We start from the raw sequence: 288,358 nt of genomic DNA, 5'->3' as shown, positions 1-288,358 counted from the left end.
AGTTACAAAAAAATTCACCCCCTCACAGTTGTCATGAAGGGCAAAATAAGCTATACAGACCAAAAACACTTTTTGTACCAGGCTGTAAACATATTATTTTTGTACTGTAAAGTTGGCGTTTTTAACATGAGGGTCTATGGGAATTGACTCCCTTTTAGAGCTAGCCTCTAGCGGCCAGTTAATGAATTGCCGTTTAAGTCACTTCTGTATTGGTTTCATCCGAGAAATCGGAAGGTTGCCCCTCGGACAGAACACATGTTGGGATATTAAATAAACCTATGCTGGGTTGTTTCAATGCAATGCTGAGTTATTTCAACAGAATTTATTGCGTAATTTCCACTGAAACAGGAAGTTAGTGTGGGACATATTGAGTAGCTCCTCCCCCTTTTAAAATAGCCAATAGCATTTAGTTTACCTCACAGTCTGGAATGATAAAAATCAAAAACCAAAAAACTTCAATTTCAATTTAATAGGGACTGTAAATGAAAACATTTACATTTAATGATCGCATGGGTCATTTCAAGGATGCATCACATTCAAGCAGGCAGACAGACAGATTATGCTGATTTAAGATGGCAGGGATGAACTGCACACACATGGATGCTCTCATTCTGACAACAGCTACACCCATCCACCCATTCAAACTGTAATCTTTCTCCATTTACCCTTCATGGGCTGCAGTACAGAGAGAGAGAGGGAGAGAGAGATGCAGCCTGGGAGGGGCCGGCTCATACAAAGAAGAGAGAGAGAGAGAGAGAGAGGGAGAGAGAGCACTGCACTAAAAGAGAGGGAGGGGTGCGTGGGGGACACACAGAACGTGAGGGAGCCAGGAAGAGAGGCTGTGATCAAGCGGATGAGGAGAAGGGGACTCCAGTTTGGATGGGCCCAGCAGTGCCTTAATGGAGCATGGGTCAGGTTATAGGGTTCTCCCACTGCAGTAAGTGCTTGCTTTATTTTCCTCCGCCTGGAAATCAATCTCACCATCATCGGCATTGTTCTTTGTCTCTGTTTCTCCCTCTCTATAGCTGACGTCTTCATATTTTGTTGCTTTCTTCCTAATGCACAGCATCCATCTGTTTTGCTGTATTCTGCTGATGTTGCAGTGTGTGGTTGTGTACCTGTGTATGCAGCAAAGTGATGTGTTTACAAACGTGTTTAAGGGGCAATCGCTGGACAATTGTTAGTTTTTGTGTTTGTTGTTAGAATATATAAGTACATTTAATACGTGCAATGTATGGTTAATAGACAATATCACATATAATATGGTAATTAGAGGGAAATTAATTGATATGTGCTTGTGAGTTTAATACTTTTTATAAAGGAAATCGGGGGTATTTAACAGTATACAGTATGCCCTGTTCCTAGACTTATTTTTTTGGGAAAATATAAACGTGTGTTAAACAAAAATACAATATAAAGTTACATTTACCTAAAGCTAATGTTAAGAAGCTATTCTTACCTACATGTGACATTAACATTTTAATGTATTAAGTGAAATAACGTAAGTTTATGACTCTTATATGATCCTTAAATGCAAAGCTATTCAATTATTCATGTACTGCACAATGTAAACATATTCATATTAGGGGTGTCAGGATTCTCCAAATCCTCAATTTGATTCATTTTCGATTCTAAGGTCACGATTCGATACTCGATTTTTACATTTTTTTTAAATCCCAAAAAAATGCTATGCCATTTTTAAACTACACTTTTATGAAATATATTATCTGACCTTGAACCCGGAAATTCCCTGCCATGTTAGTCGTGCTGCCAGTGGAAAAATATGGTACACGCACATACATGATAAAACAAAACTTTCTGATAGATGAACATCGCTGTCAGTACTTTGCACCTTAAAAACGCACTATTATTACTGTTGAGATTGTGAGACTTTACCCCAATAAGGGGCCAGTCACACCAAAAGCGTTTATGGCAGTTGCAGGCACCTTATTTGAATGAAATTTATGGGCAGGGAGCCAATTTTTTTAACAAAGGCAGTGCATCGCGCCTTGCGTTTCGAAGCGTTTAAAGCGCGGTTGGTGTGACTAGCCCCTAAGTCATGTTTAAATGCTGTTTTCATAACTCTTAAGCAACTGAAATAAGTTGTTGTGAAACTTAAACAGATCTCAGTTCAGAGAAACGACCGGTCCTGTCACAGACTGTGCTGTTTTTTGTTTCCCATGTAAAGAGCAGCTCGCGTGGTGTCTCCTGCATCTGCCATGCTATTTTTTGACTGGCTGTACCAAGCTAAGTTAGAGGAGGTTGACTCGCAGCACTCAACAAGTGTTTTTTTCCCGCTTGGCAATATTATACCATGTGTATTCATAGCTACAATCCATAATTTTCCATAAAAAACAGAAATCCTATAAAATCCAGTGTTCAAAACCTCTTATCTTACCTCTTATCTTACCATGATACGCAAAGGTAAACTTACAATAATGATTTGTAGGTTGAGTTGTAGGAAATGCCAGTTTGATGTTATTTGACCTTGGAACACATTGAAGGGATAGTTCAGCCAAAAATGAAAATTAGCCCATGATTTACTTACCCTCAAGCCATCTGAGAAATATATGACTATCGTCTTTCAGACAAACACAATTAAAGTTATATTAGAAAATGTCCTGGCTCTTCCAAGCTTTATACGCTTTATTCAGTCCGCTGCCATGTTGATTCCAAACAGAGGGTTCAAACCACTTTAAACTTATTGTTTTGTATCAGGATGCTGGTCAATCAGCCATCAAAACACAGAAAATATAATTTACAAATTACAAAGAAACCTCAGAAAACATGGATTGTTAAAATTAGAAGGGATGTATGACCTTCTTTGAGATGAAAGTATTGCATTGAGAATATTATATCCATTTTGGGTATATACCTGTTAGCTAAATGCTAATTTCTCATGTTGTAAGCATGTTTACTTTTCTTTAAAACACCAATATAGTGCAACAATGTATTTTCTCTGTTATGTTTTTTAAAGATATGAACATTGACTTGATAACGTGTGATTGACTGGATAACAAGCTATTTACTTGATTGTGCAAGTATTGTTAGAGGTAAAACCCCATATGAACCCTTAAAGTTGTGTCTAAATATTATTTAGTTAGTAATGAATTCTGTTTTCTGTTAATTAAATTTTCTGTTACACTTAGTTTATAATGTATTCACGCCTTGCATTTTTTGTATTCTGAACAAATTGGACTATATTAAAGTAAAGTAGTAAAGTATACATGCCAAAAATATTAGAAATTATTAGCCAACATATTTACCTATTGTGCTGCTCCTCAAAATTTGGTCATGTGTGCCTTTTAAAGGACAAGTTCGGTATTTTACACTTAAAGCCCTGTTTTTAGATTGTTTATGATGAAATAGAACGGTTTTGACTGAAATTTTGACATATGATGCTGTCCCGAGAATTTTCGGGTGTTTGTTGTTTCACCTCCCACCTCTAAAATGGGTGTATAGATGCACTGGAACAATCCTTCCTAAAATGCATTAATCTTTCGTTTATAAAGAGTGGTCAGGGGTGTTCACTGATATGCTCACACAAAAATCACTGCAAAAGATGCTTTCCAACCGGTGTTTTACCATTCGTTGTAAACTTGTGGACCTATTTTTTTAAACTAAAATTTATTTTTGCTTCATGTCCCCTTAGGGGCTCCGTACTTTTTCCTGAGAAAAGTTGAAGTTTTCTTGACTTCTGACCCCTTTAGACCAGATTTTTTAGGTGTTAAATCAGTGTGCCTTATTTTAAATGTTTGATCAGCATTTTAAAGGGACAGTTCACCCAAAAAAAAAAATTTCTGTCATCATTTACTCACTCTCATGTTGTTACAAACCTGAATAAATGTCTTTGTTCTGATGAACACAAAGCAAGATATTTTGAGAAATGTTTGTTCGTGGACCCCATTTACTCCATAGTTTCTATTATGGAAGCGAATGGAGTCCACTAACAGTTTGGTTACAAACATTTCTCAAAATATCTTCCTTCGTGTTTATCAGAACAAAGAAATGTATGCGGGTTCGTAACAACATGAGAGTGAGTAAATAATGACAGAATTTTCATTTTTGGGTGAACTATCTCTTTAATTGGTTTGAACCACAAAACATGTGATGTCCATTCAAGTGGGTCTGAAGGGGTTAAAGTAATAGACATAGTCAAATTTCTCCTGCTTGTTTTTTTCACTCAATTGAGCATTATACCTTAAGATGGTGGACGGCACTCACTCAAGCAAAGGCTTAGACCATAGCTCCCTTTTATGGATATCCATAATATTCAAATGGACATGAGCTGGCAAAGTCCACTTTACAGTTCTGGCCAACAACCGCTTACTTGGAAAATGTCTGTTTGACCTTCATAAAAAGTAACCAATCAATGTTTGTTCCTTTGTGTTCATCCCATACAGAGGGGAATCTGACATTAAACATTTTGGTCACATGTTCTTATGTTTCAGAGGAATTCGGAACAGTGAGCTCAACGCCTGACTCCACCCCTTCCTGCTCTGATGGTGACAGATTAAATTTTCATATTCATATACAGTATATAAATATTTACTGCTTTATTTGATACCGGAATTAGGGATGCATAACGATTAATTGCGATTAATCTATAGCAGAAACAAAGTTTTTGTTTACATCGTATATGTGTGAACTGTGTATAATAATTATGTATATATAAATATGCACACATGCATGTATAATTTTAAGAAAAAGATATAATTATATATTAAGTATTTATATTTATATATAATATAAATTATACATAAATATACAAATGTATATACACAAAATATACTTAAATATATACATGCATGTGTGTGCATTTATCTATACAAAGTTTTTATACACAATTCACACACATATATGATGTAAACAAAAACTTTTATTCTGCTATAGATTAATCGCAATTAATCGTTATGCATCCCTAACCTGAATGAAAATCCAATTCAAAATTTAAGTCAAAACTATAAGTAATGTTTGCCTTGAGAGTAAAGAACGTACATTTCTCCAAAAATCTTTTCCATCTTTGCTCAGGTGGAAATGAGGAGTCCGACTTTCCTGAACTGCAGACAGCCAGGGAGTGGTCTGAGGATGAGGAAGGTCCAGACATTGAAGATACGGATGAATGTCTCAGCAGCTCTTCCATATGGGGCACACCTCGCCAGAACTCGTTCGAGCTCACCTTCTCCTACTTTGCCCTTTCTGATAGCGACTGCTCACCACGGAGAGACTCAGGGCGGCGAAGGGCCGGAGGAAGAGGCAGCCGAGGTTCGATAAACCGCACGGATACCGCAGAAAGTCAGTTACCTCCGGATTCCCCCGCTGTGGACTGGGACCTCTCTGAGGAAGGGGAGGGAGATGCGGAGCAGGAGGATTTGTCTCAGACTTTAGAGCCCTCCGCACAGGACTGGATAGAGGAGTTTCAAGAGAAAGACTCAGCAACATGCAAACGATTGGAGGAGATCTCAGGCATCCAGACGCATAGTTTAAAGTACAGTCATCCAGATGAATCATCCACAGGTGCTTATGAAATTACAATCGTGTGCATACAAACAGCATTTTACACTTTCTGTGTGAGTGTTTGGGGTGAATGTGTGTTTGCATGGGTCTAACCAATGATTCAGTCTGCCAATATGTTACAGGTGTAGTGTTTAATTTTTGTGGCATAAGCGTCCCAAACTAGTGTTGGGTGATATGCCCCATTTTGAGATTGTCCTATGTTCAGCCTGTAATATCCCCGATATAGTATCAGGGTGCAGCCAATAGTTTACTTATTTGTTAATTTTTTACTCATTTATGACAAGTCACTTGATATTTGGACAAAAAGAAGCTGATTTACTCTAAGGGCAACACTGTCATGAGCAGTGATGGGAGTAACGCGTTATAAAGTCCATTCGTTTTAGCGGTAACGAGCATGTAACAAAATATTTTTTTAAATCAAGTACCGCAGTTACAATTACTGAAATTTAAATGAGTTGGTTACTCGCATTACTCTTTGTTGTGAAAATTAACACTTGCAGACAAGACATTTCTGATCTAATGTCGCAGGACCGTGGTGGGGGGAAAAATGAATCATTAAACTTCATCATGGCCCAGTTCGTATAGAATGAACATGAAAAATCAAAACGGGACAACGTACCTTTTGTGTAAAAATTGTCATAAGTTCATCCGGTCTCATGTTTGAAAATTATCTTTACAAAGCAATCCCAGTATGACAACAACTTGAATTTGTAGTCCACACAAGTAATCAATCGGAGAAATGTTGATATATGTTTACGTCGACTTTCATGGAAGAGAATGATCCACGATTGTTGCTTTCCAGTAAATTATGCACCCTGCGTTGTACAACCGTGTTAAAACTCCATAGTATGTGTTAGTGCAGTGCGCATTTTAGTTTCAGTTTTGGTTTCACTCGCTCCGTGTCCGACAAAACAATTCACTCGCTATGTGTCCGTCCGTAAAACAATCCACATACTCCGTTTTCTGATTAAATATCTTCCTTTAATCTGGTTTATCATTTAAACCAAACACAAAAAATATACAAATAATATATGATCTTAAATATCACGCATGCGGTAAAGAAAACAGTGCAACTCCACTTTATTCCAAAGAGCGCACTACCCGCAAGTTTCACAGTCTCCAAATTCTTAAAGAGACAGTACACAATTTTAACACATTATATATTTGCAATGTAAACATACAGAATATTTGTCTAAATGGTCTAAATGATATACATAAATAAACTAAGCTTACATATTAAGATAATTTCGAACAAAAATATTCAAAGGCTGAATCAAAAATAGGCTCCTACAGTATGTGATATATTAGAGTCTTACGTGTAAAATAACTCATCCATATAAGAAACTTCACTAAAATAATGGAGTACATAACCAATCTAACAAAAGAGTGACACCCACTGTGGCCCACAGCCTATCATTTTATCGTTTGACTGTTCAGTACTGTTCATATCGATATCATATTTACATTTAAAAAGCAGACATAAAAGTAACTTCAAAGTTCCTTTCCCTAGTAACTAATTACTTTTGATATACAGTAACTGGTAAAGTAATTCAATTACTTTTAAAAGAAGTAACTAGTAACTGTAACAAATTACTAATTTTCAGTAACTTGCCCAACACTGGTCATGACCGTAACCTTTTTAAAACGGATGCCATTAATCCAAGCAGGTCATTAAAGTCCAGGCGCTTGGAAATTTCCTGCGTGCCAGGGAGCGGGAACAACAAACTCGCGGGTTTTAAACACCTGCGCGCCTAACAACCTCTCTAGTGCAAGGAAATGTCATAGCCGCGCGTATTACAAGCTCATGTGGGTCATGCCATTACAAGTTCAGGGGCACAAATCCTTTTCCAAACACTACCACTGGTTACACTTACCAAAACAGTGATATGCTATAACAAAAATCTGTGGGGTATTTTGAGCTGAAATTTCACAGACACATTCTATGCACACCTTATTGTTATATTAAATTTGTAAAAATTGGCATGATATGTCTCCTTTAAAGTTTTTTGATGGCATGTTAAACATGTTAGGATAAGAGAGAAAATACTGTATCTTAAAGGCACAATATGTAAAATTTTTGCATTAAACAAATTCAGTTTTTAGAGAATTTACAGTTTTATCCAACTGGGGTCAGTTGTCAACGGCATCAAGTCCGGTTATCCTCAATTTTAGCTTTTGCTGCCATAGAAACCATACAGGTAGGTGTGTTCAACTTCATGTCGTCGTGCACAAACTGATCATCATGTGACATCAAAGGATCACAAGAGGAATTCAAAAGCAGTACTGTTTTGTTTCTCTCATGATACTTGGATGTCATACGCTAATAGATCTTCACGTCACTATTATTGCTTTTTATAACGATTATAACATTTTATTTTATTACATCATCTATGAACATGATTTGTGAGTCCTATCGAATCATTTCCTATCAACAGTAAAGGTAAAGACTCTTTCACAAGCTATGTGTCATCAAGCTATGCCTTGTTGTTGTTTATCACCTCTTGTGATAAAAATAATATAAAAATGACATACTTTCCCCACTAAAAATACAAAATGGCAAGCATCACTATAGGAAAGGCCAAGGTATAGTGATTAAAAAAGAGCCTACATTGAATTAGCACCACAAAGGTAAGTAAGTAAGTCACTTTGAATGAAAGCTTGTGCCAAATACTTAAATGTACAGTAACAATGTTTTGTCACTTATAAGATTTCATCACTAATCAGTCCAAAATACCCATAAACTTTAAATATCCTGTTGGCTGTTTGAACCAATTTATTTTTCTTTTCCTTTTCAGTTTATTACTGTTTTACTCTGCTCATTTTTATGACACAACAATTTTCTTACTTTAGATCTCATCTGTTGCGGTGACCACAGTTAATATTATGATGGTGATTAAATGTTAATTGTGTCAGCAGTACCACATCCTCATGGGTCAGATCCTTCTGTTTCCACGGAAACCACAACCAACCTGCAGACAGTGGACCCATCGTATACAACAGCTCCTGCCATTGGTCGAAATACTCAGGAAGAACAGATCTGTGACCTGTGGTACTCTACTCTCAACTTATCAGAGGGGACAACAGTTTGCTTGGAAATAGCAGGTTAGACATCTTATTGTTGATTTTTAGGCAGAGCACCACAAAGGGAGAAACCCAGGTGTGTTCAACTTCGTGGTGGGTTTGATCCCAGGGGAGCACATATACTGTATAGATTGAATGCACTGCAAATGGTGCATATCTGAAAGTGTGTAAATGTAAATGATTAACACCTCTTATGTTTGACAAAGCTTTTGAAGAACGCTTCATGAGTCAGTAAGTCAATATGTAAAGCAGAACCAGGGGATATGTTTTTTCTTGTTCACAAAAGCTTCCCACATGCTAACACCAATGCTCCATTGGAGAATACAGTGTCCGTCTCCATAGTAACACACTCCAGGGCCTGTTACCATAATGGGCCGATGCAACTGAGTGGATTTCTGGCCAGTCAATCTTCATTATTTCATTATTTCAACTAATGGTCTGTGCATGTGCTGCACACATCAGGTCCTTTATGGTTGGCATGTAAATCAAATATGTGACCCGTCGGCCTAAATGAGTTAAAATGTGCATGGTCTGATTTTAAGCTAGAGGCAAAAATTTTGATTAAATTTGAGGTTTTTATACAAATAAGTACAGTTACCTCATCTAGCGATCCCAATACTCCAAATAGTAATTAAACATTTAAAATGATATTTATTCATATGTTTGGTCATTATGACTCAATTTGCCAGGATGCGTCACATGGGGCCCTATCATACACCCAACGTCAGGCGCGATGCAAGTGTTTTTTGCTAGTTTCAGCCGGATGCAGTTATTATTTTCACATCTATGTTGTTTAAATTGCAGACTTTAAATAACAACCCTTTTGGACCACGCGCCTGGCACACCAACTGTTTTTTCCATTGTTAACTAGCAAAAGTGAATTCTGACACGTCCTTATGCAGGGTTCACACCAGATGCGGTAGAGGCGGCAAGCGCGAGTGATTTAAATGTTAAGTCAATGCAAAGACGCGATTAGGCATCCTGCAGCGTGGTATGCGCCATAGGCACGGCGTGAATGGTGTTTCTCGTGAATTGAGCGTTGCCACGGGAAACGTACGAGTTGAAAAATCTGAACTTTGGCGGATTTCCACGCCGCTTTAACCAATCAGGATCTTGCTGTAGTAGTGACGTGATTACAGGAAGCGAGCGGAGTCTCAGCAAAGTGGCAGAAGCCCCTCCCATGATGCGAATTTCCGCATGAATGTCTCGAATGACTAGATTTTCACGTGCGAATGAAGTGAGAAAACTTAAATGTTCAAGCGTCCAACTACGTTTTTGCCGCCTCTACCGTGGCTGGTGTGAAGGCACCATTAGTGTACCTGCGCAATGCGCTTCAAACCATGTGCTTAGTTCAGTAAAATAGGGAGTTTCAAAATGGAGGTTTTTATGTTGTGTTTTATACTGTAGGGTAGTTTACACAAAATCATTTTATATCGTAATTGTGAAAATTGTGACATTATTTGCATGGATAATACGTGTTAAGACATCTTGTGATATCGCCAACTAGTGGCCTTACATGCATAATGCATTTTTTTCCTGGATCCATCTAAATAGGATTCGTTTTGAGGAAAAACCTTTTCACTTTTATTATATCATTGTTGTGTAAACGTTTTCTTGTGAGGTTATGACCTCACAAAATAGCCGATTTCACAACAATATATACAAAAAAGTTGTCTAACACAAAGCACCACCACAGAGTTCATGGGACAAGATTATAAAGGTGTGTGTATCCATACACCCAGCAGTGTAAGGATGGGTTTGGTGGCCCCGCTTTGTCTCAGGGCCTGGGACAACATTTCTAATAAAATACATTTTAGAGCTGCACAAGTGATAGTGTAAATCAAAAGCTAAAATATTTAGAGTCATTTACTTAATATACAAATCCTTTTTACATTGTATGAGCTGATGACAGGTAGATAAAGATATTGAGATTATATTTGAGTATATTTATGTCCTAGCCATGTCAGTCTAACTCTGACTGCCTTCTTGAATGGGGCGGGCACAATTGTGCAGCTTTATTTTTGGGTTGTTGGTGCAGAGGGCTGCTGACAGAGCAAGACCAGCCAAAAACAGCGTGGGGGCTTTTAGAGAGGATCAGGGACATAGGCACAGGAAAGAGAGTGGTCGACCCATGAAGACTCCAACATGACCAGTAAAGGTGAGGGGAAGAAATAAATAATAAACTGAGGATTTTATTTTGGTAATGTTCTGGTAAAGAGAGAAATTGAGCAGGTTAGGATTTAGGTAGTTGAGTTTTTTTTGTGTGTCTGGAGGTGGGAGTTTATTCTTGTGAGTGTGAAAAACTGTTCAGTGGCTATAATTGTCTGATGATTGTAGATTGCGGTTGTGTGTTTATGTAGGAGATAATGAATGAAAACTTGGAATTTTGATAGTTATTTAACTCCATATTAAATACCCATGCATGGAGTTATGTGTGTTTTGATGTCCTTATGTTTATTACACGGATCTCTAGAATACTTGATTCTGATTGGTCCATCGTAGCATGATCATTGTAGTAAGATGATCACTTTTTACACTGATGACATGAATACAAAATGTACAGGTATACAAAAGATACCTTGTCACGTCTTGCATGCACAATTTCGAAACCAAACCAAATGTGAGTTGGGTTATTCGATTCATATTGATCTGTGGTTTATCGTTAAACTATGTTTTGAACAGGCTTGCATTAATGTTCATGTTGTCCCACGCTGGAATAAAATGTTTTTGTGGTTCGTAATCTTTCAGCATGTAATGGCATATCAATAATAAATACGGTTACTTTGTTTGTAAGTGATGTTGTCAATAGCTTAATATATCTAGCTTTTCCTCTACAACTTGCTCATAGAAAAAACAATACATAAAATTAAACAAATTGAAGCAATGAAAATTAATAATAATAAGAGATTTTTGGATTGAAAAAGCTTTCTAAAAAGCTTAATAACAATATTAAAGGTGCATTGTGTAACTTTGAGAAGGATATCTTGAGAGAAATGCAATATAATATACATAACTAAATTATCAGTGGTGTATATAAAGACCTTACATAATGATGTAAATAATTTTTTACATAAGAATGAGCCTTTTTTATCAACGTACACCACGGGGTCCCCTTACGTGGAAGTTGCCATCATGTTTCTACAGTAGCCCTACTGTTTTACAAAATGCTTTTTGTCCCTAAGTTGTCTCAGACGATGACATGTTTGTCCTATGGAGCTACCGTAGCTTCTCTTTGCGTTTCGAAATTAAAGTTGGTTGCCATTCACAATCTCAATGCTAGATGTCGCTAAAACCCATACTGTACCTTTAAGGAAATTTCTTACATAGATGATTGTTGCAATGTAGAAAATGACAATCAAACCAAGTTTATTTATTTATTTTTTATTTCAGAATACTTAAGATCCTACGATGAAAGTCAATATGGTTTATTTTCCTCAAAAATGGGTGAAATTTTCCTTTTATTGGATGACGTGAACTCAGAAAATCAATGCAAGTGTTAAATTCTTCATCTGTTTCTTTTTATTCTACGAACACTTCATTTTTACATTGTAACCTGAGTGAGTCTAACACATGCTTGCTAAAAATAACCATATGTAATAAGTCTGTTAGGCCACCTGCCATAACAATAGATACAGTAGGTGTGCTGGAAGCCAGGGTCTTCGTTCACATTACGTAGAGGTTATAAATAGTCCATCTACCAGCTGCTAGATCCAGCCGTTCAAATCCGAGCGGCAACCATGAATGACATTTATTGCTGAGGTAATTCTGAATGGATTAGCATTGAGTATTAGCCTGTACGCTATCTACTAAGCCTCTTTGGAGTTATGCCACTAATATAAACAAATGAAACCTATGAACTCTTATCAGATTTCTATAATATCATCAAATGGTTAGTTACAATGCTTGATTCTGATTGGTCAAAAGCTGTGATTTATTTTTGATAAAACACATTCATGACCGCTGCACACAATGATTCTGTGTATCATTCACTGCGCAACACATAAATATGAGAAAAAAACATTATGTCGGTCATGGACTATTTTTTCCAGTGGAAAGAATCATTTTGGTGATTTTACTTCATGAAAGGTGTGTTGTTACATATATTTTTGCTTTAATATTTGTGTGACAAGCAATAAGGTACTCAAGGCTAGTGCTGTATAAGTCTGAATAAGTCTCAGTTGAAGGGTTTACTACACTTTGCTTTATGAGTAACAACGCTGTGACTAATTCCTCGATACAGCACTGCCTCTTGTATCATATTGCTTACTTAATACAGATGGAGTAAAGCTTTACCCAATGTATTAAACTGACTTTAAAACTTTACTTAGACTAGAGAGGTTTGTAATTTAAGTCATTCTTAAGTCATTCTCGTAAGAGTAAGGCGCTCAAAGACAGTTTGAGTGCTATCAGCAGGTGGTTTAAGAGACCACTTTAAATTCTTCGTTTCTTTTCCTTCCTACGCTATCTAATAATAGCCCAGGTCAGACCAAAAGACTCCTTGCAGTTTTTCTTCTTGTCATCAGTAACATAAACTCACCCACCCACTTGTGTAGCAAGGGCCTTTTGTATTGTAACTAGAGTAATTCATGTTGATTCACTATTTTTGAATTTTTAAAGTGCAGCACTTTATTGTCGCCCCCTAAACCTCCAATACTTAGTTTTAATCTACCTGACCACCAACCCACAACCCAACCCAAAAAATTATTTCATACACTATAGCCATTCACAACCCCATTTTTTATCTTCTCTTTAGTAATGGACCTGATCTACTGGAAGGATATGGAGCGCACAGGCGTGGTGTTCACTGGCCTGGTGGTGGGGCTGCTGTCTCTGTTTCAGCTCAGCATCATCACTGTGGTGTCCACCCTCTCGCTGGCCATCATGTGCTTCACCATCTCAGTGAGAATCTACTACAAACTACTGCATGTGCTCCAGCTGGGAGACAGAGTAAACCCCTTTCAGTGAGTTTTGGTTATTGTTTTTCTTTAAATGTGCTGTGAGATATTATGATGAGCATTGATAGTGTTGGGGGTAATGCATTACAAATAACGCGCATTACGTAATAATATTACTTTTCTGAAGTAACGAGTAAAGTAACGCATGTAATGCGAGTTACTTTTCAGTTTAATTAATTTTATTAAAAATAAAATAATGTACTGAATAAAATTGAACATATTAACATAATTACGCACTCTGTGCGCCTGAGCGGGAACAGTTTGAGTCAGAAACAGAGATGGCAGGCCAGAGCTTGACATTTTTGCAATCATAAAAAACACCTGCAAGGCCTGAAAGAGATCAAGCCTCAGCCAAGTAAGAAAAAGTAACGCAAAAGTAACTTAAAAGTAACGTAAGCATTACTTTCCATGAAAAGTAGCTAAGTAACGCAACTAGTTACTTTTTTGGGGAGTAACTTAATATTGAAATGCATTACTTTTAAAAGTAACTTTCCCCAACACTGAGCATTGAGTGCTTTCAGTTGTATATTTGGGATTGTTCTTTGTGAGATCTGTAGGATGAGATTTTACGTTGAAATTTTTATTTAAATGTTTATTGCACTGTGCCATCTTAGGCTGAACTCTTTCACCGCCAGCGTTGCCAGCCAGCACCAGCGTTTTTCATGATTTTCACCAAAGTTTAATGCCTTCCAGAAAATGTTCTTCTTTAAATATATAAACATACAATATACCAAATGAAAGAACAGACCCTCTGCTTTCAAACAAAAAAAAAACGTTTCTTCCTACCTTCAGTGGTTCTTTTGTAATCAGCTTTTGAATATGGGTAGGTTTCTGCAAAAACACCACATTTTGAGCAAAAAGCAGAGATAATTCCATTTTTGTGACAGACTTTTCATAGAGATCCCATTCAGAGCGATCTTTAAAACAGACACGGACATGCAGCCGCTTGCCATAGGGCAATACTTCCGGTTTTAAAAAGTTGCGGAAGGGCGCTACCTGGTGGATAATAGCGGTATTGCGGAAAGACGGAAAATCTCGTCATTGGCGGGGAAGCGTTTTCTCTTAATTGACGAGATATCTCGTCAATGGCGGGGAAAGAGTTAAAGGTATAGCGGAAGATTTTCCAGAATTATTTAAAAGAACCGCCCCTCCCGAGAGGGAACACCTGTTAAACGCGTGCACGAGACAGAGAGAGAGAGAGCATGCAGGAGCCTAGTTCTTCTCTTCGCTCTGTTTACAAGTTTCTGTCGGCATGTTTACCGTGTCTGTGCGGTTCGTGACTCATGCCAGGGCTAGCATCGCTAATCATAGCTTACATCAACTTTTACTAGCAGTGATTTTAAATGGATTTCTCCAAATAGCATGACAAAATGTACCTTTCCAGTAGAAACTTCGCGTGGGAAGCCCAACCTGTCCTTTTAGCTCACGCCAGCGTGTGAAATAGTCTCCCATAAACACTCTGGTCTTGTTTATTTCTTTATAGTCCTTTCTCTTCTTGTCATACAATTCGTAGACACTTTTTCTCTTGCGACCCTCAGACATTTTGAAAAAAAAAACACAGCGAGAACGCGAGCTTCAATGAATGGTTGAAACCGTAGCACAACACACATACACGTGAAAGTGCGCATGTGCAGCAAGCGAACCTAGCGGACAGCATTTTAAAAATGTGTTGTATCATTTTTACGCTGAGGACATTCAGTTGTATTGCTCTTTTAATGAGTCAGAGTTTGGAAAGTTAACTGACCTACTGGAATGCTTGTCATCTATTAAGATCTGGTTAAACAAAAACTGTCTACAATTAAATACAAACAAGACTGAAACCATAATTATTGCCCCAGACCAAAAAATCCCTAAAATTAAACAACATCTCTGCTCTCTACAATCATCTGTCAAGCCTAGCCTAAGAAACCTTGGGGTATTGTTTGACCAATCAATGTCATTGGATGGTCACTCTAAATTGTTGGTCAGAAATTGTATTTATCATTTACGAAATATCTCCAAATTGAGATTATGGCTGCCTAAAGCTACAATGGAGTTGATTATTCATGCTTTTATTTCTTCTCGCCTTGATTATTGTAATTCAATTTTTATCTGTTTTAACAAATAAAGAAATAAAGAAAGAAGATGACATGAGGTCATTATGAGTCATTTCTAATTCTGGTTGTCCCAGTAGCAAGTACATACAAATGAGTAACTGTCCTCTCAGTAAATGACGAAAGACGGAAGACGTGAACTTCACTGCTTCACTCTCATTGGTAGTCGCTTATCATTTGCATAAAGTTGCCCTGTTCTCATCAAAGGTGCAACCATACGACAACACGGAAGTGACTTAAACTGCAATTCATTGACTGGCCGCTATAGACTGGCTCCAAATGGGGGTCAGTCCCATAGACCCCAACCCATGTTAAACTGCCAAACTTGAGCAGAAATTAATATGTTTACAGCCTGGTACAAAAAGTCATTTTGGTCTATTAAGCTAATTTTGCCCTTCATTACAACTGTAAGGAGGGTGATTTCAGCAACCAGGTACCTCAGCTCCACCCATGTGCCGCCTCCTTGGCCATTTTCCTTATCCGCAAATGATGCGTGGTGATGCGATTCCAATATGGCAAAAACCTAGGGGTGACATCACCTCCGTATTTTTTTACAGAATATGGGCTAGATTTACTAGCAGCTTGCGCTAGTGCAAACCATAATTTTGGCGTTAAATAACGATGTTGGGATTTACTAAAGATGCGCAGTGGATAATAAGCGCTGAAATGGTGTGGTTTACTTATTTTTGCGACTGACCTTATTGCATAGGCATTAGGGATGTGCATCGATGCATCGCGTTCCCATTGAAAAGACCTGTCTAAAAATCGATTCTGAATCGTAAGGCTCCGATTCAGTGTTTCATGCACAGCTTGTGTACTACGGCTCCGTGATCAGTAGGAAGTCCAATCTAAAATCACTATGAGTTTGACTAGTTTATAACGAGTATTTAAAAAAGCAACACTCGTCAAACACAATCATTTAAAATATTCTCTATTATCATGAAAATACCTGAAACAATCTGAAGAACAGCGTTATAAATATTCCTGTAGACATTTCCTGGAATAGTGTTTGTAATGATACTTCTTCTGTGGCACAAATGGAGTTTCTGCACGAAAGCGCCCCCTGGCTTTTGAATGTGGCTGCATTTCACCGTAATTCATTTAAATTCATTCATTGATAAAACGCGCATTTGCCCGATTAATTGTCACAACCCTAATAGGCATTTCTAGGAGTGTCCCTTACAGACGCAAACTTTTTGGGATGAAATTATTTAAATGATTCACGCAACACGCTTTACTAATGTTTGCGTGTGTGTTATGACTGGTATTTGAGCTGATATTTAATGACGAAGAAAGCATGTCTTAAATTACATTGTGCTTGAAATGGCTGCACTTATTGATAAAAAAGAGGGATCACAGAGAGTGCTTGATACAAGGCAGATTGTTTTAACATATAACAGTTTACACAGGAACATATTATTCAAAAATATTGTTTTCTAAGCCATGTTATTTATTTTATTTGCTGAAGTAAATAAAAGAGGAGTCACTAGGAGAAGTTACACAATACTAGATGTTTCAAAACTTCTTGTAAACCTTCATTTTTAGTCCTCCAGTTCTTTTCAGTGTCCTATGGCTTCGTTACCCAGAATTTTTCGTTGCGATGTCTGTGGTGCTGAACTCAAGAGCAGCTCTACTTAATCGCAATCCTGAACTAATTAGCGCTGCACTTAGTAGATTGCTTTAGCCAGTATGGAAATCAGCTGTTGCGGCTATGTTATTTAATTTGCCCTTTTTAAGGAAACAACCCCCAGATAGTTATTACCACTTCCTTCTGCACTTTTTTTAATTTGCGCTCATACACTCATTTCCCCCGTTTAGTAGATCTCAACTTTGTCGCTTAGGTGGACACGCCCACTTCCTGTCACCAATGGTCGCTCATGTTAGCAGAAGTCATCCATGAATCATTCTGCCGCATAACTGTGTCTTTAAAAAAGTAACAGGGTTCATGGGAACGTTGTCTCAGACGATGATGTGTTTGTCCTGTGGCGCCTACCGTAACTTCTCTATGCGTTTCGAAAAAGAGGGGTGAGCTGTGGACTGAGCCACTGCTTTCAATTCACAATCTCCCCGCAAGATGGCGCTAAAACTCTACACAGTGGACCTTTACAGTGATGCAAAAGGAAATATTGGTCTAGGGAGAAGCTAAAAGACAATACCATACTGTACCCTTGAAAAATAATAATAAATCCTTGAAAGTATTATATGAGCATACAGTGTGTAATAATTGGTTGTTTGTCTATGCATTAATGTGCTGCAGGTCATATCTAGATTTGGACATCAGTTTAAAAGAAGAGGCTCAGCACTACATGCAAAAGGCCATTGTGTTGGCCTGTCATGCTGTGGACACACTGAGGAACCTCATCTTTGTAAGCAACCTGTTCAACTCGCTCAAGGTGAGGATTCGTGAGGAGCTGGCTCTTAAGTATTCAACATTTAAGAAAATTTTCAGATTTTCAGATCGATGAGTTTTGTACAAAATCAATGCGTTTGAGAAAAGCAGTATATCTGGAGCTATAAAATGTACAGTATGTGGAAAATAATGTGTTTTTTAACCAAAAACCACACATTGTATCATACCAAATACACAAAATAACATTGTTTTCTAGCAATGAAATAGGTGCACTTTAATTTAGCTTACAGGCATGTACGAGTATAACCAAAACAACAATGGCGGCCTACAGGACTGTGTTTGTGCTTCTTAAGATATTGGGCCCTATTTTAACGATCTGAAAGGCAAGTGCGAAGCGCAAAGCGCAAGTGACTTTGTGGGCGGATCTTCGGTGCTGTTGCTATTTTCCCGGCGGGAGAAATAACTCTTGCGCCAGGCGCAAATCAATAAGGGGTTGGTCTGAAGTAGGTTCATTATTCATAGGTGTGGTTTGGGCATAACGTCAAATAAACCAATCAGAACACTATCCAACATTCCCTTTAAACGCAAGGGCGCAAGTTCCATGGCGGGTTGCTATTATTATGACGGATTTACCAGGCGCACGCCAGGAGCGGTTCACAGCCGAGGAGACTGACGTTCTTGCAAGAGCAGTCAAAGACAAGTTGTTTTGTATGGGGATGGGAGAAACCCGCCCAAATCAGCGTAGGTTAAACAGGCGTGAGAGGAAATAGCCACAATTGTCTCATCAGCTGGCATCCCCAGGACGTTGCGCCGCAAGCGCTACAATGATGTCAGGAGACGGGGGAATCCCAAGCTTGCCAGCATAAATCGGGCACGCCGTGTAACGGGAGGTGGATCTGCCTCAGGACCTGACGCCAGCAGAGGACATCGCTGCGTCCACCCTCACCGCTGAAAGCCAAGAAACGCAAGCAGTCCCACCCCAAAGTACACTTACAAATCAAGTTCACATACATTAAGGTTTATCATGAAAACATTTTAATTATTATTTACATAAAATAAACGTAATACAGCCACACAACAAACTTATGAAAATATTTTAATTGTTATTTGCATGATAATTTTTTAAACGCAGCCACACAAAATAAATAATACAATTTCCCTTATCTCATGTGTTAATATTTTTTATTGTAACAATTTATGATTTGCAAAAATAACTGTTGCATCTGTGTAGATTAGATAAGCAAATTGTGTGCGCGTTGTGCACGCTATACATTATGGTCAAGCATGCGCCCTTAAAATAGCATAATGAACAACGCGCAACGCACTGACTTTAGACTAGTTTTTTCTGGTCAGTGGCGCAATTGTTTTTTGAAACTGCAAAATAGCATCAGGGATGGTTTGCGCCGGAACACGCCTCCTTTTTTGCAAGTTCATTCCCTAGTTTGCCGACGTGCGTCAGTGGAGGGAAAAACCCGCTGTGCGCCGGTGCAAAATACGAATGATACATCCTTCACTGACAAAGTCAATTGCGCTGGGTGCTAGGTAGGGCCCATTGAGTTTATTATCACTGCTTTAACAAAGATTACAAAATGTTGGTGCTTTATAGTCCAGGGTCACTCATTGTCCATCTGAAAAAAACTGCTCAATGCTTTCGACGTCTTCATTGTTTATTTTTATTGCTCTGTTAAAGAATGCCTATGTGCTCTGGCATGTAGTGTTTCTTTATAAGGTAACATCGCCATCTACTGGCCTGGGACACATAATACAACAAATTTTGTCTCATTTAGTCGTCAGATTTAGCGTTGTTGTGTGTACGTGAAATGTTTCATAAACCCACACATTTTTTTACTACATTGTTGTTGTGTAAACACAGACTTATGATTAAATTATTACTTTTTTTAGCTATTGCTACAATTCATCTTCACACATTAATCTAGATTCTGCATGGTTATCACCTTTAGACATTCATGGTTTAATTTCATGGTTTCGCTCTTTCTCTGTGATAGAGCGTATCATTTCTCCTTCAGATCGTATTATCATAGAAACGCTTGTTTACCTGTCAATTTCATCCTCTGTATTGTATGTCTTGATAGATTATCTTCATTCCTTCACTATTTATTACATCTTCTTTTCATTCATTTTATTCAGTACTTCAGTGTTGCTTTTGTATTTAGTTTCTATTCTGCAGACCTGTTCTCAGTATTTAAAGCCTGCATCTCAGCTGTGCACTTAAAATAAAGCAGAGCATCAGCTGTCACACTAATTACAATGATAACTATCTACAAGAAAATGGTTTGTGGGATTTCTTTTTAAGGATTAATTGTAAGACTGAACACAAAGTGTCACCTAGACCACAAAAACAGTCCTAATGTTTTTTTTTTTTATAAATAAGCTTTCCATTTATGTATGGTTTGTTAGGATAGGACAATTTTGGCAACTATTTGAAGTTCTGGAATCTGAGGGTGCAAAAAATTGAAAATATTAAGAAAATTGCCTATGAAGGTGTCCAAATGAAGTCCTACGCAACACAAATTACTAATGATAAATACATTTTTAAATATTTATATATATATATATATATATATATATATATATATATATATATATATATATATATATATATATATATATATATATATATATATATATATATATATTTAAAGTTGGACATTTACAAAATATCTTCATGGAACATGATCTTTATTTATTATCATAATGATTTTTGGCATTCAAAATTTATAATTTTGACCCATACAATGTATTTCTGGCTATTATGACTGATTTTGTGGTCCAGTTATGTAACTTTTTTATACGCTTAAACTGTTTACTGCTCCGAGGTTTGTCTATCAAAGAGGTAAATTTTCATGTATTTATCAAATGTAGCATCAATACATCATAAATGTTCTTTCAAACACATTAAGTTGAAAAATTTGCACAACTTAGCACAGCAGAAGTGTCTCTTATTACTCCCTATGAGTGGGGGGGCCAAGTCTAACAGATTCACACTATGACCCGTGTGGTATGTGACATGGGACATATGTGCTCCTGTGAAGTACAAGACGGGGGATGAGGAGGGTCTTGTCCTGAGTGTGGGGTTTCCAGTTTCTCCACAACTCTACACCAAGAGATATAAGAGAAAACGTGTTTACTAAAGAATGACAGCTAGTGCAAGGCAAAGCCCCCACTAGAGGTCGCCAGAGCTCTCTTAATGTTTTATTTCACAGCATGCAATCTGTGCTATAAACATACAGTAACTGCCTTTCCTGCCAGAAAGGAAAAATCTGACACAATTTGGCTCAATTGATAAAGCATTATGTTAGCAGTTTAAAGGTCATGGGTCTGAACCCAGAGAACACACATCCTGATAAAATGCATACTTTGAATGAACGCATCTGCCAAATGCATAAATGTAACCGCACAACTCCTTTTTTTAAAATAAGATATGTATGACACATGCTGAAATATGTGTGTATGCATTTATGATGTGTGATTTGGTTTTATTTCTGTATACCCAAACATTTTGGGAAGTGTCTAATGAAATGTTCATTGTTGTTTTCAGTTCTTGTTGTTGATGTACCTGGTGACGTACCTGGGAAACCTCTGTAATGGCCTGACCCTGCTCATCATAAGTAAGATTACATTGCAAATGAATACAGTCAGGAAAAACAATAAAAAAAATGGTCCCTAGCTGTTACGGGGGCGGTACCCTTTCAAAAGGACAAATTTGCACCTAAAAGTTCATATTGATACATCAAAGATACATAGTGGTACCAAATGTATTAATATCAGTACCTAAACCTGGTATTAGGACATTTTAAAGGAACAGCTAGGGACCATTTTTTGACAGTGCCTACTGGACGAACAGTAGGGCTTTTATTGCATGATATGTTAGCAGCAGTTAATGTTAAATATCTTTCTAACTAGTTTACTTCATTTATTTTTATCATGTGATGTTTAGGTGTGATTGCGGTCTTCTCTGTTCCTCTGGTCTACAGTCGGCATCAGGTAATGCACTGTAAAGAAATGATTTGTTAGTTCAACTTAAAAAAGTAAGATGGTTGCCTTTAAATTTTGAGTTTATTCAACTTAAAAAAAATTCTCAAATATTTTTACGTTGAATTAACATTTTTACAGTGTGTGACACAATACTGTGTCTCCAACAATATTTTCTACATAGTTTCATGCAGTCTCTTTCTCTCTCTTGTCTTCACAGGATAAAGTAGACAGCTGCTTTGCAGTGGTACAAGCTCGTATTGACAACATGAAGGACTTGTGAGTATAGCGGCACCACACATGATGTAATGATAATCAGATTTTACTGTTGAGTTAGTGTCTTGCGAGTATTTTGTGAACTTGAGCATCTCTTTTATTATAAACCCTTTCAACTCGTGTGCAGAAGGCACGTATTTTGACATGACACATGATGCACATAGGTTTACATGACGCACCGGACACATATTTTGAATTTGCGCCCCTCATAAGAGTCACTGGCCTATATTATCCATAAAAAATTGTCCTGCTAATTTTATACAAGAACACAAATGATATTTATTTCGTTTATCTGTCACGCAGCTTTCGTCGGCTGGCTCAGGGTGGTGGGCCACCCCCCGACCCCACGCCCGGTGGAGCTAAACCCAAAGCCCATTGAGACGTCATAGAAAGAAGAGAGGAGCCACACGCTGTCAATCAAAAATGTCTTAATTAGCAGTTTAAGCTCAGAGTCCCGCCTCCACAGCAGTGAGGGCGGGTCTAATGAGACCCATCATGAAGGACCGTGCAAAGAACAATCTTGAAAGGTTTGGAAGTCTGAGAAGTTAAAGAGAAGCTGTTTTTAAAGTATATTGGCAGTATGATAGTCATTCGTTGGGCTGATGCTGACCTACAGACCTAAAGATCACTGAGAGATACCTGAAGACTTCAGTGAAGAAACGACAATGAAAATACTGAGCTTTTTCGATTCAGATCGACTTCAGTTTGCCTGCCAAAAACGTATTATCGCAGGACGGTTTTCAAATTTTCACATACTGACAGTCTCATAGATCTTGTGTTTGTGTGTATGTATGCGTGGGCAGCCCAAGCCTGTTACAGAACCTAAGAGCTATTAAAATGACAATGTTTCTTTTTCCTATGTTTCCTTGGTGTTGTTTGAGTCCAATTCGCAATCAAAACAAATCAGACTCTCTCAGACTCACCTTTAACAAACACTGGTGACTCAACAATAACCATTTCTGGCAACAAAATGTATACATGCATTGATGATGGCACTGAGTTTATAACACTTGATACAAGAAAAGGGAGCATTTTTGAACCAGTCATATGCTCTTGGATTCTTTTTAATGGTAATATCAAATACATTTAATGCTAATAAATCATCACTCTTATTGCAGATACTGTACCATGGGGTAGGGCTTGAACAAACACACAACCCTGATTAAACTTTAACATGTAACTCATATCACGCTGTTTTCTATGCCATTTATAATGTTTGCTTGGGGGACCATAAAACACAAAATAAAAAAATACTAGATACTTTTACAGACCACAATTTCTGAGAGACCTTGGGACTGTGCTGCTTTAAGTTGGGTCAGCCAACCTGGCAACCACCTTGCAATGCCTTACACTGTCAGAAAAAGGTACAGAACCTTTTCTTACCCCTTATGAGAATTAACCATGTTTTTTTTATGTGGTAAAGTGTTTTTTGTTTTAACTGTAGTACCCCTGACATTAAACTGGTACACAGTTGGTCCTTAAAGGTACACAATAGGTCCTACGGGTATAATATTACCTCAAATGGTACAACTTTTAAATGTCTTGTATACCCATAAAGGTACAAAAATCAACCTTTAAGGGTACCACCCCAGGTACAAGGTTTGAGGTAAAAACCCTCAAAACTAGCATGTCGTTTCAACTTTAACGGTTAACCTATAAAAATGTAAATGAGGCAGTCGGGGTTGCAATTCGGCCACTGGTTCGAATCTCATGGCCAACAGATTGTGAAGGCATCAGTTCCTCTCCGGGCGCTGCAGTGAAAGCTACCCACTGCTCCATGTTTTTTTAAAGGGCACATATTACCCAGATAGCAAAAATCATCTGGCCCAGATCTGGCCCGGACCATTCATAAGTTCTGTGCCAGATCCGTAAAACGGACCTGGGCCGGTGTCTTTTGGCACAACGGGCCAATACCGGCACGGATCCGTTTTTACACATCCGCACCAGCACTGGGCCACCTCCAGACCAGATGTGTATGCCTTTATGTTAATTTTGCCATGTGTGGGCCAGATCTGGTCCAGCTCTGTTCTGGATCTGGTCCAGCTCTGTTCCGGATCTGGTCCAGTATCACACCATATCTTACCAGCTCATCATTTAGAAACACACCGCACACTTTCTCTCTCTCCTTCAAGCTTCTTTAGCTCACATGCATGATTAAATATCTTGTTTTATGCTACTGATATTTTATTTCTAAAGTGTTTACATGAAAGTCTTAGACAGCAAAAGTTTAATTATTGATCTAGATGGACAGTTACTGTACTTAAAACTTTTACTGTAAAATGCCACCTGATAATCTAGTCAGCAACTACTTCCCTATAAACATACATTCAAAATAAAATTAGACAGAGTGAATGTGTTCAAGTCCTTAATACATTTCTATTTATTTATCATATTAAAACAAATACACATAACAATGCAAAAACAGTACCACTGTGCATCTTTTCTTTAATTTTCATCAGTTCTGAACACATATCAAAGTTCCTATAAACAACTCAAAGCAAAAATAAACCTTGTGAATTTATTTCACAAAATGTGATGTTTGGAACAGAAAAGAGGCCAAAGGAAAAGGAAAAAACAAACCCAAAAAAGTTCATATTATGAACGGGAAACACATTGTAATGGTAGCTAGAGGGTGAGGACGTGGAAGTAAAACCAACAGGGTTTATATTTACAACGCAAGTCCATATGATGAATGGTAACACTACTTGAGAGTAACAGATAAATGATGAACACTTTCATTAATGAAGACAACAGTAGATAGACCAGTGGTTCTTAACGTTATTCCTCGAGGCCCACTGCCCTGCACATTTTGTATGTCTCCCTTATTTAACACACCTGATTCAGATCATCAGCTCATTAGAAGAGATCTCAATGAACTGAACTGAGTCTGCCAGATAAAAGAGACTTACAAAACATGCAGGGCAGTGGGCCTCCAGGAATAACATTAAGAACCACTGAGATAGACGACGACAACGGCGATGATGATGATGAAGACAATGCAAAATGACAATGATAGTAATCCAAATAACAAGGAAGAGCGTTAAGGCAGTATAATAACTCAGAGAAGAGGTACGTTTAACAGGACTGGACGGGAAATGAATGAATGAATGAACGAATGAATAAGAAAGTCCTTATATAGCATGATCAGGTGACTAGGAACAGGTGACGGTGATTAAAAGTCATGTGGTGCAGATCTTTGAGGGAGAGTGAGTGAGGAGGCTGGTGAATCCATGGCCATTTCTCAAGGTCAAAAATACTTCCTTGGCAGGACTAGTCCTTACAAGTCACTTCCTTCAGAGGCTAGGCGAGGCTCCTCTTAAGCATTCAGAGAACACGTTAAATGGAACAGGCTAACAAGTGCACATCATTGCGTCAATGAAAGGTGTGCTTTCGGTGCTGTGCGCATAGGATTGTGGGTGATTTCAGCGCGCAAAGGATACACATATGCATCCTTTCCTGTATATGGGATATTTCTCGAATGAAGGACTCAGTCCTTGGCTGAAATTCCGAGGATCCTCGACATTGGAACAGTCTTTTGACGGACTTCGATGACGTAGCATCCTCGAAATTCTGGCTTCCGAGGATCCTTCCTTGACATTGAGAAACGGCCCATAACACACATGAAGAACCAAACAGGAAGGGTAGGAACTTCAAACCACTCTATACATGCCTTTTAACTTCCATGAGACATCTGCAAACAAAAGACCAAGAAAAAAAGCTGTTAGTTTTGAGTTCCATTGAAGCAGCGTTAAGAACCAGACTATTGATTCACTATTAATGGATCTACATAGAATAACAACTCCCAGACATCAACATAGTAGTCTTGTTCAAGATGCACCAGCGCTGCACAGACCAATCGGAATGTGACAAAGTTTTTATTATAGTTATATAGATGCTTAGAAAACATAGGTGAGGATAATAACATAACAGTGAATAATATAAAAGAACAGCAAGCCAGGAAGAAGAGGCATGTGACAAAGTACCCTGAGAGCATTTGGAGAGAATTTGACTCTCTTTTCAATTGCTCTTGCATTACTTAGATGTCATACGCAGATCGGTCTGTGCAACATTTATGCTAAGCAATTTCTTATGAACTACTGTTGATGAGTTATGGTAATATGTTTTAGACAGTTGTAAGAATGCATATTTTTTCTTACTTATCTAAACTAATGAGCAGCCAGCAACTGCGATTGACCATTTTGCAAGATGTAAACAACACTGGTCCAGAAACACTTCCTGTTTCAGTTTGTTTTTTATTTCACATATAAAGAAAATACCTTCAAGGTGTTTGTTTAACTTTTTGATTCAGTTCTATATGTTGTTTGTTCTATTTTATCCCAACATTTATGTAGTGTTAAAAAACTGAAACATGAAGTGCTTCTGGAAGTGTTTATATCTTGCAAAATGGTCTATAGTAGAGAGCAGACATTTCAAAATATAAGTCACTGTGTACTTTAGGCTTGTTTATAATTAAAAATGTAAACATTATGGGCCAGATTACCAAAATGTGGCAAATTGTCATGTGATTAACAAAAAAATCCTTTAGATTATGACCAACGCAATCTACCAAGAGCAGCGCAAATAAACATTGGGTTGCAAATAAGCAGAGCTGATGCTCATCAGGTGCATGGCGACACAGGCACAACTTCACATGTAACCAGAAAAAATGTTAGGGGAAAAAATCTGAAATAATGCTGTAAACTATACATTGGAGTCAGTTGGTACATACTAGGGATGGGAAGATTCCCAAAATTCGCTCAGTGCATTGGCATAAAAAGGTAACGATGCGACACATTAGTTTAAAAACTGTTAATTGGATAGAAATTAGCTTTTTTATTGCGTTGCATCGTTTCTAACATATTTTGCATGGGTAAAAAACAGATTTATGTATAATTATAAGTAGATGTGCTATACTTTTATTATTTAGAAAGTGACCAATATTTTGAGATTGCTTTCTGCTCTCTAAACTGTTGCTTTGTCCTGCTGACTTATCACCTGCTGATGTATCGCAACACTGCGGAAACCAAGGCATGTCATGAAAGTCACGTAGAAGTTGGTTTGCATGCAGCTATAAAACCCAAAGAAGTTGTCACATAGAGCATAACATTGTTAAAACAGCAACTGCTTTCTGCTCATTAAGTTCACAGCCTATCTGCTGAAAGCACCTTCCTTTGCCGGCAAGTTATTGTTTATCCCTAAGAATCATTAAATTGTTTCACTGTTAAATGTTTGAGTTGAGGTTTAAGAGGAAAACTTTTAATCTAGGCCTGTTTGTCAAATGTGTTAAAAGTCTGAAGGTACTCAAGTTAATTTATAATTTGCTGTCTGAAACACAAAAATAAATGTGTATCATATTAAAGGTGCAGTGTGTAATTTTTAGAAGGATCTCTTGACAGAAATGCAAAATAATATACAAAACTATATTATCAGGGGTGTATAAAGACCTTTTAAAATGAACAGTTATGTGTTTATTACCTTAGAACGAGACCTTTTTATCTACATACACCGAGGGTCCCCTTACATGGAAGTCGCCATTTTGTGCCACCATGTTTCTACAGAAATATTTTTACTAAGTTGTCACCGATGATTACATGTTTGTCCCGTGGCGGCTACCATAGCTTCTCTATATGTTTCAAAAGCGAGGGGTGAGCAGTGGACTAAGCCGTTGGTTGCAATTCACAACCTCACCATGAGATGCCGCTAAAATTTCCACACTGCACCTTTAAATTGCATAGCATAATATATTTTTTTCATTTCATCACACTGCATTGAATGGCATCGTGCTGAACCGAATCAAAAACGGACCTCACGGCATCATATCGCATCAGTATAGCTTCTTACAACGGTATAGCTGCTTCATATGCATCTTTAAAGGCAGGGTATCTGATTTGATCTAGAGACATTTTAGTTATGCTGGTGAAAAGTCTCCTCACATCCTGATAGCAATCACTGTGTTAAGTTGTTTAAATATATTTGTAGAAGTTTATGTCATCAGTGAAATGCGTAGGACCAAAAAAATTTCAACCAATCATAGATCTTGGTCCGAACGGATGTTTCCTTTTTTGTCCCTCATCCGTAAGCGTAATTTGAATGCCACCCCGCAGCCTGTTCACGCAGACACAATACGTCATCGGCGCGTTCACGTGCGCTCACCTCCTGGCTGTAAACAGAGGGGGAATGGCAAACTCTTCTGCTTCTGTGAAAGATATGTTTTATAACAACAACAGCAAAAACGGCCTGGATCAGCAAAGAGCAAAAACCCAAATTAACATCTGTAACTTTACTGCTTTACCACGAGATGCAAAATGCTGCAGGAGGCAAAGGGTCTGAAAGGGTCGTTGCACTGTTTATTTTGGTAAGGTAGGTACGCGATATGATTGAATTGAGATGGATTCAGATTTTCTACTTTGATGAAACATTGTGTTGCTTATGAAATTTGTGTGCGTTTATGGATTAGTGTAACAATATAGTTACTAGGTCTACAAAACCGGAAGTGTGCTTTAACAAACTACTAATTCTGATGTAAAGCAGTTGTTTATGTTGGTTATTTTGGTAAAACTACTGCAAAGTTTTCTCACTGGTGAATGAGACATGAGATGTGACCGTCTGATCTGTGCGTGTTCATGTGTTTTGAAAGAGGCGTGACTTTGGATGGCGATTTTGAATCGAGGGTGGGATCATGATTTCATTGCTAGTCGGCTACCGTTAGCATTTTTTAAAATTAGATACCCTGCCTTTAATGTATTGCATTATAGCCTATGCATCAAGATGAACATCGCATCTGCCTTAGTTTTGGATGGGATCTGATCCAATAATACTTCGGATCGGATATCGGGTTGATCCGGACCTTCTTGCCGAATTGGGTATTGAAATAACATGGCCCGTCCAAATCCGATACTGTGCGTTACTCGTGGTTGCAAAGCAAAATCCCCAATGTGAAATTAACAGTGTTTGGTGTGTATAAATAATCCACACCCAGACGGGTGTTAAAAAACACTGAATCAGTTTTAAAGTTAATGAGATAATGAAGTGAATTTTTCCTGTCTTTAACTTTTTATCTTATTGATTAAGTTCTGGAGAAAATCATACTAAAATAATGAAGAAAGCAAAAATATTAAATAAATGAAATCCCCAGAGTTAAATGAACACTTTCATCATCTCTGTGTGAAAACTAAAATTACAGCTTGCTTGCAGCGCTACATGAATGATAAGTTTAACTTCTAAAGAACTGCTGTTAATCTGGTTAATAAAGTAAGTCACTATTTTGCCGATTAGTGTTTCCTTTAGTTGGGCACTTGGGTCTTGAAGTGTAGTGTTAATCTTCTTCTGTTTATTGTGACAGTGTGTTTATATAGCACTGTTAGAGCAGAGGAAGATGAGATCAAAAGACTTAAACTGTTGATATACTAATTATTATGAAAGCATAAGTATTGTGATTTAATGATCTCACACAAAAATAATCGTTGAATATAAGCATATAATTTTATGATCTGTCAACCCTGTGAAGCTCCTGTGAAATCCAACAGTGTTGTAAAAATCCATATAACCTTAAAGGAAAATACCACAGTTTCTTAATATTTTACTATGCTCTTCTCTCAACTTAGATTAATTAATACATACCCATGCTTATTCAATGCGTGCACTTAATATTTGTACAGCGCGTCATGACTGTGTTAGCATTTAGCCTAGCCAAATTCATTCCTTAGGATCCAAACAGGGATGAATTTAGAAGCCACCAAACACTTCCATGTTTTCCCTATTTAAAGACTGTTTCATGAGTAGTAACACGAGTAAGTATGGTGGCACAAAATAAAACGTAGCGATAAAAAAATGAGAACTATATTGTATGGCGGAAGAGCACTTAGTTTGGAGCACTTCGACCATACTAACTCATGTAACTACTCATGTAACAGTCTTTAAATAGGGAAAACCTGGAAGTGTTTGTGTGGTTTCTAAATTCATCCCTGTTTGGATCCTAAGGAATGAATGGGGCTAGGCTAGTCTAAATGCTAACAGATTCACGACATGCTGTACAAACATCAAGTTCACGCATTGAAAAAAAGATGGGTATGTATTAATTCATGGGACTTGGAGATTTGTCAGGTTTCTCACAGGTATTGACGTCATCGCCTATAATACATAGTAGTCGATCAAAAAGCCAATGGCATATCTGTCTTAAGCTATATTGTTTTATCTCTTTTTGTGTCTACAGAACCTGTAAATATAACATCAGTTTTTATTTTCGCAGTTTCTCTGCCAACTGCTTTAGTAGAGCAGAGAATTTTATGCGTTACTTTGCCCAGTCATATGTTCACTCAAAAACTGACATTATTAATAAATATTTAAGAAAACTTACATTCGTTGAACTTGTATCTCATTCTAAATGAGTTTTTTACACTTGACATAATATCCTCCTGATTTGACCATATTAAATGCAGATAATCCATCCACACGATAATGCAAAAGCACGCTATCAAGCGCTGTCAAGTGCATGCCACACCAGCAGACGGGAATATAACCCAAATCGTGTTCAGCAATATAGTGAGATAACTGAGCATCTATCTTTATACATGTTAGAAGCCCTGTTAGCACAGTTATTATTAGCAAGATATGTCCGCCATTGCACAGAATCATCAACAAAGCAGTCAGCGGCGCACAATCTTGACGTCAAACACAGTGGATAACGGCGCACACTCTGACGTCGCAAGGCAAAACTCCCGGTTTTACTCTCTACACGACACCACTGTAACCGGGGTTTCTTAAAAAGCTCACCCTGGCCAGGGTTTTCAAATATGCTCGGTTTCAGTGCCCTGATACTGCGGTTTCGTGTGGACGAACGGCCGAACCGTGTGAAAAAACTCACGGTTATAAAAATACCCGTGTGGACTAGGCCTAATAGTTTAAAACACAAACTGCCAGTGTGCTACTTTTTTTATAAGTACCTTATTTAATGCCTCTTTGGTATCCACACGCTCTTTCCAGCCACTACCATGGTCAAAGGCAAGATGAAACCAACGGTTGGTGTAAGAATCCAAGAATTCGCTGCACCAGTAGCCCACAGGACTGTTTGCTCCTTACAGCTCCTGTTGAGAAAAAAAAGTGTAATAAACTTCTCCATTTTCTACAGACTTCTTCTGTAATGTAAATTAGTTTAGGAAAAAAACTGGAATATCAATGCTTTTAATATTAATTTAAAGGGAAAGTTCACCCAAATTTTAATATACTGTTGAAAAACTCTCATGCCATTCAAGATGTGAGTATTTTCGGTAGAACAGTAAAGATGTTTAGCTGAAACGGTGGTCCTCATCTAATACAAGTCAATGGCACGTCACCTTGGCCACGTTCACACAGCAGCAGAATACGGTTGTCAGTCCTGTATAAAAAAAAATCATTAATCCATGTAATGTACTACCACTTTTAAGTATGACCTCTAATATAATATTGAAGATCAAAAGACTGGAGGCTGAACTTATTATAATTTACAATCAAACAATATTTGATTTTATACTAATCATTTAATCCTAATTTGAAGGTATTTAAATACCGGTAAGAAGGAGTGATTAGCAGGAAATGACAGGGGTAATAGCTGAATTTTTAGCATTACTCTTCATTGTCAAATAATATTTCAGGAATCATTTTAATATGCTGATTTGCTGCTCAAGAAATATTTCTGATTAAATGACAGTATAACAGTGAATACATTTATCATGTTACATAAGATTTCTATTTAATAAATTTAATGAATGTTGTTCTTTAAACTTTTTATTCATCACAGAATTTTGAAAAAAGTATCACCATTTTCACACAAATATGAAGCAGCACATTTTAAACACTGATAAATGATTCCTGAGCAGCAAATCATATGATTTGAAGGATCATGTGACACTGAAGTTCAGTGGCCCGGATCAATAGGGTCTGTGAGGCCATAGCAAGCTTGGTTTAACATTAACGATAGCTTAATAACACGAGGCACATTTTAAAAGTAAAAAGTAAATAATACTGAATAATAAAAGTAGTGAAATTCGTCAATATACATGTAATTTTACAGCTTGTCTGGCCCTCCTAACGTAAAAGCTAATACTTTTCACAACCGATCTAAGCAATAAATCAAGTTAATGAGTAAGTTACACAACATAATAAAGAAATGAATTCATTAATAGCAGTTTGGACACAGTGTTTCTTAATCAACGTTACATAATTTTAAAATCTTCAACCGTCTTCACACCCTCTGATAACGTAAAAGTTCGCTAATACTTTTCAAAACCGATCTAAAGAGCACAAAACCATTTTAAGGCAAGGAGTACACAACATAATCAAAACATTAATACATTAATAGCAGTTTGAACACACTTTGTTGATTAATTACCTTGGAAAGTCGTGTGGGGATGTAAGAGAGATCAAACTGTGGCCACCTCGATCCTCTTCAAAAATCCAGACGCGCGCTCGTTTCCACGGATACGGCCCGAATCTGCTTTGCGATTGTTGTTCCCGCCCAATAATACCCAGCCCGGTCTGGATCTGTATTGGAGCAGTACAACGGAGGTGACAGTAACGCGGGTTTGCCGGTTTGTAGACGGAACTCGCAAAATGAAACCCAGCCCGGTCTGAATCCTTATTGGAGCAGTACAACGGAGGTGACAGTAACGCGGATTTGCCGGTTTGTAGACGGACCCGCAACGGAGTCACCTGCTGTCTGGGTATGCCCATTTTAACAAGATGTAATGTCTCAGGTGTTCGTAGAGTGTGTAGCCTATGTGATGTTTCAACTCCCTTACCAACAGACAGTGCTTTGGGTTAAAAATAGATCTGATTCCTGTGAATACAGTCGGAGACAAAAGTATCTTTATTTGCATTAGCGCTACAATGTGCTAAACACATTTAGAAAAGCTTTTGGGTAATATAAACCAGTCAGTCAGTGGCCATGGGTGGGGCTTTGTTTGTGAGACGTCACATTAAGAAGAAAATCAAAAGATCAATAAAGACATTTAGGTCCAAACCCTAGACTATTCACCTTATTCCGCCACGCCCCTTTTTAATTTTTCGCTCTTCCGCATTTTGTCAACCGACTTCCGCTGCTAATATGGCACAGTGCATTCGGTGGTTAGTTTGGTGGTTAGAAGATTGTTTGTAGTTCACTAGAACTTTAGTGAAATGACAAATATCGCTACTGCTATAAATGTTTTAAATTAAGAGCACGGTTAAAACTTCATACGACGATTGGATAGTCTTATATTGTCCCATCAATCGTCTCGTGTTTAGACGATATGAAGCAGCCGCGGCAAGTAACCTATTGGACATATTTAATTACCTCGTCCTGTCAGGAGTTGACGGAGCAGCATTGAAAATTATTAAAAGTATGTCTACCAATATTTACACAGTGATTTCGTCTTTTTTATAGCAAATGTGCACCTTAGCCAGTCCAATAACTATTTCGTTTTTATGTGGTACCATGATAGAATTCATTTGCAAACTTGCCAACACTTATTCCTTCAAATCATGAGACTTAAATCCTTTTAAGTGGAATCTACGAAGCTCACATATGGTTTAAGAAATTCCTTACAGATAATAACTGATCACACTGTAAAGGTTTATATAACTGCATGGCAGGTTACATCTGATCACAGTAAATGTTTAATATAACTGCATGACAGGTAACAGCTGATCACATTGTAAAGATTTAATATAAATGCACAACATCTGATCACATTGTAAAGGTTTAATATAAATGCACAACATCTGATCACATTGTAAAGGTTTAATATAAATGCACAACATCTGATCACATTGTAAAGGTTTAATATAAATGCACAACATCTGATCACAATGTAAAGGTTTAATATAAATGCACAACATCTGATCACATTGTAAAGGTTTAATATAAATGCACAACATCTGATCACACTGTAAATGTTTAATATCACTGCATGACATCTGATCACATATGAAGGTTTAATGTAACTTTACAACAGGTAAAGCAAGACCACCCTGCAATAAATTAAGACACAGCTTTATCGGATTCATCAGGAGCTGATCCCAAGCGTATATCTGGAAGCTGTTGGTGTATGTACTGGTAAAGTGCTTGGCGACTGTGTAATGGATGCAATATCAACCCTGTGTAAAGCTGAACCAAAGATGGTTGTTTCTCAGTAGAGTTATGTACATTTGTGCCAGCTCAACACATTGAAGCAGTTTCTCGGACAGGGTTTACAGGACTAGGCCTTAATTATATTAGGACATTTTAGTTTTTACAAACAAATCCTACAAAAAAACAAGACTGGTGCGCATCTTGTGACAAAACAATGACACTCATATATGTTGAGGTATGTCAGTACAAGGTGCATTTAAATTATCGTAGCTCAAATAAGCATTTTAGCCTGGGACTAGCATAAGCCCTGTCAGGGAAACTGCAAGGTTGTTTTCCCATATCAGATGTATGTTGCTTCAGGTTGAGTTGTGATTTTAAAGTCGCAATGAAATTGAAATGAAAAACTATATATGTATTTTTAATAGTGTGGTATTATTAACAAATGACTTATCTGTGAGCTTCATTATTTTTTAAAAATTCGTGTGTGCTCATAATCTTTAATCAAAAATGCAAATCTCCTCCCCTCCTCAAAACGATCTCTCTTCACTTCCGGTCAAAAGTATGGCAGGTGGGCGGGGTCCGGGAGAAGATCGCAGTGATTAGCAATTAGCAACACGACCCAACTTCAAACGATCCAATCAGATCTCGATGGACAAATTCAAATCCAGCCCTGCCTTATTTCATCTCAAAAGCCGTTTCATTCGGATATACGTCACCACGGGGAAAATAAGGCAATCGCTACTTCCGTTTCATGGCGACTTTAAAGTGTAGTTGTGTTCAGAGACGGATTGATCCTCCCATTGTGTTTCAGCATCACAGTTTAGGAACACGTTGATTGTATCATCCTCACAGTTGTCCACTGCATCACTAAACATCAATGCATCTGTGAAAATAATATAACCATAAACGTATTTATGTTAGTATTTAAAAGAAACTTGCATCATGAGAATTAATATATAAATGGCACCCATACTTAAACAGAACAGTGTGTAAGAGAGAGATGCATTAAAAAGAGACAGAAACATTATACACACAACCTTTAACTTCAGTGTTAAATAATAAGTTGTTTAATAGGTCATTATCAATATCTGAATGAGAAATGAACTGACATTCTAGCATCTGAAATCTCAGTAACTTGTAGGAATCACATGGGCTACTGTAAGAATGCAATGTAGCCTACTATAATATACTGTTGTACTATCGTAAATATAAAAATATAGGTGGACAATTAAAACCATTCAAAGAGTTGCATTTTATAAACTAACGTTACTGATCTTAAGTGTATTTGTAGAACGGACATCACAAATCTAACTTTAGGCGAACGAGCACAAAGTTAGCTAAGATAGCTTACCTGAAACTGGCCACCTTGGTCCGTGTACCTTTTGATAGTTTGTTTTTCAACTTCAAATGAAGTAAGCAGAAACGAGAAAACGGCCCCTTTGTTCGTTTTTTCGTTTTTTACCGAAAGACGAAAAACAAGATTTCGGGTTGATTTGTCGTTTTTTTGTTTTTTGGTAAAAAACGAATAAACCACTCTAAAATTCGTTGTGACGTGTGGGCGGTCGCTAGACGCACCTCTCCGCCAATTGGTCAACCAAAATGTGAATATGTGACATCATCCGTTGTTCCTCAAGTCTGTTCAACAAAATAAAAGTCCTCCGCTGCTGTAGCAATAGGCTAATCTTTAAACTTTACAGGTCAGGTCTTAAATTGTGCTTTCTTCTCTGTAACTTAACGGGTTTCGGACCATTTTTTTCCCCATAAATATTAATCTGCACCTGCATGGTTTTATTTTATTATTTTATTTTAGATATTTGGTGAAGCCGCGCTACCCTTTATAAACAGCGCAGATAGGATAGGGTTTCCCAAAAGCATTATAAGGCTAATTAGATCGTAAAAACACTTACGAAAATTAAGCATGGTTTTATTGTGGTAAAACTGTAGTAACCATGTTTTTGGTGAATGGATTACTATCAGCAAAACTATGGTTTTACTACACTAACCATGGTTTAACTATGGTTTTTAAAAACCATAGTTGTCAAAACCATGCTATTTTGTGGTTACCATGGTTTTACTACAGTAACCATGGTTTTTTAGTTTTAACTGTAGTAAAACCATGGAGTATTTTCGTAAGGGAACGATCGTACGAATCATCTTACAATTTCCCAAAAGCTTCGTAACAAGCACTTGAAAATCATCGAATATCTACGAGTGGTCTGGAGTAATCGTTAATTCTTAAGTGCATCGTAAGACAACAGAGTTACAAGGACACCTGCAGGACAACCAGCAAATTGCACTCCTGCAATGACGATAATGTAATGTTTTAAATGTAGGCTATATTTATTTATTGGGTTCTTATTTGTTTATTTTATATTAAATATATAATATATTTTATATTAAATATATAATATAATCTTATAAAAATTAAAAATTCAAATGAGAAATCAAATTTAAACGACAAAACATAAATTAATAAAGAAGTAAAACGTATTTGGTACAAGTTGGTAAAAGTTTTTTTTTTTTGTATTTTGGAAAAGTTGGTATTTTATATTAAATATTTATTATATTTAATATATTAAATAAAGATGCGAGCGATCGTTACGTGCATCTTTGGGAAACGCAAATGAACCACAAATGTTCGTTAAGTAGCTCGTAGAAAGCGCTCTTAAGTGCAATGTTCAACCAAGTGTAAATACGTACCTTTCTTCAGTTTTGGACAAGAGATAAAGTTTGATTTATATGACAGATATGAAAAGTTATTAAAAATACAATGTCATGTGGTAATTTTGTTGAAGTGATGATTTCGGTTTGTCTTCGGTTGATTTCTGTGTGCGCGCTTTTGTTTTTTAATAATGAACCACAAATCGCGTTCTTGTGAAGAGGAAATTATCTTATTTTTAATCTGTTTATTACAACTAAAATAATATTTTTTTGTTAAATTTTTACTTCATGAATGTAAAAGCAAGTAATTTGGTGGATGCTTCAACACAACAACAGAAAGCTTTGGCACATTTTTGCCGGATTTATTTGTTTTATGAAGAATTGATGTTGAATCAAATCAATATTGGATTGATTCAATCTCTTACAGTACACGTGATTTAATAAACACACGATGATATTTGCTGTGTGGTGAATAACAAGATCTAACAGTAAATAATAATCAATATCTAAAAAATAGAGAAACTCAAAATAAGAGGACAGAATACGACAAGCAAGTTCTGCATAATGCATAAATGCTGATTGAGCTTCATGTTTCTTTATTGAGATAACGCGCATTGGCTTGGCTTATAATGATCGAGCTAAGCTCATTGCTGGTAAGAATGATGATAATTATTAAGACATTATTAATTAAATAGATTTGTAATAATTGTTCATTTATATTTATATTAATATTGAATGTTAGACCTATTTATAAAAAATATATATAATAATAATTAATTAATAAATAAATATAATAATTTTAGATATATTTATTTTTATGTCTCTAATTTTAGTGTTAGCACCAACAAAAAAAAACATGAATGAAAGATACATTTGCAAATTACATGGTACATTAACAAGCGGAATTCACGCGGTACAATATTTGCCATGGCTATACTCATGAGTACTTTTTAAATGGCTTCTTTTTAGTCAAAGATTTGTATTTAGTACAGTCACACTGCATGTTTGGGAAGTTTGACAGTACTTTTCAGTCGTTAGATTTTTTTAGTATTCCCACTCATGCAAATATGACTATTGCACAAGTAGCCTATCTTTTTATATTTCTCCATAAACCTTCGAATACTAACAAAAAAATCTGCTATGATTTTCATAGTTTTGCAATACCAATACATAAAATTACATCCTAACCCAAACCCCAAATCTAACCCCAACACCAAGCAATAATTTAAAAATAAAATAAACAGGAAAAACAATACTTAAAATAACATTAAAAATAAAGTCGTGCGAGCCGGGCGGGACACGAAAAACTATTTATAGAAATAAATGTGGTCACACGAAAAAAGCAGAAAAGCGTGTCCATGAATACGAATAAATATAAAATATTTCGTAATTATACCACATAATGCCTTGAGGTAGGGTTGCAACACCAACTGATAAGGAATATAATGAATAGTTTGACATTACTTATAAAATAAATCTTTATAATCTTTTCTCGGGAAATTATGTTTTGAATGTTTTAGGTTTCCTAATTGGCTTCGTTTATTGACTATTTATTTATATATTTATTAAGGCATTCTAACATCTCTGAGTATATTCATGGCAAGAACCGGGTGATCTACACACAGTCGAGAACAATTTTGCAAAAATGTTTCTTATTTAGGCCTGTGTTTTATTGCTCTGAGTTTGGGAAATAGAATTTGTGGAATTATATGAAAAATATTAAAATATATTTCAATAATAAATATATAATATATACGTTTATTTAACATTTTTTGTTATTATTCGAAGGTTTATGGAGAAATATAAAAATGTTGGCCTACTCTCTATTATATCTGCAAGAGTCATGTTTGCAGGGGTGGAAATACTGAAAAATCTACTTACGTAAAAGCATTGTTACTTCCCAAACATGCGTGACTGGCCTCAATACAAACATGTGACTAAAAACAAGCCATTTTAGTCATGTACTCATACAGCCAGTAGCAAATATTGCACTGTGAATATTATTCTGCCTTGCTAAAAACTTGAGATCTGCCCGAAGCCGAATACGTTATATAGGCCTATATAATATAAAATAGATAAAGAGCTTAAATAGATTAAAAAATATTGAAATTTACAATTTTATGAGCAAAAATGTAAACTGTAGGCAGTTACTGTAGACCTATTTCGACGAAATTGTTTTCATGAGGATGTCTTTAGAAATATGTATGCCTCCTTCGTGATAAATTTTAGCCAAGCCAATGCGGGTGATCTCCGACAATAAAGAAACGTGAAGCTCAATCAGGAGAAGTTCCCCCGCAGAACTGTTTCTGTCTGGATATTTTGAGTTTCTCTGTTTTTAGAAATTGATTATTTACTATGAGGTCCTAATTATTTTCTTTGTGTGTTTATTAAATTTGTGTACTGTATAAGAGACGGTAAGATTCTGTACACATCAATTATTTATCTAATAAATAATTCCGGACAATCCTGTATTTTATGTGATATGTGGCAACGCTAGCTGTTGCTGCAGCATCCAAAAAACTTTTCACTTTTACCTCCATGATTTTAAGAAGTTTAAGAAAAGTTATGACTGTATTACACTTGGCTGAACATTTATCTACCTCCTCTAGTCGCCGCTGTATATGGGAAGCGCGCTTTACCAAACATCTAAAATAAAATAACATAATAACATTAAACAGTCCAGAAATAAATATTTATTCAAAACTTAGGTTACACAGAAGATAGCTCAATCTAGGACCTGTACATTTAACAGATCAGTAGGCTACAGCAGCGGAGGACTTTTATTTTGTTGAACAGACTTGAGGAACAACGGATGATGTCACATATTCACATTTTGGTTGACCAATTGGCGGAGAGGTGCGTCTAGCGACCGCCCACACGTCACAACGAATTTTAGAGTGGTTTATTCGTTTTTTACCAAAAAACAAAAAAACGAAAAATCAACCCGAAATCTCGTTTTTCGTCTTTCGGTAAAAAACGAAAAAACGAACAAAGGGGCCGTTTTCTCGTTTCTGCTTACTTCATTTGAAGTTGAAAAACAAACTATCAAAAGGTACACGGACCCACCTTTTCAACACCAGGCGTGGTTTAAAGTTACCGGAACATCGTAGTCGAACCATTACTTGGGATAAGGGTGTTCCTCAGTTGGCTTAAAATTGGTACGAAAGAAACATAAAGGCGCTCGAGTGAGCTTTTTAAGCTTAACACGTCGCCTTCAGTCACTGCCTCAGCTGCTCATCGTCTATGCGGCCGGAAGAACGCGTTGACAAAATGAGCGCAATGGCGCCGCCCTTGTTGTCGTGAAAAATAAGGTGAATAAAAAAGGATGGACGCTCAGGGGCCCAATTTAACCACGCCCCTTGAACGTGTCATTTGACTGGCTAGCTAAATAAAGGTAAGTTAAATCTCATTTTGTCAGGAAAAAAAACAAAAAAATTCTCTTTTTGTCAGTGTGAAATAACACATAAATCGAAAATAGTTAATTATATTTCAATCTTCTCTCGTAGCTGTCAATCAAAACTGGCTGCGTTTACATTTTGCATTAACATGCGATCTCGGTGATCCGTTCACGCAGATCCGATCATCCGTATATCAGGACACGGCGCGTTTACATTTGTCACATAAATGTGGCTTCTGTATCTGGATGTGTGATCGGATCCCGTTCAGCGAGACGCGCGCTGGGTGGATAGCTGTCAATCACAGATGGCTACAGCTGTCTTTCGCCACATGATTTAGGGTTGTCGCGGTAACCGCAATCCCGTATTGTACAGTGTTACTGATAAGCAAACAGCAGAGAATAACTAGCAAACCCCAAAACCGTGATGTTCACATTTTAAGCTTTATTTTTTTTAGCTTTAAAGGCTTTATCTTTGTTTATCTGCAACGTCCGCGCCAGGATGCACGTTTCAGTTACCTGAACTTGACTTTCACCCGCATGCTTTTCATCAACAAACAAAATCCGTGTGAAACATTAGGATGACCTTCCCGACTTTTTAGTCTGTCAGAATTCATACGTTTTTGATTTATGATTTACGAATATGATTGAACTAAAACAGCTAACAATTTCCTAAATTTCCTGTTCATGTCTCCCTCTATAGTGCGTAGTAATGTAATTTACAAACACATTTATAAGTAACTTACTTTGTATAAAACCAACATTGAATAAATGTATTTGGTTAATGTTATTATGGTTTGTAAGTGTTTTCAAGTAACTTAAAATGTGTTAAATGAGATAGAAACTGCTGACTGACCAGAAAGAAGCGCAACATTCACGTTAATATGTCGCCATGGAAACTCAAACATTATAACGATTTATTCAATTCTGCCATTAAATTTTAAATCCCTCCATAAACAGTGGAAACATGTTAAACATATGCCTGAATAAGTTAAATACAGTCAACAGTGTTAACATGCTTTTGTATTTCGATTTATTTCAAGATACGTTTAAGCTAGCTAGCATTTCTCCACAAATATAAATTTGTGCGTCTCTCACCTGCGCTCCTAACGTCCTTTATTTTTGACAGCTGTCAGTGAGATAAGATGATAGTGGGCGGGGTTTTGTGTGACGTTGGCCTGCAAATGCAGATACGATGGCTGGATTGCGTTTACATTACACTGAGATCCGATCACAAAGCGTCCTCGACTACCTCTGCATCAGGACACACAGATCGGATAACATTCCGATCACAGACGCGTTTACACTTGTCTTTTCAATGTGTATGTGGACAACATCCGGATACAGGTCGCATGTTAATGCCAAGTGTAAACGCAGCCAGTGTCAATCATAACGACATTCATTTCTAGAGCATCAAATTATTAGCTAGAATGAAACTTATCACAAAAATGAACAATTGAACATATATCAGCGTGATAACAAATACCATAAAGAACCAAAATCATCTCTTTGAAAATTTTATTGGAAGTGTATTTTTTTTATTTTGACTCGAGTCCCGTTCGTTTGCATTAAGAGGGCGGGGTTTATGACTTGTACTGCAGCCAGCCACCAGGGGGCGATCAAAGAGCCAACAGCTTCACTTTTCAAAATGTATGAGGCACACCCGGTCCAAACACCTTGTAAAAGTGAATTTTGCATAATATGTTTTATTTAATAGGTCCTAATAAGGTATTGGCAGTTGTAACACCAAGGACATGAGTTCAGATTTCCTGGGAAAAAAAGTTATACACTGAATAATACACTGAAAGTCGTTTGGCATAAAAGCTTATGCCAAGTTTAAATGTACATGTAATGGCTCACTTGGACGGCTCATTTGATTCGAGGTTGTGAGTGCTATAATACTGCATCGTTCCTATTGCAATCAAGCAATTGAGTATTTTACAGTGTCCTTCATTCAAAATATTATCAATGGTTTTGAGTCACAGATCTGAGTAGGTGTTTATTGTACTTCTGTTTATTTGCAGATCACCTGTTGTGGTTTTACTTTTAGGTTTATGGTGGTATAGTTTATATTTGGGCTTTTACTCAAAGCGACCAGTCATTATTTATCTGTCATTTCCATATGAATGAAATATCTATATACTGTATATTAATCTTACAACACAGGGATGAAATGGGAAACAATAGCACAAATGGAGACTTCCTGCTTCTCAAATTTTTATCCTCAGCTAGAGGATGCCAAGGGATAATGTCTCAAACTGACACAACAAATTATCTGACAGTTGATACTCAGATTGAATTTAATTATGAACTTCATGTCTCCTGAGCTATAAAAGATAAAGGTAAACTGAAAACACGTCAATTTATTTGCAAGGTAAATAAAAATATAATAACATTAATTCTTTTAAGACATCATAGCCATTGTGTCAATGCTGTCAAGTGCAATTTTCCTATAATTAATCATGACCATAAAACCCTTCAACGCTTATCACCTAAAGGAAATGAGACTTATGAAAGATATGAAGTCGTGGCAAAATAGGCTATAGTTTATTTTTTGGTATGTCACAATATGACTAATTGGCTTAGTAGCTAACTTAGCTGTTTTTTATATTCACTATGAAAAATAAAATCTGCAACCTTTTAATGAACTTATTTACGAAAATACTTAATTTAACTCTTTCCCCGCCACTGACAAATTATCTCTAAGAGAAAACATTTCCCTGCCGCTTTCCTGACGAGTTTTTATGATAATCTGTAATTCCGCTATGATCCACTAGATGGCAATTACCCACATTATAAAAAATTATGCATAAACGAATTTAATTAATTTTAAACTCTGTGTACATTTTGATCAGCATTCTGAATCTGATCTCTTACAAAATTCCTTACAAAAAATGCAATTATTTCAGCTTTTTGCTCAAAATTTGGTATTTTTGAAGAAACCTACCCATATTTAAGAGGTCATAAAAAGAGAACAAATGAAGATAGGATTAAACTTTTTCCTTTTTTTTTTTGAAAGCAGAGGGTGTGTATATTTTATATATTGTATGTTTATATATGTATAGAAGAAGGCATTTTGTGAAACTTTTGTGAAAATCACCAAAAAAAATGCTGGTTGGCTACTTTTTTAATAAAGGCTGGTGGGGAATAAATTAATCTGTTATCTAATTAGTATCACTTTTTATAACAATATAGCTTTAGGGAAATTTATTTTTAGAATTGCTATTTTCTAGTTATTGAATCTAATATCTACACATCCTGATCGTTTGTCAGGTTAATTCAGAAATTTACCACCAAGTGGCAGCAAAGTTCTGTTTAGCACTATTAGGGCCTACAAAAGTTTGCTAAAAATTCAAGCAAATATTGCTGTTCAATGGTAACAAACTATAACATTAACCGTAATTTCTTTAACGTTTTGTTTTGCCATTGATGAATTGTCATTTACTATAAACGTTAAACATTTTCTAAACAAGCAAACATTTTCATTTTGTTAGGCTTATTTCATTTTTAATAAACTTACAATTAATCTTTTCAAATGTATTATTTTAAAATAGTAATTATGCGTAAGGTAGCAAAACACTTCAGAGTAAAGTTTTTTTTCTTACCTTTACATTGTCTTTGAAAACAACAGAACGCAACATAAAGGGTTAAAACTTCCTTACAAATACATAATTATAAATATTTAACCTAATTATAAGACTATGATCCCTAATTAACAAACGTCACCAAAAGATATAACCTAGCATTACCACATTTATTATCATCATTAGACCCTTACCATTGTTTCCAGTGGCACAGGGTTGGAGAAGATGATTCGCGCGTGTTTTCAAAAGTCTTGAGAAGGGGAGGAGCTAGTCTAATGAGGGTTGACTATAAAAGCTGCATCTCCCTGCACTCTATTACGTGCTGATCGTGTGAGCAGAGTTGGCGTTTGTGGATACAGTGGTCATACAGGACCTTTACTACTGGACCAGGATCATTTACGCCAAGCTCGTAGACTATTCACAGGCGCATATACGTGCCCTCATTCTCATGTGTTTTTCTCGGGTCACTCCTTTAGGAGTGTGCCATCAACCTGCGGTTTCTTCAAGCTGCGCGCCTGAACGCAAATGGATTATAGTAACCTGATGGCGCCTCCGGTACCGCCGCACAAACCTAGAACTCCCAGCCTCGCGCACGGACAGGGCAGGCTGTTAAAGTGCGTGTTTCTCGGCGACGGAGCCGTGGGGAAAACCAGCCTGATCGTCAGCTATACGACGAACGGATATCCTACGAAATACGTGCCGACAGCCTTTGACGATTTCTCAGGTGAGTGCAGTTTACGAATGCGTGCGCCGCAAAATGTTGCGCATTGAACGCGTTCTTATGATCTATATAAAACATTGGAAGTAGCCTCGTCTCGATCAACTACGTGTATCGCAGGGTTGTTGGGAAGCATGACATTTAAAGTGCTTTGCATAGTTTTATGGGGCCATAAATGCTGTGCGTAAAGGATCAGAATAATAAAGTACAGTACAATGATAAGAATAATAAAACGCATGTTGTTTAAAATTGGTTAAAACCTTAACCTTGTTTGGCTTAAAGTCCATCCGTTGTCCAAAACAGCCTCCACTCTCATAATTTCTACCTTAACAATTTAGATGTTTGTTTTGAAATATCCAAACACTTATTTTAATGCTTGTTTTGTCTTGATTTAAATGATTAAGTCATCTTGAGCCCCCCTTGAAAGTTTGGTGAGACCCCTGTGGGCCACAGACCCATACATAGTTGTTGTGTGGTCAAATAATGTTTGGACAAGAAACAAACCCCTTTACATTACAACATGTAATATTATGTATTACTTTAATAATAATTGTAATAATACTATAAAAACCTAATAGTGCTTTTGTTCATTGAATGTTTAAACCTCAAAACAGATTTTTCTCGTTGATTATGAATGGCTTTTGTCTGGTGTCTAGTTGTCATTGTTCATATCTCCAGTAGTCCCCCACAAACATGTCTTTGTGTTATCGTAAAGCCCTTGCGCAACAACGCCTGACCTATAAATCCGGCCTATAAAATCCATTGGGTCCACTTGTTGCAAAATCTCTGAGCTGATATTGTATGCTGGTTCACCATGGTGATGTCATCCTCAACCCCTGGAACAAGATCTGGCATCTGCGGACTGATTTCAGAGCAGTTACGCAATTCAACAGGTGGCACTTTGGGGAGAAAGGGGCTGAATTAAGGATCATATGACGGGGATTTGGAGACAATTACACAATGGCTCCTTAAAGGCTAAAACGCTTTGAAGTGGGATATCACCAAGATCTCGGTTATTGTGTTTCATAAGTTCACTTTACAGAGGCATGTTGAAATTAACTTACTTTCCCATCGATTCTGTACAGTTCTTCAAACAATGAATGAAAGACTGAGATAATCGACACCCAGATTTATCAATATACCAGCAAACTGAAATTGAAGTCTTATTCACAAAAAATCTTGCCATTCACTCCGTGCTGCATGAAAAAAGCAGTGATTGTGGATTTCTAAACAAATCTTTTTAGTGACTTTCATTCGTGAATCAGATTTATTTGATTCAAGGACTCCATGATCAAGGTCAAAATTATGAATTACAATAAGAATTGCAGTCTTGCACTATTGCTTTTACAAGGCTTGAGCACTTTTATATGATATGTGAAGGCCTGTTTTTGTTCACAATGTCAGGTGACTCAATGGAAACAGGTGTGTGTTTGTCTTTCGAGTGAAGTGACTCATTACTTTTTCTCTCTTTCTGTAGCGGTTGTACAGGTGGATGGTCAGCCTGTCAGACTTCAGCTTTGTGACACCGCTGGACAGGTAAGAGTTTAAGTGCACCTTCATCCACCTTCACAATGCAGTCAGAATGGAAACTCGCCACTTACTATCTTAAAAATAGTGTTATTTGTCAGACTGTATGGTTTCATAAAGGACCTTTAACATCTGCATATGCATTCAAGGTACAAAGGGTCTTTGTAGTGCATGAAAGACTATTAAAAGCTAAAAAATTAAAATGGTTCACGTACACTCTCAAAAAAGGTACATGAAGGTATAAAAGTTGTCGCTGAGGCGGTACCTTTTTTGAAAAAGTACACTTTTGTACCTAAACGATGCATATTGGTACCTCTAATGTACATATCTGTACCTAAATGGTACATATAGGACCATTTTATACACTTTAAAAAACAAAGGGTTATTTTCAACCCAGTGTTGGGTCAAAAAGCGAGAAACCCAGCCTGTTGGGTTGTTTTAACCCATTGTTGGGTCAATTATAAATATTTTCTGCTGCACTGTCAGAAATAAAGGTACAGAACCTTTTCTGTACCCTAAGTTTCCTTTTGGTTCCTTTACAGGAATACAAAACAGAATACAATTTTGGGTAGATTACCATACCTTAAGGACCTACATTGTTAGAAAAAAGGCAAAATATGTACCCTTTAAAAAGGTAATTGTATGGACCATTTGGTACAGATATGTAAACATTTACTACCACCATTATGTACCTTTGAGATACTAATATGTATTTTTGATGTACTAATAAGCTCTATTTGGTCCCAGTATGTACCTCTGAGCTACTAAAATGAAATCCCTAGGTGCAAAGCTGTACTTTTCGAAAGGGTACAGCCCCAGTGACAGAAAAGGTACAGTTTTGTACCTTTATTTCTGACAGTGTGTGCTTGACCCTTTCTGACCCAACGTGGGGTTAAAAATAACCCAGCATTTTTTAAAGAGTGATAAGGTATAGTCCCAGTGACAACTTCTGTACCTTTTTCTGAGAATGTATGACATCACTGTGTATACGTTTTGCCTCCCGCATTAAAGAAAAGTGGGTCTTGCATTACCTCACATTTTCCAATCGTTTCTATTTTGTCACGTTCGTTTCCATTCAATTTGAATGTTCTGCATCAGAATCAAATTCCCTTTTATTGCTTGCTGAAAAGAGGATTTGGAAAGTGATTGAAAAGCCCAAACGCCTAGCAATCGGATAAGATCACATACTGTGAGGAAACCGTAAAGGTGAAGTCAACAATCCTCAAGCTATTGGCACCGTAGTTATTGGAGCTCACACAGGCTTCGACAAAGTACAGCGCAACCGCCGGTTGTACCTCCGAGCATCGCTTCTTACGTCAAACATTTTAATGCCACTTGTTAATAGCTGCAGTTGTGTAACTAGATTTCTAATAATTTCCATGTTTGCATGTCAAAAGATTTTATTCATTGCATTGATTCAGATTTCTACTGGATTGTTTGAATTCAATTTTTTAACAAATAAACACTCCTCCCATTTTGTACAATAAATCCTTTTATACAACAAATGCAGGCACATGCTGGGCGAACCAGTTAAAGTAGCTTATACCGCAGTCTTTCATATAAGGAACGAACATATGCCAAAAGCGGAAAAACAAAAGGATAGTTTTACAGGGAAACAAAAGTCTCTCGCTTGTGGGATCAAATGGGATTTAGTATATTTCAATTATGTTTTGCAGGTGTCGAGATTAAATTTTAAATCATACGATATCTCTTGTATAGCATTGCATTAAGGTCATGGGTTAAAACCCAGGGAACATGCATACTGTATAAATAAAAATGTATACCTTTGGATAAAAGCATATGTTGATTGCATGTTAAATGTCAATGAGTCAGCATGTAGACACACATTTGAGAAAGTAATTCATATTAGAGAAGTTCGTAAAACAAAAGATAGATAAAAAAAAGCATTGAAAAGGATCAGAACTGTTAACCATTAAGCGTACTAGTGTAATCCGAGATGCGAGAGGTGCTGTTCTCCAAAAGTTCCTCTGATTTATGTTTTCATGTACGGCGTAAACGGGACAGGGTGTGCCAGAGTTAAAAACCTTGGCCGAGTTTTAAAGATTAAAGCGCTCGCTGCACGTTCCACATGCAATGTTCTTTGCGAACGCCAGCCTGTAATTTCCTTTAATTGCTCGGGGGAATTATAAAACTCCCCAGAGTGGCTTAAGAGATTTTATTGTTTGGAATAACAATTTGGGATCCTGCAAATGATTTTTGAGAAGGCCTCACAAGGATTTTTCTTACGCAAGCATCTAAATAATGTCTGTGATGATATGGTTTGGTAATCACTACGAAATGAAAATATTATCATTCGCTTGCGACATGAGGGTTCAGTCTGAGACTTTTTATTTTTTTTATTGCTTTTCCTCACTAAATAAATGTATAATTTCATCATACAGGTTGGGTGAATAAATGATAGTATATTCATTATTTGGTGTATGATTAGGTGCATCTCAATTGAGGAGTCATCGAATTGTTTGTACATCACATTTACCCCCTCTCTTTTTTTTCTCGTCACAGGACGAATTCGATAAGTTGCGACATTTCTGCTACACGCGAACCGACGTCCTCCTGTTGTGCTTCAGTGTGGTTAGCCCCGCCTCCTTCCAGAACGTCAGCGAGAAATGGGTACCGGAGATTCGCCGCCGTTGTCCCCTCACACCCGTGTTGCTGGTGGGCACCCAGTGCGACCTGCGGCAGGACGTCAAGGTCCTCATCGAACTGGCACGCAGGCGCGAGCAACCCGTCCCGGAAGAGGACGCCTGCGTGCTCGCGGACAAAGTCGGAGCGGTAGCCTACGTGGAATGCTCCTCCCTCACACAGAAAAACTTGAAGGAGGTGTTCGACGCCGCCATCTCCGTAGGCCTCCGACATTCGGACCGGAGGGCAAGGAGAGAACGAAAGGTCAACAGTACTGCTGATAAAATCAAAATAATCTCAAAGTCATGGTGGAAAAAATACATCTGCATACAGTAGCAACAATGGAGGAATGAAGAATCTGATAGGCACTGGAAAACTTTATAGTACTCGTATGGATGATAAGACTCGGTACAGTGTCTAAGTGATACTGATACCATCTCAGTGATGGGTTCTCAGTTTGAACATTGAATCATTTCCTCAATCACTTTACTGGAATTCGAACACTGCTGGTTATTCCCAGTTCTTGATGGACTGAAAAAAGACATTTTATTATGGTTTTGAAAATCATCTACTGCTTTTGTTTTTATAACCAAATATAGTGCAACACTATATACTTTATATTTATTTACCCATGTCTCTTACCCTGAAAAATGCATGAATATCCAGGTCACGTGTTATTGATCCCAGCAAGCTAAGTCTGCTGATGGTTCTTCAAAAATGGGTGTACTTTTTAAAAGCATATTAAGAAGCAACTAAAGAGGCACCAAAATAATAGCATCGGTTGATAAAAGCTATTACTTTATAAACCACAGATGGTCATGGCCGATATATCCTGTCAATCAAAAGAGAACAAGAAAATGCAATGAATTTAATCTTTACTGTTCAATATTAATGAATAACATGAAAATGAATTTAATCTTCAGAATTTAGTTAATGCAATGTAAAACAACTGGTGTTTAATTTGGGCTTTGCATGAAATGAGTTACATAAAGGTGAAAGGTTATGAGCGACAGGTCCAACTTGCATTTGTTGATGCCAAATCTTTTGTTTAACTGATTTTTCTTGTCCTGTCTTTTTTTTATTTCTAATGTGCCATGTTTGATACAAAGTTATTTGGCCGCGCCCTCTTGTTTAACCAGCGGCCAATGAGATTTGTTGAATTTGCTTCTCATTATTCAGAAGCCCAGATTCAGTCAGTCAGACATCAACCAAAAACAACAGAGCGCAACAGGAGGGGAGGGTTCCAGAAGTAAAAATCCTGTCTGCTTGGTCTTCTGAAAAATGTTATTGAATATCTAGGTCTTTCAAGACATAATGACCATGTACTTCAAGGTTACTTAGAAATAAGAGTTACTTGGAACTTGTGGAAATCATAAACGTGTATGAAATTTCTATGATCTTTGAATATTTCAATGAATCATAAAAAATTAAGTCTTAGTCTACACACATTTGGATCTTTGTCTATTTTGTAATAAACGGCAAATGTGTGGTGTATTGGAGAGTCTTTATAGTTTTATATAACATAGATTCAGTTATGGATCATGGCTCAGAACTCAGTAAAAAATGTCTGAAATGTTAAAAATACTTCTGGAACCCAGATGGGAGTTAATTTCTGCGTCCCATACACCCACACGTGTTTTATTGTCACAGAGTAATCTATTGTACAATTATGATTGTATTTTAACGTTCTTTTACTCCTAAAACACTCCTGTTTATGGTACGGCGTGAGAGTGTTTGGGTTGCTGACTGCTATCCGTGATTTTCATGGAAAATAAATGTGATGTTTTAACTAAAACCTGAGCGTGTGGTTCATTGTGCTGTTTGTAATCATACACATTAAAAATAAGACGGTAAAAGTGCAGCAATGCCATAAAAGAACGATATTTCCCTATCGTGATGTATGTCCAAGCAAAACGCCTTTTGAAATTAGGAAAAAAATAGGGCGGGGCTTGATTTCATACATTGGGAACTGATTGGATTGTTGAAAATAAGGCATTGCAAACAAAAAAATATTAAGGATGTGGCTAGGTGTGATACAGCTATGGCCTTAATCTTGTGAGATGTTGGGTTTAAAGGACTATAAGTCACATCACTCAAAAATGTGTCATGAAGAGAAAAAAACATATTTAAGTCGTGCTGGACTATAGATGGATTTCAGTCATGTGACCTTTTACGTCATGCCGCCATCTTGAGGACCTACCGAGTACAAGTAGGCTATTGACAAGCATTGGCTAGCTTGCTACAATTTATGGATTTCTTATCTTTTACTGTCTATGATTCTTACGGATACAGTAAAGGGCTACGAAAGACAACATGTCGCATCTCGACTGTCATGAAAATCGACTTTAAAAATATATATCTTGGTTAGGGTGTGATGCATACTCGATCCCTGATGCGTTCTTCCAGCCGCTGTCCGCTGCTAGCGAACTACCACTATTTTACAACATAAGAAGGCACGACACAACATGAAACTTTGCTCAAAGTATCACCTGGATCTCTACACATGAACGCGAGCATTGAGAACATTGTTTGTGTACACAGAGTTTACTAAAAATAAAGGTTTTGTACAACTGACTTTGGCTGTTATGGTGTCCGCTTGTCTTCTCTGCCAGACGTAAATAATCGATTTCCGAATGCGAATGAATGAATCTCATATGAGGCTCCTTTTTCAACTAGAAGGTCAATATTGTTTTTCACTTGCGACAAAAAAACAAATTATCCGTGCATTTTTATGGAATTATGCTTTAGGAGATATCAATCTTTACTCTCCTCCCTCCTTACGTCGCATTCGGAGATTGATACATCTTGACTGGGAAGAAGGCGGCGAGCGGACGCCAAATCAACCAAAGTCAGTTGTTCAAAACCTTCTTTTTAGTTAACTCTCTGTTCACAAACAATGTTCTCAATGCTCGAGTTCACGTCTAGAGACACAGGCGATACTTCGAGCAAAATATCATGTTGTGTTGAGCCTTCTTAGTTTTGTTAAAATAGCGATTTTGATGCTCACAGCATATTGAAGGCATAGCTTCTAGTTCTTTTGCGACCACTTCAGGTACTCAAAATGGCGGAAGACAAGTGAGTGACGTCAGCTGATATTCATGTATAAGTTGCATTTATTTAGAAAATGATTTCACAAAATCCAAGCCCAAGAACAGACATTTAATCTGGAAAGGCAAGTTCCTAAACTAAACACTAGCACACAGAACAGCAGGTTGAATAGGTGTCTGTACATGTTAACGTAACATTATTCAGGCTACATTGACATACAAGCCAACGAGAATCAAGTTCACCAAGCTCCCGAAATCATTCCACAGCACTAAATCCATTGAATTACATAAATACAGGAGCAGTATAGCGGACTCTCGCAGCTGTAGATGTAATGTTGTCTCTTGGTTCATGTTAGTATGAATTAGTTTTGACATATATAAGTCGCACCTGACTAAAAGTAGCAGGACATCCAAACTTTGAAAAAAGTGAGACTTATAGTCCGGAAAATACGTAAGTTTGGGGGTATAATTGGATAAAAACAGCGCTCATCTGGTGAGATTTCATGAGATTTTGCTCGTTGCTGTATCCCTTCTAGCCACAACAGACGATCATGTTGATCAGCAGCAGGTAGTCCCAAATAGCCCTTCCCTCGCACCATAACTATTGACAGGAAGAGACGGGAAATTGTTTCGAGGGGATGTGGAGGTTAACATTTTTGGTTAAAGATGATAAGTCACATGAATTAAAAAAAAAAATGAAGTGCACATATTTATATTTTTTGAAAAACCAACGCAATCTCATGGCAATTTTGTTGGTTAATTCGTACGACCACTTTCGTATGCTTTGTACGATTGGTTTCCCCCCATGTGTTATTAGGATTAGGATTGTTTGTATGATAATCGTACGCTTTTGTATGATTCACATTGTACAATTCATACAAATTAACCAGCTCCTAAAATATGTAAACATTTTCCTGAAATCGAAACAACAGGATATTCCATTAAAATCAATTAATGCCGACATTATCCACCACAGATAGCCTTTCATGTAACGGAAAGCTTCTATGGATGTTAAATTTTTTTTTAACCATACAGCCTGACCAAAGGCCATTTTAGGAAGCTTTATTTTTAAGACTGTAGCTAGACACAATACTTATTATAACAGTCGACAAGCCACATATGCTTTACCCAGTAAGTGCACGTACTGTACATGACTGAATCATCTGTAAAAGAGGCTTCAGTCCTAAGAAGGGACTTTCTAAAGAGGGACATGAGACGATCAAATGGACAGTTTACTAAATATAATTACGTCTGCGACAGTCTCACTATAACCGGTCATTATGGACTTTGTTTTGTCTCACAGAAAAGCCAACTGCACACATGACAGTTTCAATGAATACAGTCCTGTGTCTTGCTGAGCATTCTCATCCAAGAGCAAACAACAGTTACCCTTAAACCATAATATGCATTCTTGAATACAAGATAGTTGGTTAGATACGGATGGTATTATAGTTTTAAGACATAGCGCACCCCATACAATCTAAAAATACAACAAACAAACGTTCAGAAACATATTTCATAATCAAAATTGAGTAATAAAAAGTCATGATGTGGATCAAATCTTTTAAAGATTACAATCAAAGACTTTTGTAAGCCAGTAGACACATCATGTGAATTATCCTCCATGTTCACTTTGTTGAACCCATATGAACTCCTCTTATGTAATTTCTGGGAATGTTTAAGTAACTGAATGTGTGAACCTTGACACAACATGAAATAAAGTTTGGTAATGAGTTATGACTTCACTGTGAAGTTGGATTTTGTCGCAGTTTTATGGATGCCATGAGAATCTCCTGATCTCAGAAATGGGTTTAAGTTTAACAATGTGTTGGCAAAAGTCCTTTCTGATTTGCACAGCCTTAAGTCTGTTGTTATGTGTGTGTGATGTAATGTGTCGGGTCCCTTTGAGAGGCGCTGATAGGGGCCCGCTGATAGGATTAAAACCAGCAGCGGTGTGGTCTCATTTTGAGCACAGTTCTGACGCAAATCTGCTTTTAATATATGTCTGCTGGCTTAATGGTGGTTCGCTTTGGATCAATTAAATCTTATTACACACATTTTAATAACCACAGCCTTGTTTTGCAAAGATCAAAGCATTTGCCTCTAACTATCACTATTATAATGGCTCAAACTTAGGGTTGTGAATCCTAATGTTGTTTACTAAACTTGACATTTTTAAAGCTCATTTATCGTGGAGACAAATAATCCAAATTATACATTTTGTTTGATTTGTACCGAGCCCCTAATTGGAGTAAAAAAAATCTATAGTTTAGTTTCATGTGCTCACGTGAAACTTTCATGTGCAGAATTTTTTTTAAAGTTTAGTTTCACATGCTCACGTGAAGCTATCGCGCGAGCACGTGAAACTACCGCGTGCTCACCTGAAACTATCGCGTGCTCACCTGAAACTATCGCGTGCTCACCTGAAACTATCGCGCTCGCATGTGAAAGCGAAAGTTTCACATGTGCGCGCGATAGTTTCACGCGAGCACGCGATAGTTTCACGCGAGCACGCGATAGTTTCACTCTATATATATATATATATATATAAGGGCGTGGCCACTTGAGTGATGGGAACTGCCAAGTATCACTAACGTCGAGCTAGGCAGGTGTAATTTCAGCAACCAGGCACCTCATCTCTACCCACGTCCCGCCTCTTTGCCCATTTTCGTTTTCCAGGAGTAATGCGCAGTGACACCACTGCCAAGATGGCGACGGCAGGCCCCGCTGGCTTCAAAAAAACTTTTCACAAACCTATGGGTGATGTCACGGACACCACATACATATTTTTTACAGACTATGATATACTTTCACAGGAATGATACACCAGAAGAGCGCTTTACCCTCCCACTCTATAGGTGGCACTGAGAGGCTGGTTTGCCTTTATTGTTCTACTGAAGAAAATCTCACCAACATATAGGATTTCCTGGGGGTGAGTAAATAAACAACTGTTTTTTGGATGAATTATTTCTTTAAGTTTTTTGATTAAAAATTATGAGAGCACATGAATTAAAAATAAAATATAGCGCACAGATAAGTCATTTATAAGAAACACAATGGTGTCTTTAAGCCAGTAGGCAACCGTGAAGCATGCATTTGGAAATTACCCAGAAAATCTAACCAATCAGACAACAAATTTTACACGGGTAGTGAGTTTTTCATGGGGTGAGTGCCAAATATGACCAGATTTTTAAGTTCAGAAACATATTTCATAATCAAAATTGAGTATAAAAGGTCATGATGTGAATGAAATACTTTACAGATTAACAAAGGCTTTTGTAAGCCAGTAGACCAGAACACACGTCATGTGACCTCAGTGTGACCAATACTTTCACGGAGTGAGTGCACATTACATTTTATAACGCAAATGTAAAATACGATACGATTCAAATCCGTCATCACTTTTGAGAAACTGCAAAACAAGTCTTGTTGTTGCTTAGATGACTTATTGTTTGATAACTGCTGATAAATGTAATAGTTTTAAGCATGGCAGAAGGTTTTGACTTCCTGCCATATGAGATGCCATAAAAACTTTCAGTCTCCAGCACACATGCAGTTGCAGTGTCATTGCGGCTGTGTGTTTTCAATGTGGCTGAAGGGAGTGCCATGCTTAACTTGCATATTCAAATCAACACAAAAATGTGGGAATAAATCCACAACACCTGCTGTATTATTGAGAAACACCGAAGCAAAGTTTGATGCAAAAAAAATGTTTACATGAATTATGTGATTTGCAAACGAATTATCTCCTTTTAATGAATCAATAAAAAAGACATATGAGTTATGGGTACTAAAAAGTGTGTATTTTTCTTCCCTGCTTACTATTCAGTGGCTGTTGTAACCTTCTGTAGATTGATTTCCCCCTCAAAATGTAAACAATGTGACATTGTTTTGTTTGTTTAAGTGTCATGGGGTCAACTACTGTAATGACGTAATGGAGTTTAAGGGCGGGACAAAATTCATATATGGTGCTGTAGAAATGACACACTTTTTGTTTTTGTTTTTTATTGAAGGACAGGATAAGAAATAGTGTGTTTTCATATTTTGTATATTTTTTTGTAAAAAATAAATGTAACCAGTTTTATTTGTAGGGGATGTTTCTTTAAAATGCTAAAATAATTGTTTACTGAATTGCTAAAGAAACAGGACTGTTGTATAATGGTCCTCAAACCAGAATATGTTAAATTCCCCATATATGATTATGAAAAAATACAAATCTGTGAAAATTGTAATGTTATGGGCAGGGCCGGTTCTAGATATTTGGAGGCCCTAGGCAAAATTTATGTTGGAGGCCCCTCACACCCCTCTTATTTTCAGAATAATCTGAGAAAGTGTTTTTCTACCCTGTAAGAAATCAAAGCAACTGTAAACCTCTGTCACCACAATGAAAGGCCCGCCTCTCCCATCATTCGATTGGACAATGGAAAGACGCGAATGACGTTGGGCGCTTTTCCACTCAGCGCTCCTTCAAAAGCGCGTTCTGCGGCCGGCAGCAAAAACCGCAAAGCATTCGGCGCGCATAAACAGCGCGCAAACGCTCCCTGCCCATAGAATATCATTCAAAAAAGGCGTCTACAACTGTCATAAACGCGTTTGGTGCGATCAGCCCCTTACTGAACCAATATACAGTATAAAGTTATCTATTAGACTATGGATATATTCATGTGTTTTCCATACCTTTTTATACCTTAAATATCCATAATAATGCCAGTTTTGTTTGCTGTTTGACTTTAAATATAAACTTTTTTAACTTGATAGTCAGCTCCCCACGCGATGCAAACACATTCAAAATGTCTAAACAGAGTCCACAGCGCGCAAGTTTGATCTGTCCTGAAATGACGTTGATAAACGGAACAAAGCTAAGATTATTTTTTAAATGCATTATTTTAAAATACCTGCATCATGCGCTGAACTGTCCTTGCATCCCGCTTTTGCTAAGCAGGAAAAGGACGTGATAGCCGCTTTCAGCGTCACTCAAGTCGGTCAGCTGCAGAGATTTGAATGCTGTTCATCTAGGCTTCTTTAACTTCATGAGGCGCTGCAAGAACCGACAGGTGGATGATATCAAAGCACCGCGAGAGCGAATGGAGAAATCATACAGAGGAGTTTGCTTATCAATCGTTCTCGCGTTACTTTGATGTCAAACGCCTGCGGTTCTTAAGGCGGCGGCGGCGCATAAAGTCGAACTCACCTTAAAACTGTATTTATTGCTGTCGGACTAGCGCACATGGATTTAGCAGTTATGAAGGCCCCCCCTCCAAGCTGGAGGCCCTAGGCATTTGTCTACTCTGCCTATAGCTAGCGCCGGCCCTGGTTATGGGCATGCACATTACGTGTTCAGCTACAGGCATGCACAACCAAATATTGTTTAAGCAAAGATGCATACCTGTAAACCAAAATCTTGGTCAACATATAGCATATATGCAGACATAAGCATTTCAATCATTTTTAAAACCAACTAAGGCCATTAATACAGCATTTTTTGTTGTTTTGCAGATCAGCATTGTTGTGTGTTTGAGAAACTTATCAAAAATGCAAAAAAAAAAAACTTTTTTCCTTTTTTACTACATCGTGGTTGTGTTAAAGTGGCTCGAGACACAGATTCGTAAATCTTAGCATTGAGTTTTGCCACTTTCAATCATTTATTTACTCTGGTTTTCAGTGTCTCAACCTTCCATCCGCTCTCTCTATCTTCAGTTGCTTTGATCTTCTTGTGATGAGTGACATCACCTCAGCCCCTCCAAAACTCCTGATGCCCTCCAGACGTTCTCTTGTTTGTTAATGAGATAGTCATGCAACAGCACAGCCTTTGTTGCACAACCAAAAGCATTGATCATGTGTTGGTCTATCGTAAACTTTGGCCAGCCGGTTGCCTATCATGGCCCTTTCACCTAAAGTGTGCGGTGAGGTCATGTGCTGGTTCATAAAAAAAATAAAGATATGAGCAAAGTAAACCTGCTGATGCAGTTTATTGAATCATTGTGATTATTGTGTGAATGCTCTATACCTACACTATTAAAATGCTGTTTTTTAAGTCAAATATGGACAAACTCAACTGGCATGAACCCTAAAAGTCAATTAGTGGTCATGTAAAACTACCATTATTTTTCCTGCCATCTACTAATAGTGCAAACATGATTTGTGCTCATGTGTGCTATGTGAAACAGGACTCACTTAATATTTCTCAATGGTGAACTTTATCGTGTATGCCACAGTCTGATCTCCTGATCTAATCTGTTCAAAGATGTGGGTACTACACTACGAGATGAAAAGCATCATTGTGAGAGTCTCAAACTTTGTGTCCTTGGCACAGAATAATCCAGATAAACCCAGAATTAGCTGTTCTGAATCAGGACCCAGCAGAGTGGTTTAAAACAAGTTCAGACTGGAGTAGTTCATTTGGATTTTTTATGTAATGGAGGATGTTTCCCTCTACGTGTGGTTTTTTGTAACCGGGTTTATCTGTGACTGAGATAAAAGCTGCAGAACTGCTTGACTTCACTCCTGACATCGATCGCAACGCGACTCAAAAACACAACATTTTGGTACAGACAGCGTGTACAGACTTGTAACCTTATGACATATAAGATCCATGCTGTTTAGGCTACATAAGAAGTTATGTATGTTATGAAGACTAGCACTTTGCATTATTTTGGTACAAATATGACCTTTGTTGAAAGGGTACTGCCCAAGTGACAAATGTAGTTTTTTTTCAAATAGTGTACTGTTTTAGCTAAAAAATGCTAACAAAGTAAAGGTAATGTCAATGTCACACATAGTATTGCCAACATGGCAATGAAGCACGATGTATTTTTACCATGGCAAAATAGTTAAACCTTTCAAAGCAACTGCAAACAAATAAATAAATGATTGTTTAATTACAGCTAAAGCCAAGTTTTAGAAGTATATATGGTGAAATAGCAAACAGAACACAACACAAAAGTGGTTTATTTTTATGTACACTGTAAAAAGTAAAAGTTGGATCAACTTAAAAATTACTTTCATTTGTAAGACCTAAATTTTTTTTCAACTTGTTTAAGTGAAAAACACTTTGAGTGACTTGAAAAGGTCTTTTTTAAGTTGATCCAACTTTTCACTTTTTACAGTTTATATGTATTTATTATGCTAATATTATAAACATGTTTTACAAAACAAATTACAGTTAAAAAAATAACTGGACTGTTTTGAATGAAAAAGCAATGAATTTCCCAAATTATCTGTTCAGCTCCCTTTTAAGCCCGATTTATAGTCGTGCGTATCCGTAGCCTGTGCGTAGCTTTGCGTAGCCTGAAGTGCACCTCGCAAAATTTTGAACAGGGCGTCAGTTCTACGCGGACCGTAAGCACTGTGATTGGTCCACCAGAACCCCTCCCGTCAGGTAAAAAAACTGCGTCAGAGGTATTTCCGTTTGGGACGGTGAAAACAAAGATGAGCCAAGTTGAGGAGTGATTTAACTCAAACTGCAACAAAAGTCACTGTTTATTTACTTCCATCATTGATGTCTTCTCAAATCATACACAACAAGTTACTGTTTCTTCTTCGTTTGTGAGTTAACTTGCCAAGCTTCTTCTTCTTTGACGGTCACGGTGCTACTGTGGTTATACGAGTGGATACTGCCTACCAGCAGTCTGCGCATGTATTTGCACGTCGATGTGGACGACGACGCAAAAGTATAAATGAAAACCGACGCGGACCCTACGCCGTCATGGCTACACCATCACGGCTACGCCGTAGGAACTACGCACAACTATAACGAGCCCTTTAGTGTGTAAGTGGCAATGTAAAGGCCCACTGTGTCGATTTTTAGCGGCATTTTGTGGTGAGATTGTGAATTGCAACCAACGGCTTAAGTCCAATTTATAGTCGTGCATAAGGTCTATGACGTAGCTAAGCCATAGGTTATCTGTAGCCTCTGCATAGCTCTGCATAGCCTGATGTGCACCTCGCCAAATTTTTAACAGCGCGTCTGTTCAACGCAGACAAGGTGCAAACACATGACGTATCCTACACTGTCGCGGCTACCCCGTAGGACGTACGCACAACTATGATGAGCCCTTCAGTCCACAGCTCACCCCTCCCTTTCGAAACGCATAGAGAAGCTACGGTAGCTGCCACATGACAAACATGTCATCGTCTGAGACAACGCAGTGACAAAATGTGCTCTGTAGAGCAGTTTTTCCATTTAGGGCTACTGTAGAAACATGGCGGCGAGAAATTGTGACTTCGATCTGAGGGTACCTGAGGTGTATGTAGATAAAAACATCTAATTTTAAGATAATAAAAACAATACAGTTCATTATATATGGTCTTTATACACCACTGATAATATATTTATGTATATTATATTGCATTTCTGTCAAGAGATCCTTCTAAAAGTTACACAATGCCCCTTTAACAATAATAACAAAATATACCAACATGTGATTTATGTCGCATTGTTGGTGACGTAGTGGATTCAGCTCACTTTGTTGGAAATGTGAGCCCCTTTTACTGGCCATAGCCTGAAGCTCAAGCATGTAGTGAACTCACAGAGGCCTTGTTTGCTCATACAGGTCAAACGGTAGATGAACTGTTGCCGTGATTGATGAGGTACTCGGCCAATGCCTGTTAAGTCAAATTGCGTTTCTAGCGTATGGGTGTATTTATAAAGCCTCAGATCTTCTCGATCGCCCTCCACTGCTTGCACACCACACGTTGCCCTCACAAATAAACAAGCTAATTATTTCCACTTCGGGCCGTTTATAACTGCGGAAGCCATTAGCCCTGTCTGCTTGAAGTTCAGCAGCCCTGACTGCAGTAAGTGACCCCGGCCCATAACTTGTGCCCTTCCTTTTTAGAACATAAGAGAGAGGGGTACTGACCTTTGACCTGCCTGCCTCACCTCCCACCACCAGAGCTCCCCCCATGCTCCCGGACAGGATGTGACCTCACCGGTAGAGACACTGTCCAGACTGCATGTCTGCTTTAGGCATAAAGACCACTGTTAGGGCACAGGGATGATCTGGAGGTGTTTAGAGATTTCTTCATGGTTAGTTATATGTGAAAACAAACTCATTTATCGCATGATTTGCTGTTTTCTGCATCCATAAAGAATATTCTGTGAAAATATTGATAATCCTTGATATCTTAGTAAGATCATGTCAAAGATTGAAATCAATCCATCCATCAATGACTCCATTGGTGTTAATATATCTGTTCTGAAACGAAACAATACATTTGTGAGAGAAAACTACTCATATTTTTAGCTTATTTTGTAATCAATGTGTTATTAAAAACAAATGTGGTAAGTTGAATGAACACATCTATGAAGTTTAATCTTGGTTCTTGCATGTCTTATGACTAGTTGTCATACACTGTCAGAAAAAAATGGTCCCAAGGTTTTTCTTGAACAGTACACTTTCAAAAAGTACACATTTGCACCTAAAGAGGTAGCCTAATATTAATACCTCAGTACATATTGGTAGCAAAAACCCTCTTCACACCACTTGGACCTTTTTTTAGTACACAAACTATTTAAGGGACTACCTTCTTTTTAGTGTTAGCACTACAGGAACTAGGAATGATTTTAGTACTGGGGCCGCCTTAAACTGCATATTATTACCTCAAAGGTACAGTAAAAGAGACGAACACAGCCGAGAAAATTTTTATACCCAACAATGCAACAACCCATCATATTTAGGAGTATAAATGTTAGTACAAAATGTATATATATAAATGTACTTAAATGGGACAATTTATGACTCTTTTAAAGGTAACAGTGACAGATTGGGACATTCTTTCAAATATCATCATAAAACACAAGAACCAATGAGACTTAACTGATCACTCTTGTCCATGTATTAAACGTGAATAAGAACTGATGCTGTCAAACTTTAGTATGACAGAAAGCACCATAAATGTATCATTAAAATGTCTGTAAAGCTTATATTCCAAGTCTTTTGAAGTCAAACAATAACATCGTGTGAAGAACAGACCATAATTTAAACCATGAGGTCAAAGCTGTAATCTAGACAATGTGGGTGGTTATTTTAAAGAATCTCCATTTTTAAAACGTAACTTAAATAATATAAAATATATTAAAACTAATTTAATTGAACTTTTTGGTAACTACAACATTTCATAAAATTTTTCTGACAAAATTGATAAAGAATAAACAGGTGTCAAAAACTTTTGACTGCTTATAGCATGAGGCGTTATGCTCATTGAAACTGAGATTTTTGAGCCGAGTGATTTTGCATACCTTAAAATCAATTAAAGGCCCTCTAAGCGAATCTGTGTGACGTCACGTCTTGTTGACGTTCGAAGTGTGTGTCAAACAAAAACAGAGCATAGCTAACTCCTCCCCTCCCTTTCCCTTCCGTGCTTTCTGAAAGAGTCATGAACGCACCCAACCCCCACTCCCAAATCCTTCTTGTCGTTTATTGGCTGGAACACTTATGTTTATGTTTCGTGGTGGTAGGTTTGACCACTTTGTTTTTGTTGCAGTTTGTGGAGCCTGGGCTGTCTACAGAGACCGCGTTTTTTTACAGGAGATGTTGTTTACTGTATGAAACAAAAAAATTTTTTATGGCCTTAAACGTGTAAATTAGCTTAAAGCACCTTTAAGCATCTTTTCATCTGTTACTTTGACAAGATATGACCAGTTATCCAATTAATTATTAAAGTGCACCTATTTCATTGCTAAAAAACAATGTTATTTTGTGTATTTGGTATAATACAATGTGTTTGCGTGGTTTATGGTAAAAAGCACATTATTTTCCACAAACCGTACATTTTTGTAGCTCCAGATTTCACTTTCTTCCTGAAACCCATGGATCTGAAAAGCTCTGTGTCCCTGATTGGCCAGCTAATCTGTACGGTGTGATCGGTCAGCCGGAAATGTGACGCTTCTTACCTTGTTTGAAAGATTCGCTCACAATGCAATGCTAACAGGAGTTAAGTCTGAAGCGGGAGGAATTATGATAGTGTCGGTCTTTACAACATCACCAATACCAGGAAGTAAACTTTTGCCTACAATCCGTGTGTTTGTTGTAGTCCAAGAAAAATAAATTTACCCTGGAAATGATAACTTGCGTCATGGTTTACTTTGGGGTTTGCACATTTTGCAAATCGTTAACATATCCAATCAGACCATAGGTGTTCTTTAATGAATTATACAAACCCAGACACAACAGTTCTGGGGCCATCATTAAAGGGATAGTTCGGCCAAAAATGATATTAAACCCATGATTTACTCACCCCCAAGCTGTCCGAGTTGCATATGTCCATCGTTTTTCAGACAAACACATTTTCGGATATTTTAGAAAATGTTGTAGATCTTTCAGTTGATTAAATGTAATGTTACTGGGTCCACCCATAGTCCACGACCTTCAAGTCCAAAAAAGTGCGTCCATCCTTCACAAATTAAATCCAAACGGCTCTAGAATGATAAACAAAGGTCTTTTGAGGGTAATCCGCGCGGTGTTGTTGTAGAAATATCCACATTTAAAACTTTATAAACTAAAATAAATACCTTCCGGTAGCGCCACCATCTTAGTCGCGTCCACATTAGTCGCGGCTACTCTGCTGCTTCTCTGTGCCCCCGCCCTCCGAATTTGTCATACGTCACTAAGAAAAGTGCGTACACTACACTTATACTCTCTCCTGAATACAGAGGAGTCTAAGATGGCGGCGCTACCGGAAGGTAGTTATTTACGTTAATAAAGTTTCAAATATGGATATTTCTACTACAACACCGCGCGGATTACCCTCTGAAGACCTTTGTTTATCATCCTGGAGCCGTTTGGATTTAATTTGTGAAGGATGGACGCATTATGGGTGGACCCCGTAACATTACATTTAATCAACTGAAAGATCTACACTGAAAAAAGTGCACAACGCATGTCATTACTCTAAAGAAGTTTTTATATTTGATCTAACTCAAAAAAATACATTTTCTGTCCAGCCATCAGTTTTATGTAAAAAATGTGTTTGATTTAAATTAAAAGTAAGTCCTGTTGGTGTAAAGTAAATAAATTTCTGTAAATTAAAGTAAAAATATTAGTTTCCATTGTCACGTGACTTACGTAACGTCATCCTGGTCGTGCGTGAGGACGTTCAGCTGAAGTTCAGCTTTCCGCCATCTTGTTATACACTGCACCGATGGATGAACTCCGCGTCGTACAATGGGATTCAAGAAAATTGGTAAGTAATTTTAAACATACGTTTTGGCGTATTATTAACATTATACATGTGTGATTGTACTGTTGTTTTACATACGGTTAGTATTACTTAGTGGTGTACCGGTCGGATCGCAGTTGATTGAGCATGACGGTTCGGCTCACATGCGATTCGCGGATTAATGCGCAAATTAAAATAGGAAACGTTTAATCATTTGCACGTGTTTTAAAGGCTTGCAGATGTTAATACCAAAGTGATTTTAAACAATTTCACAGCAAAAAGGCGCTAAAGTGGGCAGTTTATATACGCATGCGGAAGAAAGTGTCTATATGCCCTTCAAAGATCAGAACTCTTGATGTGTAAACTTTAGCGACAGTTTTTCTACTTTGCCTCATACTGTAGTCGATTAAAATGCATTTGGCCAATAGAGCAATGCGACTGTTTATGCTGCATCTCCTTCCGGAAGCGCTGTTTGAAATTCGCGCTCCGTTTCTGTGTAATATTATGCACTCAAAACTGCACACGTGGAGAGACGAGCAAACATAAAATCTTTCGGTTCTTGACAGGGTCCATACAAACAAAATGATCTCCAAAGTATTCTTTTTTTTAAATAAAAACTTTTGTTTATGTCACAAGATGTAGTGAACATGTGAATGTCTAGCAATTATCTATTATTTGTTCAGGCCAATCATATCCCATCCCTGGAGAGACATCAGCAAACATTATGACAAAGACGTTTGCCTTACGCAGACAAGAGATTGTGGAAAACCAACCTACTGTTCAAGAACTGCAAGAAAGATTGCCAGAGGAGGTAAAAGCATTTATTTTATTATAAAATGTTAAAATGTGACTTGTACTGAATTAACCATAGTTTTTACCATAGGATGTAGTGCTTTTGAAAATGTCTTAGATGCTCTAATTATATATTCATTCAATGTTTTGTGTGTATATCTATTTTACAACTAGTTCTAGAAATAATTTTTTCAGAAGTGTATTTTCTGTTTCTCTTACTTTCAGATTAATGCAGAATTGCGCATCACGATCTTACCTTGAAAATCAAGATTTATGGCCTCTTTAGACAGACAGAGCTCTCATGTTATTAGGAGCAACGGTGGAGTCCTCCATGAAAAACTAAGGACACTATTAAAGTTATGGATCAGGTATTGGTTGCATGCGAACAAAATTGCTTGTGGCAATTAATTTAGTAGTATTTTGGTCTAAAATAAACAATACATCTTGAACATTTTGTAGAGTCTGGACGTAGAAATCAGAAGAGAAAGCCTGCTGAAGTGCCTGATTCATGTACGATTCATGTGAAGATGCAAGCTGTCTGATCAAAGAATACCAGGTAATGTTGACAATGCAAACTACTGAAATTTTCTCCAACCATGTTTGCCTTAAAGGGATAGTTAACCTTAAGATAAAATCTGTCATCATTTACTCATCCTCATGTTGTTCTAAACCTGTATGAATGTCTTTTTTTTTGATGAACACAAAAAAAATATTTTGAGAAATGATGGTAAACACACAGCAGATAGTGACCATTAACTTCCATAGTAGGAATAAAAAAATATGATGGAATTTAATGGGTACCGTCAACTGTGTGCTTACAGTCATTTATCAAAATATTTTCTTCATTTATCACAATACTTCCAAAATATTTTTCCTACTATAGAAGTCAATGAACACTATGCTGTGTGTTTACCATCATTTCTCAAAATATCTTCTTTTGTGTTCTTCAGAAAAAATACATTTATACAGGTTCAGAACAACATGAGGATGAGTAAATGATGACAGAATTTTCATTTTAAGGTGAACTATCCCTTTAAAGGAAAACACCACAGTTTTCCAATATTTTATGTTCTTACCTCAACTTAGACAAATTAATCCATCCCTATCATTTTTCAATAAGTACACTTAATCTTTGTACAGTGTGTCGTAAATGTGTTAGCATTTAGCCAAGCCCTATTCATACCTTAGGTTCCAAACAGGGATACATTTTGAAGCCACCAAACACTTCCATGTTTTCCCTATTTAAAGACTGTTACATGAGTAGTAACATGAGTAAGTATGGTGGCACAAAATAAAACGTGATTTTCTAAGCGGATAAAAAGTGAGAACTATATTGTATGGCGGAAGAGCACTTAGTTTGCAGCACTCTGACCTCGGTCGCAGTAACATCATCAGAACTCTCCCTCAAATTCTAAAAAAAGGGGGACTAGTCAGGTATGATGGTGTAACTGCATGCTGTTTGGATCCTAAGGAATGAATGGTGCTAAGCTAAATGCTTAACATATGCACGCTACAGCAATTAAAGTATTAGCCCACTTCTGAATTAAACATTCCTCATAATTTACTCACGTCCATGTCATCTAAGATGTTCATGACTTTCTTTCTTAACTAAATAAAAGAAATTAAGGTTTTTGATGAAAACATTCCAGGATTATTCTCCATATGGTGGACTTCAATTACACACAAATGGCTGAAGTATTCTTCAGAGAATTTACGCTGTATGTCCTACGCCTTCCCTATTCTACTTACGGAACAAACGCTCGCAGCACCAGTTCTGTTTTTTCTGTAAGTAGAATAGGGAAGGCATAGGACAGGGCTATTCAAATCTTACCCTGGAGGGCCAGAGCACTGCAGAGTTTAGCTCCAACCCTGATCAAACACACCCGAGCAAGCTAATCAAGGTCCTCATGATCACTAGACAATCACAGGTGGGTAAGTTTGATTAGGGTTGGACCTAAACTCTGTAGTGCTCCGGCCCTCCAGGGTAAGATTTGAATAGCCCTGGCGTAGGACATACAGCGTAAGCTCTTTGAAGAATACAGAAAGCTGAAGCAAGGCGATCATTTGTGTCTATAAACCAAATACAGTTGTATTTTTTTTAAAGGGCCGATCATTTCTTTGATAAGACACTTATTCCTCGTCTGGTATAGTTTAAAGCCCTTTAAGCTGCACTGAAACTAATTTTTGTCGCCTTGGGGTTCTGAGCATGCGTCAAAACCGCCGCCATCTTATATCAGGGGCCTTGTCATAGGAAGTAGGTAAAGCAGCTATCTCCGCCTGTACTTCGAATTCATGAACGATGCCAGACTTTTGTGCTGCGCATGGATGAAAGGGCTACTAGCACTATGCATTACAGTTAGAAAAAGTACATTTTCATAAAATCAAAACTTATTTTTTCCTGTACTAAAAACATGTCTGACTGTTGAAACGAACCAAAAGAAAACCAAGAAAATCGCGTTCATGGCGATTTATGGTGATTTATGGTGATTTTATTTCTGTTACACCATTGCGTACAATGACGCCGATGCGGGATTCCCCTGTTTCAAGATGGCGGCTCTGTTTGACGCATTCGGTCCAATGAACTGCCGTAGCCAAGGCGACATCTAGTGTACATATATATGCACAGTCCCTAAATTGGTCTCTGTTCTTGTATGTTTTTAGGCTGACAAGAGGGAAGAAGCGGAGAGGGAATTCAAAAAGACCACCATGGAATTTTTTGTGATCCGTGAAAGTGATGCTCCTAATCCTGCACTGGACATTTTCATTGATGATGTGGAGTAATAAATGAGTTGCCCTCTGTTGCATGTGCATGTTTGGACTCATTTGAACTGAACTTAAAATATCCTAATGGACTCAAATATACCTTTAAAGCCTATCAAAAAAAATGTCATGGACGTAGACAGTAAGCAGATGAGCCGAAGGGTGCAGAACCCCTCTTCAAAACTGCAGGAGTAAATTTGTTTCCTTTGACCCAGCTACTGAAGGTACATTTTTGAGCCTTTTATACAACATTAACTGTAATACTGTTTACTAAACCTGATTTGTTTTATCTTGATTAAGTTTTATGGTTTATCTATCAACCATAACTGATTCTTATTTAGAATTTACATTTTATCCAGTGTGTCTACAAATACTAAAAACTGTTATACAGTATGTGTTTTTATAACAATACTATACATATTGTTGAAATGTTTTATGACAAATTGTCAAGATTATAATGTGTTGACACTGTTAGACAGTGTGTATTTGTACAAAAAATGTATATTATGACAAAATAAATTGTCAAAAGTTTGATGCTTGAAGTCATTCATCTTAGACAGATGGTAAAATTACACATTCTGAAAGTAAATAAATTTCTTTATATTAAATTAATATTTTAAATTGTATTTGGTTAGATGTAAAGTAAAAATTTTGCGTCAACTTGTTGAATCAAATACATTTTTTAAGTTTAATGAAATGTCAAATATACTTTGTCTTAATGCATTAACGTAATTATTTTACTTTGTATTTGGTTGGATATTTGGTTTGATGTAAAGTAAAATAATTAGGTTAATGCATTAAGACAAAGTATATTTGACATTTCATTAAACTTAAAAAATGTATTTGATTCAAAGATACTTTTTGCTTTGGCTAAGTAATGGATAGTTCATTTTGTTCAAAGTAAAAATTTTAGGTTGATAAAAAGTAAAGTAATTAGTTGTAACAAGTTGACGCAAAATTTTTACTTTGATCCAATGAAACACTTTTTTCAGTGTAAAATATTTTCTAAAATATCCGAAAATGTGTTTGTCTGAAAAACGATGGACATATGCAACTCGGACAGCTTGGGGGTGAGTAAATCATGGGTTTAATATCGTTTTTGGCCGAACTATCCCTTTAACTGTGTACAAAGATGATAGTTCAAAGTCCATTTCTTAATATTTATATCTAGATTCACCCTTAGTGGAATCATCATGTTCTCTGACTTTAAGGTCAAATATGATGCAAAATGCGTTCCTATAATAATTATATGAAGAGTTTCGTTGCAAAACGAGATTAAAACATGTTTATTATTATGTTATCATGTAATTATTTTGTTTTATGGTGCTACTTAGCTGTATTTTTTAAGTTATGAAGGTTTAAATCAAAACAAACCAACTGCAGTATGAATTGATATTAATTGGAATGCACAACCAAAAAACGAGATTTCTAAAAAGTTATCTTGTTTTGCAACGAAACTCTTCATATATAAATATGTTGGTAACACTTTACAAAAGGCCATATTTGTTAACAATTAGTTAATGCATAAACTAAAATGAAGAAACAATGATAAATACTTCTACAGCATTTATTAATCTTAGTTCATGTTAATTTCAACATTTACTAATACATTTATAAAATCAAGCGTTATAACATTTAAGATGAATTAATGCACCATGAACTAACATGAATAAATGTATTGACATTAACAAGAATCAGTTGATTCTTTACATTCACTGTTTTTGCAGTGTTGATCATTAGAGCCAATTACAGACGTGACTGTTACAATTTTTTATTAATGTGTAAAATAGCAATATAATAATTCATAAACGTTTCTCTTTTTGTCTGTGTAGTCTATAAGAAAAAGGCATATGGTTTTGCTGTTTAATTGATTTTAATAATTATGACTACAGAATGAAAGGGTGCTGTGCATGCTGTGCCCCCCTAAAAAAAAAAAATGGTGCATGACGTCCCTGTTTCTGGTAAAAGAGCAAAAAGCAGATGGACAATGTTTGTTTCTGTATCTAGTCTCAAACACACTCTCTCTCATTCCCCCCGCACTCCTCGACCCTCCCACGTTCAGTTTCGCTCTCTGAATGCTGCTAGTCATTGCCAGTACAGAACATATGAACACAATCCCTTGTTCGGCTTTGTTTGTCCATTATGCAACTGGTCGATGTGAATCCATATAATTCATTTGCTTTTAACTGCTCTCTTTTCTGTCTGTTGACAGAAGCATTAGCACAAAGAAAAAGCTTTTCCATGCCACAAGTGGGTGTGTGTTTTCACATCAAAGAGTTTTAAACTGCATTGTGCTCAATGTCATTGTTATATAGTGTGCTATGTTACACAAAAAAGCCCTTTTAAAGAAGCCATATCATAATTTAGTGTTTTATTAAAATTTCTCACTAACAGGCTATTTCTTACTGCCATGCATTTTTTAAAGCTTTATTTTAGGGGCTTTAATGATTTTATTTGGATAGTAAGCCCTTTTCACAAAGAGATTACGAAAAATGTGTTCGGTATTTGTCCCGGATTGTTTGATTTTTGGTTTATTCACTCTGCCAATGATTTCCCAGAATCTATACATGCATTCACACACAAACTACAAAGATGCCGTAAAGACACATATTTTTTCCACAGCGTCTGAAGTTTGCTAATTATTTAGGTTTTTTAAACTTTAAGTTAATGACAAGAACATAAGAAGCGCATGATGCACTGTTCTGTCTAAACACTAATTACGGGGACACTGCCATGCCTTTTAAAGGTGCAGTGTGTAATTTTTAGAAGGACCTCTTGACAGAAATGCAAAATAATATATAAAACTATATTATCAGGGGTGTATAAAGACCTTTCATAATGAACTGTTATGTGTTTATTACCTTAGAATGAGACGTTTTTATCTACATACACAGAGGGTCCCTTCACATGGAAGTCGCCATTTTGTGCTGCCATGTTTCTACTGAAGCCTTTAACGGACAAACTGTGGGACAAATTTGTCTCCAACAATGATGTGATTGTCCGGTGGCAGCTATCGTAGCTTCTCTATGTGTTTCAAAAGCGAGGGGTGAGCAGTGGACTGAGCCGTTGGTTGCAATTCGCAACCTTACCACTAGTGCCGCTAAAATTTACACACTGCACCTTTAAAGGATTTGTCCATTTTCTTCAAAGAAAACTCCAGATAATTTACTCACCACCATGTTATCCAAAATATTGATGTCTTTATTTGTTCAGTCGAGAAGAAATTATGTTTTTTGAGGAAAATATTGCAGGATTTTTCTCATTTTAATGGACACCAACACTTAACACTTCACTCAACACGTAACAGTTTTTATCAACGGAGTTTCAAAGGACTCTAAATGATCCCAAACGAGGCATAAGGGTCTTATCTAGCAAAACGATTGTCATTTTTGACAATAAAAATAACAAATATACACTTTTAAAGCACAATTTCTTGTCTAGATCCAGTCCTGAAAGCGTCAGCGTGACCCCACGCAATACGTCATGACGTCAAGAGTCACAGAGGACGAACGCGAAACTCCGCCCCAGTGTTTACAAGTGTTGAAAACGGGGACCGTTCCTACGTTGTTGTATGTCAACTGATACTAATTAATGTATTTTTGTCAGTTTATTGCTTACAATGGTCCGCAAATGTGCGTTTTATATATGTAACACGTGACCTCCCTACGTCATTACGCATTTACGTTAGGTCGCGCTGGACCGGATCTAGATGAGAAATTGTGATTTAAAAGTGTATATTTGTTATTTTTCTTGTCAAAAATGAAAATCATTTCGCTAGATAAGACCCTTATGCCTCGTTTGGGATCGTTTAGAGTCCTTTGAAACTCAGTTGAAAAAAAAAACTGTTACGTGTTGAGTTAAGTGTTAATTGTTGGGCTCTATTAAAGTCCATTAAAATGAGAAAAATCCTGCAATGTTTTCCTCAAAAAACATAATTTCTTCTCGACTGAACAAAGAAAGACATCAACATTTTGGATGACATGGTGGTGAGTAAATTATCTGGATTTTTCTTTTAAGAAAATTGAATATTCCTTTAAGACTGGAAATGGGAATTGCTCTCGGTAGTGATATACTTTGAACTGCCCCATCTTTTTATGTTGGTAATGCATCACATTATGACAGTACTTTAAACAGCCAACTTTAAAGTCACAATGAAACGGAAGTAGCGATTGTTTTATTTTCCCATCTATATCCGTGTGAAACGGCTTCTGAAATGAGAAAAAAGGTAGGGCGGGACTTGAATTCGTCCATCGAGAATAGATTGGATTAAAGTGGGGTCATTGCTATTTGCTAATCGCTGCAATCTTTTTCCAGGCTCGCCCTCCCGCCATTCCACGTGACCGGAAGTTACAAGAGATCATTTTGAGGAGGGGAAGAGATTTGCGTTTTTGATTAAAGATTAGGAGGGCATATTAATTTTTTTATATATAATAAAGCTCACAGATAAGTCATTTGTAAAATAATACCACAATATTCCAAAAAATTCCAGTTAATAATTTCAATTTCATTGAAATTGACTTTAAACAGCACAAGACAGACTTGTGACATGTTGATGTTTGTCAGTGAAATGATGCCATTAAACTCTTTTCTCTTTCGTCATTAGTCAACATAATTAAGTCAGGTTGTGGTCTCATTTGGAGTTTTTTTTCCTGTTTCTTTTCCTGAGTCTCACAGGTCATGTGTGGGGTCAGAGGAGGATAAGCACCAAAGAAAAGTAAAAAATTGGCCATTGAAGCAGAAAATGCCACAATATACAACAGTGCAATGTTTGACTTTAACTTTAATTTAAATGAATAATTTATTCACCCCAATGTCGTTCTAATCCATACCGTACTGTGACTTTTTCTGTATAACATATATATGGCCATCCAATAAGAAAGAAAAATTAGAGATCAAATCACAATTATTTCTCCTACACATCAAGTGAGATTAAATGGAGAGCAAATGGAAACTTTAGCTTAGGTCCTGTGTCTTAGATATTTCTCCTGAGAAAATTACCCAAAAATCTCACAAATGTCTCTATTTGCCTATTGGAAGAGATCTCAACAATGTCACAAACTGATTGTCAAGTCTGAAATCAAAAGTCAGTATTATTGAAGATTTTAAAATGAATTCAAATATTTATCATCAAGTTTACACAAATACAGATTATTTTACTTATAAAAGCTCAGAGTCCTCATTTATAAAGTGTGCATACGCATACAAAGTACGCAAAGTAGGCAAAAATCCACGGCAAACATCATATTTTTAAAAACTGTCTTTGATGTGGAAAAAGTGCTTGAGCCACGTCAGGGTCTGAGCAGACGTATGCACTTTGGCTTGTCCGATTGCTGCAGATTTTTGGAAATATAAGCCATTCTTGCTGCTCGAAAAGGATTTAAACGTTGACAAGTGCTCTTTTATATGTCTATGGAGTTAATTAGGCGTCGTTTAAAGGCGGAGATCTGAAACTGCTCAGCTGCGCACAAGTTCAAGATCATTTTGAGATTTATAGATTTCACATCTGAAAGAAAAGGGTATACATGTTTTCTGCGTATACCTTTGTTTTACCAATCACACGTACGCATTATTGATAAATGATGGTAAGATCAAATGTAGGATGGTTTCTATGCAGCATTTTATAAATGAGGCACCCATTCATTTGTCTGATTTGATACTATTTTTTTTCTCCTAAGCAATTTTTGGACTAAGACAATCACACTGCAGGGAAAAATGGCCCAAATCTGATTTGTTTGCCCAAATGTGACCCATATCTGATATTCTTATGACAGTCTGAACAGCACATTCCACTTTTTTTCCAAAATCAGACCCAGGCCCCTTTCATATGCGGTCCTAAATCAGATACATATCTGATTTATTGCAATGCGACTTCAGTCTGAACGGCCAGGGTTGCGTTTCCCAAAACCATAGTTTCTAATTTCACATTCCCAACCACCTAAGTTGCTAACAGGTTAGCAACAATGGTTTTGGGAAACGCACCCCAGGTCGCATTTCATCTGACTGTTACGAGCAGCATCCATGTTTATTTCACAACATGATCTGACGGAAAGTCACACAAAGGTTATAGTCACGCAAAATGTGATTCATTTATTCATCTCCATGGCACGAAATTTAGCTTTTTCTCGTGACACTCGCACAAATTTCTATAAATAGTTTTTCATGTCTATGGCACGACTTTCTTTTTCATGTCATTTTATGTATTGTCTTCTCTTTTTTTCTATTTTTAAATCATTGTCACTTGGGGTTTGGGTTAGGATCTACTTTTATGTATTGGTTTCTACATGTTTTTTTCTTCCACTTTTAAAACTATTCTCGCCTGGAGTTGGGGTTAGAATTGGGGTTTGGGTTTGGATGTCTAAAAATGTAACAGATTCTTACCCCAACCCCAAACGACAATGGTAAGAAAATAGGAAAAAACTATGAGAAAACAATACTTAAAATGACACGAAAAAGAAAATTGTGACACGGACATGAAAAATGATTTATAGAAATTTGTGTGTTTGTCACGAAAAAGACATTCGTGCTCAAGGAAAGAAAAAAAGCTGAATTTTTTGCCATGGACACGAATAAATGATCAGTCTGCTGCGTCTGATGTCACATGATCTTCTGAACATGCAGGTCACTTCAGATCCATATATGGTTCACATATGAGACTGATGTCGCATTTAAATGATAATGTGATAACTCCATCAAATCTTCTGAGCTGAAAAAGACCAAATGTCCTAATATGTTCTGAAATTTATTCTGAAAGTTAGCTGAACTAACCCTTTAAATTAAACATTTAGCAGTGTTACAATATGCATAAAAATAAATTTGTGTGAAATATAAAATTGTGCATCAAAGACACTTTAAACAATGATAAAACTACTTTTTATCTTTAATGTTTGTAATGAATTCCTGCAGGCGGTATCGAAAGTGTGTTTTGGAGTAGCAGAAGAGGACATGAACAGAAGTAGGAGATTTCTCCTCTCATTCAACATTGTAATTGCTCTCATTAGCGAGGAAATTCCTCTTACGACCACGTCTGGTGACCTTGGCCTCTGAAATGTAAAACAGAGCTCAACGATGAACAACTGGCCCCTCTGTCACCAACCGCGTGCGAGCGGGTTCACCGATACTCCATTTGATGTCAAACAAAACAATTACGAAGTGCCCATCTCATCACCCTCCCGAAAGTGTAAATGTCAGGTCAGGCTCGGGCGATTTGACACGCAGCCTGCTGCTTGAAGATGGGAACTTTTTGAAGTTCAAGTACACCAGGCATTAAAATGGCAGTGGTCTGACAGCAGCTGCTGTGAAAGAGATTTAGGGTGGCCTGTTTTTTTTTACTTTTACTTTTACCGGATCTGTTGAGATACCAGCTGTCTGTTTGTTTCTCTATGGGTTAACATGGTTAACTACTGTAATACTTCATTTTAACTCATCTCATAGTAAAGACTATACTTTTTCGTCCAGCATTGAAATCCAGGCTGGCACCTTTTACAGAGGAATGAGCTTTTGGAATTTAACAATATATTACATGTTTGAACCTGGAGCACCCCTTCATTTACAGCGTCTAATGACTTTATTTTCGACTTTATTAAATCGACATGTCAGTCAAAATATAGGTAACTGATGGATCAAATCTGTCTAGCAAATTATTTCATAACTCTATGCAGGTCGCAGCATGAGCAGCTGTCTTACCAAATCTTAACCTTGTGTGTTATCAAAATGAATGTTGCATAACTCATCATGAGCCCCTACCTGCAGATATTGGCATAATGATATTCAATACACTAAATATTACGTGCGTAAAACATTATGCAAATACCTAAACAGGACATTTCACACCTTATATCACCCTCGAGGCTTTATTGTTACGAAAGATACATGACGAAAGACAACAGATACAGTGTAGTCTCTGAGAAATTGCCCGGTAACTGTATACATACATAGGACAGCCTATATTTAAACCTCTTTTCTTGCATTTCACACTGTATCTATGGTCCTAAATAGATAACCTTACAATAGAAGCACTTGTGAGATTTCAGTGTAGATTTTATAATGTACATAATGGCAGCACTTGGGCACGTCCTCCAAGTGCACGAAAGATTAATTGGATGAACGTTGGCGTGCATAACGACTGTGTTTCACTTTCACATTCAAACTTGGGTCCCTTGTGAGTATTTAGACCTGAATTCTACCTGAATGTGGCAGTGACATGGATCACAGCGCCCCCTAATGTTTGGTTCAGTTCAATTTGTACATTCTGACTTTCACTATTTGCAATGATTCTAGTTGAATCTTTGGTGATTTTGCAACTGTGTCTGTCTTTAGGAAAGAAGTGGATTTGTTTAAGTGAATGTTTTTGCCAAAAAAGCTTGCATGCACTAAGGCCCTGTCCACACGGGTATTTTCAAAGCCGTAGCATTTTTATGTGGTTTGGCCATTGATCCACAAACAAACGCAGTATCAGGTGCTACAATGACTTCTAATTGGCCAACATGGCTTTATGGTTAGGAATATATTACCACCTGTGCATGCTCTTCACAGTGGTTTTTGCATGTTCGTGTGGATGCAAAAATACCCGTGTATGTATCGGACTACGCCTTATGGTGCATTCACACCAGCCGCGGTAAAGGCGGCAAAAAGGCACTATTTGCACTGAGTTGGACGCTTGAACATTTAGAATTTACTCGCTTCATTCGCGCATGAAAGCCGCGTGTGAAATTGTACTCACTGGAGACCTTCACACGGACATTTGCATCATGGGAGGGGCTTCTGCAACTCTGCTAAGACCCTGCTCACTTCCTGTATTCACGTCACTACTACAGCAAGGTCCTGACTGGTTAACACGGCATGAAATCCGCCAAAGTTCATATTTTTTAACTTGCACGTTTCCCGTGGCAACACTCAATTCGCAAGGAATTCACCATCCTGTGCCTCAGGATGTCTTTTCCCGTCTTTGCATTGACTTAACATAAAGTACTCGTGCTTGCCACCTCTACCGCGTCTGGTGTGAACCCTGCATTAGAGGGTTTTGCAGCGAAAGACAGTCAAATTTGTTAAATACCAATGAAATGAATAAAGTGACATTTTGTGAAAATAAGGTATTTCAATTACCAATAACCTTTTCATTGCTATTAAAGTAAAATTACTGAACCTAAGCATAAGAGGATAAAAAATATTTAGCATGCTTACTATGCACTGTAAAAAGATATTTGTTGGTACATCTTAAAAAAGTAAGTTACCAGGGTGCCTTAAAGGAGTGGGCCAGCTAGGGGCAAAGCAAACCAGGCAGTGTCTCAACAATCAGTAAACATGTCTTTAAAGATTGCCAAATGTAACCAAAATGACTTTTAAAGTCGGCCGCAGCATACACAGTAAGTAAAACATTTGACTTTATTTAAGTTACTGCATTTCAATATTGCTTTGTAAGAAGAGATCGCTTGATATGTCCTGTTGTAACATCAGTGTCTAAACACGTATGTTTGACTGTTTTAATTTACTAAAAACATTAAAAGATTAATAAAGGTACAACACTTAACAATACGACTGTAATTTAATGGTAGAAATATACAAAGTTAGTGATAAGGAAGGACTTATCAGCCGCAATTTAGATTCTGATACCCGCCTACTGTGTTTTATACCGTCATTTAGTCAAGTTGCGTTTGAAAGGTCCAACACTCAACAAAGCTTTTTTATCCTATAACTGTGGTATGTAACGTTACGTGTATCTAAGAGCAACCTCACAAGCACAATATAAATATACAAAGTTATTGATAAGGATTTATCAGCCGCAGTTTAGATTCTGATGCGCGCTTACTGTGTTGTATACGGTAATTTAGTCACGTCGAGTTTAAAGTTTTGTTTCTACTTTACTATACGTATTGTCATTTATGTGTATCATCTTTAGCAATAACAAAATAGCCTATTACTTATTGCTTTTGATGTTTTTGAATGTAAAAACCACGCGAACATCATAAGTAGACATCAGACAACAGTATATAACAATAAAATCGACAAATTCACTGCCCCTTTAAAATGTTTAGTTAATTCAACTTAAAAATATTAGTCAGATTAAAGAAGTGGTGAAAACAATTGTAGCGTCAACTTATATTTTTAGGTTTAATTAATTAAAATTTTTAAGGCAACCATGTAACTTATTGTTTAAATTGGACCAACTTTCTTTTCAGTATGCCTAAGAATCAACACGTAATACAGCTTCTGTAGCCTACAATAAACAAAACATCACTGTTTGTTACATTTAATGATATTTTAGTTTTATGTATGCAAGCGATCACGTAATGTTCGACCAGTAGCAGGTAGAAATAAAAGCACCTGCAGTTGACCCTAATAGGAACAAACCAGGCACAAACAGAAATTTAGTAGGCACATGCAAATATAGACACTTGGATAAACAAACAAGGCTCTAAAGATAGAATCTTGAAGCCTTGCCGGCCGTCACAAATATAACGAATCACGCTACACTCCAAACTTAGACTCACAGACATCCACACAAATAACCTTCTCCTTTAACCCACACTCCTTTTTCAGAGCGTCTTTAAATGTCTCTCAGTCATACAGACACATGTAACCTTACCTAAGTAACTAACCACTGTTGCCTTTTCTTATTCTAAACTTAATCTATAGCATACACACACAATAAAAACAGCAAATATTTATAATTAACTGGCAAAGTATACGATTACTCAGCTACGAAGACATTTAATAGAGCTGTGCTTGTAAAATTGGTGCCAACGTTGATACTAAACACATAAATCTGGCATTTGATGTAATAGTTTTGTCATCTTATCAGCACAATCTGATGTCAATGTGTTCCATTCATTCAATCCATATTCATTTGAACTTACAATCTCATTTAGGGTGGAGCTTCATGTTTGCTTTTTAAAATAATGATTAGTTTTTGTATTATTCACATAATACATGGTTATATAATCCATAGGTATGAGCAGGACTACATTTCAAAATCACACAAGAATGAACCAGGAAACATTACTCTTTAAAGCATAACACATTAACAGTAACCAACCCAGAACTGAACTAATCCATAGTTTTGTGTACACAAGGGTGAAAAAGGGAAACTACTGAAACAGGGAATCATAGTCAGAAACCAAGAATATTACGGAGGTCACAATCTGTAACTATATATGGTTAAAAACAAAGAGTGATGTACTTCCAGTGATGAGATCAGGTTGTTTTAATTCATGTCAGAATAGCTTAAGTCATTTTATTAAGATAAGTCATGTTTTTCTCACATCATTGACTTGATGTCTTACTCCTGCCTCAACTTTTCCGCTTCTAGCTGAGATGAGATTTCAGACAGGGCAGTGCAGTATACAGAAGAGAGCAGATGTTTCTTTATGAGTCAATGACTCAAGGGCCCCATCAGCTGCCGGCTGAAGACTGACATCATTCAGAGACCTCAGCACTGTTGATGGAAAAACCCCTTTAATCTGACACTGTGAAGTTTGAAATTTAGAGGAGGGACAACTTCATCATCTTGAGTCACTGTAACATATACTTTAAATGCAATCTGCCAGGTCCTGGGATAAACATCTTTGCTCTAAGAAATTATATACAATATATTCAGGGGAGAGTGGTGCACAAACGCTTTTTGGATTTGGCTCTATCATTCAATATCTATCATCTAAGTTAGATTAATATCTTTTTACACAATCATCACACACATCTCTACAACAAATGAACACATTGGGCCCTATTTTAACGATCTAAGCGCATTGTCTAAAGCGCAAAGCGCAACGTCTAAATAGGCATGTCCGAATCCACTTTTGCTAATTTAACGACGGGAAAAATGGTTTGTGCGCCGATCGCATGCTCGAAAAGGGTAGGTCCTTTTTTTATGAGTAATGGGTGTTTTTGGGCGTAACGTGCAATAAACCAATGAGAGTCTCAGCGCTCATCCCCTTTAAAAGCCAGTTGCGCTGGCGCTGTGTGTAATCCCTATTTAGATTACGGACTTTGTAAACTGAAAAACTAAGCAGAGGAAGAAGATCCCCAGTTTAAGATTAATGTTAAATAATTGTGTTGTTTTTCACTTGTATTGAAATTGTTATTTTTTTTATTAAAACCTTTTAAAACCCGTTTTCTTTTAGTCATGGAAGTTAAAAAGCAGGCTTTTAATTGCTTTAAATGTATGGCTAGCCAATATCATGAAAAATAATTTACAAGTATGTAAGAAAAGGTTTGTACTCTAAAAATACTGTATTTGTAACAAACAGAAGATAAAAAATTTACAAACGGCTCTCCGCACATTTCAGCACTTGGACAGCGTCATGAGTTTTTTTTAAGCATTACTTAAAAATGTTTCTCATCTCACCATATCCACAGGTACAGAGTCATCATAGACAATAAATCCGTGAGGTAGCATTAAAAAAAAAACATTTAAAAACAGATGCATTTGTTTAAAGCAAAGCATTTATTTACTTACCAGACTGCAGGTGAAGCAGCTCTTTGTGCCTTCTAACGTCTCATAATTAGTCCTCATTTATGTCCAAGAGACTCAATAATAATCTTTTACATTCAATCCTTTAATCTTTCATATTTAAAAGCGTTTTTGTGCTGCTGCGCATTCATGTATGTGTTAAGCAAACCCGCGTTTTCCTCCCGTGTATAGGCGCATTTTACTAATGCGCTCTTTAAATAACATAAAACACATTGCGCCATAACTTTAGACTTTAGAGCAGGTTTTTGTTGGTCAATGGCGTAGTCTATTTTAGTTGCCACAAAATAGTAACGCGCCAACAATGCACCTGAACACACCTCGTTTTCAGACCAGAACGCCGATGGGCGCAAAAGGGGAACGTGGCACTAAACGTGAAAATGATAATTTGCAAAGGGGGGAAACAAGCAATAGACACTTGCATCGCGCATTGCACTGCATAGCGCCGGGTGTAAGATAGAGCCCTTTAAGTTTGTTTGTGGGACACATTGTTATCGTATAATTATACCAAAAGTAACAGGAGTGCAAAGATTACAACTTACCCCATCGGTGGGGTTAATCGTAACAAACAGAGGGTTTGTTGTAACACCTGCTAGAAAATTTTGTGTAAACACAAATAATTCCTGACTTAGGGTTTAGGAATGCACAGTGTGAAACATCAGATTATGAATGCCCAGGGTTCTCTCTTAACCCCTGGTTAAGTATGAACATTGTGAAACGTTAAACAAATAACCCAGGATTGCGTTAACCTGGGGTTTTCAAAAATTTCCAGTGTGAAAAGAATGTGAAGTGTTGCCCCAAAGTCATTGAGACAACTTGCCCCAAACTGACATGTGTATGTTGGCTAAATCTCAGGGTTAGCTCAACAAAGCACGTCAGCTAAAGTACCAAAAGACACGTTTTTGTCTCCTTTATTTTGTGCAAAGTAATAATTTTTAACATTCATACTCAACAAATTTGTATTGCATAAAATTTAGAGACCACTGTTTTTACCTTTTAAGCCAAAAAATGTGTGCTAAATTGTGCTGACGTCAGATTAGAGCGATCTTGACCACAGGTGAACATGAAGTTGATTAATGTGACAACGAACCTAAGTGACAACTTACCCCGCTCTACCCTACGTCCATGCCTCCAAAAAACTCTTTGTTCAATATCTTAACCAAAACACATCAAAACTTTTTACAAATTCACAGGAGATCATCTTCTGACACTAAGAGGAAAAGACCAAAAGCATAAATACAGTAACCCCGCTTTAGTTTGTGCCCCTCTCATTCCTTCAGTATTTATTTGCACTTTTGATTATTTTGTTATTTTTTAATTTATTACTGACTGTTTTAACAACTTTTGAAACTTAATATGAGTTAGCTAAGCTAAGTAGTTTTTTGGTGCTATATGCTATTAATTAAGCTTACATTCATCAAAAACAATAAAAACGAAAACAAGCTTTTTTATTTTATTGTTTTTTATGGAGGGGCCAGTGAAAATTTGCAACCAATCCAGTAGAAAAAATCCTCAGTGTTGAGCCCTGCAAAAACCCAAAACAAAAGCAGTCAGCTTTAAAGAGCAACAGTGCTGATCTTTATGGCTGTTGTGGAAGTGAAGGCCTTGGACTTCATCACTGTAATTGCATGAGGTCCTCTGGAGTGCAAAGCAGTTTCGATTGTACTGTTTGGGTTTCAGCGATAAGAGGTTTGACGTAATGCCAAACAGCCACAGCGAGTTAAGTAACAAAGATACTTAAATGTCAGTCTCCATTTATTTTTACTGTGCAATATAAGTTTCTTTTATTACAACTGACTTATGGTTTGTGGAGATTACTCCAAGACAAATATATACACACTTGAGCTGGGATTTGACCTCTGACCACCACATGCAAACATCATAAGGAATAATGAGAGACTGACCTGTAGTGTGAAGGTTTGATGGTGACAGAGGAGGTGTAAGGTGCCACGAAGCTGGTGTAAATGTAAACATCACACTTCAACACTTGTTCTGTCTGTGGGAGGCAAACATCATTGCTTCCTTCACGCTAGACAGTTGTTACTATCATTAGTGATGTGTTGCTAAGGCATAGATCTCTGTTATTTTTGTTTGGAGTAAGAGATTTGAAGAAGCCCTTAAAGGAGTAGTTTATCCAAATATAAAAATTCTTTCATATTTTACTTACTTACCCTCATGCAATCCTAAATGTTTCCTCAGATGAACATTAAGTTTTTCATAAGAATATTCACCACTATAGTCCTGTAAAGCCAAACCAAAATGCGCAATGCCATTTGGTTTATACTATTTGCTTTCCATTTGTGGTTATGGATCAATTATTGTGTATAATAATAAATTAGATACCATATGAGGTTTTATATGCAGTAGGTCTTTCTCAGCTTATAGACGGTTTCATCGGACGCACGTGATACACGTCTGGATCCGAACCTTACTTCCGGTTTCGTTTTTTTTAATGGTCTGACTAGTTGCTAAACTCGTCAAAAATAACAAATGTTTTGGTTTCCTAGGTAATCTATGTGTTGTTTTGTTTGCTTGTTATATAAATAAACTATTTTTAAAGAACTTTGTTGTTATTTATTCTTAGCGGAGTTTACCGGAAGTTACGTGCGGACGGCGACAGCGGCTTGTTTATGTTGTTACTGCTGAAACGGTCTATACGCTTGTTAAGTCATGATTTAAGGAGTTCACTGGTTTCTGGGTCCAAGCCTCTGTTCATTTCAAGTGACACTACAATCTCCACAGTCATTTATGAGCACTGTTTACTTATTTCACGCATTTAACCTAAGCTTTTATAAACGTATGGAGTACAATCTCCAGGTAACTTCACTTAAGTCTCTCTCGCTCAAACCAAGCATGCCGCACAAGTCCTGAAAGGTGAAGCCAAAACGCTTGATCGCTTCCCAGTGACTGGTCCCAGTATAGGTCATAAACCCCGCCTTCCCATGTTATTCAATGGGACTTGAGACCAACTAAACGATTGAATTACACTTCTTTATCTTTTTTCCGCTGCTGGTTTCTGTCCTTTACTGTAGTTTTTATCTCGCTGATGTAAATTCAAGTGTTTGTTTTTAAAATAAGTTTGATTTTAGTTAGTTATTTAATGCTATAAAAATGGTAGTGTGATGTCATGATTGACAGCTGTGATATGCGCCTTCTGGAAGGGCGGGGCCTTGTTTTCCCGCCTTAATGTCCTGCTCACAACTGGGACACTGGCAGCTTCATTTTTCAACCAATGTAAGAGAGCGAACGGGCATCGTCCATCTTCTTTTACAGTCTATGGCTCAAACTTCCTTCAATATTACTGCGCCTGAGGTCGAAGTGCTGCAAACTAAGTGCTCTTCCACCATACAATATAGTTCTCATTTTTTATCCGCTTCAAAAATCGCCACGTTTTATTTTGTGCCACCATACTTACTCGTGTAACTATTCATGTAACAGTCTTTAAATAGGGAAAACATGGAAGTGTTTGGTGGCTTCTAAATTCATCCCTGTTTGGATCCTAAGGAATGAATGGGGCTAGGCTAAATGCTAACACATTCACAATGCACTGAAAAAGATTAGGTGCATGCATTGAAAAAAGATAGGTATGTGTTAATTCGTCTAAGTTGAGGTAGGAACATAGTAAAATATTGAAACACGGTGGTGTTTTCCTTTAAGCATCTGATAGAGCGCTTGGATCCATAATCGATTTCAACAATAGAAGCTCATGGGTTTAATTCAAAACACACACACACACACTGATTTGAAACTGGTTTTATATTTGTTGTTTGTACTTTTATTTGATTTGGATGTGCAACTGTAAACAATTTATACTGTATCACTGCATCCGAAATCGCCTTCTTCCATACTCAGTATTTCCGAATTCATAGTATTTGGAAAACAGTAGGTGGAAAGTACCCGGATGACCTGAAGTTAAAGATTTTGAAGTGTGCATTTGATGGACACATCCCGTGAGCCGCTGGAAAGGAGTCACCCAACAAAGAAGAAGAAGAGGCGTCTTCATATTCAAAATGGTCGGAAAGCATTAATGCGGCTTTAAAAAAAAAAAGTAAGGAAAACAGTTGTTCCTTCTAGTTAAATTTTGCTTGTTTAACATCATCCAAGTTAACGGCACACTTGTTGTTATAACGCTGTATGTCACGTATAGTATTAACATGCTGGATGAAGTATGAACAAATTTAATTTACACTGCATACTGTTTTAACGGTCAATGAGTAGATACTTCATCTAATTCAGTAAGTACGGTCACAGGCACAGCATCAGATTTCGGACACAAAGTATGTGTTCACCGTACAAAAAAGTACAAAGCTGATAAAACTGACTAGAACACACTTTATATTAGGTATCTTTAACTAATATGTACTGTACATACACAAGAAAAAATGTATACAATGTAATGGTTACACACATGCATGTTGTTACATTGTACTTTCATTTCAAGTATCTGAATGTAGTTACACTCTTGACCGTAAACCCACCCCTAATCTATAACCCACCCAATTCAAGAACACAACAGTTAAAGACTACTGATATAAAGTAATAAGACTCAATTTCCTAAACAACCAGAGAGGCAAAGCTGATCTGAGGTTGAGGTGTTGTTTTGGTTGATCACTGAGATTCTCCGATTTCAGCAGGACATCTGCTGCCACACACAAACACACACACACATACACACGCGCCGGCATGCACACACATTGTATAGCTCAGTGGTAGAGCATTGCATTTACAGTGCAAAAGTCGTGGGTTTGAACCCAGGGAGCACAAATACAAATAAAAATGTATACACTTTAATCTGCTTTGGATAAAAGCACCTGCCTGCCGAATAAATGTAATAGACCTGTTGACCTGATGTACAGTTAACCCTTAAACTCCAATCTTCTGTCATTCAACAAAACTTAACCTCTCAGGCTTTTTTGGGACACGTTTTATTTATATTTCGAATGGCCCTGGAGATAAATGTCATCCTGGATATAATCTTTGACTTCCACAGATAACATAAACGTGGAAACAAAGAAGTTGATGTAACAGCAGCGATTACGTCTGGAGGTTAAACTGACTGGAGCGGCCATACAGTGTTTGTGGATTCCTCTTCATTTTTCTCTCTATACCGTCACCACATAGTGGCACAGATGACGGCTTCTGACAAAACCCAGCAGATCTCACCACTGATACAATTTGGATGTATGAGACATAAAAGAGGTTTGTTTAGTAAGTTACCAGACTAAGGGTTTTCACCTAGTGGCAATAAACTATCATATTTTCACATGCAGACACTTCGGGATAGTATGTTTTGACACGGGCCAGTGAGCAAGCACGCAGCATACCCTAAAAACCACCTAGCAACAATCCAGAGCACCGTAGCAACAGCAATGCCATGGCAACTACCTACAACACCCTTGACACCACCCACATTCATGTTTCAGCATGCGATTGCAGAGAGGAAATCAAGTCTCTTTCAGCCTTGAGCTAGTAAATATTATCTCATAAGACTGACAACTCGGTCTGTCCCACACTAGATTTGTCTACAAACCCTCCACCTCTTCCTTTCACCATGTCAATTAATCAACAGCTTTCCGTTGAATGCGGACCCCCACACACATATAAACACAAAACATACACACACAGTCATTTCTGTGTTTCTGTGAATGGTTCATTGATCCTCAGTCTGTTTCTTTCGCTTTGAAGCGTGTGCAGGTAAGTGGGTCTGTGTAACCTGATCTCCCCTCCTCTCTCACAGGGGCTTTTCACCTCACCCACACACGGCTTTCATTGTTTCATCCCTGTGTTTCCTGGGCCCCTCCGTTACCTGCCGGCACATTCCTGCATCCTGCCGTCAACTTTCCCAAGCATCCCAACGTCTGGGATGACCTGTATTGTTCACATTCAAAACACACTTGGACATATACTATAGTAATAACATGGTACATTTTAAATGACTTAAGTAATTGAAAATACCACATAGATAGCATGGTGTATAAGTATGGTAATCAACTAGTGCCATTGTATGTTTTTTATTATTCTTTTTTAATAGAAGAGATCTCAACAGGACCTCATTGGTTAATTAATTAATTACATTATTTTCTATTACCTGACAATGGGATTAGACAAATTAAATTAAGTCGAAAGTAAAAAAAAGAGTTTGTGATATATATCACCAATACATTAAACAGACTTTGACTGTGAACATTGTGTCTAAACATACTGGTCCAGTTGTTTAGCATTAGTGAATGATCTTAACTGCTCTAGTAAATAACGTTTAATGTTCTTTTACGAACAGTAGACTCTACCATGGGAACCAATTTGTGCACCTGTAACTACATAGCCCCGAAAGTTATTACTCTCCGCTGAAGTGGAAGTCTCAGGTAATGAAGGTTAACCGGCTGACGGCACAGGGTGAAATCCGGCAGCTTTATTAGGGCACTTGTTGGACTGTGAGAAACCCCTGAGAGCATTATATTTGACAGGTGATAAAGATTAACAGGTAGACGGCTGAGATTTACATCTCAATCCATAACACTTCTCACATCATAACATGCAGTACCACAAACCACATGGCAAATATACACACATAAACATAAATCTTTGAGTTGATCGTTATTAGTAATTCCTCTTTTATTTTCAGCTGTTAACTTTTGGCAGTTACCCTTTAAACAAATAAAATAAAATACTACCTCTGTAAGATTTGTTTCTGGCAAAAAAATAGCTACTATTTGTACTGCAATAAAACTTTGGTAACTTGGTATGAGCCGTGCTCTCATTGTTAACAGATGTTAAACATAATTAATGCCTAAATGAGACCATAGAGTACCTGTAGTAGTATACTTAATTTTCGATCTATAAGTATGATGAAAAATTCACTTAAAGAGCCCCTATTTTCCAGTTATTTTCCACGAAAAAGACATTCGTGCTAAAGGCACAAAAAACGCTGAATTTCATGCTATGGACACCAATAAATTAATACAAATATTTGTCAGTAAATGATGATGCGAGTTATCATCTCCAACGTAAATCTCTTTTCTTGGACTACAACAAACACACGGATTGAAGGCAACAGTTTACTTCCTGGTATTGGTGATGTAGACAAGACCGACATTATCATAATTCCTCCAGTAGTCTATGTTTTCATATTTAAAGAATTTACTAGTGACTTAACCATGATTCAAACACAAGTTTTGAACAGTGCAGAGTAGCACTTGTTGTTTGTCGTTTCTACAATCAAAAATGCAGACATGATATTAATGTTTTTTTATAACCAAACTGATCTCACGGAAAGTCGTGTTATATGCACGAAAAATGTGATTAAATTATTCGTGTCCAGGGCACGAAATTCATGCCTTCAGTACGAATTAGGGCTGGGATAAACGATTATTTTTTAAACGATTAATCTAGCGATTCTTTTTTCGATGCATCGATTAATCTAACGATTCATTTTATCAGTCCGATTCGACTTCGATTCGATTCGATTCTCGATTATCTCCCCATTAATTAACTAATAGCAATTTATACATGTTGATTTACATATCTGAATGTAAACATTTCAATATATGTTGATTGCTCTTGAAATTTCAAAATAAAAAAAGATTATACAAGTGCAAAATAATACATTCTTAGTCAGAGGTAGCATTTAATAAAGCGTTTGCAGCTCATACTGTGCAGTTTAGTAACAGTATAAAAATCTCAAGTTCAAATTACTTTATTTTGCATGCATTTATGAGCAAAACCTCTTCAATGTGCCTTTTGATGGTCTGTGTAATTTTTATAACTTGATTTGTTTAATCCACATTGTTTTCGTGCTGTTCTATGTAATGACAGATATAAACACAATTAGACTTAAGAAGCACATACATTATTAAATGTCAGTAGTTGTAACGGGACACCATTCGTCAAACTTTTATGACCCCCTCCCCCACCCGGTGACAGTTGCTGTCTGACAGGTCGTTTTTATGACCCCTTGACAGATGGCGTTTTATGACCCCTTGACAGATGGTGTTTTATGACCCCATGACAGATGGTGTTTTGACAGGGTGTGTTTTATGACCCTTAACAGATGGTTTTATGACAGTTTGTGTTTTATGACTCCTTAACAGATGGTGTTTTGACAGTTTGTGTTTTTATGACTTGTTTGACAGGGGGCGGGACCATCAATCAAAATCTGTACAAGTTGTCAACTTTAGACAGAAAGTATTTAATGGTTTTATGGCCGGTCATTTAGAGTGATTGTTTTTCCTGAGTGTATTTTATGTCAAGCCTATGCTGATATGTTTAATGACGGCTCGTGAGTGACAGCTCGTGTTTCGACATTTGATGTCAGCTCGCACCCTTCCTCCCTCCTTTCTCACAAGACCTGCATTCTTTCACATGGGTGCGTGTTGTAAAGCGATTAAAGATTTCAAAAAACTCAATGTTGGTAAAACAATCCCCCATTACGGTGTCAAAAAGTAAATGTTTATTTTAGATTTAGACAAATCATGAACAATGCTACGATTAAAACTTTTGATTGTAACATCACAAGTTATTTAATTAAATATTCCGTATACGGGTATAGTTTAAGCAATGATCTGAGCCAATATTACAATCTTTAGACGATAGTCTAAACTAAATAAATTTTTAAACGGTTCAGGAATTCCGTGAATCTTTTCATAACCTGCACTATAGTTTCACGCGTATTAAAGATCCGGCGGTGCCTGACAAAGCGCCGGGTGAGCGTTCATATCTGCCATTTTAAAATAATGTTAATAAATGTAATTCTGTCCACTATGGCAAAATAGGATTTTATTTTAGATTTAGTGGAATCTTTAACCAAGTCTCTGATTAAGACATGTGTATACGTGCACAGATGGTGACAGAGAAACTTATATATGACGTTAGTAATCTTTTAAATGTTTTTAAGACGTATTCACCCCATTTTGGGGTTTTATTTTTAATTAAAGGCTTCTTAAAACATGTGTGAATGTGTATATTATACAAAGAGTCTTATATTGTCTGCTCTGACAAAAATAAAGTATTATTTTAGGTTTAGGGGAATTGACTGCGTGTGTCTTATAAATACAACTTGATAATACGTTTGTTTTGTAAAGAGACTTCTTTAAAGTCACGCAAAAATAAAATATTTTAGTTGTAACTGGTTAAACTTAAAGCCGATATTTTCTATCGAACTAGTCTATTTTCTGTTCAGACACAAAGTTTTCTGATGCTGATATTATGTCAGTGTGTGTTTGTGTGGGGGTCGTGTGCTGTAATCTTTGAAAGTTTATGACCGAACCTTTATTGGGGAGCGACAAGAGATCTCCGGCATCAGTTTGGATGGAGCAGAGCTGTTATACTCAAGGCTATTGGTATGTATGTGTTTCGCTGTGTTCGTTTCATTATTTTGTCTGATTATTTAAAAACTAAAAATTCGATCTCTGGTCTTGCAGCGAAATTGTCTAAGCTGGTATTAACTATTCCTGGTAAATCGCTGAGAAGAGTGGAATGAACAAAAAAGTCAGACCGTGACTAGAACCACCAGCAGCGTAACAAGGAAATCTTGGAGCAAAGAGACGCCGAGTGGCTCGTGTTGTCCGGTGTGTATTTATTTAATCCTGTTACAATAGATTTAAACAAACTGGTTTGTTTTAATATTTTCTAATAACATGTGTTATATGTTTTAAAGGTTTGGATATCAGCGGCAAAGCGAACGTTGCGTGTACTATTGCAAAATATATAGCGGATCTCCACGGTACGTTTATATTGCATAAGAAAAAAGTTGTTTTATTTAGATATTTGTCCTAATAACTTGTTTTTATCTGTTTACAGGTTAGGATACAGAACACAACGCTTTGGACGTATCTTTAAAAAAGAGAAAAATCAGAGACTTTTTGGATTTGTCTGGGACATTTTAAACATTTTGTGGCAAATTGGATTTAAAACGTTTCGGATACTGGATACATGTGTTTGATTTGTCCACAGAGCTTGTTTAAGACGTCTTCACCTCATTTTAGGGTTTATTTTTAATTAAAGGCTTCTTAAAACATGTGTGAAAATGTGTATATTATACAATGAGTATTATATTGACTGCTCTGACAAAAATAAATTATTATTTCAGATTTTAGGTCAATTGACTGCGTGTGTTTTATGTCAAGCGTATGCTGTTATGTTTAATGACGGTTCGTGTGTGACAGCTCGTGTTTTGGCATTCGATGTCAGCTCTCACCCTTCCTCCCTCCTTCTCACAAGCATGCATTCTTTCACAGGGGTGCGTGTTGTAAAGCGAGTAGAGATTTCTAAAACTCAAAGTGGAGTCAAATAATTCCCCATTACGGTATCAAAAAAGTAAATGTTTATTTTAGATTTAGACAGATCATGAACAATGCTATGATTAAAACTGTTTTTTGTAACATCACAAGTTATTTAATTAAATATTCCGTATACGTGTATAGTTTAAGCAATGACCTGAGCCATATCCTTCGGAGCCGTCAATACTACAATATTTAGACGATAGTCTAAACTAAATAAAATTTTAAACGGTTTCAGGAACTCCGTGAATCTTTTCATAACCTGCTCTATAGTTTCACGCGTATTAAAGATCCGGCGGTGCCTGACAAAGCGCCGGGTGTGTGTTCATATATGCCGTTTTAAATTAACCTTCATAAAATGTAATTCTGTCCACTATGGCAAAATAGGAGTTTTTTTTTAGATTTAGGGGAATCTTTAACCAAGGCTATGATTAAGACATATGTATACGTGCACCGATGGTGACAGAGAAACTTATAGCTGACGTTAATAAACTTTTTAAATGTTTTTAAGACGTCTACAACTCATTTTAGGGGTTTATTTTTAATTAAACGCTTCTTAAAACATGTGTGAATATGTGGATATTATACAAAGAGTATTATATTGTCTGCTCTGACAAAAATAAATTATTATTTTAGATTTTAGGAAAAATGATTGTGTCTATCTTATAAATACACTGTAAAAAATTGCTGTAAAAAAACGGGGAATTTTGGACAGTAATTTACCGTTTCTCATAAATACAGTTTAATACTGTAAATAAACATTAATTTGACAAACAAACTAATAACAGCAAGCTACTGTTCAGTCTTACGGGATAATACAGTATTTTTTGGTCTGGTCAGGCATGTCAGACATGTGACGAACTCATCTGCAACCATGAGTCAGACTGATCTAACTACACTGTTTTTCTGCATTTTATTATACGAGAAGGAAGCAGAATTAAAGACTATCTATCCATTTTCACTCCGACTGTGATCTTAGCAGCACTGAGACGGACAACGAATTCACATGTTTTTTACTCCTCGCCTGTATATCAAGGTAAGCACAAACAGAACAGAGTCTGTGTTTCTAAGTGAAATAATTGACAAAATGTTTTATATATTTGCTTATTTTTGAAATATTTCTAAAAACGATTTATTTGATTTTGACATATTTAGGGCTGATTGTTAAAGGTGCTCTAAGCGAATTGAAGCGTTTTAGACCATAAAACATTTTTTGTTACATACCGGAAACATCTCCTCACTATCTGCTTGCTGCCTGTCCGCTGATCAAACTGTAAAAAAACGCGATCTCTGTAGACAGCCCAGGCTTCACAAACGGCAATATCAACAAATGGCCAAACCTAGCCAGCACAAAACAAAACAAAGTATTCCAGCCAATAAACGACAAGAAGGATTTGGGGGTGGGGGTTGGGCGCGTTCATGAAAGCACGGAAGGGAGGGGGAGGGGGAGGAGTTAGCTACGCTCTGTCTGTTTGAAAACAGTTCAAACATCAACAGGAAGTGACGTCGCACATTATTCGCTTAGAGCGCCTTTAAACGAATTGGCAACTAGCTATTAGTTAAATACAAATAAAGATGCTAATGTTAATTTGCAATCTAATCAAATGTCTGACTGACATGTGATTATCTATTGATATTTTTTTAAATCTACATGAGGTATTGGGCTCTGTTTCACCATTTGTTTGTATCTTTTTTCAATGTGTGCACTTTTAATCTTTGTACAGCGCCTCGTTAATGTGTTAGCATTTAGCCTAGCCCCAATCATTCCAATGGCTCCAAACAAAAGTTTTATTTTGTGCCACCATACTTACTCGTGTAACTACTCATGTAACAGTCTTTAAATAGGGAAAACATTAAGTGTTTACAGTTTGGTGGCTTCTAAATTCATCCCGTTTTGGAGCCATAGGAATGAATGGGGCTAGGCTAAATGCTAACACATTAACGAGGCGCTGTACAAAGATTAAAAGTGCACACATTGAAAAAAGATACAAACAAATGGTGAAACAGAGCCCAATACCTCATGTAGATTTAAAAAAATATCAATAGATAATCACATGTCAGTCAGACATTTGATTAGATTGCAAATTAACATTAGCATCTTTATTTGTATTTAACTAATAGCTAGTTGCCAATTCGTTTAAAGGCGCTCTAAGCGAATAATGTGCGACGTCACTTCCTGTTGATGTTTGAACTGTTTTCAAACAGACAGAGCGTAGCTAACTCCTCCCCCTCCCCCTCCCTTCCGTGCTTTCATGAACGCGCCCAACCCCCACCCCCAAATCCTTCTTGTCGTTTATTGGCTGGAATACTTTGTTTTGTTTTGTGCTGGCTAGGTTTGGCCATTTGTTGATATTGCCGTTTGTGAAGCCTGGGCTGTCTACAGAGATCGCGTTTTTTTACAGTTTGATCAGCGGACAGGCAGCAAGCAGATAGTGAGGAGATGTTTCCGGTATGTAACAAAAAATGTTTTATGGTCTAAAACGCTTCAATTCGCTTAGAGCACCTTTAACAATCAGCCCTAAATATGTCAAAATCAAATAAATCGTTTTTAGAAATATTTCAAAAATAAGCAAATATATAAAACATTTTGTCAATTATTTCACTTAGAAACACAGACTCTGTTCTGTTTGTGCTTACCTTGATATACAGGCGAGGAGTAAAAAACATGTGAATTCGTTGTCCGTCTCAGTGCTGCTAAGATCACAGTCGGAGTGAAAATGGATAGATAGTCTTTAATTCTGCTTCCTTCTCGTATAATAAAATGCAGAAAAACAGTGTAGTTAGATCAGTCTGACTCATGGTTGCAGATGAGTTCGTCACATGTCTGACATGCCTGACCAGACCAAAAAATACTGTATTATCCCGTAAGACTGAACAGTAGCTTGCTGTTATTAGTTTGTTTGTCAAATTAATGTTTATTTACAGTATTAAACTGTATTTATGAGAAACGGTAAATTACTGTCCAAAATTCCCCGTTTTTTTACAGCAATTTTTTACAGTGTATTTATAAGATAGACACAATCATTTTTCCTAAAATCTAAAATAATAATTTATTTTTGTCAGAGCAGACAATATAATACTCTTTGTATAATATCCACATATTCACACATGTTTTAAGAAGCGTTTAATTAAAAATAAACCCCTAAAATGAGTTGTAGACGTCTTAAAAACATTTAAAAAGTTTATTAACGTCAGCTATAAGTTTCTCTGTCACCATCGGTGCACGTATACATATGTCTTAATCATAGCCTTGGTTAAAGATTCCCCTAAATCTAAAAAAAACTCCTATTTTGCCATAGTGGACAGAATTACATTTTATGAAGGTTAATTTAAAACGGCATATATGAACACACACCCGGCGCTTTGTCAGGCACCGCCGGATCTTTAATACGCGTGAAACTATAGAGCAGGTTATGAAAAGATTCACGGAGTTCCTGAAACCGTTTAAAATTTTATTTAGTTTAGACTATCGTCTAAATATTGTAGTATTGACGGCTCCGAAGGATATGGCTCAGGTCATTGCTTAAACTATACACGTATACGGAATATTTAATTAAATAACTTGTGATGTTACAAAAAACAGTTTTAATCATAGCATTGTTCATGATCTGTCTAAATCTAAAATAAACATTTACTTTTTTGATACCGTAATGGGGAATTATTTGACTCCACTTTGAGTTTTAGAAATCTCTACTCGCTTTACAACACGCACCCCTGTGAAAGAATGCATGCTTGTGAGAAGGAGGGAGGAAGGGTGAGAGCTGACATCGAATGCCAAAACACGAGCTGTCACACACGAACCGTCATTAAACATAACAGCATACGCTTGACATAAAACACACGCAGTCAATTGACCTAAAATCTGAAATAATAATTTATTTTTGTCAGAGCAGTCAATATAATACTCATTGTATAATATACACATTTTCACACATGTTTTAAGAAGCCTTTAATTAAAAATAAACCCTAAAATGAGGTGAAGACGTCTTAAACAAGCTCTGTGGACAAATCAAACACATGTATCCAGTATCCGAAACGTTTTAAATCCAATTTGCCACAAAATGTTTAAAATGTCCCAGACAAATCCAAAAAGTCTCTGATTTTTCTCTTTTTTAAAGATACGTCCAAAGCGTTGTGTTCTGTATCCTAACCTGTAAACAGATAAAAACAAGTTATTAGGACAAATATCTAAATAAAACAACTTTTTTCTTATGCAATATAAACGTACCGTGGAGATCCGCTATATATTTTGCAATAGTACACGCAACGTTCGCTTTGCCGCTGATATCCAAACCTTTAAAACATATAACACATGTTATTAGAAAATATTAAAACAAACCAGTTTGTTTAAATCTATTGTAACAGGATTAAATAAATACACACCGGACAACACGAGCCACTCGGCGTCTCTTTGCTCCAAGATTTCCTTGTTACGCTGCTGGTGGTTCTAGTCACGGTCTGACTTTTTTGTTCATTCCACTCTTCTCAGCGATTTACCAGGAATAGTTAATACCAGCTTAGACAATTTCGCTGCAAGACCAGAGATCGAATTTTTAGTTTTTAAATAATCAGACAAAATAATGAAACGAACACAGCGAAACACATACATACCAATAGCCTTGAGTATAACAGCTCTGCTCCATCCAAACTGATGCCGGAGATCTCTTGTCGCTCCCCAATAAAGGTTCGGTCATAAACTTTCAAAGATTACAGCACACGACCCCCACACAAACACACACTGACATAATATCAGCATCAGAAAACTTTGTGTCTGAACAGAAAATAGACTAGTTCGATAGAAAATATCGGCTTTAAGTTTAACCAGTTACAACTAAAATATTTTATTTTTGCGTGACTTTAAAGAAGTCTCTTTACAAAACAAACGTATTATCAAGTTGTATTTATAAGACACACGCAGTCAATTCCCCTAAACCTAAAATAATACTTTATTTTTGTCAGAGCAGACAATATAAGACTCTTTGTATAATATACACATTCACACATGTTTTAAGAAGCCTTTAATTAAAAATAAAACCCCAAAATGGGGTGAATACGTCTTAAAAACATTTAAAAGATTACTAACGTCATATATAAGTTTCTCTGTCACCATCTGTGCACGTATACACATGTCTTAATCAGAGACTTGGTTAAAGATTCCACTAAATCTAAAATAAAATCCTATTTTGCCATAGTGGACAGAATTACATTTATTAACATTATTTTAAAATGGCAGATATGAACGCTCACCCGGCGCTTTGTCAGGCACCGCCGGATCTTTAATACGCGTGAAACTATAGTGCAGGTTATGAAAAGATTCACGGAATTCCTGAACCGTTTAAAAATTTATTTAGTTTAGACTATCGTCTAAAGATTGTAATATTGGCTCAGATCATTGCTTAAACTATACCCGTATACGGAATATTTAATTAAATAACTTGTGATGTTACAATCAAAAGTTTTAATCGTAGCATTGTTCATGATTTGTCTAAATCTAAAATAAACATTTACTTTTTGACACCGTAATGGGGGATTGTTTTACCAACATTGAGTTTTTTGAAATCTTTAATCGCTTTACAACACGCACCCATGTGAAAGAATGCAGGTCTTGTGAGAAAGGAGGGAGGAAGGGTGCGAGCTGACATCAAATGTCGAAACACGAGCTGTCACTCACGAGCCGTCATTAAACATATCAGCATAGGCTTGACATAAAATACACTCAGGAAAAACAATCACTCTAAATGACCGGCCATAAAACCATTAAATACTTTCTGTCTAAAGTTGACAACTTGTACAGATTTTGATTGATGGTCCCGCCCCCTGTCAAACAAGTCATAAAAACACAAACTGTCAAAACACCATCTGTTAAGGAGTCATAAAACACAAACTGTCATAAAACCATCTGTTAAGGGTCATAAAACACACCCTGTCAAAACACCATCTGTCATGGGGTCATAAAACACCATCTGTCAAGGGGTCATAAAACGCCATCTGTCAAGGGGTCATAAAAACGACCTGTCAGACAGCAACTGTCACCGGGTGGGGGAGGGGGTCATAAAAGTTTGACGAATGGTGTCCCGTTACAACTACTAATGTCTTTCTCTTAAGTTTGTTAAGATAGATGAGGACTCATTTATTGCTGGACAGAGAGGGAATGAAAGCGCAGTCTTCTGGCAACAGTGTGTTTTTACATATTTCATTGCTTTCTGTTAAATTGCTCAGTCATGACTGTTTAAAACACACTTGGCATCACATTCATGATTTTATGGTAAAATGACCCTCTTTCGCGTCAATCCACGAGCATTTAACCCATAAACAAAGCACTTTCACTTTAATTGAGCTTGAGCAGCGGAGCAGAACCGACGCAGAAACGATTGCAGCACTGTTGCTACAGAGCCGCGAGCTTGCGCTGCTCATGCGGCGGGGTGCATGCTTGTTAACATGGGCGCTGAAAAAACATGCGCCGCTTACGCACTGCTCACACTTGCTGTGAAGCCGGTGTGGACTGGAGCCACTCGCGTTGCTACTACTCTACGGCGCCGCCTTTTTGGGTCTGACGAATCGACGCGCATATTTTGTGTCGACGTATTTTTTGCGTCAACGTCGTCGATTATGTCGACGCGTTGTCCCAGCCCTAGTACGAATGTTTTTTTCATGTCACTCAAATTTCTATAAATAGTTTTTCGTGTCTGTGGCATGACTTTCTTTTTCGTGTCATTTTATGTATTGTTTTCTCATAATTTTTTCCTATTTTCTTACCATTGTCACTTGGGGTTGGAATCATTTTCTGTTACATTTTTAGACATCCTAACCCAAATCCCAACTTTAACCCAAGCAAGAATAGTTTTACACGAAAGAAAACGTATAGAAACTAGGGATGTCCCGATCCAATCACGTGATCGGAAGTCGGCCCCGATCACGTGGTTTTAGACTCGATCGCAATCGCTCGTTACCTTCCGATCAGGACTCGGATACATATGCTGGGTTTAAATTGGGCCAGGACCATCCGGGGCCAAGCCCCGGCACACAGACTGAGGTCTCGCTCTGCTCCGAACCAGTGTACGCGCTGTGCGTGTGAACTGATGCGAATGATGATGTGTTTTCATTCATAGGCTTCACACACTTGTGCATGCGGTGCATCAACGACAAAACCGGGTTTTTACCGCTCATTTAAACGACGCGTCGATCGTTTTCGTGCTCAGTTAATCTACATCAGTACGCAGCTCCGTGTCTCTCTCAGAACCTCAAGAACAATGAGAGATAGAGAGAGAGGTAAAAATGGTGTGCACATCGAAAAAACTTAATAGAAGTCTAGAAACAAAGTATTAAAGTATGTATAACCATGTCAATCATCTTATTATTACAATATGTTTGTCAGGAACAGCAGAGAGAACCCAAGTGCAGAAGGATGTCGGGGTTTAACAGAAAACACTTTATTATGTGACACAAAAACAAAAGCCCACAAGGGGGCTAAACACATTAAACAAGAGGCTTGACAAAGACTAAACACTAAACTAGACCCACAACTAGACAGATAAACTAGACTAGATTTTTTGACTGGAATAGACACGACTGGATCACGCGGACAATACAAAATGAACCTGCACAGAACTAAGGACACAATGACATTATATAAAAAAAAACAAACAAGATACCCAGCAAGCAATTTGGGCTAAAACCAGGCTAAATTTGGGCTGTCAGTGAAAATCTAATAGACGTCTACCATAGCCCAAGAATAGACGATACGTATAAGTTTAAAACAAATGAAAGCAAACACCTTGAACACCTGTTGACTTTGCCTACATGTTGGAATATCATACAATCTTCTAGTTATTTTGGCAAAAATGGCATGTAACCAAATTTAAGGCTATTTAGGGTAGAAGTGGGTTACTCATAGCCGGTCTATATTGGGTCTATAGTTAGCCATTATTTCAACGTCTTGGTTTTTGCTTGCTGGGTAACGAGGGGGAACAGGTGATGGGAGAAAACCAATGATTACTAATAAGCAGAAGAACAAGGGGGCGGGGACAAGAGACAAGACTCCGGAGGCACATGACCCAATAAGCAAGGCCATGAGCCTCCACATAAAGTCTGGGACTGCCAGAACCCTGCCATCATGACTAGATACAAATACAAAACAAAACTTCTTGGCAGGATCCTGACAATGTTAACTAGATAACTGGATACAACTTACTGTATAATTTAATAAAATGATGTATTTTGATTATACAAATCAATTACGACCTAACTATATTGATTTGTTTAACTAACTGCTGACCAGCTTAGGGAATCTCTATGGCTAATTTATAAGACATAGCCTATTGCTCCATCAGTATGTTGTTTTTCTTGTTAAATGAGTCTTTTGGGGTATCTTATGCCTAGAATTAGTCAAGGAGGTTGAGTCTTATAACTTCCTTCAAAGTTTGATCAGTAGTGCATAATGACATGTTCAACAAATGCATATAGGGTGTCAGACTCATAGATTTGCATAATTTAAAGTTCAGGTTTTAAAGTTTGGGTCAACCTGTGGCACAGCTTTAAAGCTGAAAGTTATAAAATCTTATCAGAGGTCCAAAAAGTCATTGAAATAGACCAGTGGCTTTGCTGTCATCAGGATCAAACCTGTTACCCCTCGAACCCTCCCTCCTAACAGAGCATCCCCACAAAACAAATCCCAATTAAACCCCCTGTACATATATACTATATATTCTCATTATTTTTTAACACATCTATAGTTACTGTATGTGCTGGCACAGAGTTAGACCCTTTTGACTCCACACAGAAACAGCAATGCGTGCGGCATGACATAAGGAACATCCTGGATCTGTTTTTTGCTCTTCTTTATTTATGTATTATAGAAGTATCGGATCGGGACTCGGTATTGGCAGATACTCAAAATCAAATGACTCGGACTCGAGGGCAAACACATTGTATTATATGAAATACGAAATTATACAAAATGTTTTAGCAATGAAATAGGTGCTCTTTAAACTTAAAGTATATTGGTATACTTGCAGTATAAAATAATCAAAACATGAGCAAAGCCAGGTACAAACCAAGCCAAGGTGCAAGCCAAGAAGGAAGAATCCAAATATGAAAAACTGTGACAGCACACTCACTTGCAAAAAGTTTACTTTGGTAACAATAAACTTTTTCAAGTGAGTGTGCAGTCACATTTCATATACTTGCAGTATAAGAAATACTAAACTAGTAGTTTACTGAGAGTAAACTTCAAAGTGCACTTTCATAAACATACCTAAAGTATTGAACCAGTATCGGTATATCTATAAGTTCACTTGTAGTTTAGTTGCAATTCAGACAAAAAGTGGTTGTAAACTAGCTGTGTACTCAAAGTTATACTATTACACTTAAAGTATACTTTTATAAACTGGAGAGATGTATGAAGATGCATTGAATTTTTCTGCAGTGCACATGTATGAAACATCTGAGTACACGTATGAGTCAAGTAAATGATGATTTGCAAAGCTGTGCATTCAACTGTGCACATACGTTCCCATACTACTACATATTTCATTGATAATAGTGTACTTATTACTACAGTAAAGATACTTAAAATATACTTCAACTTTACTTGCTTATTCTTACACTGTAAAAACACTTTTGACAACAATTTTTGTCAAATCAACATATATATTAATTTTACTTTAACTTAAAAAAATAAGTTAAACAGTTTCATCTTGATTTTATAAGTTATGTCAACTTATCACAAGCCACAATTTTAAATAATAGGTTCAACTGACTTGCTTAACCAAGTTGTTTTAACTTCATGCTGCATTTATTTATAGTGTACTAATAATAAAATGAACTTTATGATAAAATCTTTGTTTTCTTTTGTTTTCCATGTTATCTTTAATATCTAGGTTAAAGCAAATTTGGTTCGGCTTTCCTTGTATTAGGCAATAGTTTCATATTCTTTCTTATATATTGCTGTGTGAATTTCAGTTGCTGAGGTTTGCTTACCCTGCTTTTGCACTCTAAACCTGATCTGTCCACGGTCATGTAAACGGGCCCCTATGTAAGGGAAGTAGGGACAGATGTCAGCATTTAGACTGCTCCTCTAACAGCACCCGATGAACCCAGTGAGATCAAGTACTCGGTGAAAGCGAGCAGACATCGTGTCAACCCAAACCCCTGTTCACATCCACCGCCCCCCAACCCCATCTACCTCCTGAAATAGGTCTATTCAGCCCTGAGCTTCAAACTGAACCGAGGACTCTCCCCGGGGCTGGAGGAGGGGTAAAGCCCCATAGGGGCGCCCCCTTAAGCCAGGCAGGGTGGTCTTGTTTAGCCTAACCTCTTTGGGGCTCAAAGGTCAGAGGTCACAGCAGCGCTGTGTGGGAAACGTGCAGTGACGGTGGTTGTGGGAGGGGTGATGTCCGCTTTGCTTCTCCACTCGCACTCCTGCTGTTTGTTTGATTGGATGATTGCTGGAGTTTCTTGCACAGACATATTAGGATGTCAATTTATTAGCCAGTATTTGTAAGTTCGCTTTTTGGGTTCCTCAGAAGGCACTGTCTACACTTATCTTGATATATTTGGTGTTTTCGATTTGAAAAGCTTGTCATCCAGATTAGGTTTTAAAGGATTTTCCAAACACACCATACATGCAAACTTTGATAAAACATTCAAATAAAGAGCAAATATGTCATTTTTTCAAAGTTGGACATCACTTGTGGCCACTTTTACGCAAATGATAATAAAAATGTGTCATTGTTTTGAAAGCCTTAAAGTCAATACAATAACTTTGGAGAGAGTTTTTAAAAAGCATTGTTTTCGTTGACTAAAAAACTCTGTCAATGTGTGCAGAATGCCAAAACTGAGATGTGCCTTCAAGTAAAAATGTATTAGGACCAGACCGTATAGACCATATAGCGAGTCCTCGCAATATTTTGGAGATACTATTTGCTGTTAGAGGTTTGGTTTGATCAATGGACAATTGGACCACATACTCTAGGTTTCCATATACAACAAAATATATATTTTTAAGCATTATTTTCAAAATATTTCAAAATGGCCAAAAAATATATGTATTGAAATATTTTTGGAAAAAAGTATATTTTATAAAATAAATATATTTTAAAGCATTTATATTCACTTTGCATTGTATGTTACAAACCTGTAAACATAACAGGTTTGAAAACATTAAAATTAAATATATTTTCAACTGCAAAATTAGACTTATATGTTTATATTTTACTTTACTATATTTTTTTTGTATTTTATTTTGAATGCAATTATACATTTTATACTTAAATTTTATAAAAACTTTTATATTTTGGCGAGGAAAAATATATTATTTGCCATATGGGTTGTAAAATATGAAATGTATTTGTTGCCCCTGAAATACATTTTGAAATATGTATGAATTAGGGCTGAAAAGATATGGAAAGATTAATCGCGATTAATCGCATACAAAATAAAAGTTTGCTTTATATTTGTGTGTGCACTGTGTGTATTTTGTATATATAAATACACGTGCATACGTATATTTGTTTAAGAAAAATGTATGTATATATATATATATATATATATATATATATATATATATATATATATATATATATATATTTATTTATTTATTTAGATTTAGATATTTATTTAGATATTTTAGATATTCACACAATACACACATAAATTTATTATGCAAATACAAGCTTTTATTTTGTATGCGATTAATCACAATTAATCTTTTTACAACTTTAATAAGAATATATAAAGGTTAAAACGATATATATTTCTAAATTCAAAAATATATTTAATCAATTTTTCACGTTCTACAAATGTATTTTGCATTTATTTAAAACATGTTTTTATTTATTTATATAAAACGGTGGCTGGTATTTTACCACTCTAATTTTACCAAAAATGCTATACTTACCTCTACCTACAGTATTATAAAATCCCAAGAAACAATCTGAGGGATGGTTTATTAAATATTAAATGACAGCCTCATTTCCCATTCACTTTCTTTGTATAAAAAATCTTGCAGTAAAAGAGAATGGTGCCTGAGGCTGTATGTCTCTGACCTAAGAACCTAAGGGTGCTTAAAGAAGAGAGTCATGGAGTGGATGGGCAGAATTTTGATCATTTATGCATTTGCACTGTTTGAACCTTGCCAGTCGAGATTTTAACCACTAGACACTTGCGGATATCAACAGCTCAAGGCAGCTCATTTGATGCTGGTATGGGGCAGCTGATTCCACATGCACTTCCATCTACCAACAGGATAAGACCCTGTTGGTAGATGGAAGTGCATGTGAAATCAGCTGAAAAGAGTTGAAAGAAATCCTTCAATATCAACCCGGTCATCTTCCTAAGAGGTGAAATCACACCGAGCAAAACATTTCCTATACAGTTTACAGTGTGAAAGAAGAACACAATGTATCTGTGTTTGGTGTGTTGGCACCCAGCCATGTTGTTTGTTTTGGAGTCAGAAGAACAGGTGAGTGAGCTCTTTGTTCTTGGGCTGTTAAAATTTTCAACACATGTTGTAGGTCTGCTCTTCTCCCTACGGCGAGAGGTTTATGAAGTTCAGATGAAGGCACAGCAGATGTTCCCACTCTCCATAGCTCGACTTTACTTATTCACATCAAAATACATTGAATCACTCTATTGCTAAAATCTAGTTTATGATTGTAGTTTTTGTCGTAAAGTAATATTTGCATGCAAGTTCAGATGCTTTGATATATCCCACTGAGATGAAACGGTTATATGGTCATACGCAATTTCCAAGCGATAACCAATAAAGCATTTTGTCACAAAAGTTATTGACCTCCATATGTACCAAATGCACCATTGTTGCATGGAAAAACAATTAAACTAAGCAAATAAAGTGTGGGTTTAGGTAAAGACCATCTGAACAAACTCACTTAAGACCTAAAACAAACAGATTACCACAAAAAACCACAGAGCAACAACAAACGTGTCGATCCGTGGCATGTGATGACAAGGAAAAACATGCTTTTATTGTGTTGTTTTCAAGGTAAATTTATTGCCCCCTGCGCAAACAATCTTATACTTCCACAACCTCCCACTTTGCTCTGAACAGTGGAAAGAAGTTTGGCATAAGAACGAGTTTTCCATTTCTGATACAGAGGTGAATTCAGGTACAACGTGGTACTATTTGACATTGGGTGATGGGTGTCAAATAAATCCCCCAATTGATCAGAATTCACCCTATGTTTAGTTGCCAAAGCAGGGTTGATTATCATTACAGGTTGGCGAGGAAGACAATTGACACCAATGAAAATTGAAGACTGTATATGTGTGTGCATGTGTGTGCGTGTGTGTGTGTGCGTGTGTGTGTGTGTGTGTGTGTGTGTGTGTGTGTGTGTGTGTGTGTGTGTGTGTGTGTGTGTGTGTGTGTGTGTGTGTGTGTGTGTGTAGTATAGATAGCCATTAATAAGAAGAATAGAAGAACTGTTATGAAATTATGGATGATTTTTAGGTTGGGTTTTCCTGTATGACTTTAAGGTGCGGTCTGTTTTCATGAATGGATGAGGCTTGAATCAGCAGAACTCAAGTAGAGGTCACTACAAACAGCCATTCCCATCCTATCTGTAACCAGAGCAGAGAAAAAAACACACCGATTTTAGCTGTGACAACTTGTCAGCTGACAGCTTGTTCAATTTTGTACCTGGATGGTAGCTTCCAGTGACAAAAACTACTAAACTTTAAACTAGTCTGAGCTGAGTCTTAGGTTTAGCATGGTCTGACCAGCTGACAAATATCCAAACATTTTCAAAACCAACAAATGAACTGAAACCAACAGAAACCAGCATAGGCTGGTTGAGCCATTTTTCAAATTACCTTGACTTTTGTATCTCTGGCATCTTTGGTGGTCCACCTTTGCCGTGTTCTCAACAAAAAGTAAATAAATAAAAAACCTGGATGCTGCACTTTCCAAGATCAAAGTTGGCAATCTGATTTATGGCCTTTTAAAGATCATTTATGCCCTGAAGGATGAGTACCATCTGAGATGTTTGGATTGAGAAATTCCACTAGTACCTCTCAAACTGCTGCGGTTGAGACATGCTGGAGAGGCAACATATATCACACAATGTCAAAGTGAATGGAAAACTTTATTAAGTGGGGAGGATACGCATGGTACACAACACAGAACGTGATGTCCTGAACACAGAACGTGCTGTTTAAGGAAATGAACAAGCTTTATAAAGTTAGTTTGACTTAGGAACTTTGCACCTTGAAGGAAAACCCAACGCAATCTCATCGCAAGTCGTAACTATTTTACGAGCTGATTCATTTGCATGAATTCCTATGATCTCATTCCAGCGTTTTTGTACGATCTGCATTTGTACCAGTGATGTTGGGTTAACGCAAGGGTTATTGCAAAATTATCTGAACTCAATGAACTAGACACACTTTAATTAAACCGTTACGAATTTCTGAGGAAAATTCAGGCTGGAAAAGCAATAAAGATCCCAATTATATTGCTTACAGACTGGAGTTTATTAATTAATTAATTAATTAATTTATAATTTATTTATTTATTAAAGATATTTAATGGATTGAATATTCTATTAATAGCATTCTATTAATAGGCACAATTTATATATATATAAGATTGTTTTATTCATTGTGGTAGCCCTTGCTCACAAAAAGGTTACAGAGCCCTCGTCTACACAATGGGCCTTTAGCAGGGGGTCTGGAGACCCTTTTGGGGTTCATGGTGGTGGGGGTCCTCCAAATATTGTTTGAGTACAAAATATAAAGAGTTTGGTTCCAAAATGAGATAACTTATTGTGCAAGCTGTATTTTCTCAGTTATGAAGGCCTAAATAAAAAACTGTAGTTTGATTGATATTTATTGGAACGAAAAATTATAAAACGAAATCAAACTCTTATTTTTTTGTGAAAAATTAGATTAGGCATGAATCAACTGCATTAGTACACCAACAATAATTATTTTTAAACATGAATAAAATGAGAAGCATAACATTTTAACAATAAAATCTATTAAGTTAAATTAGATTTATCAAAAAATATTTGAATATCTTTGTAATAAAAGTATGTAAATCCATGCTTAATTTGTTATATATACTGGGGGTCCCTGCTCCTCCTCCCGTAGATAACCTAAATGTATACATTTGGTATCAACATGTACTTCTGAGGTACTAATATGCACTCTTTAAAATGTAGTTTTTGATAGGGTACCACCTCAGGGACCATATTTTGACATTTTTTTGACAATGTAAACATTACTAATATTTTTTAAAGGGACACTCCACTTTAAAAAAAATATATACTCATTTTCCAGTTTTAAACATTTGATTTTTACCTCTTTGGAATCAATTCAGCTGATCTCCGTGTCTGAACTTACAGCATCTGTCAAAAAACTGTTTCCTTTTTGTGTTTTAGTAAAGATTCACCCCTGAATCTTCATTTAGAGCTCGATTTAGAGTATTTAAACTAGGGCACAGATCTACTTTTAAATATTTAATGTAATGGAGATGGCATCTGTTGGCACTCTGGATGGAGCACTTAATGTTATATAATGAGTAATTCATTACACATTTCCTAGCATCACACAGTGTGGATGTGCCTGTAGGGTCACCGTAGGATCCGTCATGCACAACATGGGCACATTTTGTCCAGCTATTGTGTCTGCTGGGAATGTGACGCAGACAATGGAAAATACTACAGCCAAGCCTTTGAACAACTGCAGATAGAAGTAAGAGGACATTGAGTTAGCATATGTGTTTGGGGGTGGAGCGGTTCGTAAAATGTTTCGCTGTCCTCATCCATTAGATTGTGCTGAGTACACTAAAGTTGGGTAATTACAGCACAGCTTAATTGGTGACTGATGCCGTTTCTTTCATGTGAATAGAGGCTAATGTTAATGTTGCAGTGGGTGGAGTTAAAAGTTTAGAGGGTGTGGTCAAACACACCTAGCTTTGTCGATAATGACCAAGTCAGTCCAGCTCGGGGTCTTGATTATAGGCCTGAGCTTTCCATTGTGTCTTCAAAGTAAGGCATCTAATCTAATGTAATCTCGGGTTTTCAAGACCTGTGTAGCATTTAGGCTTATTAAATAGAGGCTTTTATGCTAAATGTCAACAAAAGACCACACATTCAAAGCATCTCACAAAGGAGGGAAAAGAAAATGACTTTAGCTAAAAAAAATGTTGGAGAGTGTGGGTAAAGCATTAGCAGCGCAAAGGTCATCATGGGTTCAACCGCTAAGAACACACCTACTGTAAAAATAAAGGTTGCTTTGAATAAATGACATAAGTAGTCAGGTAGTTTTTATCACAAAAAGTTACATGTTGCATTGTCACGTATTTCCACCATTTTACGTTCCCATGCCACGCATTTCTTTTCCGTGTCAGTTTCACGTATTGGTTACACAACTGTTTTTCCTATTTTCTTACAATTGTTGCTTCGGTTTGAGGTTAGAAAAACTTTGTGTTACATTAAATGACATCCTTACCCAACGCAACTCTAACCCTAACGTCAGGCGACCATGGTTTATAAAGCATACGAAAAAATAGTGTAAATCAATACTTAAAGTGACATCCTAACGCAAACAGCAAATCTAACATCAAACCTAAGCGACAATTGTTAAAAAATAGAAAACTGTTGAGTAACCAATACATAAAATTGACATGGAAAATGCGTGGCATGGAGACGTAAAACAGTGGAAATACGTGACAATGCCACGAAAAACTGAGCAATATAATGCATGACTATTTCACGGAAATTTGTGAGATCAGGTTGGATTTTTCATTAAAGTCAAACTTTTAGAGATGATTGTCACAATGCATTGTAAGTTCGGAATTAAAGTTTCAAAGAAAATAAAGAGACCAACTGGTAACAATGTCATGCATGCTCATAAGGGAATCTATACTGTACTTGTATAAACACAATAGTACATAATGAAAACACACACACACAGAAAATCACTTTATACTGAAAATAATGGGGGACTGCTATGACACAGTTTCTGTTATGTCTAAAAAATCAACGCCCCTCAAACAAATAAACATTATAGTCATTCCCAAAGAATGAAACAAAGATGGGGAGTAGAGCAACCAAAAAGTAAACATTGTTCATGTGTCTTTGAAGGTATATGAGGGGATGAGAGAACAATTCAAATGGTTGGGAAACTGGGAACTATAACACAATAAAGCAACGTAAGTGCAGGTGTGCTGCACCTGGTATGATGTCATCATCAGTATTGTATACAGTTGGGCCTCAGGACCTGAGTGAGACACATGTGTGACACAAAACCTTATTTTATCAGACTGAAACTGAAGAAAGATTTTGAAAAAGGTCAAAGCTAGATTATTGCATAAGTGTATGAAGTATGATGCATCATATCTGATAATGATTTTTTATGATTCCTTTTTTAAATTTAGTAGATTAGATGTTTAATTTAAGTAGCGGCTTTGTCTAAGATGTTTCTACTAAATTTGTTTGGGCTTTTTTGTAGCAAAACCATGGTTCAGTATCTGCTTTGTAACATTGAATCAAAACGAAAAAAAAAAATGCCTCCAGTGCCTCTAGTGGACACTCCAACCAAAAGATATGCAGCGATATGTACAAAGGGAAATTTATTTTAGGTTATGCAGAAATGTAGGCAGACGTAATTTCAATAAGCATGCGTAGTGTAGAGTTGCGGCTCATGACTGCTCATCCAAGGGGCGCTAATTCAAAATAAGTGTACGGAGTGTCATGTGTGTTGCTTGCGTTTTCAAAATATGTGTTTGTTGCGTCATGTGAACCATGTGGGTTTTGTCAAAATAAGTGCCTGCTGCACACGCGTCAAAACCGTTTATGATTAAATAGACGCTCACGTTCACAAAATACACGCAAGACACTCACTTAATACTAAACTCTGACTACGCATAAGATTATGCGAGTATCTGGCAAACGCGAGCGTCTTTTTTATCATAAACCCTTTAGATGCGTCTGCAGCAGGCACTTATTTTGACAAGACATAGGATGCACATATGTTCATTCGACGCGCAGAACACATATTTTGAAATTACGAACCACACACATGAGCGCCCTCGAAAAAAGAAGTCACCGGCCGCCACTGGAAGCGTATGTGAATACATTTTAATGAAAGATGTTAGTTTAAATTGAATTTGCTGACGAGAGGACTTTTGGCAGATTTTGGCACACTTTGTGATCCTGTTTACACTTCATATTAACATCCCTTATGAGCAATCCACACAAATGGACAAGTTAATAAATACAGCTGTAAATGCCCCCAAAACTTGGATCACTCAAATCAGATTTAAAGTTGTTTAAAATGCACGCAAACACTCATTCTGATGCAATCCAGACAACAGTGAAGGACTGCCAACTTACCTGTCAATCAAGCATTCCTCTACAGCAAGGTTTGCCAGCTATGTACAGTACAGCTTAAAAAAATATAACTGTAGGATCTAAAAACTTGGAAAAGTGTCAATACACTATATGGATTTCATGTTTGCGAGTGTGCGTGTGTGTGTGTGTGTGTGTGTGTGTGTGGGGGGGGGGGGGGGGGGTGTTGGTCTATGTGGTTTACGGGGACACAGACAGTGTCCCCATAAACGGAAAAGCTAAAAAAACATACTAAATGGTAGTTTATCATGGATTAAAGACTGACAACAGGTTTTTGTGACATTGGGGTTAGGGACTGGGGTAGGTAAGGGGAATAGAATATAACAGTTTGGACAGTATAAAATGCATTGCGTCTATGGAAGTGTCCCCGTAAACCACATACACCAACATGTGTGTGTGTGCGTGTGTGTGTGTGTGTGTGTGTGTGTGTAGTGCAAGTACAGGTGTGTGATGTCTGTGCAGATTAATGGACGGCATCATTCTTCACAGTCAATGACATCATCCTGACATCACTGAAGGCTATACAGTTCTCATTTGTCCTGCTTCGTGCTGGGACAGGCTCCTCTGGTGAAGGTTGAATGGTTTAATGAGCCGCTAACACAAACGTTGTGAGTTTAAACCCAGGCAGGGGTGATCCAGGTGCATACCAATAAATATAAACTAAGTTACACAAATGAGGCTTGAGCGTCATTCCAGCACTCATCCGCATAAACAAACAACGGTGGTCCAGACAGCATTTTGAGTCGTCCTGTCTCTTCCATCAAAAACACACCTCCCCCTTGTCCTCTGTGATCTGTACGTGCAGCTAGCTGGGTTTCTGTACATCATGGTGTGCACGTAGCTGTCAGAGCTGTTGAGTGATGTGTTAAGAGATGTCTAACATTACATTGTATATTATTCTCTTTGTGGCATTTACTCATGTTTTAAAACGAGAGAAAGAAAGTGAAATGCACTTAGCACACACTCGGATTATGTGAATGGCGACACATATCCTTCATTGAAACGTTCCTTCACGTGTAAATTGCAATATGATCTTCTATACTGGTGCATGAATTCCAAACATTTCCAAATGACTTCATTCACAGATTCCTCAACATGTTGCTTCCAGTCAACTTTCACTGCCAAACTTTATGTTCCAGATTCACCTGACTGATGATCTTGAATGCAGGGATTGTACTGTTCAAACAATACTGATGTCAACCGTGTTGCTTTCTGTTGTAAAAGGGGTCATATCATGAAAATCTGACTTTTTCCACGTTAAAGTGCTATAATTGGGTCCCACTTAACCTAGAAAATGTGAAAAAGATCAACACAGTAACTTCTCTGCAAGCATGGGAAAATAAAAATAGGTCATTGAAATTTGGCTCCCACTGTGATGTCAGAAGAAGATAATACCTCCCCTTAATCTGCACTATCCAACCACGGCACTGCCATTTAGTGCAGAGATCAGCTCATTTGCATCATTTTTGCTCAACAAAGTGGCGATTTTAACATGCTATAAAAATTATCTATATGATATTTTAAACAAAACTTTACAGGGCGGTTTCCCTGACAGGGTGTAGGCTAATTCAGGACTAAAACACGTGATGCACATAGGTTCATTTTATCACGTTGGGGTCAGTGGTGGGGTTTCGTTGTTTATTTTTTATAATAATCGTACGTTAATACTGACCTTATACAATAATGGTTTTGGTGGTAACTCGTTTTTTTTTTTTTTTTTTTCGCGTTTATCGCATTTTGGAACTATACTCTTCATTTAGCTGGTATCCTTTGGATAAAACCATCTGCCATATGCATACATTCTCGCACAAACGAGTATTTCCAAATGATTCTTGTATTGGCCAATTTTTTGCACATACTGTATATCCTACCCTCTAAAAAATGCTGGGTTATTTTTAACACAGCGTTGGGTCGAACAGGGACGAACCCAACGTGTTTGGTTGAAATTTAAGCTGGGTTGTTTCAACACAAAATGCTGGGTTGTTTTAACCCATTGTTGGGTCAAATATAAAAATGTTAGGTCAATTTAACCCAACATCTGGGTTTGTCCCTTTTTGACTAAACACTGGGTTGAAAATAACAGCATTTGTTTTTTTAAGTTCAGTGATTTCTGTTTTCTTCTTTGTCTATGAATAAAGACTGAGGCAAAAATAACACATAAATATCATAAAAGTGGTCCATCTGTTATGTGACTTGTGCATTTTCTATATGCAATAGTTAAATATATAAAATATATATATATAAATGTTTATAAAAATAGCCTATTTCAAGATCTAATCCATATCATCCATGGCACTAGATCTCCATGGGAGTTCTTAAGAGAAGAAGCATGGTCAAACATCAACTTTTTGATGACTTAAACTTAACACCAGTTAGTATGACTGACCATTTCAGACTGAATTAGACCAAACTGTATGTTTTGAAGCTTGCGCTCCAGTCCTCATTCATTATAAATGCATTTCAAAGATCGACAGGTAGAGTCATTTAGGGGTGAGTACATGATGATGACAGAGCAATACCTTTACAAAAACCAGACAATTGACAACGGGTGGTTCTTTTTACTAAACCTTTCTTGTGTGTTTTGGAAAACGTGAACACTTGGAAATAAAAACAAGGCTTGGACATAAATCGCTCAGGTGCTTTATAATTTGCATTTGTTTTATGGTCTGCTCAGTATTGTTGGCATTTGGAGCTGTTGACAGTTCATGAGAGGATGAGGATGATAAGATAAATGCACTGTCATCAGTATTACAGCCCTTTCCTTTAGTCGCTTTCTTCCTCTCCTTTTGTGTTGGAGTTTGTTTTGAGAGCTTTTTTGGCACACATTGGAATGGAAGTAGAAGCATTTCTGTCATTTGCTTATCTTGGCACATGCAGCGTGTTTTTAAGAGAATAGTTCACATTAAAATGACTTTCATTCATTTCTTTTCATCATCTGCACACCACATACACTGTAAAAAGTAAAACATTGCTGTTTTTCATTTGATATAATTTTTTTCATTCTAATAGCCTAAAATTATTACATTGTTAAGTCAAATTACATTTTGTAATTTGTATGTGTCTTTCAAAAACTTGAAATATTGAAGGACCATATTTTTTGGTATTTTTGTGTTTTACAGATTGACAGTGAGAATTACAATATAAGGATTTGTATGTTGGTGTCAAACCTAATTCAAGTCTTTTTTATATAGTTTTTTTATTCTCTTTTTTAAACTAATTTTCCAATAACATTAATATTAATGTAGATTTTAAGTAAACAAGAGTGTGCTATAAATAAATAAATAAATGTATGTATGTATGTAAGTATGTATGTGTGTGTATGTATATATATATATATATATATATATATACTGTATATATTAAACCACACTAGCACCCAATGTGAGAGGTTAAGGTTGAATTGAAAAATTGTAAAAGTTTTCGCATATGAGAGAGACATTTTCAATGTAGTTTTTTATTTTTATTTTATATAATTAATTTTATATAAATAATTAATTAATTGTAGTTGTTTTTGTATATATTTTTTGTTTTTCTTAAGTTGATAAAAAAATAAAAGGCAGTTAATAGCAGGTTTTATTGTGATTTGTCCCACACTGTAATAATTATTTTCTGCCTTAAAATGTTTAGTTGAATCAACTCTTTCAACTATATTTTATAAGTTGTATCAACTCATTTTTAGTCAAGATAAATAATAGTATGTTAAATTAACTTTTAAGACAGCAAAGATTTTTTTACAGTGCATATATTGTAACAATGTGCTTTCTTATTGGGCAAGTAAAGTAATCAGTATTAGTTTATTATTTATAGTCAGGACAAGTATGTGCTTCATTTTGAACAATGGTAACTACAAAACTCAAAGAAGAAACAAAAACTGTTCTTAATCTCGGAGATAAATGAACATTAAACACTAACAAGTATGTATTTTAAGTTAAAAACACATTAAATAGTGTTTAAATTCAAATTTTACTCTCCAAATGCAGTCCCATGCAAAGCTGGGAGTCTACTTCCTACACTGTCAGAAACAAATTACAAAGTTGTTCCTTTTTCTGTGGCTGGGGTGGTACCCTAAAAGGCACCTTTTTGTACCTTTATGGGTATACAACACATTAAAATGTTGTACCTTATGGGGTACAATATTATACCCTAAGGACGAATTGTGTACCTTAAGGAACAATTTTGTACCAGTTCAATTTAAGGGGTACAAAACAGTTAACTGTACCTTTGAAGGTACACAATCGATCCTTAAGGAACAGTTATGTTCCCCCAAAGGTACAACATTGTATTATGTTTATATACCTGTAACGGTACAAAACGGTACCTTGGGGTACCACCCCAGCGACAAAAAATTTACAGTTTTGTACCTTTTTTTCTGACAGTGTATGTAGTTATGTTTACCAAAATCATTCATGTAGTTTCAACACAAAATTATTACGTTAACTTCCTTCTTAAGGGCGATTTATAGTCGTGCGTAGGTCCTACGGCGTAGCTACGGCGTAGGCTATCCGTAGCCTGTGCGTAGCTCTGCGTAGCCTGACGCGCACCTCACAAAATTTCTAACAGCGCGTCGGCTCTACGCGGACCGTAAGCGCTGTGATTGGTCCACCAGAACCCCTCCCATCAGGTAAAAAAACTGCGTCATATGTATTTCCGTTTGAGACGGTGAAAACAAAGATGAGCCAAGTTGAGGAGTGATTTAACTCAAACTGAAACATAAGTCGCTGTTTATTTACTACCATCATTGCTGGTCTTCTCAAATTATACACAACAAGTTGCTATTTTTTCTTCGTTTGTGGGTTAACTTGCTTAGCTTCTTCTTCTGTGACGACTTCTGCTGCTTCTGTGGTTACACGCGTGATTACTGCCAACCAGCGGTTTCGCGTGTGTTTGCACGTCGACGCGGACGGCGACGCACAAGTATAAATGAAAACCGACGCGGAACCTACGCCGTCGCTGCTACGCCGTAGGACCTACGCACGACTATAAATCGCCCTTTACAAATGTAAGTGTATTATGACAAAATTAAGTTGATTTTACTCAATAATGTGTTAATTTAGAATTACTCAAATTATTCAAATTTTTATGTTATTTTAACTCATATTTTATTTAAAAAAAAACAAGAAAAGAATGAAATTTTTTTTAATACAGTTTACTAATTTTATTTTTGTTAAATCTACTAAGGCACAGAAACACTTTTGCAGTGTACAGAAATTGACTTTTAAAACAAATCTGCCCTGAGAAATACTCTTTGGAGTAATGTGACAACTAGCCGCGGTCTCTCATATTTCAGTCTTATCACTTAATTACTGTGAAGTTTCTGCATATCTTCATCCTCAGCTGCTTTTTCCTTTGTTTACTAAATCAGGAAATCCGTGCACGCTAACTTAGTTTGACTTAGACGATGTGTTGTCAAAGCACTTGAGAAGCAGTAACATACAATAGTCAAAACATCTTCCAGGATGTATCATCTATGTCCGGACGCTCACTCTTGCCTCTCGAGGTAATGAAGCATGTCCCATTGAAGACAAATGCAGAGAGGAGCATGTGTGTGTGTGTGTGTTTGGGGGTTACACAGCTTCAAGGCATTAGCTCAATACTGGTCAGAAATACTCACAGAAGGTCAGATAAAGATCAGAAACTGGCAGGGGTTGAATTGCTTTTTCCAGTGGACATGACTTGGCTTGTTCCTCGATCAGCCCAGATCCTCCAGGGCTCAGTTCACCCTTGTTGGCTTTTCCACTTTAAACAGTACACACAACTGAATGTTTGATCAGCCTGTCTTTAGTTTGTTGAAGCTGGGACCCCTGAAGCTTGGCCATGGGCGTTTGGACATCTGCAGCTATGACATTTTGAATTTGAAGCAAATTGCTTTCTTGTTGCGGTAACAGATAACACTATATGACCGAGCTTAAGTAGGCACATGATTCAAAGATTTTTTAACCTACAGTAGTAGGATTCTGTCATAGAAGACAAGGGAAGCAGACCTTCCTGTGTTTAAATTGGGCTTTTCCTGTTAACATTGATTGACAGTTCTATGACTAAAGCAATAAAGTTAACTAGTATTTTAACCAATCTCTTCCTGAGGAACATAACTGGTCATATTTGAATAATTTATAGTTTTCTACATGAAATCATACAACATAATGTTAAGAACATTTATAACATCTTTAATATTCACTGAGAAAGGCCATGACAAAGATTGAAATTAGTGTGAAATCAAACTTTGTTGTTCCCTTTAACCTAGACAGGATCACACATTTTCCTGTTTTACTTAAAAATGTATTTCATACACCTTACAAAAACTGTGTTATTTCAATAGTTGGGAAAAATTATTGTCAAAGCCAACCACTGGGTTAAATTAACCTGAAAGAATGTCCATATCTTACCCAACCATGAGTCCCAACCCAACATTTAAGTCAAACAGCTGGGATTCTCATATTTTACCCAACCAACGATTTGTTTACAATGTGCATTTTTTTCTCATATTTCATTAGGATAAATGAATGAGGAGGCTGATGCCCAAAAGTCATCTCTTGTGTGGAAACTGTCCTTTTTAAATGCAAATGAGTTGATCTCTGCACTAAATGGCAGTGTCATGGTTGGATAGTGCAGATTAAGGTGCAGTTTTATCACCATCTGACATCACAAGCGGAGCCACATTTCAATGATCTATTTTTCACATGCTTGAAGAGAATGGTTTACCAAAACTAAGTTAGCACTGGGGACCAACATGGAAAAAGTCAGATTCTCATGATATGTCAAAATGCTAATTTACAAGAAATCATGCCAGACCAGACTGATCTCACGCGAAGTCGTGTTATAGTCACGAAATATTTTATTAATTTATTCATGTCCATGGCACGAAATTCAGCTTTTTATCGTGCCTTGAGCACAATTGTCTTTTTTGCGTATCACATGAATTTCTATAAATAGTTTTTATATTTATAAATAGTATTGTTTTCTAATTGGGTCTTATTCACTAAGCCTGCATACGCACAAATTTGTTCATGAAATATGTGTTTGGATGTTTTAACTGACAAATCATGAATCAACATAAACTTTTATACAAAAATTTCTTCTAAATGTAATAACTGTAATAAATGTAAAAATGTAAGAACAACTTATACCACATGTACGAAATAATCATGAACAAGGAAAAAGAACCCTTTAATATATATTTGTGTTATATATTTTATATATTTTTTCCTTGTTCATGATTATTGCAGATGTGTGGTCTAAGTTGTTTTTACGTTTTTTTATACATGTAAAATAAATTTTAGTGCGAAAGTTTTTGTTAAATCATAATTTTTTAGTTAAAACATCTGTATGCACATTTTACAAAGAAATTTGTGAGTATGCATGCTGACCCAATGAGACCCATTATTTCTTTCCTATTTTCTTACCATTGTCGCTCGGGATTGGGGTTAGAATTACATTTTTAGACATCCTAACCCAAACCCCAACTATAACTGCAACTCCAGGCGAGAATATTTTTAAAAGCAGAAGAAAAATATACAGAAAACAATACATAAAAGTACATCCTAACCCAAACCCCAAATCTAACCCAAATCCAACCCCAAGCGACAATCATTAAAAAATAGGAAAAAAAACAATGAGAAAACAATACATAAAATGACACGAAAAAATAAAGTCGTGCCACGGACACTAAAATATTCGTGAAAAAGACATTCCTGCTCAAGGCACGCAAAAAAAGCTGAATTTTGTGCCATGGACACGAATAAATGAATCACATTTTTAATGACATGACTTTCCGTCAAATCGTACTTAGCGGGTTTTGGATCTGAGCTCTTCCTTATAACCCAGCGGTGGTATCCGTCTAACCAGGTAAGCTCTATGAAACATTCTTTATTATTTAAGAGGTTAGGGTTAAAACTTAATGAGACTTTGTGACTTGGGTTTCTTGGAGCTGAAGCATGAATTTACAAAGGACCAGAACCCAAACTTGCCTCCACAAGTTCATGCACAGATAATGACCATGTGCAGCTGTGTCATTCAACTGATCTATTAAGAGAAACTAATACCATCGATACCGCCATATGTTCATCAAGCCTTCCTCTGTTCTGACTTCAGTCTTATCTACAAGTCACATCTTTCTTTAAAGAGTGGTGTTTTTTCCTCCCCTCTCTGGAGGGAGTCTGACCTCCTATTTATCTTCCTCAAACACAATTTTCCTAACTTTGGCTTTTCAATGCATAATAAAGCTTACTTATCATTTTTCTTTTCTTACCCCTGAGGCCGGAAAGGCCTTGAGAAGATAAATGCCTTAAATAGATTCCAAGTAAATGCGTTTTCTGCACCATTGTCTACGAAACACAATAGCTCTCAATGCATTTGAGCTATGTTTGGAACAATAAGCGATTGAATGAATAGCTCGTGTCACTTTTATTGGTATCGAAGGGTCACTTTCAAAAGCACTCTTGTCTCCAAGGATTCTCCTGCCTCGGATTAAAACCAACCACAACAGGGTTTTAAACTTTCAGAGGACCCTGAGGTGTGGACTTATTTATACGTTTGCATACCAGATCTATTTTAATGCTTTTCTTTTTGCTGTCCCAAGTGAATGTGGAAATTAAATAGTATATAAAAGGGAATGCCTCCCAGAATACCTCCTCCTAAACAAGGCCACAGCTTTTTGGGCTTTGTAAGTTGCCAGCCCGAAGGTGACAGTGCTGGTCTGGTCTGAAATGTCATTGTTGTGTGAGGATCCATATACATTTATTATATAGCAAAGCACTAGCACTAAAGATTTCATAACTAATTTCTCATTAGTTTTTTTATCAGTTTACTTAGATAACAAAGATCTAGAAGATCTGCAATCGATGTCAATGATCTCTTTTCTGGTTTTTGCATTTCATCTACACATTTTTAGGAGAAAATATGTTCAAAAAAAATGTGCCCAATTGCACAGCCTTAAGAGCGTGCATATCATGAATGCTGGGTCTCATTTGTTTTCTGAGAATCTACTGAACCTACTGGTAACTTGTTTGCCACGTAGCAATAAAAAATATACTAAAAACCTTGATTATTCTGGTTAGTCACATTGTACTGCTATTATTTTGAACAAGACTGTATGTTTAAAATCACATAAGGTAAATACATTTAACATTTAATTTTTTGAGGGACTTAAACTATCTCTTTAAGTCTCCTGTGCAGACCTAATACTGTGTTATGCATTTAAATGTCAACTTATTATTTTCGTAGGTCTTGCTTATTTGCTTAAATTATAGGCCTATTTAAAACCCTTAAATTTCACCCTCTTAATCTATAACCCTTTCTGTGCATGTCCTTACATGCCTCTTTATTAACTAACACACCCAAAAGTACAAACTGCCTTGACCAGGTCCTAATCTATGTTCTAACCAGTTTGTCCAAGGTCATAACCATGGCACAATTCACAGTCTAAACAATGAAAACCTGTACAATGAAAAGGTCTCACTGGCGGGACCTAGTCCGTGAAGCATATAACCTTTTTTATTTAAAGTTTAGACAACCTTAAGAAAACATCCGTCCTCTATAGGGCAAGCTCCCCCTCCTCCTTTTCAAAAAAAAAAAAAAGAAAACGTGCTGGAGAATCTGTCAAGGGAGAACAAAGGTAGGGAGGAAATCATGGAGATAGTGACAGAGGGCTCTGTAATTTATCACCTGTTGCCTCTGGGCGGTCCGGCTTGACACGGGCTTTGAAGATTTGTGCAGTGGGCCCCTTAATAGTGTGCTTGAAGAAGTGTGGATGGAGAAAATGGATTCAGAATAGAAGCAGACTACATTAAGTTTCCCAAAGATTATGACATGAGAACTTTCACTTCCTACACTGCAGTGATACAGACATATCTGTGTACATCATTAAAAACTAAATGATCATTAAAAAATATTTCAGGAGATTATTTTCAATCATCTTTTAAACCCTAAATAGTCATGCAGTGTGACCAAAGTATTGTAATGTAATTTTTGTATTTATATTGCATGCATATTAATTATACAATGATTAAAATGTTGTATAAAATAGTTTCATATGAAGCATGACTGTTTGAATTGTCATTTTAACTATTCAAATCATGCAGTTATACTTTTATCCAGAGCTGCCCTTTGAAAGATCACATTGACTGGTGTTGGACTGCCACCCTGTGGTCATGAGAATCTCTATCATATAAAGTTTTGCATAGTCTATGTACTATCCCAAATGAAAATACTGTAGTACGCTTTAATATTTATATGGTAAACTGTAGTAAAAATCCTAGAAACTATAGCGTTTTGAACTTTACCATAGTAAATACTACAATATATACTACTGTTTCGAACTTCACTATAGTTAACATTACAGAATACTATAATATGCATAACATAGTGTGGTCATTACTATATTACACTACAGTGTACTACAATTCCCTACAGTTGATTATAATAAAAACTTATACAGTATTTGTTTATGTGAGATCAAATAGTCTACTCTATTGTGATTAAGTTAAACAAGGGGTGGGGAGGGGGTCCCGGACAGGGATTAGACTAGTTCTAGACTAAAATAAATGTAAGATCTGTCCAGAATAAAAAAACATCTTGCACTGACTTCAAAATACAGTGCCCCTTTTTTTTGCCTCAATATGCACACATGTAATGTTTTTAGTAAGGCACATTTGTTAAAACTAGTTATATTTCTTAATAAAACTAAGGCCTAGTCATGTCTTAAGATAATCCATGTCTGGGAAACCGCCCCAAAAAACATTCTGTAATCCAATGCATTTTTTCCAATGTATCAAAACCGTCTGCCCATAATAAAATTTTCTGTAAACTATTTATATAATATTTTTTTAGTAATGTAGTAATGACAATGGCATCCGACATAAAAATACTGTAATGTACTTTAGTGGCCTATTTAATATAAACTGTAGTAAAATTTCTAGATCTTATAGAGGCAGTTTCCCGGACAGGGAAAATAAATGTAAGAGCTGTCCAAACTGAATGCAACCTGCACTGACATTTCTTAAAATACATCAGTGCCCTTTGTTTGCCTTAAAATGCACACGGGTAATGTTTTTAGTAAGGCATGTTTGTTAAAACTAGTTATATTTCCTAATTAAACTAAGGCCTAGTCCTGGCTTTAACTAATCCCTGTCTGGGAAACCACCCCATAGTGTTCTTAATCTATATTATATACCTACTATGCTGGTAGCTGGTTTTAGCTGGTTTAAGGTAGTCCACCCAGCCTGGCAAAGCTGGTCGGTCAGTTGATCTTCCAGCCTGACCAGCTAAGTCCAGCTAGTCCAGCTCAAAAAGTGAGCAAAACACAGCTAGACCAGCTTGCTAGCAAAACCAGCAAAAACCAAGCTGAGAGACCAGCTTATGCTGTAGCTGGATTTTTCAGGAGGGAAATATTAATAAATCTGAAAATATATTAGTTTTTAATATTAATATACTATATGTATTGCCCATGAATTACTATAATGTTCTACAATTTAATATAGTAGGCTAAGTTTACTTTTTGGGTGGGGGGTTGTTCCAATTTTAGTGAGAATGGCGGATTTACTATGCAAAACAATAAAATCAAAAAGTGTCGTTTTAATTTTGTAATCTGAACACGGACACTGAAACATTTTGAGGTTAGTACGATTTTTGACATTATCACCCACATGGTTTCATTTGCGTCATGACATCAACCTCAGTGACGCGCACGCCGTGCACGAGCAGGTCAGTGTTGTAAAAGCAGGAAATAGTGAGAGGCGTTAGCAGCTGCGGCTTTCAGCATTATTTACAAACAAAACCGCTGCAAACATTATAGTGTATCCGAGGGAGACAAAACAGCCACTTGAGTTTTATCATCGGCGGGAGCGACATGTCAGAGACATACGGTAATAAGCATTTCATTGGGTTGTTATTATTAGCGCTAATGCTAGCGAGTACAGGCGCGTTCGTGTGAGCGCGTGCTGCATCGCCTTCATCCTCAAGCAGACGGATAACAGCCAAACTTGTATTACATTTTTAAGAGATTTTATAATTATATCATCAGATACCTTTAAAACAACTTCCGTTACTGTAGTGTGTACAGGCTGTGTTTATTAATGGGCCTGTCAAGACATCTGCACATGTTTGAGCTTGTGTAACGTTACTGCTGCTGGTATCATAAAAAAGAATATTATGTCCCTATAAAATGTACACGTGTTAAGATAAATAATACCTTTTAGGATTTCCTCTTCTTCAGTAATTGCTGTCAGCACTCTTAATAATCTTTTAATGGAATATTTGCATCGTTTTGGTCTGAACTCATCTCCTGCCTTACTAAATATCAACTTTATAAACCATCAGTTTATCAGCGTAGTTTTTATATTTCATTTTTTTTGTTAAATGCTATTTTGGATGCCACTTCCGTTTACAGTGACGCAGAACCTGTATCAGCAAGCAGCATCGTACTTCAGCACGTGAACTGTGTCTGCGCTGTTTCACTTCGCTGTCTTCAACCCTGCAACACTTGTTGTGATTGACATTGATCAGACTGACAAGGGTATTTAGTTGAATGTGATTTTATTTAGTGATTTTTATTGTAGGCATGGGGCTGTATGAGATTTCGGCGGTATGATTGATAACCTTAAGCAAAAATACCACAATGTTGCGGTATTTCCATTGCAAGACTAAAAGGTGTTATACAACAACTTTTCAACCGGACACAATACTTTTAATTTTTAAGAAACATACAAAAGGTATATATATATATATATATATATATATATATATATATATATATATATATATATATATATATATATAACACAGCTCATACATTTGAAACAGCAGCACAGAACATTTTTTAAAACCATTGTGTTCCTTAAAGCAGTGGTTCTCAAACTTTTTTAGCGTGCGGCCCCCCCTTGTGTACGGCACATTCCTTCGCTCCCCCCCCCAAAGAAAATGTACGACAAAAAACTGTTCTAAAACTCAACTTTTAATTAAACAAAACATATGAAATGATAGAAAGTAGTGCTGTTGGTTAGAAGCCTTGTTTTTTTTAGGTTTAATTGCACAGAATTCATGATAAATTAATTTATTTTATAAAATGTCATAAAACTGGGGCCCCCCTGGGGTCCCCGGCCCCCAGTTTGAAAACCACTGCCTTAAAGGAGCATTTCACCCATAGAAACATTAATCTTTATTGAAAGTGTGTCATATTTGTAGTCGAAATGTAACATACATTTAGAATTTGGTGCCTATTTGACAGAGAAAAGGGGTGTTTGTAGTCTCACACCTCAACAAAGATATTGGACTTCCTTCTTTCAATGATGCAAAATGATGATTTTACATCATTGAAAGAAGGAAGTGCAGCACTAAAATCTGTATTTTTCCTGTCTCAGCGGCAACTGAGGAAATGATGCATGACCATTCAAAAACATGACTGGGGTTCTAACTATACAAAGCTTTATGCAAATGGGTAAAGTGTCCTTTTAAAACCGGTAACCGGCCATACCTACTAGAGTGTTAAGCTGCTGATAATTTTTTCTATTTGACCTTATACAGATTTTTTTGCAGTACAGTATCTGGAGCATTATGCAATATCCTGCATCTGTTTAAAAACAAATTGGCCATGTTAATCTCTTGAGTACACAATTCTGGTCTTATTGTGTATAATTCATTTGTCCATGCTACTTATTTCTGATAAGAAAATGCTATCCTTTCTTAATATATTAACGGTTGTATTGCCATAAGGCTACGTTTACATGACAGCGATGTAGTAAAAAACTTAAATGTTTTTCCTTTTGTGTTTTTGAAAAATTGTACATACACACAATACTCTCAAAAAGATCCTCGTTTAAGGCCTTGGATATTCCTCACTTTATACGTGCACATGAGGGTCAACGTACAGTGCTCGTGATGCAAATTTAGTAATCAGAATTAGGGCTGTGACGTGCAGATGCGCGTTTTCTCAATGAATGAATTGTAATGAATTACGGTGAATTGTCACCACATCCAAAAGCCAGAGGGCGCTATTGTGCCAAGTAGCATTACAAATGCTATTCCAGAAAATATATTCCAGAGGCATATTTATCGAATGCTGGTGTAGGCGTGTGTACGATTGTGTGGCTAGGCTAGTGTACGTTAACAAAAATCAGGTATACTTGGACCTTTACATGGATTGGCAAAAACTCAATAGTATTATGTGTGCCAGGCCAGTAGATGGCAATGCTACTTTGTAAAGAAACACACTGCACACATATGTATTCTTCTACGGAGCGATAAATACAAACAATCAAGAGAGCAAAAGCATCAAGCAGTTTTGTATGGATGAAATATGAGAAGCCTTTATAAACTCAGTACCTTGAGCAGCACATACACAATCCTGTAGGCTGCCATTGTTGTTTTGGTTATACTCATGTATGCCAATAGACTGCAAGATGACTCCATTATCACAGATTTACATTTAAGTAGTTCACCTGGAGACGAAAAGGCGACATTCTCATAAACTTGAAACGTTCTAACTTTCTACTTGAATCACCTGTTATTGAGTGTTGTTTTTGGCAGCCCGTTTAGTTTTAGTCTTAGTCTTAGTCTTTTGGACGAAAATGCTTTTAGTTTTAGTCACATTTTAGTCACTTATAAAATTGTTAGTTTTAGTCAAGTTTTAGTCGATTAAAACACAAAAAGGTTTTAGTCAAGTTTAAGTCAATTTTAGTAAATAAAGTATTTTTTGACAAATTAATTTAGGTTAAAAAGTGTGGTGTATTTAATACTATTAAAATGTGCATTAAGGTTGTCCCTGAGGTCTTGCCGTTGTTTTAGTTGGTGTGCCTTCTGCGCATGTCGTCATAAAAAAGTTGAACCTGATATACCCTCATGTTGAGTTTGTGTGTTACGCTGATACCTCACTTATAAAGTTGAGAAACGCGTGCCTTGCCTTATTTAAATACACCACAAAATGTATTGGAAATGGGCTTAGGTTTGACAAGTAGATACATGTAAAACCTTAAGCTTACCATGAAATGTGCAAAAAGCAGAATGTCGAGTAAAATTGAATGTATATGATATGTTAACAGCGTGACTTGTTACTTACCTTTAAAAAAATATTGCCGTGATGAGCCTTCAGGTGCCGCTTGAGGTTGGTGGTATTCTTCCCACCTAGTTTGTGGACACATTTACCGTCGTCTCCCAATATGCATTCCGTTTTTCTGTCTGATGGATTATACTGAAAGTATGTCCATAAATCATCTTGTCGTTTCCGTTTATTGGCGTCACTGCTACGGTCCTTCGAACTCGCCACAGCCGCAGGTGTGTTGTTGTTTGAGATCTGGTGCGCGTGCAAGCATGGCGGCAGCCGGGTGGTGGGTGTGAGTGAGACTGTGTTGACCCAAAACAAGGATAGAAAGCGGCAGCATTGCTGATACTTTTAAGCTAAAAACAGACAGATTTCACGCAAAATATGCAGAAATGACATGCATTGTGAACGTCAGACTTGTTATCATTTTAGTTCCGTCCTGAGCTGCGCATGCAAATCTTCCGAGAAAGACAGTAGACAGAAATGAAGCAATTGTGATCAGATGAAATGCTAATGACATTAATTTTTATGCAAAAAACACACACATGTAAACACTTTAGCAATATATCGCCTCTTTAAAACCCTTTTAAAAACACCCTACCGAGGTCATGTTCACTTATCATGCGATATCACACAAACATAGATTAAATATGCCTGTTACTTTTTTTTTTATTCTAACTTGTACGTAACTTTGTTCAACGTAATGAGGACATTGCAGCTTAATACTGTTTGAATCGTTTATTGCGCGCTGTTTCACACATGCTTTAAAAATATGTAGGCAGTGCACTACTATTTATTAATGATCTTATAGGGGCGGTTTCCCGGACCAGGATTAGCTTAATCCAGGACTAGGTCTTAGTTTAATTAGGAAATATAACTAGTTTTAACAAACATGCCTTACTAAAAACATTACCTGTGTTCATTTTGAGGTAAAACAGAGGGCACTGATGTATTTTAAGATATGTCAGTGCAAGTGTTTTTCAGTTTGGAGAGCTCTTAAAAGTGTTTAAGTCTAGGACTAGTCTAATCCCTGTCCAGGAAACCGCCCCATACAGTATGTTGTTGGGCACAGCATTGCCTCTTACGAATCACTGGCTGATGACTTCAGACTTCTTGTCTCTGTATTGTTGAACTCTGTGTCTTGGGTCTATATCATCGACTGATGTATTTGTTCTGTAGATGATAAAATATTAATGGACTTAATGTGAATACTAGTTTCATGTTGCAAATCCCCCACTCCCCTCCCATACTCTTATCCTCTTTCTCCTTCAACCCTCTGCTGTGACACAGTGTCCGTTTCATTGTTCTTGGCTGAAAATCACTATCCATGCCAATAGAAAATGAATGACCATCTTGCCCTACCACTGTAATGGCTCTTCAGTAGCGTATTGATATCTTTAGCCAATTTAATCTAATCTCCATGGGCAAAGTTAATAACAGACAGTCACTTGTATAGGACTCTGTATGCCAAGTGTTTTCTTGTCTTCATATGACTTCATTGTAGCATCTGTTATGTGTGACATCCAGATTTAGTATTATTAAGCTGTTCTACTATAACAGATCAAAGCTCATAGCCACTAAATAAAACATTTATATTCAATTTTATGCCACATCCTAGTATTTCAATTTCAAGTTTTATTACAAATTTTGGATTTTGCATGCTACAGATTTTTGTTGATTGCAGACATATTGCTGTATATTAGTTTTGTTTGGCCTTGCTTATCTTATTGTTCACTAGTCTAGTGCTAAACATTTAATAAAGCTTTACCCTAGTAAACCTGAATGAAACTACTGCATCTGCATTTTAATGTCCTTTCACTTCCTTTTGTTTGGAAATGGAAAGTGATATTACAGCATTAAAGGGATACTCCAGCCAATCATCAAAATTACCCCATGATTTACTTACCATCAAGTAGTCCAAGATACAATTGTCCATCATCTTTCAGACACTTGGAGTTATTTTTTGTAACCAATTAAAATAAAGATTTTTTTTTATAAAAAACCTAAAAAAGGTTGTAACAAAAGATAATAATATCAATATGAATCAATAAAAGTAAGTAGGGATGCACCGATACCGATAATGGTATCGGGTATCGGCCTCGATACCACATTTTCTAAAGTACTCATACTCATTAAAAGTCCCCCAATACCAGGGATCGATACCATGGTCTGAGAAATATCTATGTTTGAGCAGCGTGTAAGGGGTTAATGCCTCTTGTGTTGTCCAAAGAGGCAGAGTTTACAACAAACTGGAAAACTAGTCCCTTGTTTTTTTGTTAAATTATATGACTAAAGCTGTTACCTGTAAATTTAAATCATGTTTTTTATTAAGTACTCGGTATCGGCAAGTACTCGTACTCGTATTCCAAAAAAGTGGTATCGGTGCATCCCTAAAAGTAAGTTTTCAGGGCAGATTTGAAAATTGACAAAGTTTGTATGACCTTATGTAGGCTGGAAAGCTATTCCATAACTTGGGACCGATGACCGCAGTAGCCCGATAACCCTTGTTTTTAAGTCTGCTTCTAGGAACATATAATAAATCAGTCCCTAGATCCAAGTGATCTAGACTGAGAAGGATCCAATATTTAGATAGGTACTGTGGTTCCTGGTTCCGCAAAACCTTAAAAACCAAAAACCAATTTTTGAAATCAATTCTGTTTTTGACAGGTAACCAATGAAGCGAAATTAGAACCGGTGTAATGTGGTCACTTTTACGCGGCATCATTTTACCCTTTGAGGAGGCGGGCGGCAGCAATTTGACCTAACTGTAAGTGTGAGATGCAAGATTTTTACCGGACAAAAAGGGCTTAGTCTTTGCTATAAGACAAAGTTGATAGGTTCTGTTGTTAAGTCTTGTTTCTATGCTGTTGTCAAGCAAAACCCCCAGATTTCTAATGCAGCTGGCTTTATAAGTTAACAGAGTATCAAGACCAACATCAGGAGAGCTGTGATCATTTGAACCAAACAAAATAATTGCTTTCATTAAGGGTGTCACGAATCACGATTTCGATTTTAAATCGAAATTAAGTCACAACCTCGAACTTCGAATTAAAAAATTGGATCGTCTATGCTCCCACGCCCCCATGTCCGTCCGGTCAGCTTGCCAAGCGGGGGAAAAAAACTCGCAGAGATTTGTATTTTAAACACGAGGGATGTATAGCTGCAACTCCTTGAAATGCATATCATAAACAGGATTACTACCTAGTGTTCTGACTTCGGACAGAGCACAGCTCTCTGCAAGTGCGCGAGAGTGAGGCGCCAAGATGCAGCGGATTATATTTTAAACAAAAGGGATAGTTTGCCTCAGCTCACAGGAAACGCATAAAACTGAACAAATACGTAAGGATTACTATTTTAGTTTGTTTAGGGTTCAGACAGATTCGAGAGCGCGTGCACGTGAGACCGAGAGAAGCGCAGCTGCTTATGACACGCTGGATTTATTTTTAGATGCTAGGAGTCCAAGACGCGCTTTAAGTGCAGGTGCGTGCAAGAAGAAATCCTCTCTCTACATACAAGCTCTCTCGCGTAAAGTGAAGCCCACAACCCCCCATGCAAGGAAAAGCACGCAATGTGCATGTTAATGTGAAACTATAATAGTAATAAATAATAATGGCATAGCATTTTTGTCTTTCAAAAAAAAAAGTAAAAACCGAGAATTGAATCGAATCGTGACCTTAGAATCGAAAATGTAATCAAATCGAGGATTTGGAGAATCGTGACACCCCTAGCTTTCATTACGACTTAAGAAATTACTAGCAAGCCAGAGTTTCAGTTAATCTAAACAGTCTAATAAAGGCTTAAAGGCAAGTTTATTGTAATGATTTATAGGCAATTTGTTTGTGTGTCATCAGCGTATAGATGAAAACCCAGAGGTACCGTAGAAATTAAACGGTACCGGGCCGAGAATAGATCCCTAAGGGATACCAGAACTCAACTGTTTAACAAAGGAAGAACAGATGCTTCAAGACGTGATAATAGTATGTTGTGATCAAAACGGAGCTACTGTAAGGTCTAGCAAGACTAAAGCTGCAGACTGTCCGGTATCAGTGGTAAGCAATATATCAAAAGTTGGCTCAAGACCACTTTTTCTAAAATTTTTGATAGAAAAGGTAAATTAGACGAAAATTACTCAAAAGTGTAGGGTTCAAATGATTTTTTTTTTTTTAAGAAGAGGCAAAACAGAAGCATGTTTAAGGCAGTTTGGTACGGTCCCAGTAGAAAGACCTTTATTAATGACAGGCAACAAATTAGGTCCAAAAGCCTGAAAAACTTTGCTTAAGTAAGGGAGTAACATCCTGAGGGCAGCTAGTAGATTTTAAACCAGCAACAATCTCTTTAAGAGAATCCAAGGTAATAGACTCAAAGCCAGACCATTTAGAACAGCAGAGAGGAACATCAAGTGGTGTAAAGGCTTACAAGGGTAATAGAGATTTAATCTGAGTTACTGAATCTGAGTTAATTTGAGTTCATATTGTCTTCTGCAGGTAATCGATGTGATTTTGTAAGAAAAATATCCAGATTTCAAACTTTATCAATTGTAATACCTAGCTTCCACTAACGGCGCCATCTTGGAATCACACGACTCATGAGAGAGTTTAGCGTAGTGAGCATTTGTTGCCAGGGGTACGTTGCGCATTAGCTGTGTCCCATCGAAGGCTGGATCCTTTGAGGGACGCCCTTTGAAGGACATTTACTAAAATAACTCCAAATGTGTTTGAAAGATGATGGACATTTGTATCTCTGATTGCTTGAGGGTGAGTACAACATGGTGTAATTTTGATATTTGGCTGAAGTATCCCTTTAAGGTCCGGCATTTGTAAATTGTGAGAATTTACATTTACAAATATCTGCAAAAAGTACATGATTTATGTGAGCATGTACCTAGCTGACTTTCTAAGACTGGACCACTTCATTATTATGACTCAGTATAGACCTTTGTATGCACTAGAACTCAAAATAGACTACTTTATCTAATGAGACGCAATACAGACCACTTTATTTAATAGGGTACACTTTACCTAAACATTACCTTGAAGTGTTTATGCTTTCCATTTCTTCACTGGAAATTCATAGAAATTGCATTGTTCTAAAACATAGTGAGCTGCCTACCGAAGCACACTCCTTACTTGAAGGATATTACAAAAGGTAGGCAGGATCATCATTCTGTCTATTAAGATAACCTCGTTTTGGCAGCATTACATGTAGTCTTTATTGAGAAGGCAATCCCAGAATTCATTGAGTTTCTTAGTTTCTTTGTTTTTTAATACTGCAAGCTTACAATATTTTCTGGTTGTATTCTAATAAAGAGACTGAGAAATACATATATGGTCACTATACCATTGCAAAAACAACAAATCTAATGGTGCCCTAAGACTTTTGCACAGTACTTTACATATTGTTTTGTAATAATCCATTATTTGCCTTCTTGCAGTAAATGGTCCATGCGTATTCATCTTTTCCACCAATCCTCATGTAATGCTGAATCTTTCCTCTGTTTGAGTTATCTCATTCCCACACATGCAAATAGCTCTTTCTTTGCGGTCTCACAACACAAAGAGCTTTTGAGACGGCTTGCCAAACACAGGTCAGCAGCTGAACCCTGCGGTCTTTTGCGTAGGTCAGGTCAGGATCCGCCCCGCTTCCTCAGAACATAAGCACACCGCAAACGTTCACCGAGACACCCTCCTATTATGTCACCAACATTTATTTTATTGTGCTATGTCTATATAAATTTAAAAGCCACAAACTATTTATATATATAAATAGTTGGAATGGCAATACTGCAACACCGTGAAACCGTGATATTTTTGCTTAAGGTTATCATTCCGACAAAATCTCAGACCACCCCATACCTAGCAACAACTAATCAATAAAATCGATAAAAATTGATAATGAACTTCGGACACGCGGCTGCTTTATACAGCGCGAACTGTGCGCTTATAAGTACAGTAAAGTTAGGCACTGTTTCTTTATACAGGGTGAGTTGCACGTTTTTAGGCACATCTTTTTCTCACCACGCAACCAGCTTGTTTAAAAGCAAGGCAGCATTACCCGGACCACAGCGTTGCCAGGTCCTCTGCCTTTTTGCAGAGTTCTGAATTGGGCTTCTTTTAAACTTTTTGTGCAGGTTGATGTTTTTTGCGGGTTAGATATGGAAGGCTTTTGGACTAATTTAGAATTGTCATTGGGCTGGTTTTGTTACGTGGATCTGGCAACACTTACAGGACAATGACAGAGGCAAAACGCAAAAGAATGCTTGTTAATAAAGGTTTAATTTTATCCTTTAAATTAGTTTGTATTTGTTTAATTGTTGTAGGGTTTTATAAAAATAGTATTGAACCACAAACTAAGTATCTGTTTTAAAGTAAGGGGGGAAATCAAGGTTTTTATTCCTGTAATAACGCATGTATATCACTTTCATATCATAATGGCTGATTTATTTAGTTAATAACAAATAATGATAATTCCCATCAAGGTCTGAAGTTGAAGATTAAAGTGAGTTTAATAATCTGTTGCAAAATTTCCTTACCAGAACATCCCTAAAGACTCATTCTGTTTTGTTTGTTAAAATATCAAGGCTTAAAATATCAAAAAGAATATTAGTAAAAAAACGGTAGTATTTTCTTAAAAGTACACTTTTACACGTGAATACCCTAATTTAGTGTTTTATATAGCTATAATAAGTGAAAAATCTAATTGAGTAATACTTGTTTTTATCTGATTTGTCGATTAATCGAGAATATTTTTCCAGATTAATCGAGTATAAAAATAATTGTTAGTTCCAGCCCGATTGATATGCACCTACGGGTACCAATATGTACCTCCTGAAGTACTATAATCAACTCTTTAAGTACAAATGTGTATCTTTTTAAAGGATACTGCTCCAGTTACAGCTAGGTTACATATTTTGACAATTTTTTGTGGGATGGAATGAGTGTGAGTAGATTAAAGGGTGAGATAATTTTGGTGAACAATTAATTTAAATGCACCTGTTGTTTAGAATGAAGGGAAACTTCTTAGTTTTAGATGGATTTAAAGGAAATCAGTATGGTACAGAGGAGATCCACCTGCCTTTGATGTTCTCTGCAAAGCTCAACCGTGATATTGATTCTCTTTCTCTTGGTTTCAGATTTCCTGTTTAAGTTCCTGGTGATTGGCGGCGCTGGGACTGGGAAATCATGCCTCCTTCACCAGTTCATAGAGAACAAGTGTAAGAGCTTATTAATGTCTCTCTTTAACAATGACTTTAATTAAAAAATGACCTCTTGTTCTCGCAGCATTCACCAGAGACAGAGAGGAGGCCATTGAATGCTAAGATCGTTCGGATAATGAGAGTAGCTTTACATGCACTTGATATGTGAATAAGGGTGTTAAAGCATTTTATTCATGTCTCAAAATCTAATATCAATATCACAATTCCTAGTAAAGTCTCAATGCCTAAAACACTCAATTTTTACCATTATTTTACCCATTGATAGTAATGAGTGCTTATTCTTGTTTTATATGCAATATCTTTGGTGCAAATTACTAACCAATCAATATCTTTTACAGTCAAACAGGACTCCAACCACACCATTGGTGTCGAATTTGGCTCCAGAGTTGTCAACGTTGGCGGCAAAACAGTAAAACTGCAGATTTGGGACACGGCTGGACAGGAGCGTTTTAGGTACTTTTCCTGTGATTGGTCTATAAAAATGTTCATGGTCATGGCTGCATGATGAATATGATCGGTTAAGGTCGGTAACTGCTTGTGTCTTATAGGTCGGTTACCCGCAGTTACTATCGTGGAGCAGCAGGGGCTCTTCTAGTCTATGACATCACAAGGTAAGACCACATTCCTGTATCCACTCTTAAAATTATGCTTTAAAACAAATATTTGCTTGTAGCTCTGGGCTATGCTACTGTCATTGTAATAAAGAGAGAGACTGACAGCTCGGTAATAAAATATTATATTTTGACAAGCAGCAACCCAGTGAGATTCAGTCCATTAAACAAAGTGTCTGCTGTATATAGCACAGACACGGCAAAAGAAAAATGAACAGTGTGATGGATTGTGTGCGATTGCTTGACTGCGTGTGCGTTTGATGGATTGAATATAGGGTCATCTGTTAGCAACCGTCAGACCCACATTTATCACTTTACACTGAAACGTCATCCGTTCACCTGTTACTTTGATCACAGGCTAAGGGTTGCCATGGAGACCATAAGGCAAGTTTCCAGGAAGTTTGATGTGTGCACAGTAAGAAAATGTGAAGGACTGCATTATGACTCGTGTATTTCCTCACTCTGTCTCTCATAGGTTACAAACATGATTTTAAACATTGACATTTTAAATGCTCAATTGTAAAAGCATTGCATTGACTGCAGAAAAAGTCATGTCCCAACTTTGAGGACAGTATGATATGTATGGCTGATAACCACTGTTGTGCCTTCCTCTCTGTTTAGTCGGGAGACCTATAATGCTCTGACCAACTGGCTGACGGATGCACGGACGCTGGCCAGTCCCAACATCGTCATCATTCTGTGTGGAAATAAGAAGGATCTGGATGCAGATCGTGAGGTCACTTTCCTGGAGGCTTCTCGCTTCGCCCAGGAGAACGGTTAGAGTCGCTCCTCAGTATAGTTCTCTCTCGGTTTTAAACACTGATTCCTAGAATTCCAAGAAACTCGCACCTGGACTGTGTGGTGAAAGAGCAGGGGCGAATATCTGAAAGTCAAATATTGACTTGGAAAATCCCAGAGTTGTAGTATGATAAAGTTCAAGTGAGCATGAATTTCACAGATTGAAGTATTACAGATTCAAAGGTTCCAAAATGACTTTTTCCACAGTAAATTTTTTTTATTTGACAGCTCAGAAGATCAATTAATGAAAAGTTTAGATTTTGTTCATGATGCTTTCTTTTGCATTATTTTTGCTATAATTTTATTAATATTTTCATTTGTGCTGAGATGTATCACATCGTCACACAGCCCACAAGGTGGGTCGGTCTTGTCTTTATATACATGACAAATCTATTTTTACCTTATTACATTTAACTACATTTATATAATACATTTATATAATAGTTAGTTACCATCCTCTTATCTGAACACTAGGGGTGTAACGATATTACGAACCGAACCGAACGATCGCGATACACCACCCACGATACGAATCGCGAACCTCCCGTGTCGTGTCGCGGTACTCTCACGCCTCCTGCTGCCCATTGTTGAGGTTAATGTCACTTATCTCTGACTAACTAATCTATTTATTTAAAAAAATATTTGCATATATTTGATTAAATTGTATTAGTAATAAGAGCTAATAAGAGCTAGAACGACTAATAAGAGCTTTTTAAATGCTGTTCTAAATAGTATATTCCAAAGTTACTGTTTTCCAAGTGCATGTCATGTCATGTCACGTGACTTGGGAGTGAGCGCAGGTCACAGGATGGCTGCTCCGCCTGAGATTGCAGATCCCCCGGACACATTTAAGTCTCTTGTGTGGGAACATTTTGGGTTTCCAGTGGAGTACAGGAATGTAATTCGTGTCGTAGACAAATCACACACAATCTGCCGTAACTGTGTGCGTGTGCTTGCGTTCGCGTGTGCCAGATCGGGTTAACTGAAGTGAAATAGAAGAGCGCGAGATCATTCTCCAGAACAAGTAAACATGTAACAAGACGTCGTCTGTCTGAGGTAAAAACACGGGGTTTACACGTTTGTTGCTATTTTAATTGCAACAGAGATTTGATTTGTTTATTTTTGCCTGTTCAGCACAAGTTCGCGTGTTTAATCGCCTCCGCTGTCACTGTGAGGAAAAAAAAACATTCATTCATCTGTTTCAGGATGTTAAACATGTAAAGTGATGCATGGTGTCTGTTTATCTGTTCTCTTCTTCACAAATAATTAAACACATTTTAACTTGAATGCCTTTTTTGTAAGTCCATGATTAAAAATGAACATGTAAACAAAAACAATTTTTATAATTAAAGCATGAAATGACGAATAATAAGTGATGGCAGAATTTTTAAAAGTGAAAGTCTAACGCGACCTCTGGTGTGTGTGTGTGCGCCTGCGTGCGTGTGTGTGATGATTACCTTGATTAGTTCATTACTGATAATAAACCCACATTATACTCAGATTTACAGATTCATAGTACATTTATTTCATGCATTAGTTGACTTCAACAGTAAAATTTTCTGCATTTTAGCTAAGGAATGATATTCATCACCTGATAAACAGCTAATTACAGTCCTGCATTACTAAAGTTTAAGTTTAATTAATTTTAAGTTTGTTTGCCAAAGTTAATAAAGAAAACGTCAAGTTATTTTTGTAGTTGTTATTAAGTTAAGTTAATCTATTGTTCCTTAGCATTGCTGGTAAAATGACAGGAACCCTACATCCACAGCAAACCGAATCGGACCGAACCGTGGGTCCAAAACCGTAAACCGATCCGAACCGTGCAATTGATGTATCGTTACACCCCTACTGAACACGCAACATTGTATGTTTAGTATAACAGCACTCTGATGCTACACTGTTTGTATCATTCAGCAAAAGGCAAACGCGACGTGAGACCCGGCACCGCCAACATAAGACACCGCAAACGAACGACGCGACACCGCCAACGCATGACGCGACACCGTCAACGCAAGACGCGACACCGCCAACGTGAGACGCGACACCGCCAACGTGAGACGCGACACCGCAAACGTGAGACGCGGCACCGCCAACGTAAGACGCGACACCGCCAACGTAAGACGCGGCAGCGCCAACGTAAGACGCGGCATCGCCAACGTAAGACGCGGCATCGCCAACGTAAGACGCGGCACCGCCAACGTAAGACGCGGCACCGCCAACGTAAGACGCGGCACCGCCAACGTAAGACGCGGCACCGCCAACGTAAGACGCAAAATCCGCCACCATAAGACGCAAAATCCGCCACCATAAGACGCAAAATCCGCAAACGAATGACGTGACACCGCACCGCATACGTAACACGCGAAATACGCATACGTAACACACGAAATACGCATACGTAAGACGCCAAATCCGCAAACGTAAGACGCCAAATCCGCAAACGTAAGACGCCAAATCCGCAAACGTAAGACGTGACGTGACACCGCAAACGTAAGACGCGGCACCGCAAACGCAAAATCCGCAAACATAAGACACAAAATCTGCAAACGAATGACGTGACACCGCACCACATAGGTAAGGCGCGACACCGCAAACGGAAGACGCGACACCGCAAACGGAAGACGCGACACCGCAAACGGAAGACGCGACACCGCAAACGGAAGACGCGACACCGCAAACGGAAGACGCGACACCGCAAACGGAAGACGCGACACCGCAAACGGAAGACGCGACACCGCAAACGGAAGACGCGACACCGCAAACGGAAGACGCGACACCGCAAACGGAAGACGCGACACCGCAAACGGAAGACGCGACACCGCAAACGGAAGACGCGACAACGCAAACGGAAGATGTGGCTCCTTTGTATAATCATATATTAAACATATTTGCACCTTAGAGAGTTTGGATTTTCCATTGCTTCTGTTTGGTGTTCAGCGTGATAGAACAGGTTTTTTACGAGTAAGCTCATTTTTACAAGCTCTTCTACATTGAACACTAGAATCCTGTTGATGATGGTTTTAAAACCGCCTTATGAAACTGTTGAAGATAACTGGTATCCATATGGACGTTTATGAAACACAAGCTGTACCACTAAAATCTGATGATTTGGTCATTTGAATGTTTTCCTCATCCAGAGCTGATGTTTTTGGAGACGAGTGCTTTAACTGGAGAGAACGTAGAAGAAGGCTTTCTCAAATGTGCTCGCACCATTCTCAACAAGATCGAATCAGGTGAGGAAAAACTGTTTAATGCCCCATTTTAACCTGATATTAACATCCATCCCTATAGCTCAATACTGATCAGTTTGTCTCTAAATTTTATAATGTCAACTTTAGATGGCACGCCCACCATTGGTTAACTGATCTTTTGATGCGTTGTGGTGCACGATAATGTGTTCATTTAAAATATTTTAGTCAAGCAACTACTTTTATAGACTTTTAAAATGTAATGTGTTTCTGTCAAAATGCAATTTTAGTGATACAATTATGATGCAGTTCCAAAACATGTTTACACTTGAAAATATGTTGGACATTTATCATTTAGATTCCCAAATATCTTTTAAAGCTTTGATGAAGCTCAGCTATTATTAAGTTTAGGTAATCAAGTTTACCTAATTTACCTAGTAGCAAGTTTTAGGTCTCACTTGTAAAAGAGGTTACAACCTCAATGTGACTTTCCTAGTTAAATAAAGGTTATATAAGTTTAACGTAGTGGTTCTGTCTGTTGATGTAAAGGGGAGTTGGACCCGGAGCGGATGGGTTCTGGGATCCAGTACGGCGATGCATCCCTGAGGCAGCTCAGACAGCCCCGGGGCTCTGCTGCACAGACCAAACCACAGTGTAACTGTTAGGGGGTCAAGACACCCTGACCGGTTCTGACTCCATCCATACACAATCCCTCCCCTCAGGTGAGTTCATCCTCATATAATAAATTCAATAAATTCAGACTTTTTCATGTTTAAGTGCTATAATTGGGTCTCCAGTGCTTCTATCAACCTAGAAAATGTGAAAAAGATCAACCCAGTAACTTCGTTTTGGTAATCCATTCTCTGCAAGCATGTGAAAAAATAGGTCATTAAAATTTGGCTCCCATGTGATGTCAGAAGGGGATAATACCGCCCCTTAATCTGCACTATTCGACCACAGCACTGTAATTTAGTCATTTAGAGATCAACTCATTTGCATTTTAAAGGACGCACCCAAACACGGCACATTGCATGCACCTACAAAGTAGCAATTTTAACATGTTATAATAAATTATCTATATGATATTTTGAACCAGAATGTCACATATGTACTCTAAGGCGAGCAAATTTGACATCTTTAAAAAGTCTTGTGAAATGTCCTCTTTAATATGCAGAAATGATTTTATGCAAGTCATTTTTTTTTATAAAAATGTTGATCGCTTTTGTGGATTTTCATAAAAGTAATGTCAACTTTTTCTCAGCTCCAGGTGTCTCTGGGTATGCACGGATCCCATCACACCCAGACACATCTGGATCAAGTCCATCTGCAACCTTTGACCTCTTGAGCTCAGAGATAAAACTGCTGGCCTAGGACAGATCTCCCCGGCCCATATGAGCTGTGCTGGGATATGGGCAGTGGAGGTGACCTGACTGATAGACTTTTTTTTTACTTATTCTGAGATTTTCACCCTTCATTGAAAGGTTAACAGAATACACTGGACTGGCTTATTCAACAAACCATTCAACAAAAGTAGACATTTTTTTAAGTTTTACAAACAGCACATTTCATACATTGACACATTTGACTTTTATTGGTGTTCATTTGAATGTGTTCCCCCTACTGTTTTATTGTAATGTTGTAAAAACAGATTAGCATGTGAACAGTCACCCATGCTAGTTTTCCATTTACATGTTATTTATTTTAGCTCTAAGCATCTATGAATATTGAAATGTCCTGATGCAATAGCGGTGTATCTACATGTACATCTCTATGCTGCCAGGGCTGTTGAAAGCACAAGAGGTGAAGGCAACATGAAACATCTGTTTCAGAAACATATCAGATGTTTAGGGCTGCCCTGCTTTGGGTTGGGTTGAAGGTTATCATACAATTTACCCTCAGTCGTCCTTACCATAGACCTTCAACTTTCATGTTGGTTGAATAATTTATTGAAATTTAGTAATATTCAGATTTTAGATGTATTTTTAATTTTACAAAGAGATGCTTGGTTTATCATCATACATTTCAAGCATAATACATTTTGAACCACCGACATGATATTCCTGGGTCATTTTTTATCCCAAATCAAGAAAATAAAACCTTTTTTTTATATTCATTAAGATTTTGTTTCCCCATTCTTAGTAACTCCAAAATAATATTTATTTTGTAACTACACATCATGGTAATATTTACTATAATAATGTATACTGGCAATATTTTATTTTGCATTACATTAATAAGAATGCAAAGGGGAAATGCCATCATTTGTCACGAAAATGGCACAATGCAAAATAATAATGGTCATTTTTTTTCACTGATAGGTTTTATATTGATTTTGGGGTAAAAATTGGCCCATTTCTTCATAAGATCCACCCTCTTATTTTTAATGTCAGTAAAACGTCCACACCACCATGCACTTAGTAAGTATTTCGTTAAATTACCACTGGAGGGCAATTCAAACTGATCATTATTTTCCATTAAAATCACATTTTTAGTTTGTTTCTTTATCGGTTGTTACCCATGACGGAGAGATCTAGAGGTGATGGCCAGCACAGCCCTTCACTCGGTGACATCACAGACCGATGTGTTTTCATCTATACGAAACGTGATTTTAATTTCTCTTTATTTTTCTGCAAGTGCACTTTTTTGACTGTTTATATACTGTACCTATAGAATTGTAAAAATGATAGTAATTTAATTATATTAAATGAGAGAATATCGTTTGAGGAGTGATCATTCCTTGCTGAAGTGTAGTCCGACACCATTTCACTGGTAGGAAATGTCGCCATGATAGCTGTGGGCATTTTGTTAGTCATGAATGTGGAGAGGGTGAAGATATCCACATCTCCTCTAGCACAAAGCACAGCCTTAACTGACTAACCACACACATTCCGACATATGGGATCATGGCCGCATCATGCTTTTATTACTGCGTGAGCTCTTTTAAATGCACTGTTACCTTTTGTTACCTGTGCTTTTTTGTTTGGTCCATGCAACCACAATCACTTTTGTGTTTTAAGTGTTTGTTCAACAAATATGACTCCACAAAATGAATATTATGGGGTAGATATAAGGTAAGCCGTATTGACAAAATCTGCTAAGAAATGACCGAGATTACATTCTTGGTAGCAAAAATGCATTTGTTATTGAACTGAACTTGTATTGAACCTGGAACATTCCTTTAATGTTGCTGATATGTACTGTTCCCCTTACATTTGCATGGTGATGCTTTGTGTGTTCCCATAGACCTTGTATGTGGTGATGTTAGAAGAACTGCACTGCCCGAGTCATCTGAAATGTGTTGGCTTATGTAGTGGAATTTGGTAGCATTTCATAACCAAAAATTTATATCAGAAAGCTTCAGTGCATTTAATGAGTAGCTCAAAAATACAGCATAAAATCAGTTGTTGCTTGGTAACCAGTGTGATTTATTCATAATATCTGGATCATCTATGCTGTAAATAAGATTGACTTTGTCTATTGGAGTGTTTGGGAGGTGCTTGTTTATTTTAAAGATTACGGATTAAAGTTTGCTTGTTTTTTATGTTATGTGAACACGTTGTCTTTGTATTCTTTTTTGTGGGAGAACAGTGACTGGGTTTCCATCCAAAAGTTAAGCGAATCTTTTCAAAATTCGCAAAAAAGAAAAACAAAGAAACGCATTTGTTCGAGCGAGTGACGTGGTATTGGTAACCTAGTAACCAACAGTAAACAAAACAAGGCACGCTTAGAAAATGGGGCAAGTTATTAATGTATTAGCAGTGCAGCTTGGCTTAAACTAAACGATGTGCACAAAAGAAGAAATGAAATGCAGCATTTTTGAGTCGCAAGGACATTGCGACGACGTCGAGCCCCAAATATGGTATAGAAAGACAACGACAGCGTAAACAGCTAGACGGTCAGTCATATGGGTTTGTTTAATCATGTTCGCAACATCAGAATTAATTCGGCAAATGCGTTTCCATCTCCCACCTCAAACGAGCTTAAAAACTTTTTTGCGAATTATTTTTAATCGAAATTACTTGTTTTTGATGCTTCAAAATGCGCATAAAATTATGGAGATGGAAAATGGTTACTGTGGAGGGGTTTCCATCCAAACGTGAAGCGAATTTTTTTCAAGATTCCCAAAAAAAGACAAACAAATGCCAATTAGGTGCGTTTTTTTAAATTCAAATTAATTTATTGGAAATGTACAAATAACCAATCATAAAACAGATTTCACTGAGTGAATTAAATTTACTAATTTTGTACGAAAAAAAAAAATGCTGAAAAACCTACAACTTCAATACTTCAGCAGTGCCTTTCTTACATCCAGGCAGCTGGTGCGTTTACATCAAGTTGTTCGAGTGACGTATCGGTAACCTAGTAACCAACAGTAAACAAAACAAGGCACGCTTAGAAAATGGAGACCGGACTGCATGTAGTCACAATCGGGCAAGTTATTAATTTATTAGCAGTGCAGCTTGTAATTGCTGAATGCTGTGCACAGAAGAAGAAATGCAGCATTTTTGATGAAGGCACTAGCATCAAGGACATATGCACGGCAAAGACAACGACAGCGGAAACAGCTAGACGGTTAGTCCCGTGGGTTTAATGTTCGCTACGTCAGAATTATAATTCGGCAAATGCGTTTCCATCTCCAATTATTCGCATTTACTTTATTCGCAAAGATCAAAAACCACCTCATGCGAGCGTAAAACATTTTTTGCGAATTAAGGGATTTTTAATCGAAATTTGGCGTTTCCATCACTTTTGATGCTTCAAAATGCGCATAAAATCATGGTGATGGAAAAATTGCTACTGTGGCTGGGTTTCGATCCACGTGGAATCTTTTCAAGATTCGCAAAAAAATAATAAGCAAACATAATGCGAATTAGTTGCGCTTCTAAGTTGTTTGATTGAATGACGATGGTATTGGTAACCTAGTAACCAACAGTAAACAAAACAAGGCATGCTTAGAAAATGGAGACCGACTCAATGTAGTCACGATGGGGCAAGTTATTCATTTATTAGCAGTAATTGTAATTGCTGAACTAAATGCTGTGCACAGAAGAAGAAATTCAGCATTTTTGATGAAGGCACTAGCAGCAAAGAAGACGACGTCGAGCCCATATGGTATGGTAGAGACAACGACAGCGGTAACAGACGGTCAGTCCCGTGGTTTAATGTTCGCTACGTCAGAATTATTTCGGCAAATGCGTTTCGCAAAAAAAGCGAAATAGATGCGCTTCCATCAAGTTGTTTGACATGGTTTGACAATGATGTTGGTATTGGTAACCTAGTAACCAACAATAAACAAGGCAAGCTTAGCCATGTTTCTATCATCATTTTTTAAAGTGTAACTTATGGTGCGTTCCAGGCAGGTTTTTAAACCCGTGAGTTACGACTTCAAAACCACGACTCACGACCTTATGCGTTCCAGGCAGCCCGTAACTCGTGTTTTTACAACCTTCTACCGGTAAAAGTGCACTGGAACGGCAGTCAAACCCGTGACTTCCCACCCGTGAACTCGTACTAGATCGATGTACTCCCAGTTCAGAGTCGTGAGGCGTGGTTTTGAACTCGTGAGTTACGGGTTACGGGTTGCCTGGAACGCAGCATAAACCCCTGGTCAGAGCCTGACTCCACCCACTGGCAATATTTGAAAAATGCAAGAAAAGTGGGCAGATCCCAAGGAGATAGAGAGGACGAACTAATGCTGCGTTCCAGGCAGGTTTTTAAACCCGTGAGTTACGACTTCAAAAGCACGACTCACGGCCTTATGCGTTCCAGGCAGCCTGTAACTCGTGTTTTTGCATCCTTCTACCGGTGAAATTGCACTGGAACGGCAGTCAAACCCGTGACTTCCCACCCGTGAACTCGTACTAGATCGATGTTCTCCCAGTTCAGAGTCGTGAGTCGTGGTTTTGAAGTCGTGAGTTACGGTTAGGTTGCCTGGAACGCAGCGTAAGTGTGTGGTGAGATCGTAACAAGGGCGTGGTGATCTTGAACCTGCTTACGTCACGAGTCATTTTTTGGACCCACCATCCAATAGGAAAATTCAACTGTAGTAGCCACCGTTCAACCTGAAGAGTGCAGCACTCAGACGTTTTTACACCATATATTGTAGTATTGAAACACTTTACATCCAAATGTCAAAAAACTTACTAAAATCAATGAACAGCACTAATAAAGCCCCATTCTTACAGATCATTAACTAAAAAAGTTGGTTTAGTTACTCTTTAAGCGCATTTTGAAGTATCGCATCAGAAACGAGTGATGGAAACGCCAAATTTCGATTAAAAAGCCCTTAATTCGCAAAAAAATGTTTTACGCTCGCTTGAGGTGGTTTTTGATTCATGCGAAAAATGGGGGATAAACGCATTTGCCGAATTAATTCTGACATAACAAACATTAAAACCACGGTTCCAGGCAGGTTTTTAAACCCGTGAGTTACGACTTCAAAACCACGACTTACGACCCTGTGCGTTCCAGGCAGCCTGTAACTCGTGTTTTTACAACCTTCTACCGGGGAAAGTGCACTGGAACGGCAGTCAAACCCGTGACTTCCCACTCGTGAACTCGTACTAGATCGATGTACTCCCAGTTCAGAGTCGTGGTTTTGAAGTCGTGAGTTACGGGTTACGGGTTGCCTGGAACGCAGCATTACCTTCTAGCTGTAAAGTTGTCTTTACCATATATGGTGCTCGACGTCGTCGCAATGTCCTTGCTGCTGCCTTAATAAAAAGTCTGCATTCCTTCTTCTATGCACAGAATTCAGTTTGGCAATTACATGTACAAGCTGCACGGCAAATACATGAATAAATTGCACCATCGTGACAACATGCAGTCCAAAATGCGAAATAGATGCGGAAACCCATTTGCCAAATAAATTCTGACTTAGCGAACAATGAATCCAATGCATTAAACCTGCTGTCGTTGTCTTTACCATATAAGAGGCTCGACGTCATCTTTAATGTCCTTGCTGCTAGTGCCTTCAAAAATTATGCATTTCTTCTTCTGTGCACAACATTTAGTTTGGTAATTACAAGCTGCACTGCTAATAACTAAATTAAAATAAATTGATAACTTGCCCTATCGTGACTGCAGTCCTGTCTCCATTTTCCAAGCGTGCTTTGTTTTGTTTACTGTTGGTTACTTGGTTACCAATACCACGTCACTAGCTCCAACAATTCGATGGAAACGCACATAATTCGCATTTGTTTGTTTCTTTTTTGCGAATTTTGAAAAGATTCACTTGGAAACCCAGCTACTGTTCTTCATTCTGATTCCCATTTAGGGAAGCAAATGCAGGTTTGCGTAGATGTGACATTAACACATAACAAAATAATACAGCGACTTAACAGAATATTTTAGCAATTCAAAATTTATTTTTGGTGGTTTCAGAACCACTGTTTTATGTCATCGGAAAACACCTTAATTTTTAGGAGTGCTGTCAACTGAATCTAAATTATTAACCCAATAAATGTAATCACAATTTATTCTCTATTTTAACGTTGTTTTAGGTTCTTGGCATGAAATGTAACTTTTACATTTCCATAAACATCTAATTTTCCTTTCTAAATAAAAATTTCCTAACTAAAGACTATTACAAGTCCCATTTATAAACAAAATCGCCAATTAGAAGGCCTTTCTTCATAGAAACAAACACATAAAAGTATAGTTGTAGTGTGAACTACATAAAATAATAAAAAAAAGAAAATAATTATTTATTTGCCCATAACATTGCAATCTCACAAACTGTGAAAATCCTGTACCAGAGTATCAAGCAAAGTTTGTATGTCAGGTAAACTCAACTTTAACCTCTTCATGTTTGTGTAATTGTAGTATCATCCCTTCACAAGCAGATGGCAGTATAGTACAATCAAAATAACTCACTGATTCACAAATGACTCATATATTTTAACTTCATGTTTATTTTCTTGATTTCACCTTCATTAATATATATACACTTTAAGGAACACATACAAGAGTAACACCACTTATATCAATGTTTACTCTGCGATCTTACATGGATTAATCGGCAAATATGGAATATTTTTGATTAAATTTGGACAAAAAGACGACACAAACCATACAAATACAAAATAAAGTCTCATTGTAACTTTGAATCTAACTGTAATGGAAAGTTGTAAGGCCGAGCAGTTGCCATAGAGCTATTGGAGCAAATGGACAATTTCCACAAAAGGGGAAATTAAAAGTAGACCATCTTTGTCATTTCCCCAAGCTTCATTCTTCTACTGTAACCTTGTTCTGTAAACCGCTCCCTAATCACTGGCTCTAGTTCTCCACACAGCCAACAGATTTCAATGCACAACAAGTAGCAACAGAGACTTGTTTAGATGACTGGAATGACTGGTTAGTTACACTTAAAATATCTGCATATATCATGTGTATGTACACAATACAAAAACAAGATTCACAGTACTGCTTTACGCAAGTAGCACAATATATTTGAGACTAAATTGTGTGTTTCATCCATCACTAACATTTAATTTGAATTTGTAATGGATTTTATTAAATGGCCTGCCAGGCCACAGCAGATTATTGCCTTGACATGTTCAGGGAGGAATGATTCGGTATAATCAGGGTTTAACATTGCTGAGATTGCTGTTTTTGTTAGTAGTGTAGATGACGCTTCAATGCCACAGCAGTTATTGGGCAACACGATAGCCATTATCTAGGTTTAGTGTTAATGAATGTGCTTGGAGAGGTTGCCAGACTCTTTCAAATCTACTGTGCTATAAAATTGCTCAAGTATTCAATTCTGACATTGCCAAAGCATACTGGGAAGTATTTAGGTCAATACTAAATAACCAGGGAATCTTACAAGTGCTTCTTTCAAATTTAACTGCAGAGTCATTGAATCGCAATATACTTGGAAGTGATTTTAAAGAAAAGGTGAAATGTTTGTGGTTGGAGTTTAGCACGACTACACCCATACACACACACGCACACGCACACACGCACACATCATGGCTTGTTGCAAGCAGGGGTGGGAGGGGTCCTGCTGCAATAGTGGATAATTGATTGACAGGGGTAGACACCAATGAGCTCTCTACTCCAGAGACTGCAACATAAGGAGCTGTTTGAGGACCTTGGTCTGGCTAGTTTCTCTGATCTCTCCCGCAAGAAACATCTCATCCACCACCGTGTACACCTACAACACAATTAGACATTAAACATCAGTGACGGGAATTACTCTCCATCATTTACTCACATTGCTCCAGACCTGTATGACTTTGTCTTTCACTAGACATGATAAAGATACACCATATGGATTAAACCATATTAAACACTTTATACAATATAGCCTGCACGTGTTAAACATGAAAATATTTCCCCTGCCTACCAGCTTATGTGTAGGCAATACTTTGAACATCTAGTAGGTGGATTTAAAAATACATCAGGTAATTAATGCAGTAGTAATCAAATGCTGGAGCAACTTTTTCTATCATTTCCTTCTGGGTTTCTTTAATGGCAGCCTCCGTCTTGCACCAAATGCATCTTCATAATTGTATGATTGTGGCCATAATGCTGCATTACTAAAAAAAATCATTTTTGTTGGTTGGGCTGCCAAATGAATATTCTCTACATATTTCTTTCACATAAACACTTCATTTATAAAATGCACTGAATCATTTACCTCTTTCTAATCATTTTTTTTTTTTGATAATTGATGGTAACCACACAGTTGTTAGTAACCATTGAATTTCCATAGTGGAAAAAACAAATACTATGAAAGTCAATGGGTACTGGCAACTGTGTGCCTACTGTCTATGATCAAAATATCATCTTCTTTGTTCAATAAAACAAGGTTTAAAACAACATGACGGCAAGTGAATGATTTGACAAGGCAACAATAGTAGTTAAATATTAAATGGCACCAGTGGCCCTCAAACATTTGTTTTTGAGATGTGAAAAGACGTCATACGCTTACCTTGTAGAAATTGAAGACCAGATCTAATTCACACACATTGTGGAAATATTCATTCAAAACCTGTCGAGCAAAAGGGAAACACAATAACTGCAAATTGCTTCATTGTAACATAGCTAAAATGATATGAAGTCAAAATCGAAGGCAAATACAAATACATTTTAAGAATGTGAATTTATACACCAGTTTATTTCCTTCCTATGCAAGAGTTTACCAAACTTGACCTTTTGTACCCAACAAAACATAAAAAATCTTTGCATGCGTTTACGTACCCACTGTCCTGCATTTACATATACGGTAAACAGAACTTAAAAGGGACAGTTTACCCCAAAATAAAAAAATAACTCATTTACTCATCCTCGTGTTGTTCTAAACCTGTAATGAGTTTCTTTATTCTGATGAACACAAATGAAGATATTTTGATAAATGATAGTAACCACGCAGTTGACCCATGAACTTTCATAGTAGGAAAAACAAATACGATGGAAGTCACTTGTGTACTTTCCATCATTTATCAAAATATCTTCATTTGTATTTCACAGAATAAAGAAACAACAGGTTTAGAACAACATGAGGGTGAATAAATGAAGACAGAATTTTCAATTTTGGGTAAATTATCCCTTTAAAGGCACTTTTAGGACAGAGACGGGTGGCCGGGTGACCCAGCAGTGGTGTGACTTTTAATCCAGTGACATTTAGCGTATGGGACGGTTTGGCTGATGTGGGGATATGATGGGGGAGTTGTTTACAGTCAGGGTCAGAGAAAGTCCTAGCATTCCATGTCACAATGTTCTTGAACTCCTAGCCGATGGTTTCCCTCACGGCCACATTCCATCTGTCTCTAAGACACGGAAAATAACGCCGGCAAAAGAGCTCCCCGAAGGTCTGAAGTCCCCATTTACCTGTTTGTTTGCGTATAAACACTTTAGACGTGAAGTCAATGACTGCGGATGGACTAAAAGTGTGGACTTAAAGTGTTTCAACGATACTCAAAGAATATTTCGAGAATTTCTCATTCATATAGCACAGACAAGAAAAAAAGATTGAAAAAAGGGCTCTGGTACAGCGTTAAGATTAAATACAAAATCTATTAAGTATAAAAAATAAGGAATTTAACTTTTATCTCCGCCAATACCTAATATGAATAAAAGAGACAAATAGTACATTCATGAGATTAAAGTTGTATATACCCAAAACAAATGAAATCTCATTTTTTGAGTATCACACACAATTATAGGAGTGGCCGAGATGAGGCTGTGCTCGGCAGGACACACGTGCGCTCATGCCCGCTGTTCACGAATGTATCTCACATCTCCAAATATTTTTAAAAAGGGGCTATCTTTACTAATCTACTGCAGATTTGAAGATTATACAGGTTTATATCACAGGGCTGTTGAATGCTTTATTCTAATTGGCTTAAAAATAGGCACGAGAGCAATGTATGTGGTAACCATGGTATAGAAGGAATAATTAACTCTGGTCCTTTGAATTATTTAAAAATAATGCATTTTTTAATAATTCAACGGCCCGTTGTCAATTATTCCTTACGTGATCTCGTCTAAACTAATCTTAAAACTACATTTTTTGACCCAGAAACAGTAATATTAAAGATACAGTAAGCAGTATTTTCCCACATCTAGTTGTGACATTGTATTTTGCATTCAAATGAAAAGTGCTCTCTAGCGCCTCGCTTTTCCAAATGTGTGTTGCAACCACGGTAGCTGTTATGTACCGTTTTAGCTGGTTCACGTTTTCTGAATGAAAATGCATTGCGGTAGGCTAGTGCTTTTGTCCCTCTCTGCTATTATCAATTTTAAATATGGGGGAATGACATTGAAGCCTTCTAGGACGTTCAATGTAAATAAAGAGAAGAAATTAACAATTTTCTTACAAAGAAAATTCAGATCACTGGCAGAGGTCATTTGACACCAATGAGGACATATTTATGAATTTTGACTAATAAAATACTTTAAAAAAACTACACATTGTCCCTTTAAAGAAACTGCTATTATGTCTATTGAGTTCCCTCGCATCATTTTGGTTGGAGAGCTTTAGAAAAGGTCACATCATTGCCGGAAAGGGAACATAAAGGGTTTTTGCGATGCATTATGAGAGTTTTTAGGAAACGAACGTTCCAGTGCACTGGAAGGATTTGAGACCCTTGACTCTTACCCTCCAGCATCTAATGCAGAATTAATATCCAGTGATAAGCTATAATATGCAACTAACAATCGATCATTTCCCAAAGAAACGTTTATTGATCGAAGCAGGATTTATAGGCTAGCGTTGAATATAATTTACCTCAACAAAGTTGTGAATAGCCTCCAGGTAAGCCAGGTTATTGTCCGTAACATCTACACAGATACAGAAGTACAGGCCAGCGTACCGCCTGTAAATGATTTTGAAGTTTCTGAACTGCAGGGGAAAACAACAGTGCACATAAGAGATGAATTAGAAGTGGCAATTCAATATTATATTGATATATGGGTGTAGTGATGTGAAAATTATGAGATTCTGCAAGTATTGAACATAGTTAGTCAATACTTTGATATATTACTATCTTTAAAAGTTTCTAATTTTAATGCACTGGTCGCATTAGTTAAGGATTTTATGACCACACACTACAAAACCTCCCACAAGAATAAAGCTACATAAATGTTTAAAAGTGCTGTACCTCTACAAAGTTGGTGTGTTTGGCATCACGAACTGTCACAACAGCATGAACCTCTTCAATAAGCTTCTGTTTTTCATCATCGTCAAACTGCATGTACCACTTCGCCAGTCTGGTCTTCCCTGCCCGGTTTTGGATGAGGATAAATCGGATCTGCACAGGAATTAAAAAGGAAAAAAGTTCAGGCCTGGCTGTCAAAAAGCTTTAATTTCATCTAGTAAAGTCAATGGATGCAGAACCTGACAGTCACTGTAAAAATAGCACTGAATTAAAATACTCGTGCTACATGTAGATTTTATTTCCATAATAGATTTTTCCTTGTATAAATGATAACTTAACTAATTCACCGATTAAACGGTAACACCAAAAAAACAGGAAATAGTATGTAGCTTCTGACACATTCAGTTATTTCTATTGTTAAATTGTTATTGTTGTTCATTAAATAAATAAATGACTGCCCATTATTATCTACATTTCATGTCTATATAAAATTATTTCTGACCTCTGTTATCGACATATTCTTGGTTAGCCTGTTAGCTGAGGCGAACTGACATTTAAAATATTAAAACTAACAAATGAATCGTCTTGATTAAGTATTTGGACTTACCATTATGCTGTGTGTTTATAAATCCAAGGCGTCTGGTTTATTTTAATGGATGTTTATTTGTATATTTAAGGAAATATAAGCTTGAGCTAGGTTCCGTAGCCGTCCGCTATCTTTACCGGACAGGATGCGAACAGAAGGCCTTTGGCGCTTGGAACTATGGGTATTGTAGTTTCATATGGCAAACATTATCATACAACGATATCAAGAGAATGTGACTCCAAAACTACAAGTACCATGTTGATGCCGGAAAGCTATGACGACAATAGCACATGACTTGGGGAGTCTAATCAAATTATTAATAACGTTTGATATGACTTTTGCTTTGGGATTAGCCACTCAATAAACATAAATGTATGTTATATATATGTGTTAATAAATAAATTGAAATAGATCCTAAGGCGAATTTCCATAATATCATCATAAAACGAATTATACAGTACGCTGTGAAAAATCGTATTAAATAATATGCATTCACTAATGTCTTAGTTTAAGGAAATAATTTACATTGTTCAGTTATTTTGAGGAAGCAAAATAAAAGTCGTTCTGTTTTTGCCTCATTTAAATATATATTTTTCTTACTTTTATTGTAGTCGTGTTAACTGTCAAAAGTTAATTAATGTTGTTTTAATAACAGGAATACAGTGCACCAACCAGTGACAAAATACAAGTCTCATTCTAACAGTTTAACACATAACAAATTATAAGTCTGAAAGTGTCTGCTGTATATAGAACATGTCGATACATGTTGTTATTTAAAATGGAGGAGTAGATTTGTCATTTCTACACTTATTTTTAATATTTGTTTACCTTCTGCTTCAGAATCATATTTAAGGATGAATCTGTCTACTATAAAACATTGTCCAGAAAAGTTGTCCAGGGTCTCTGTATTGAGAAGGGGGTTGGTGCTCTGATTGCACAACTGTGAGAGAAAGAATGTGGTGGCCCTTGGGACAAAAAAAATTCAGCTGCAGGCCAGAGGTGGGAGTAGAGACCTCTCCAGCCCAGTTTCTTCACTTCACCAGGATGGTTTGTTGTGAAAGGCTGCTGTTTAGGAAATGTGGTGTTTTTAATAATTAACTGTGTGTCATAATAAACACTGTAATGATAAACTGCAAATAAATCGATGTTTGAATTTAGCTTCTGTTTCTGTATTATTTAGAACCATACAGGACTTGGGAAACCGTATCAGTTTTGTATGCTTTCAGTTATTCACTAATAAGTTAACAACTGAAAGCATGTTTAAGCTTAAAAAAAAAAACTTTAATGTCCCTCACAAAAATAACTAGTGATTAACCATGATAAAACTACAGTAACCAGTCTATCATGGTAATAAGTACAGAAACAAATAGCCTGTATTTTTTATAAAGTTAAACTATTACAAGTGACAAATATCAGCTAAAAAATAAAAATAAAACTTGATACAACAAAATTATCCTTTTTTTTTAAAAAAAAAAAAGGAATTTGTGATGATATTGGGTTTTTAAAGGACAAAATCCACATATTTTAACACAAATATTTATAAATACTTAGATACATTTTATTCCCTAACCCTAGACATGTATATAGGCTAAACGTCATCATGAGACATCACAGGAGCCAACTTTGTTTACTTATTTATGGGAAATGGTTATACATTTACCTATTTATATAGGAAAAGAACTATAAAATTGATAATATCTATGATCACCACAGGACAACCGCGCCTTTAGATAAGTGCATGCGTTATAATGATGAGTGTGTGCGCGCGCTAGTGTGCGTGTGCGGTAATTGTGTCCATGCGCGAGACTACAGCTTTCCCTATTCTCTCCGAGCACAGGGAGGGAGGAGAGACCGAGGACGGGAGAAGGGCCGCCATTATCGGGAAGCTGAAAAAACACATTAACGCACACATTCACCATCACTGTATTTGGCGTTTACAGTGGGAGAAGTGCTTTCTCCACTGAGGAAAATCGCTTCGTCAGACTGCGCGTTTACGACTGAAGCGCGCGATCAACACGAGCAACTCGAGATGTTTTGGACACAACAAAGGAAATTATAAGTGCTCAAAAACAACGTGGTGAACCCAAGGGAAGACACAACGATAGAAAGCTTTCCCCCCTCTTTTTTTTTAACGCCCCCTCTTATCCAACACCGCGATCGAGTATTACAGTCAGATTTTTGTCGATGTTTTTTTTTGGTGCCTTTTGTTCAGCATTTGGGAAGAGATACGCAGATTAGATTGTTGAAAACTTTGAGAATACGATCCGTCAGGAATTGGATTGGATCGGGATCGGACAGTTGCGGAAGAAAAACCTTGATGTTTACGGGACCACTGCTGGACTATTAATAATATCATTATTTTTTTTTTCATCTTGATTAATTTCCTGAGCCGGTTGCTACTGCTGATACAAGAGTGAACGAGAGAGAGGCATGCTGTGGTATGTCTTTCCTTTTTCTGTGTATTTCCTCTGGATCCCGTAAGCAAACTGCTTTGAGTTTTAATTTGCCTGTTGTTATAAAAATACTCTGAGCTATAAAAAATACTCTTTGTTTCACTTTGAACCGATAAAAGCTGTAGGTTGGTTTGTTATCCCATGCAGTTGCTCCCATAAGGTTGGGATCATTTGTAATTTACTGTTCCTTTACGCAAATCAATAATTGGTTACGTATTTGTATTTATATATCTTGCATTGGTGGTTTTCGCATTTAAACATCTCCCATAAGTGCTTTTATGATATTTGAATACATATCCTGACTTAGCTGTCATATGGCGAATGAAAGATCACAGGCCAGTCTTTATATCTTCTCAGTTAGTCTTACATCTTTTCTGTATATGTATGTTGCTTTATGATAATCATGACCAATAATGTCTGTATAGTTACTAGGTATAGTCAAAAATAATCCAAATAGAAATGGGTGAGGATTGTCTTTCAGCAGTGTTTGTTATAACATTGCATCACCCCAGTAAAGCACTGACGTACCTTCTTTAAATCTGATACATTGTTACTCCTGTGCTTGTTTGTAACATTGCTTCGCCCCCCCCCCAATAAAACACAAAAAAACAGTACAGTTCACATATTAAACCAACTATTAATGATAAGTTACTTTATTATTTTAGCGTTTTCTGCATGACCTCAAGTCCTGGTCCAAAGTCCGTTGGTTAGTTGACTTTGGTTGTGTAATGCAGTTAGTTGGTGATGATCCAGAAACAGCTGGTTGTAAGTTACTCCAGGCCCAGGAACCAGCACAGACACATGGTGTGTTTCTTTTAAGTCCGGACTTTTTCCTTTAAATTGTGTGACAGGTAAATCTGACTATAATATACCTAATCTATAGGAAATTTCTGCATTTATTCATCTTGGTTGCTAAAGTTGCAGTGATTTAACAACACACAACCCCCATATTTGGTTTGATGTTGTACCTGTAGTAATAGACGGATATATTTTGAAATTGTTGGCTCCTTGGACAGATAACTGACCAGAAGTTGTATTTCGAAGCTGAACTGGTAAAGCATTAGCAGCCCAAATATCATGGCTTCGAATGATGAAAATGTATTGACTGAATTTGAAATAAAAGTGCCTGCCTGGATGTAAATGCAAAATAAGAGTTCATGTAAACTATTTTCTATATGCAATATATCAGGCTATGCTAAAATCAGCCAAATATCAGTCTAAAACTTGACCTGAGCGATATACTTTCAAATCTCGTTTTTCAAGTGCTAACTAATAGATTCATTTTTACATTAGGCTGTTCTTTGTCATTCTAATGATAGCAAATTCCCTGTCTAAACTTGGCACGCTACGCATTATTTTATATATTCCAGGTGGCGGTTTGTGTGCTTGATCACTGGTGTATATTTGTTTTACTGTCTGGACTGTCAGGCTTGTAACAGATTAAACTGTGGCCCTTAGCTGATACGCTAAATGTTTAGTGCAGAAAATATTACGTTGCGGTGATATGTTGTCCTCTTGCATTCAGGAGTATCATTTATAAGCCCTGTTGACAATGTAATATCAATTGAATCCCACTGTTATTTCTTCAGGGAAGACATGACATGACTTTAAAGAAACACAGAAATATCAGCGAGGCAGACTCCGTGGAATTTTGTTGAAGATGGTTGATTGAGTAAACCGAGTAGGTGCTCATCATGCACATGAAAACGGGAATGAAGGATAAGGATTGGAATGTGACTTCAGACCCATATTTCACTGAATAGTAGCAAAATTGGGAATTCTTAATTTTAAGGGTAAACCATGTGCATGAAAATGCAATCTGGCTGATTTCCAGGGGGTTTGAGAATGTTATGACCGGATTAGTTGCACAAATAGTCAAGCAGTAAACCAAGACAGTAAATTACAGTAAACGCTTTCTGATCGCTCACCTGGTTGCTTGTAAGTAAATATCACCTCTGAGCGCCCTCCATCTAAACACTGTTCTCCTTTGAAGTGGTATTTAATCATTATGGCTGCCTTGGTTGGGTTGTTAAGAACATTCCTCTGGAACTTAGCAACAGTGCTTACGTACCTGAGCGGTGTAGTACACATTTAATAAAGCTCATAGTAGTGTAAACTTTCAAGACTCAATTGTTTAAGTGAAAGATCTGTACTTTTCTGTATGATCTTTAATTTCGGAACGCAAGACCCCGCGACCCCTCCGAGCCCCCAGCTGTTATGTGAAGAATGCAGCTGGGTTTCAATGTAATCAAACGCTTCAGGCCTTGAGCACAACTGACATGTTTCTTCTTATGTTGTATGGGCTCTAAGTGAGGGTTAACAGTTGAGGTTGCGGAGAGAGATTGTGAGCGTTTTCCTTGTGACCGCTTTGGAATTCAGAGCAGGAACCGATTGATCTGCTGTCATGTCTTTCTCAACTTTAAACAGGTAGACAGACCTCGCAGTGACGCCGCGATTGCAATCTGTGGCTTTGCTTTTCCAGAAATTCACAAACATTTTGAGCTGGCCGATGGAAATGGTAGATAAGAGTTGGAGGTTTATCCGAGTTATAATGTCTCATTCCTCAGACCTGTGTAAATGTATACATCCATCTAAAGATCTGAGACCAGTCTATGATAGACTAGACTGTATGTGATGAAACCGTAATGGCAGATCCGGCCGTAATAAGTTTGATATTTAGTTCTTTGTGGTTGACCTTAGCACTAATAGGAGCATTTGTTGAACGATCATGCCTCTAAATGCTTTTCACCTTTATTAATATCTTTGTGATTTGCATGAACAGAAGCTCATTTGAGCCGTTTAAGCCCTTCCCAGTGCTTCAAACTCCAGCCACTGATCATCTGTCACATGTCTGGCCAAACAAGACAAGTTGCCAAAAGTTTAGATTTGAGATATTTTAGGTGTCATTTTTTTCCAGTTTCATTTTTTCCATGAATTACGATTTTTGCACGGCTGATGATAAAAGACGAGCACATACTTAAGATTTATGTTAAAGCAGTAACCCAGGCCATATAGCAGTAACCCAGGCCATATCTAGCAACCAGAATACATAAGGATTGGGGTGCGCCTAGCAGTGCCTTTTAAAGCAGTATTTCATGAAAATATAGTTTTCGTTCAGAAGACATTTGAATTATTTTGATGATGGATTGATGTGCTTTTTGGAGCTTTGCCATGTTGGCTACTAAAAAATAAAATAAAATGACCAGCCAGATCTCGCAAGAATTCGTAAGCATTTTACAATTTGGCTAATTTGTATGAATTCAACGAGGCCAATTGTACGAAAACTTATGATTATCGTAAAAAAATATGCAAATGTGGTTACAAATTAGCCACCTCATAAAATATGTACGAATATCAGATTGCGTTGAAATGATGGCATTTTAAGATCAAATTATTTGTTTTATGTTCATCTGAAGAAAGTCTGTCATATACAAATAAGATGGTGTGATTGTAGGGCTGCGATGGTGGGTGGCAGTATTTTACCACCGCAATGGTGATGGACCAGTTGACCGTGGTGGTTATAGAATGTGTGTGTGTGTGTGTGTACATTGAGCACACATGGGATCGGCGACTATGTGCGTGTTTATTGTAGCACTTCCATAATCATGAAAAAACAAGTGGGGTTTTAATGTTTCCAGCTGCGCAGATTGCACAGATTGATATTTTTTCGCAACCTTGAGGGACCAAGAGAGAATATCTTGCCTCATTGTTCCGCCCCTAAGCAAGCAGGTCATCACTGATATCAGTTGCCTGCAAATAGCGCAAAATGGTGCATTCACACAGGACGTAAGCGTTGACGCTTCCCATTCACTTTTAATGGTTAACGTCATGCGTTGCCAAACTGAATTGTGGATCCGTCGGCGCCACGTCAGTGCCATTGCTCGCGGCAGAAGTTGAACATTTCAAGCGGCAAAGCGTGCGTCAGCCATTCAGATCTCCTTATGCAAACAACCTATGCAGAGCCAGCCAATTACGCTTATGGAAGACCGGAGCATGTGTAGCAACCACTGTGATTGGCTGTTGGCCACACTTCAGACAAGCCTTCCGTCAAGCGTTAACGCTTTCGCCCCGTGTGAATGTACTGTAAGTCTCCTGGGTGTTTGCGTTCACACAAACTTAAAGACATCTTGTTGGGGGAGATTGTTCTTTATATTATTCATAGTTTGTGACGTGCACACCACTCCAGGCCGCACTTCACCACAACGGGTTGCACTTCACCACGATGGTGCAGTGGTTATGACAACCGTCGTCACAGCATTAAGCATTTCCGTATTTGGATGAACTACTAATTTAACAACCAGCATTGTGCATGCACCACTCACATTTTCTTCACCTACGCTTGTCCTTATTATTGTTTGTTTATTGCAAGCAATATTTGTTTGAAACATCTGCTCCCTTACACGCTGTATGGAAAAACAAGCAGATGGCTCATAAATGTAGCTACTACAAGCTTTGACTATGGCATTCCTGAAATGTGACCTAGTCTTGGTCTCCTTAGGATTGTTATGTTTCTTGGAGTGACTTAAAAATCATATTAACTCTGGCGGTTATTGTTTTCAGGCAATTTGCAAAGCTGGCAAGAATGAAACAAAGTACGCTGTTTGAAAAGTGAGCATGAATTAAGCAGTGTTTGATAAACCAAGGAGCTAATTATAGCCGGTTTAGCATGCATTCTCTAGATTACAGAACCCCATCCTGAATGAATGCCTTGTTTGAGGCTGAATTACAAGAAAAGGAAACTGGCATTTTGTAATAAGTATCCAAATTTCCATAAGGAAATCTGCGCCTAGCCCTCCCTTCTAGTGTTTTTCATGACATAAGGCATTTGATAGTGAGCAACAACTAGGGAGTCTGTCTGACTTTATTGCAGTAGGTTCAGATTTTGTTACCCAGTAACCCCCAATATTGGAATTTATAAACTTGGAAACCCAACTGAAGTCATTTCTATAAAATCATCCTACATAATGTAAAGAACATTCTGTGAAAATATAACCTTGATATCTGAGTAGGATCATGTCAAAGAATTAAATCAATGATTGAAATCAAACTTTGATACTCTAATCTCATTATTAGATTACAAGAAATACCACATCTGTTGCAAACTTTGCAAGATGGCGAGGGGTGGTGACCCTCGCTTCTATAGCGGGGCACGATCCATTGTCAGAGAGTTTTGAATCACTCGCTATTGCCCTACGCAACAATGGCCGCTCGCATTGTTTTAAAGAATGGTGTCCATGGAGATGAAGTTTCAGGATGTTCCTTTTGTTGTGCTTTTGCTGTCTACCGTTCTGCTTTAGCTTCCTTTCGTAGACATCAAGAACTTGCTTGTAAATATACAGATGCTCTCACCAAATAGTTTAGTACCCTTTTAAATTCATAAAGCCTCCCAGCCATTTCCCCAGCGCACGTTCCCGGAAACTGCATTGGCTTTTTGGATCGGCAATGCACATTTTATCAATAATCAGTCTGTTTGCGGTCTCAAGCCACTCCTGTGGCCTTGAGTGTGGCTCTCAATGAGTCAGCGTTTTACCTACAGATGAGAGCATCTGGAATTCAGAGAGACCGTCAGACCGGGAGCAAAGATGGCCCACAGGAAGAACTCCCACATTTTAGCAGGTTCCCATGAAAACGAAACTTATATCTGTGTATTTTTTACTTATATCTGTGTTTTGGGCTTTGGGTTTGTTAGTGTGTAGTAGTTTTTCTTTTCACCAAAGACGAAAAACAAGAGATGGCCATTATGGCCTCCTCCACCAATCAAAGGTATTACTAGGACATGCATTAGTGTTTCTATGATTTTGATTGACATGCAATGCCCTGTAGGGAATTTGTAACAAATTTACAAGGTGGCTAATTCGTAAGAATTTGTTGAAAGTGAAACGTACAAATTGCACGATAAAAAAGCAATGATGTTTCTGGCTTAAAACCAGATCACACTGAGAAAAAAAAATCCCACAAGGTCCCACAAATTCATACAATTTAGCCACCTTGTAAAATAATTAAGCTTTGCCATGAGATTGTGTTGAATTTTCAAAAATCTCTCGCTTTATCGCTCTCCCACTCTTGGTCTTTTGTTTGATCAGCTCTCAGTCTCCGTTTCCTTTAGTTGCCTGACAATTTTGTCGCTATGTTGCAATTGTCGGGATTCCCCCCTTCCCTTCAGCGCCACTTAGTTTCCTGCAGGATGTCCACCAAAGATGCCCCCGGTCGGGTGTAAGTAAAAAAACAAAGAGTGGGAAGAGGTAATTGACTAGCGAATGAAAGGGCTTAGCTGGATGTTAGTTCTCCCTGTGGGAGATGAACATTATTGCATACCTCCATTCCTAAAGCCTGAATTTACTATCGGTCCATGGATCATCAAAATTAAAAATGCATGCTTCGCTTGGCATTAGTTTCACGAAAGTGCGCAAAGATTCTCTCCGAAGTGAAGTTCTGGGCGCTGGATATTAGTGGCATGACTACTGCCTCTGGTATTTGTAGAATTAGATCATGACTTCATCGTTTACCATTTAAAAACTCTCGGTGAATTTACAGCCTCATCGTGACTTAAGTTACCACCTGCCAGGCGAATCGAGAGAGCCGTTGCAGCGTAATGTATAATTAGATATGGCAGGTTTAATCACAAGAAAATGAGCAGTCATGAGAGAAAGGGGTTTCGAAACGCCCAAATGTGCAAATGAGTGAAGGCATCATGCTATCGTGAGCTTCTACACCGGTCACCTAATCTCTTTCCTCCTCCTGTCTCTTTACGTCTGTGTTTAAACTTTAGGAGGCGCTCGAGGCGTCGGGAGGCCAGCACCTTGTCAGAAGCCGTTAGACGAGACTGGCTGTTCACAGAAACTTCGTTACTAGTGTGGCGGCCTTTGACATTGGTCACTGCTTACTGAGTGAATTCGGTCACCGCAAGGGTGGAGTGATAGAATTGGCCGTCTTGAAATGACCTCGGAGGCAGACAGTGTTTGAATGAGACAAGGGTTGGAAAAAGCCAGAGGAGACTGAGAAATATGCACATCTTTCACACAGTTCTTTAAGATTTCTGACTTGGATGTGCAAAACTATAGCAAACCTGCACACTGTCTGAAAAAATGATCAAAATACGGTCCCAAGCTGTCATTGGGACAGTACCCTTTAAGAAGATCGTAATATGTCGGTACAGATATGTAGTTGGTACCAATAGAATTACCAATTGAGGTACAAAAATGTTCATTTGGGGTACTAATATACATTCTTTGGTACCAGTATGTACTTCTGGGTTACTAAATGACTAGTTTGTGTTTAGTTTGCACTAGACATCTATCATGTTAATTTCTACACTAAGCGCAGTTTCGCAATAGGGTAACTGATATTTACTGATGTTGCTTTCACGCATGTGGGAAAAGTTCTAGCGCAGACCTAGAAAACAATATGTGGAGAAAAGTTAGTTTAATAAAAAGGCAGTGTGAATAAGTTAGTTAATTTGTTTTTCAGTGCAGAAAACAAATTAAACAAATTTCAGTGTTTTTTCACTGAAGAAAAAGCTTGCGTAAATAAGTAGCGTATAATAATTTAAGCTGGGTTGATGTGTTTTTTCACTATCTAATTAGTTAGATAAGGAGTTCATCTTAGATCACTAAGGAAATTATTAAATAAGAAGTTCAAAGTGCACATGCGAAAGTCTTGGTTTTTTGAAGATCAGTATAACTATGTATAAAGCAAGTGTTAGGTTTTTTACTCGTGTACATAATCTTGACAACTTCTCATGTGAACAGAGAACTAATAGACTTAGGTTTTATTTAGCATGAACAAACATTAAAGGGAAATTGATCCTCCGATACAATAGGGCTGGGCTATTTTTCGATTAATCGTTTTGTAAAACATGGTAGATTAAAATTCGATTCTCAAAGGCCATGAATCGATTTTTTTTTTTTTTTTATGAAATAACCTGATCTTGTTTGATCAACTAATGCGACTGTTTTGACACTTTCAGCATACGTTTTTCATTTTGCACCAAAATTGTATTGTATTTAACATAACTGAATGCATTTGAAATTTAGAGATGGGTTCTCTTTTAATGTACCAAAGTGTACCTAAAATAAAAAAGTGTAATATAAAGGTTGGTGGCTTTTAATTTCTTTTTATTAATTGCCCACTTGTAAACTTATGATCACTTTTTTTATAAATAAAGTATTTGTATTAAATCTATTTTCATTGAGTTGAATCAAGAATCGAGTATAAAAATCGGTCCGAGAATCAGAATCGAACAGAGAATCGAAATCGAATCGACCCGATAGCTTACGAATCGAAATCAAATCGATCCAGAACATCTGAATCGATACCCAGCCCTACGATACAAACAGGACCGTGTATAATCCGTAGAATGAGAACGTTGTTCACAGTCTGTGTCCAGATTATATTTTTGCTTAAATATTTGCTGGTGAAATGGCTATGAAAGGGATGCTTTAGTGACCGACCCATTTTTAACAGGGAATGAATGTAAAAATGTGCAGAATATTTAGCATGCTTTTAGTGTGGAGACCCTTTAACAATAACTGTTAGCCTATTAGCATGCTAAAGCTAAACCCTCTTTGAAAACTTTTGGCTGTTAGAAATATTAAATCTTCATTGGCAAGGAAATGTTTTCTCTTAATGGACGAGATAACTCGTCAATGGCGGGGAAAGAGTTAAATGGTTTCAGATGATATGTTTTCACATGACCATTTGCTGATATGTCGTTCCCCAAGCACATTGGTCATTCCTAGATGAGGTGTGGCTTGCAGCAAATTTTCCTTACATCATATGATAAGAATATCAAGAACCATATTTTATCAGGCCGACACTTTACTTTATCTTTTGAATAGTGCCAGCCGTCTGTCGATGAATAAGTGCTGCGTTGCGTAAAGGTGCTGGTCCTGGTGTTATTGAGCGCCCCTCTGATGGCATGTCATCTCGGTCCCACTTAGCTAATGATGCCTGTGCTATCACCAGCAAGAGGGAAAGCAGCTATAAAACCAGCAGTGCCGTGACTGGAAAGATGGATGGCATTCATATGAGACAGAGTCAAGTGCTTCTCAGGCTGGCGGAAAAGCACCTTCACATTTTTCAACGTTTCCATATGTCTTCACGCGAGAGGAAATGGATTTGTGTTTATTTAGTTCCACTTCCAGTTGCTAAATGGTTATCTGCTCAATCTGCCTCGAAACTAAACCTTTAGAGCTGTCGTATTATCACACAAGCCTTGTGTCTAAAAATGTTGGCTACATTTTTGGGAATCAACCCCAAGTGTGGCATTTAAAGAAATCGGCGCATCAAGCATATTGTGTCAGGATCCAAGGCGACACACAGGAACGTCACAACCTTTGCTTCAGAAACTACCAGACCACGAAGAACAATTACTTCAAATGTCAGATGCTCTAAACCTCGCTCAAGCTTTAATAACAGTGGTTTAACTCTGAAACGTGTGGTGGGCATTTTTTTTTAGCTCTATTTATAAATTCAATTAATTTTGGAGTGAATCAGCCTTTACATTGACTTGAATAGATTTAGAATCAACTGTGAAGTACAAGATTAAAAACCCTATTAAGTAATAATGTTCTCAAAATAGGTGTTTACCAAAATCTAAAACAGGGTTAGGGTTTTATATGCGCCCCACTGTAAAGGTTAAACAGTTTGTGGTTTTAACAACTCACGGTACATTCCAGTTGAGTATGGGAAGCTTGTCAGGTAGATGTATATTAGCAGAGGAATGCTGTTAGTCCGGTACAGTCTTGTTGTTAGAGATTTCAGCTCTTGTTGTTTTCTGCGCTGCACGTTTGATACCGAAATATGAGGGACACGCGGAAAAGGGAGGGGTCTCTGTTATGCCGCTTTGTCTGTTGACATAACAGATCCAGATCGGGCGAGTCGCTATGCAAACGTTCGGAAACGTGTTGTCAACATGCATTTCTCCTCATTACATTGGTGACCAGGTTCCGTGTAAGCCAAATAAATGAGGCGGTTTGTGAGAATGTGTGTACACATGCACTGTAATCTTGCATTTCCTGCAGTGTCCCATGGAGCAGGCTTTGTGTAAATCTATCCAAGCAAATCCAGTCCTCTCTCAGGCTGTCTTGCTGGAGGGGTCAGGGGTGAGAGGAACACTGATCTGGCCCTCGGTGGGTTTGGGAGATCTTGGGAGGCGGTTTTTGGGTTAGTGCAGGCCAAGAGGAAACAGACTTTGGTATTCTTTGTTTGTTTATTTCGCACATCACCGCTGAAAGATAGATGCAGGATCTCTGTGGTTGGGATTTTGGATTCTGTCCGGGACAGCATGGGGCTTTTTCTTGTTTGTTAACCATTGCCTATGGTGTGGACAAAGCTTACAAAAATTTACCTTTGGCTTCCATGTGATGCCTTGACCTTTGTCCATCGCTGTCGTGCCAGCTCTCTCTCATGGTTATACCCTGCTTGGTAAATTGTTAGTCGTGTTTGTTACAGCAAACGTTGGTATTTAGGCTGTGAACTACAGTGTGTACGGCACCTTTGTACTACGGACATAAATTATGGCTCAAATTATGTGGCTTGTTGAGAAGAGGAAATGTTTTCAAGTGATCGGTAAATGATAAAATGTTCTCAGTGTACAACAATCTTGCTCGCATTGAAAGAGCGTGAGCTATAGCTATGTCCTAAAATACACCTCTTATGATTTGAGCCACCCAATGGAAATCAAACCTTACTAACGTATACCTTGAATACTCACTTAAAAGTCACTTACATGATAAAATCGTCTGCTATGTGCATATATATAAATGTAATAGCAATACGTTGACAACCAGTCATAAAACTAACGTGCATAACGGATTAGCGCTGCAAATTTTGCATGGGTGAAGCGTCAGGTTTTTCTTACTGGAGGGTATATCTAAAGGCCCGTTTTTAAGGCTTTTTCTTTTGAAAAACATGTCCAGATCTGTTTGTCAACGTGTGTCTCTTTGCCTCAGGAAGAATTTGACATTGACTGGAAAAAAGAGGGGTAAAGTCATGCCTGCACAGCAAGTCCCCAGAGCGTGGCGAGACGAAAAAAATCCTGCATGCAAACGGTAGCGCAGAGCAGTTATGGTGGAACGAGAAAGCTAAACAAACCGACAAACGTAACAAAAAAAAAAAAAGGTGTGAGTGAACAACGATTACACGCAGCAGATCTCAACAGATTGGCACTTCTCTGTAGGGAAACATGAGAATAATGGTGTTCAATCTTGTTTTTGTGGTTCTCCCTCTGGAGTTTGATTAGAAGACGTAGATTAGACTGCAGAGAGGCAGACTGTGATTGGCCGTGTTAAAGTCGGGCTCTGGATCACGCTTTTAATCTCATACAGATCTGGACTGATGGGGGATCAGTTTGGTAAATTACTGTTGCATGGTTTGGGCAAATCTCTCTTCTTTTTAACTCTCGTGTCGTCATCACCAGTGTTTTAGCGACAGCTATTCTTAAACTATAGCTTGTCAAGGTATAAAATATTTTTAGAGTAGATTAACTATAGAAAAAATTTGAAAATGTAGGAAGCTACACCACAGGATAATAACAAATATGCATACATACATTGATGCTTTATAAGGGGACATTGCTATAATTACTGGATTTGTTAAAGATGCAATTCGTAACATTTTTTTTTTTATAAACCAATCGGCTATTGACTAAAATGAAAATGTATTGTATACATTTCCCAAATTGCAATGGAAAACTTATGATGATGATGATTTGTAATTTAAGGTGTCGGGTACTAAAAAAACTAACGTTATATTTTTGTTGAATATAAACAATTTATCTGTGTTGATCATTAATATAATTTTTTATATAATAAAATTAAAGAGCCCTTATGGTAGTGATGGGTATGAGACCACCTATGCGGAGTCCGAGTCAAGACCGATTCTTTGAAGGGTCGAGGCCGAGTCTGTTGGTTTTTAAATACAGTCGAGTCCGAGTCAAGACCGAGTCTTTGAGGAAGCAAGTCCGAGTCGAGACCAAGACCATAAAAACATGTCAGTTTTCATATTTATAATTTTAATATCACCCCATTTAATAATCAACAGTTAGGCCTACAGACTACGGACTATGCTTTTACTATCATTAAAAAAATAAACTGCTCTTATGACAGTATCTTTGCATTGAACCATGGGATGTCATTTTCAAATAATGCCCGTCAACATTGCATTATATTATTGTTGTTAAAATGCGTTGGCACAGAATCGGTCTGAAATTGTGAGTCCTCCTACCATTTTGGTCTGAGACCAAGTCAAGACCGAGTCTTTGAAGGAACAAGTCCGAGAAGAGTCCGAGAAAGCAGAAATCGGTCTTGAGACCCGAGACCGGACTCGAGTACTACATCACTACCCTATGGTCTGATTCACGATTTTACATTTCCTTTGGTGTGTAAGTGTGTTTAAGTACATGTTAACGATGTGCAAAAGGTACAAAAAGTACCAAAGTAAACAATGATGGAGTTAACGTCTCCAACGTTACAACAAACACACGGATTGTAGGCAACAATTTACTTCCTGGTATTGGTGATGTATTAAAGACTAGGGATGCACCGAATCCAGGATTCGGATTCGGCCGAATACTGGGCTTTTTGACGGGGTTCGGGTTCGGCCGAATCGTAGATTTTTTTTCCACCGAACCCTAAGCTTGCGCTACGCTGGTCGACGTCACGCGGCCGTTGATTACACACATCAGGTGCTGACGTTTAGATAAGTGTTTTTTTTTCCCGGTGAGCCTTAGGGGCGTTTCACATTTCGTGGACCCACCTGGAAAAACTAACGCATCGCACCGCATTGCTTTCATTTTGCTTTGCAGTCGGGTTATCAAAATGCATCCCCGCCCTGCCCGTCGGGCTATCTTGACTTATAGGGAGGACAAAATATATTTAAATGCTTATGTATCCTCTCACAGATTTGGATGGGTAATTGTAATTACCGCAGTAATAAGCCGCAGTACAGGAAGCAATCCGTACTGATTTGTCATGGATTTTTGTGCAAATCCTCCAACTTCGTCCTGTCAGTCATTACTATCCTCACGTAAGAAAATTAAATCTCTCGCAGCAAGCTTTAAAGTGATATAGATTGTACGAGCAGTGAAGAGAGTGACTCTGTGCAGAATCGCTCTTAAAGCGACAGTAGCCCCTGTTTTTCTGATCGAAAAAATTATCCAATCTCTAACTGGATGATCCAAACTGTGAGTTTTGTGAACCACTAAACCACTTTTAAATGGTGGGTATATTTGGTGTGGGGATGAGCAGGAACATTTGGTTTACATGGGAATCCAGTTTTTTTGTTTGTTAAAAAACCAACAGCATCAAAACAACAACAAGAATAGCAGATTACACATTGTGGTTAGAGGACCTATTGGCTTTGTATTGGCAAAATTTCGGCTACCAAAAACTGAAGAGTGCCTGCCCGAAGGGCTACCAGGGATTTTGAAATTTGGCGAGCCCTGTAATGGAATAAGAATGCGAGTAGGATTCGGTATTCGGTTTCGGATTCGGCCGAATCTTAAACAGTGGATTCGGGATTCGGCCGAACCCAAAAAATCTGGATTCGGTGCATCCCTATTAAAGACCAACATTATCATAATTCCTCCCGCTTGGGAATCACAGCCTGTAAGTTAACTCCTGTTAGCATTGCATTGTGACCAATCTTTTAAACATGGTAAGGAGCAGCACATTTCCGGCTGACGTCAGAGGTATTCAGGCCAATCACAACGTACAGATTAAATGGCCAATCAGATACAGCGCTTATCAAATCAATGAGTTTTGTAAAAAATCAATGTGTTTCACGAAGAGAGGGAAATCTGGAGCTACAAAAATGTACGGCATGTGGAAAATAATGTGTTTTTTTTAACCGTAGACCACGTTGTATTATACCAAATACACACAATAAAGTTGTTTTTAGCAATGAAATAGGTGCACTTTAAAAAGAATCAGTTTGATGGCTTGGAAGTAGCATTTGTAAACCCCACCCAGCGAAAAAAAAAATTGTAAATCCCGCCCCCTCGTACTGTCAGTCTGCTGCGATTTCAATTTCTGGATGAAACGCCTAGTTTTCAATATCCAATCAATCCATAGTGAAAGAGACAAGCCACGCCCGCAATTGTCCTTGTGTGAAATTCCGAAATGCGTCACAATGCGGAAGTCGAGCTTGACTTCCTGTTCATGGGGACTTTAAAACAGTGTATTTATATCACACAAAAGCATGTTAATTTGGTTTACAACATTAAACTTAATAAGGCACATACACTTACACTTTACACACACTAAAGTAGTAAAAAGAATGGGCACCTTTCATAATCAAAAACATATTGACTAACAGCATTTTTATTTAAGATGAAAGAGACTTCGCAGTGCTCTTTGAGAGAAATATTGTAGCGTGTTTGTCTCGAGGCTGTATGCGTGATGAAATGTTTGACACACTAATGAAACATTTTGTCACGCTACCCCTCTATTTATTAAAAAAGTAACTTGTTACTGGAATAGCTCCATTATTATGGAAACAGCTACTGTAGCACTACAGTTGAGTAGCGCCCCTACTAAACTACATTTTTCAGTAGTTACTCACTGTCCGCGATCATTGTTTATGATCTCGATATGCTCTGCACGCATGCTATTTTGCAAACAGGTCGGCTGTAGATTGATTTGATTTAGCAGCCGTGTGTGCAAGCCTATGATGGACTGTCTCGCTCTTAGCTCTATTTTCATTGGCTGATGAACTTGTCCACTCATCCGACAGTTAGACGTAAGCCCTCATGCATGAATATGCAAATAATTAGATATCCTGTTTGCTTTCTCCTGCCCTCAATCTATTCCTACTCTTACTTCATCTTTCCTGGCTTCTTTCAGCATGTTTTGAAGTCTTGCAATGTCATAGCTTGACTGCATTTTTGGCGCATCTGACGGGGCGCAGCAATGTGAGTTTACAGCAGTTGGTACAACATGGTGTGTAGTGAATAAAAGTGTTTTTAGGGGTAAAACATGTATGCATATGGTTGTAGCAGCTGTGCTGGTACATTCGTGACTTCCACAAGTGTTAAAGTGGTAAAGCATTGCATTAGCTGTGGAAAGGTCATGGGTTCGATGTCTGTGGAACCCACATACTGATGAAAAAATGCATTGGATAAGCATCTGCCAAATGTATAAATGAAAACGGCTAACAGCATAGCATGCTAATTATAGCATTGTCATTAAAAACAACAAGATAAAAAAATAAACTATTCAACATTTACTAATTGTGAGTAGTCAGTTGGTTGGCTAGTCGATCCTCACGGCCCATCCCTTACTGTATAGGAAGAGATCCTTTTTCTTCTCCTTTTTTCTTTTTTTTTGTGGGTGAACCGGACGGACCGGTTCACAGGAAGCAGCTGCTCCTGGTTTCACTAGGCAGGGTGATGTCAACAGGTATCATCCTACTTAAAAGACGATAGTTTTTACGTTTAGGGGTGGGGCGATCTCTCTGCGTGCCTCGCCTTGACACTGTGGAATCTTGCTCAGTACTTCCAATAGACTTCAAAATGAAGAACCATTATTGTACATCTGCAGAGGCATTAAACAGCCACAATCGTGTGTCTGGTTTAAGCGGGTGACGCAATGCTCACCCGCCTCCGTTTTCGCAAGGTGCACCTTTTACTGCCTCCCATTTAATTGATTTAATTACAGACCTGTTCTGCCTTGGGGTCTTTTGATTTCACCTGTTCGTGTGTGTAAATACCGCTTGATCTAAAGTTACCATTAGCGCTAGGTGACGACATCTGTGGTATGTTAACATTGCACAAAGTGCACCCCCTAACCTTGGTAGAAAAAACACATTGATAATGTGTGAAAAAGAGTGGCAGCTAGTCTTTATCGGTGTAGACGCCTCATCTACCGGCATCACAGCAGGCAACCCAGGGTAACTTTTAGAGACCCTGGATTATTATTAAAGAGTGTAACTATTATATTTTGTTTTAAACAGTATAACCACCTAAAGTACTACTGTATGTGACTATGTATACTATGCAAAATTATTATTTGACTGGAGTGGGTATACTCCTAATTTATGCCCCTATTTTTTTTAAACGTCCCAACCTAGGTTGAAAGGCCTGTCGACATGTTAGACTAGTTTTGGATATTTTTGGCGCTTTTCCATTGCATAGTACCACACGGGACAGGTCATGTCAGCTCACCTTTCTTTGGCTTGGTTAGCTTGGTTAGGCATGTCGTTATATTTTCTGTGACATCATACAAGTGAGAGCGTCGTTGGCATGCTATTCATCCCCATACATTCATTTATTTCTCAGGCTGCCACAAAATAGAAATTGACCACCACAAATAGATGTTTGCACATCGCGTTTATCACTACCTCTGTATCACATGACAGTGTCTGTACAAACTCCCGTGGCATCAGTCGACGTCCTCCGCTGAGCCTCATTTAAGTTGCTATTAATATTTTGATATTTTGTTGTTGTTGTTGTATAGCCAGATAAGAATAATTCACCATAAGTTAACACCGCATTATTTTTAGTTGTAACAAGGGCGTGTACAACGAAAAGTGTGTACTTAACAGTGCAGGAACAATAAAAAAAAGGAAAATACAGAAAAAGTATATACACTGATATTTGCACTTGGGGACCACATAAATATTTCATTGAAATATGGGATAAAAAAGGAGAATATGGCACATATTGCACATTCAGTACGTTTTAACAGATTCTAGATATTATTTTACAAAATTTTTCACAGAGAAAAATATTGCGCAGTTGGTGTGAACATTCACAATTTAAAACCCTGTCATATTGCATTTAAAGATGTATGGCTATTTGGTAGATGCTGTTTCTATTGTGATATGTCCTTGTTTTAAGGGCTCTGTACAATCTGCCTAACGTAACAGATTGAACAAAGAGTAACCGGGGTGGGATGTATCTTTTATGATATTTTGCACTTTTTAGGGAGTAGGAACTTTGTAGGTCCTCTAGGGTGGGAAGAGGACACCCAATTTTAACTCGCTGTTTTATGTGCTGCCATGCAGCTGGAAAACCACACACAGAGCCCTATTTTATTTTTATAGCACTTTTAACAATTGTGCATTGTTGCAAAGCACTTTTACGGTAAATGCGTATTAGTAAACATAGTCATAAACGCTATTACTGGTCATTTATTTCATAAGATGTAAATGGAGACACTAACCATGAAAATACATATTTTATAAGTTTGTAATCTGAACGTTTTTCATACATAGTACTAATAAGCATGTGTAGCATGTTTAAGTTAAGATATGTGACACTATCTGTGAAATCCAGGCTTAAGTTTTGTAATCTTGTTATGTGATTACATTAACATTTAGAATTACATGTATGCATGTGGCAGATGCTTTTATCCAAAGTGACTACGAAGTTGAACCCATGACCTTTGTGATGTTAACACAATGGTCTTCCACTGAGTTATAGGAGCATATAAAGGAGATCAGGAGCATCAAAGTTTGATTTTACATAGATTTCAGTTTTTGTCATGACCTTACTTAGTCAATGTTAAAGACTTGTAAATCAAGGTTATATTTACAAAGAATGTTTTTAACATTATGTAAGATGATTAATGTATAAAGACGTATTTTACGATAAAAATGATTTTAGCTGTGTTTTCAAAATGTAAAATTTTAAATTTTTTGGGTTGTAATCGGACCCTTTTATTCATAGTGCTAAATGACATGACTCAAAAATGTCAACCTCCACGCTCCTGACACATACACCTATTCCTACTCTCTCAGCCAAGTGGATTTCATCTTTATTCTCATTTTTCCCTAACACACCATATCATGGCATATAAGAGAACCTCCCGCACACCATGCTGCCTTCCTCGCATGCACCTCCGAGGCACGAGCGTTCCAAGTTCCCCTGTCAGTTCCAGCTGGTCTTGTTGCATGGGCTTGCGTTCCCTAGGCTAATCTTCGGCAACAAAAGACGCGAGAGGAAGAATTGGTGTTGTACGTGTTCTGTAAAGACGACGGCAGGGAAATCTTTTTAAAGTGTTGACAGATAAGTCTCGTCCTTTTTGCACGGTGGTGTGTAAGCCAAGTTAAGCTGATTAATTAGTCATAATCTACGGTCTCCAGACTGAAGCGTAGCTAATGAAGTTAAACGCTGAAATCCCATCCAACTATTCAGCTGCGTGGAATTGGATGATGATTACGTGTGAGATGAGCGGTTTTGAGTCTTTGGGTGTGATGATGGATGGGTAGACTGTTCCGAATAAATCCGGGATGTAGGTGAAGAGCGAAAATTCTATGGATTAGTCGACTATTATGACCCATGCTTGTATTGCCAAGATTTTCACAGCACCTTTAGGTTTTAAAACACGCATTGAATAGATGTTTTCTTTTCACTTTTGTTTGAACTCTGAGCTGTATCTATTTCACCTTTCTTGGTTTTCTATTGTGCTTCTCATTCCTACTTTGCCTCTCTCTCTCCCCCCCCCACCCCCCCGTGCTGTTGTACTCTATTTTTCTCTTTTGCTGACACACTATTGCTCCAGTTTGTTGCAGTTCACCCATCCCCCTTGAATTTCACCCACATTCCTCAGTTCCTGCAGTCCGGAGCCATCCCACTGCCCTTGTATGTGCATAACCTGACTATGTGCTCGCTGACTTCACGTGGGGGAGTGTGTGTTTGTGTGTGTGTTTGTGGATGTGGGTGGTGATGTTTCACTTTGAGACCTTAAGATAATTTTTGTGCATGCTTGCATGGTAATGACTTTCACCGGGTCTATCAAATATTTTTCAGGCACATCATTTGTAAAATCATGCATGGAAACCATCCTAAATCTGATCATTTCTCAAAGAGCGTCTGCGTGTACGCCTCACTTTCAGATGTGAAATCTGTAAACCGCAAATAATCTTGAAATGTAACATTTTCAAATCTCCTTTAAACAATGCCTATTTAGTATCATTGATATCAATGGGCGCGTTTACATGCACCCTAATAATGCGATTATAATGGGATTTTGTCAATACTGCGATTATACTTTACCTCATGTAAACGCAATAATTCGATAAAAATAATGCGATTAAGCTCATAATCGCAATAAGTAAAGTCGCATTAAAAGAGGTGGCGTACGCCGTTTATAAACGCAGTATGCGTCCATGTAAACGCTTTAATCGCATTTATACCGCACTAATTAAGTGCACGTGTGTTTTAGTCACGCACCTTAAGCACAAATTCGTTTTAATCTTGACATTAGGAAGTTTTACATGAACTCTGCCAACACGACTCGCTGTCAGCAGTCTGCCTTCATTCAGAAACAGCTCAAATAACACGACAGCAGTGTATAAAACCTTTAAATGACATTATAACGATAATTATAACGATAAATATATTAGTGACCACATCATAATGATAACTTCATGCTAATTCGATAAAACGAGCGCGGCATTACCTAATATATTTCTTGTAATAAAAACTTTTTTTGCAATTGTTTACATGTCACTGAATATGTACATATGCTGTTCTTGTTGCATTTACACAGCGGGAAACCAGCAGATGTCCTCAACTGAATGAATGTAGTAGTTTGTGTAATAATATCATACCTTTTGGCGTAGTCAGTGTGGTAGAAAAATTTCACAGCATCAGCGCTGGATACCTGAGGTAATTTTATGTTATAAACCTCAGCAATGAATGAGCTTTCTGCTGCATTTTAAGTGCACGTGCACTTCAAGTTCAAATAGATTTTATTGGCGGTCAATGGTTTATCGTTCATCATGTGCCAAAATCGCTATCGTTATAGTTGTTGTGTGAGCTCTGCTATTATCTTTAATATAAAACGAATTTTAAAACTATATTTTTATATCATGTGAACGCCCTTTACAGGCACTGTCATATTTATATCTTCATCACGGCACCGGATAATGAAATACATCTATAACAACGTGTTTGTCATTTAACGTAAGTAAATTAAAACAGTGGACCATATATGTGAGTTCATCATTTGTGCTCTGCATTGAACTTTGTGTGAATAATCCGAAAATAAAAACTGCATGTAAACCGGAGTGAAGAGGTTAGCTCCAGTCATGTAAACATCTTACTGCGATTAAGACCTTACTCGCATTATTGGAAATAATCGCATTTTTGGTGTGCATGTAAACGTGGTCATTGTCAATGTTCACATATTTTTAGAGCAGCCAGAATAGCTTATATTTCCAAAAACCTGCAGTAATCAGACAAGCCAAAGTGCGTACGTCTGCGCAGACCATAGACCGTTAATAAAGATGGACGACGCAACGTCGCCTCCCTTCATTGTAATGAATTGAAGCCAAACATTTTCGACCATGGTTGCTGCCATGTTACGTAAAAACGTCAGTTTCGAGCCAAGGCATGCGCAGAAGGAATCGTCCGTGGAGCCAGAGCAGATCCGCTGTATCAAACTTCCGCCCAAACGCTCGCGCGCCCAATTCAACCACACCAATCATAACGACATGCCCCGTTTCTATAGCATCAAATTACTAGCTAAAATAAAACGTATCACAAAAAAGAACAATTTAACATATATCAGCGTGATATCAACTTCCAGAAAGGACCAAAACCATCTTTCGGAAATATTTATTGGAAGTGTAAATATTTTTTTTATTTAGAGCAGAGTCCCATTCGTTTGAATGGAGAGGGTGGGTTTATGGCTTGTACTGCAGCCAGCCACCAGGGGGCGATCAAAGAGCCCGCGGTTTCACTTTTCAAGACTTATGAGGCACACCCGGCGCAGAACCTAATGTGACGCTAAGCACCTTTCAACGTCAATGGCCACTTTTGTAAATATAACATTTTCTGTGGATTTTTGTGTACACGGACTGTATGATCAAATCTGTTCGTACGCACATTTTATAAATAAGTGTCAGGTTTTTTTTTTTTGGCTCATGCTATGTAGGAATGGGACGATATGAAAATTTCATATCATGATTATAGTGACCAAGTTATCACGGTTATCAATATTATCATGATTTTGTTAAAATGATATGGAAATGTTCAAAAAGAACTGATACACAAATTGAAAACATTTTAAACTAGTTTTATTTTTGAAAATCACAATTTAATATTTCATGTCCCTGAAATTATTTGTGTTTTCAAAAAAATAATAAAATCTGTCTAAAAAGTTTACCGTGAATGAATACAATACATTATTTCTTAAATGCCGCCTTGTGCAAAAAACTATGTCACATGTGCGCACCTGCGTCAAACTGATTCTGACTGGACAAGATTTACCGCGTGTTTTCAAAATCACGGTAATCAAACAAAGTTGTAATGATGATTAAATTTTAAACGATAATACTAACCGTCAGGACATTTTATCGTGTTTAATCGTGAAACCGGTTATCGTCCCATCCCTAATGCTATGTATACTATACTGCAAGCAGTACTACTCTTAAAGGAGCATTTCACCTGTGGAAACAACATTAATCTTTATTAAAAGTGGATCATATTTGTAGACAAAATATAACATAAATTTAGAATTTGGTGCCTATTTGACTGAGAAAAGGAGTGTTTGTAGTCTCAACCCCTCTACAAAGATATAGGACTTCCTTCTTTCAATGATGCAAAATTATGATTTTTACATCATTGAAAGAAGGAAGTTCAACACTGAAATCTGTATTTCTCCTGTCTCAGCGGCAACTAAGAAAATGATGCATGACCATTCAAAAACATGACTGGGGTTCTAACTATACAAAGATTAATGCAAATCGGTGAAGTGTCCCTTTAAGGGGGTCGCACACCAGATGAGAAGTGCCACATCGAGCCATGAATCTAAAACCGGAACACATTATTTTCTATAATGTACGCACGCCGGCGGCTCTAGATGCTGCTCAAATCCCTGTCACACCACAGAGTGCCACTCACGTAGTTTAACATTAAATAACATCATATTTGTCCCAAATCGTTAACGATTAACATTGGTTGCTAACGTATATTTAGCATTTTGAAGTAGACGCTATCTGACTAAGCTCGCGCTATTAAATGTGCACGTCGTGAGTACGATACCTCCAAGTGGTCCTACACACGACGCAGCGCTTTTTGTCCGGTGAGCAACCCCCCTTACTTGGAGTGTCTATGTGTCTGTCTGTCTGTCTCTTAGTGTGTCTGTCTTTCTGTCTGTCTGTATATCTATATGTCTGTCCATATATGTACATACATATAACTAAATCGTTATGTGATAATCACATGATGATGATCTGTTTTCCGTTAAATAGTGTAATGGGTTTGTGTGTCTATCTGCGCGTGCATGCATGCATACATAATAATTAAACCATTTTGTGATGCTCACATGATCTGTCTCCTATTTATTACAGTAGTATAGTTTTATTTGTTTCTGCTCGCATACAGATAAGGAATGAAAAGTAATACTTGGAAAACAGTGTCAGGATTTGTCACCGTTCCAAGCGAGCTTTATTTATTGACAATCAATCATGTAGTCTATGATAGTTTATTATACACCGCTTCAATTTAAAGGAAGTAGCTTTTGGTAAACTCTCCAATGTCATGAAAAATTATTTGATGCCAAAACATAATGACATCTTTCTTTTAATGCCATTACACACACCCCATATGTCAGAACCACCTTTAATGCCAAGTACCGCAGGTCCATTTTTACGCATTTGCGTGACACAATTATTGTCATCAGAAAAATTGTATGTGTACTGTACATGCACCACCAGAATTTTTAAACCCCTCTTACATTGTACACATAGGTAGAATGTAGTATGTAGCCCAGGGGATGGATTGCATTTTGTCACAATGCGCATGCATGAAACTGCACTGTACGCTCGACCGTGCACATACGTTTTCATACACATAAAAACCGACTATACTCTGGCTTAATGATGACAGTGTACAATACAGTAAATAAAGGAAATGTGAAACATTTTTATAGAAATGACCTTCATTGGACATTAGTTCAGGATGTATAAAGTGGGCCCACATATCTGAGGTAGTTGTAGGTGAAAGGGGCATACACATGTGATCAGATTTTAACAAGCCTATGGTCTGTTGCACAGCCTACCAATAACATTAGTGCAACCAGCTGTCTGAAATTGTATGCGTAAATGAAGCATCATGTTGACGATAATGCAGAAGTCTGGTACTGCTGATGTCCGGGGGTTGGTTGTTGTTTTACAGTTTGGATCTAAAACGCTTTCATTACAGTGTAAATGTAAACTAAAGAGCCCGGACACAATGAATGTTATGTCAGTTCATATACTGCCTCATTACACGCTGGTTCGTCTTGCTTCGCTTTTCTTGGTAAGAGATAATTACATGCGCCGCAATTTATGTTGTGCCACGGTAAACGCTGCATGCCATTGTTCAATTATCTCACAACTCCTCCATTATAGAGATCACTCAAGATTCACAAGCTATATTAGCAGAAGCTACAGACGTGGTAATCGACAACCTGCGATGCACAAAGTTCTTCTGTTATTGCAACCTTGGGTGGCTTAATGAGCAGGCATTATACTGTTCCTTAATCGATAATCTACTGTAGGTTAGACAACGTCTTAATTCGCAACATAAACATTGTTAATTGCAAATGTTTATTGTCCTACTGCATTGGATGAAATATTTGCCGAAAGTAAAATAAGGTTTTAATGTTAACAGCTTCTCTTTTTCTTGCTCTGCTTCTTTCCCGAAACCTCAAACCATTGTACTTCACTGTCTATAACCGTCTGTCGTCATCTTTTTGTGTCCCTCTCACCTGAAGCTGTTAATTGCCAGCCTGCTAGTTTTCTGTCCGCCCTACCCAAAATTTTTCTGTGTCCGTTCAACTGCAAGGAGTCTGAAAGTTTGATGCATGGCTGGAAGTTGTTGATTATGCTCCAGAGTGCTCAGGGCTGTTTTGTTTGGCCCTCAAATGGGCTGCGGTCTTGGGGACTCGCAGTTCAAAGAGAGAAAATGACCTCTCCCCTCGCAGAGCCCGAAGAAAAAACCCAATTTTTTTACACCGAATCCATATCTTCTAGAAACAGAACACCTGTAGTGTGGAGAAAAAAAAAAGGTGTGGATGTGTGTCAGTGTGACTGCCAACTGTAGCATAGCAAGTGCGTTTCTAGAAATTTTTGGTGTTTAATCCATATTTTAAACAAGTGCATGCATGAAGCTGTGGTTCAGATCTATTCGCATTGGTTTTTGCTCACGAGGAGGAGTGCAGTATGAAGCGTTGCAGTGTGCCATCATTGTGTTATTGGTATCGTGTACTTGCTATTGGGATCAAACAGGCTGATCATATTTGTGAGTTGTCCCGTCTGCTGTGACCCTGACCACCCTGTTTAAACAGGATTACAAAATAGTATGTTTACTTGCGGCCAACCTTTGGGTTAATATGTATTAGCTGGATTACCAAACATCTACCCACACATATGTCAGTGCAGCCTTGACCCGGGATGGTGTATGTTCATCGTAGTAGCACAGCTGGGCCCTGACCAGGCCCATGTAAACATGGTTAGCTTGATTGTGCTTTCCCATAAGAAAAGAAAAATCACAGATGAGATCTTTCAAATCTCATAGTTTCTGCTAGACAGCAATGCAATAAAATGAAGAGCAAATATAATGCTCTTTGGAAAGTCTGTTTCAAGTATGACCCAGAAATCTTGCAATGTCATTTAATACGCTTCAATTAGAGATCTCAACAATGTCACAAATAGGGCTGGACAAAAATTCGATTTTTCGATTAATCGATTTTAATTTTTACGTGGTCGATTCAAAATCGATTCTCAAAGAGCAGAATAAATTTTTTTCTTTCATATTTTTGCAAACACTGAACGTAAGATTAACATTAATCTAATTACTAGTCTTCTTCACTAGATGTCACCCTCTTTTTTGCCCTGCGCAATGTTACCAAGGAGCGAGAGGCAAGCCAGTCATTCATTCATTCAGTGCTTAAAATGGCGGTTTCAGGTGATTCATTGACGTTGATGCCACCTTCACATAAAAAGTAAGAGGTATGGAAGCATTTTAAATTTCGCAAGCAAGACGACGACGATAGTGTTGTGGCTTTTCATTTTTTTGATTAATTACCCACTTGTAAACTGTTGTTCGCCGTTCTTTTTTATTAATATAGTATTTGTATTAAATCTATATTTATTAAGTTGAATCGAGAATCGAGTATAAAAACCGACCCGAGAACCGGAATCAAAAACTGAATCGAAATTGATTTGATAGCTTGTGAATCGAAATTGAATCGATCTGGAACATCTGAATCGATACCCAGGCCTAGTCACAAACAAAGTTGGTATTTTTTGATGATTTCTAAAAACTTAAACCTTTCTCATTAAATTGACTTAAAGGGACACTCCAAATATGCTCATTTTCCAGCTCCCCTAGAGTTAAACATGTGATATTTACAGTTTTCGAATCCATTCAGCTGATCTCCGGGTCTGGCGGTACCACTTTTAGCATAGCTTACCATAATCCATTGAATCTGATTAGACCATTAGCATCGCCCTAAAAAGTAACCAAAGAGTTTTTATATTTTTCTTGTTTAAAACTTGACTCTTCTGTAGTTACGTCGTGTACTAAGACCTACAGAAAATTAAAAGTTGCATTTTTCTAGGCAGAAATGGCTGGGAACTATAATAATATTACGCAAAGCCTGAAAATAGTCCTCTTCTATGGAAAGTTAGTATTTTCGGGGGCTGCATAATGTGCCTTCTGCATCCATGTTATGCAGCAAAGTCCTTTATTAATACACCAGAATGAATATATTTCCTAACCATATCTGCCTAGAAAATCACAATTTTGAATTTTCCGTCTGCCTTAATACACAATGTAACTACAGAAGAGTCAAGTTTTAAAAAGGAAAAATATGGAAACTCTTTGGTCATTTTTGAGCCGATGCTCTTGGTCTAATCAGATTCAATGAATTATGCTAAGCTATGCTAAAAGTGGTACCGCCAGACCCTGAGATCGGCTGAATGGATTACAAAACGGTAAAAATCAAATGTTTAACTCTAAGGGAGCTGGAAAACTATCCTATTTTCAAAAAAGGTGGAGTGTCCCTTTAAGAGTTTTTTTTTACTGGGAACTCCACCAATCTCCTGAGCTGTAAAAGAGAAACACCTCAGCATTATCTGCTTAGGAGTGTTGTATTCTCAGGCTTCGGTAAAAATACTGTGCTGGCAAATTTTTTAAAAACCTGACCGATTTCATCTGGGAATGGACATGACAAAAAATCCGTTATGACCAAAATGTATTCACAGCATCATAATGGAACCGATCTTGAAAGGAGTTTTAGGCCTTATAGTCATATACGCACATAGACGCTAGAAAGACTTTCTAAGCTTCCCACCACTAACTCCTGCACTTCGCAATCCTCCCGTAACGTAACCCATCATCCCCTGGATTACTATCCTTCACTCAGACTCACTTAAAAGACCTCGACAAATCCTGCTAGCCCCGCTAAGCTGTATTTACGCTGTCTAGATTGTTTTTGCCCCACAGAACCTTTCCTGAACTGAGCCAAGATCAGCTTGGTCTCTCAATACTGGCCCTATCTCCACGACTTGTGCTCAAAATTGAACGGTGCAATAAAACGCTACTTTGTCCCTGCTGCAAGCAGTTCCCGATCGAAACCTATTTTCATCATAGACCATAAATGATTGATGAATAACTCGAAAACATTTATGTCCAATGGCTTCTCGAAAAAACATTTGGCATACATTAGCGGAGCGATTCGGATGTGATATTTGCAGTCAAAACGTATTTATTACTAATGTTTTGACCCGTTTGTTTATATTTTCCTAAACCCCTAATGATAGAGTCTAGACATCAGAAAAAAATCAGTCTATTTACAAGTTTTCTATTTTAGATGAGGGAAATATGTATGCACTATGGATGTGATAAAAAGCTATTTTGTTTGTAAGTTTTAAATATGGATATTTCTCTTACAAAATCGCAATGATTACCCCTCAGAAGGTCTTTATTTATCCCATTGGAGCTGTGTGTACTGATGTTTTTTAGTATAACGTTAGCTTTACGGTAAAGCACAGCTCTGATAATCGTAAGTCTAAGCTTTTGTCCGCATCAGTCTTGGTTGCTTTGTGCATCCTGATGCACGTACATGCCCATCCCTGGAATGCCTACGGCTGCCCGTCCTTTGCCTGGCCCTAAATGTGTCTCTTTTTTCATTTTGTCTCTCTCTCTCTTTCTGTCACTCACACAAGCATGGTTGAAAGAAAGAAGGCCTTATCTGCCTCACCAGAGACACTTGGTTCATGTGCTTGCATGCAAATGAATAAATATTCAGTGTCCGCTCATTTCCTCTAACATACACACACACACACCGACTCGCTGCCGGATAGAAACGGCATTAATGTGTGTGCAAGGAGGGAGGTGCTGTCAAGCAGACATGCCGAGGCTGATAAATGCCGGGGCTGTGTTGTCACCGCGTCAGGTTTGAGTTCTTTTGTGCCATCCGTGTAGCGCCCGCACCTCACACAATGCAGCCATCAGACGCCCAGAATTCCATGTGGGTGTGTGTTTGTGTTTTCCTGGGCTTGTCTTTGTTTGTTTGTGCCTGGGCAAGAGCGTTTAGATAGAGCAATCGTTCCCGCCTCTCGCGCCTCTAGCCACATCCACTCGATCAGATAAGACGTAATGTTCATTTGCCTGTGAAATTCTTTCCTTCCTTCGCGGCGCTCTCTTTTGGTACTTCACACCACATTGAGACGCATGAGTATGGGTGTTCATAAGGCGTGACCCATATATTGTTCGCCCTGCACTGGGCTGTGAGTCGGTAATTAGTCTGTGTCTGCTTTCATATGATGTATGTGCACCGCGTGAAAGTACTTGGGAATGCATGTTGAACGAGCAGGGTGTTTTATTAAACAAATTGTAAAAAAAATATGTTGTGCAATTTGTTAGCAATTGCCACTAATTTCAGGGCTCCAGACTGCCACCAAATGGGGGCATTTTGCCACCAAAATTTGAGAGTGTGCCACTGAATTTTACATCCAGTCGCACATGTGCGACCGGTAAATTTGACCTTTTTTTGTGAAAGCACATTGTACTTTCTGCATCTATCAAAGTATTTATTAGTAATACAGTGTAAATAAGTAGAAATGTGAATATTTGGTTAGCATGTTGATTCAGGGTGTGTGCCCCTAAATTTTCTGGTTGAGCCCCTCAAATTTTCAGTTGGGGGCCACTGTGCTTCTAGTGAAAAAAGTTAGTCTGGAGCCCTGAATTTTATTAGATATAAAGCTCCTGATCGAGATAAAGATTAGCATTTATTTTACCGTATGATATTTTTGTTATTAGTATAGTTTTAATTAAATTTATAGCACAAAAGTAATATGTTTTGAGAGTACAAAATAAGCAAGAAAAGTATCAAAACGTGGAAAATCCATTCCCTTTATTTATAAAAGATGAAATACCATTTTTTGCGTTGTAAAACTTTATTTAATTTATACACAAACCATGTGCTATTGAAATCGATTCATCATTAGATGTCTTAATTATGCTTTCTCTAAATTGATATTGTATCCAAAAATCCATATTAGTACTTGTTTGCATGTGTAGTTTAGCATTGATACATGCCAACGACAGCCATGATCATGAAATAAGAGCAGGTGTGTACATGCACGGTGAGTTTAAGCGGTGGAACTGGATCGGCTGTGTGAAATTGGAGAGTCCCTTGAGGTATTCTTTACATCTCTCAGGAACAGATTTACGCTTGTGTTTTATAGTTGTACATACAGAGAGACTGATTTAGCCCGAGAAACCTTTAGTTTAGCTTCACTAAACCCCAAACACTGCAGAAGATTGTAAATGATAAATGATTGGGAGATTTTAAGGAGAACTTATCTAAGATGCTGTTGTATGTCTCAGACAATTAGCTGAGTAATGGGGCGTGTTTTGCGGGCGAGAGACAGTTACCTGAGTCAGTGGAAAACATCCACAGCTAGCAAATATTTTTATGCAAACCCTACTTTTATACAACACTTTTGTTCTTAAATTTTCTGTAATGCAGCAGAATCTTGCAGCAGTTGCAATTGTAAGTGTGTAGGTTATACTTTGGATGGGAAACCCTGCTGTGAGACATTGGGGATTGGTTGTATAAAGGTAGATGTATAGTTCTGTTTTTCGTATTTACGTATATGTCAAATAAACTATGCTATGCAAGGCTGTACATTTAACCTTGTGTATATGTTCACGTACATGTAAAAAACAAACTATACTCCATGCTTTACTCACTAGGCATCTCTCAACTCAACATGGTTTTTGTAGTTTTGACTGTGATTTTAGGACTATAACTAAAAGCCCTTTGCAGATCAGCAATAAACATGGTTTGCATAAAATAATTAGCAGTTGCTTATAAAAATGTATGTTGTAATAATAATATAATTGACACAAAACTAATTTGTTTAATTTTCATTTGGCATTTCATTGGATAAATTGAAGAAGCTCTCATAAGGAGAATTAGCAGTTTACTCCAAGATATGCCGGTTTTCAGTAGGGGTGCACGATTCAGAAAATTTCACGATTTGATTCCAATTTTTAGGCTCAAGATTAGATTCAAAATCGATTTTCGATTAAAAAAAAAAAACCGATTCAAAGTATGTATATGTAGTTTATTATTAGTGACTTTTGTTGCAGTTTGAGTTAAATCAATCCTCAACTTGGCTCATCTTTGTTTTCACCAGAAATACCTATGACGCAGTTTTTTTAGCTGACGGTAGGGGTTCTGGTGGACCTATCACAGCGCTTGCAGTCCGTGTAGAACTGACGCGCTGTTAAAATTTTTGCGATGTGCAAGTCAGGCTACGCAGAGCTACGCACGGGCTACAGATAGAACTTGCGCACAACTACTTGCGCACGACTACAAATCAGGCTTTACTTGCTCTTGATTACTCACGGGATTTCACTCTGTGTTATGCAAATTTTTCGCTCGAGTTGAATACGCGAAGACGCGTTTGAGGCGAATAGCGCGTGTTATCGCGTCTTTGCATTGACTTTGCCCACTCGCGATGTGAAGCGCGTCCACGCTATTCTCCGAGATACACTTGATGGACTTTTGTGCAGCTAATTTTTATTTTTTTGGACGACCTAGTTAAGGCAATAGGGTTTCCCAGCTTAGGCGGGTCACCCGAACTGCAAAGTGCTGCGGGTAGCCCTGATTTAATCTACTCGTGCAAATCGTTGAACTCTGGTGTGAACCCACAGTTTCTAACAATGCATCATTTACAAGCAGCGATTCATTTACCTACATTAATTCAGCCCTTTTGATGTGACACTTTTAAAAAGACTTTAAACTTGAACTTTCAGCCTGAAAGCATTTGTTTTACTTTATATAAATCCAGTGAATTTCTGTGTTTGTGTCCATACAAGTACTTTAAAACTCAACAACAGAACTGCTGAAAACAGTGTCTGTCTCCAAATGTATGTTATTAAAGTTATTGTATGTCTAAAAGAGTTTGTTCTGAGGACTTCTGTGGACACATACATTTGGGTCAATTTTCTTCAGCCTTCACATTATTGTTGTTTGTGCCGTTTCTCTAAAGTTTCTCATTTGGACACCGTAATGGCTGAAAGTGCACTTTAGTGCACTTGAAAGTCTTCCGCCCCTTTGTGCCAGAGAGTTTGCTCATAAAGTGCTATCCGAGCAGTGGTTTGTTTGTCCTAATTCGTTTATTACTTTCTCCCCAGCCCTTATTCTTTGGTTTGTCTGAGAGTAGATTTTTATCACAGTCCACTCCACTCCTCCCTTGCGTCCTGGCCATGGTGAATTAACCCAGCTGAAGGTCACTTGGTCGGCCTGCCTGCCTGGGTTTTAAGAGAGCTTGCACGTCACTTCCATTATCTTTCAGGAAAATCTAGAATCCATCAAGTCGCCTGCAAACGCCCACCCCTCCTTGGATCACCTCTGTTGTCAAACATTGTGTTTAATGCTGAAATGGCACACAAATATATCTGGAGAATCGGGTAACAAATCAGTAGATGGCTGTATAATAGGAGTGCAGCTTCAGTAATCAAATGAAGAAGATTGATTGGAAAAAGCTTTGTTTTGTGTGCTGCCGGGCTATAGATGATGTAATTATTATAAGGCGATGTAATTTTCTCGTTATATTTTTTGTTCTCTTTCTTCTGTATCGACGTAATATAATTGTTGGGTGGTTTTCCTCAAACTTTCTGTGGTGCCTTCAAATCTGCTTTGTTTGTTTGAGCACTCGACCAGTCCTGTACATCAACTTTAGCCTGGTTTCCATTAAAGATTTGTGCAAAACTTTAGCGATATTTTATAAATGTTGATATAAAATATTGTGAAATGACAGCGTTTCCAGAAAACCAATGTTAGGGTGTTTTCACATCTGTGGATTTGGTTCATTTGGTTTGGACCAAAAGCAAAAAAATTATACATTGTTTCCAGAATGTTTTATAGGCAGGTGTGAAAGCACCCTTATACGACTAAACCGTTATTTTGTTGTCTTGCGATAAGTCATTCTATAAATGACGGCGACTTCATATGCCGTTGTCCGCAATTCGCTATTTCAGTTTGCGCAATTTCAAGGGTAATGGAAACGGGTCTATTGGTTTATCTTATGGAGTTTTGGTGGCGGGACTGTTTACCAACCACTGTTATGAGTATTTATTTATTTTTAGTAGTAAGTTATTTTTGCAATCTTGTTTAAATGACATGTGTATTTATTTTGTTTAACTAATTCGGCCAATGTCAATTAAAACGGACAGCTATGGCATTTGTAAGGGCCAACAAATGTTTTGTGTCCAAAACAGTCATTGCTCAAAGTCTAATGGTTTATTGCTACTTATAAAGATGACAAATAATTTGTTTTCAGCTTATAGAGTAGCCTTCGAGACTTTAGCCAACTCAATGAAAATTCTATCAGATCTTGATAATATTGACTGGGCACAAAATAATTTTACTTCCAGTAATTTGACATCCCTACCATAATACTTGCAGGATGCTTTGAAGATACTATTGCTAATGGCCGTCTCGACTGCACTGCAGCAAAGTACAGACCGCATTAAGTTCCTCACTGTTAAGTTACGATACAAAACACAATTGCACGTTGGATGGGGATTGATTGTAAAGTTTCTGGAAGTGTAGCCGACTGAGAGGGCCTGGGGAAAGTGACGGCTGTGCCAGTCATGAGGTTGTAAAAACGCACTGTAGGTGGGGGAGGAAAAGAAAGTAGAGAACCGGGTCATACAAAAGCCGAGCAAGGAAATTCGAGAAGGGGGGCTGTTAAATCCCTTCGGATTAACACTGGCTAAACGTTTTCATTCATTTATACAGATTAATACAGACACCATCCTTTTATAGCGTTATGAACCAATTTAATTTTGGATCAACGTTAATGATCTCATTGTGCTTTAAAAGCTGTACCAAATGGTAAATATATAGTGCGTTGACGCATCTTTTAAATGCAGCTTGTATTTGTGAAATCACAGTAGTGGGACGCTGCAAATTACACAGTTGAATGTTGATTATCAATTCTCTTGTGCGGTGGACCGAACAGACACAATGATTGACGTAATGGAGCGGCAATGCAAAGACGTGTGCAGCAGGAGCATTTGCCAATCAACTGGGTAGAAATATAAAAAAGAAAACAAATGTTAAACAGAAATGGTTTAAAATACCATCACTGTCTGTTTGCATCAATGATGCCCATGTATCACCTCTTGTGGGCCAAGCTGTGGCTCATGGTTTGTAAGGGGGGTATGCCAGGACTTGCGGTACGCCACTGCTCAGCCATTGGGGAAAAGTGCTGTGACTCTTCTCTCTGTGACATAAGTATCTTTTTTGTAGAATTACTACTCTGAGGTCACTTAACAATCTGGGCAGATGAGCCTATGCTAACGCCTGGGCCTTCAAACTGCTGCTTACTCTTCTGCTTGGCCGATCTGTTGGCACAAGATGCCGCCGTACCATGACTGTGTGGCAGGCTGCAGAGCTTGTTTTCTCCAGCTAATATCATGCTGTTTAAGATTGGAGCAGAACGTTGGAGACATGTGGCCCTGCCTTCGCCACCTGCAACAAATCTGATGATGATGGTTTGCAAAATATAAATTAAAGGGTACTTTAGTTTCTGTAAAGCGTCTCAATACAAAACAGCTGTTGACTGTGATTTTGTACTACCCTCACTAATATTTCTAATTTCTGCACCATTATGGTTTTAAAAGAATTGTAACTTTTTTAAATAAGCCTGAAACGTTCAACCTGTCCACCTTTGTTTGGACAAACGGGTAACCCTACCCCAAACTTTTTACAATTGGTCATCCATTACATGCATGCATCTTTACATGTGTTAATGTAATAGTATGTTAGTTCATCAGGTATAACTGAGTGTCATATATTAAAGGTGCAGTGTGTAGATTTTAGCGACATCTAGCTGTGAGATTGTGAATTACAACCAAAGGCTCAGCCCACCGTTCACCAAAGCGCATAGAGAAGCTATGGTAGCTGCCACAGGACAAACTTGTTGTCTTCTAAGACAAAATACAGTGACAAATGGCACACTCTAGAGCAGTTTGTCCATTTTGGGCTACTGTAGGAACATGATGGTGGGTTTCATGTAAGGGGACCCATGGTGTACCCATGTAAAAACTGCTCATTCTAAGGTGATAAAAACAATACAGTTCATTATGTGCATTTCTTTCATTAGATCCTTCTTAAAGTTACACAATGCACCTTTAAAACCAGGGGGTGAATGGCTTTGGGTCTGCTGTTAAAAGAGGCTGTGGTAGTTATTGGTGCTCATGGTTGAGTCAGTACAGGCAGGATGGGGCTAATGGCATTCCCTGTCTGACTGCCCATTTAAAATGGACGAGCAAGCACAAAACCCTCAACCTCTGGCAGCCTCAGGGATGTTTTCGCAACTGCCAATGCCAGAGGCGAATCTGACCGAGCAAGAAAAACACACATTCTCCCTCTTGTTTGTGCCTTCGATCTCCATTCAACTCTCTTAGTTTCCTTCGGTATCAGAAAAACACAAAGCGAGGAAAATGTTAGGCTTTTAATGTCAGAAATGTGCTTGAATTTTAATGTACCGATTAATAATTTGCCAAAATGTCTTTTGTTGGATATTAGAAACGATTCGATATAAAGTTAGTTGAGCATAGTTTGTACTTATTGTGTGCTGTAAACATAAAATGATTTGATTATGTTTTGAGATTTAGCTCATAGAAATAGTGTACACTGTAAAAAAAATAAATGCTTGCGCCAACCTTTGGCAGGTAAACTGAATTGCAACATAATGGTTAATGGTTTTAACTGCGTTGTAAAAACAATGCAGCATGAAGTTAAAACAACTTGGTTTTGCAAGTCAATTCAACGCACTTGACATAACTTACAAGACAATTTGAATTGTTTAACTTAATTTTTTAAGTAAAAGTGTCATATAAAATATATGTTGATTTGGCAAAAATTCAGCATTTTTTTACTGTGTGTAAAACTGAGAGTAGTCTGACCCTCATTTTGATGTGAAAATACATACAAGCCATCTACTTAAAATTATTTTATTATATCGTATGTTCGGAAAATATGCCGTCAAACATTTAGAATGGCACCAAAATAAAAATATAAGGAATAAACTAAATAGTTTTGATGTTTATGTGACAGTTTGACAGAGATTGAATCATCTCATGATGCTGTAATTGACACCACCTGCTCTGTTTGACAGAGACGGCTAAATAATTGTCATGAACAGAAATGTTCGTAGTAATAAAATAATGCAAAAAATAAATACAAAAATTAATAGCATAATACTTTGTATGCATACAAATGTTTATGATGCTTGGCCCTTACCAGTCATTATAAAGATAATCTGAGACAAAGATATGCATTGTTTTAATACATGCTCTGATTTAGACGAATTGAAAATGGTTGAGTTTCTTAAGCCCTGAGAGAGGATGGCATATTAAAAAGATAAAAAAGGGTTTGGTACTTCGCTTGCCCTCTCTGAAGAAAACAAGCAGATAAAACCGTCCACGGCCATCTGCCAGCACCTCAAGAGCGAGTTACTGTGGCAACAAGTAAAAAGTCATTATCTCTAATTGACACCATGGCAGGTTCAGGTGTTTTCATAGTTTGCTTTCGCTCTCCAGAGATTGAATCAGATGTCTTGGGTTGGCTTCGCCCGAGAGGTTTTGTTTCTGTCTATTTCCCTCCCACTTACATTTTTCATACCCTGTCTCAGGTTGTTAGTTTGATAAGTTTGAATGGTTTATCCTTTCCTCGTCTTTCTCATTGAGAACTTCCGCAACATGTTTTCCACAGTATGATTAACCAGAAAGTGCGCAGTCATCTCCTGCTTCGGGAGATAGCAGCATGTCTGGGCATATTAGAGAATTTTATGACACTCCTCGAGCGAACATGCCCCATTAGTGGACTGCAGCTGCTACCAAGCCCTGTTGATTTCCTGTCAAATCATGATATTATCTTTCTATCTAGCCTTGTTTCTGAATTTCCCTCATTTACATTTATGTATTTGGCAGACGCTTTAATCTGAAGTGACAGTGCATTCCAGATGCGCTTCTGTAGCTTAATTGATAAGGCATTGTGCTGGCAACACATGGTTGTGGGTTTGATTTCCAGAGAACACTCAAACTAGTAAAACATGCACTAAATGCACCGTAACTTTGGATAAAATATCTGACAAATGTGACCCAGTCTGTAAAATCCCAAGTCAACTCAATTTAAAGTCAATGAGTGAAACTTTAAAGGGCACCTACGGTCCCGATTTTACATTTCCTTTGGTGTGTAAATGTGTATTAGTACATGTTAACGATATGCAAAGGTACAAATCCCAAAGTAAAAGATGACGCGGGTTATCGTCTCCAACGTAAATCTCTTTTCTTGGACTACAACAAACACATGGATGGTGGGCAACAGTTTACTCCCTGAAATTGGTGATGCATTAAAGACCGACATTGAATGAATATAACTATTTTATGGTGTGGTTCAGACTTCTTCCTGTATAAAACATGAACAAATACATACAGTAAATACATATTTTTATTATCTTAAAGACATTTAACAGCAATATTATTTATTTTTCCTAAGTGAAAAAGAGCCACAAATCTAACACTGTAAACTGAAAGGGTATTTTAGTTTTAGAATATAACTGTATAAAACAGTACAACAAATAAGGAATATAAAAATTATATGAATAATATAACAAAATAATCTATTTAAAACTTAAAAGTCCAGAAACAATTTTGTTAAACAAAAGGTATTTTAGTTTTTAAATACAAAAGAAAAATAAAGCTTCTTTAAAAACACTAAGTGTAGTGAAATACGAGACTTGAGTGTAACCTTCGTGTTCTTCGGGGTGACGCGTCTTCAAATGCTCTATTAAGTTACTCGTTATAGTTATTAATACTTATTACACGGCTCAGTTGAGACATTTGCAGGTTCGTTCTTTTCAAATAATAACCGCTTCAAAGTAATAACGCATAGCCCGACTACTTGTACGAGTAAAATCGCTCCGCGCCAATAAAGATCAATAAAGATTACTGTTTGGCGCCATCTTGTGACAAACACTGGACAACCACGACAAGACACAGAGAGCTTACTGAGACTGAACTTGACAAAATAGAGCATGACAGCTACGAAGCCAACACACAAAAAAATACAGAATGGGCATTAAAACTTCTCAAAGACTGGCTAAAAGAGAAAAAATGGAGACAGACAAGTATGAAGCAGAGGATCTTAATAAGGTATTATGATCATTTTATGCATCTGTGCAAAGTTTCGCGGAAAGATAAAAATGTTAATTTAAAACAAATATGCCAATAAAATGTTTCAAATTCATATTCATGTCCGTTTTTTTTCTTATGTGACAAGTAGCGTGTAATAAGCGGGATAATGTAGAGGCAGCCGGTAGTTATCGGGAAATAAGCCCCTTCAGTGTGATACAAGACCCTCCGCTTCGCGTCGGGTCCTGATCACACTGTCGGGGCTTATTTCCCGATAACTACCGGCTGCCTCTACATTATCCCTTACTTGTGCAACCCATCGAAATTGAAGCACGGCATATGAGACATGCTGACGTTTTATTAGTCTGAAATACTAACAATCAGCGGACATACGGCTGCGCGCTTTCATTTCTTCACCGCTCTAAGTAAACAGTGGGTGCGTCACGCATGTGGTAACTTCCTGAGTTTTCGCTTTGCACCTTTAGCGTTAGCTTTACCTATAATGGCATAACTAGGTTGTTTAAGAAAATTGTATCCGATCGTTACATGGGTTCAAGTACTCGCCGATTCTGATGCCAGAATTTTTTGTGGTATCGGAGGCATTTCCGATACTGGTATTGGAATCAGAACAACTCTAGTCAGCATTGCATTGTAAGCGAATCTTTCAAACATGGTAAGGATTGTCACATTTCCGGCTAACGTCAGAGGTATTCAGACCAATCACAACGTACAGATTAAGCTTTGTTTATACTCGCGCTTTGGTCCGCAACACAAGACTCCGCGGATCGCGCGCGTCTCACCAAACGGACAAGGCATTTATAGTTGACGCGCTCACTGTTGCACAATTTTTTAAAACCACGAGGGGGCGACGCGAGCAATAAAGTCAAAAACAAACACAAAGAAGAGGATAGAAGTCGTCGTCCGCTGGAACAACCCTGGTACTTTTAACATCAGAGTTTGATATATAAATATGAGAACATGGATAAAACAACAATCTTTTAAATATGTCTTTATTAAACATTATCATTTCATTAACGTTTTTTACTAAACAAACAGTACAGATATCTTAAGGTTTGTATTTTATTCCTCGTCTAGTGGTTCATTCAATACAAATATAAGCCAAACATTCTGAATCATGTAAAAGAATTTGTGTTTTAAACTGCAAAGTTTCCATACTTTACTTACAGAGTGTCAGATAAATATATACATCGTTTTGCTTGGATTGATCAAAGAGATACGTCACAGGCTTGCCTGCTCGGACAGAATTGCCTCGAGTTCGGTCATTTTCGGATGCGGAGCCGCGCGGAACGTTACAAAAAATGCTGTGCACACCTCCACGCGAAATGGGGTCTCGGGCACCCAACGCGCACGATCGCCCACTCCGCTTTGACGTCATTTTTGCCGCACGCATCAACGCGCCCGTGCGGACGCTGCGAGGATAAACATAGCTTTAGACGGCCAATCAGGGACACAGCGCTTTTCAAATAGATGAGTTTCGTACAAAATCAGTGCGTTTCGGGAAGAGCGTGAAATCTGGTGCTACAAAAATGTAAGGTACGTGGAAAATAATGTATTTTTTTTAGCTATAAACCACGCAAACACATTGTATTTTACCAAATACACAAAATAACTTTGTTTTAGCAAAGAAATGGGTGCCCTTTAATGCACCTAATCTCATAAATACATTGAGACTTAAGGCTTAAAGTTCCACAAATGCATAAATGTATAAGATTTTATCAATATAGGATTTGAACCCTGGCTGTGGTATTGCTCGATCCATGCTCAACCACTTTAGCTAGGGAATGCGGTTTCACCTTTATTTTATGCTTGTTCATGGCAGTTCTTTCAGGACTTAAAATGTATAGGTTATATTACAGTTAGCAAAAATAAAATGATTTTTTTACTTAAAAATAAACACATTGTTTGGTTGCACAAACAACTAGTTGACCAATTGGCCTTTAAAGAAGAAATAATTGGGTTGATTTGGGAGTTTCTTTGATTCTGTTCACAAATGCTGTGCTCTTGTGTATAAAAACATCTGGATAGTGCTTGAGAAAATTGAGAAGAACTAAAAGGTTTTGAAACACATTTGGACTATTTTTAACTTGGAATGCAACGCAGAGCATTAAAATAAACAGCGCAAGTCACGACGCAACGGCCAAAGACATCCAAATGAATGTGTTTGGCAGTAGCCGTGATGCTTTTAAGAGGATGAACTTAAAAACCAACTTTTTTACCATGGAAACTGTCAGCATGTGCTTATTAAAGCCCAAAACTGAAATATCTAAACATTTCAAACCCTTTTGTTCTCCCATAGAATTGTCTTGGCTGCTTTCTTTATATGAAAATTAATTGGGGACACAGGGCATATAAAGTTTTAACAAAAGTATATAACAGAAATGATATTTTTGTGTGAACTTTAAAGTTCACTTTCAGATTGGAGATGCTAATTGATTTCGATGTTAATCGGACACGATACCCAGATGACCTCACGTCTTACTCTTTCTCCATTGGTGGATCTGCTGTATGTAAATTTCCCATTGCAGTGTGACAACACTGCATTACATCTGATTGAACGGGCTTAGAGCGCATAGTTAGTCATTTAACTCGCATCCCTGTGGAAATATACGATTTTACACTTTAAGTTCACTCACAGCGGCACAATCCATCATTTTTTAATTGGTGTCGGAATTCAGTGGTGCACAGACATGCTTTTTTCCTAGAGTAAAAGAATAAAAAAATCTTTTAATGTTATTACTTTCATTAGATCAGAAGAATAAACTGGTTAATGAGTGTAAGGGTATCTGTTTGTGTTAGAGAGTTTGCGCATACTGTTATCATTGCTGAAGCATATGGGACAGCTACTTATACATGGTATGTGTGTGTAAGAACCATCTGTTTAAAAAAGGGAAACCCTTCTGTGCTAATGTCCCATACTTTATAGTGCACAAATGACTAGGGGTGGGAATCATTTGGACCCTCATGATTTGATTCCGAATGGGTTCTCAAGGTACAAATTAGCATATTTGACTTTATTACGTCACGTTTGCGCTCAAAGTCACAGTAGTGTTGGCACTTTTGCTATCAGTCTCTCTACTAAGTGCTCAATAAAGCCATTCTCATTTTACATTTACAACTGTGTGCTCTCTAAACTGTCCGTGTGCTGCACCTGTCCCACAGTTGACTTTTGTCCGCCTTTTGGTTCCTCTAACGTCACGTTATTATTTTGTGAACTGACATTTTTACAATTTGTGAATTTGCGATGCATCTAAGAGTCAAACTCGAACAAATGAAATAGTTGCATAACAAGCCTTATGTATACCATTACCTTTAAATTAGTGTGTCAGTTAGGAAATTTTGTTGTGTATCATTTGGTCTTTAAATAAGAAATGTCTTTGATTCATGGTTTGAGTGTCACCTAATGAGTTTCAAGGCTTGGTGGGACCCTCTGTGTACCCCAAACACCCAACACCTGTGCCTCAGCACAATTTACCAACCAATTAACCTGTGAGTCTCTGCCGTTAGGTGGGATAGATTGTCAACTTGGGAGTGTTCGGCCCTAAAGGAAATCGGCTTTGTGTAATTATAATAGCGCCTTTGTGTGGTTGTCTCTTTGTTGCCTGTTTATGCGAGAAATGAGGGTGTGGCTGCCCACATTTTAGTGTTTGACTATATAAAGTTTGACTCTTGTGTGGTTTTAAAAATGAATTCCCTCTCTCTCCACTGTTTGATGACGGTATGGATAGTAATCCCAAAAATGAAGCTTCTTTTATTATTTACTCACCATCTTGCTGTCCTAAACCCGCATGATTATTTTCTTATCGGAAAGAGGAATTTAGAAGAATGTTGATCCTTGGTGAGCTCTTTATAGGCCACGTTCTTTCTTCCATTCAACACAAAAGATGATGCTTATAGGAGTGGAGAAGTGATGTCACATTTGGGTACAGTAGTTAAGTGGTAACTACTACCAGTCAAAAATACAGCAACTAAATTGTGATTGTGACTGCTTATACGATACAGGTTACACATTTGTTGCATCACCGGTACATGGGAATAGCATGATGTGAAAGAATTTCAGTCTTTGCTGCAACACCCTCTAGGTGTGTACATTTTTTTAAAATCTAAAACTCATGCTGTATCCGAACACATTTTCTCCTATATAGTGCACTAGATTGGTCGCCATTTTGTTGTGGTATCCGAATTCTGAGTTTACAACTTCCCATTCCATTCGTTCACTACTTTTTTACCTACAATTCACTCTTTTCGAGGATACATTAGATATACACTTGCTTACTGAATAATTCCCATGATATACAAGGTGAGATGAATGCGTAGCTAGAATCGACTAAAGTAGACGAACAAATGCGATGGGCAGTAACTTTAATTAAAAATATTTTGTATCGAATGTTATAAATAAACATAACAAGTAGTTGTTTTAGTTTTTTTATTATCAACTAATACAGTGAGCATGACCAATGTGAAAAATGGTAAGAAAATAAACATTTACCGTATGATCAATAAAGCCACACGGATGTAAAGCCAGTCCCTCCAGAAAAACGTAAATATGCGATTGCATGATTCAATGTACAATTAGCCAAAGCCACATATTTATGCGGGGGCAGCATTTTTAAAATACCCCATTTCGGCAAGTTCCCGCCATTTTGGCAAGTTCCCGCCATTTTGGCAAGTTCCCGCAATTTCATGGCATAAAATTGCATAAATATCCAGAATATTCCATCGCATTTTTTAAGAAAACGTGCCGCAAGATCAAGGCTTTTTGCCTGCAACAATCACAAAAACTCGCGTTTTTCTGGAAGAACTGTAAAGCGCTGTTCAGGCCACCAGCAATTAGCAGTGGCAGAGCAACATGAACTCATTCATTTCAATGGAAGCTTGGCGACTTCCAGCGACACAAGCAAAAGTGACCATTGGCAATGGGAAGTTGGCGAGTCCAGTGATGCAGAAAAGTTGAAAGGGGACAGAGAATGAAAAATCATTTTTACCTTGTCTTTGTTGAATAATGGTAGTCTACCTAGGGCTTGGACGATTAATCGTGCAAATGCGCGTTTTCTCAATGAATGAATTTGAATGAATTACGGTGAAATGACGCCACATCCAAAAGCCAGGGGGCGCTCTTGTGCAGAAACTCCAATTGTGCCACAGAAGAAGTAGCCACTAGAAATACTATTCCAGGAAATGTCTAAGGGATCTTTATATTGTTGTTCTTCAGATTGTTTCAGGTATTTTCATGATAATAAAGAATATTTGAATGATTTTGTTTAATGAGTGTTGCTTTTTTAAATGCACGTTATACACGACTCCGACTATAATGATTTTAGATTGATAAGTACTTCATACTGACCAAACACCGTAGTACACGCATGAACTGTGCATGAAACAAAGAATCGGAGCCTTGCGATTCAGAATCGATTTTAGACAGGTCTTTTTAATGGGACACGCGATTAATCGGCACAGCCCTAAGTCTACCCACATTCACAAACATACAAAAAGTACTAGACATGCTAAACATCTCAGTCTCATAGAAATTCCTCTTCTTCCTCATATAGTGAACTCAAATGTCAATTACGACATATGGAATAGTTAGGGAGTGATTAATAACTTGGAAATGTACAACAGAAGGGTTTGTCTCGCCATCGTAACTTAATGATCCACGATAGTTATATTGGTCCAAATACCAATTTAATCTTAAATCTATTGTGCACTTTTTGAACTCGCTATAATAAATGGTTAACTCACACTTTAGGCGCCTTAGAAAATTTACAACACGTATCTAAAGTTTCTAGGGTTCATTTTGCCATCTCCAATGTTGTCCTTAAGCTAGAGGTGAAAAACACTTCATTTAAAAACGATTTTGTTGTATTCCCGCTCGAATTCACAGGAGCCTGCTTCTTCCTTTACGATAAATAGCCTCAAAATGGATCTTACACATTGCTATCTGTTAAACGTTCCATCAGATTTTTCTTTAGCAAAAATGTGCACTTATTCGTAGGGGTGTCACGATTCTCCAAATCCTCGATTCGATTACATTTTCGATTCTAAGGTCACGATTCGATCCAATTCTCGATTTTTACATAATTTTTTGAAGACAAAAATGATATGCCATTATTTATTATTATTATTATAGTTTAACATTAACATGCACATTGCACAACTCGCATGGGGGTTTGTGGGCTTCACTGAACGCGAGAGCTTGTAGAGAGAGAATTCCTTCTTGCACGCACATGGACTTAATGCACATGGACTTAATGCGCGTGTCTTGGACATAGCATCTGAAATAAATCCAGCATCATAAGCAGCTGCGCTTCTCTCTGTCGCACGTGCACGTGCTTTCGCATCTGTCCGAAGTCTAAACATAAACTAAAGTAGTAATCCTTATGTATTTGTTCAGTTTTACGCAGTTCATGCGAGCTGAGGCAAAATATCCCTTGTTAAAATATAACCCGCTGCATCTTTGCGCCTCTCTCACTCTCGCGCACGTGCAGAGAGCTGCGCTCTGTCCAAAGTCAGATCACAGATATGCATTTCAAGGAGTTGTAGCATCCCTCGTGTTTAAAATATGATCGCGTTCCGCTGGACAGATGATTTTAAAGGCATCTCTGAGAGTTTTTTCCCTCGCTTTGCAAGCCGACCAGACGTGACATGGGGGCGTGGCAGCATCGACGATCCCATTTTTTAATTCGAAGTTCGAAGCTGTGACTTAATTTCGATCGATTTCGATTTAAAATCGAAATCGTGACACCCTTACTTATTCGGCAGTTTAAGGCTCCAGACTTGTGTACTCAGATTAGAGAATAACTATAGACACAGATCATTCCCCACAGATCTTAGTTTGGCCTAAACATCCGCCTTTAGTAAAGTCCAATTGCGGACCTGTTATTTGGGCTTTTGTCAGCGTGTCTCAAGAGGGAGGAATAGAAAAACTAGATAAAGCACATGTTGAGAGGTATGAATCCAAAAAGCTAAAGTCAAATGAAGGTCTGGCTTTTCAAAGACTCCACAGCAGGTTCTGCGGGCTGTGGAGTTTGGCGCGTACTGCCGTGCCGGTGTGTGGCTATAAGTGGGAGCCCCTATCGCTGTCAAATTCACCACCATACCTGGTGGTGTGAGGAATTAATAGCTGTCATCACGCACAGCCCCCCGATGACAAGCATTTAGTCCTTATCGTGAGAGAGTTGTGACATTGCAAAAGAGTAGGTAACCTTTAACTATTCTAACTTGATGTATGCATTTGGTGGACGCTTTTAGCTAAAGAGACTTGCGGTGCATTCAAGCTATACATACTTTATTGAGTTTTTGCATACACTGAGAATCAAACCTTGGCGTCGCTGGCGAGCAGTTGTCTTGAGTGACATTAATCACATATTTATTACGTAGGCCAATGTGATTGAAACATCTAGCATATGAAAAGCTGTCGTGGGTTTTGGAGGACTATAGCAGCCTTAATGCGGTTGTTGCAGGATAAACTGTTATTGCCGTTATCATCACAGTCATATATCTCTGGTGAGCTCTTAAAAATGGGTTTATCACAGACACGCGAGTATCTATTGCTACGTCGCACATGACTGACTGTCAGAGCTCTCAAAACCAGGCGTACTTGGCATTTATATTTGTATCTTTATGGTTTTATTCCTGTTTTACATCAGTACCACCTTGTACAGCAATTCAGCAGATGTTACAGTTAACGCAAGTGTAATATTTAAGCGTAAACATCTGGATTGCATCATGTCGTATTTGAATATCCAGTGCTCTACAGTTTCAATGGTAGCTGGATGGCATGATCGATTTCTTTGATAGTTTGTGTGTTCTCATGCACCACAGATATTTTTGTAAAATCTCTGCTTTGAATTTAAACTTGTATTAGATTAGATGTTTCAGATGAATAATGATCAGTGGCTGATCGATTGGTTAAAAGGTACAAAAGAGAATGTATCATATGTCTACTGAGATTTTTTGGCATCCTGGGCTGCAAGCATTATGCTTTATTGGATCAGTATTACTGAATAGACATTTATGTTTCAGTCTGTCTGTTCTGGATGTGGAGAACATGTTCTCTCCCCCTGCTTCATCTTTCTAGCTGAATTTTTTATATATTTTTATTCCCTTCAGTCCACCCGTCCATGCCTGTACGAGATTCGCTCTCTCCACTGCAGTGTTAGGCTCTCTCCCCAAGCAGGAAGTGTTGTCCGTGCTAAGGCCCTTTTCCTTAGTGCCCCAGGCAGGGCTCTAATGGAGTCCAGGTCTCAGGAGAGGGACAAGGGGTGGGGGAAATGGATGGGTAGACTATCTGCTCTTACAACCATATTAGTGCTGATTCGGTCGGAGAAATGGGTTTTCAAGGAGCGTCATTTTAACTAAACCATGTTTGCTCGTTCTCTTCCCTGCTTTGTCATCATGGCCAGTTCAGTGGGCTGTAATTCTTTTATAAAACGTGGCATTGATGAAGACAGGCCGGAAATGGAAAGGGCCCCGAAAGCCATCCCTGCGGGACACCATATGAATGGCCTCTCATTTTCAATGCCATGTTGATTTGGGCTCCAGTAGAGATAACGCACTACACCACATATACAATTTTAGCATAGCGGCACATCATTAGGAATAATACACACTCCGCATAATAAGAATTATTATTGCTGCACTGCAATGATTTCTCCCCAATAATGACATCTGCGTTACCCAAACAAAGCACATCACTTATTTAGTGATGTTCAACAATGTTTTCCATCTTTGCTTCTTTTATAGGGAACATAAAAGAGCCATTGATCTGTGTGTGAGAGTGTGTTTGCAGCTTGTCTGCATTATTATTGTGTGTGTGTGTGTCTATTTGGACAAGCGTCTTCACAGTAACTTGACAGGAAACAAATTGTAGTTTTCATTTCTGTTGATATTAATTATAGTCTTAGAAAATCGCTTTTGTCTGCAGCAATTTATTGTCCCAAAACCCATTCAGAGAGGCTGTTGTGCTGTTCTATAGTGTTATTGTGTTGGCTACCGAGTTGCCACTTAAACACTGAGCCAACAATAGGAATTTTACATATAATACAATGTTTAAACTCAGAGTACATTTGATTAGTAAAGCCACATGTGGTGAAATGACATTACTTCTAGTCTTCAAATGTGTGGGTTCTTTGCTATTTTCTTAACTAGGGTTGCATGGTCCACCAGCTAGCCTGAAATAACCCATGCTGGTTGATCACATACACCTGATTATTTTTACACCATAGCTAGCTACAGTATGAATGCTTCAGCTTTCTTTATCTATTATCTTTAAAGTAATTCAATATTTTGCCCATATGTTCCTCATCTGTATTCATTCCTTGTATCTCTTTCTCTGTCTAACTTGCACATCTAAGGATAGGTCAGGCAACTTCAAAAGCTAACGCTTTCACACTGCGAAATGACTCAGGTCATGTCTCTTAAAGCGCCGTGTCCTGTTCCACTACAGCCGTAACCTTCGCATTATGATCAGAAAGAAACTGTTTGTTCCTACATAGCTTAACCCAGCACCTCTATCACTCAGACATCAGTGCATGGTTTCCCTTTTCATTCATGCAAGCCGCCTCTGTGAACTTAACAGCACTCATAGCTTAGTGCATAGCTTTCCTGAGGACTGAGGTTAGTGTAACGTGACCTATTTTTAACAGTAGCCTGAAGCTCAGAAACTAGGAGTACAAACCCTGACAGCCTTGAAACTAAACTGCCCTTTAATGTAGCTGTGGAATGCTGATGCCTTCTGGTTGTCCCATCTCACTGAGTCGGCGGCACGTAGCTCCTGCTACCCACCTTAAACGGCGAGGGCGAATTTAACGCCCCGCCGGCTACCAGATGCTTTTAATGTGTTTACGGGTTACACACAGGTTCTTGTTTCTTTTACACCCCGTCCACTCTCTAACTAGTTATGCAGGCTGGAAAAGAGGACAAGTCCAGGCATATCCTCATTTATTAGGGAGCGTGAACCAGCACGAACAGTGGTAAAATGAAGCCTTAAATCCATTAAGCTTCATTCAAGCCAAGATTGAGTTTAATGCAACATCTGTTGTCTTGTCCAAACATGGTCATGAATTGGATTGTATCATAATGCCGATTGGTGGATGGTACTGAAGGGTAGATGCAACTTGCGAATGAACATATTACATTTTTGTATTGGAAAATAGGTTAATTTGTTTATAAACATTCATAATGGGATAAGACAAAAAAGTCTGACTTTTTTAGGCTTGACACCTATGCTAGCTAGGAGAACACACTTAATATAAATAATGACTTTGGTGAGATGGATGGGTCCTTGGATTAAGTTAAACAAAAAATTAATAGAGCGTAGTTTTAAATTGTCCATTTAATGAACATGACTAGATGGCTAGATATTAGACTAGCGATTGATTCTCTTGTACAAAAGTATGTGGATTATTCTGATCTGCAAGATGATTATAACGGTACATTCACACGGGGCGTCTGAAAGCTTGTCTGAAGTGCCCGCAACCCATGCTCCTCTGGTCTTGTATAAACGTAATTGGCTAGGTTATTTGCATAAGGCGTTCGGATTGACCGATATCTGCATTGGTGCTTAAAAAGTTGAGAAAATATGTAACTTTTGCTGCGAGTAATGCCAGTGACGTCGACGGATCCAAATTTAGTTTGCTAATTCATGACGTCCCCCATTCAAATTAAATTAGAAGCGTTAACGCTGACGGCCTGTATAAATGTACCGTAACAGTTGTTGGGGCTCGTATATGTTTTCAGAAGTTTCAATTCGAAGTTGATTTCTATACATTTTCACAATTTTGCATTATTGCAAAAGCACCATAGAAAACAAAGTTTGGCATAAACAGACAATATTTCTGTGCAGTTTTGTTATGGGGGCTTGAACTTGGAGCTCGAGCCCGGCCTTAGGTTCAAGCACCCTTGAGGACAGCAAGCCAAGTCCGTTTACTATTAATATTAAGACTGAATGGGCAGGCAATCTCGTGAATAGAATGTTAAAATATTTGTATAGTGACACGGGACAGATTTCTCATTGCAGGTCTACTTTTGCACACCTTGGGAGGCAACTGTTATTCCTTCTAAGCAGACTCTTCGGGTATAAAGCCACAAGAGGTGGAGGGTATTGACCTAAAGTTATATCTTGTCAATTTTTTTTTATAACTAGCAATATACGATAAATATATCTGTGTTTTCTACAAAGTGGAATAAATGTTTACATGCAAGTGTGAGATGTCCCCTTGGTAAAAAATGTATTTAAGGACAGGGTTTTTCTTACTGTTTGAACATGTCATGCAAGCTAGTTGGAAAGCTTACGTCTGACCTCAGTGTACAATTCTGGTAGAGGTTCTGTTGCAAAGAAGGGAGAGTCATTCAGACCGATAATACATATTGTCTCATCCCTTATCCCACTGGGAAATATCCCAAAATATTACTTAAAGGGACATTCCACTTTTTTCAATAATATGCTCATTTTCCAGCTCCCCTAGAGTTAAACATTTGATTTTTACCGTTTTGGAATCCATTTCGATTTACAAGCTATCAAAACGATTCGATTACGATTCTCAATTAAAATTTTGATTCCAGTTCTCTGGTAGGTTTTTATACTCGATTCTCGATTCAACTCCATATATATATATATTTAATACAAATACTATATTAATAAAAAAAAAGAACAGTGAACAGCAGTTTACAAGTGGGTAATTAATAAAAAGAAATTAAAAGCCACAACACGTCTTGCTTGCGAAATCTAAAATGCTTCCATACCTCCATTCAATGTTTGCGGAAATAAATATGGGGAAAAAAATCGATTCTGCTCTTTGAGAATCGATTTTTAATTGACCACTTTTAAAAAAACGATTAATCAAAAAATAATTGTTTTTGCCCAGCCCTATCTGGCGCTAGCACTTTTAGCATAGCTTAGCATTATCCGTTGGATCTGATTTGAAAGTCCTTGATTATTACGCCATACTAGCAATATCTGCCTAGAAAATTGCAACTTTAAATTTTCTGTTCGTCTTAGTACACAATGTAACTACAGAAGAGTCAAGTTTTAAATAGGAAAAATGTTAAAACTCTTTGGTTATTTTTTATCGTGATGCTAATGGTCTAATCAGATTCAATGGATTATGTTAAGCTATGCTAAAAGTGATACCACCAGACCTGGAGATCGGCTGAATGGATTCCAAAACGGTAAAAATCAAATGTTTAACTCTAGTGGAGCTGGAAAATGAGCCTATTTCAAAAAAAAGTGGAGTGTCCCTTTAAACGTGATATACTGCTCAGCCCTACTGCAATCTATTCACCATATTGCAGTTTAAAGCATTTTTATTTCATGTATAGTTAAGTAGACTTTTCCAAGTCAATTCACTAGACTCTTTCAATATTTCATGTGAAGTATTTTATTAGCTAACCTTGTATCAGCTGTACCAGCAGTATGTCTGTATGTTTTTGCGATGCTTATGATTTGTTGATTTGGGGCTGATTTGGCTCTCGTCTTTGGCGGTTGTAAATTCATATTTCATTCATGGCACTAATAGTTGAACATTGTTGAACATGAATATGTGAAAATACACAGCTGGATCAGATTAAACAGATGTTTTTCTTGTGCTGGCGTCCAAGAGAGCGTAATAAAGAGCCATGTACTCAAGAACTGGGCAATAATACTCATTTCTTAATTAGACTGATGACATTTTGGCCGTGAACCAGCAGACATGGCACGTGGTTACACTGATTTTTATTACCACCAGGATGTGCGTGTCTATCTGTGGTCAAGCATCTGTCGTGGTGGTATGTTAACGTTTTTTAAAGTGTTCCTAGCATGTGTATTCAAGGTGCAAAACCATGGTTACATCTTATCCTCTTGTTTGTTACATCTTAGATGTTTGTCATATGGAAGGCATTAGGTGGCACCTAAGGCCATCTGTTTTTAGCATAATTAAGCCTATACGTAATTTCCTGCCCTATGTCAGTGTGAATTATATAATCACTCCCTCATAGTTTAGCTTACTATCTAGTGTCTACATCTGATGGCCTTCATCATAATTATGGACCACAGTAGACTAACCATGTGGTCATTTTGATGTAGACAAATACTCAACAGACAAATCAGCTGTTTTCCTCTTTCAAGTCTTGCACCGCACGCATAAGACTGTGTTTCAAGTCAACATGGTCCATGACCAGTTTAAAGGTTAGGAAAAGAGTCTACAGTTTAAAAAACGGAAATGGAAACATCATCTTGTCTAAGAGTACATTGAGTTCAGTTCAAGTTTAATATTTAACACATGAGATGAAGTAGATTATTTTCCATGCCGTAATCTCTTAGATTATGTGGGCGAGATGATGTTAAATGAACACTAAGCCACCACACCCTAAGCACTGCATTGCTCAGCGGATCTCCACCTTGTTTTGACTGCTATATAATCGACTCTTCAGGCCTCTTTACTCTTCTCTGGGTAAGCCAATATAGCCAACTTCTTCTGTTTTCTTTAATGGCAAGTGCCTATTGATTTTTGGCTAATCACACTGCAGCAGAAGTGTACTAAAAAGGTTTTTGAGAGTGTGTTATGAATTAAGCATGACTCTTCTGGTCTTATCACCAAGCCGGCAATGACCTACTAGCCAGGGGCCAAATGTTCAAGATCTTTTTGCTTTGAAATGCATTGTTGAAACAGTAGTTTGTGATTTTGAGAACCTGGTCCTGTACACTAAAGCAATTCTGCCAGAGCGAATTCGCCTCAGTGGTGTCATTACATTTGGGCCAGACCATAACAGTGACATCTGCGACTGCAATCATGTGTCACTTGTGATTGCAAGATGTGTCGCTTTGAGAGTCGCTGTCAGCATATTACCTGGTCATACCTCACAGGTGCTGCTGTTGATTTGGGAGATGAAGATCTGTGACATTTCTTGTTCTGTGATGTCTTTTTGTTGGCACATACCCAAACCATTCTGTTCCTTGGATTATTCCCATTACGACTACCTGGATTCGGCCCAAATCATCTAAAAAGGCCTGTTTATCGTAATTTACGTTTATCTTCTTGGCAGACGTTTTTATCCAAAGCAACTTACGAGTTATACGTTTTCAGTTCATGCGTTCCCTAAGATTCAAAACCCATGACCTTGGTATTGCTTGTGCCATGCTGAATTAGTCGATCTACATGAACATTTTTAGTAGTAGGGATATGCAAAGCTAAAATTAACATTTTAAAAGCTGTGTATAAGTTGTTCTTCTCTATAGCTCAATGGTAGAGCATTGCGTTAGCAGCACAAGAGGTCATGGGATCGAACCCAAGTATCACACATAGGCTGCTGATAAAAAATGTCTAACTGGTAATGCACTGTAAGTCGTGAGACACTATCTATAAAATTAACTCCTTAATAAACAATTAGTGAATTATTAAATGATTAGTCTACCATCATGACCCATCATAAATAATTATTGCTTACAATGCATGTATCTTAATGTGGAAAACAAGGGGAGGATACTTGATACTTTCTCTCTGCATTCTGTAATTATAGCCACATCTGTTTAGGTTTGTCTTTGCTTATGGCAGACTGTTGGGGCTCAGGGTTTTAGGAACATTGTCTCCTGTGAGTTCTTGTCATCTGTTGCCTAGACAGGTTCTGTTCATTTTGTAGATAACCACAAGCTTCAAATGGAAGAATTGTCTCAAAATGACTTTTTTTTCTGCATCACTCTGTTTGAAATGTCCAAGGAGTTTTTGTTTTATTACCATATTCTTTTGAAAATTATTTCGAAGACTGTAAAAGCAATTGTGTAGTGCCCTGTATAAAGGGCCATTTCGGCTTCCCTGGTTGCTTAATTAACCACTGTAGTACTGAAGTGCTTATCACAGCTTTCATCTCTGTTGTGTGTTTTGAGATTTAAATGTGATCTTGTAGGAGTGGTTGTGGTGCACAATTATTTTTTTAACTTGCTGTAGTATCGTAAAAATAGTCTTCATTATGGTTTATGCATTTGAACAGAAATTTCAAGGGTCTTTGACATTAATAACTTGCATACATTATTCTTGATGCAGAAACATACAAATCTTTAGGCTTTGCCAACATTTGCCAAGGATGCACTGAATGTTTGGCAACCGAAACTATTCTGCTGAAAGTATCAAAAAACCATTGGATACTTTTTCCACACTGCCTACATGTTTGCTACATTTATAAAGCATGCATGCCTCTCACTCTAGGTGGTTGCTATTCAAAGATGTCATCAAAAACATTCTTCTGTATAAAGTATTCTGTCTTTTCACTTGTTCGACCAAAAACTGAAAAAACATTCGGTGCATCCCTAATTTCATTTGTTGAAAGTCTAAATGCCATTTGTTTTAATTTTTACAATTATTTTTCTTATAATAATGCATTGTTTTTCTTCTCTTTTTTTAGGGTCAGATCCAGGCTGGACAAACCTAAAATCTGCAGGATTACGGTTTTAAAGAGCCCTTGAAGAGAGGAGATGGGCTGGAATGTTACCACTTGCAGCACACCTGCCTAAATCCAGTGCCTGTTTTTCCCCACCCTCAAACCCCATTCCCTTATTCCACTTCTAAATCTCTGTCAAACTCATGGATGGACTTATGTTTTTGGATTTAACATTTCTTCACTGAGGACATATTGGGCCTGCATAAACAAAACCTAAAAGCAACTTTCTGGATCTTTAGAAATCACTTTATGTCTGGCCTGTAAGCACTTGGATGGAATATCAGCCCAGCAGCTTTCAGACTAGAGCTTCTGGGAATGGCAAGATGAGCGCTGTCATACGATGATGATGGCAAAAAAACAAGATGCCCGGGCACCAACCTACAACCTTGTTGTGGTAGGTTTGTCCGGGACTGAGAAGGAGAAGGGGCAATGCGGGGTGGGCAAGTCTTGCCTTTGTAATCGCTTTGTCCGCCCCAGTGCAGATGATTTTTATTTGGACCACACGTCTGTTTTAAGCACAAGTGACTTTGGAGGTAGAGTGGTAAACAATGACCACTTCCTTTTTTGGGGTGAGGCAGTACGAATGTTGGAGGAGGGGGCCGAGTCCCGAATGCATGTGGTGGAGCAAACAGAGTTTATTGATGACCAAACCTTCCAGCCACATCGAAGTACTGCTTTACAACCCTACATCAAGCGGGCAGCTTCTAACAAACTGGCCTCTGCTGAGAAGCTTATGTATTTCTGTACAGATCAGCTTGGGCTAGAACAAGACTTTGAGCAGAAGCAAATGCCAGAAGGCAAGCTTTTAGTAGATGGATTCTTACTATGTGTAGATGTGAGTAGGGGTATGAACCGTAACTTTGATGACCAGATGAAGTTTATCACCAATCTATATAATCAGCTAGCTAAGACCAAGAAGCCAGTTGTACTTGTGCTGACCAAGTGTGATGAAGGGGTTGAGCGGTACATCAAAGACTCTCACACCTTTGCCATGACAAAGAAAAACTTGCAGGTTGTTGAGACCTCAGCACGCTCTAATGTTAATGTTGACCTTGCCTTCCTCACTTTGGTGCAGTTGATCGATAAGAGTCGAGGGAAGCCCAAGATAATTCCGTACTTTGAAGCCCTCAAACAGCAGAGTCAGCAGATAGCATCCGCCAAGGACCGTTATGAATGGCTGGTCAGCCGCATTGTAAAGAACCATAATGAAACATGGCCGAACATCAACCGCAGAATGCAGACATCTCCTGAGTACAAAGATTATGTCTTCCTTGAGGGTACTACCAAAGCCAAGAAACTATTTCAGCAACATGTACACAGACTGAAGCAGGAACATATAGAAAGGCGGCGTAAAATCTATCTCAACACACTCCCACAGGCTCTTGACTCCTTGGTCCCAGAACTTGATGAGGTTGATCACCTGAGCTGGTCAGGAGTACAGAAAGTTCTAGAAACTAAGCGGGAGTTCTCCCATTGGTTTGTCGTGTTGGATGATACACCATGGGAAACTACACCACACATTGATAACATGGAGGATGAACGCATTCCCCAAGATCTTTTGGAAACCCCAGCAGCAGAAGTAATCTATGAGAGTCACTTAGAGCACCTGCGTAATGAGCGAAAGCGGGCAGAGATACGATGGGAATTCAAAGAGAAACTTACTTCCTCGCCATTTGTTACGCCAGGGAAACCCTGGGAGGAAGCCCGTAGCTTCATTATGAATGAAGAGTTCTATCAGTGGTTAGAGGAGTCAGAGTACCTTGATATCTATAACAAACACCAGAAGATAATTATTGACCAAGCCAAAGAGGACTTTCAAGAACTTTTGCTGGAATACTCTGAGCTGTTCTATGAGCTTGAAGTTGATGCTAAACCCAGTAAGGAAAAAATGGGTGCCATCCAAGAGGTACTAGGAGAGGAACAGAGGTTTAAAGCCCTCCAAAAGCTTCAGGCTGAGAGAGATGCATTGGTGCTAAAGCATATCCATTTTGTCTACCACCCAACTAAGGAAACCTGTCCATGCAGTCCCTATTGTGTGGATGGTAAAATTGAGCAACAATTAGCCCTTCGCTTTCCCACTCGATATTCATTTGATGGGAATCTAAAATCACAGTTTGGCGAAGGAAAAGTGGAAAGAATTAATCTTGTAATTCTTGGCAAAGATGGACTTGCAAGAGAACTAGCTAATGAAATCCGAGCACTGTGCACCAATGATGATCGGTATGTGCTAGATGGAAGGACTTATGAACTGGCTCTTCGACCAATAGAGGGCAATGTGCGCCTTCCAGTGAACTCTTTCCACACCCCTACTTTTTCTCCACATGGCTGCCTTTGCCTCTACAACTCCAAGGAATCTTTATCATATGTTGTTGACAGCATTGAAAAATTACGAGAATCAACCATAGGTCGAAGAGACAGTAGCCTACTACAGCTTCCGTTGTCTCTTCTGTTAGTCACAAAACGGGGTGTTGGTTCAATTGCTGATATTGGGGGTGAAACTGCCCAAAGCCTGATTCAACAAGGTCAGCAAGTGGCTGGCAAATTTCAGTGCAGTTATTTGGAACCTGCTTCCCCAGGTGTGGGTTATGGCCGTAATATAAATGAAAAGCATTTAAATCAGATTTTAAAAGGTCTCTTAGACACACGGAGACCCTCACTTGGTGTTGGCAGTAGCTCTCCACCCTTATTGCCTCCACTTGCAGGGTTCAGAGACTCTCAGCAGAACTTAGATGCTGACTTAAGAATTGTAATGTGTCTAATGTGTGGAGACACTTATGATGTAGACCAACTTCTTTCACCTTTTTTGCTCCCCCAGCACTGTAGACCCTCTTCCAGTCTGTCCAGTGGAACATCAGTACTGTTGGAGTTATCGGTTGGTGGGAAAATGCAAAGCATTGATCTTGCTATACTGTCTTATCATTCATCTTTCTCATTACGTAAAAGCAAATTAGTGCATGGTTACATAGCAGTATACTCGGCCAAACGAAAGGCTTCCATGGAAACACTTTGTGCCTTCCTTTGCGAGGTCCAGGATATTATTCCCGTGCAGCTGCTTGCTGTTGCAGAAACTCAGTCAGAACTTGCAGAATCTGAGGCAGTCCGGGAGCAGCTTGCCCAAGGGGAGGAATTGGCTCATGAAATTGATGCCCGCTTCAGTTCTGTGATCTGTGGACCTGGTGGGGTCGTTGGAGGCTTGCATCGGATAGACCACTTCCAGCCATTCCTCAAAGAGGTAGTGGAGAAAAGAACCATTGTAGAGGCAACACACATGTATGACAATGTCGCAGATAATGTCACCAATGAGAATTTTTCTTCACCTCGATGTGGCTCTCCAAGCACCACTTTGCTGGACTCAGAAGATGACATTGATCCCTCCCCACCTTGTCCTACTCTGAGGGATGATGGCACCTTCAAACTCCCTGATTTAGAGGGTGATAACTTTTCGCTTATCTCTGACATCACCACCTTTGAAAACAAGCTTAACAACAAATTCTCACCTCAGGTTCGCCCAAAACCCAATGTCACCTTTGACATCCCCAAAACCTCAAACTTCAGTTCATACATGGATCAGGTGGTCAACAGGCGCTCATTACCATCAGTCTCCTGGCCACCAAGCAGTGAAAGTGGTTATGATCCTTCTGATTATGCTGAGCCCATGGATGCAGTTGCAAAACCTCGTCCCACAGAGGAAGAAACTATATATGCTGTACCACATGATAGCACTCAAGGCAAGATCATTACTATTCGCAATGCAAACAAGGGTCATGCTAATGGTGCAGGCAATGGGTCAGACAGCGAAGCTGAAAGCAGTTCATTGGAGCGTCGACGAAAAATGTCTGCTCTAGGAGTTAAACCACGGCTTTATCGTGATCGCTCCAAACGCCTCGGAAAGTTTAGCAACTTTCGCACTAGCTTCATCGGCAGTGATGATGAAATTGGAGGCCTCCCCAAGACTAAAGAAGATGAGATTGGAGCACAGAAAGGGGACAGCTCTTTAAATGAGGAAGGGGAAGACCCAAAAAGGAGAAACCTCTTGAAAAGTCTGCGCAGAACTACCAAGGTAAAACTTTTATATACATTTTAAGTATCTACATTTTTATATACTTTAATAATCATCATTAAATATGTTTGCACATTTTTGCTATATACCGTTCTTATTTTAAGGATGACAATTGTTGATTTATTATGTTAAAGTTAAATGGACTAGGTTTTGATAAAAGGAACGAATCACATTTTTTTTGCCAAAATGCACATTTGCTGGTGAGCTGTGCTATTTTTCTTCTGGGATAGTTTTCTAATAACAATGAATGTTTGTAGAAATGTATTTGATGGTAAAGTAATAAGTTTGGAAATGATTTTAGAGCTTTTTTAGAATAATTTACATATGTAAACTACTGGCTTCAAGGGTGCTCTGTTGAGAAATCAATAGTACCTGTGTTTTTTGTAGGGTTTTGTGTAGGCATTGGGTATTTCTTAGAAAACTTTTTATTTGACAGTCCAAGTGTGCTCAGACTATTTGTGTCACTGCACTGCTTTTCAAAATCTACATAAGTCATTTCCATTTTCCACAAGACAAAGTACTAGAAATTCACACTGATCATTCGGCCTAAAGTTGACATTTTCCCTAAATAAAGTATATTGCTTTAAGAAAATGCCTGTCTTTTGTAAAAGTGCATCAAGTTGTGTATGAGCCCTTGCCCCTCTGTGAAAAGCTGGATGATATCATAATAAAGCCACTTTTCGAAAACAAAATAAAGGGACTGCTTACACCTGTTATTGAGATGTGTTTTTGTTGATCGGTGAAATTCGCTAAAGACAGGTGTAAACGACGTGTAAAAGTTTTGAACTTGTCCATTTTCGACCACATTCAGAGGTAGTCGAAAACACTTTCGATCGGATTGCTTTTGTGGTGTAAGATGTGCATGTGGTTAATAGGGGTGTAACGATTAACCGTGCAAATGCGCGTTTCTCAATGAATTAATTTTAATGAATTACCGTGAAATCCCGGCACATCCGAACGCCAGGGGGCGCTATCATGCAGAAACTTCTTTTGTGCCACAGACGAAGTAGCATTACAAAACGCTATTCCAGGAAATGTCTACATGGATAATTTATAAGCTGTTCTTCAAATTGTTTCAGGTATTTTCATGATAATAAAGAATATTTGGAATGATTTTTATTAAACTAGTGTTGCTTTTTTAAATGCACGTTATAAACGACTCCGACTCATAATGATTTTAGATTGATAAGGACTTCCTACTGACCAAATGCCGTAGTAAACGCACAAGCTGTGCATGAAACAAAGAATCGCAGCCTTGCGATTCAGAATCATTTTCATTTTTAATGGGACACACGATTAATCGTTACATCCCTAGTGGTTAAATGTGTTCGAAAAGCCACAAGAGACTGCCTACTCTCCACCCATTTATCTAATGTGATGTACCGAGTACAATGTTTTACATTGTTTCTGACTTCTAATGCGATCACACAGTGTACAGCCCTATCTTTATGCTTTCATACAAAACCAAAGCGGATGCTCCCCGCATCTTTCATTAGTTTCATTTTGCGAGCATGTGAAAGTTGTGCTAGCTTATTTCATCAATTGCACTGAAATATCAGAGAAAGCTCTTAAATATACATGTACAAAACACTGTTCAGCATATTTACTTGCAACACAGGCAGCAGACTCTAACATAATCAGTTCGCATCTTAATACTAGGTGTAAACAGCCTCAAAGATAACTTTTTTTATGAAATTCTGTTATTTTGTCTTGTGGAATATATGATGGCACTAGTTTATGTGAAACCGTAACTACTGAAAAGTAATAATCAAGGCAGTACTTTAAAAAAGTACCGATTCCAAAAGAGTTAACAGTGTCCATACTTAAGCATTGTGTATTATTGATGTTTTTAGAGTTTAGCAAGACAGGATAGATAGTTGTCATGAGTGATGCACAATGTACAGTATAATTACGGTTTTGGCAACTGGATGATATGGATGAATTTTTAATTGATGCCAATTTCTGCTTATTAAAGACAAGTGAAACCTGCTGTACTCCAGCAAAATGTTTGCCCATTAAAAGTATTTTCCATACAAATAAGATGTAGTGAAAAGTTATATCAACATTTTTAAGTATAACCGGGTGAAGTTTTTTCAACTTGAATTTTCCCACTTTAATAGAAATATTTAAGTTGAAAATTTTTAATTATTTTAGGGGTTACCAGTCTAAGTAATAAAAAAAACTTTCACCTTAAAGTTTTCACAAAGTAATTTTTAGGTGTTATCAATTAAAGTAAGTTTTTTTTTTTATAAGTAGAACAACTTTCACTTTTTATAGTGTATGCATTCTTGCATAAATATAATTTAAGTTTATATCTTTAACGGACACACATCTTTCATCTCTGAATTTTATTTGTTTATCTGTCTGACCTTAGCCAAAGGTCTTGAGTTTGATTCCTAGACAATTTACAAAGTTAAAAATAGCTTCAATGCACTGTAAGTCACTTTGAATAACTGCCACATGCGTCAATGTAAATCTTAGTATGGAAGTAGTGGAAATGGAAATCCTGCCCAACATCAAGATTAGAGATCAACTGATACTGATTTTTTTTAAACTGATACCTATACCAAATATGTGGATGCTTATGTGCCTGATAACCTGATAACTGTTTTTGACACAATTACTACAACACCACTAAACTAAACAAACCCTTATAATAATAATAATAATCATCACAATCACAAAATACAAAGTAATAAATAGAGGGGTCTGAAAGAGTGAAGAATAATATAAATTTAATGAATAATATCACTGGAATAATACATTGTCAGGAAAGTAACAAACAAAACAGCTTTTATGTCATTTGAATTTCTTAACAGTATTTTTATATCAAAATAATTAATATTTTGTTGTTGTATAGCTGTTGACAAAGCGCTGTTTATCTATGCTTTTACTCACGCATTAACTGTATCAAACTGCAATAGCTTGCGGAGGTAATAAATAATTAATTAATATCCACAGACATTTATTTAGATGTTTTAGCTAAATAATGTTTATCTTGTAAGTGTTAATATAACAGAGTAAATCTTTTTAAAAAAACTACATGTGGTGGCTGTGCTTCAGGCTTCAACTTGGTAAGTGAACAGCAATATGAACGTGATTTTACTGATAAGCAGAAATAACAGAAAAAGTCATTTAATTCAGCGTTTTAAATTCTACCAAGAATTCATTCGTGGCTGTTTTATTCATGCAAAGCTACAATGTTATTGGGAGAGGAATTGTTGAATCAATTTAACATACGTGACTCTGTGAGTTCATCTCACTTTTTTAGACAAGCGGCATACATTGCATATCAGGCATTTATAACACATCTTATCCGTGCATTTATGTTTGTTATGTTAAATAAGTTGATAAATTAAAGCAAAGTAAGTTTACTCAAAGTCCTTTTAATGAAGTCACGTCACTCCGCCGTCATATTTGCTGTGCACGCTGCTGCTGGTGGCGTTTATCGGTCAATCCCATATTACAAAAACAATATCCGATAATGGGAAAATGCTTAAATATTTGTGAAAATAGTGGGAAACAGATATATTGGTCGATCTCTAATCAAGATACCAGCTGCCTTTTTGCTTATTCTAGAACACACATTTCCATTAGTAGGATTTTTAGTTTTAACTTATGACGCTGATTGTTCTTCAAAATTCAAATTCATATGCATTATGTTTTAAAGTTTTGTTCACTTTAATAATGGGCTCCATTCACACGAGTAGCAATTCAAGTGACCACTGTTCTGATGTGACGGCATGTGACAGCTGAATGGTATATGAAAGGGTTAAAGCCACCAGTCCTGCTCATTGTACAACGGTGTCTTTATTACCTCAATGGGGTTAAAATGAGGCCATTGGGTTAAATCACCTTGCGTGTATCAATTGCCTAATGGGAAATATCCATGAAGGGACCCATCATTAAACACAGCAGCCCAGTAGCCCCAGGGGACTGTACTGGTTTAAGCTGTGCTCAACAAAGCCTCACCCTTTCTGAAGAGCTAGAACAAGCCCGTCCTGTTTCTGTACATCTCGTCCATACAGCTCTTTTTATGGTCCATAAATGAGGCAATAAATGTTTGTTTAGCCTATTAAAGGCTCATAATCCAACAAGTGGACTTCGTTTATCAGTTTGTGTGTCCACTGGGAATCGAACTCATAACCTTGCATTGCTGACATTATGCTTTAAGTGTTAAACTACAGGACTTCATGCCTGAATTTGAAGGCCGATGGAATAGAGGTGGATGATGTATAAAGTAGAGGTTTTCTTGGGTCCAAAGACCCGACTCGAAATGACCCGAATCACATTTTACCCGAACCTGACATGCATAAATCTTTTTTTAAAGAAAGACCCGACCTGAGACAAACCCAAGAAATTTAGACCCGAGTCTGACTCCACCAGTGGCCATTTTTTTTAACCCAACTGGGCCTGAATGTAAACGGCATTGACGTGTGTGCGGTCTGCAGCCCCACACGAATTTGCTTAGATATCGGGTCTGACTTCAGGTTTTCAGGTCTAAGTGGACCCGTGAAGACCTCTAGTATGAAGCTGATTTGCCAGGCTATTTACACAACAACGTTATCAGCCAAAAGCGGGAAACTTTTTATGAGTTTTGGTTTTTGGGGTTCAGTTTTGAATATGGCTTTTAAAGTGCAAGTTTTTAAAAACAACGACATTTATAGTTTCAGTGTAAACAACAAAAATGCAAATGATGACCGCATGCACATTACATGTTGAGTCTACAGCTGTGTCCCAATTTAAAGACTGTGACCTTCTAAGGATGTATTTTAAGTCAGATTGAATCACAGCAGTGCGACTTGAGGCTAGTAAGGCCATCCCAATTCAAAGGGTGCTAGAATGAAGCCTCAAAATGCATCCTTAATTCTCTGCTAGGATAGAACGAATGGATCCCAAGATTCATTGCGCACCTGCAACGGCTGCATATAACGGCTGGATATTCTAACATAAACAATTAAAACCTTTATTTAATAAAATAAAAGTGTGTATTTGGCAGAAAAAGTTTCTTGTCACTGTTTTAGTATTATAAGTAGTGCTGGGAAAAGATTAATCACGATTAATCGCATACAAAAAATAAAGTGCATTTTTGCCTAGTATATATGTGTCTGTACTGTGTGAAATTATTTAAACACACACACATACATATATACATTTCAGAACATTTTTATTTATATATCCATTTTTATTGTTAATATAGAATATATAAAAATATAAATAAATATATATATATACAAATGTAAATTTTTCTTAAAAACATACATGAATGTATGTGTAATTATATATACATAATGATTACACACAGCGCACACAAAAAAAAACACTTTTATTTTGTATGCGATTAATTGCGATTAATCTTTTCACAGCACTAATTATAAGTTATGTTTTTTGTTAATATTATTCTTTGATATCGATAGACTGTTGAATAGTTTAATCTACATCAACGTGTCATATTTTCTAAAATAAATTAATATTTTTCTGATTCCATATTTATATTAATAAGCAATGTGACGCAAATTATAAGCCCTAAATTATGGACCGAGTGCTCGCCTTTTAAGGTCGCATCCTTAGAAGGTCGCAGCCCTTGAATTGGGACACAGTTTACAAGTATTTTTGGGTACCTGGCAACCATAACAAAACAATGGCAGGACTGTGTTTGTGCTACTCAAGAAACTATTTACACTATAAAAAATCCTTGTTGCACTTACATTTTTAAATCAACTTGATTTTACAATTAATTTCAACTTTATTAACTAGTGTGGAGTTGCTATGAATTAAAAAAAATGTTGAAATAACTTGAGCTAATTCAACTTTATTTTTATAATTTATAGCAACTCCTAATAGTCTATTATTTTTGCATAACATTGTCAGGCTAGTTATGCTCCCTGTGAAGTGTAATTGGCGCACTGATTTTTTTTTGCGAGAGTGTGGATGGTGATTATGTAAACGTTTATTGGAAAGATTTAGATGAAACGGGGAGTTAAAGGAATATTCCATTTTCTTAAAAGAAAAATCCAGATAATTTACTCACCACCATGTCATCAAAAATGTTGATGTCTTTGTTCAGTCCAGAAGAAATTATGTTTTTTGAGGAAAACATTGCAATTGTAATTGCAATTGTAATTTTAATGGACTTTATTAGACACCAACAATTAACACTTAAATCAAGTTTCAAAGGACTCTAAACGATCCCAAACGAGGCATAAGGGTCTTATCTAGTGAAACGATTGTGATTTTTGACAATAAAATAACAAATATACACTTTTAAACCACAACTTCTCGTCTAGATCCGGTCGTGATACGTCAGCGTGACCCCACGCAATACGTCATCACGTCAAGAGGTCACAGAGGACGAACGCGAAACTCCGCCCCAGTGTTTACAAGTGTTGAGAACGAGGACCGTTCCTACGTTGTTGTATGTCAACTGATACTAATTAATGTCTTTGCGTCAGTTTATTGTTTACAATGGTACGCAAATGTGCGTTTTATATACGTAACACGTGACCTCCCTACGTCACTACGCATTTACGTTAGGTCGCGCTGGACCGGATCTTGACGAGAAGTTGTGCTTTTAAAGTGTATATTTGTTCTTTTTATTGTCAAAAATGACAATCATTTCACTAGATAAGACCCTTATGCCTCGTTTGGGATCGTTTAGAGTCCTTTGAAACTCCGTTGAAAAAAACTGTTAAGTGTTGAGTTAAGTGTTAATTGTTGGTGTCTATTAAAGTCCATTAAAATGAGAAAAATCCTGCAATGTTTTCCTCAAAAAACATAATTTCTTCTCGACTGAACAAAGAAAGACATCAACATTTTGGATGACATGGTGGTGAGTAAATTATCTGGATTTTTCTTTTAAGAAAATGGAATATTCTTTTAAGTGGATCTCAAACTTTTCAAGCGTGCAGCCCCCCCTTGTGTACAGTTGTTTAGGTTTAATTACACAGAATTCATGATAAATTAATGTATTTTATAAAATGTCATAAAATTAGGGCCCCCCTGGCACCATCTCATGGCGCCAGTTTGAGAACCGTTGAGTTAAAGAGAGAGAAATGTTGGTAAATGTGAGGAAAGAGACTGTGAAAGAAAGGCAAATATGGCAGGGTAGGTTTGACTTGTAAGTACAGCAGGAGGATGAGTTGCATGTTGGCTGTAGAGCAGACAGACCCTGGGCTAATAAGCATCACAGCCTTTTCTCTATCTGACAGTACTGTGCCAACACTGACCAACCAGCCGTGATGCTCTTGACTGCTGCAGAGCATTATGGGAAGAAAGGTTCTTAGCATTCCTGTTACAGATCTCCAAATGTAAAATATAGGCCATGTGTATATGATGGTTTGGTAATGTTACACTGTTGAGATGTTCTGAACTCTCTTAAATCATTCAGATCATAAAGATTTATGTGGTTGATGATCAGAAATGAAAGATAAAGAGCATAAAAGAGTTTGTGGGTTAAATCACAGAAAACATTTTTCTTTGATAATAAGATAGGAACTTCACTATTAAGCCAGCAAGTTTAAAAAAAAATATATAGAACAAAAATTAAAATGATCTTATAAATATGTTCTGTTTTGCTTTGCTATTTTGTTTTGTTATTAAAATTTTAATAAAATTAGCAAGTCTCTTAGTTTGCTTTTGCATAGCAAGTCTTAACACACATTAGATTTTTTTGACACATCAATTTTTGTTTCCCTGTATGACAACATGCTACCATAATACTGAGATCATCATATATTTAATCTCAGGCTAAACCTGTTTTTTGTGTATGTGTATTTGTGTCTTGTACCTAGCTTAACTGGAAATTTGACCAACCAATAACCAATTTCACCTCCATTTAGCAGAAAACAAGGCCAAAAGCTCGCCAATCTTCGCTCTCCAAACCTTATGAGAGCAACTACTTTGGAGTTCCCCTGGCCAGTGTGGTCACACCTGAGCGGCCCATTCCATTCTTCATTGAAAAGTGCATTCGTTACATTGAGGCTACAGGTAAGCCCAAATATGCTACAGACTGACCATGTATTGTTACTGTGGAGACGAACAGACTTACTTTTACTTTGTGTATCGTTTAACTTTGTTCTCAGATGTTGTGAGACTTGTGTATGTGTTATGCTGTGTCCATATTTTATCTCCATTAATAGTATAGAAGACAAAACAGGATGCTGTGGATCCGGGGCATAGTATTTTTGATGGATTGTTAAAATGTGCAAATATATTCATACCTCCAGCCATTATTTTCTTTATTGTTTGCAATAGAAAAAGAAAAATTTGTGGTGGTTGTTAAGCTTTCAAGTTGCAGAAAAGTTTTAGTGATATTGAATTACGCTGTACTAACTTTAAAGTATATACTTTGCCATTACAACAATACTTTGTGCTATACTATTTATAATTTAAGTGTGCAATTTGAGATTCCATTGGGCACAAGTACTTAATTCATTGCAATGACTGATCGTGTACTGTAAACAATAACTGTGTGACTTCTGCCGGCAACAGTTTTGTGTGGAGAGCATTAAGATCATATTTACATTCTTGCATGAAAATAAACCGTACGATTTTATGCAGCTAATAGAATAAAACAAAACAAAGGTCTTACAACTATTTTTAACTTTTTAGAGCAACAAAACAGCCATATTGTACATTTAATGGGGTGAAAAGAGGACAGAGCTTCAAAAGGAGAGAGTGCAAGTTTGCCGAACAATGAGCTCTTTTGTAAAAGCATTCACACATTATCATTCAATAAATGTAGATTTAATCATTTTGCATATACTTTTATTCAAAGCAACTTCCAAATAAGAAAAACGAATTTATCTCGAATAGGCTCAATGCAAGTTTCAAGGAAAAATTATGAAATACACAATCTATATGGCTTGATTGTAGGGATGCATAACGATTAATCTATATTAATCTATAGCAGAATAAAAGTGTGTGAACTGTGTATAATCATAATTATTTATCTATAAATATGCACACATGCATGTATAATTTTACGAAAAAATATATATTTATATATTGAGTATTTATATATTATTTAAATTATACATGCATATACAAATGTATATACACACGTAAACATTTCTTGAATATATACATGCATGCGTGTGCACATTTATATATATACATAATTATTTTAGTGCTGGGAAAGATTAATCGCATTCAAAATAAAAGTGATTTTTTTGCATAATATGTGTGTGTGTGTGTGTGTACTGAGTGTAATTATCATGTATATTTAACCACACACATACATAAAGTTATTTCAGGTTTTTAATTAAATGTATATATAATTTTTTACATTAATATATAATATATAAAAATATACATAAAAATATATACACAAGTAAATGTTTCTTAAATACATACATGAATGTGTGTGTATTTATATATACATAATAATTACACAGAGCACACACTCGTATATTATGCAAAAAATCACGTTTATTTTGAATGTGATTAATCGCGATTAATCTTTTCCCAGCACTTATTATTATACACAGTTCACAAACACATATATGATGTAAACAAAAACTTTTATTCTGCTATAGATTAATCACGATTAATTGTTATGCATGCCTACTTGATTGACCAATCTGAATCCAGGATTCTAGAGACCTGTGTAATAAGTTATTTTAAATGTTGACAGCCTATTTATATTTCAAGTCATTAAGTTATCATTTCTGTTTTATACGTAGGTTTTACAAAGTAAAAATTAAAATCTTTTCAAGTAAATACTTTTCAATTACTTTAGTACATGCTGTAGTACCCCGCTTTGTGAACTTCATGCATATGCACTGTAGGGCTGTGACGGTGGCAAATTTTTACCACCGCGGTGGAACCATCAACAACAACCGCCGGTGTTGCGGTGGTGGGGTCCATGGTGGGGTTAGGGTGGTTTAAATGGTGAAAGAAAATAAAGTTTCACTAAATGCGCTTCCTGATGCGCGCGACTTTAACCTGGTAAAATTTTTATTTCACAACAAAAGACAAACGTGATGTGTATGTATCACTGTCACTGGAGACCAAAAGAAACTAAAGCAGATGCACAACACAGTGACATGGCTAAACTCCAACGTGCTGAGTTATGCTAAAATCCACCAGTTTAGTGGAAACGCCATACATGGTAATGTAGCGGAGATTTGTGTATTAACATAAAACAAAAATTTGTATCTTAGGCTTTAAATTACTGTACAACTTTTGTTATTATTATTTCACGTGTAAAAAAAACTGCAATTTTTACTTATTATTTTGTTTAATCATTCACCTGATATGTGACGACACACAACCGCCGGTGGCACTTCACTACTGCGGTGGCATTGCACCACCGCGGTGGTGCGGTGGTCATGAAAACCGTCCCACCCCTAATGCACTGTATGTTTTTCTTAGTTTTTCATTAAATTTGCATTCATTTTTACACTTTTATTAGTATGTAAATAACAACACACCCTTTTATACTATATGTATACTGCAGTATGGTAAAGCCATCCATGTTTGCATTTATGCACAGATGTTTATCTCTCTCATTCAGCCATGATTTCGTTCAGATTTCTAGCATTAATGCTATTAGCTTCCATGGATTAAACTCATCTTCTGTTCACTGTAATGCTGGTTCTTGAAGATCGGTATTCCCTTTGGTATGCGTCTGTCCATGTGTAGCTTACTGCTGTGCAGCCTAGTGTATAATGAGCTCCTGTTTGCCAGAGTCGACATGTTCTTGCATGCATATCTGAGATTTTGACATCAAGATATATTTACATTTTGTTTGCGCATTCTTTGATTATCGCTCTAGCAAGTTTTCCTCTCTGTGTTGAGATTGTTTATAGAAAATCAGTCAACATGATGTCGAAATTGCCAGTGCAATACTTTGGACTTTCTTTTAGCCCTGACTTTCCAGGGGTTGCCAATTAAAGAAACGTTGCGAAAATGAATTAGCATTGGTTGTGAAAATGGCATTTTGGTTGTTAAATGTACCGTTTATCTTAGTTTGTATGCATTTTGCATACTGTTAATAACAAATAGTGCCAGAAGTTAAAAGCACAGCAAAAATTCCCATTATTCCGAATCGCTTAAATGCCCGTCGCATTATAATTATGATCTGCTAAGTAGCAAATATCACTCAATATCACATACATGTGAACCAATAGGGGGCAGATTACACTCAGCAGGTCCATCATTAATTATTTGTGACCCTGCCTGTGCAAACCTAGCTTTTCTACATAAAATCATCCTTTTTAATGTAAAGAACATTCAGTATATATAATATAATATATTAATAATATAAAAATATAACCTTGATATATTTAACACTAAGTAAGATCATATCAAAGATTGAAATCATAGTCAAAATTAATGGCTGAATTCAAACTTGATGTTCATTTATCACAGATTTTGATTTCTGTTCCTGATCCTTTTTGGAGTTTCCATTTTGTTTGCCTGTTTATTACTTTCCCCCACACCTCGTCCATCTTTTCTTATGTTCTTGTGTGGTTGTGTGTGTGATGCCAAGCCCCTTGCGGTGATTTTCTGCCTGATAAATACCTCATTGAGATCGATATCACAAAGCAAAAAATTGGCGAATCATCTCAGACGCTCTGCTCTTTTTTGTCTTCTCTGGGTTGAGCAGACCGCTACAACAGCCTGCAGCGTGATCCGCTGATAAAACTCCTGGCACAAACACAGGGGAATAAACACTTCATCAAAAACAATACAACCTTACAACCTTATCACGATTAAACAGAATTGCTTTTACAAAAGCTTTTGCTGAAAAATGTCAGTTTGACATGTTGAGCAAATCATGTGGTAGCGTTTAAAATGTGCTGAATATCTGAGCAGCTTCGCTGCTAGCTGTCTGAGGTTGAGATGGGTCAGGATGACCTCTAACTATTCCTGTAGCCAGATCCATAAATTTCCAAATTTACCAAATTACACATCTAAAAGTAAGTAACTTGTGGATCATTCCTGTCTCGAGATGCAAACTCCTTTAAACGATTCATTCCAATTCGGTGAACTGATTCAACTCGTCCGTTGAAAAGAACTGGTTTAAAAGAACGATTAATTCACGAAGCGAACGACACAAAAATTAAACTTCAGTATTAACCTCTGTAACCTTGCAGAAAGACTTTTTCCAAGTTTATATAGAGATCCGTATCCTTCCTTTATGCTCTCTGCGCCAAAAACTCTTATGTTCCCCTATTGTTCCTCATATTTCCTGTCAATTCTTCTCTATGAATCCACCTCTCATTTGTATTTCAACAATGAACTTCTTTTCTATCTTTCCTCACCGTTTTGTACTGTGTTTCTGGTTCTGCTGCAATGGGACATTATGATAAATGAGTTGTGGATGTTATAGGGCCGAGCCAGCTGCTGTCCTCACATGGCATCCTCTATTGCTCATCATGACACCCACCTGATTGGTGTCGGCCTGTTTTAAAATCAGTGCAGTGTTAAACCCTTTGCATGGGAAGAGGATTTATAATAGTAGGCTTGCCAAAGACTGAGTACAGATGTTAAGTTCTAGCTCAAAATATCATAATAGATCATTTATTATAGCATGTTGAAATTGCCACTTTGTAGGCATGAGCAAAAATGTGCCGTTTTTGTGTGTCCCTTTAAATGCAAATTAGTTGGTCCATGCACTAAATGGCAGTGCAGTGGTTGGATAGTGCAGATTAAAGCCACACGAAAGAGTTTTTTTATAGTTTCCAAAAAAGTTTCAGTCGTTCATCTACTCGAAACAGGGTGAACGGCACTTTCACATTCGCTTTGCAGCCCTCTATCGGCCAAAACCGCACTAAAGAAGTTTCTAACCGTCGGGTCGCGGTCTGTAGTTCGAGTGAAAACTACAAAAACTTGCTTTACGGCAGACCTACAATCCAATCAGAGCCAGCTATGCTGCAGTATTTACGACAGTGGTAATGAACAATTACGCTTCTAACCTGTAGGGGGAGCAAAAAGCAAAAACCCTTTAGTGTTGCTTTAAGGGGTGGTATTATCCCCTTCTGACATCACAAGGAGAGCCATATTTCAATGAGCTATTTTTTCACATGCTTGCAGAGAATGGTTACCAAAACGAAGTTACTGTGTTGATTTTTTTCACATTTTCTAGTTTGATACAAGCACTGGGTACGCAATTATAGCACTTAAACATGGAAAAAGTCTTTTTATTAAAAGTATTTTTATGATATGTCCCCTTTAAATTGCTTAATTTGTTACATGGCACACTACAATGCTTGATTCTGATTGGCCACTCGCAACATTCCAAGGTATGTTATTCCGGGATAACAACCACCTGAATCTAATAACACGCGTCTGCAAATCATTTGGACAGGTACAGTTTACTATTACATAAAAATGTAGGATAAATATCTCTTTTAAAAACATATATGCCATTATATTTACAAATTAATAAACCAAAAAGTCTTGTCTTATTTTAAAAAAAAGTACACAGGTTTTCATTGCAGAAGGTCTGCATTTGGAAAAAATAAGAAAATAATATATTCAATATTTAATGTTCCTTACCTTACTTAAGAAGTAAATAGCCTTTTAAAAAGTGCTTCACTTCGCGCCGGGAGCACTTTGCATCAGATCCTTATAAAAGACTTAACTAATTAAATAAAAAAACATTAATTTATTTGAACAGTGCAGAAATGTATTAAAAACTGACATTTGCTAGCTGGATAGTTAGCTATTTCAAATTAGCAAATGTTACTAGTTGATACTCATAGTAATAGTACAGTAGTCTGCTATGCAAATAGATAACCAACTGATTATTCTCTACATCACAGTACCTCTGCCTTATCCCAATTTTCCTTTTCTCTGTTTTCTTCCCTGGACACCAGAGGGCTTTATTCCTTTAGACACAATAATAATTTCATTGAATGTAGCCATCCATCACAATAAGTGATGGGTGTCAGTGCAAGTGCGCTTGGGCGGTGGAAGATTGATGCGTTGGGTCAGGTCAACGGGGTGAGTCGGGAAGCAATGTAGTTATGTTTTTGTGGGACATTCGCTTTTTGTAATACTTAAAATTTATATTGAAGTAGTATTAGTAAAAAACTAAACTGATTTGGGCGCCCCTTGGGATAGGCGGCGCCCCTTGTCTATTCCGCCTACGCCACGGGCCGGCCCTGCTTTTATACAGTTGCACATTGTAGGTGGACTAGACATGAGTTTACGGTTAAAAGTTACTGTTCAAGTAAGAAATTAATAGTCGATACAAGAGACAAAGAAGGAGGTGTGAGAAATTGGAAAAGGAAAAGTGCTGAATTGGCATTTTAACTGGCCCTGGAGGATACAAGCTGAAGATGAGCCCCGGAAATGACAGGGATTTGTTTGGACATGTTGCAGGGCTGGCTGTGCATTAGAAAAACTCATTAGATGGTCATGGTGAGTTTCAGTTAAAGATGCCCATGAGAAAAAAAACTGTTCTCTCTCTCTCTCTCTCTCTCTCTCTCTCTCTCTCTTTTGAAATGACATGACCGCAAATTGTCTTGACATCACTAATGGACTGGATGTTCAGTTTGTAGGCCAAACATTGACATTGATTAACACAGACAGAAATGATATCATAGACATTAAAGAAAAAGAAAGGAAGAACATTTTCCTTGACTGTCCCCTGACCGTATGTCTCAACCACTCCCTCACATATGCGTATGACTTCTGTTAGTCTTGAATTTAAATCTTCATACTGAGATGAGAATTGGTCTAAGCTGTTAGCCAAACTACAAACATTTTATCCAGTCATATCTGAGATAAAGTCCTTCTAAAGGCCGAAGTATAGTCAATTTTTAACGTGTACGCAAGGGTCCGTGTACAGTGCGTGTGACGCAAGTTTAGCCACTAGTTAAACCATTAAACAAACAGAGAACAAATGTTAAGTTCCGCCCAGGCGTGTAACCGCAACAAAGCACATGCGTCCGATGAAACAGTCTTTAGTCAAATTGTACTTTATATTTAGTGTACGTTTTACAGGCTAACTGTTCATCAATGATCCCTTAGACTGCTAGCATGGTACCATTTCAGGTCGCTACCAACATGAATTCACAGCATTCCTTAATGCTGGGGTCCTAAGGTGAACTCATTAATCCGGTCGGGAACAATTGTTCATGACACCGGATGTGTTTTTGTACAATCTTGCTGACATTCACTAACTTGCTTAGCAAGATTCTCTTTAAACTGTTGCTGTTTGTCTGAAATTGAAAACTTACCGTTGAATACAAAAGTTTACTTAACTCCTGCTTTAGTGCTCTTGCAAACAAGCGTTGCATTATGAATTTATGGTCTGCCACGTTTCCAAACGCAACAATGCATGAAATCAAGCTTGTTTCATGCACTTGTGTAGAGTACATTGGGCCTAATTTTGATTCAGACCTTTTGTCAAGGTTTTTATAACAAAAGAAAAAAATTTTCTGACCTTTTAATTGCCAATCAAATCACCTTGAATGGGCTATTCATTATTATTCTGTAATACGCATCTTATGCTAGATGTCTCGCCCGCGCTGCTGGCCAATGGAGGTCGACGTCTGCATCTGGTGGCCATCTTGTCTCAGTCAGCTCCCTCAGTTGTAGCATTGTGTTTAATGGTGCATGTACTTTTAAATGACCATAACTTGCTCAATTTTCTACCGATTTTCAAACGGTTTGGTTTCTTAGAAACGTCAGAGATGTACTTATGACACTGCATACTTATAAACAATTTTCATGAAACATGTTAAAGCAACCGAAATTATAGCCACGTTAATAACGTTTATAAGAAACCAAACCATTTGAAAATCTGTAGAAAATTGAGCAATTTATGGTGATTTAAAAGTACGTGCACCATTAAAAGAATGCTACGAGTGAGCGAGCTGACTGAGGTAAGATGGCCGCCAGTTGACGTTAGACATTAGAGACTGTAGTCAAACCATTAAACATACAGAGACCGAATGTTAAGTTCCGCCCAGGCGTATAACCACAACAACGCACATGTGTCCGATGAAATAGTCTATAGTCAAATTGTACTTTTTATTTAGTGTACGTTTTACAGGCTTACTGTTCACCAATGATCCATTAGACTGCTAGCATGGTACTCGGCTAATGCAGGTCGCTACCAACATGAATTCACAGCATTCCTTAATGCTGGGGTCCTAAAGCCGAAAGTATACCATGGTTGTCCCCGTATGCGCACCGTCCACGTATGCTCGCCGTCCGCATGACGTCATTTTCGTCATCAAGAGGATTCGCGTACAGTCCGCGTACAACAGCGCATGCGTGTGAAATATTTAGACAGGACACTCCACTATAAACAATTATACAAAGGATATAGACAGCATTTGCACACACACTATCGTTTTTCTTCTTTAACTTTTACTTCTTCCAAGAACAGAAAGCTGTGGAGCATGTTTGTTTGATTCCTGTTCTTTGTTGTCTTGTTGTTTGTTCTAAACTGTGTTTGCAATGGTGGATCAGTTACTTTTCTTCACCTATCCTAATGTTTTAAAGTACTGTAAATGTCGCCAAATCAGTGCTGCCCTGACGGCCTGTTAGACTAATAATTTGAATAAGAAATCATTTGTATTGCGTAAAGTGTCGAACGCGGCCATCCGCGTGTAGCCGCGGGGAGTATACTCGAAAAGCTGCGCGGACGTGTGCGCGCGCGAGCCGGATGCGGACGCGGAAAAAAGGTATACCCCGGCCTTAAGGCAAACTCATTAATCTGTTCGGGAACAATTGTTCATGACACCGGATGTGTCGTTAGACATTAGGGACTCCGTTAGAGACTCCGCCGTAAGACACCTAACCTTTATTATACATATCTAGGATTCTATGTACCAAACTGCAGTCCCAAACCATTCTCATTGTGTAACTGTCCCATACTGATCCGACCGTGCCGGTATGCATATGGTTTAATTTTCCCCTGTTGTGCTGATAATAATGTCATGTAAAATGTAATACACATGCAATGCCTTTGTAATGCAAAACTACACGTATGGTATTCAATGTAAATAGCAAAACTTTTACCCAATCTGTGTTTACTTTGCTTTACCAGCAACAGACCAATCCTGGACGGCGACGCAAGTACACAATTCAGCACGGTTAGACAATTCAGAGAAAACGGTTTGAAATCATGGAATCAAATGGAAACAGTTTGGCCCGACGGTGGAAAATCGCCAAATGATATACGTACAATAGAAACTGATCTTTCAAGCCAAGTGTCGTTGTCTCTTTTTTTACCCTTCATCTTAAGCCAAAAATCACCCCCATAAACACACCCTTCCTCCCCACATGCAATTTTCCCTTATTGCTGGCGTACAAAAAAGCTTTTATGGATAATTGATCAGGCGAGGTGAGGCAATCAATGCGGTCTGCCTCGGCAACGCGCCGACTCATTTCCGAGAGTGTCTCTATGCCTTTTTCGCTGTCTTTTTTCTTTATCGATGCACTTGTCTCTCCGCTTGGGCGAGATAGGCCGACCATTGTGTTGTTTTGCTGTGTGTACATTGGTAGGACACAAAGTGCCATCTGCCTGTAGCATTGTTTAACTGATGAGTCAATCAGTGCAGAGATTTGACAGGTTGAATGTGGTCGTACAATTAGCAAACCGTATAAATGAAATGTGTAATGTACAGAGCTGAAGATAACAGCATGGAGTTGCTCTTATCAAACTTTGAGGTCGTGCAAAATGAATTATTGTTCATTGATTTCATCTCCATCTCTCTCACTCACAGGGTTAAGCACAGAAGGAATCTACAGGGTGAGTGGAAATAAGGCAGAGATGGAGAGCATGCAGCGACAGTTTGACCAGGGTGAGTCACTTTTCTCTCTCACTTCAAATGTTTCGCCGTTTTATGGCCTGTTTAGGTACTTACCCTTCCACTGATAATGGTACACTTTGGTCCTTTGACTTTCTGACCTAATTTATCAAACATATAATTACAGATGTAAAACTTGGCTATATACCATATTCATGTGTCATGCATCTTACTCTTAAAGTTCTGAACTGGTTTTGCTGCAGAACGCAGATTTGTAAATTTTTACAGATTTTACGTGGCAGCCCAACACTGGGCCAGATCTTTAAACTGAAGTTACTGTAGTCTGGGTCATTTGTGGTTTACATTACCTTGCAATAGTAGTCATAGTTTTCAAGGATGAGAGCATGACTATTTTGTCTTTGTCCTGTCTATGACGCCATCAGTCCAATTCGGCTACGTTCTACCTTCATTTTTCACTCATTACTGTATATAGTACCTTTCTGTGTTTATCATTCAGGTTGTATTTATGTCTTTCACCTATTTACAATGTTAATCCTTTTGCGAGGTGGTATGAAAGAAATGGAAAATATTTGCTCCTTTTTTTTTGTATATAAGTGTATTCATTTTCTATCATTTTTTATGACCATTTTCATGCAAGACTAATTTAATTTGACGCCTGTTATTTTTCTTTTAAAATGACTACATGTTTGATAGTCGAAGAGAAATATATACATTTTCATTTGATTATAATCTTTTTATAAGTACAATAAAATGTGCAATTAATATTATATATACTAAATATGTAATAAATTCCCCACTATTTTTTTCCTTGTCTTTCTCGTAATGCTACTTTGAAGCAATGAAACATTGTAAAAAGACCCTATAGAAAGTAAATGTGACATGACTTGACTTATTTATTTACCTATATAATTATATTATAAGTAGGGCTGTCAAAAGATTAATCGCGATTAATCTCTTATAAAATAAATGTTTGTGTTTGCATGATATATATGTGTGTGTGTACTGTGTGTATATTATGTATAATATTATTTAGGTATATTTTTATTTATGTTTATAATATACAATACATCAAAATATAAAAAATATACATGTAAATCTGTCTTAAATACAAACATATAAATATATATATTATTAATAATAATATGTACACACAGTGTACACACATTAATTATTAAAAAAAAAACTTTTATTTTGTATGCTATTAATCACGATTAATCTTTTGACAGCCCTAATTATAAGCAATAAAATAATATATTATAAAGCTAATTTTTTCCTCCTGTCCGGCAGTTTCGGGGTCACGACTCACTAACCCTTATGCCACCTCAGATGTATGTGAATCTTTAACAGGAAAACATTATTTAATATTAAAATGTCATCATTTTATTTTCTTATATGGGAGCCAAAACTGTAAAGCTCCAGAAAACATCCATCATTAAAGTAACCCAAATGACTCCGGTGGGTAAAAAGATGGCTTCTGAAGCAAAAACGTATGTTTGTATGAGAAAACTATTTATATTTTGAGCTTATTTACTGAAATTGAAGTGTAAACAAGCAGATCGAGTGCTTAATTTAAATATGGTGGCACATCAGTAACTTCAAATCTCATTGCTTCTTGCATGTTTTTTCACGAGACGTGTGATGGCATGACATAAGTGAGCTAGTACTTTAACATTCCGTCTTTCTAGTGCATTACTAACCTGACAAAAGCAAGGAATATTAAAGGTGACATAGAATGATTGAACGGGGTATTTATCCTTGTTCTGTGATGTCACATGTAGACAAAACTGTTTTTGTTTTGGTCTGTAATGCCTTAGAAGCTTCCTAAAAACCTCTCTCAGATAGCTCTATTAGGGTGTGGGATTTTAAACAAGTGGTTTTGCACCTATTTGGCTCCCCCTACTGGCTTAACTTGCAATCTCATTACTGATTGGCTGACTTTGCTGCCACTCAAAAAATGTAGCCAATTATTTTAAAGTGGAGGTGCAGTGCGATGCCTGTGATGTCATAAGCATTAGTTTTTCAGATTGGGGCGTTTTCTGGCTGACATTTCTAAAAGAGGAATTTCTATGAGACTGAGATGTTTAGCATGTTTAGCACTTTTTGTATGTTCGTGAATGCGGGTAGACTACCAATATTCAACAAAGACAAGGTCAAAAAAAATGTTCTTCTCTGTCCCCTTTAAAGGGATAGTTCACAAAAAAATGAAAATTCTGTCGTTATTTACTTACTCTCATGTTGCTACAAACCTGTATACATTTCTTTGTTCTGATGAACACAAAGGAAGATATTAGACCAAAACTGATCAGAAGCCCCATTGACTTCCAAAGAATAGCCTACTATGGAAGTCAATGGGGCTTCTGATGGGTATGTTACAAACATTCCTCAAAATATCTTCCTTTGTTTTCATCAGAACAAAGAAATTAATACAGGTTTGTAAAAACACAAGATAATTTTCATATTTGTGCGAACTATCCCTTTAAAGACAATAACCAGATCATATACACCAGCCTGCTTTCCTTGGCATCCACCCTGTTCTTCGCTCGCCCGTACCCCGTGAACTTACACGCTCTCGTATTACACTGCTGTTGTTGTAGCACAATCTAAAGACAGCAGTACACGTATAACTCTGTTACTCATATTTGCCTTAGGGAAAAGTTTGAGTAAGGCAGGGCTGCAGTGAATCGAACCCGGCTGACCTCACTGTCTTCAAAGAAATGACTGCTGTTCTTCTTCGTATGGATCACGTTTCCATCAATGCGCAGACTGTAGAGCAGATAAGCTCAATTAGCCTGGCCTGATCTATAGATATTGATCCTGTCCGCAAAGGGCTGTTATGAAAGCGTAATATCAGACACTATACAGCAGTGACAGGTGGTGGACATCTGCAATAAGGAAATAATTATTTTTTGTTCAGTATGCAGTGTCCAGGATCTATGTATTGTTCACATAGTGTTTTTTTGTAGTAACCATTAGCAAAACCATATTTTTTCTATAGTAGCTTAGGTTAAAAAGGTTAAAACCAAGTCAATATGAGGTCTCGCCTAGTTATGGTTTTAAGCGAGCAGAATAATACACTCAGGCATTTTTATCTTTCTATATTTATTACTACTAACGGTTGTTCAGCTTTTTGTTATTATTAGTTGCTTTCATTTTGGAACATTGGCTAAATCAAATTAGTTTATCTGTTATGCAAATTTATAGACATGTTGTGAACGTGATGGGCTGGCACGACTAAATTGACAGGGTAATGGCCCAATCCCCGCAATGTAAGGCACCACCCCTGTTGTGACGTTTTGTCTGTATTTCACAATTGAAACATTGATGTTGGACATTAAACGGTGACCATTTTAAATCAGTCGTTGTTCGGCTTCAATATTGTTAATTATTGCCTCCATACTGAGGCAACAGAATGTGTTTTTGCTTGCTTATTTTGTGCTGAAATCTGTTTAAAGGAAGTATTGAGTGTTTGTGCAGGAAGAGAAGGTCAGTTAATTACCAGCAGATTGCTTTGGGTAATGAACCACGAGAGCACGCGCTCCATCAGGCCCAGGTTCGGATCGCCACGAGCTAATAGGAAGTGAAGGCCTGTGTCGGATCGATCAGAACCGCATGCGGGCAGGTGACGATACAATTACTGTGAAAATGACGGCGCTGGTATGTGCTCACCGGCACCCTGGGCCAAATGCAGTGCAAACTGATGCGGAAATTCAAAAGATGGGTGTTTTTCCACATAGGCAGTATCGATTGCTGATAAGGTGGAATTAGGCGAATATAGTAACTGATCTGAGGTCAGCAAAATAAAGTAGCAGTACACTCATGACTGTGGAATGCATGTCTGATATGGATAACCTTTAAAGGATAATAAAAGGAAATGTTTTATAGTTTTATCTCTCTCGCTGTCTCTTAATCAGATGGGCAAACCTGAGATTAAAATAGTTTAATGCTATTTATTAGCTCTTTAATTATTTATGTCTCGCAACCTTTTGCCGTCTCCCATGCACCAAGTTCATGTAGGGCACCGGTCGCACGCTAAGCATGCATTCTTCAATTAGATTCACATTTCACTAGATCAGCAGACAGATTAAAATGAAACAGTCACAAAGGGGTTAGTTAAATAAAACAAGGCTTGTGCTTTTAGTATCACTCCCTGTAGGGATAAGCTGACTGACTGTAATGATTTTGGGTCAGATACTTACTGTAGTGGTGCATTCTCGAATGTTTGAACAATGTAGTGCAAACAAGAAGTTCTGCTACATACATAAAGGAATGGTTGAAAATTTTCCAAACCTGTATACTCAAAAAAAGAAAAAAGCTGGGTTATTTTTAACTGAAATAGTAACAATACATCATGCGATTCTGCTTGCTATGCTTCTCAATTAATTACGTGAAATGCTGCTACATCCAAAAGCCAGAGGGCTCTCTCGTGCAGAATCTCAACATGGGCCGCAGAAGAAGAACCATACACGCAGCTCCAGGAAATGTATAAGCATATTAAAGCAACACTATGTAGTTTTCATGTAAAAATGACTTACAGCTCCCCCATGTGGTTGAAAAGTGCAACAGTGCCTGGTATCAGACACTCTTCTGCAGGCAGGGGGAGGGGCGGGGCTGTGTGCTCTACCCTCCACCGCCACTTTCAGAGTGTGCTTGTAGCAGCTAGGAGGCTGCTTAGGTTGCAGCAACATTACAATTTGTCCAGTTAAAAGTTGTTCTATCACTGAAATAATTTTAGAGACATTATTTAAAGGTAAAAAACGACATAGTGTTGCTTTAATATTGCTGTTCTTCAAACCTTTTCAGGTATTTTCATGATAATAAAGAATATTTATAATGATTATGTTTGATGAGTGTTGCCAAATGCATGTTTTCAACAACTCAAACTCAATGATTTTAGACTTTCTAATGATCAAACAGCCATAGTACTTGAAAGAGCTGTGCATAATATCACCTTTGCGACATGTATTAAAGTGTGTATGGCAAAATATTGTTACATCGCTTCACAAAAACCATTGCTCAGTTGTTTTTACCCATTGTTGTGTCAAAACTGAGAGGCAACCTTCCGGTCTCTCTGATGAAGCTAATACGGAAGTGACTTAAACTGCAATTCATCGACTGCCCACTAGAGGCTGACTCCAAAAAGGGAGTCAATTCCCATAGACCCCCATGTTAAAATGCCCAACTTTACAGCAGAAAATATGTTTACAGCTTGGTACAAAAAGTGTTTTTGGTCTATATAGCGAATTTTGCCCTTTATGACAAGTGTGAGGGGAGGGTAGCTTCAAAAAAGCTCTTCACAAACCTGTGTGACGTCACGGACCCTACTTCCATATTTTTCACAGTCTATGGTCTGTAAAAAATGGCTTAGTTTATCCCTGTTTGACCCAATGCTGGCTTGAAATAAACCCAGCGTTATTTTTAGTCATCGATATGAGTCATTTCATAAATGTGTCCCACAGAATTTTAAGAGACTGTGGCGCTGATGACGTTACATCCAAATTAGCATATTTGTGACGTCGTCATGTCGTTTTTCTACTCTCTGTCTGATCTGACTGTCATTGTTTGTTATATTGTATTTTAACACAACTGAATGCTATTTTCACATATTATCTGTTCTGTTGTCAGACATAAAGAATGTAAAATGGTGACTAAACACGACCCAATCACACCTTGTGTTTAATACAAACGGCTGTTACTTTGACTGCTGCTAAAATTCTGATTTATAAACGTGACGTCTGACAAAATCACCATACTGATATACGAAGAGCTGATATACGAGGTGATTTTGGCCTCATTTACTGTTTGTCTCATGCATTTAAGAGCTTTACTGTTGCTCTTCTCATCGTCTTGTGTTATGAATAATGAGCTCTTTTAATTATACATGCGAGTGATGGTATTATTGGAGATCGCGTAACATTATAGCGCAGACAGTCGGTGCAAATTAAAAATATATTAGAGAATACACTGTTGCCGTTACAACTACAGAACACGTGTGCATACCGCACCATATAAAGTAGGAGGGAGAGAGCTCGCACACAAAGAACCGGTGTGTGGGAAAACACTGCTAACCTTTCGATAAGTCATGATAAACTCGATCAGCTGTCTTCTCTGTCAGGAACATCTGTTGATGTTTACGTGAAAAGGCAAGTAAATGGAGAAACGCACATGGAAAACACCGCCATTTTTTCACTCGGTGTCATGTGAGAGAGGCACTGTCAAGGTGCCGCACGCAGCACACACGAGAGAGGTGCCGCTGAGTGTTCGCAACAATGAATGAAGCCGTTTTAAATATTAAAATATAAATGTAAATAGTAATCATAAAAATCTATTTGTGGTGGCCAGTGTTGATTCTGTGGCAGCGCGCCACAAATAAATAAATACATGGAAAACACTATTTAATAGCTGATACCAGTACCGATATAAAGAAAACTATGCCAGTTTGAGGCTAATATGACAACATTATTATTACAGTACCGTATTTTTTCTATAAGCCGCTTTTTTCATATCTTGGCTGGTGCTGCGTCTTACAGTCAGGTGCGCCTTGTAAGTCAGTATGAAATAGTTTTGACATTTATGAGGCAAGAGACAACATTACCGTCTACAGCTGCAAGAGTCCGCCATATGCTGCTTCTGTATTTATGTAATTCAATAGATTCTATAATGTAGAATGACGAGTATGCAAACTTCACGCTAGTTGGCTTGTTGGGTTAATTTAGCCAATTCAACCTTCCAGGTAAGTTCTGTATGCTATGGTTTATCGTTTAAATAACTGATAATATTACTTTACGTACAGACATCTATTCAGCCTGCTGTTCTGTCTGCTATTTTTATGTGAATAACTTGCCTTTGAGATTAAATGTCTGTTCTTCGGCTTGGATTTTGTGAAATAATTTTCTTAATAAATGCGACGTATAGTCCACTGTGACTTATATATGTTATTTTGTCTTAATGACGCATTTTTTGAATGATGCGGCTTATACTCCGGTGCGTCTAATAGTCCGGAAAGTACGGTAAATGAGAGAGAAACAGAAAATTGGTGAAACTAAATGAACATTTTTGGGTTCATAGAATGCTTAGTTAGCTGCATGTACAGTAAACTATAAAAAGTGCACATTTGGATCAATTAAATTTTTTACTTAAAAATGTTAGTTTTTGCAACTTAAAATTTTCACTTAAAGTGTTTTTCACTTAAACATATATAAGTTTTTTTTTTAGGTGTTACCAATTGAAGTAATTTTTTAATTTTTCACATTTTACAGTGTAGCTTAGCATCAAAACAGACTTAAAAGGTACAATCCATACAGTTAAATTTGGTGGATATTGAATAAAACAAATACTATATGTGACCCTGGGCCACAAAACCAGTTGCCTGGGTATATTTGTAGAAAAAGCCAAAAAGACATTGCATGAGTCAAAATTATTAACTTTTATGGCAACAATCAAAAGTATATTATATAAAGATCATGTTCCACAATGTTATTTTGTAAATTTCCTAATGAATATTTATTAAAAGTTCATTTTTGAGTTGGCGCAGCACAATTCTGATTAAAAATTAGCCAGAAACTGGTCTACAAACTTTTGCTTTGCTACATGTTCCTTGGGGATTTCTCATTTAAATTCCCCCACTCAGTAAACAAGGTCAGTACAACAGCAGAAAAACAGCACTAAAACAAACCGTTTCAATAATATGTGTTGCTGTATTAAGACTTCATTGTACCTTTAGATGCAATTTTCTCAATATTTCGATTTTTTTTTTTTCACTTTCAAGTTCCTTCTTTTCAAATTGTTGTATTCCAAATATAAGTCTTATCCTAACAAACAATATATCAATGGAAAGTGTATTTATTTAGCTTTCGGATGATGTATAAATCTCAATTTACAAAAATGTACCCTTACGACTGGTTTTGTGGTCCAGGGCCATATATAATAAACCATTCGTAAGGGTACATTTTTGTAAATGGAAAGGGTATTTATTTAGCGTTAAACAAAAATGTATGTATGTATGTATATATATATTTATTTATTTCAAACTTCTTGTTGCTATTCACCCAACTTTTAATTTGGGGCACCCATGCTTTTAAAAGGATTTTCTTCATGAACCCAAGTGATTTATTCATCCATGCCGATGATAAAAAAAATCAGTTTTCAGGCAATTCATCTGGCTACACAAATTATTTACAGAGATATTTCGAGTCCACAAAGTTTGGTTTCAAATACCTTGGTTGGTACACACACTGTGATCTTGATAGCTTATTTTTGCATGCTATTGTTTTACCTTGGGTTCAAATCTTGAACTGCTTTCCACTAGAAACTAACCCACGTGTCTCTTTTATTCTGTGATAGACCAAAACATTGACCTGATCGAGAAGGATTTGTCTGTGAACACAGTGGCTGGAGCCATGAAGAGTTTCTTCTCGGAGCTGCCTGATCCCCTGGTACCCTACAGCATGCAGGTGGAGATGGTCGAGGCCTTCAGTAAGTACCAGCCAGAAAGAGAAAGTAGATAAGGACCTGCACAATCAATAACACAGATACAAGAATACATGGCTGATGTTTACTGGCAGAAAAGCAATATGGTAGGTTGCGGGGATTGTGGAGAGATACTAATACAGAAAGCTGCAGTCCACAGAGGTTCACTCTGTGATCTGCTTCGGTGGACCTCCTGAGGTTTGACTTAGAAAGAAAGAAAGAAAAACAAGAGATAAACCACCAAGTTTAAAAATGATCTACCTTGGATTGGATTTCTGCAGTGTTTCTCTGTTGTGCAGACTCCATTCGTATACTTTAATACACACTCCCAGTGTCTCAGTGTGAAGTTCAGCATTGTCTGATCTGGGCATGGCTCCAAGCGAGCACTGCACAGTCGATGAGCCTTAAGCCTAAGATTGTTGTTAGTCCCACGCTCCAGACTGTCTTCTGATATACGCAACCTCTCTCGGGCACTATGATGCTGGAGTTTCACGAGCTGCAGGCCTGATTTAGCAGAAAAGCATGCGTGGTACAATTAAACCTGCAATCACGAAAGAGCGACTTTGATTGGTCAAATGATTCAAGATGATCCAGTCGATGTTTCATGTCATTTGAATTGAAATTTTATATAATCAATTAAATCCTTCTTTCTCATTGCTGTCCTGGTGGCCATAAAATGTATTAATAGGTAGCTGGTGTGAATTCAGTGAATAAATAGCGACATAATTGGAGACAATGGGCTGTGAAATTTCAGTCTTTGCTGTCTGTTCTTGTGTCTTTTTAAATGCAGGAACTTAAATGCAGCAAATTCAAGGGTTTTGAATGTGTTTTTAGCATGTTGTTATGCTGGTATGGGATTGCTTATCAATCCAGCATTTAGGACAAAGTTGCCTGGTCTCTAAATAATTCCTTTTTCCTTTCAACCCAATGATGTCGCATCCGAAGCAAAAACATTTCAAAAGCCCATCTGACAGTAAGAGATTACAGACGGGACAGACGGCAAGTCACCTGACTGCCGTGTCACTCACTGCAGGTGGTGGGCGGGGCTTTGCTCTGGTTGGCCCGTCTCCGGACACCATGGCAACAGCCCAGCAGGCTTGTTTTGTTTTAGTCCCTGCAAACGCAGAAAGCACCAGTTTAGCACCTTAATATTCTAGTGCTTTGTTTGTTGGTCTGCCGTCTATTAGACATCTCAATGGGATAGTTAGGCTAGTGCACTTTCTGACTGGTAAAGGCAGCTGTTGTTTATTTTGATTGAATAGATGTTTGCACATTCAGTCTCGAAATCAACAAAGTCTTGGTGGCTTTTAGGAACACCGTGGCTTCCTGGTGTTACGAGATGTTAATGTTGTTCACAAAGGCAAACATTAATGGTATGGTTACCCTTGTATTTGGTAACATTAATTAATGCATTAAATAATACCGATACAGCATTTATTATACGTTAGTTAGTTAATGTGTAAGGTACAATGAATTAGCACAAATAACTGTATTGGTATTAACTAACATTAACAAAGAGTAATAAATTATAAAAACTATATAGGTAGCACTTTACTTGAAGGGGTGTTCATAAGACTAACACAACATCTTTATAATCATGACACGACATGTGTCATGAACATGTAGGAGATTTTATGCACATTTATGACAAATGTCATTAAGTTTCATTTCTTCAGTTATTACATTTTTAATGCAAATATAACATTGTTTAAGATGTCTTTATGACAACTTGACATTAACCAATACATCATAACTGACCACTTTTTAACAGTGATACAAATTTAGTTTGTCATTTTAATGTCATTAAGTGTTAATACTCTGTCAAATAGTTTTATAACAGCGTCATGAATATTCTTCAGTTCATTAGTTTTTTTTTTTAAGTTTCCTCCATGTGTTTAACAAACAAAATCAATCATCCAATAATAATTAAAATTGATAACATTTTATTGTATTGCATTTGGAGACCGATTTACCTAAAATTAGATGAAAACAGTAATATAATGGGTTAAGCCATGCAGTGTTGGGTCCATAACACTGGAAAACAGTTATTTAAATTAATTAATTGTTTTTTCATTTTTTCTTTTATGTCAGAACTCTCTGTGTGAGGAAGAACAAATTCTGTTAGTTGTCAGGTTTTATGTATTGTGCACATATATAAAGTTAAGTATAATATTTAGATGTGTCTTTTGCATTTTGTTAAGGTATTTTAAATTATTTGACAGAGTATTAACACTTAATGACATTACACCCTTTAACTAGCACTGTCCTGTGAGTGGGACACCTAAGTTTACTTCAATATTTTATCATGTAAATGTTAATCTATCACGACAAACTAGGCTATATATTGTTGGGAATGTCTAAGAATGTAGTTTTCATATTTCAAAACCTTTTAGCAGTAATAATAATGCAGTACCTGTAATTTATTCATTTGTGACAAGAGTATGCAGCAAACCAAAACAAACCTCAGTTTTTTTATAATTTTATGTATTAACAATAATACTACATTGCATTTTTATTTATTACAAATAAATGTAAACTGCTATAAAAAATAATTTTCACCTCCAGACACTTCCGTAAAACAACGTTAAAGTGTCCTCTTTAAAACAAGACCAAAATTAAGCTTCTAGACCATAAAAATGCCACAGTTACTGTATATACATTTGAAGGTGTACATCACCTTTTCACCACCCCCCACTCAAGAAGAGTTGCACCAGTTAAAGGGTTAAAATACAGTTGTATTTTAACATGTAATTTTAATTTTATGTATTACATGTAACATTTAATTTTAACATTAGTAATGTAATGTTAACATATAAAGCTAGGTAGTTTCATAATTATTCTGCTGTCATGTTTATGGCAGATTTATGACAAGTTATGATGTATTGGTTTATATCAAGTTGTTATAACAAAGACATTTCTAACAATGTCATCTTTGCATTAAAAATGACATAATTGAGCACATGACAGTTTTTCATAAAAACACGTGTCATCTCATGATTATGAAGGTGTTATGTCAGTCTTATGAACACCCCGTCAAGTATTTACCAAACTATATTGCTTATTGTTAGTTCATTTTAGCTTACGCATTTATTAATAACAAATAATAGCTTATACTGAAGTGTTATTTAAGTATTAAATACTGCTAAGTATTTGACATGGATGATGCACAAAATACATGACTTGTTAAGAAAAGCTGTGCTTTTGTTCTTCTAGCCAGTCAGAGTTTTACAAACCACATAGACTTGCATTGAGAGAGAGAGGGAGAGAGCGATGTCCCCCCAGAAAACATTATTCAGATAGCAATGAGAACCACATCATCCTGTTTTGGGAAATCAATCTCTTTATGCAGTAAAAACAAATCTTTATTGTTCAAACAACAAGGCTGGGATGCCCCAAACCTCACCATATCTGACTCCCTACTTTATACACTTCAAACCATGATTTCATTCAAGTGACTTACACGCCCCCTGTTCCTTGGCAGGCTCCCATTGGGCCTGCAACCATTAATAATTAATGTCCCATTATAGTTCAAAAACAGCATACAGTATAATATAACATTATTAGATGTGCATATATTATAGTACATTATTATTAATCATTAAATGTTCAGTAAATACATCAAACAAATATGAAAATATTCCATAAACCTAGTTTTGCTATGGTAAACGTTACTCACAATGTCTTAAGAAAATGTAAAAATCTAGTTACTGCTGTTATTGTGCTGGCGAGCATCTGGGACCACAATGCATAACGCTGATGTCAGTGTGTATACCGCTGGGAGGAACACATCTGCTGTAGTGGTCACATGTTCATAGAGAGTTAGTGACTGATGTAAGCTATTCTGACTCAACACAAACATCACTGCACCCACACCATCAGTTAATACAGATGTATGAATCTGTTTGTGTTTGTGACTGCCATTGAACAATTCTTCTGTTATCGCTGATGAATCTGATGGGAAGTGTAGCACACACACACACACACACACTATTCACTGTTGCTCCTGTTGTTTATTGATTAAGGTGGAGTGTGCGGCTTCCTTTGTGCATTTCACAATGCAATATTTCTGAATTACTTCCTCAAGGCCCTCAGCCAGGTCCTTAAGCCAAATAATAGTGATTTTAAAAACAAAAGTGCTAGGAGATTTCATCTGGAGTGAATCATTTGTAACACACACACACACACACACACATCCCTTTACCCACACAGTCATAAAATAGTTAGTTTGGTACTTTCCATAGATTCGATGCAAAATAGGGCTCAGAACTGTTTAAATATATTCAACCTTATTTTTGAAGCAAATGGTCAGTAAAACTTTGCAGATGTCGCGCTTTAAAGGAATTGTTTACCGAAATACTGTATGAAAGTTCCCCCATATTGACTCAACTTATACCTTAGATCAGGGTTCTCCAACGTGGTGCCCACTGGCACCGGGTAGTCCGCACAGAGTCGGTTAGGTGCCTGCCAAAGCACATTCTATTAATAAATGTATTTATTACATATTTTTATATTAGCTTGGCTTGGTTTACACATGTTAACATTTTAAACAATACTAAAAATTTATCAAAAAGTAAAACAAAAAAAAAGTTTTGAGTAGATTGTTTTATTCATTGTTGTAGCCCTTGCTCACAAAAAGGTTGGAGACCCCTGATTTAGATGATGATGTATATGACACAAATAATTTTATATTAAAATGCTGTCATGTTATATTGTTATATGGGGTCAACCTGGCAAACCTCTAAGAAGTACAACCATCCACAATTTTAAAGTAATCCAAATGCTCACTCGTCATATGTACCTTTGGATACCTTGAATACGTTGCTGCAGGTACATATTGCTACATGTTACTATGAAATGTCCACTAGAGGCATTTGGATTTTCTCTGTTTTGATACAGGATTTTAAAGGGGACATTAAATCCGACTTTTTCCATCTTTAAGTGCTATAATTGGGCCCCCAGGGCTTCTATTAATTTAGAAAATGGGTAAAAGATCAACCCAGTAACTTAGTTGTGGTAAACCATTCCCTGCAAGCATGTGAAATAAAGCTCATTGAAATTGGTCTTCTCTTGTGATGTCAGAAGGGGATAATACCGCCCCTTAATCGGCACTATCCAACCACGGCACTGCCATTTAGTGCAGAGATCAGCTCATTTGCATTTTAAAGGACACCAAACAACGCCACATTTTTGCTCACACCTACAAAGTGGCAATTTTAACATGTTATAATAAATTATCTATATGGTATTTTTAGCTAAAACTTCACATATGCACTCTGAGGACACCAAAGATTTATTTCACATCTTAAAAAAAGTCTTGTGAAATGTAACAGTTACAAGGCAGAAGCATACACAAATTAAAAACTTAAAAACTGTGTCGTTTGGTATTTATTTATGGTCATGTTCATGCAAATGCGCGGCATGCTTAAGTGACTTACACTGTCCTTACGGTTTAATTTTAATAAAACACAGCCGACAAAAACACACGGATGTATTTTGATCATCTGTAACGGTCCCTTTTGTAAGTCACCGCTATGCTTTGTGTAAACAACAAGTTCTTGACACACTTCGATCAGTCGAATACGATCAATCCTGACAATAAAAACATCAGATTAAACATCTGCCAAAGTCACACAAGCACGAACAAGCATGAATAATATACACCAAAAATTTTCAGTATTGTCTGCTTTGTAACCTTGAATATACCCGCATCAGAACTTCCACTGCCTCTAGTGGACACTCCAACTAAAAGATGTATGACTCCGGTGGCTTTATATTTGTTTTCTGAAGTGAAACAATACATTTGTAATGGAAAACTATTAATATTTTGAGCTTATTTAGCGATCGATATGCCACATATCCATGGAAATAAACAGATCAGGGGTCTCATTTATTAAACTGTGCGTAGGATCCTTACTAAAAGTCTACGTACGCACAAAAGCCAAAAATGGCATACGCCAAAAAATATTAAGACTTATAAAACAAAGCAATGTTCCCTTTATAAATCAAAGATCATATGCAAGTGTACGTACATGAATCCTCCTTAGTTCCCACCCTGCAAGCCCATTCTCCCATCAAGTTTGTTTTTTATACATCACAACCTTTGCATGTGACCTGGCGTGCGCACGTTTCCAGACCCGTTTTGTGCGTATTCCAGCCCACGCTTTATAAATGAGACCCCAGATCAGTCATTTTAAATATGACGGGACATCGATAACATCAAATCTCATTGTTTTTGTGTGTCTCGTGACAACACAAACATAGATAACTAGATAAGGAAAAAGTTATGTTGGCTTGAGAAAGCCTAGTTTGTTCAAAGCATTTAAGATTTACTCCCATATGTGTGTTTGCCTCTAATGAGGTTAGTGTATTTGTGACACATGTAAATATCCACGAGGCTTGAAGTTTGTGTCCCAATCCGTCTTTCTGCAGAGATCAATGACCGTGAGCAGCGCTTCCACACCATGAAGGACGTGCTGCGCCGGTTCCCTCGAGAAAACTATGATGTCTTCAAATACGTCATCTCTCACCTGAACAGGTAAGCATCGGACCTGTCCTCAAACTCATTCGCACGAATGTTTATATCATGTCTCACTCGTTCCCTCTGTCTCTCAGGGTGAGTCAAAACAGCCGCTTGAACCTGATGACCAGCGAGAATTTGTCCATCTGTTTCTGGCCAACGCTGATGCGGCCCGATTTCACCACCATGGACGCTCTGACGGCCACCCGCACCTATCAGACAATCATCGAGACCTTCATACACCAGTGTGCTTTCTTCTTCTACAATCAACCTTTGGTCGACACCCCCAGCGGCCTTCACGGACAGCCGGCTTCCCCCACCTCCACCTTATCTTCTGCCACCTCTGTGCCAAGCTCTGCCTACTCCGCCTACTACGCCCCTCAGCAACCCATAATCCCACCTTTCAGTCCTATTCAACAGTCCCCGTCTCATTCTCCACCCCATACCCCGCAATCCCCCATCCAGAACCTGTTGCCTTCGCTGCACCCTCACCATGCCCCTACGGAACAACACATGCTGTGAACCTGATGGGAGAAATGCAATGGGAGCACTGAAAGAGATTAATTGAATGGACCAGATTTCAGGGATTTTAACTAGATGTGGAAGCTAAAGGGCATTGAGAAATGTGGGGTCAAAGCCACTTCTGCCACACTTCATCAACTCGAATTATTCTCCTACATGAATTGCAAAACCTCTAGGTTCTCTGCCCTTTATGCTCCTCGCACACGTGGACCCCAAACTCATCTTTGGCACGCCAGTTATGGGTCTACATGACATAGACAGTTTACGGGCCAAAGCTCTTTTCTTCGTTGATTGGCCAATGAGTTGATCGGTGGGGTGGGGTGTATGGACCAACAGGACGAGCTCTGAACTGAGCCCCACCCCACACTCCCAACTGGGTGACGGCCGTACACGGCCTCTTAGGAATAAAGTTAAGGGTGCCCTATATATTCAGCCCATTTTCGTTGTAGCTTTTGACCACTGTTATTATCGAAAACCGAAAAAATGTCGTCTGCTTATTTTCTGGTGCAGCCACACGACTACATTCCTCCCCCTTATTTATCCTGTTTCGCTCGTGACAACCGTTTAAAGACGCTAGAACTTGACAAACTGGATCTGGTTTTGCTGGGAGTATGTACGTGGTATGCTTTTGCACAGCATCCTGGGATTGGAAGTCTTTGCCGAATTGTCTGTCCTCGTAATGAGCCTCCAGAACATACTGGAAGACTACTCACAAAATGTCCTCACTTCCACACTTCACTTGATTTCCTGCTCAATCTTCGACTTCGGATACTCGTACCGTATCTATTCACTCGGTAGAGAGGTGTTATTACACGTTATGATAGGAAGCCCCTCCCCTTTTCTAAGTCATGTTGTGGATTAGTTTTTTGCGAATGAGTATAAACCAGTGAGTGATGATTGGGAATTGGTCAGGAATTGTGGTCCACGTGCTTTCAGATGAACATGAGGAGAGGTATGCACAAAATGTTTTTAAGCTAAAGTAGATGCTGTTTCAAACTACCTGTACCTGTTTAGATGGGATTGAAGCGTGTGTTTGTTTGCAAGTTAAGTGATGCAAGTTGATGGCAAGTAATGGCATTTGGGAAAGATCTTAATACGGAAGGATTCAAATGTTAACAGGATGTGTTGCTGATCCCATAGGATTTGAAATAAGTAGTGATTCATGCCATTGGCGAGGCTAAGTCAGCTACATTTCTGTACTTGGGAGACATCTGAAGAAAATATAAAGCATCTTGAAATGTTTGACAGTTGTGTGATGTGAGGGGGTTTAGAGGAAGGAAAACAAGAAAGCAAAGGCGGTAGCTCGTGTGCATGCTGTCGAGTTAGCCTAGCATGGGCTTTGCCCTTTTGTGAGTTGCAGGAGTACGACACTACCACCTGGTGGACAGTGAATGTATAGCACATCACAGTTAATCGTATTTGTTTTTTTTTTGTTTTTTTTTTGAGAAAATGCTGAATGCACTTACAATCATATCAAGTCACAGTTTAACAAAAGCAAGAAAATAAAATTAAGTTTGTGCCGATTTTCAACAACACTTAAACTTTATATAAATATAATTTTCTCTGAATTCAATACCGTTGTGTTTGACCTCAGATGAGTCGTTCAGGAGCCAGGATTTCTGAATAGAGGAAACTTTTCAGCTGTGAAACAATTGCAGTCATTTGTTTATGAAAATTATAGAAAGATGAATGTATTCAACTACAAGTTTACTTCATTTTTGTGCACATCTCTCCTAGTTAGTGTACCACAACTGTCCTGATCTCTTGTCCACAGAGATCAAGTCTGACTTCTGATTGGCTGCCTAATGAGCCACACCTTTATACCCATAATCTGAGATGATCATATCCTTGCTTATACATTATCTTTTGCTGTCGTTTCTTCAGAGAGCAGGTAAAATGGTATATTTTGGGAACTCGAAAGCCGTGCGGTCTTTAAGCCCCTGGTACTTGGTATGAATGCTGCATTTTCAAATGTATTGTTTCAGTGTCGTTCGCAGCCAAAGACTGTGCGAAATATAAATAACTAGGGCATGGGGAGAAACCGAATGGCAAAAACATTGCCAACATGTTTAAAAATAATGTGACATTGGTTCGGCAAATGCTCTTTGGCTGCATCACTTTATGTTTTGTTTCAATTGTGTTTTGCAACAATGGTGACAGACGGTTAAGTTAACGGAGAAATGAGCAAAACTATATTCCGAATGGTTGTTTATTTGTATGTTAGGGGGTCTAACACTTTGCCCTATAGTCAATGGTGATAGAAAAAAGTTTTTTCTTTTTATGTTTTATTTTATTAATAATAATAAAAAATGAGAGACAGCATTTTTTAACAGTTCTTTTGTCAATGGTGTAAAGGCCACAATGATGTAGTGCATGATTCAAGACCAGGTCCGGGAGAGCGGTCTACCACTCTCAGTATTAAAAAATGAACAAAGAATAAAAAACAGAATGAAAAATAATGAAATAAATGAAGTTACGTCAACAAATGAAATCATGTCATTGTTTGCCAAGACCTTGGTAGTTAGTCTCATTGGGAATGGTGTATAAACAGTTCAAGGCCTTCTGTGACCTGTATTATAGTTAATAAATCAATCTTGTAAGTTCTGTGTTTTTGTCCTTATTTTATTTCCTGCAAAATGTCTATAAACTCCATTACGACTGAAATGTGCTTTATCTTAAAAAAACTAAAGTATATTGATCTATATACTGAATAATATATGATGATGGTTAATACAATGATCTAAACCTGACATATTTCTCAAGAAGAGTTTGTGTTAGACAGTTTTATTATTATCCAACTGTGGTGAAAATTAAGTTTTTATTGTTGTTTATTTCTATGTGCTGTTTTTAATATGCTTTAAATGGGACATCTGACTTTTTTCATGTTTCAGTGCTATGATTTGTTCCCCAGTTAGAAAATGTAAAAACAAATCAACCCAGAAACTTTGTTTTGGTAAACCATTCTCTGCAAGAATGTGAAACAATAGGTCAAATGTGGCTCCCCCTGTGATGTCAGAAGGGGATAATACTGCCCCTTAATCTGCACTATCCAACCACAGCACTGCCATTTAGTGCAGAGATCAGCTCATTTGCATTTAAAAGGACACCCAAAAACAGCACATTTTTGCTCACACCTACAAAGTGTCAATTTTAACATGCTTATAAATTATATATGCTGTATTTTGAGCTAAAACTTTACATATGTACTCTGGAGACATCAAAGATTTATTTTACATCTTAAAGTCATGTGATATGTCCACTTAAGACAAACCACGTGCAAATTCGTCATTTTACACCATTGCGGAGTATTTTATTCATAGTATACAATTCTCTATATTTGGGCCTGCTGCTGAAAATGTCCCTGAAAACCTTGCACGTCAGTGAAAGACTACAGAAAGCAACAGCGCCGTCATCTATGACGACTCCCATCAGGATCCGCCAGAGGATGTCAGGTGGCATCTGTCTAAAGCAGCAAACAATCAGTCCAAAATGTATCTTTACATACGACTTATTAAACAGGGTAACTGATAGATTGACATGAGTTTATACTGTGCATACCTCGGTCAATTTATCCACATGCAGGAGGGTTTCCATCATCTCTGCATTGGAGAGTAAGAACAAGAATAGCAAATCCCTGTTGTTAAGGTTTAAAATGTGAAGTAATATCTGCTTTCTCTACTCTCCGCTTTTTCCAGAGTTGCTTTCTTTCAGCGTCTGACCTTCAAATGTTTGAAATATAAAGTCCCATGAAGACAGTTTGTTCTTAATGACATGCACTTGTTTAGATTAGATAAATTCATTACATGTATCACACTTAAAAACCATTTATTTTAAACCGCTAAATATAAGCATTTGGTAATTGAAGCTTCATGAACAGTGTAGTGTGACGGCACAGCAAAAATGTGAAATTGTGGATTAAAAAAAGGAAACAAACAAACCTCAAGGGGAAATTTTTCAAAAGCAGCAGACACCACCACCTTCTGATGCAAGGCATGTCAGGCCAAGTTAAAAATAAATACTCAGTTTACTTTTAGTAATATGGGGGGTTTCCATTGCTTATTTCACTTACCTCTGTAAAATCAAAGGTCCATGCTGTCAGAAAGCTCAGTGAATACTGAAATGGTAAACATTACAAATACATTTGCTCAGATACATATATTGGATAAACACCTAGTAAGCAACACACCAGCTTTATAAACTTATACCATCAGGACAAAGACAGCACAGCTGTTGCTTCGATGTTGTCGTGGAAGGCCCTGTTAATGTTGTCATGCAAGTCAATACACCTTAAAAAAAAAAAAAAAATTATTGTAAAAGCATTGGAAATTGTTTAAATTCATGCCAAGGCCCAGGAGACATGATTTGTGCAGTGTTTCTGTGATGACAAAGACAAAACAGGCACTGCATCAAACAAAACACAAGAGGACTGAAATGTGAGGCAGAACCAGAACGTGCCATGAGTATTATGTGATACATTTTCATTGACACTTTACAAAAAAAAATTATCTGTAAAAATAGTTAGATCCTAACACAGATGAACAAGTCACATTAAAAAAAAAAACACGTGCAATCTTATCAAAATATGGTTAAGAACTCTTGGACTCCTCAGACAGCGATCTTACGTGAAGCACCTGATCGTGGCAGATTTATTGTGAAGTGATGCTCTTTCCATTTCCGGATAATGGCCCCCACAGTGCTCACAGGAACATTCAGCATTATGGAAATGCACCTATAACCATTCCCATCAAAAGGCTTTTTAACAAGAAGATTCCGAAGAACTTGAGAGAGTTGCTTTTACCCATCATGAAGTCTTTCCTGTGTGCCTCCTGGGTAATGAGAAGCCTTTATAGGCCATCAATTAGGACTAAATCAGCTGATACCTATTAGTAATACTGATGGGAGCAGGGTTTCTCTCTCAATACTGACAGATTTCAGGTGATCTCCTGGCTTTTATGCCATTTTGCACCTTGTTCTCTTCATGTCTTTACTTATTCCCTGTGTCATTTCACTTTATTTATTATGACTCAACTTGTATACTTAAATGTTCTGATATCTTTGTATGAATTCAATATTTGGCTTGATGGCTACATCTGGTGGAAATTTTGTGTCAATAGCCCACTTAGAAATCCCCTTACTGATAAAAATGCTGATGTGTCTAATACTTATTTTCCCCAGTGTATATACGCCGAAAGACAATAGCAGTTTATATATCAAATAGTATCTAAAAGTTATGCAGACATAAGTTATCCCAAGTAAACACTATAGATTCAGAATGACTTACACAAACCATCCAATGTCCTGGTTTCCATGTTGAGAAGATAAACCAGTCAAAGTTTTCATCCAGCTTGAAATCAAACAATATCGGTCATCACTGAAATTTAGAAAATGTGACTGGGTTTCATATTAAACAAAACTGAGTATAATACATACAGGCCTGTTTGGCCATTTTTTAATTTGATGTGAACTGGCCGAAAAAACATTCACATTCTGTATGGAAAATTGAACATACTTTAAGTTAACCTAAGGCAAAATTGAGAATTTTAAATACAACATCTGGGGGTATTGCAAATTCTTGAATTTCTTGAATTGTTCCAACTTCTTTCTGTTCCGTGTGAGATTCCGGCGGTGAAGGATGTTTTGAGCAAGAAAAATGTGTGCAGAAGGTCTTAGCATATTCATGAAGTAATTGTTTCTCTTTACTTCAGAAAACAGCTGCTCTGCACACTGACTATCGATCTTTCCAGCCGGCTCTGGTACAAGACCAATGGTGCGCAGCACATCTCTCTTGTCTACTCTGAGGACCCTGTCACTGGGTGGCAGTCAGGATCCATAGGTTTTTTCTTGTGAGCCAAACCAGGGTAGATGAACCTTTAGCTTTCCTTCTTTTGCTTTTTCTATGTTTTCAGAAGAGGGGTCTTGTACTCTGTCCTGAAAAGGATGAAAGGTGGGAGAAGTGGTTTTCGATTATTTGTGTGTAAAAATTTGATTTGGAAAGTGTTTCCAAGACAAAAGAAGGTCTGCAAAGTCACGCGGACTCTCAAGTTAAATTTAATGGAGTACACAACACCAAAAGGACACATTATTACCCAGGCAACCTTAAAGCATGCAATACAATTGAACGAAAACTAAATTTTTTACAAGATCAGTCCAATCCAATAACACATTAACCAATTATATAGGTATGAGTAATTGCTGTTTTAGGCAGTTTGTCATACATTTCATTAATGTGTATTTTGTAGTACTGTATTGTTAACTTTATTGAGTAACAAAAAAACATCACTCACCAGAAGCAGCCCTGTTCAAACACCTTGTTGTGAGTCACTCTGTTTGAAATTTTATTACGAGATCCATTTTCGATCCAACATCACCGATCCCACACTGTCGACATAGCTTTTACAAATGGAAAACCTGATCAAATATGCAAATTTGTGAGTAGGTGTAGCAAAAATTAATTACTATAACATTATAATATTTATGAAGAGACTCAATAGACCCCTTAATCGCCCGCGTCTTTGTGACGTCACTGCTCTAACCGGAGGCAAAAAATAAGTAGGAAATCATAGCCGGCGCGCAAACAGTTTGAGGTTTTGACTTTAAAATGTTACCTTGTTGTGTTTTTGGCTGCCAGAATAGAAGAAACAGCACTTTTGTTTCAAAAACAAAGTTTTACCGGATCCCGGCAGACATTCCTTCACAGAAATCAAGAAGACGTGGTTGAATGCAAGGCGTACAGACTGGACGGAGACGTTCATAATAATTCTCGTGTTTGCAGTGCACACTTCATCAGGTAAAGTAATCTATGCATATGTACTGGTGTGTTGGTTTTATCTAGTACAAATCAGCAAGTTTCTGTTTTATAGGTGAAAAGACACCATTGTTTAGCTTAAATATTAAACAAACATAGACGTGTGTGCCATCCTTTGAATGGTCTCTTAAAATAGTCCACATTGCTAATCATAGCTAGCCCAGCGATAGGTTACATTAGACAATAAGCCTTAAACCTGGAAATATCCAAAACCTGGTTAAAATCGCGAGAGTTAATGTACAAAAATAGCTGTCACGGTAACGCAGAATCAGTGACTGAATTTATTCGGACAGTTCGGAACCGTTTTTTCATCCTTGTTTAATAAATCCATCCTAAAACGTGCTAACTTAAGCTTATCAACAATAGGCTTGTTCGACTTCATACGGCGCCGCAAGGACCGACAGCCTCATGACGTGCGGTACTCTGACGTCATCCGGCTGTCGATTCTTACGGCGCTGCATGAAGTCAACAAGCTTCTTGCCTCCTCCGCGGCTCTTTCTGCCTCCAGCTAAGCCCCGCCCACACAAATACGTCACCAACTGTTTTACATTTACTAACTGTAAAAGGGTCTATACATACCACAGTTATGCAGCCAACAGTGTAAAATAGCTTAAACCAAAACACTTCTGAACAATTTAAACAACTATATACCTTGAAGTGGAGCAGCTCATCACCAAGTCTTTCCTCAGTAAAAGGCACATCAATGTCACTCCCATCATTTGAGGATTTGCACTCTCTGTGTTTAAAACCATGGCCGATTGCCTTGTTTTTGGACCTATCCATTGGGACCAGGTGAAAATGTAAATGGATTTTCTTTGCCACATTGAGGATAAAAATACAGCTATTTATTGCAACACGGTAATCATACAAAATGAGACTACCAATGCATGATATTGGAAAAAATGAAATTGCAATATTTAGTTTTTCTCTTGTTTTCCAGTTTAAATATAAAAAAAATCTTACATTCAGACACTTTTGGTAGAAAAGTCAAACAGCAAATCTTGCAGTGGGCTAAGAAAAATTAAGTCATTTTGTTTCTCTAGTAAATTCAATTTTAAATGTGAGAAATTTTGTATATATGGGAGTTTTGGAAATGTATTGCAAATATTGCATTGTTAATATGAAAAAATATTATTTATTTATTTAATTAATCACACTAAGCCATATCACAATATCAGTCACAATAACATGCAGCCTTATGTGAGAGACAAATAAGAAACAAAACTTACTGGGGTAAAACCCTCTGCTTATCATGTCCATTGCCACTGCATCCCAAAATCCTTCTATGTCAACATGACCATCATACGTCGCAGGTGGACACTGAATTTTTATTCACTGTGATGTAAAGAAACTTAATTCAAAACTAATTATGGGAATTATTATTAATAACCGATACATAAAACTATAATAGGAACCAATGCAACTACAAAAACTTTACTTACCCTGGATGCTTAACACTCCTTTATGAAGGTCCATAATCACAGTCCATGGACTGTATCCACAGGAGTAAATGTTGTCTAAATCACATAAGGCTTCAAAGTGAAGATACACCTGCATGTTTAGGTCAGCTTTGGGCAAGGACTCTCCTCTGTGCCTTAAATTGTCTGCACAACCCTACTTACAGCTGTGTGATTCTGGAAGGACAACAGAAAGGAGGAGGGGAAATGGTTAAAATACATAAAAACTTATAGCCCTCAACTTATACTTTAAGTTCTAGTCATTTAAAGCCCAAGCGAGTATCAAATGTATGTCTTATCATTAGCAATAATAATAATACTACAAGTATTTAAAAAAAGTTAAAGTTAAAACCTGCTAGTGGCAAGTAAAATAGCATATATATTATTTTCTAATATTGTACCTGTAGAGAATTTCCACACACAAATGTAACGAAAGGATTACATTATCATTGAAGTTGTGCAAACCATCAAACCATTCTTGGTATCTGTATGTGAGGTTGCATTTATGTTTTGTAGTAAGTAGATACACCTGAGAAAAAAATAACAAATAAACTGACAAATAAATATCTATCAAAGCAACAACTATCAAAAAATATTTATCTAAGTAATATGAAACAAATGTCATACCCTGACTCACTCCCATTGAATGTAACAATCTTCGCTCAGCAAGTTATCATTATTGGGTCACTCAAAACTTCCTTGCATATTATGCATTAAACTTCCTCAGGCACAAGATGTTTTCGGAAATTTTTAAAAGCCTTTTCATGTTTTGACTTTTGCAATTCCTGTGGAATTTCCACTGGAATTTTCTTCTTTTCCAGTATATATTTTATCATCCTTTTAACAGTAGGAGAGTTGGAGGGATATGGAAGATCTTGACAGCTGGCATGTATGAGCAATGTCGAAAACCTCCTCTGAACTCTTTCAATTAATGAAAAAAAATTAAAATAGTAAAGATTAAAATATAAGGTTCAAAAACACGTAATATAAAACTTGCTTAGTAACAGAAAAGTGTAAACAACCCCTTATGTATACGCAATTAGTACACATCAAACTAAACTTAATTTAAATACATTTAATAAAGCGAAAATCGAATAAATATTTAAATCTATGATAAATCGGTGAAGCCAATGAAGATTTTTGGTAACACTCTACAATTAGGTTGTATTTGTTATCCATTAGTTAATACATTAGCTAACAAGAAATAACAATAAACACTACTTCTACAGCATTTATTAATATAAGTTCATGTTAATTTCATCATTTAACAATACATTAATAAAATCAAGTGTTGTAACTGTTAACATGTATAATTGTATTAAAATTAACTAACATTAACAAGAATTAATGAATGCTGAAAACTATATTGTGTGTTGGTCTAAGTGCCTTTACTAGTGTTTACTAATATAACCTTATTGTACATTTTTGTTTTTGTTATCTTACATCTGACCCAAAGAAATAAGGCTTATAACACAAGACTTTCATTGGGTTTTTCTATTAAATAAAAGTGATTATAATGCATTAATGAGAAAATCCAAAAAATATAATCAAGTCAAAGCCTAGTGTAAGAAATGTTTGAATTGAGATATGCATTTCCTTAACAAGAAACTGTAATTTTTAATGACGTTTAGACATGATTTAGGATGCACATTGATAATATATTGATTTCCTGCATCTTTTGAAGTGTATTTTCTGTTTTTTGCTGATTGCCGGAGTAGTAAATGTAATGACAAACACTGACCGCTAGGTGTCGCGCTTGCTAAACTTTCAGTACTAAATGTTGACGGTCTTACTTTATATGGATGAATCGTTTCGACTCACAGCCGTCAGCGTTGTTGAATTAGCCTACTATAATTACAAAAAATACATGATCATTATTCAGTGTTCCCATTTATTTTGCGGTTTATTAAACGCTATGAACAAACGCAGTGCTAAATTATGCAACGTAAAATACTAATTAAGTTCGTTTCAACGTCCTCGCGTGTTGCTCACTCGAGCTCATTTGTATGTGCGCGTTCATGAATCATTGGGCGCGATAACTCAGAAACGCCTGAAACTTTCTCAAAAGTTTGAAGGTAATTCTTGTCCGGTTCGTCTTATGATCAGTCGAGGCACGTAACGCTGCCCATCCGTGTCTTTCCGAGCTTTGAATTTAGATGCGTCAGACTCCAAACTATTCATACTGCTACAGGTGGAGCATCTCTTATCAATGCCAATACACCAGCAGTCCTGATACACCAGCATCTTAAACACACCGGCAGCCCAAACACACAGCAAATACAACAGCACTTCATTAGTAAAGCCAATACACAAGCAGCCTAATTCTAACACTATCATTAGGTTACTACACACATAGCCTATTGTGGGAAATACAGTGGGGGCTAGTTGTCACATGGATTGTATAATTTTTTTCTCACAAAAAAGTCACATTTAGCTATCTACTGTTTATTTTTTACATACAATTATTAATTATTAATTTTTACATACAATATTAAATTTAATCTTGATATCTTTAATATTGATTGAGTAAGGTCATGTCAAAGATTGAAATCAATAATTGAAATCAAACTTAATCCCAATAATCAGATAATGAGACTTTTAGTCTGCATTTCACAGACAGGGTCACATAAAAATCATTTTAAATTAATAAAAACATATTTATGTATTTAAGTTTTTAATTATATTCCATTTTTTATTGTAAATAATTGTGTAGACCTGTTAACATTTTAAACAGTAGCATCTTGTATAAAACAGCTCACTTATGATATATAGGCACATTTTAACCAAAGGTCCTGTTTTCAGGATAAGTTTTTTTCTTCTTCAAAAATGTTTATATAAGTTATCACATGTAGGCCTATATGTTTTATCTTTCAGGTTTATTAAAATAAATAATTACAGTTTTTTTAAATATAGGTTTGGTATTTATGTCTTTTTCCATTTTTGCTGTTGTATGAGATATCCTTTTTGCTAAAATGTCATAAAATACAGAAAAGTCATCATTTTAAATGCAGAATAGTTTTTTTCCACTATAGATAATATTTCATATTTATTAAACAAAAAAATATTCTTTACATTAATGTGAAAACTTACTGAAAATGGCCTTGTGATTTTTCTATACATTTTTATAGCTTTCTTCATAAAGGTCAAGACATTAATCTATGTGCATACAGAAATCGAAAACAGCCCGCCCTAAGAAGTGTGACAACTAGCCCCAGTCTTATGTGAGAAAGTCCTTAGACTGGACATTGATTGTCTGGGTCACTGTGGGTGTTTCGATTCTGATACCTCGATTGATGGCAGTGCCGGGAGTACGGATGCTGTTATTGATCATCTAATGGTCAAATTGATGAATGCTGCTGTAAATGGTGCAAGCACTCCTATCAGCCCAAAACAGTCAAATATAGCTGCCAACACCTAAGTCATTTCCTTCTTATTTTCTTCCCATTTCTTTATTTGGTTACTTAAGCTTCTCTGTCTTTCTCCATATTTTAAAAAAAACAAATTAAAGGGGAATTATCATGAAAATCTGACTTTTTCCATGTTTAAGTGCTATAATTGGGTTCCTAGTGCTTCTATCAACCTAGAAAATGTGAAAAAGATCAACCCAGTAACTTAGTTTTGGTAAACCATTCTCTGCAAGCATGTGAAAAAATAGGTCATTGAAATCTGGCTCCCCTTATGATGTCAGAAGGGGATAATTCCGCCCCTTAATCTGCACTATCCAACCACGGCACTGCCATTTAGTGCAGAGATCAGCTCATTTGCATTTTAAAGGACACATTTTTGCTCACACCTACAAAGTGACAATTTTAACATGTTATAATAAATTATCTATGTGTATTTTGAGCTAGAATTTCACATACATACTCTGAGGACACTAAAGATTTATTTTACATCTTAAAAAAAGTCTTGTGAAATGTCCCCTTTAAAAGCACTCAAAGTTAAATTTGACTTTTACATATTTTGAGGATTAAGCCATTTTATTCAAAGTCTGTTAGTCTGTTGGAGCAATAGTTATAAATGTAATATACAGCTAACCTAAAAACAAAACACATGACTGCCATACCAGTAAACGACAAAATATCAAATAAGTGTGATTTATTTTAAAGAAATGTCACAAGGAAAACTTTTTTAACAAAAGGAGTAGATGTGTAAACTTAAGCTGACTTCATATACTCACTAAAATGTAAACTGGGACCATGTGAAAAAATATCCAAAATTGCCTTTAAGGCGTGAATTTATTTCTAACAGATCAAACAGTGTTTATGCCTGCCTAGTAATACAATAGATAACTATTGTACCTTTACCCAAAAATGTATCAAATTATAATCAAATAATATAACTTATAATATATATAATAATAAATACACTCTAAAAAACAGCTGGGTTATTTTCAGCCGAGCGTTGGGTCAAAACGGGCCAAAAACTCCGTTGGGTTAAATTAACCCAGAATTTTTTTTTTTTGACCCAACAATGGGTTCAAATAACCCAGCATTTTGGGTTTAAACAACCCATAGGTTAAATTACAATCCTAAGGGGTTGGGCTCATCCCTGTTTGACCCAACACAGGGGTGAAAATAACCCAGCATGAACTTTTTGGGCTAATATAAATTGAATGATTCTGTAATTTAATTTTGGAAAATACTAAAACTCAACTACTGAGTTACTTACATTAATTATTTTTTTTTGCAGGACAAAATTAGCTTTCCAGATAGATTTGGTCTTTGTGTCTTTAGGTCGCTTGTTTTAGGTGCTGAAGGCAGGGAAGGCGGTTGATGCAGATTATTTACTCAGTTCACGGTTGAACTGATTGTATTTCCTGATGTGGAAAAAAATGCAATTATTATTAAGTTTATTAGCATCGCAGTTGTTTTTTTCCACTCTTCCTCTCTTTTTTCACTATGATTAATTATGCTGTTTAATTCTGAGATTCACCATTGCTCTCCTGTAATTTCCCCACGGCCTTCTCGTGCGCGCGTGTTTCTTTCGCTCTCATTTTGAAACGAGTCGTGAATTCATGCGTCCAGTTCGGTTTCACCCCCGGGAGCTCGGAGTGAAGATGATTGCATTGACCATTCAGAATCAATATGAATGCCCAGCATGATTCTACACCGATGTTGGTTCTTTCCAAACCCTGCTTTTTTCCAAGTCTTAACTTTGAGTAGCTCCGTCTTCAGCGGAATATCCAATGAGTTTGCCGCTCCAGTGTGAGCACGCGCGAGCGGCCCGTGCATTGAAGCGGTCTCTGCAAATTTTCAGAAGCCCTTCATGCGCACTTGACAGTTCCAGGTTAGCTCATCTCCACTCGTGCACCCAATGCTTCCCATGAGGATAACCTCAAGATCCAGGCCTTTGAGCCTAAAACCCAACTCTAATCCTTACTATCGATTGCCCTGAGAACTTCCTCCAGTAGCACAGCGAGCCCAACGCTCCAGTCCCACTGCACCCCAGTCGACTTTCTTTCCCACTTAGTCCATTTTGACTCACAAAACCGACTTACTGTGACATCTGACAGTTTACATAAATCCAGAACTGGGCTTAGTTATATTAGGACATACAAGTAGTTTTTACAAACAAACCTTACAAAAAACAATACTAGTGGTGTGCATCTTGAGACAAAACAATGGCATATACAGTATTAAGATATGTCAGCGCAAGATGTTTTTTAAATAAGACAGCTCAAGCATTTTAGTCTGACTCAAAGGCAAATACGTTTAAGTACATCATATCAGACTTCTATCAAAACATCTGCAGCAGGTATAATCAATGTGTTTTGAATGTACCTGAACGTTGAGTAATAAGCAAATGTGTTAATCTGAATTTTGACGAGGTGCCCAGAATAAATGATATACGGTGTTTACAATACATTTGGAGAGAGACAGGCATGCGACCGTACACCTTGCCTAATTAAATGCGCTCTCTACTGCAAACTTTCCTATAGCTGCCTTATTAATTTATGGTGCTGTTATGCAGGCTGCGTGGTGCTGCTAATGAAGGCTTGTATGCAGATGAGGGGCTGAGGTCGCCTCTGGAGCATCGCTGCTCGGTCTGACCCCGTCACCTTTACCTTGGCTTTCTGACTGCTACAGGTCAGTGGCAGCTGTCAATCATTTTGCAGCAGACACGCAAGCAGCTCCGAGGTCACGCAACAAACGCGCTTGGACTTTAACTCACACACACACACCTGCACTTCAGAAGAGACAGAAACAGAGACAGTTTGCGTAATAAAAACAAGCTAATAATGCTAACAAATTTGCATTTAAAGGTGAACTGTGTCATGTCTGCGTCACTAGTGTCACCACACTGAGGCCCTGGCCCAAATGATGCACTTTGGGGCTCGTGGGCCTTAAATTGCGCATGCTCGCTTAGGGCGCACTCACGTTATCCAAACCAAACCAAACCATGCCCCAGCGCGATTGTCACCCCTCCCTACTCCCCCAGATGCACTCACTCACACTGTACTTCTAATCGATACGAGTCTGGGCGCGCTTTCGTCATTAAGATGCGATTGTTTGGAAAAAAGCAGGAAGTAAAGCGCTCTCTTAACACTGGAACCCACCGTAATGATAAGTCTGTGTTTTTTATTCGAAGTCGTTTGGTGCGCGATTACAGACAGCCATCTCACATGTCATCATATTGCTTAGTTGATCTGTCACATGCGCAGCTCGGACATTCACGTAACCCCGCTGCGCGCATCAAAAGGTTTTTACAGCGGCAGATGAACGTGAGTGGTCGCGCAACTGACGTCTTCACCTTTTGAAACCGCTCTCCGGCCCACCTCTGCAACCCGGCCGCGGCGCGATTAACCAATCCGCACCCGGGTGCGGAACAGAGTGATCACAAGTCAAACAAACCAGGCTTTGGGGTCAAACGCGCCCGAGTGTGGTTTGGTTTGGATAGTGTGAGTGTGCCCTTAGACTACGAGTCCGTGCTCTATAGTTGGCTCATCAGCGCCCCCATTGCACCATTGATGTGGTCTTCGGCAAAGCCTGCACTGCTGCAGGCTTTACGCACTTTACCAACCCAGAAGTCCTTGCAAAAGAGCAATCAGACGACGGAAGGGAGTAGTTCACATTGATGGCAACTTCTCTTCCTATTTCTGGTATTATGAGCAATTCGGTCCCCCCTGGCAATTCTGCCTCCTTAGGACCCCCGCATAATTCCGGGTAGTTTTCTTAGCGTCTTATTACAATTCCTATAAAATCGCGTTATGATTTATGTAGTTAAAACGTTGTTAAAATTACAATTGATGTCTTTTAAATGATATGTTTCATATAGTACACTATAGTGACTTTCTTTCTTAGTATTTTTGTCTTGTTTTTCAGTAGAAATATCTAAAAATTCTTAAATTAAGATGAGCAAATTGACCTTCGTAAATAAGTCTAGTTTTAAGACAAATAATATACAATTTAAGTGAAATTGTCCTTAAAACAAGCAAAATTATCTGCCAATGGGGTGAGAAAAAAAATTATGAAATAAGATTTCTTTTTTCTTAAGATTTCTTTTTTCTTAAACACTTAATTCAAGTAAAATTTTCTCACCCCATTGGCAGATGTTTTTGCTTGTTTTAAGCACAAATTCACTTAAATTGTATATTTTTTGTCTAAAAACTAGTATTATTTTCTTAGGTCATTTTGCTCATCAAGAAAATACATCTTGATTTAAGAATTTTTTGATATTTCTACTGAAAACAAGACAAAAATACTAAGTAAGAAAGTCATTTTTTGCAGTGTAGTATATAAATGAGGCTATAGGTGGGAGATCTACACATTGCTTGTGTCATTTTATATTTTCATAGATTATTATACTGTACCCTTTCCACTTTTGTACTGTGTAAAGTTAATAAATTACTCATACAAAACATGATTACTACATGGCTGGAATGGATCACACATTAAAATTATAATTTATAAGCCATGTTGAAAAAAGTATTGTTTTTGTAAAGCAGATGATGACACAAAAGTACTGACGTGTCTGCAACATGAATATTAGTTTATTATATAATTTTTTGTTATCTTTATTTAAATAAAAATGTGTATGCTTCTATTTTGTACAACATAATTAGCTTGCTAGACCGCTAACGCAGACGAGATATCGCAATGAGAAATTTTTGACCGGGCATTAGTACTAGGTACCAATCGGGGTCCTAGGGGGGACCGAATTGCCAGGGGGGACCGAATCGCTCATGACTCCGGTGCGCCCTCGTGGACTCGCGTCAAGGGTATATAAGGTCTGCACTACATGATGTCATCAAAGTGTGAACTTTGAGATAGTCCACAAGTTCGGGGTGTGCCATTTGGTACAGGGCTTTAAATTTCCAAAAATAATGGTGATGAGGTATTTCAAACACTCCACCCGGCCATTGGATGTCTAAGCAGATTGTCCTGCCCCATTGGTTGAGCCACTGTTGTTGTTGGGAGCTGTATGAAAATGCAGACAGAGTTTTGATCCATACACAACCCAGCTTCACGGCAAGTCGTGTTATAGTAATGAAAATTTTGATTAATTTATTTGTGTTTCATGACACGCATTTCCGCTGTTTTGGGAGCATATGTTACCCATACGTCTAGTGTGCAGGGACAAAGAGCATCTGAATTTACCCCAGCGAAAACCTTTATAGGTGCGTGATAAACATAAAACGTCCACACTAAAAGAGATTCTGAATGTCCCTGACAGGCCACCATCATCCTACTCTCAAATTTCACAATCAAATTATTCATAAATACACCTTCATTGCATGTAAAGCATTATGTGTATTTGTGCTCTTAAATTCTCACAGATGTAAAAACGTGCAAGAGGTGAGCATGTAGAAAACCCGTGCGTATGTTCTTGTGTCTCTTCATATCACCCTCATATCTCTATTAGCATTGGAGTACCGCACCCTTCATCTGCTGCTCATATCTATGCAAAGCCGGGGTCCTGCCAATCAGTTGCCCCGGTGACACAGGGCTCCACCTCTCCAATTAGACCTGACAGGGCAGGATTAGGTGCTGGGCGGGCACGCGGCGACCTGCCAGCGTGTCAATCACGCGCGAGGCATCCGCTCGGCTGTTTACTGTCAGATCCCATCTATGTCTGTCAGGTCGCGAGAGACGCCGGGGGAAGTGGAGGAGGAGAGAGATCTGATCAGAATTAACTATGCTGCTCCCTGCAGACTGTTCTTTTAATTCATGAAAGGGGGTGCGGAGGGCGTTTCACATCTCTGTGTTAGGAGCTGCGTCGACCTCCTCTGTCTGGTCGTGCAGTCTGTTTCTTTTCACTTCGATAAACACGCAGATGGGCACAGTGAGAAAAATTATAATTATATAACACATATAATTATAATAGAAAAAAGATAATACATCCATTGGATTTTTTATAATTGGAAATATTGTATAATGCATTTTATAGTATGATGTTAGGGGCTACTAACTGAATACAAACAAGCCCAGCCTCAGTTTTTTTAAATAATCTACTAGTCCCATGATTTAATTCTTCCTGTAGCTCAGATCGCAGAGCAATTTCTCTCAAGGAACACATGTGGGTCAGTGACAAAAATGGTTTGGCAAGATGAGAAATTCAAAAAAATGTTTTATAAAAATTGTATGAAAAGCACGCATCAGGTTTATTTCAATGCACATAGTGTATTTATGTTAATTTTTTGCAAAAAAAAAAAAATTACATTTGCACCATTTTTAATAAAGTTAAGACTGAATGGACCTGAAAATGTCAAATGGTGTAACCGCCAATTGCGCCAAAGAATGAGAAATATTAAATATTTTATCCACCTTGATGGCATGTAAGTGTAATCATAAATATATATATATATATATATATATATATATATATATATATATATATATATATATATATATATATATATATATATATATAATTTATTTCTAGTTATTTCTGAATGTAAATTTTAATGCATTTTTGCCGGACATATGCTGAAAACAGCTCTGTTTTCTAAATAATCTTTGTAAAAATTTATGTAAAAAAATCATATTACATTAAACTACATGATTATATTTTATTCCACATTTATTATCAATATATTTGTATTTTTATAAATAAAAAAAATACTAGTTACACCAATTGACACAGACTGGTAACACCACACTGACATTTTTGCAATTATCCCCCATATATTCTTTCAAAATGAAACAAAACCAGAATTTTTTGACTTGGTCCTCAAAAAAGAGAATGTATGCAAGTAATCTGCAAATTTATTTAAAAATGTTAACCCTTTTACATTTAATTGAACCATACGGACACAAAATAATTAACGTCACGTCATTGACCCACTTACTGAAAAAATGTATATGCACCACACAGTTAGACACTTTTGATAAAGGTATCTGACAAATGTATTAAATGTAAATGATTCAAACTTGTCTGTCTGGCACCCTAAAAAGTGTTTTGGTTGGCCATCTGATACTAGGGCTGCAAGATATGGAAAGCGTACAAATATAGCAAATGTTCATATCGCAAGTTATGCAATAACTGAATAACTCTACTACTTTAAAAAAAAATGATACATATAGTCAAAGTGAGACTGGTGAGACAGAGAGAGTGATGCTTTCTTCTCCAAACTGGAATGTGAAACACGTATCAATATCAAATTATTTAGCAAGTTGCCTTGCATTTTTCCTTAATATCATGCACCCCTATGTGAAACTTTACAAAGTACTAGTAGTACTAGCTCCTTAACAAGCCTCACAATTTGAAGTGCAGCTTAAACAGTGCAAAACACGGCAAGGTTTCAAATTCAATCCAAAAAACGAATTTTGCAGTCTAAGAAACCAACAAGTCTGTATATACTTTCAGTCAACTTTAAAGTTCCCATCTCAGCATATATTTTAAAGATTCCTCTCAATGTGGGGGAGGGCCCAGCTGCCCCAGAGACGTGGTCCCGTGCCCCCCTAATCCCAGTGTAGACCCCCATCAGTGAGGATTAGAGACTGATCAGTGTGAGGGCAAACCAGGGGCAACCAACACCATCACTGTCACCACAGAGATCCACTGGGGACCATTGACATTATAACCTGATACGTACATGAAGGGACAGACCTACAAATACACACACACACACACACATGGGATGAAAGAGAGACAGAATGAACTGATTATTGATAAAGTTATGAACAATTATTTGTAAAATATATATTTAAGCATGTCTGGGCTTGTTTGGTTTTGGCACATTACTGGCATGCAGGACTTTTTTGAATGTATAAAAACATCAAAATGGAGCAATGTGAATAAAAAGGCTCTCTCTCCCAGCTTCTAATCAATCCTCTATGTGTTTTCTTCGACAACACAGCGTTGAATGATGGGGCGATTTCCAAATGACAATTTTGAGCAATTTATCAGCACATTAGGAGCTGGGGTAATTTGTTTGACTTGTTACCTGGTATTTAAGCCCATTAAAATACTACAAGATATAATGACGCCCTTATCCATGTCAACAACTGCTGTCAATCCACCCAGAGAGCACTTCACTCGACATCTGTGTATATTGAAAATGCTCGCTCACCTTCGCCCAAACTTCACTGTATACAGAGTAGATGTAGTTCATCTATTAAAAAAAATGACCTTGCATAAAATCCAGACTAAAGTGTCATAATCTTATGATGAGCATTAAAGAGCATTAAAGTTTAATTTCACCCATGATTTCAGTCAATATTAAATATATCAAGATTACAGTACATGTTAACAGAATGCTCTTTACACTACACAGGATGATTTTATGTAAAAAAGTGATCTTATCCAACCAAAAATGTGTCATTTAAAACCACCAATTACAAATCACATTTATTTTTTACTTGTTATTTTTTACTTGTCATATACACAACATTCTTTAAAGGAATATTCCATTTTCTTAAAAGAAAAATCCAGATAATTTACTCACCACCATGTCATCCAAAATGTTAATGTCTTTCTTTGTTCAGTCGAGAAGAAATTATGTTTTTAGAGGAAAACCTTGCAGGATTTTTCTCATTTTAATGGACTTTAATAGAGCCCAACATTTAATAATTAACTCAACACTTAACAGTTTTTTTCAACGGAGTTTCAAAGGACTCTAAACGATCCCAAACGAGGCATAAGGGTCTTATCTAGTGAAACGATTGTCATTTTTGACAAGAAAAATAACAAATATACACTTTTAAACCACAACTTTTCGTGTAGGTCCGGTCCAGCGCGACCTAACGTAAATGCGTAGTGACGTAGAGAGGTCACGTGTTACATATATAAAACGCACATTTGCAGACCATTGTAAACAATAAACTGACACAAAGACATTAATTAGTATCAGTTGACATACAACAACGTAGGAACGGTCCTCTTTCAACACACTTGTAAACACTGGGGCGGAGTTTCGCGTTCGTCCTCTGGGACCTCTTGACGTATTGCGTGGGGTCACGCTGGCGCATCACGACTGGATTTAAACGAGAAGTTTTGCTTTAAAAGTGTATATTTGTTATTTTTATTGTCAAAAATGACAATTGTTTTGCTAGATAAGACCCTTATGCCTCGTTTGGGATCATTTAGAGTCCTTTGAAACTCCGTTGATAAAAACGGTTAAGTGTTGAGTTAAGTGTTAAATGTTGGGCTCTATTAAAGTCCATTAAAATGAGAAAAATCCTGCAAAAACATAATTTCTTCTCGACTGAACAAAGAAAGACATCAACATTTTGGATGACATGGTGGTGAGTAAATTATCTGGATTTTTCTTTTAAGAAAATGGAATATTCCTTTAATTCACAAGTTGTGTGGAATTAATCAGTTTTTAAATGAATTTCTTTATACCTGATATGCATGATTTTCAGTCATGGCATGTAGACTATAGCCAGACTGGGTTCATGAGTGAGTCAGAGAGCAGGTTTCATCCCTCAGGATTCACATGTTTTGTGTGCGCTCCTCTCTCCTGTTTGTTCACTGTTTGTTTGTCGGCCCCCTTCCCTACCCTAACAAGCAATGTGTTTTGCATGTAATTGTTGGTTCCCGCCGTTGCATATTTTCTCAGTCTTTCATTCAACAAAACAACGGTGGGTCGTGTCTCATTTTCTCGGCTGCTTGTGTGATATTGCTGGCTCAAAGCCCAACCACAGAGCCGATGATTTTTGGCCATCTTCCTAAACATGCTTTACATTGTAATTTTGAAAATTTCTGTTAAAATACATCCTTTTATGGTTTAACGTTCAGAAAAACAGGCGTAAGGTGACTTCCTGAGGATTGAAAACATTGTAAAACTTCTTCTACAACCAGTGGCGTGAGTATTTTCAACTAGACCCTAAAAACAACCGGTGTTAAATAGGTTTTTGGCTCGTAATCATAGAGCAGTAGTCCCCCTTGTGTACGATGCATTCCTTCGCGGCCCCCCAAATAAAATTTATGACCAAAAACTCTTCTAAAATTTAACATTTTAATTAAACAAAACATATTAAGTTATACAAAGTAGTGCTGTTGGTTATTACCCTTATTTTTTTAGGTTTAATTACACAGAATTCGTGATAAATTAATGTATTTTATAAAATGTCATAAAACTGGGGCCCCCCGTCACCATCTCGCGGCCCCCCTGGGGGCCCCGGACCCCAGTTTGAGAACCACTGTCATAGAGGAACCTATGAAGTACCTGTGAAGAAACATAAGGTGCTATGTTGAACCATATGTGGTGCTATAGTGGTGCTATATGGTCCCCGTATGGTTCTTTATAGGTGCTTCATAGGTGCTATATAGCACTAAGAATGGTTCCTCTATGATTACGAACCAAAAACCACTTTTAGTGCTATTTAACACTGGTTGTTTTTAAAGTGTAGACTGGGGTGCGTTTCCTAAAAGCATCATTTGCTATTACTGTGGTCACAAGTTCCATCATTCCAGCAGACATTCGCAAACTGCATCGGAAACTTGTGTGGTTGTATACAGCTGTCGAGCTGTGGTTAGAAACATAGTTCCTAGTTAGAAAAAGTTACTAGTACATTTCTCTGGCCAAAAATATGTTGCTAATACATGCTAAATATATTTTTGAATTTGATAAGATATGCTGATATAAAGGTTAAAACGAAATATATTTCAAAATGTATATTTCAAGGGCAAGCAAATATATTTCTCCTTACAACCCATATGGCAAGAAATGTATTTTTGGCCAAAATGTATTTTAAATATATTCTAAATACTAATTTTAGTATCAAATTTTATAAACTATATTTTTGAAGTTGAAAACATAACAAACTTGTAACAAACAGACCTGTGACATAACACATCTTTCAATGTGACGTGAATGTATTTCCTTGCATTAAAAATATATATTTATTTTAAAATGTATTTTAAAAAATTGCCAAAAAATATATTGGTGAAAAATAAATATTTTTAAACATATTTACAAAATATATTTCTGCAAATATATATATTTTAAAACATATTTGTTTGCCATATAGACTGGCATTGATCATGCTTTTGAACAAAATAAACAAGCAGTGCATTCTACATCCATCATTATAAATATATAGTCCATTTTACGTCTTTTAGTTTATAATTAAAGTTTTTGAAAAGTGTGCATGTGTGCGGCCCTATTGCTTTAAGACCCTGAGGAATAACTTGCGTATGAATTAAATGTCTCAAAATAAAACAACAGAGAACTATTTGACGATAACAAAATCAGTTTTCCGATGCAATGTACGTTATTTACAGAAATAATCTGACATTAAATCGATTTGAAAAGATTAATTAGTACTCCACCTTCCACATCATCAACTATGGTTCAAACTTCAAATGTGTGTTACGATGTTTTTGGAAAACAGTCTTGACTAGGTAGTCACTTTCTCTTACTATGCATCGTACAATGGTGGTTCAGCAGCAAGTTATGTCATTGTTTGGGAAACACAGCCCGGTAAGCAACCATCCAGGGGTGCGTTTCCTAAAAGCATCATTGCTATCCTGTGTATTGCAACCAACAAATTTGCTAACTTAGTTAGCAACCATGCTTTTGGGAAACGCACCCCAAAGCGCCACACAAAAATCACACAACTACGTACACCCTAGCAACCACCTACAACAATTTTTTGCATGGGCAAGCATCAATCACAAGCATTATAGAAAGAAAAAATCTGGGTTTAATTTTGGGTTCACTCATGGTGTCTGGTATATGTGTTTTAGACAGACATATCCAAACTTATTCACCTCCTACTGTGTACTCTTCCTGTTCCAAAGCTTTAACACCAGCTGCCGTATTTCTTCATTTTCCCGCATAGGCCGGCAGTGTTAGTCTGAGATAGGACAATCAAGTTAATTGCCTTGTATATTGCAGAGCAGTCAGCCATGTCAATGTACGTTCACAGCATATTACACATACAGTAACTGGCAATCACAGCTCCATTCCACACAATACGCAAGACACCGCTAATAATGACTCAAGCTCGGCCCTGTGTCTCATGCTGTTTGCACCGATAGTAGTTCAATTCACAAAAAAGGTTTAAACACTTCAGTGTGCGGTATTTTAGCACAAAACCCAGTATAACCAAGCAGGCACTAAATGCACTAAAATAGCATTGCAGGCGTTTGATTGACATCTTGCTAAAGGAAAAGTGCATTCTAAGGGTTTCGCGTCTAAAATGCGACCGTGCCGCTTTCCTGAAGGTTGTGTGTAGGTGTGCATAGGTTGTGCGTAGCCTGACGCGCACCTCACCAAGCTTTTAACAATGCGTCCATTTTACATAGACCACAAGCACTGTGATTGGTCCGCTAGAACTAATTTGCATAATTAATTGAATCTTGTCCTAAAACAAAGCAGACAGTAGCCTATGTGTGATCAGCATTTACGATTAATTCTTAGTAAATCCTATGTGTTTGTGTAAGGGTTCGTCCATTGTTGTGTCTACCCTCGAGTTTAAGAATGCTATCTGCCATTATGATTCAGAGGGAGCACACATGCAGTCGCACGGCAAATGCGTGTCTGTTTATGTACTGTGGGATGGGTTTGAAAGCGAGGGGTTTCTTATTCGCCCGAGCATTTTGATGCCTTTAGTTTAATGGCTTTGGCACAGGAGGGGGAAATCTGTAGGAAGTTGTCATCCATCATGGTTTCAGATGTACTCGTTCTGATGATGCTGAGGCCCTGTGATTGATGTGCATGTGCAGGGAGAGAGAGAGAGGAAGAAGGATAGAGAGAGAATAAGAAGAAGTGAGAAAGTGTTTAACTGCTTTTCTGGCCGATTAAGTTGTTTTCTCTGATGTCACGGCACTCGTGGCATTGATAAGTGGTGTTTGCTAGCAGGCAACCATCACCATTAATGCTGCTTGTATTTAGGGTTAGTTATTTAAACAACCTCTAACCCTGAGTATTACACTTTATCATTCGCAAACCTCAAATCCTGTGGCTTGTTGTGGAAAGGTGTGCTTTCACTTTTCGAATCTAGCTTTTTTTGCATCAAAGGACCCAAACCATTTCTACCGACCAGAATATCACAAAGACTTTTTAAAGAGTGTATTGCCTTTAGATGGTCTCCATATTTAAATATGCTGTATTTAATAATACAACATAATTTTATAATCAATAGGAAATAATTTTGCGAACCCCCTGGCTATGGATTGGGGACCCCCACTTTGCAAACCCCTACCTTAATGAAACCATACATCAATAGAAAGCTTATTTATACTTTATTTAGCCAGGTTAATGTATGATATGAACTCTCAATTTCAAAAAATTGACCCTTGTGAATGGTTTTGTGGTCCAGGGTCACATTTAGGACACCTTAGAAACCACATTTGGTTTTGTACTGCAAGTTTCTTTCACTCAGAAAGCTCGCAGGATTGATATATGTGCTCTTCACTTGCGTTTCTCATGTTAGTCTTTTTAAATGGAAGGGTTAAGTGTTGATGAAGTCCCCGTGAGCATGGGTTTATGCGGTGGCGTGTAAGTTTGCTCATGGGTCTGTTCTTGTAATTGTGTGTGAGTGAGTAGATTCATTTGTCTATGTCACTTCGCTCCCCTTAAGAATAAAGATACACCCAACCCCATTCTTCAATTAGCATGCTCTAGATATTCAAAAGAGATTGGAGGGCCTTGACAATCAATGTCCAATTAGAAAGGGCCTTTCTCTCTGTGTGTGGATACAGACTCGAGACATTAATTCAAAGCAAATCGCAGATTGTGTAGATGACTTTGGAAACACATGTGAGCTCCTAAACAGAGATACGTTTGCATGTTGTGTTCTTCAATGAAAATGTTTTTGCATTATGTTTGTTGGCTATCCTAGAGGTACTTCTGAGATCAGTGGTCACCATTCTATAGACGTTCTCTACTCAAGTGTTCATCTTACTCTTTAAAGGGACAGTTCAGCCCAAAATTAAATGTATAGGTACCCTGATGTTAACTCATTCCCCGCCATTGACGAGTCAACTCGTCAATTGAGAGAAAACGCTTCCCTGCCAATGACAAATTTTTCCGGCAATCGGCAATACTGCTATTATCCACCAGATAATTCATTTTGTGGCTCCTGTACAGGTTATCAATTCAGCAGGAAAGTTTGCCATTCTCGCTGTTACAGACAGGAGGTGCGCGCATGTGAACGCGCCGATGACGTATGGTGCCTGCGTGGACTAGCTTTGCAGTGGGCATTCAAATTACGCTTACGGATGAGGAACAAAAAAGGCAACGTCCGTTCGGATTGAGATCTATGATTGGTTGAACATTTTTTGGTCCTTGAAAGCAGAGGGTCTTTTCATTCATTTGATATATTGAATGTTTATATATTTAAAGAAGAACATTTTTGTGAAAATCATAACATTTTTTTTAAACGCTGCTTAGAAAAGAGTTAATGTTGCTCCAAACCAGTTAAACTTGCTGTCTTTCATTAAACACAAATCATATACACAATTAGGCATTAAGCAGATGTAGATACAAAGCAGCGTACAGCACTCAATAAGATTTTGCTAAGTGAGAGATGTCCTCAGGGCAACGTATTGTGTTGACCCAAGGACAACATAAACCCACCCCAACCCTAACCATTACTGAAACCTAAAATGATAAGTGAAAATCAGTGGTCTAGAAGCAGCTAATCCTGGTTGCAAGCTTAAACTTTCTGAAATCTGATTGGTTGATTGACATGTTGTCCCAGGGTCAACATAATGTTGCCCTGAGGACATCAACCGTAAAATTAGAAGAGCCGGCATACAACATTGAGGAAAACATAAAGCGGCTGATAGGAAGGCAATAATAAGCCCTTTTCACACAGAGGTTCCGTAAAATACACGGGACAGGCATCCTGGATTTTTCCGGAATAGTTAGAGTTTTTGTTTATTCACACTGCCAAGATTACAAGGCATCTGATGGTCCCGGAAAGACACGTGACCTGTTGAAAGTCCCGCCCTCTCTTCTACGCAGCGTCTAAAGTTTGCAAAGTATTTATTATTCCTCTCTCCAGAAACAACTCGCGTGCATTTTTGTTTATAATAAGACTACAAAGGAGCGCGTGAATGCACAGTTCTATTCTGGTGAATGATCTCAGCTTCTGAGTGGATATTTGACAAGCTCCCTGATCTCTGCTTTAATACAGTTTTCAGACATTTCTCATCGTGATTGTTGATATGCATTTAAAACCCGCATTTTGAGGAGCTGAACGATATATCTTGGTGCGATGACACGCGGGTATTTTCGTTTATTATAGCTCAAATGAGCACGTGACGCAATATTCTTTTATGCTGCTGAATGATCTCCGTTTCAACGCAGTAAGTGACGAGCTAACTTACCTGATATCTGCTTCAGTCCAGTTTGCTGACATTTCTCGTCGTGAATGTTGTTAATTCCTTATTTTAAAGAGTTGAACCAACTTCGTGTTGCCATGACACGCGCGTCCTCACTACGGCACTTGCGTCATTGTTTATGCGTCTCATTTATCATTTCCTGATAACTGCTTCAATCTAGTTTGCAACATTTCTCGTGGTGAATGTTTATATGCATGTTATCTCTCGTTGTAAGGAGCTGAATCATAACTTGTGTTGTGATGACGCGCGCGTCCTCACTACGACACGCCCATTACGGCATTCTTGCGGCTTCTTGTTCACACAGAGGGTTATCCGGGTATCTGACTAGGTCCTCTTTCCGGCAACGATCCCAGAAGATTAACGGGACGAGTTTTGTTCACACAGACGCTTGTCTGGCAATTTTACAGGTATTTTCTAGGACCAAAGGTCTGTGTGAATGGGGTTATATAAAGATGTGTCCTGTTAGGTTTGACTATGGTAAAATAAAGCACCATATGACTGATCATGAAAAAATTAAAAAATATGTAAATAAAAGATGCATTTGATAAATATACATGAAAAGAAAGCTTAACATTTGTCTGATATTTTTCATATATTTTTCTAGCAGGGTAACAGGGTTAAATGGTTGAACTTTGATGAATGCAGTCAAAACATTAAAAAGCACCTATTGTCCGATTTACGATTTTACATTTCCTTTGGTGTGTAAGTGTGTATTAGTACATGCTAACAAAATGCTAAAGGTACAAACCCCAAAGTAAACAATGACGCGTGTTATTATATTATAATTCCTCCCGTTTCGGACTCAGCCTGTACTGTAAGTTAACTTCTGTTAACAATCAAATCTTTCAAACATGGTAAGGAGCGTCATATTTCCGGCTGACGTCAGAGGTATTCAGGCCAATCACAACGTAAATGTTAGTTTTTCAAATCTGTATGTTTCAGAAAGAGAGTGAAATCTGGAGCTACAAAAATGTACGATATGTGGAAAATAATGTGTTTTTAACCATAAACCACACAAACACATTGTATTAGACCAAATACACAAAATAGCATAGGTGCACTTTAATATTTGTCAGAATTACAAAAATAGAATGAGTTTGATGTTACTTGTTACAATTTTGAGGTGTGTTACATTTTTTGTAACAGGGCACCAGTCACGTAGTAACAGGGTGGGACGTCTGTAAAAAATGATATCACATCAACATATATTTTTATGTTACTTTAACTCAGTGTTCTTCACTCCCAACCCTGGAGAGCCGGTGCCCTGCAGAGTTTAGCTCCAACCTTAATCAAACACACCTGCAAGCTAATCAATGTCTTCATGATCACTAGAAAATCACAGGTAGGTGTGTTTGATTAAGGTTGGAGCTAAACTCTGCAGGGCACCGGCTCTCCAGGATTGGGACTGAAGAACACTGCTTTAACTTAACAAAGTAAGTTAAACAATTTTAACTTGCTTTTCTAAGTTTAACAACTTATCACAAGTCAAAACTTTAAAAAGTAAGTTAAAATGACTTGCATAATTAAGCTGTTTAAACTTCATGCTGGATTTTTTTTTACATGCACTGCAAAAAATGATTTTCAAGAAAAAAAAAATCTTTGTATTTTGTCTTGTTTTCAGTAAAAATATCAAAAAATTCTTAAAATAAGATGCTTTTTCTTGATGAGCAAAACGGCCCAAGAAAATAAGTCTAGTTTTTAGACGGTAAGCACATTTTTCTTGATTTTTTTCTTGAATTTAGTGTTTAAGAAATATTTTTTGTTTACCCCATTGGCAGATGTTTTTGCTTGTTTTATGCACAAAATCACTTAAATTTCATATTTTTGGTCTAAAAACTAGACTTATTTTCTTAGGTTGTTTTGCTCATCAAGAAAAAGCATCTTAATTTTTAAAAAAAATTATTTTTACTGAAAACAAGACAAAAATATTAAGATTTTTTTCTTAAAAATTATTTTTTGCAGCATGATAGGTAACTTTTCATGTGAGGTTAAAGTTAATCCTGTAGTTTTCCTAGCCAAACCAAAAACCCAACCCAAACATTCAAGTTGTTATTTGATGTTTTAAAATGCAATACAAAGTGTTTATCGAATGTGTCATTCACTGTCATACAGATAAACATTACGTTGTCTTCCGCTGCATGCTTGTGTACATAGCGTGACCGACGGCAGACTGATTTTTCTATTCATCGCCATCATCCACAGAAAAGTCACCTCATTGCCCAGGGCCTTTTGGCTGGGATGACACAGGCTGAAAGAGAGTGGAGGAGAGAGAGAAAGAGAAAAAAGCAGAATAAAGTAGGAGTAGATGATGGTGTGGTGAAAAAAGACAGAGAGCCCCTCTAACCGCTGCCAGGGGGCACACAGACAGCCCCTGCGTTACGGGAATGCTAATTCTTTTCATTCACTTCAGTTTTTTTATAGCTGTCTGGGAAGTTGAAGAGATCATGGGATGTGGCGAAGATGCTGATGATTTGGTCACTGGCAAGTATGTTTGTGTGTGTGTGTGTGTCGATGTGCGATCGCCCCCTCCCCCAGCATCCCCCCTTCATCCAATTATAATAGATGACATCACATGGTTGTGTGAGTCAGTTGCCATGGTTATAGCCTGCTTGCCCGGGGAAGGTCAGATGTGGATGACCTCTCTGACCTTTCCTGTCTGCGTTGCTGGCATTCACCTCTGATGTTCAACCCCTTCCTCTCCACCGAAGCTGCAAAAATATCTAGAATTTTATGCAAACGCATTTATATAAAAAGAAAGAAATGCTTTTAATCAGGTGCTTATACTGGATAGAAACTGATCTCTTGGGTCGGCCCAGGGGCGTTGCTAGACATAAAGCTCTACTGGGGCACAGGCCCCCCATTTTTTTTTTTTACTTTTTCTTGAAAGCCTGCGGTGTGCAAGATACAATTTCCTTTGCTTAACCCACTATTCCAACATTGCAACAAGTACTGGGAAAGACAAACATTTATTTAAAAATATTTAAGTATCATCTTCATATATACATATATACAACATAATTAACATGTTTAAAGGCATAAAATGTTTGGAAATGGCTGGAGAGAAAAAAATGTTATGCACATTTGCATTTTACATAACAATGACTAATAACTTCTTTTTTTATTTTTAAGAATATTTTCATTTTATGACTACTAAAAAATCTATCTTAGTTACTGCTAACTGATTATGTAATGACCTAGAGCTAGTGAACTAAATATTAATTTCATATCTGAAAATACAGAACAGTATAACACAGTTTTTGTATGTGAACAATGCAATTTTATAGACTATTGACAGAGGTTATCCTGAAATTTTCCCTCTAATGTTTAAGCCCTGACAGGGTAAGATGTTATGTGTCTTTACTCCCTTTCATCATCTCTCATTTTTCCTTCCCTTTTCCTGCTTTGCACAAAACATTTCTGATGTCCATCACATGCGTCAATGAGATTTTCATTATTATTTAGAAACTTACTTTAGTCTCGTCATGTTTTCATAAACCAACTCAATCGCGTGTACTTTGTATGCGGCTGCGCACGGCAAAGCAGTCGCGTGCACGCCTCAATTCATGTCCGCGTCCGCGCACCCATTCATGTCCGTGCGCGGACGCGGACATGAATTGAGGCGTGCACGCGTCAGTGCGACTGTTGCGTCGCTTTTTCAAACGTGAATTGGGTAACTACATTGCATATAGATCCGTTTTGCCGCGATTGTCTTTGTAAAGGAATAAACTAGTTAACTGCTATATAAACTTGAAATTTACACAGGGGCACAAAAAATTTACACTGGGGCACGTGCCCCAGTAAAAGGGGTCTAGCGACGCCCCTGGGTCGGCCATTACCTCTATGGATATGCCATTATGGAACCATTTTTGGCTGAATGGTTCCATAAAGAACCTTTAATAACCTTTAAAAATGCTTCTTTGGGGAACCAAAAATGCTTCTTCTATAGCATCGCTTTGAAGAACGCTTTGTAGCCCCTTTATTTCTAAGAGCGCATGGACAGAAATACCTGAAGGGGCAAAGTGGTTGAAGTGTGATCTATTTAGATAACGCCGTCTCTCTCTTTTCCTTCGTCTGACTGTCGGGACTGATAAGCTTGAATGACAGTAAGTAAATATTTTATGTTAACAGTGGCCTTGGCCGAAAATGTCAGAGAAATGCATTTGATCGTAGCTCTGTTCTGTTTCCTACCTAGACAACAAAAACAACAAAGAAAAACAAAAGCTGGTCCAAAATGTAGGCGGCGTAATAAGAAGGCAATCCCAGAATGCACTGCGACATGGACAGTGCATTTAAAGAGAGGTCACTGTTTCTTGTCTTTTCTTATCTTCTACTACAAATCTGTTTTAATGTTACTGAACGTATCATTTATAGATTGTGCTGTTTTAATTTCAACATCAATTCATACTTTTCTAATTCTACTTCTTTATGATCCGCACAAAAGACATTTATTAGTAATTCCAGTCCTGTATACATCTCTCTCTCTCTTTTTTTTTGCTTGTGTCTCCTTGCTCGCCCCTCTTATCTTCCTCTCTTTCCTCGCGCTCCCCATTTCTCTCTCTCATTCTCTTGCGCCGCTCGCTGTCCCTCTGTGGCTCACCGTGTCGTGTTCCTAATTTATTTATAATTAGTGCTCTTTGTCGGAATGCAGAGAGAATGTTAAAGTACAAGATGCTCCGGTCTGGGTACAAATGGGCGAGTGTCTTCCACTCTCACACGTATACGTGCTCTCTCGCTCTTTATACATATCTTTGTTCTTCCCTAAACTCTTTATCCATTAGCTGTAGGCAGGAACTCAGATGCTTTTCCGTTCCGCACATTCAAACAACCAATCGGCTGAAGGAAACACACCATATTGAAAGTGCATTTAGAGTACTGCAGAGTATTCCATCATCCCAAAGTCAATGGGGTTAAGTTTTGGTTAAACTCCTTAAATAAGATATTGGGTTAGCATCAGCCCAAAATATTTTAATGTTTTATTCCACGACATAAATCACACCAACACTCCCCCCGATTTTGACTTTTTAAAGCTTTAAAGTGTATTTTAATTGTTGGTTGCTAACAAGTGGCTTCATGGAACTACAAACTTTGGTGGGAAGATCTCAAAAACAATGCAACATGGGCACAATTCCCAACAAAGATTTATCAACAAATAATCTTATCAGGGAACATGTTTTGAAATGTGTTTGATAAAGTTTGAAAGAGCTGCCGAAGCTTTATGGTGATGCAACCTGATCTCACAAAGTTCCGTGGGATAGAATTATTTGCTAATTTTTCCGTGGCATTCTCACGGATCTCCGCATTTTTCCGTGGCCCTGCTACAGACTGTCTTTTTCCGTAGCATTCTCACGGATTGGTTACTCAACTGCTTTTTCCTATTTTCAAACCATTTTCGCTTCGGTTTAGGGTTAGATTTACATGAAATGACATCCCTACCCAAACCCAACTCAACGAAGCAAAAATGGTAAGAAGATAGGACAAAACAGTTGAGTAACCAATCCGTGAGAATGCCACAGAAAAAGACAGTCTGTAGCAGGGCCACGGAAAAATGAGGACATTGATGTTGAAAGGAGGTGGAGTAGTTCGCTTGTAGCCTAAGGTTAGCCTTAAATTTATAGTAAATGCATTTAGATTTCAATCATAAAAGTGTTGATCTGTGAGATTATCTTGTTGGAAAAATGTGTTAGCTTATAAACGATTGTTAAAACACACGGAAGAAAAAAAACAACTTGTAAAATGTACTTTTGCACTTTTTTTAAAGTACACTGCAAAAAAGATGTGTTCATTTTTTACACATTGTGTGTGTCATGCCATTTAAGGCGTTATTTCATGTTAAAATAAATGAAAAGGCCAACACAAGTTGTGTTAAAAACAGTGACGGGAGTAACGCATTACAAAGTAATTCCGTTACTGTAATTCCAACACTTTATAATGAGCATGTAACAAAGTATTTTTTTTTTTAATTAAATGTGTTGTCCCTATACTAACACACCTCCTGTGTTATTATTCATTTTGCCGCCCACCAGGGTCCTGCAACATTAGATCAGAAATGTCTTGTCTGCAAGTGTTCATTTATCACAAAATAGAGTAACGCAAGAAACAAACTCATTTAAATTTCAATAATTGTAATTGCGTTACTTGATTTAATAAAAAAAATACTTTGTTACATGCTCATTACCGCTAAAAGTAGTGGAATTACAGTAATGGAATTACTTTGTAACGCGTTACTCCTGTCACTGTTTTTAACACTTGTGTTGTCCCTTCCCTTTATTTTAACATGAAATAACGCCTTAAATGGCATGACACACAAAATGTGTAAAAAATTAACACATCAATTTTTGCAGTGTACAACTTACCTACTAAAATCAAATAAAATCTACTCAATAATGCATGAAACATTTGTTAAATGATTGAGTAAATGTCACTTAATTATTTTTATTTTAGAAATTAGATTTATTTAAATCATTAGGGAAAGTCTATAATTTTTTTGAATATTGAAGCATTGCTGTCCTATAAATATTAAATAAATCTTATGGTAGATTGTTTCTTTAACATAGTTGTATGGACTTAGTTACTCTTAGTGTTATAAATGGCATTATAACACAAAATTCATGACTGGCTATAAGTCAGTCATTGAATAAACTTGATTCTGAACAGAAACGCACACAAACTGTGTTTCTGACATGCATTATCAGCACTGTGGAGAGAAATACAATGTAATGTTCTGAACAGGGTTCATGTAACGAACCACTGATTACCTGAACGGTGACTTCACAAAATTATAATTTACAACAAAACAACATCAATATTATAAGAGCTTAAACCTTTATGAGATTTTGTTAACAAATATTTAAGTAGTTAAAGTTCTTATCTGTTCTTATTCTGTGTAAAAGCTTAAAAATCTAAATAATCAGGCGCAAAGGATTGTGGTTATTCCTTACAACATTTGCAAACAGTTGTAAGTGCATTTTACGTGAATGTTTTAGTTTAATGGATTTTATACGCTTACGTTAAATTAACTCAGATTTTTTACTTGAATGCGCAATTTTTTTATTAAAATGTACTTAGTTATTTAAGGACTATGTGCAGTGACTATAAAACAGTTAAATAATACAAGAAAATATATAATATGACTTACTATTCCCACACAGTTTGTTTTGTAAATGAAGTAATTGTGTATTTGTTATCATTTTACTTAGGAAAATCTAGTTCTTAATAAATGTTAATATTACTATAAAAATTATGAAAGTTAATATAATATATTTTACTACACCAAAAAGTTAGTTTTTCAGTCTTATTTTCTGCCATAATCCAAAAGTGTATGTGAAAAATGAATGGGCTTTTTGTTGAGGGAACCAGTGATAACTTCCGGGTTGGCCTACATATGTCATCCTTGCGGCACTCTATAAATTTTAGTTTTTTGGTAAAGTTGTAAGACAAGTTCATACAGCCACAAAACACTGCATACTCTCTGCCCATTTATCTAATGTGATGTACAAAAAAAAAACTAAGCTGAAAGGATGAAGAAACCAAAGGCAGACATTGAAATAAAGATTAAATATAAAAAAAATGTGATGTACTGAGCACAATGTTTTACATTTTTTCTGACTTCTAGCGCAAACACATACAGCGCTATCTTTAGTAGGGCTGGGTATCGATTTTGATTCTCTGAACGATTTTCGATTCCGATTCTCAGAACATTTTTAAACTCGATTCTCAATTCAACTCAATGAATATAGATTTAATACAAATACTATATTTATAAAAAAAGAACAGTGAACATAAGTTTACAAGTGGGTACTTAATAAAATAAGAGATAAGGAGCCACAAACCTGTTGATTAAACTCTTTTGTTTTAGGTACACTTGGGGCTCTAATTTTCAAATGCATACAATTGTTAAATAAAATACAATTTTGATTAAAATGTATGCTGAAAAAAGTCAGTTCTTGATCAAACAGTATTAGGTTGTGAGCGTGTGAAAGTTGTGCAAGCTTATTTCATCAATTGCACTGAAATATCAGAAAGCTCTTACATATACATGTACAAAACACTGTTCAGCATGTTTTCGTCCAACTCGAGCAGTGAACTCGGACATAACCACGTCAATTTAAACCCGTCATTTCTTTAAATAAAAGCAGAGGGACTCGCCCACAGTCTCTTACAGTCTCAAAGTAATCAGGACAGAAGTGGCCGAAAGTGGACAAAAGTGACGGATTTAAGTACCACGTGTAAAAGTGAATGTGTCTCTCTCATCCACTTGTTATCCGATCGATGAAAACGATGTAAACAGACCCCAAAAGATGGTAAAAACACAATGCCTTTTTCAACAAAAACAAAAACCTCTCCCTGTTTCTCCGAAGTCCTATATTACCCTGGACCACAAGATATAGCACGTTAATACATTGCCAAAAATACGTTGTATTGGTCAAATTGATCGATTTTTCTTTTATGCCAAAAATCATTAGGATATTATGTAAAGATTTTGTAAATTTCCTACTCTAAATATATTTAAAAAAATTTGAGTGGATGCAGTTGCTAAGAACTTCATTTGGACAACTTTAGAGGCGATTTTTTTTATATTAAATTTTTTTCTACCCTCAGATTCCTTTTTTAACTCTGCCAAATATTGTCCTATCCTCACAAACCATACGTCAATAAAAAGCTTATTTATAAATAAAAATAAATACAAAAATTGACCCTTATGACTGGTTTTGTGGTCCAGGGTCACATTTGGTTTTGGAATTATGTGATTTTTTTTTTTTTTTATTAGCTATGACTTTATGAAGTTGATAAAATAAATTCCCATGTATTTCCTAAGGTAGAATAGAGACTTACAGTACAATGAAACGCCCTGTGGGTAGACGTTTTTCAGGAAAATTCCCTCAAACATTAGGATGACCAGGACTACCTGACCTCGTCTTGCGATCTCATTCTGTCTCTTTGTCCTTGGAAAGAGGGACCGACATCTTTTTGTGATCTTTCCATTTCCACCCATGTGCCTGTTCATCCCTCTTTTCCTCCACTTCTTCTTCTCAATTCCCTCATCCCTCTCTCCGCTGCCCAAGGCAATGCCGTCCTGCAGGCTTTGATCACAGGGCCAGGGTGGAAATAGGAAGTGGGTCAGAAAGTTGTGCTGGAGACTGCAGGGAAACAAGGATGGAATATCGAGTAGGTGAGCAGAGGAAAAGAGAGAGACTCGAGAAGAAAGAGAGAGAGATCTCCGATCCTGGCAGAGTAGATAAAAAGAAAACAAGAATTTGATCAACAGAAGAGGTCAGTCGAGACTGAATCAGACGATGTCAACTTTAAAGTCCAGATGAAATCAAAATGTACCTTATTTAATTTCTTTGTGCACTGTGAAGGATACATAAGCTGAATTTCCAATTCTAAAAAATTTGATTGACTTCCCGACTGAGGAAAGAGCTTTTGGGAATTACACTCATCTAAAAATGAAAGGGCTACCATTAGTTACATGTATGCCGTTTCATACATTTAGGATGGCTAAAGTGATCACAATGACATTGTTCTTCTGTAACTTTATTGTTATCTCCGCAGCCTGATCTCACGAATTTCTGTGGGATAGTCACGTGGATAGGTCATTTTTCCTTGGCATTCTCACAGATCTCTGTTTTGTCTTATTTTCTTACCATTGTTGCTTCGGTTAAGGGTTAGATTTACATAAAATGACATCCCTACCCAAACTCAACTCTAACTCCAACACCAGGCGACAATTGTTTAAAGTTTAGAAAATATAAAAGAATAAATCAGAAAAAAATAGTATAAACCAATAGTTAAAGTGACATACGCAAACACCAAATCTAACCCTAAACCGAAGCGAAAATGGTTTGAAAATAGGAAAAAGCAGTTGAGTAACCAATCCGTGAGAATGCCACGGAAAAAGAAAGTCCGTAACATGGCCACGGAAAAATGCGGAGATACGTGAGAATGCCACGGAAAAATTAGCAAAAAATTCTGTGTCTATCCCACTGAACTTTGTGAGATCAGGTTGGTCTCCGCTAATATCTTAAACATTTGATCAAACTTCATCTTTATGGTGTGAAAGGGGTTTGCTAAAAAATATTACGCATGTTCCTGTAGCTCAAATCTTTTCGCTGCTATCATAGTGCGACTTTCTGGGGGGATAGGGGGGTTTACCCCCCTCCGGTCTTTATATCCCTGCCTCTGATGAATTCTTTTTTATCCCCTTTGTGATTAATGGCCATCAAACAGCCATATAAATGGCCTAAAATAAAGATTTAATATAAATTTGTTGTGCATTGCATTTTTTCATAATATTATGATTACAAACAAATATTTTTACATGTCTGGCGCAAAGCATGAGAAAGGTTTTTTTATGGTGGTTCTCGGTCCAATGAATCAGTTGATCTTGTTCAGAAATGTGGCTGAATGATTCAATCTGATATTGATTTGAAAACTATCATATGTCATATTAAAATTTTCTGCAATATATATATTTCAGGTATGAGACTCACTGGATACCTTTACTAGACGAATTTAAAGGGTATTGTTTGGAGCAGATTGCTGTCTGAACGCTTTTTATTCTTCCTATCACTGTCTGAACACTGTGACCATGCGCAAAGATCTCAGATCGGCCATCAGAATGAATGATACATCACCTAGTATCCTTACTGCACCTGAATGCAACCTGGAAAATTATACTGGGAATATTTGGTTCTTGGGTAATCGCCCCAGTACTTTATATTTATATTCCTATAATTAGTACTAAGAGTACTAAACTCTCCTACTCTTATCAGTTCCCACCTGCTAAAACCAAGTCCCATACAACTTTTCTTGCTATACATCACATTTAGTAAATAAGATGTAAAAGCCATTCATGTTGACTAAAGCAATAACATTTAATATGCATTCACGTCTCTCTAATCTCGTTCATTCAGTTGCTTATATAATTAGTATGCAAAACAGCTCATTAATATTCAGATATCATTAAGCCACCCTGATGTCATCAGCTCACCTGGGACGGGGTTTGGGAGGAGGGGGTGGAGGCGAGGTCTGGCTGGTCAGGGAAAAATGCGGAGGGGCGTCTCACAAGGGAAACAGGGATTTGGGGCCGAGTGTACACTGAAGAGGTTTGGAGGATGAAGGGGTCGTATGAGTAATTGGACCAAGGGGAGGCTACACACAGACAAACGTTAAGACCCATACATTTAAATGCACATACAAACACACCGTAACACATTTCCATATTTTGCCCACAAATGAGTATTTCGACACATACACACAGACGCACACAGAGATATTTTGCTGACACAGATCCTCTCCCATTCAAACACACACACATACATACAGTCATGTTCTTTTATTGGACAAGGTAAATTAGAGAAGTAATTACTTTTTGTGCTGTCAGAGCTGCTAAAGGTTTCGAGATGTGTTGTAGGACAGCTGTGGCTTAGAGCTGAATAGAGAGAGAAAGAGAGAGCGAGGCAGAGCGATAGATAGACAAGTAAGGAGTAAAAAAAGAATTGAGTCTATATTAATTGAAGAAGTTCAGTTCACTGTCACTTTTCTGCCCGACTGCTGTATCAACTGGATCAGGCAGTAGATCACATGATCACTGGTTGCTATTCTCCCATTGGCCGATTGCAGATGACATCGTTGTGCATTTACATGAAGTTAAACTGTCCTGTCGCTCATGTCACCTTAAATGTCAGCTCTCGTTGAAAATGAATGACTTCTGGTCGCTTCGGTGCAGTAAATCGCTGTCAGTGTAAACAGCATTTAGCTGGAAACAACTCACACTCTTTGCCATTTGGGATTTGCAGTGTATGCACCAATTATTTGGTTTTGTGCATTTATACAGTACATGATTCAGTTGATTTTGGTTACATATTAAATACTGTATTTGAAGAGTTCAGATGCAAAACCCTTTAAGTACGTCTGACATGTTTTCTTGTAAATGAGCATTTTTATCAAACTCTTAACTAGGGATGCACCGATAGGATTATTTTTGGGCCAATACCGATACCGATTTAAACAGACAACTTCTGGCCGATGCCGGTATTAAACACTTGTATTCAATACTATACAGTTGGTCTATTAGCTAGTTTATTTCTGCATCAAATTATTTTTACTAAACATGGATTGGATCTAATTAACATTCAACTGACCAACATAATTAAGCTAAAACAAATATGATAAGACAGCATAACAACCTTCAAAGGTGGTTTTTGCTATTCAGCATTTATTTTATTAAGAACATTAACACATCTTTTTTACATATAATGGATTTCTTTATGCAGTTAATTAATAAACAATCGTTATCGGCCTCTCTCGTACTATTACCGATATGCCGATGGTTTCAATTCATCAAAAATCGTCCGATAAATATCGGCGGCCGATACATCGGTGCATCACTACTCTTAACAGATTCTGCCAACAAAGTGGTATTTCTGAATGACCTGAGGCCGGATTAGGCGGATTTGAAGCGAAAGTATTTGATGAACGTATAATACGTGCTGAGAGCATTCGGTTAATATCATTATCTCATTTTTGACAGAAATGGCTTCTCATTTGTATACTGTAATCTGTATTTAGTAGTTAAGTAATCAAACTTGAACCCTCCATCGTGATAAGACAAGCAAAAAATTTTGAACAGAAGGGAATTTCATTTACACTCAGAGTTCCCACGGGTCCTTGAAATCCTTGAAAGTTTGTACATTTTGGGGAAAAAATTCAAGGCCCAGCCCAGGGAAGTTTTTGAAAATATACATACATATATACAGGTCATTGAAAGTGCTTAAATCTATTTTATGCAAGAAATTTTCTGAAAAAAAAAACATATTATTCCCTGTGTAGTGTATGATAATATCATAAAAATTCTAGACTTTTCAAGCACATGTACTAAACTGTTTGCTTTAAATGCTTATATCTTCTGTATGCAAGTGTTGATTCATACCAAAATCCTTTTTGCATAGTTGTGTTTGACACATGAAAACTTCTTGGGTTACGTATGTAACTGTTGTTCCCTGAGAAGGGAATGAGACGCTGCGTCTCCCTTGCCATACTTCCTGGGTCCCTGTAACGCCGTCTTTGGCAATATTTCAGATAGCCGTACACTTCCTGGCTCCCGCGTCACCCTGTCTTTGTTGTTAACCCTCACCATTGGTTGAATTTGACGCAGCGCGAGTTCCCTCAAAAGGGAACTGTAACAATTAGGGGTGGGCCGATCCAATACTTTGGATCGGATATCGGGTCGATCCGGCCCTTTTTTGCTGGATCGGGTATCGGAAAAACGGGGCCGATCCAAATCCGATACTGTGCGTTACTTGTGGTTGTTACTGTCATGCTACAGAAAAGTCAAACTATTATAAAAGCACCATAAATGTTATTATACACTGTATTCAAAAACTTCCTAATATATTCAACAGCCTTATGCGAAAAACAAATTCATATATGAAGATATTTAAGGTCACAAAAACTGAATGGTTTGGTGCTCGCAGAGTTAATACACTGGAGTAGCGTGAATTAAATATGTCATTCACACACACACACACACACACACACACACACACACACACACACACACACACACACACACACACACACACACACACACACACACACACACACACACACACACACACACACACACACACACACACACACACAAAGCCGTATTTTAAACGTCTGATTAAAAAGTATTTCATGTTGTGACAGTTTGTGCAATTAAATGTATTTGAACTATTTATTTGCTCAGTCATATGTCCACTCAAAAACAATTAATAAATATTTAAGAACACTTACATTCTTTTAACTTGAATCTCATTTAAAAAAAAATTCACTTGACATGATATTCTCCTGATTTTGTGCAACATGTTTTGTGTGTATATGTATGCGTATATATATTTATGTGTTTATACACACAATTCTAAATGGATCAAGAAAAATACTAGTATTGGATCGGGATCGGTATCGGTCGATACTCAGAATACAGGGATCGAAATCTTATCGGTAATAGAAAAAGTGGATCGGCCCAGCCCTAGTAACAATGTATCTTAAAAGGTAACACGATGTAACCTTGCTCTCACTTGAAAAGTGTTCCCACATTTAGTCTTTGAATTTGAGGGTATTGGACCTGGAAAGTCCTTGAAAGGTAATTGAATTTGAATTTAACTAAGGTGTGGGAACCCTGTACACTGTATAGGGAATATTTCTGACCCTAAATGCTGATTGCATTGTAAAATGAGTATAAATGCACATACAGTAATGTACATTATATTAATGTGTTGTTGCAACCATAAACTGCCTACAGATAGTAAAATAACTATAATAAATAATTTGTTGGGAGAATTGTTTCGAATGATAAAAAAACTAATAGTAGATCTTTAATAGAAATGTACATATACAGTATGGTTTCACTGTATATAGACTATGCTTGGAAAGTATGATCTAAGCTCTACCCTTATTAAAACCCACTATCTATAAATATTTAGAGGTTATATATTAGTAAATTAGTAAACAAATTGTATGTGTTTCATGTCAAAACCCAGAAAGTATTATCAAAACATCAGCACAAGTATTTCATTAATGCTTTTGGTATACATTTGTTGATTTGGTCATTCATTTCAATCACAGATGTTTAACATGGACAGCACAGTATATATATATATATATATATATATATATATATATATATATATATATATATATATATATATATATATATATATATATATATATATATATATATATATATATATATATATATATATATATATATATATTCTGAATGCTGTTTTAAATGGTAATAAGAATAGGAACAAAATGTGCTTTAAATATAAATATATATATATATATATATATATATATATATATATATATATATATATATATATATATATATATATATATATATATATATATTCTGAATGCTGTTTTAAATGGTAATAAGAATAGGAACAAAATGTGCTTTAAATATAAATAAAGTTTTAATTATCCTTAAAATTATTTCTTTACACAATAAATAAATTTAAATAATTTTTTTTTAGTTAAATAAATAATTGAATAAACAATCTTTTTATTGATGTATAGTTTTTTAGGATAGTTCACTATTTGAACAATTGAGATACAACTTGGAAATCTGGAATCTGACGGTGCAAGAAAAACTGACTCAGGATCCACTCACAGAAATTATGTTTTGATATATTTATGGTAGGAAATGTACATGAAATCTTCATGGAACATGATCTTTACTTAACTCTTTCACCGCCAGCGTTTAAAAAAAAAGTTGCCAGCCAGCGCCAGCGTTTTTCATGATTTTCACCTAAATTTAATGCCTTCCAGAAAATGTTCTTCTTTAAATAAATAAACATACAATATACCAAATGAAAGAACAGACCCTCTGCTTTCAAACAAAAAAAAAAAACCGTTTCATCCTACCGTCAGTGGTTCTTCTGTAATCAGCTTTTGAATATGGGTAGGTTTCTGCAAAAACACCACATTTTGAGCAAAAAGCAGAGATAATTCCATTTTTATGACGGACTTTTCATAGAGATCCCATTCAGAGCGATCTTTAAAACAGACACGGACATGCAGCCGCTTGCCATAGGGCAATACTTCCGGGTTTAAAAAGTTGCGGAAGGGTGGAAAATAGTGGTATTGCGGAAAGACGGAAAATCTCGTCATTGGCAGGGAAGCGTTTTCTCTTGATTGACGAAATATCTTGTCAATGGCGGCGAAAGAGTTAATAGCCTAATGATTTTTGGCATAAAAGAAAAATCAATAATTTGACCTATACAATGTATTGTTGGCTATTGCTACAAGTATAACCATGCGACATTTATGCATACACACCAAACACGACGTGTTCCTCGCTCTAGATTGCTCGGAGATTTAACTTTGTGTCGTTCAAATTTTGTGCTTGAGTTGAATATTTTTAACTTCAATTTGCATCATTCCCATCACCCCGCGTGAGTTTGCATCTATTCGCGTCTTTGCATTGACTTTGTATGTAATCTACTGGTTCAAATCGATGAATTCGCGTTTGGTGTGTACACCCCTTAAGACTGGTTTTGTGGTCCAGAGTCACTATTTATATTTCTATTTATATATTTACTATATTTGGGTGTTTTTATTCTGTTTAAGTTAGATTTACCTTTAATGTAACACCTTTGAATGGTAAACATGTGTTTGGGTATGACAACTTTGCAGTCAGCTGTTTAAACTACCAGGGGAGTCACCTCTCTTATCTGAACGTCTTGCTATTTCTCTCTTTTTCTCTCTCTTTCCCTCTCTCTCTCTCTCTGTTCTGTTGTGACAATAGCAAAAGTACAAATAAAACAGCTCTTTAACATTTCCCACACACTTCTTTATTTTCTTTTTATACCGCCGTCTGGGCCGCTCACATTCTTTTCCCCTCCTTCGTGAATGCTTAAGCCAACTTTTTAGCTCGACATAATCTGAAATGGTACTTAACTGAATTTATGTTGCTCTCAGTGCATTAACTTCTGCCGTTTTCCCCTTTATGTTACGGAGAGCTTTTTGCGAGTGCATGGAGAGAGAGAGAGAGAGAGAGAGAGAGAGAGAGAGAGAGAGAGAGAGAGAGAGAGAGAATTTGAAACCCAGACCACGGAGTAGACAGCCTATCAGTATTCAGCAGAGAAAGTGAGTGATGGAGAGAGAAAGAGAGAGAAAGGGAGGAAAGAAAGGAGGGGGTGATGTATCAATATTCTGAGTAGTGTTTGAGGGCAAGAAGAACGAACTGTGGAGGGAGGGAAGGAGAGGGGTGCGGGTGTGCGAAACGGCCCGATCGCCTTTATTTGCTCAGATATGTGAGAGTGTATGCATGTTTGTTAGTGTGGCTGTGTGTTAGAGTGAGATGATATCTGTACACACACACACACACACACGTTGGTGTATGTGGTTTACGGGGACATCTCCATAGACGCAATGCATTTTATACTGTCCAAACTGTTATATTCTATTCCCCTTACCTACCCCAGTCCCTAACCCCAATGTCACAAAAACCTGTTGCCAGTCTTTAATCTATGAAAAACTACCATTTAGTATGTTTTTTTAGTTTTTCCGTTTATGAGGACACTCTCTGTGTCCCTGTAAACCACCTTTATAGCATAATAAACATGTCATTCACTATTCATGTCCTCGTAAACCACATAGACCAACCCACACGCACACACACACACACACACACACACACACACACACACACATACACACACACAAACTCTCTTAAGAGTTATTTTGTGCATGGCGACCCAAGTACGTGTTTGTTTAAGAAATGTGTTGTTTAGGGAAAATCAAGGTTACATTTACGCATTTGGCATATGCTTTTATCCGCAGTGACTTACAGTGCATTACAAAGTATAAATTTGTTTTTTCTGTATGTATTTTCTCTGGTAATAAAACCCACGACCTTTTTGCTGCTAATGCAAAACTGATCTATTGGAACACTCTACCTAACACTATTTCAATAACAATATCTAAATATCTTTACGACAATTATGCATAATAAACTGATAATGTGTGGGGTCATGTAAAAGGGTAAAAAGATTTTCTTTTATTGGGGAAAGCTCATAAACAGCGTAAATAAAAAACAATCGACTCATTACCCTGATTTCGCGTTCCACCTTCACAGTTTTGTTCATGTGCGCATGTCTTCGTGTGTGACGTTTATCTTTCACATGCGGAGACATGTGCACATGAACAAAACAAAGTGCTATGGGTGCTCGATGCAAAGTTTGTCATAACATATGTAGCCCGTCATGTGTGTGGTTCGTCATTTCAAAATATGTGTTCGGTGCGTCAAGTAAACCTATGAGCGTGAAGTGTCATGTCAAAATAAATGCCTGCTGCTTCTAGCGTCTAGTTTATCATAAACGGTTTTGACGCGTGTGCAGCAGGGACTTTTTTGACAAAACACATGAATGGCTTTCAAAACCCTCACGGCGCCGTCCGAGTGCCGAAACGTTTCGGCTTTCCACACGTTTGAATTTTTTTACCTCCTGTTTGTTGCAAATGAAGAGTTTTGTAGCAAAACCAGATAACTCCGTTGTTTTAATTTTTCAGAAATGTCGTTTTTTGGTTGTGCATTCCAATTAATATCAATTCAACTGCAGTTGGTTTGTTTTGATTTAAACCTTCATAACTTAAAAAATACAGCTAAGTAGCACCATAAAACAAAATAATAACATGATAACATAATAATAAACGTGTTTTGACAAAAAATTTAAAAACGGAGTTATCTCGTTTTGCAACGAAACTCTTCAAACAAAGCATTTTTAGAGTACAAACCTTTTCATATGTGTATATAATTTTTTTATATTACACTGATCACATATCAATACCTTTACAGTAAAATTAAAGCCTGCTATTATTACTTCCATTACTGAAAGAAAATGACTTTTAAAGAGAACCAAAGATTTTACTACAAAAAATATATATTTTTAACATTAATCTAAAATGGGTCTAAAAATAAATCTAAATAGCGAATCGGCATGGCGCAAGCACAATTGGCTTTTAAAGAGGATAGGAGACAAGACTCTCATTGGTTTATTGCACGTTACTCCCAAAACACACCCAGGGTTTCCCGCTGCATATTTCAGTTAAGGCGGCCTGCCTAAGCTTGGAAACCCTACCGCCTTAACTAACTTTTTTTTTTTAATTCGCTGCACAAAAGGCGTCAAGTTCATCTCAGAGAATAGCGCGTACGCGCATCACACCGCATGCGGGGACGCGCGCCACACGGCCGAAATGAGAAAGACGTGGTCCGGACCGTCACTGTCTGGAGAATAACTAGCCAGTTGATAAAACATCTCGGAGAATAGCGCGGACGTGCTTCACACCGCGAGCGTGCACGCGCACCACACGGCCGAAATGAGATAAGACGTGGTCCATCATGTCTGGAGGATAGCCAGTTGATAAAACACGTGTCCGTGAGAACTGTAAGTGGACTTATGTTTTGGGGTTATTCAAGGCTTTATTGTATTAGTCTAGTTCTTCTCATTTTAAAGTAAGTTAGCTGGTGATTTTGTTGTTTGAGCAACCTGCTGAGGTTTCACGTGCATGTTGATTAGATATAATTGTTGAGCGCTCTTGCTGACTTTATTCATTTGCATTATTCACATGCTACAGTAGTTACACTCCTTTAAGATAATGTAATTAATAGTGTGAAATAATCAGTTTTTACCAATCTTTGCGCAATCTATCATCGTTCGCGAGACGTTCTACAACATCTGCTTTAGTTTGTGTTTATTAACCCTTTAGTTTCACTTCATAACGCAGCTATTCCCATTAAAGGGATCTGTTAAAAACATTAAAATTCATTAATAATCTAGTATGTGTTCATTTTTGTCATAGTTTCTTCAAAATTAAGTTTTATTTGAGTGTTTTAAAAATAAATATTTTATTTATTTATTTTATTAAAATATTTTTATTTTCATTATGACGCATACGCCCCGCCCCTTTGATTACCACGCCCTTGGCCCCGCCCACCCGTCCAACCCTACCACCTTGACTAACAAATTTTCTGCGGGAAACCCTGACACCCATTACTCATTTTTGAGAATAGGAACAACCTTTTAGACTGTGCGCACAAACCATTTTTCCCATCGTTAAATAAGCAAAAGTGGATTCAGACACGCCCATTTAGACTGTGCGCCTTGCGCTTTAGACCATGCGCTTAGATCCTTAAAATAGGGCTTCCTGTCTCTTCTGTGCTATTAAAACTGGCAGTATGTATGAATTCGTACAACCAAATTTTATGAAATATGTACAAATTCCTGTGAGATCAGGTTTTTTAGCATCCTGTCCAGCAATATTGGCCAAACCAATAAATTTGGGGTACACTCTCGGAAATAAAGGTTGAAAATCTGTTACTGGGTGGTACCATTTCAAAAAGTACATATTTGTACCTTAAGAGTACAAATGTATACATATCTGTACCTAATTGGTACATATTAGGACCTTTTTAAGGGTACTATCCCATTTTTTTCTGAGAGTAGGGACTGTCAATATACAAACAAAAGATATTTTGGTAAACCTGTTTGAAACCAGTTGTTTTTGTAACAGTAGTGGGGCAGATATTGAGTATTTTAGTTTCAAAACAAGGCAGTAGGGCAAAAAGTGACCTGCATTTTGAATTGTGTTTTTTTCTTCCTGCTACTTTTCAGGAAATGGATAAATAATTAAAAACGTGTTGTCAAAGTTGGTAGTGTGGTTTTATATGTGTTTACACACTTGCATGTGTCATTATATTATTATCATTTTACCAAAATCAACCCGCAAATGGAGTTACAAGGTTTTAGACTAACTTTGTTGATTTAGCAAAGTTTTAATGTCCAGAGCATCACATATTGTTTTCATCAACTTATTGTATATTGTATCTACGGTATGTGGACGCTCAGTTTCCTTTTCATTTGGCTAAAATGTTATAAAAGATGAAGTTCTGTGCACAGGCTGGTAAGACTACCTGGGCCCTATTTCAACGATCTGAAACGCAAGTGCAAAGCGCAAAGCACAAGTGACTTTGTGGGCGGATCTTGGGCGCTGTTGCTATTTTCCCGGCGGGAGAAATAACTCTTGCGCCAGGCGCAAATCAATAAGGGGTTGGTCTGAAGTAGGTTCATTATTCATAGTTGTGGTTTGGGCGTAACGTCAAATAAACCAATCAGAACGCTATCCAACATTCCCTTTAAACGCAAGTGCGCAAGTTCCATGGCGGGTTGCTATTATTATGACGGATTTACCA

The 288,358-nt window shown here is 37.4% G+C and overlaps 5 protein-coding genes and 5 long non-coding RNA genes across 15 annotated transcripts in view; 6 read left to right on the top strand and 4 right to left on the bottom strand.

The window, feature by feature from the left end:
- rtn2a (reticulon 2a) overlaps nt 1-23,119 on the top strand; it is a 29,809-nt gene extending 6,690 nt beyond the window's left edge. Inside the window, exons 1-10 of one of the 3 annotated variants that reach the window (XM_065281587.2) lie at nt 788-937; nt 4,452-4,505; nt 5,032-5,517; nt 8,431-8,619; nt 13,352-13,559; nt 17,904-18,039; nt 21,556-21,625; nt 21,955-22,001; nt 22,210-22,268; nt 22,569-23,119. In XM_065281587.2, coding sequence (XP_065137659.1) covers nt 907-937; nt 4,452-4,505; nt 5,032-5,517; nt 8,431-8,619; nt 13,352-13,559; nt 17,904-18,039; nt 21,556-21,625; nt 21,955-22,001; nt 22,210-22,268; nt 22,569-22,644 — 1,356 coding nt within the window. In that variant the 5' untranslated portion in view covers nt 788-906 and the 3' untranslated portion in view covers nt 22,645-23,119. Of the gene's footprint in view, nt 1-787; nt 938-4,451; nt 4,506-5,031; nt 5,518-8,430; nt 8,620-10,617; nt 10,757-13,351; nt 13,560-17,903; nt 18,040-21,555; nt 21,626-21,954; nt 22,002-22,209; nt 22,269-22,568 lie in introns of those variants that run through there. The other 2 variants (XM_065281588.1, XM_073815623.1) reach the window with 2 other exon arrangements.
- Nucleotides 23,120-24,630: 1,511 nt separating this feature from the next.
- Nucleotides 24,631-32,960, bottom strand: LOC135770495 (uncharacterized). 2 transcript variants are annotated; one of them, XR_010542654.1, is made up of 4 exons: nt 32,632-32,960; nt 31,474-31,638; nt 31,208-31,348; nt 24,631-25,956 (listed from the first exon to the last, which is right to left on the bottom strand). It is a non-coding gene; the product is annotated as an uncharacterized lncRNA (long non-coding RNA). The 2 variants fall into 2 exon arrangements; XR_012337172.1 differs by having other exon boundaries at nt 31,208-31,638.
- Nucleotides 32,961-34,122: 1,162 nt separating this feature from the next.
- On the bottom strand, nt 34,123-40,264 carry LOC135771379 (uncharacterized). Its single transcript, XR_010542897.2, has 3 exons — nt 40,078-40,264; nt 35,702-35,715; nt 34,123-35,233 (listed from the first exon to the last, which is right to left on the bottom strand). It is a non-coding gene; the product is annotated as an uncharacterized lncRNA (long non-coding RNA).
- Nucleotides 40,265-44,296: 4,032 nt separating this feature from the next.
- rhoub (ras homolog family member Ub) lies at nt 44,297-50,672 on the top strand. Its single transcript, XM_065281586.1, has 3 exons — nt 44,297-44,713; nt 46,185-46,243; nt 48,758-50,672. The coding sequence occupies exons 1-3, from the start codon at nt 44,515-44,517 to the stop codon at nt 49,211-49,213; spliced, it is 714 nt and encodes a 237-aa protein (XP_065137658.1). The 5' UTR covers nt 44,297-44,514; the 3' UTR covers nt 49,214-50,672.
- A 13,127-nt stretch (nt 50,673-63,799) lies between these two features.
- LOC135771374 (uncharacterized) lies at nt 63,800-68,166 on the top strand. Its single transcript, XR_010542896.1, has 5 exons — nt 63,800-64,107; nt 64,767-64,894; nt 65,101-65,243; nt 65,335-65,431; nt 67,537-68,166. It is a non-coding gene; the product is annotated as an uncharacterized lncRNA (long non-coding RNA).
- Nucleotides 68,167-88,684: 20,518 nt separating this feature from the next.
- LOC135770494 (uncharacterized) lies at nt 88,685-90,154 on the top strand. The gene is made up of 4 exons (XR_010542653.2): nt 88,685-89,433; nt 89,515-89,661; nt 89,751-89,816; nt 89,894-90,154. It is a non-coding gene; the product is annotated as an uncharacterized lncRNA (long non-coding RNA).
- A 4,108-nt stretch (nt 90,155-94,262) lies between these two features.
- LOC135770493 (uncharacterized) lies at nt 94,263-95,740 on the bottom strand. The gene is made up of 4 exons (XR_010542652.2): nt 94,984-95,740; nt 94,756-94,902; nt 94,601-94,666; nt 94,263-94,523 (listed from the first exon to the last, which is right to left on the bottom strand). It is a non-coding gene; the product is annotated as an uncharacterized lncRNA (long non-coding RNA).
- Nucleotides 95,741-120,421: 24,681 nt separating this feature from the next.
- rab4b (RAB4B, member RAS oncogene family) lies at nt 120,422-139,130 on the top strand. 2 transcript variants are annotated; one of them, XM_065281585.1, is made up of 8 exons: nt 120,422-120,598; nt 130,898-130,978; nt 131,320-131,434; nt 131,530-131,592; nt 132,214-132,368; nt 135,528-135,623; nt 136,128-136,300; nt 136,846-139,130. In XM_065281585.1, the coding sequence occupies exons 1-7, from the start codon at nt 120,583-120,585 to the stop codon at nt 136,241-136,243; spliced, it is 642 nt and encodes a 213-aa protein (XP_065137657.1). In that variant the 5' UTR covers nt 120,422-120,582; the 3' UTR covers nt 136,244-136,300; nt 136,846-139,130. The 2 variants fall into 2 exon arrangements, with proteins under 2 accessions (XP_065137657.1, XP_065137656.1); XM_065281584.1 differs by having other exon boundaries at nt 136,840-139,130.
- A 4,341-nt stretch (nt 139,131-143,471) lies between these two features.
- Nucleotides 143,472-148,949, bottom strand: ap2s1 (adaptor related protein complex 2 subunit sigma 1). The gene is made up of 5 exons (XM_065281583.1): nt 148,791-148,949; nt 148,187-148,336; nt 147,814-147,927; nt 145,516-145,575; nt 143,472-144,735 (listed from the first exon to the last, which is right to left on the bottom strand). The coding sequence occupies exons 1-5, from the start codon at nt 148,791-148,793 to the stop codon at nt 144,634-144,636; spliced, it is 429 nt and encodes a 142-aa protein (XP_065137655.1). The 5' UTR covers nt 148,794-148,949; the 3' UTR covers nt 143,472-144,633.
- A 1,600-nt stretch (nt 148,950-150,549) lies between these two features.
- Nucleotides 150,550-243,216, top strand: arhgap35a (Rho GTPase activating protein 35a). Of its 2 annotated transcripts, none has more exons than XM_065281581.2 (7): nt 150,550-151,207; nt 203,274-207,369; nt 215,211-215,355; nt 225,063-225,140; nt 233,448-233,579; nt 240,003-240,108; nt 240,186-243,216. In XM_065281581.2, the coding sequence occupies exons 2-7, from the start codon at nt 203,650-203,652 to the stop codon at nt 240,610-240,612; spliced, it is 4,608 nt and encodes a 1,535-aa protein (XP_065137653.1). In that variant the 5' UTR covers nt 150,550-151,207; nt 203,274-203,649; the 3' UTR covers nt 240,613-243,216. The 2 variants fall into 2 exon arrangements, with proteins under 2 accessions (XP_065137653.1, XP_065137652.1); XM_065281580.2 differs by having other exon boundaries at nt 215,208-215,355.
- The last annotated feature ends 45,142 nt before the right edge of the window (nt 243,217-288,358 follow it).

The sequence above is a fragment of the Paramisgurnus dabryanus genome, chromosome 8, assembly GCF_030506205.2.
Source record: "Paramisgurnus dabryanus chromosome 8, PD_genome_1.1, whole genome shotgun sequence".
In the NCBI taxonomy this organism is placed as follows: Eukaryota; Metazoa; Chordata; class Actinopteri; order Cypriniformes; family Cobitidae; genus Paramisgurnus; species Paramisgurnus dabryanus.
Note: the sequence above shows the minus strand (reverse complement) of the source record. Positions and strands in the feature narration are given on the sequence as shown.

Coding starts and splice junctions, on each gene's coding strand:
- rhoub (XM_065281586.1), top strand. CDS start 44,515: ATGGATTATAGTAACCTGATGGCGCCTCCGGTACCGCCGCACAAACCT. Junction 44,714..46,184: donor AGCCTTTGACGATTTCTCAG/GTGAGTGCAGTT, acceptor CTCTTTCTGTAG/CGGTTGTACAGGTGGATGGT. Junction 46,244..48,757: donor TTTGTGACACCGCTGGACAG/GTAAGAGTTTAA, acceptor TTCTCGTCACAG/GACGAATTCGATAAGTTGCG.
- rab4b (XM_065281585.1), top strand. Junction 131,435..131,529: donor GCTGGACAGGAGCGTTTTAG/GTACTTTTCCTG, acceptor TGTGTCTTATAG/GTCGGTTACCCGCAGTTACT. Junction 131,593..132,213: donor CTAGTCTATGACATCACAAG/GTAAGACCACAT, acceptor CTCTCTGTTTAG/TCGGGAGACCTATAATGCTC.
- arhgap35a (XM_065281580.2), top strand. CDS start 203,650: ATGATGATGGCAAAAAAACAAGATGCCCGGGCACCAACCTACAACCTT. Junction 233,580..240,002: donor GGAGATGGTCGAGGCCTTCA/GTAAGTACCAGC, acceptor GTCTTTCTGCAG/AGATCAATGACCGTGAGCAG. Junction 240,109..240,185: donor GTCATCTCTCACCTGAACAG/GTAAGCATCGGA, acceptor TCTGTCTCTCAG/GGTGAGTCAAAACAGCCGCT.
- ap2s1 (XM_065281583.1), bottom strand. Junction 147,928..148,186: donor AACACACCAACTTTGTAGAG/GTACAGCACTTT, acceptor TTTCCCCTGCAG/TTCAGAAACTTCAAAATCAT. Junction 144,736..145,515: donor TGGTCTTCAATTTCTACAAG/GTAAGCGTATGA, acceptor ATTGTGTTGTAG/GTGTACACGGTGGTGGATGA.